Below are 214,053 nucleotides of genomic sequence, written 5' to 3' on the forward strand. Positions count from 1 at the left end.
TCATTTATGTGAAGTCTCCTTCTCACAATGAAATAATTTTCTCGAGTTAGCATTTATTACGTCATTATCAATTTTAGGTATAGATTCTACTCTAGAAACATGTGCCCATTCATAGAATTTCTCTTACATGGAAGAATCTCTTAATTCAGGCTGACCATATTCAAACTGAGATAAATTCATGCACAGTTCCCCACATAGACAAAAATAACCACATTCATCAATTTTCATTTTTATTAATGAAATAGGGGAAAGAGAATACTGACATGGATTTAATGAAATTACATTTTCCAAGAAGCCTCTTGAACAGAATGAAGTTCTTCATCTGTCACTAAACTTTCGTCCTTGACTGAGCTCACCAATGGTTTCTTTAATATGTAGAAAAAGGATCTCCTTCTGCTATGAACCTGAGGTTAAGTTAGATATCAGTACATTGATCATTAATAGACTCTAAAATAAAGAACTATAAAATCTGGGGTAGAATTTTGGAAATAATTCTAATAGAAGTATTCTCATCATTGAGATTTTTATTTTATTTATTTATTTTTTAGAGATGAGGTCTCTATCTGTCACCCAGGCTGGAGTGCAGTGGCACTATCATCGCTCACTGTAACCCTGAATTCCTGGGCTCAAGCCCTCCTTCCACCTTCCCCTCCTAACTAGCTACAGGACTGCAGGTATGTGCCACCACTCCTGGGTAATTTTTTCTATTTTATTTTATTTTATTTATTTTATTTTATTTGAGATGGGGTCTCACTGTGTTGCCCAGGCTGGTCTCAAAATCCTGAGCTCAAGCAATTCCCCTGCCTTAGCCTCTCAAAGTGCTGGAATTATGGGTGTGAACCACCCCACCAGGCGAGATTTTTAAATTAAACCACGTGCTTTTGATACTTTTTAGTTTCTTTCTTTGTCCTCTCTCCCTTTCTCCCTGGTTTCCATCCTCCCTTCCCTTTTGTTTCTATAGATTGAAAGCCAAAGACAATGCCATATGACAAGACAGTCCCCAAGACAATGACTCATCATAAAGGACATACTGTTTTCTACTCAAACTTGATTGCATTATTAAGTATAGCATTGAATACCTATCAGTTTAAATTCTATTTAGTTGGAGTAGAAATCTATATGTCCTTATATACCCAATCCATGTTTGTTCTCTTTTCACTTTATTCAGAGAAGAATTAAGAATAAGACCTGTGTGTGTGTGTGTGTGGTGTGTTTTTGTTTACTTTGCTTTTAGGTAGAGCCATATTTTTTTGAGATTTTGAGTTTGAATACCTTTAGATGGAACTTCAGCTCCCCATTTTAATACCTTACTTAAAGAAAATTCATTGAAAGGCAATCAGTGATACAGATAATAGGTTTTCAATACCCTAATTCATCTGGAATTATAGCTAATTCACATGTTTTGAAAAGTAAATGACTTTTGCAGTACAAATGAAGATGTAGCCTCTGAGTGTCAAGAGAAAGTGGGAAATACGAGAAAAGAAATCTATATGATAAATTCCTCTCCCTCCTAATTCATTTTATCAGGTTAATTCAAAATAGAGATTCCTAAACAAAGCTATTTGTAAATTAAGATGGTAAACTTAACAAGGTATCTATATGGAATGATAAGTAAATTGGTGAGGCTGGAGCACAGCGTTTATGGGAGTGAGTGGTAGGAAATGAAGTCAAGAAGGTAGATTGGGCTAATTTATTGCAGAAATGAATGTTGTGCTAGAATATCAGGCTTTCATGTGGTGAGTGTTGCCTGTTTAAACTTTCATTTGGGGAGATGAAGAAACAGAGGACAGAACTGAAGTACATTTAAGGGATCATATAAAAAAGATTATCAGCTAGTTTCAATTTGAGAGTATTTCTCAGCTCCCTGGCCAGGACAGCCAAGTAGATGGTGGTGCTCTTAAATGGAAAAGACAAGGTAATCACTTTGTGGGTGAGATGATTAGTGCAGTTTTAGATGTGTTTTATTTGAGGTGCTTTGGAATCATTTGAAGTTGGCAATATGAGCCTAGAGCTCAGTAGAAAGGTCTAGGGTGGAGATTCAACATTTGGATTATTATCAATTTATAGATGGTATACATCTACCAAGCTGTAGGTATATATGGTGTTGCCTATACAAAAGCTATAGAGGTACAGTTGGAAAAGTCAAGGCACAGAATAGCAACCTGAAGAGATTAAGACCTAGGTAAGAAGGCAGGTCAAAAGGTCAAACAGATGAGATTAGAAAGTGGTAAAATGGGGAGGAAGCTTAAATTTCCTAAACCTTTCTACACATGTGGTCTAGGATATATGGACAACTCATTTTCTTCTTTGTGTTAACTTTGGTCTCCTTCTCAGTTGTTTCTATGATCTCACAGATCCCTAAGCCTCAGCCTGTTGATTGGGTACTGGGGAAAATGGGTGGGAATATCTTTCACTGAAGTTCTCTGATTTAATGAGATTGAGGTCAAATGGAGGTTAAGTTTTCCTTTAGACATGAAGTAGTTGGAATGCAGAAAGTAGGAAAATAGCTTTATTGAAAAAAGGTTTTTACCATCTTTTTCAACTTCTCCATTACTCCCACATCTTGGTTTCTGAAGATACTAAATTTCTACACTTAGATAGTCGACTTGTTCTCCCAAATTTTGAGAAATAAAGGCTTCAGACTTCAGTAGTCCCATATCCCTGTGCCTGGTAACAACTTCTACAAAGCTTTTTGTTTCCAGGGTAATATCTGTTGAATTAAACAGACTTGAGCCAGAAAATCATATGTCTTCTACCTTATTCTCTCATATGGTGTGGACATAAAAGTACCCTGTAATGCAAAACACTTTTATAAAAGGGAAGATTATTCAGCTGTGGAGGGACCCATGTAAATGCACGACAGTTAGTGCCGAGTGTTCTCAGTTATCTACAATCAGAGCTTAGTGGTGGCATTATTTATACTTAATTCATATCAAAACCTTAGTTATTCAAATAGTGTTCATAACAGAAGACAACATCCTCTGATTTACTAAGGGAGAAATGGGATACTCACTGCATTTTTATCTTCCTGTATATTTTGCTTGGAATGCCCAGTGGATGACTATACTTGTGACAGACAACTCCAAGATGGTTAATATGAACAGATATTCCGAAAGGAGTTTACCAGTTTTCTGTACCCAAAAACAAAATGTACATTCCTTACAGATCTTTCTATGTGAGCGCTTTAGAATTGATAAATATATCTTAAAATTGAAGAAGAAAAACAGAAGAGAAAAATGACCCACCATATCCTGCACCCTCAACAAGAGAATTTTAAATGTTTTTTAATCGTAATTATAACTGATAATTATTGAGGATGATGATAAACTGATACATTTCTCCCAAGTGGATGATGAGAATCATTGATTGTGTTTTCTTGTTTATTGTTGTGGATAATGACAGGAAATTTTCACTGAGGCCAATAAATCTCTGGGGAAGATGGAATTGTGACACCCTTGAGGTTTAGTGTTGTAGAACTTATTTAATAGAGAAACATATACAAATCTGCCCTGTTGATAGGAAAGGACGCTAAAGAGAAACAATGAAAGAAAAGAATGTTTGGACTTGTAACCTGGACTCAACACAAGGGCTTATGTGGCCTGGGGGTAGGAATTTCCTCCTGGGATTGTGCCTCTGTCTATAAGCCCCAATAGATCCATATCCTGACAGGATAGCTGGGTTGGAAACAATAATACAGAATCTGTAATATTGGAAGCCCAAGCCTCTTCAGTACTCAATGCACTTTTATGACAAGGTCACCACGGGCTACTCAGATCAGTGTTAAATAATGACACCATTTAGTAGTGACTGAACCATGGCAGTGGAAATTAAGGGCACGCTGGTGGACTGATGAGATACTCCATGACTCTGTTAACTAAGGGTTTGGAGTCAATATTGAACCTTTGGATCCCAGTGGTTTTGAGTAACTTGAGAGGGTCAACAGGGAGGGGACCTCAGAAGGAAGATTCTGGATTTCCTACTAATATGAATATTGATAGTTTAAGAGATAAATTAGAAAAATGAAAGAGTTAAGATCATAATTAAAGATCAATCCAATAAAATGAGGCATTCTTGTTATACAAATACAATCTTAAGCAACATCTTTATGTTTCTATTTATTTAAGATACCACTTTAAGGTATCCATCAGGGTATGTGTCATAAAATATTAACATTCTCTGCAGCAGCAAAATGATTCTTTGATGTGCCACTGAATTGATTTTTGTAAAAGCTCAATTCTGTGGGGTAAGATAATTTAGAATTTAAAACCATTCTGCATTAGAAAAAATGATCTGTAAGTGACTAGCCATGTGACTCTGAGCAAGTAGTTTAAAATTTCTAAACTCATTTCTTTATTGAATCAGAGACATAAATGGTCCCCTAAGGAGGTTTACAGTTGTACTCACGGTAAAATCACTTTCAAAGCTACATAGAAATAAGAAAAATCCAGCAAAATGCAAACTGGTGTATTCTTTGCAACTAGATAATTAACCAAGAGTTTTGGATGTTGAAGTAAGGAGAGTTTACTTAATGAGTTAGGAATTTAAATATAGGCAATATCTAATGGGTTCAATTCAGAAAAGTTGATTTCTAAGTATTGGTAAAAGTCCCCACTGTTTTGCCCATCATCAAGCCCTGGACAGATGGGGTAGAGCAGAAGGACAGAAATCCTAGAGAAGACTTTGGCCCTTACGCTTCAATTTCTACACAACTTGCTTAGCACTGACTTCCACCTTCTTGCCCTCCTAGCCCCTTCTCTATACACCAACAAACGTGTACAGATAAATGCACATATGTCCACAGTTCCACATGAATGGGAACATAGATATACACAGATACTGAAATGCAAATGTGAACACACTTAGACTCCCACAGACCTGCTGAACAACTGACAGAATCAAAGCAGGCAGTGCAAAAATGTCCCACATAGTTGCGAACGATATAGAACTGAGTACTCATGCATTCAAAATTACATACGTGTACAGAGTTCAGCTTTATTCTTTTTATAAACTACAGCCCTGACATTGAACATAAACCCCTGGGTGTCACAGGTACATGAGTATGCCCGTTCCTTCTTGGAAGACCAAGTCTTGCTATAACAAACTTGATCTTTTAAGGCCTGGGAGAACTGACCTCAGAGATGCAGGAACCTGGAATGAACTGGGCTGCCCATCATAAAAATATCATGGCTATCAGGTGGGTCCAGAATTGAATATAATGCTTAGTCACTCAAAAGGCATCTATTAATATTTATAATACCTTTCATTTGTTTACTTGAGGTTTTGGGTGGTCTTGGGTTTAGAAATATAACTCATAGTTTGATTCACATTTTTAATAGATGCATATACCATGAGGTAAACTAACGGTGAGGGTTACCTCCATGACTTGCATTGTACTTAAGTACCCTGATCACTTAGTAAATATTTAACACATAATTCTAAAATTGTGATGAGATTCTCACAGAAACCTGGTACTTACTTGTGGCCAAAGTGGATTTTTTGAACTTTTACTATATTTTATAAACTCAATTGATAGTAAAAGCAGACCAATCACTGAAATACAGGCACTTATGATGTTTACTACTAAAGCGTAAGACACCTGCAATAGAGAAAAATAATCATTTGGTCATTGGAAATTATCCATATGCATCATTGACAAGTATATTAAAGTAAAACATTTTTTTAAAAGTAAAAGGTTTATATAAATGTTGATCTTTTCAGCAGAGGAGGATCATTACAAAGACGGTCAGAACTGCAGATGTGTCAGGATCCCAATAGGAATAAACCATTCTGGAGATGATACAATTTTTGATATAATAAACAAGTTTATTTCTTCACTGACAATTTATTGAATACCTATTCTATACTCTGTAATCTATGCTCTGCATTAGTAGATAAAAAGACAGAAAAGAAATGGTCTCTGCACTCAAGGAATTTTCAGACTATTGAGGAAGACAAACAAGTGCATGTTAAATGTGAATAGAATGTAAAAAAATTGTTAATAATGTAGGCAAATTCATAGTGCCATACAGTTTCAGAATATCAGAGAGCTAACATTTCAGGAGTTTGTTATGGTTCATTTTGGAGTGGAAGAAGGAGAGCTGTAGAAAATTTTGTTGGAAAGATAGGTGCTATCTAGCTAGATATTTAGGATTTTATCTAAAAGATGGTAGAGAATGGCATGCATATGTATAACGTTGCTGCATAATTGCACTTTGTCCATGTATAGGATCTGAGAGGTGACATGATATTAAGAAGATCCTTATTGATTATATTTATTTCTTTGTCTACATTTGAATATCTATATCTATATATCTATATCTATATCTATATCTCTCCTGTACAAACTAGATAATACCATTCTGGATATAGAAATAAGCAAAGATTTCATGACAAAGACACCAAAAGCAATTGCAACAAAAACAAAAATTGAAAAATGGGATCTAATTAAACCAAGCAACTTCTGTGCACAGCAAAAGAAACAATCAACAGAATGAACAGACAACCTACAGAATGAGAGAAAATTTTTGCAAACTATGCATCTCACAAAGGTCTAATATCCAGCATCTGTAAGAAACTTAAACAAATTTACAAAGATAAAACCAAACATCCCCATTAAAAAGCAGACAAAGGACAGGAACAGACATTTTTCAAAAGAAGACATACATGTGGCCAACCAGCATATGATAAAAAACTCAACATCACTGATCATTAGAGAAATGCAAATCAAACACAAGATACCATCTCACACCAGTTAGAATGGTTATTACTAAGAAGTCAAAAAATGACAGATGCTGATAAGGTTTTAGAGAAAAAGTAACACTTATACACTGTGGGTGGGAGTGTACATTAGTTCAATTAGTGTGGAAGACAGTGTGGTGATTCCTCAAAGACAAAAACAAACTACAATTTGACCCAGCAGTCCCATTACTGGAAATATATCCAAGGGAATATAAATCATTCTGTCATAAAGACACATGCATATATATGTTCACTGCAGCATGATTCACAATAACAAAGACATGGAATCCACCTAAATGCCCATCAATGGTAGATTGGATAAATAAAATGTAGTACATATACACCATGGAATACTATGCAGCCATAAAAAAAGAGAAGATCATTTTCTTTGCAGGAACATGGAAGGAGCTGGAGGCCATTATCCCAAGCAAACTAATGCAGGAACAGAAAACCAAATACTGCCTGTTCTCACTTGTAAATGGGAGCTAAATGATGAGAACACATGAACACATAGAGGGAAACAACACACTGGAGCCTATTGGAGGGTGAGGGTGAGAGAAGGGAGAGGATGAGAAAAAATAACTAATGGGTACTAGGCTTAATACCTGGGTGACGAAATAATCTGTAAAACAAACCCCCATGACACAGGTTTGCCTATATAACAAACCTGCACATGTACCCCGGAACTTAAAAGTTAAATTTAAAAAGATATGTATATTTCCTTCTATCTAATATGAATTAGATAATAATTACTAAAGCTTAAACTACTGAATTCTGAAACCAACTTCACTGGATAAAGGATGCGTTTATTGAAGTTGCTGTTTTATGTTGTATAGTAATCTCAACTAATTTATTCTTTTGGAACAAATCTCCCTTAAAGAAAGACAAATGAAAATAAAATGTTTATTATTTCATTTTATAACCTAAACATATGACTGTATTGCTTAGTACATTTTGGTATGTTGACATAATCCAGTCTTTAAAATGAAGTATATTTGGTAAATATTTCATTTTCTCAACTATACAGGCAATAGTTATGTCAAAATAATCTCGTTTTATTTAGAAAAGAGCCACCTTGTTGAGGAAATGCATCAATAAGGCCCTGTGGAGCAGGTGTTCTTCTCTGGAGCATGAAGTTTTTCTGGGAAAAACTTATCTGAATAAAACAAGCAGAAACACTTGTTTTGATTCCTGCCCTCCGTTGGGATGGTATTGGACATATTTAAAGTATACGATTTGATAAATCATTAATACAGAAAGATATACAGTAAGTGCACTGTAAGAAGAGAGTGAAAGTATGGAGGAACTGGAATACTCAGCCTGTGGGTGGAAATGTAATATGCTACAACCACTTTGGAAAACAGGTTAGCAGTTTCTTGAAAAGTGAAACATGCATATACCCTACGATTCACGTATTTACTAAAGAGAAATGAAGGCATATGTCTGTATGAAGACTTATATGTAAATGTTCATAGTAGCTTTATTTGTAAAAGCTCAAAACTGGAAACAATGCAAGTTCCATCAATAGGTGAATGGATAAATGAATTGTGATAATATCCATAAAATTGAATATAATTTAGAAATAAAAAAGGGATTGATAACTTATATACATGGATGAATCTCAGGATAATTCTGCTGAATGAAATAAGTCAAACAAGAAAGCATATATACTGTATTATTCCATGTGTATAAAACTCTAGAGAATGCAAATTAATCTGTAGTGATAAAAAGCAGATCAGTAGATGCCTGGGGGAGGGAGGGTTTTGAGGAGGGATAAGCAAGAGGGATGACAAAGGGGCATGGGAAAACTGTTGGGGGTGACATATGCACTATCTTATTGTATTAATGGCTTACCAAATTGTGTACTTTAAATACATACAGTAGTTTGTTTATTGTATGTCAATTATGCCTCAATAAAGCTATTAAAAATTAAGAAAGAAGAGCATGAAGGGGCACTATGTAAGAGCCAGATGCAGTAAAAGAGTGTGAGGCATGGGATAAGCTACCCTCTATGACCCTGCCATCTACTATGAAGTTTTGTTTTGTTTGCTTTTTAGTAATTTTTGAAAATAGAGACCATATAATCATTTATATGGTCATTATATGTCGCCCAGGCTGGAGTGCAGTAGTGGGATCTCAGCTCACTGCAACCTCCACCTCCCAGGTTCAAGCAATTCTCATGCCTCAGCCTCCCAAGTAGCTGGGATTACAGTCACATGCCATCACGCCCGGCTAATTTTTGTATTTTTAGTAGAGACCGGGTTTCACTATGTTGGCCAGGCTGGTCTTGATCTCCTGACCTCAAGTGATCTGCCCATCTTGGTCTCCTAAAGTGCTGGGAGTACAGGCATGAGCCACTGTGCCCAGCGAGATGGTATAAAGAATATTTTAAGAAACACTTTTATACTTTTATTGTAGCCACAGAAAATCATACATTATTAATCTTTATTTAAAAAAACCCAGGCTTTGTTTCTAAAATAACTGAAACATTTCAGATAAAAGTTTTCTTGCCTAGTTCAATTTCAGGTTTTGGCTATTGTGAATAAACTCCTATAAATATGTGGGCAAGTTTTTGTTTTTTGTTGTTGACATATGTTTTTATTTCTCAGAGGTAAGTGCCTAGCAATGAATTGCTGAATCATATGGCAGGTGTATATTTAAATTTTGAATGAATAACCACATATTTTTACAAGGTCATGGTGTCATTTTACACTTCCAGTGACAATATGAAGGGCTTATTTTCTCCACATACCTGTTAACATTTGGTGTTAAGTATGCTATTTCTTCTCTTTTTGGCTTCTATTTTCAGGAAATATCTTTCTTCACTCCTTCACTTTCAGTCCGTATGTGTCCTTAAAGGTGAAGCGAGTGTCTTGTAGGCAGCAAATAGTTGCATTTTGTTTTCCAGTCCATTTAGTTACTTTATTTTTTTATTGGAGAATGCAGTCAATTTACATTCTAGGTAATTATTAATATATAAGAACTCTTATTGCTGTTTTGTGGTTTATTTTCTTTTTAAACCATCCTTTGTTTCTTTCCTCCTCTCTTACTGTCTTTTGTGATTTGATGATTTTCTGTGCTGGTATGATTTGATTTCTTAGTTTTTATATTTTGTGCAACTATTATAAGTTTTTGTATTGTGGTTACCATGAGGCACAAATAAAATATTTTGTAGTTGTACCAGGCTTTGAAAGCTGATAACAACTTAACTTTCAATACAAAATGTCTGCATTGTACTTTTTCCCCTATTTGTTATTTGGATGTCAAAATGTGTATCTTGTGTAACTTGTACCCCTTAGTTTATTGTAGTTATAGGTGTTTTTCTTCTAACACTTATATTAGAGATAAAATTGCTTTATGTACTACCATTATAGTACTAGAGTATTCTGAATATGACTGTGTATTATTTATATCACCAAGTTTTATACTTTTATATGTTTTATGTTGTTAATTTGTATCATTGTTTTTTTGGTTTCAGCTTAAATATCTCCCTTTCATGATTCCTGTAAGGCAGGTGTAGTGATGATGACACCCCTTAGCTTTTTTTTTTTTTGTCTGGGAAAGTTTTAATTTTTCTCTTATTTCCTTAGAATAGCTTTGCAAGGGCCGGGCGCAGTGGCTCACGCCTGTAATCCCAGCACTTTGGGAGGCTGAGGCGGGTGGATCACCTGAGATCAGGAGTTTGAGACCAGACTGGTGAACATGGTGAAACCTGTCTCTACTGAAAACACAAAAATTGGCCAGGCACGATGGCAGGTGCCTGTAATCCCAGCTACTCAGGAGGCTGAGGCAGGAGAATCGCTTGAACCTGGGAGGTGGAGGTTGCAGTGAGCCGAGATCACGCCATTGCACTCCAGCCTGGGTGACAAGAGCAAGACTTTGTGTCAAGAAAAAATAATAATAAAAAGAATAGCTTTGCAAGGTAAAATATTCTTGGTTGACCTTTTGTTGTTGTTGTTGTTTACAGCACTTTGAGTACATTATTCTACTCTCTCCTGGCCCGCATGATATCTGCTGAGAAGTCTGCTGATAGCTGTATTGGAACCCTCTCGAATATGATATGTTTCTTATCTCTTGCTACTTTGAGAATTCTTTGTCTTCGATTTTTGATAGTTTGAACATGGTATGTCTTGGTTAACCTTTCTTTGGGTTTGATTGAAGACTTCTGAGCTTCCTATATCTGTATGTTGCCATCTTTTTCCAGATTTGAAATGTTTTCAGCCATTATTTTCTTAAATATGCTTGCTCTTCCTTTCTCTCTTTTCCTTCTATAAATTCAATTATGAAAATGTTATTTGAAATGGTCACGGTCAGAGACTATATTCCACAGGTATGTGTAGTCATAGGATTTCCTCCCTGCCGGGGTCTGGATAGAACCTCCGACTGGGCTCTGAAGATTGACGGGGCCTCTGCTCAACTGCTAGCGTCAGGCAGAGCCAGATGCTCTGCTTCATAGATACGCTCACACATTGGCTTGCCTCCCAGCCTGATACATCCTTATGCAGGTCTCTGAGGCTAGGTTACTGCTTAGCTAATCATGTTGAGCTGGGCCAGAAGGTACACTCTGTAGCAGTGTCCAAATGCAGACTTGCTTCTCAGCCTGGGAGAGCCTTATGCAGAGCTCTGATGCTGGGTGTCAAAGCTAGACAAAGGCTTAAGCCTGGCAAATCTCTCAACTGTGCTTCCTGCAGAGAGATGCTTTTGGCGAATCTCTCTGGCTGGGTGCCTCTGCTGACCAGAATACAGAGCCGCAGCCAAGATTCACGTGCTGGTTGCTGTGGGCCCCACCTTTCTATTTCTAGCTGACACCACATAGTCTATCCCTGGTGATACTTCCAATGTTCCCCATTTGGCAAGACAGAAGTGGGCCTCTGGCAGAATACCCAAGAATGCTGGGGAAGCTGGATGTCCACCATGGGCTCCCTTTTCATTCCCTTGTAGAAATCTTGGGCCTAAGGAAATTCTTCCTGTGTGGTGGGTGCTATGCCATTGTCGTGGAGAGGTGACATAGTCAAAGTGAAAGCATTTCTCTTACCTTTCTAATGTAGCTTCTATTTTCATCACAGTGTGATCTGAGAGCATAAATTGTACAATGTTTATTTTAAAAAAATTGATTAGCAATTAGCATGTATTTTATGACTCAGAGCATGGTCTATCTTAGGGGCTGTTATAAGTGTCCTTGAGAAAAATGTATTCTTTTATTGTATGAGTATTGCATTGATGTCAATTATATCCAAGTGACTGATGGTGTTGTTGAGTTCAACTCTGTACATACTGATTTTCTGCTTGCATAATGTCTTTATTACTTATAGGAGTTAAAATCTTCAACTCTAATAGTGGATCCATATATGTTTCCTTGTAGTTCTATCAGCTGTTGCCTCATGTATTTTATTACTTTTTTGTTGGTCACATACATTGACCCCTTTATCATTATGTAATGCCTCTCTTTATTCCTGATAATTTTCCTTGCCCTGACGTCTGCTCTGTCTGAAGTTAATACAGTTACTCCTACTTTCTTTCAATTAGTGTTAACATGTGGTATCTTTTTCCATCCTTTTACTTTCAATCTATATGTGTCTTTATATTTAGAGCAGGTTTCCTATAGACAACATATTGTTGAATATTGTTTTTTGTTCCACTCTTCAAAAATCTCTGTCTTTTGATACGTGCATTTAGATCACTGGTGTTTATAGTGATTATTGATAGAGGTGAATTAATATCTGTCATATATTTATTACTGGTCTTTATTCATTTCCCTTGTTCTTGCTTGTTTTTTCAGATTATGCTGTTTTTCTACCTTTTTTGGCTTAAATGAACATTTTATGTGATTCTGTTTTCTCTTCTTTATTAGCAAATCAAATATTTAAATAAACTTCTTCAAGTGGTTACCACAGTGTTTTCAATATACATTTACAACTAATCCAACTCTATTTGTCAAATAACAATATACTACTTCACAGATAGTACAAGTATCTTATGTTAACAAAGTAGTTCTAATTCCTTCCTCTCATCTTTTGTATCATTGCTTTCTTTCATTAAACCTATTCATAGGGTGTGATCATTGAATACATTGCTGCTATTATCATTTTGAACAAACTGTTAGATTAAATATAAGAAAAATGAAAGTTTTAATTTTTTACCTTCACTTTTTCTTTCTCTATCTTTTTTTCTTTATTAAGTTGTAAGTCTGACAAATATAATTTCTTTTGGTTCCTGAAAAATCTTAACTTTAACATTTCTTGCAAAGCAGGTTTACTCTCAACAAATTTCTTCAATTTTACTTGTCTGAGAAAATCTTTATTTCTCCTTCACTTCTGAAGAATAATTTCACAGACTGCAGAATTCTAGGTTGGCATTTCTCCAAATACTTTAAATATTTAACTCCACTCTTTTTACTTGTGTGGTGTATGAGGAGAAGTCCTATGTAATTCTTATCCTTGATCCTCTATAGGTAATTTCTTTTTGGCTTCTGATACGGTTTGGATCTGTGTCACTGCCCAAATCTCATGTTGAATTATAATCTCTCATGTTGGAGGCAGGGCCTGGTGGGAGGTGATTAGATCAAAAGAGTGGATTTCCCCCTCTGTTCTCATGAGAGTGAATGAGTTATCATGAGATCTGGTTGTTTAAAAATGTGTGGCACCTCCTCCCACCTTGGTCGTGCTCCTGTCATGTAAGATGTACCTGTTTCCCTTTCACATTCTGCCATGATTTTAAGTTTCCTGAGGCCTCCCTAGAAGCCAAGCAGATGCTGTCCTGCTTCCTATACAGCCTGAGGAACTGTGAGTCAATTAAATCTCTTTTCTTTATAAATACCCAGTCTCAGGTATTTCTATATAGCAGTATAAGAACAAACTAATACAACTTCTTTCAAAATTTTTAAAAAAATATTTGATTTTCTGTGGTTTAAGTATAATTTTCCTAAGTGTATATTTTTGGCATTTATTCTCCTTAGTGTCCTTTAAGTTTCTGGATCTGTGGTTTGGTCTGATATTAATTATCAGTCATTATTGCTACAAATATTTCTTCCGCTCCCTCTTGTTCTTTTTTTGGCAGTTCCATTATGCACATGTTACTTCTTTTGTCTTTGTCTCACAGTTCTTGGATTTTTTGTCCTGCTTTTTTTCAGTTTTTTTTCCCCTTTACTTTTTAGTTGTGGATGCTTCTACATTTACTGATCCTTAAACTCACTAATTCTTTCCTCAGACATGTCCAGACTACTAATGAGCCCATCAAAGGCATTATTCATTTCTGTTATAACATTTTTTATTTCTAGCATTTCCTTTTTATTACATCTTAGAATTTGTTTCTCTGATTACATTACTTATCTGTTCTTGCATGTTGCCCACTTTATTCCATTAGATTTCTCAGCATATTAATCATAGCTTTTTGAAGTCACAGTGTGATAATTTCAACACCTCTGTTACATCTGGTGTTTTTAACTATAGTCATCATGTTGCACCATAAGGTCTCTTGAACTTATTACTCCTATCTAACTAAAATTTTGTAAGCTTTGACCCTTCCATTACAGGATAATACACTCTCTTAGCTTTTGTTTGTCTGAGAAAGTCTTCATTCTTAGTTTTTGAAGAACAGCTTTCCTGGGTCATTTGTTGACAGTATTTTTCTTTCACCACTTTGATTATATCATCCTATTCTGTCCAGGCCTGTTACATTTGTGCTGAGAAATCTCCTACCAGTCTTGTTGAAACTTTCTTATATATTAGTTACTTCTTTTTTCTTATTGTTTTCAGGAGCCTCTCTTTGTCTTTGATTTTTGACAGTTTGATTATATCTTGATGTAATCTTGCTTGGATTGATCTAATTGGAGACCTTTGGTCCTTCCTGTACCTGGATATTTATATCTTTTCCCAGATTTAGAAAGCTTTCTTATGTTATTTTAATAATCTTCCTATAGCCATTTGTCTTTGTCGTCTTCTTCTTGAACTCCTATATTTTGAATATTTCCTCTTTTGATCTTGTCCCACAAATCCTATAGACATTTTTGTCCTTTTCATTTTTTTCTCCTATGACTGTATATATTCAAATGCCTTGTCTTCAGTGTCACAGTATTTCTTCTGATTGATGAATTCTGTTGTTGCTGCTCTCTATTGCATTTTTAACTTCATTCATTTATTTTTCAGCTTCAGAATTTCTGTTCAATTTTCAAAAATAATTTTATTCACTCTGTTAAATTTCTCATTTTGGTCAGTTATTGTTTTCCTGATTTTATAAAATTATCTGCATTTTCTTGAAGTTCCTTGAGCCTTTCAATGACAATTACTTTGAATTATTGATGATGAAGTTCATATATTTCCATTTATTTGGGGTCAGCTATCGGCAGCATATTGTGTTGTTTTGGTGGTATGTCTTCTTGTTTTCTCATCTTTTTTTGCCTTATGTTGATATCTGTCCATTTGAAGTAGGAGCTTTATTCCAGATTTTTCATACTGGCTTTGTCTAGAAAAGACTTTCACCAGATTCAGAGATTCTGGGCAGAACATCTGGTATGGTTGGCTTGTTGCTGGAGTCCTCAAGCAAGCTGGCCTCAAACCAGGTTAGCAGGTAGGTGGGCCTGAATCCTGGTTCTGTGGAGTTATGCCTGTAGCCCTGATCTACCATGGTGGACTTGTTGATTGGCATATGGGTATGGGCCAGGAGCCTGTATCCAATGGGGCCAGCCTGAAGCCTGAGTCTACAAGAGCTGAGCTGATACTAGTGTGAACCTTGAGCCTGAGTCTTTAGGGGTCACTCAGATGTTGTGATGGGCCTGGAACCTGGGACCACTGACATGGGTCTGCATTCTGAGTCCATGGGGCTGGTCTGGTGCTGGGGCAAGTCTAAACCAAGTCTGTAGGGATGAGTCTGGGTCCTGAGTCCATGGGCATTGGAATGGGTCTGCAAGGGTGGTCATGGTGCCTCAGTCCATGTGGCTCATTTTGGCAATGGGGTCCACTGGGGTGGGCCTGGACCTTGGGTCTACTGGAGCAGGCGTAGACACTGGGTCCTCTGGAGACTTGGGCTATAGGAACCGGCCTGCAGCTTAGGGTTGGCCTGGTGCTAGGGCAGGTGTAGAGTCTGGGTCCATAGGACTAGTCTGGAGTCTAGGATAGTTTGAGTTGAACTTGTGCCTGGCATCACTGGAGATGGCCTTATTTCTTGTTGTGTATATTTTCAGTCATGTTTTAAAGTGATTTCTATGGGAATTCCAATTAGCATGTTAATTTTTTAAAATCTATAATTTCTATCTCTTTATTGATATTCTGTATTTGATGACATATCACTTTCATGCTTTCTTTTAATTCTTTAAACAATTTTTTTTTTTTTTTTTTTTGGTTCTCTGACCATAAAAGATCTAATTTAAAGTCTTTGAGTAGTAAGTACCAAATTTTGGCCCCCACAGTAATATTTTTCTGTTGGTTGCTTTTTTTGCTATTTTTGCTTTTTTTGTTTTTGTTTTTCTTATTTCTTCCTCTTTGTTAAATTTCCTGGATTAATTCTGTAAATATTTTATTCCCTCAATGTGGCCCATGGGTTATCTGCTTCCTGGGAGCCATCCCTGGCCCAGTGTAATTTAATGTCAGTCCATAATCCTTTGCCAAGGAGAGTATGTATGAGAATATATGCTTAAAACTTCAGTTAGTTTATAAGACAGCTTCAGCTTTCACTTCTTCCTTGCTTAGGGCCTCATAGTCAGCCAGCGGTAAAGGAGTGGTGGACTTTTCTTCTTTCTTAGTAGTTTCCTGGGCATGCACATAGCTTTCCATATTTGTGAGGGACTTTAGATCTCCAAGAATATGTCAGAGCTTTTCAAAGCTCCTTATGATTATCTAGTTATTCAGGATTGTCTTTTAAATTTCTGACCAAGCCCTTATTTACCTGCATTCATAGCCTTACTAAGCCGTGCTATTGTTAGCAGATTGATGGTGTTTACGCCATCCAGTGGTAGGACTTTGTTTTCACTGAGCTGAAATCTTTATACAAAAAATAGCCAAAACATCCTGGGAACAGAGGTGCAATTTCAGACAAAATATTGACTGTGCTCAGATGATGGCACTTTTAATAGAGCATCACAAGATGTCGGTCCTCTCAGCTGGTTGCTCTACTGCTGGCTTTTCATACATACTCTGCCAATGAGCTTGAAGGGAGAGGGGATAGAAATTAGCCTCAAATTAAAACATTATAGATCTCTCTATTTTTCTGAGGTTTACTAGTATCTCTTAGATAATTTTCTGTTTTAGCTGTGGCTTTGATTAATTTCCAATGCTCTGAAATCATTACTTTTGGTTGTTTTGCCAGTGCTTTCCCTGCTTTTGTTAAAGAACGATTTCATGGAGTTCTCAGTCTGTCATTCCAGAAGTCAATCTTCTAGCATTTACATACATAATTATTCTAATTTCTTATTCTTTCACCTCACTTCCTATCAATACAAAATGCAATATTCACTAAAGGAAATCAACATGATCCAGACTCTTTGAAACACCGCATACACAGTAGCCCCCATACAATTAAAAGTTCCTAGACATGTGAAGAAAGAAGCAAGAGAAAAAGAAGGTAATAACAGAAACTGGGTCATTTCAAGATAGCTATATTTATGTCTTCATTGAATTTTAATTTGCACTAAATGATTGATCATGTAGAAATTTAGCTTCTTGATTAACTTCATACATCTGAGTTATTTTTACAACTGATGAAATATAACAATGCCTTCAGTAACTGGCATGTATTCTGTTTTTGTTTGAAAATGCAATGGAAACTTACATTTCTTATATTTTAAAAATCTATTCTTCAATTATATATAGGTTTCTAGTGACACACAGACAATGCTGCCTACCCACTGACTTTCCTTCTTTTGGCAAATAAAACTCTAGAGCTGCTATAAGCATTCTGACTTACCAAGAATGGTGAACGTCTCTTTTCTAACAATACTGTAAAGGCTCCCGAGAAGATAAACTGGAAACAAAGATTACATTTATTAATACCCAGTCATTATGCTTATGTATAAACTTAAAAAGTAAGAGAATTCCGGAATGTTTTAACATAAAGAATATGGGACCATTGAGAAAATCATTCAGGATATAATTCAAAGGTTTTTTTTTTTATTTGTGGAGATGGGAGAAAGCCATGAAATCTCTGGCTACTAATTTAATATATGTATTGGAAATAGAATCTAAGGGCATTCTGAAGTGACTTTATGGAAAAAGGAGTATCAATGTTTCCTTAGTTTTTGTCAATTATAATTTATTAAAGCCAATATGTGAATTACAGGAAAATGCACACAATTAATGAATTTACTACTGGGAAATGTTGTATCTTGGTGACTTCATATGAAAATACTTTTAATATAATGCTTACATATTTTATTAATAGAAAATATTCATAAAATATTGGTGCTTCAGTTTACATACTTAAATAGAAGAATTATACAATGTCTTCCATGAGAAGCTTGTTCTGAGATCTTCTATCATTTTGTGACACTTGTTAGAAAGATGGCAATTATGGTGTATCAGAAATTTATTTTACTCACAGATGCAACATTTATGAACTTACAAAACTTTCCACAGCGTTAAGAAATGAACAGGTCAGTTAGTAGTATGGGAGAGGGATGTTCTTTTCCCAGAAAAATCTGGAAACTCATATGTCAATGCTAAATAGAATTTTGAAGTAAGAAGGATCTGAGGTTGAGTTCTTTGCTCTTTGCTTTCTCTGTGACTCAGGAAAATTACTTAACCTATAACTTAGTTTTGCTTTTTTCATTGGTAAAATGAGGATAATCTGTTACACTGTGTTATTGTGGTAGTATTGTAATAGTTATATATAATGTTTCGATTTTTTTTCCAAGATGGCAGATTAGGGGGCTTTTAGCATACTTTAGCAACTTGGAAATAAAAGAATAGTGCATAAAGATCAACTCTGTGGGCTTTAATTCAAAAAGGAAAACAGAAACTCATGGGTGTTGTTAAGGACACCCAGATCCTGGAGAAGAGAGACATGGGCAAACATTCCCCGTGATGATGTCTGGCTGATAGAAGTGAGTGAAGTCCCACTGTGTGAGAGAAGCAGAGAGCCTCCCTCTGTGACTCATCTTTCCATGAGAAATCCAAGGAACCCAGGCTGAAGGGGAGCATTTTATTTCTCCCAAGTCCTGGAGCTAACTTAGGGAGAAGCTTGGAGACACTGAGAGGGAAAGGCACTGGGAAAAGCTGCAGACACTTTCCCAAATCCAGGACCAATAGCAGGACATCATTTTTAATCTGGGTGCATACAAAGTCAGTCATTCCATGGTGAGCCTGCAGCATGGCCACATAAGGATTATAGTCTTGGGCCAGAGATTGGAGTTCTTGCCCTGGTGTGGGCTAAGAGCCTCCACAGCTAGAATTGTGGAAAGTGTCTGAGCAGTGAGCACTGGAATTGTGCTCTCCTGTGTTGCAGGCCTGAGGTGGGAGCAGAGCTGCTACAGTTGTGGATCTCATTCTTTTGTATGGTTGAGTAGTACTCCATTGTGTATATGTACCACATTTTCTTTATTCATCTGTTTATGTACACTTACGTTGCTTCCAAATCTTAGCTATTGTAAACAGTGCTGCAATAAATGTAGGAGTGCAGATATTTCTTTGATACACTGATTTCCCTTCCTTTGGGTATATATGTAGCAGTGGGACTGCTGGATCATATAGTAGCTGAATTTTTAGTTATCTGAGGAACCTCCAAACTATTCTGCATAGTGGGTGTATTAATTTACATTCCCATGAACAGTGTACAAAGGTTCCCTTTCCTCCACATTGTCACCAGTATTTGTTAGTGCCTGTCTTTTGGATATAAGCCATTTTAACTGGGGTGAGATGACATCTCATTGTAGTTTTGATTTGCATTTCTCTGAAGATCAGTGATGTTGAGCACCTTTTCATATGCCTGTTTGTCATGTGTATGTCTTCTTTCAAGAAATGTCTACTGAAATCTTTTGCCCATTTTTTAATCGGATGACTAGATTTTTTCCTTATAGAGTTTTTTGAGCTCCTTATATATTCTGGCTATGAATCCCTTGTCAGATGGGTAGTTTGCAAACATTTTCTCCCATTCTGCGGATTGTCTCTTCATTTTGTTGATTGTGTCCTTGCTGTGCAGAAGCTTTCAAACTTGATGTGATCCCATTTGTCCATGTTTGCTCTGATTGCCTGTGCTTCCGGGGTATTGCTCAAGAAATTTTTGCCCAAACCAATGTCCTGGAGATTTTCCTCATGTTTTCTTGTAGTAGTTTCATAGTTTGAGGTCTTAGATTTGTCTTTAATCCATTTTGATTTGATTTTTGTGTATGGTGAGAGATATTCATTCTTCTGCATATGGATATTCAGTTTTCCCATCACCATTTGTTGAAGAGACTGTCTTTTCCCCAGTATATGTTCTTGGTACCTTTGTTGAATATGTGTTCACTCTAGGTGTATGGATTTGTTTCCAGGTTCCCTAGTTAATTTCTAGGTATTTAATTTTATGTGTGGCTGTTGTAAATGAGATAAATCTTTTTATTTCTTTTTCAGATTGTTCACAGTTGGCATATAGAAATGCTACTGATTTTTGTATGTTGATGTTGCATCCTGCAACTTTACTGAGTTTATCAGTTTTCATAGTTTTCTAGTGGAGTCTTTAGGTTTTTCCAAATATAAGACAATATCATGTGTAAACAAGAATAATTTGACTTTTCCTTTTCAATTTGGATGCCCTTCATAGCTTTTTCTTGTCTGATTGCTCTAGCTAGGACTTCCAGTACTATGTTAAATAACAGTGGTGGCAGTAGGCATCCTTGTTGTGTTCCAGATCTTAGAGGAAAGGCTTTCCATTTTTCCCCATTCAGTATGATACTAGCTGTGGGTCTGTCATAAGTGACTTTTATTATATTGATGTATGTTCCTTATATCCTCAGCTTTTTGAGGGTTTTTAACATGAAGAGATGTTGAGTTTTATCATATGACTTTTCAGCATCATTTGAAGTGATCTTATGGTTTTTATTTTTCATTTTGTTGATATAATGTTCTACGTTGATTTACTTGGGTATGTTGATTCATTCTTGCATCCCAGGGGTAAATCCCACTTGGTCACGATGAATGATCTTTCTGATGCATAGCTGAATTTGGTTTGCTATTATTTTGTTGAGGATTTTTGCATCAATATTCATCAGATTGACCTGTAGTTTTTTTTCTTTTTTTTGATGGGTCCTTGTCTGGTTTTGGTATTAGGGTTTTACTAGCCTTGTAGAATGACTTTGGAAGTATTCCCTTCTCCTCTATTTTTTTTGAAACAGTTTGAGTAGAATTGATACTAGTTCTTTAAATGTTTGGTAGAATTCATCAGTTAAGCTATCAGGTCCCAGGTTTTTCTTTACTGAGAGACTTTTTACTATGGCTTTGACCTCATTACTTGTTATTGGTCTGTTCAGGTTTTGGCTTTCTTTATGGTTCAGTCTTGGTAGGTTGTATGTATCTTGGAATTTGTTCATTTTGTCTAGATTTTCCAATTTATTGGCATATAGTTGCTCATAGTAGCCACTAATGATCTTTTGAATTTCTGCAACATCAGTTTTAATGTCTCTTTTTAAATTCCAGATTTTATTTATTCGAATCTTCTCTCTTTTTTTCCTGGTTAGTCTGGCTAAACATTTGTCAAATTTATTTAACTTTGCAAAATATCAACTACCTGTTTCACTGATATTTTTCCCCCCGAGACAGAGTCTCACTCTGTCGCCCAGGCTGGAGTGCAGTAGTGCGATCTTGGCTCACTGCAAGCTCCGCCTCCTAGGTTCACACCATTCTCCTGCCTCAGCCTCCCGAGTAGCTGGGACTACAGGCACCCACCTCACCATGCCCGGCTAATCTTTTGTATTTTTAGTACAGACAGGGTTTCACCGTACTAGCCAGGATGGTCTCGATCTCCTGACCTCGTGATCTGCCTGCCTCAGCCTCCAAAAGTGCTGGAATTACAGGCGTGAGCCACTGTCCCCGGCCTGCCCTTACAGTTTCTATCATGAGATGATGCAGCATGAAGGTCCTCATAAGATGCCAGCATCTTGATATTAGAGTTCCCAGCCCCAAAAACTGTGAGAAATACATTTGTTTTCTTTTATAAATTACTTAGCCCGTGATGTTCTATCACAGCAACACAAAATGGAGTAAGACAGAACCCGTATTTTTGGCACCTCTGAATTGAATTAAGGCCGTATTTTTCTTATCTGAATCACTGTAGTAGCCTCTTCTAACTTCCCTAACATTCTCAAATCTAATCTCTTATTACTCATAGAGCAATGGTATTAAAACAAACTAATCATAGCACTATCCTGAGTCAGAATATTGTCTAGGGCTGTCCAATAGAAATATAATGCAAGCAACACATGTAATTGTAAGTTTTCAAGTGCCATATTAAGAAAACTAAAAAGAAATATATATAACTTATTTTAATAATATTTTCTATAACTTCACATATCCAAAATTATTTCAACATAGAATCAATATAAAATAATTATATATTTTACATTTTAAAATGTATATTAAGTTTTGAAATCTTATATGTATTTTATCTTTACAGCACTTCTCAGTGCAGTTTAGTTGCATTTTCCAGGTTCAGTAGGTACATGTGACTATTGTATTGGACAGTGCAGCTCTAGTCCTTAGTTATCTCCTCTTTTCTGTTTATTCATTTCCTTGGTGATCCCATCTAGTCTCATTACAAGATGCCAATGACTCTTCTACTTTTTTAAGATTTCTTTCTTAAGCTTCTTTTTTGTCATTACATTTAAAAAAAAAATTTATATAGGTTTTTGGGAACAGGTCATATTTGGTTACATGAGTAAATTCTTTAGTGGTGATTTGTGAGATTTTGGTGTACCCATCTCCTTAGCAGTATACACTGAACCCAATTTGCAGTCTTTTATCCCTCACCCCCTCCCACACTTTCCCCCGAGTCCCCAAAGTCCACTGTATTGTTCTTATGCCTTTGCAGCCTCATAGTTTAGCTTCCACTTATGAGTGAGAACATACAATGTATGGTTTTCCATTCCTGAGTTACTTCACTTAAATTAATAGTCTCCAGTTCCATCCAGGTTGTTGTGAATGCCATTCATTTGTTGCTTTTTATGGCTGAGTAGTAGTCCATCGTATATGTATACCACAGCTTCTTTATCTATTCATAGATTGATGGACATTTGGGCTGGTTCCCTATTTTTGCAATTGCAACTTGTGCTGCTGTAAATATGTGGGTGCAAGTATCTTCTTTGTGTGACTTTTTTTCCTCTGAGTAGATACCCAGCAGTGAGATTGCTGGGTCAAATGGTAGTTCTACTTTTAATTCTTTAAGAACTCTCCACACTGTTTCCATAATAGTTGTATTAGTTTACATTCCCCCACCAGCAGAGAAGTGTTCCCTTTTCACTGCATCCATGCCAACATCTATTTTCAAAAAAAATTTTTTGATTATGGCCATTCTTGCAGGAGTAAGGTGGTATCACATTGTGGTTTTGATTTGCATTTCCCTGATCATTAGTGATGTTGAACATTTTTTCATATGTTTATTGGCCATTGTATATCTTCTTTTGAGAATTGTCTATTCATGTCCTTAGCCCACTTTTTGATGGGACCGTTTGATTTTTTCTTGCTAATTTGTTTGAGTTCCTTGTAAATTCTGGATATTAGTCCTGTGTCAGATGTGTAGATTGTGAAGATTTTCTCCCACTCTGTGGGTTGTTTGTTTACTCTGCTGACTGTTCTTTTTGCTGTACAGAAGCTCTTTAGTTTAATTAAGTCTAACCTATTTATTTTTGTTTTTGTTGCATTTGCTTTTGGGTTCTCAGTCATGAAATCTTTGCCCAAGTCAATGTCTAGAAGGGTTCTTCCGATGTTAATTTTTTTTTTTTTTTTTTTTTTTTTTTAGATTTAAGTCCTTGATCCATGTTGAGTTGATTTTTGAATAAGGTAAGAGATGAGGGTCCAGTTTCATTCTCCTATATGTGACTTGCCAATTATCCCAGCACCATTTGTTAAATAGGGTGTCCTTTCCCCACTTTATGTTTTTGTTTGCTTTGTCAAAGATATGCCAACTGTAAGTATTTGGCTTTATTTCTAGGTTCTCCATTCTGTTCCATTGGTCTATGTGCCTATTTTTATACCAGTGCCATGCTGTTTGGGTGACTGTGGCTTTATAGTATAGTTTGAAGTTGGGTAATATGATGCCTCCAGATTTGTTGTTTTTGCTTAATGTTGCTTTAGCTATGTGGGCTTTTTTTTTTTTTGGTTCCATATGAACTGTAGGATTGGTTTTTTCCAGTTCTGTGAGGAATGATGGTAATATTTTGATGGGAATTGTGCTGAATTTGTAGATTGCTTTGGCAGTATGGTCATTTTCACAATACTGATTCTACCCATCCATTAGCATGGGATGTGTTTCTATTTGTTTCTGTCATCTATAATTTCTTTTAGCAGTGTTTTGTAGTTTTCCTTGCAGAGGTCTTTCAACTCCTTGATTAGGTATACTCTTAAATATTTTATTTTATTTTTGCAGCTATTGTAAAAGGGGTTGAGTTCTTGATTTGTTTCTCAGCTTGGTCGCTGTTGGTGTATAGCAGAGCTACTGATTTGTGTACATTAATTTTATATCCTGAAACTTTGCTGAATTCATTTACCAGTTCTAAGAGTTTTTTGGATGAGTCATTAGGGGTTTCTAGATATACAACTGTATCATTAGGAAAAAGCAAGAGTTTGACTTCCTCTTTATTGATTTGGATGTCTTTTATTTCTTTCTCTTGTCTGACTGCTCTGGCTAGGACTTCCAGCACTATGTTGAATAAAAGTGGTGAGAGTGAGCATCCTTGCCTTGTTCCAGTTCTCAGAGGGAAAGCTTTCAACTTTTCCCCATTCAGTATTATGTTGGCTGTAGATTTGTTATAGATGACTTTTATTACATTGAGGTATGTCCCTTGTATGCTGATTTTGCTGAGGGTTTTAATCATAAAATGATGCTGGATTTTGTCAAATGCTTTTTCTGCATCTATTGAGATGATCATGGGACTTTTTTTTTGAGATGGAGTCTTGCTCTGTTGCCCAGGCTGGAGTGCAGTGGCCGGATCTCAGCTCACTGCAAGCTCCACCTCCTGGGTTTATGCCATTCTCCTGCCTCAGCCTCCCAAGTAGCTGGGACTAGAGGTGCCCACCACCTCGCCCAGCTAGTTTTTTGTATTTTTTAGTAGAGATGGGGTTTCACCATGTTCGCCAGGATGGTCTCAATCTCCTGACCTCATGATCCGCCTGTCTCGGCCTCCCAAAGTGCTGGGATTACAGGCTTGAGCCACCGCGCCCGGCCGATCATGTGATTTTTGTTTTTAATTCTGTTTATGTGGTGTATCACATTTATTGACTTGAGTATGTTAAAACACCCCTGCATCCCTGGTGTGAAACCCACTCGATCATGGTGGATTATTTTTTTGATATGCTGTGGGATTCAGTTAGCTAGTATTTTGTTAAGGATTTTTGCATTTATGTTCATCAGGGATATTGGTCTATAGTTTTCTTTTTTTGTTATGTCCTTTTCCTGGTTTTGGTATTGGGGTGATACTGGTCTCATAGAATGATTTAGGGAGGATTCCCTTTTCTCTATTTTCTGGAGTTGTGTCAGTAGGATTGGTACCAATTCTTCTTTGAAGGTCTGATAGAATTCTGCTGTGAATTCATCTCGTCCTTGGCTTTTTCTTTTTTTTGTTAGCAATTTTTTATTACCATTTTAAGCTCACTGCTTTTTTTTTTTTTTTTTGGTATGTTCAGAGCTTCTGTATCTTCCTGGTTTAATCTAGGAGGGTAGTAAATTTCCAGAAATGTTTCCATCTCCTCTAGGTTTTCTAATTTATGTGCACAAGATGTTGATAGTAGCCTTCAGTTATCTTTTGTATTTCTGTGGTTTCAGTTGTAATATCTCCCATTTCATTTCTAATTGAGCTTATTTGGATTGTCTCTCTTTTCTTGGTTACTCTTGCTAATGTTCTATCAATTGTATTTACTTATTCAAAGAGCCAGCTTTTTGTTTCATTTATCTTTTGTATTGCCTTTCCCCCCCCCAATTTCATTTAGTTCTGCTTTAATCTTTGTTATTTCTTTTCTTCTATTGGGTTTGTGTTTGGTTTGTTCTTGTTTCTCTAGTTCCTTGAGGTGTGACCTTAGATTGTCTATTTGTGCTCTTTCAGACTTTTTGATGTAGGCATGTAAACTTTTTCTTAGTACTGCCTTTGCTGTATCCCAGAGGTTTTGATAGGTTGTGTCACTATTATTGAGTTCAAATAATTTTGTAATTTCCATTGTGATTTCATTGTTGACCCAATGATCATTCAGGAGCAGGTTATTTAATTTCCATGTATTTGCTTGGTTTTAAAGGTCCCTTTTGGAGTTGATTTCCAATTTTATTCCACTGTGGTCTGAGAGAGTACTTGATATTATTTCAATTTTCCTAAATTTATTGAGACTTGTTTTGTGGCCTATCACTTGGTCTATCTTGGAGAAAGTTCCATGTGCTGATGAATAGAATGTATATTCTGCAGTTGTCAGGTAGAATTGTTTTGTTAATATCTGTTAAGTCAATTTGTTCCAGGGTGTAGTTTAAATCCATATTTCTTTGTCGATTTTCTGTCTTGATGACCTGTCTAGTGCTGCCAGTGGAGTACTGAAGTCCCCCCTACTATTGTGTTGCGATCTCATTTCTTAGGTCTAGTAGTAATTGTTTTATAAATTTGGGAGCTCCAGTGTTAGGTGCATATATATTTAGGACTGTGATATTTTCTTGTTGGACAAGGCCTTTTATTATTATATAAAGTCTCTCTTTGTCTTTTTTAACTGCTGTTCCTTTAAAGTTTGTTTTGCCTCATACAGGGATAGTTACTCCTGCTAGTTTTTGGTGTCCATTTGCATGGAATATCTTTTTCTACCCCTTTCCCTTAAGTTTATGTGATTCCTTGTGTGTTAGGTGAGTCTCTTGAAGGCAGCAGATACTTGGTTGGTGAATTCTTGTCCTTTCTGCAATTCTGTATCTTTTATTCTAATTCTGTCTTCTGAACTCTACATTCCATATCCAACAGGTTACTTGACATCTCCAGTTGAATATTAAATAAATATTTCAAACTCAATATTGTCAAAGCAAACTCATCATCTTCCTCTGAAAACCAGTTCTGTACAGTCTCACCTGTATCACTTGATGTCAAGTCATTCCTTCTATTAGCTTGAACAAAAACCCTGGCATTATCTTTAACTTCTTTCACACTCCATACCCAATCCATCAAGATATTAAGTTGGCTCTACCTCAACATATGTCTATATTACTTTCACCACCTTCACTACTAACAACTTTGAGTCTCACCTGGACTTTTGAAGTAGCTTTCTAAAAAGTCTATTTGGACCCCTTCATTCTCTTTTCAACACAGAAACCAAAGTGATTCTTTTAAAACCTAAACCAGATTATTTAACTTCTGTTTATGAAACACTATAATAACTCCAATTCACTTACAGTAAAAGCTAAAATGTTTACAATGGCTTACACAGCCCTATATTGTCATGCACCTCATTATTTTTTCTAGCTTGTTTTCTACTACTATTGTGGTTGCTCACTCTGTTCCAGAAATGTTCCAGAAATACTGACTACATTTTTCTAGGAACTCTTCATCAAAGACTTCATTCTGACTCTTTTCTCCCCAAAATGTTCTTTCCCAACATATCTTTGTGGTCAAAACCATCACTTTTTCAAGTCCTTGCTCAAATGTCACCATGGTAGTTTGAACTGTTGGTCACAATTTTTTACTTTTAGGTAATAATAATATATTTTCATACTCTTGCCATGATCTCATGGTGCTTGGATTATGCTTCCCTGCTCTTTAATTTAGGACTTGATCATTTTATTTGTTTTAGCTGGGATTTTAACAAACATGACCCAAGCCAAAGCTTGAAATGGTCTTGTGTGATTAGGATTGTCCTCTTGTGTTCTCACTTTTCATTGTGAGAAGAATATGACTCTAGTAGCCCCTAGTCTAAAAGCAATAAGATACATATGGAGTGGACTGGACCTGTCCTGTAGCTTGGAACCAGGCCAAGAGCAGCTGAATCTCTGCCAAGTCTGCATGAGTAAAAAATAAATGCTTGTAATTGTATGCCACTGGGTTTTTGGTGGTTTATTACATAACAATAGATGATTAATGGAGTCACTTTTTCAATGAGCCCTACCTCAACCACCCAATTTTAGGTGATAACCTATATCCCTTTGCCACTTTCCCAAAAATTCCAGTCCCCCTTAGCCTACTCTTTTTCTTTTTGCTTCTATAGCCTTATCATCTTCTAATATACTATGCCATGCTAAAATAAAAGCTCCCTAAGAACTTGGATCTTTGTTTTGTTTGCTAATGTATCTCAGGCACCTAAAACAGTGCCTGACACATCATGGTACTCAATAAGTACCGGCTGAGTGATCAAACTCCAAATGTGATATTATAATAAGCTTCACTCAGGATTTTGTGGGAAACATGGCACATCAACCACCATAATATCCTTCTTCAAGATATCCCCTTTAAAGACAATGGCACATCACTCATCATACTATCAGACACAATAAAATTCAATTTTAAAATCTCTGTTCAATTTTACCAAATACTTCTTGAATACAACACAAAGATTTTATGTTTCTTTCCCTACACAAATTGTATATATCCCACTATTTCCTCAGCAGTTATGCTCTCTCATTTTTTATTTGCCCCACTGGCAAAATAAATACCATACGGGCAGTTGAATAGTCACCAACAATTTTCTGTTTTTCCAAAATGCCCCTTGTGTATCTTATCATTTTTCTTCATATCCTAGAAGAATGTAAAAGGTAGCCTTTTAACAAAAGACTCTTATTATTAAAGAATATCATTGATAAGAATCTAAGTTTTTTCATATTGGTATATTATTTTCAACCAGATAAAATGAGTCCCTTGAGAATAGAGATTGTGCATTTTTAGTTTCAGTCTCTGGCGTACTGCTTGACTGATACACAGTCATTAAATGTAATGAATAACAATCAGAAATTTGATTTACTCACAAGCCAGGATGACCAAAATGGGTATGCTGTTAGTAATGCAATAGGAGTATATGTCGCTCCAAATGCAACAATTTGTGTGAAAAACAAATACATCCAGAGCAGTCCCAGGCAATCAAGAAGTATACCAGTCATTATTTGTATGGCCTGGAAGAAAATAACACTACCATTATTATTTTAGTTCAACCTTTGAAAGGAATATACATCAAGAAAAAGCCAAGGTGAAGATGGAAGGTGATGACCTAACAGAATTTTAACTTTCTCAACATTCAAATCAGATAAGGAGACTTTATTATTTCAGAGCAGTTTGTAGATATAATGACTATGTACATATCCAATAAAATTATACTAGGAGTCTGTTTATCTGATCGGTTCAGGAGATTACATAGCATTAGTCCTGGAGTCCAGAAGAATTGATCTCTTTTGAGAGTCATCAATCCCTGTGTGGTCAACAATCCTTGACCTGTATGGTCAAGAATTCTTGACCTAGGTCAACAATATTATCCTGCATATACAACTCTTATGTTCTACAGGCAACTAGACTTGGTATTTCTGACCTTCCCTAGATTCCTCTTATCTTACCAAAGCTGGGTTTTGAACTTTGGTTCCTTTTGTTCTTCCCACCTCCAAAACATCTATAACTGATAGTCTTGAGTCCTTCACAAGAGGGTTCTTTTGAAAGGATAGTGAGCCTTTGGGATCCTTGGTTTTCTGTCACTCTTCCAAGGGGCTATTTCCTGATGTGGAGGTCTCAGATAATTCGTACCCACTGAAGTTATAGGTCAGTTATGACAGTTTCTCAGCCGTAGGAGGACAATTCTAAGTTGTATGAAGAGCCCTCTAATGTATCACTGTAGGGCCTTTCAGTTGGTTTTCAGGTAGATATTTCTCAGGGGTGCTTTTTTCCTGCCACAGCTGAATAAGCCAACATTCTGACTCTCCCTACCTACACTCCCAGGTAAGCACAGGGGTTAAGTTTGAAAAAGCTGAAGGAGCAGGATTGGAGTTCACCATACTGCCACCATAGTTTCACAATGTCTGGGGATTCCTGACATATTTTCTCACAGATATTCTTAAAACATGGACACCTCTACTTGAAGTTTGCAATGAGCTTCTGTTTTGGTGTGTGATTCTGGGGAGAGCCAAGAAGTGGCTAATTAATGAAAATACTATTTTCACTTGCAGATTAATGCCTAGGCAACACAAAACTACGCATTTAGAGGTACTTCAGGCAGGCTGTGGCAGGAAGCAAGGGGAAATTGGAATGGACAGGACTTTTCCCACTGACTGACATGCTGTGCACATTTCATCTCCTTGCTTGGCGTGGAACACAATGACTTTCTCTGAAGTCTGAGTTTAGTGAAGGATGTGGAATTACAAAAAAACCTTTATTTTTAAGTAATTATATATTCATAGGAATTTTCAAAACTATGGACAGGTCCTTGTGTCCTGAGTCCAGATTCTCAGAATGATTATATCTTACATAACTATATGACAATATCAAAATTAGGAAATTAACCTCGATACAGTGTGTGTGTACAGTTATGTGTCATTTTAGCACATAAGCATATTTGCATAATCACAACCATAATCAGGATACAGAACTATTCTATCACCATGAAGATATCCCTCATGCTGCATCTTTATTGTCCCAACAATGCTAAACTTCTGGTAGTCACTAATTTGTTTTTCATATCCTCACTATTATCATTTTGATAGTGTCAAATAAATGGAATAATTCAGTATGTTCCTTTTGTGATTGGCTTTTTTGTTGTTGTCCAGCAAAATACCTTTGAGATTCATCAAGTTGTTACGTGTAACAATGTAGTTCACTCCTTTTTAATTTCTGAGTAGTAGTCTATGGTATGAACAACTAGAGTTTATTCACCTCTTGAGGGGGTATTTTGACAGTTTCCAGTTTGGGAGCTATTACAAATAAAGATGCTATGAAGAGTCATATGTAAATTCTGCAGACATCAGTTTTCAGTTATCCAAGATAAATACCCTGGAGCTCACTTGCTAAACTTAATGGCAAGTGTATGTTTAGTACTTAAATAAGATGTCAAACTATTTTTGAGAGTGATTATATCATTTTCATATTCTCACTGGCAATGTAAGAGAGATCCAGTTTCCCTGCATCATCTCCAGCATTTGGTATTGTCACAATTTCTTATTTTAGTTGTTCTAATAGGTTTGTAGTGATCTCTCATTATGGTCTTAATTTGCATTTCTCTCGTGGCTAATGATGTTGAGCATATTTCCGTATGCTTATGCCATCTGTATATCTTCTTCAGTGAAATGTCTTTTCATGTCTTTTGCTGGTTTTAAAGTTGGATCATTTGTGTTTTTTCTGTGGTTGAGTCTTAAGGATTTTAAGAAGGATATTCTTAGATATAAATCCTTTGTCAGAGATGTGGTTAGCAAGCATTTTCTCCTACTCTGTAGCTTGTCATTTCATCTTCCTAACAAGGGTATTTCATAAAACAAAACTTAATTTTGGTGAAATAAAATTTATTGATTTGTGTCTTTTATGGATGGATCATGTTTTTAAGGTCATGTTAAAGAGCTCTAGAGTCCTAGGTACTAAATATTTTCTCCTATGCTTTCTTCTAAAGGTGTTATAGTTTTATATTTTATATTTAAATATAGTATTCATTTTGAGTTAATTTTTGTATAAGTTAGGAGACTTTAGTTTGAGGTTCTTTTATTTTTTGCCAGTGGTTATCCTGTTAGTCCAACACAATTTTTAGAGATGACTATACTTCCTCCATTGAATTACTTTTATAAAAAGTCAGTCAACCATAACTGTATGAGTCTACTTATGGATAGTGTGTTCTGTTCCATTTATCTGTGTATCTGTTACTACACCAATACCACACAGTCTTAATATCTGTAGTTATAAAATCTGTAACTACATGTCTTAAAATCAGGTAGTATGATTCCTTTCACTTTATTCTTCTTTAAAAAATTTTAGCTATTCTAGCTTCTCAACCTTTCCATAGAAATTTTTGATAATCTTATTTAAATCTACAAAAAATGTTTCCAGGATTTTGATAGGAATTGTGCTAAATCGATATGTCAATTTTGGGACAATTAATATTTTTACTATGTTGAGATTTTCAGTCACAACAATAAATGTCTTTTCATTTATGTAACCTACTTGGAATTCTTTTATTTTATTTTATTTATTTATTTTTTGGAGATGAAGTTTTGCTCTTGTCAACCAGGTTGGAATTCAGTGGCATGATCTCGGCTCGCTGCAACCTTTGCCTCCCAGGTTCAAGCAATCCTCCTGCCTCAGCCTCCTAAGTAGCTGGGATTACAGGCATGTGCCACGGCACCTGGCTAATTTTTGTATTTTTAGTAGAGACGGGGTTTTACCATGTTGGTCAGGTTTGTCTTGAACTCCTGACCTCAGGTGATCCACCCGCCTCAGCCTCTATTAGTATTAGATAATTTTCAAAATATGAGTCCTGTACATATTTTGCTAACTTTATACCTAAGTATTTGTTTGGCTGATTTTAAATAGTATTGTGTTTTAAATTTTGTTGTCCATATGTTCATTGCTATTATATAAAAATATAATCAATTTTGTATGTTGATCATTAATCTTGTATCCTGTAACCTTACTGAACTCACTTATTAGTTCCAGGAGTCTTTTTTTTTTTTTAATTGCATGGGATTTTCTACATAGATCATCATGTCATCTGCAAACAGGGGTATTTTCATTTTTTTCTTTACAATCTGTATGCTTTTTATTTTTCTTTTTTATCTTATTGATCTGTGCTAAGACTTCCAGTACTGTGCTAGTAAGCATGGTGAGACATGATATCTTTGCACTGTTACCAATCTTAGGTGAAAATACTTCAATTTTTAAACATGAAATATAATGTTAGCTGTAAGTTTTTTTGTGGGTGTTCTTTATCAGGTTGTGGAAGTTCCCTTACATTTCTATTATTCTAAGAGCTTTCTAAAATATCATGAACAGGTGTTAAATTTTGTCAAATGTGGTTTATTTTGCATCAACTGACATGATCATGTGATTTTTCCTCTTTAGCCTATTAATATGATGGGTTACATCGATTGCTTTTTGAGTACTAAACCAGCTTTGTATATCTGGAATAAGTCTCACTTAGTCATGGTGGAAAAGTATTTTTAAATATTGTTGAATTATATTTGCTAATACTTCATAAATGATTTTTGGGTCTATATTCTGAAGGATATGGATCTATAGTTTTCTTCTTTTGTACTATCTTTATTTGGTTTTGGTATCAGAATAATATTGGCCTCTTCAAATAAGTTGGGAAATGTTTCATTCTCTTCTGTTTTTTTGAAATATATTGAAAATAACTGGTGTTGAATATTCTAAGAACATCTGGTAGAATTCTTCAGTGAAATCAGGCCTAGCCTGGACATTTCCTTTTCAGGAGTTTTAAAATTACAAATTTAATTTTTCTAACAATTATAGGGCCATTAAAATGATCTATTTCATATTGAACTGTAGTTTGTGCTTTTTGGGAAAATTTGTTCATTTTATCAAAATTGTCAAATTTGTGTCTATATTACTGATAGCAGTCTCTTAATATTATTTTGAGATGTAAATTATCTGTAGTAATATACTCTATTTTATTTCTGAGTTTGATAATTTTTGTCTTCTTTTTCTTGATCAGTCTTGCTAGATGTTTGTTGATTTTGATGATATTTTATAAGAATCAACTATTTGTTGTACTGATTTTCTCTACTTTTTAAATTTTAATTTTATTGATTTATTTTCTTATCTTTATTATTTTCTCCTGATTTCTTTGGGTTTATTATTTTGGTCTTCTCTTTTCTAGTTTTTTTTTTAGGTGAGAGTTTAGAGTATTTATTTGACAATTTTCTTGTTTTCTGTAAGCATTTAGTGTTATACATTTTGATATCATGTATTTTCATTATAATTTAATTGAATTTTATAAATTTTTCATTGAAATGTCCTCTTTAAAGCATTAATTATTTAGAAGTGTCTTAATTTTCAAGTTTGGAGCTTTTTTGTTATCTTTCTCTTACTTGGTTTCTAGTATGATTCTATTTTGGTGAAAGAACACATTCCATATGATTTCTTTTAAATATTTCTTTTAAATATTCTTTTAAATATTTAAATATATTCTTTTAAATATTTCAAAGTTTGTTTTATGGCCCAAAATATAGTTTATTTGGTTAATGGTCCATGGACACTTAAAAAGAATGTGTATTCTTAAGAGCAAAGACATGGAATCAACCTAAATGCTCATCAACGGTAGACTAGATAAAGAAAATGTGGTACATATACACTAAGCCATAAAAAAGAATGAAATCATGTCCTTTGCTGCAACATGAATAGAGCTGGAGGCCATTATCCTAAGCAAACTAACACATGAACAGAAAACTAAATACTGCATGTTCTGACTTATAAATGGTAGCTAAATGTCCAGTACACATGAACACAAAGAAGGTAACAACAGACATCAGGACCTGCTTGAGGGTAGAAGTTTGGAACTGGGTGAGGATTGAAAAACTACCCATGAGGTACTATGCTTATGACTTGGGTGACTAAATAATCTGTACAATAAGCCCCCATAATAACAATTTACTATATAACAAACCCACCCATATACCCCTGACCCTAAAAGTAAAAAAAAAAAAGAAAAAAAAAGAGTATATGTTCTGATGTTAGATATTCTATAAATATTAATTACATTTTACTGGTTGATGGTGGTGTTGAGTTCTTTAATATATTTGTTTTTCTTGCTTAGTTATATCAATCAAATTTTTATTTTTAAAATTTATTTTTTTAGTGATATAATATTTGTACATATTTGTGGGGTACATGTAATATTTTGCTACATTTATTGAATGTGTAATGATCAAGCCAGGGTATTTAGGATACTTCTATGTGTTGCAAATGTTTCAAGTTCCTCTCTTCTAGGTATTTTGAATTGCTTTGGCTATTTGAAAACTTTTTTGATTCCATACAAATTTTAGGATTCTTTTTTCTATTTCTATAAAAAATGACGTTGGTATTTGGATTTGGAATACATTGAAATTGTAGATTTCTTTGGTTAGTATCGTCATTTTTCCAATCCATGAGCATGGGATGTCTTTCTGTTTGTTTGTGCCCTCTTCAATTTCTTTTATCAGTCTTCTGTAGTTTTACTTATAGTTTTCCTTTCACCTTCTTGGTTAAATTTATTCCTAGGTATTTTATGTTTTGAAATTGTAGGCTTCAAAACATTAGTAGGTATATCTCAACTGGGGACCCAGTTTGAGGTATATGAAATAAAAAGAAAACCCAGGAAACTCACTAACATATCATTCTCTGGGTTCAAAGCTCCCTAAATCTTATTCTTCCTTATCTGTACTTCTCAGGATCTTCTTGTATTTATCCAAAGTTTTAGATATAGTTAGTGGTAAGAATAGGGAGAAATGGCCTTTGGAATGTCTTAATGCATGAAATAAAACCAAAGCTCTGTATCTTCTTAGATAACAGTAGATCTCATTAGAAAGACAGTAATATAGACAATAACAAATTTATTTATTCTCAAATACATTTCAACTAATTATTTCCCAATATCAAGACCAGATAAATGGATAAGGGGGTTAGGAATCCACATCTTTAATATCATACCTTGAAAATGAGGAGAGAAAATATTGGGTTCATTGCTTGTTTTATGTAAGGCTCTTAGTACAATTCTGGCAAAGGATCAGGCAGATCTTAAATAAGTGGGAGTAATAATATACTTGTGATGTTGGGAATTTTCCTGAACCAAACTTTAATCCTGCTTGTTTAATTCTAATCTGGTTCTATCATCCAACAATGAGTGGATAATGCAAAATCATCCAGCAATATGGGTGAATACCTGCCATATTTGATGAAGTTGACTGGGAAAAGAGTCATGTGTTTTGGGGGTAATCTTGAAAGCACAGTGCTATTGTGACCACCGTCCATAAAGCTCTATGGTCTGCAGCTTCTCCTGAATGTAGTTTCCACAATTTGATCATCTCATTTAGAACCATGTCATTAGCTTAGCTTGAAATAATTTATAGATGCCAAAAAGAGATTTCTTTACCCATTTCCAGAGTCAGGGTTTTCTGAGAGCATGAGTGGGTTTAGACTTTGTTGGGTCTTTTACATGTAGCTGATAAATTCATAATTTCTGCTTTATTTAATGTGAGCCTGATAAATAGCTTATGTGTTGAGGCTGAATGTGGAAAAATGCAGATGCTACATAACAATTTCAGGACACTTCTATTAACATTCCTCCATTTGAGGAGTTCATAATAGAGGTGGTTACAGTCTCTTCCCTTTTATATTTAGAAATCGCAACACTATAATCATTTATTCACTCAAGTGGCATTTAGTTCTTACCCCCAACATTCTTGTTTCCTCTCTTATCCACAGACGAGTTCGTGGCATTTTTCACTAAGATACAATAGACAAAGAATAAATGTGTTCCTTTTCTGTAGGAAAATATGAAAACAAATTAATGTTAATTTTTTGGGGGGTAAGAAACTTAAACTTTAGAGGGAAATCCGACCTACAGCTGCCTATTTTTCATGACTTTGTTGTTCCCTGAGAGCTTTTTGCATGAAACCACCAATATTACCATCTTGAGAAATCCATTAGTTACCTCTCAAATTGTTTGTTCACTTACAAACCTTAAATTAGGCTTTAGTAAATAGAATATGGTGACTGTCCCAATAACATCAATCCCTCTAGAAATTACCCATCTCCCCACATCTTACAGGGTCAGAAACATTGGGCTTTTGGTTGCCATGGTTTATTCTCTTACTCATTGTTTCCCTCTAAATTAAAGCCTGGTTCAGGGGTACCTGACTGGAAGAACCCATGTCATATACCTCCACCAGATGCATGGGAGGCTGGAAAATAGAGTGATATGTTATATTCTGGAAAGGTGGGCTTCATAAGTTAGGAACCAATAAAAATATAGAGAGGGTGTTCAATAGATAAGAAAATTACAACTCACAGATAGTTATCATTAGATTGTATATAACCTGTGTTACTTCTCCCTAGCATCCATATTTAGTATCCATAATTATTATTTCATCCTAGCTGATTGGGTCAAAGGTAAACATCTAAAGCAAGGTGAGTTCATGATATTCTCTTTCCAAGATTGTTCAGGCTGGTCTCTTGTTGAGAAGATGTAAAAATTTAGTAGCAGTGGCATTGCCATGCTCTTCTCTAATGGACAAAATTGTAGAGAAAGTAAGTTTTGAGAGTGAGAGGATAGAGAAGACACCCAGAGAAAAGCAGAGATGGAAGAACAGAACTTCCCAAGATTATGATGGCTTTCCATTTTCTAGTTCCAATTTCTTTCAGAAACCTGGCTGATTTCTGGTCCTTACATTATGTAAAATACCTGTTCATATATTATAACAAATATATCTTAATTTTGCTAAAACTAATAAGAGAGAGCTTTTGTTTCTTGCAACATTTTTTTTAATTGCTTTGTCTTGTAAATTTTCTCATGTGGTTTTGACAGTCTCCCCAATCTCCAAGGGAAGACTGTCAAAGTCTAAGATCTTGTCTTTACATTTTTCGTTTATAAACGTTTCCTTTCACTTATATAAACCATGAACTCTTAAGGCTTAAATTGCCTTTGAGATGGCCCATTAAGCTTGAAATTGAAAGCTATAGTGGAAAGAGTCAAACTTGAGTTCGTATCTTACCAGTCGTGAGTTCAAATCTTACCTTACGTGACCTTGTTCACATCATTTACTCTTTCAAAGTCTGTTTCCTCAGCGCCAAAAACAAAACAAAACAAAACAAAACAAAACAAAACAAAACAAAACACCCTCCCTCCTGTAGCACTGTATTGGGGAGCAAAAAAGAGAAACTTACAAAATTGAAACTCGAACAAGAGGAACTTATGGTCCACAGCAGACCATATCCTACACTGACTTGATCACAAGGCCAGAGGGGTGTGATCCTGCAGCTGGTGCCCTTAGTTACGCATCTTCCGGCTTCAGAGTTGCGGAGGCAGCACTCCCTAGTCGGAGATGTTTCCTGGGTGGTGACCCTCATCTCTTCTCGCGAGATTCCAACGCAGCGGTTATGGTCTAGAGCGGCCGCCAGGGGACTCCACGTGGAGACCTGCGCCGACACAGGCACCCTGGGGGCCTGGAAACTGTTCTGAGCCTGCTCTCCCTCAGGACTGCAGTGAGAGATGAGTCGTGGGGTGGGATCTGACACAGACGAATGCTTTCCTGTCCATGTTAGCGTCATACTCGCAGCGCCTGACTCCAGTCGCAGGCCGATTCTCTGGATGCCTCCACAGAGACTTCGTTATCAAGCACATGTCCTCTTCATCACTTCTGTAATAGGTTAGTATTAACAAGTCTTTTTACTTTTAATCCCCACAAGGTCTAGAGGGAAGGGTACTAATCAATAAACCTGGGCCCTGGTCCTTAACTCTCCCTTTTATTTGGTAGTTGCCTGTTTGAGCAAAATATTGATCTTCCCTATTCTTTACGTTGTTTTACTGTATAGTTAAGGTTTGCATTTTGGGGTAAAGTAAATTATAAAATAGAGAGACCACAGATTTCAATGTGCCCTTAATCCTGTGCCTGGTGATGACCTGACAAATGTCAGGCAAACAGTCAAAACACAAGTAAACAAGTAACAACAACAACAACAACAACAACAAACTCAAAAACCAAAACCAAAGTGTACAATCACTGCAGACTTTTTCAGCTTCCTATGAAAACTCTTCAGAGATAATATTTTATGCCCAGTGAGACTCTGTGCTTAATTCAAGTTGCTGAATAAGATAAAATACCTTTCCATAGCCTGAAAATAAAACGTGTAATATGTGATATGATCTATAATTATTATGTACATGCATTTTATATATCAGGAAGTTTATAAAAGAGAAAAAACACCCATCATAGCATGATGATTTTATGAATTATTAATATCTTTGTCAGTTGATATTATTTATAGACCCTCTATATTATACACAATTTAAACTTAAAAAATGTGTCACAAAGTGCTTGGTGTATCAGAACTGAAAATCCTTTTTTTTTTTTTTTTGAGACGAAGTCTCACTCTGTCACCCAGGCTGGAGTGTAGTGGCATGATCTCAGCTCACTACAACCTCTGCCTCCCGGTTTCAACCGATTCTCCTGCCTCAGCCTCCTGAGTAGCTGGGATTACAGGCACATGCCACCATACCTGGCTAATTTTTGTATTTTTAGTAGAGACAGGGTTTCACCATGTTGGTCAGGCTGGTCTCGAACTCCTGACCTTGTGATCTGCCTGCCTCGGCCTTCCAAAGTGCTGGAATTTCAGACATGAGCCACCACACCTTGCCCTGATCATACCTTTCAGCAGAGTGAGCTGTTTGCCATTTCTCTGTGTAACTGAATATTGAACGTTATTTTGGAGTACATCTTTTTGAATTCTTTCCTGACCACATGTGGAGCTATACAAATTAGGGAGATTAGCACCTCAAGTAAAAAAGGGGAAAATGTTTGTGGAGGAATTGGAGGCTTGAGAAAAGATGCTTTTCCTAGTTCTTGTTGGTATATAGAGGTGATTTTTGAAGTTAAAGGTGAGATCATTTGTATAGAGGGCTATTTTTGAATAAAGTTACTAGAAACATTCTAAACTTTTTTTTGTTCAAATATGGACTAATTTCTGTTATACCTAGGAATATATACCTAGGAATGTGATTGCTGAGTCATAGGGCATACTTTTAATTGGCTATAGTTGATTCTGCTAAACAGCTTCCTAAAAATATCAATTTATGCTTCCCTCATACACAATATGAGACTTGCACATATCGCTAATACTTGATGTTTTTAGTTTTTGTAATTTTATATTTTAGCATATTTGTAGTAGAGTTGTATTCAGGGTTTTTCATTTCCTTTAATGGTAATAATATTGAGCACATTCTTATATGCCTATTGGATACTTGGTGATCCTCATTTGAGAAGTACCTATTCACATTTTATACCCAATTTTATATTAGTCTATTTCTTAATACTTAGTAGGATTTCTTTATATAGGAAAACATGCAGCTTCTAGAGTCTAATAAACAGGCATGATTGGGAGGCAAAAATAGATTTTGAGAGAGATTCATCCACTTTTAATTCCTGGGGTTCCATGACGAGAACTGATTTCTTCCCAAAACAGGGTGAGTGGTGCCTTCACTGTTTTTCCCAAGGAGTCCAGTGACCCCAGGGGTTATCTTAAGGCCTCTCATGTGTGTATTGAGTGGCAAGACAAAATGGAGAAAAAGAATTTAGGCAACTGAGAACAAAACCTTTTTCCAGCAAAACAAGATCCAAGAAAAGAAAAACATAAAGGCCTTTTTAAATATACCTATAATTTGGATATCCACTTTTAATTAAGTTGAGTGCTGTTTAATGCTCATTTACCATTGCAAAAATCTTGATGTGAGTCTTTTTCCAGGAATATGTATTCAAATTATCTTCTGTCATTTATTTGAAGATGTCTGTTGATGATAAGTTTCAAATTTTAATGTAATCTAATTTATTAATGTTATTTTTCTAGGTAATCTTTAGTGTGTCCTGTTAAAAAGTTTTTTTCCTATCCAAAGTTAATATAAGATACACTTCTATGTTATATTCTAAATGCTTTATTGTTCTGTTTACATTTTGAGCCATCTGAAATTGATTTTGTATGGTATAAGGTAGAGGTCAAAATCTTTGTGGTTTTTTTTCTGGTTTCTATATTCTATTTCAGTTTCTGTCTCATTCTTCTGTATGAGGATATTCAGATTTCCCATTTATTATGCAAGTTACATCATTTATTGAAGAGACTATCCTTCCCTCACTGCATATTCTTGCACCTTTGTAGAAGATTAGTTGACTGTCTATGTGTGCATTTGTGGGTTTTCCATTATATAATATTACATGTTATGTATGTTTCATAAATCCTATAAGCTTTATTTCTCTTTATTCTTTTTTTCTCCTCTGAAGGTATATGTATTAGTTTGTTTTCACATTACCATAAAGACACTATCCAAGACTGGATAATTTATAAACAAAGGAGGTTTAATTGACTCACAGTTCTGCATGGCTTGGGAGACCTCAGGAAACTTACAATCATGGTGGAAGGGGAAAGGGAAGCAAGGCATCTTCTTCACAAGGTGGCAGGAGGGAATTGCAAGCCGGGGAAATGCCAGATGCTTATAAAACCATCAGATCTCATGAGAACTCACTCACTATCATGCGGATACCATGGGGGAGACTGCCTCCATGATCCCTCCCTTGACACATGGGGATTACAATTCAAGATGAGATTTTGGTGGGGACACAGAGCCAAGCCATATCAGTATATTTTAAAGTAATCTTTTACTTCATAGATGGGTTTGATGAGTTTTGCTGTTGATGCTCTCTATTGAATTTTTTTTTTTTTCAGCTTTTAAGTTCTGGGTTACATGTGCAGGTTTGTAGGTTTTTGTGTTTTGTTTTTTGAGATGGAGTCTCGCTCTCTAGCCAGGCTGGAGTGCAGTGGCGTGATCTCGGCTCACTGCAACTCTGCTTCCCGGGTTCAAGCAGTTCTCCTGCCTCAGCATCCTGAGTACCACGGGTGTGTGCCACCATGCCCGGCTAATTTTTTGTATTTTTAATACAGACGGGGTTTCACCATGTTGGCCAGGATGGTCTCGATCTCCTGACCTCGTGATCTGCCCACCCCGGCCTCCCAAAATGCTGGGATTAGAGGCATGAGCCACCATGCCTGGCCTGTAGGTTTGTTTTAGAGGTAAACATGTGCCATGGTGGTTTGCTGCACAGATCAACCCATCCCCTAGGTATTAAGTCCAAGATCCATTAGCTATTCTTCCTGATGCTCTCCCACCCCACCCATGACATTTTTCATGCAGTGCGTGTTGTTCCCCTCAGTGTGTCCATATGTTCTCCTTGTTCAGCTCCTACTTATAAGTGAGAACATGCAGTGTTTGGTTTTCTGTTTCTGTGTTAGTTCACTGAGGTTAATGGCTTCCAGCACCATCCATGTCCCTACAAAGGACATGACCTCCTTCCTTCTTATGATTGCATAGTATTCCATGATGTATATGTACCATATTTTCATGACCAAATCTATCATTGATGGGCATTTGGGTTGATTCCATGTTTTTGCCATTGAGAATAGTGCTACAATGAACGTAAGTGTGCATATATCTTTATAATACAATGATTTATATTCCTTTGGGTATATACCCAGTAATGGGATCCAGCGGCAGCCCATCAAAAAGATTATCCACCGTGATCAAGTTGGCTTCATCCCTGGGATGCAGGGTTGGTTCAACATATGCAAATCAATAAATGTAATTCATCACATAAATAGAACTAAAGACAAGAACCACATGATTATCTCAATAGATGCTGAAGAGGCCTTCGATAAAATTCAACATCCATTCATGTTAAAAAATCTCAACAAACTAGGTATTGAAGGAACATGCCTCAAAATAATAAGAGCCATATATGACAGACTCACAGCCAATATCATACTGAATGGGTGAAAGCTGGAAGCATTCCCTTTGAAAACCAGCACAAGACAAGGATGGCCTCTCTCATCACTACTGTTCAACATAGTATTGGGAGTTCTGGCCAGGGCAATCAGGCAAGAGAAAGAAAAAAAAGGGTATATTCAAATAGGGAGGGAAGAAGTCAAATTATCTTTATTTGCAGATGACATGATCCTATATCTAGAAAACTCCATCCTCTCAGCTCAAAAGCTTCCTCACCTGATAAGCAATTTCAGCAAAGTCTCAGGATACAAAATCAGTGAGAAAAAATTGCTAGCATTCCTATACACCAACATGGACAGAGAGTCAAATCATGAATGAACTTCCATTTGCAATTGCTACAAAGAGAATAAAATACCTAGGAATACAACTAAAAAAGGAAGTGAAGAATGTCTTCAAGGGGATTTACAAACTACTGCTCAAGGAAGTTAGAGAGGACACAAAGAAATGAAAAAAACATTCGATTCTCATGGATAGGAAGAATCAATCTTGTGAAAACGATCATACTGCTCAAAGTTATTTATAGATTCAATGCTATTTCAGTTAAACTACCATTGACATCCTTCACAGGATTAGAAAAAAAAAACTATTTTAAAATTTTTGCTAAGCAAAAAGAACACAACTGGAGACATAATGGTACCTGCCTTCAAACTATACTACAAGGCTACAGTAGCCAAAAGAGCATGGTACTGGTACACAAACAGACACATAGCGCAATGGACAAAAACAGAGAACTCAGAAATAAGACCACACACCTACAACCACCTGATCTTCAACAAACCTGGCAAAAACAAGCAATGGAGAAAAGATTCCCTCTTTAATAAATGGTGCTAGGAGAACTGCCTAGCTATATGTGGAAAATTAAAACTGGACCCCTTCCTTACACCTTATAGAAAAATTAACTCAAGATGGATTAAAGGCATAAATGTAAAATCCAAAGCTATAAAGGCCCTAGAAGAGACTCTAGGCAATACCATTCAGGACATAGGCAAGTGCAAAAATTGTATGATGAAAATGCCAAAAGCAATTTCAATGAAAGCAAAAATTGACAAAAGGGACCTAATTAAACTAAAGAACTTCTGCACAGCAAAATAAACTATCATCAGGCCAGGCATGGTGGCTCATGCCTGTAATCCCAGCTCTTTGGGAGGCTGAGGCAGGTGGATCATGAGGTCAGGAGTTCAAAAGCAGCCTGGCCAAGATGGTGAGACCCCGCCTTTACTAAAAATACAAAAATTAGCTGCATGTGGTGGTGGGGTGGTGGGCATCTGTAATCCCAGCTACTTGGGTGGCTGAGGCAGAGAATTGCTTGAATCTGAGAGGCAGAGGTTGTGGTTAGCTGAGATCGCACCACTGAACTACACTATAGCCTGGGTGACAGAGTGACTCTGTCTCAAAACAAACAAACAAACAAAAAAAAAACAAACCAACATCAGAATGAACAGACAACCTACAGAATGGGAGAAAATTTTTACAATCTACCCATCTGACAAAGGTCTAGTATTCAGAGTCTACCATGAACTTAAATTTATAAGAAGAAAAACAAACAGGCAATCCCATTAAAAACTGGGCAAAGGACAAGAACAGACAATTCTCAAAATAAGACATTCATGTGGCCAACAAACATATGAAAAAAGTTCAACTTCACTGATCATTAGAGAAATACAAGCCAAACCACAGGGAGATACCATCTCATGCCAGTTAGAATGGCGATTATTAAAAAATCAAGAAACAACAGATGCTGGAGAGGATGCAGTGAAAAGGAATGCTTTTACCCTTTTGGTGGGAGTATAAATTAGTTCAACTATTGTGGAGGACAGTGTGACAAATCCTCAAAGATATAGAAGCAGAAATACCATTTGACTCAGCAATTACATTACTGAGTCTATTGCATTTTTCACTTCATTTGTTATATTTTTCAGCTCCAAAATTTGTTGTTTTAAAATAATTTTAATCTCTCTGTTAAGTGTATCCGTTTGATCATTTATAATTTTCCTTATTTCATTGAGTTGTTTATCTGTATTTTCTTGAAGTTTGCTGAGCTTTCTTAAAGCAATTATTTTAAATGGTCTGTGAAGCAGTTTGTATATCTTTATTTCTTTGGGGTCAGCTACTGGGAGACTGTTATTTTGGTAGTATGTCTCCTTAGTTGTTCATGTTCCTTACTGCCTTATATTGATTTCTCTGCATTTGTGGAGCAGTCACCTATACTAGAATTTACAGCCTAGTTTTTGTGTATAAACACCTTTTCCTGTGGGTAAAAAGGAGGTGCAAGAGTGTTTGCTAGGTGGGATGCAGCAGAAGTTCTGGCATTACTAAGGGGCACAGCTGTGCAGTCTCTTTGCAGCTCTGTCAGCTCGGTTTGGTATTGACAAAGATTACGTGGATCCTCAGCATTCAACAGTGTGGATGTTTGTTGTAGTACTGTGAGTTTTTGGGGTTTATGGTGGTTGTAGCTGTTAGGGTCTTCTTGATCCTGATGTTGTAGTGATGGAAGTTCTCTTGACACTGGATCCTACTTGCAAGCCCAAATGGCATTGGCACTGATGTCTGCTGAGTGTGGTACCTGTGGAGTGGCCATAGACATGAAGCCTGAAGTGTTGGGATTCACTCAGGATGGTGGCAGAAATATTTAAGGGAAACATTAGGAAAAGTTATAAGAAATAGTCACAAACCGGGCCGGGCGCGGTGGCTCAAGCCTGTAATCCCAGCACTTTGGGAGGCCGAGACGGGCGGATCACAAGGTCAGGAGATCGAGACCATCCTGGCTAACACGGTGAAACCCCGTCTCTACTAAAAAATACAAAAACCTAGCCGGGCGAGGTGGCGGGCGTCTGTAGTCCCAGCTACTCGGGAGGCTGAGGCAGGAGAATGGCGTGAACCCGGGAGGCGGAGCTTGCAGTGAGCTGAGATCCGGCCACTGCACTCCAGTCTGGGCAACAAAGCCAGACTCTGTCTCAACAACAACAACAACAACAACAACAAAAAAAAAAAAAAAAAAAAAAAAAAGAAATAGTCACAAACCTGTTGGAAGGCCGCAAGGTTACATAGCTTGTAATAATTGAACGGGCTCAAGGCAGCTGGTTCTTACCTGAGAGCATTAGGTCATAGGGTAAATACTAGGGACAACAGAGGCTTCCCCAGTTAAGTCTGTTTACCCTACCTCCATTAACTAACTTTTGAGCCAGATGGCCCTCTTGAGGGGAGGTCGACCAGGAATATTGCCCCCTAATGGTGTTTACTTTAGATCGCAGTACCAGAGCTTTAATCATTCCTAGAACTACTCTCTTAACCATGTTAATTATGCACAAGTGTGTTGACTCAGAGCTTTTGTTGTTTATTGTATACTAAATAAATGCCTGGAGTGTGAACTGCTCAGGGCTGGCCGCAGCGACAAACCCTTCTTGGTGTGCAGGCGGTTGGACGCTCAGCAGGACTGGCAAAATAGAGTATCTGTGTACATCAATGTAGATTTTATTCATCCGTCATTTGGGGCAGGGTCTGCGGGTGGACCCCCCATAGCTAATGCTCTCCAGTGAGGAGCAATATCTCACTGAAGCACTGGTACTTGTGGGGAGGGTCTATGAATCCTGAATCTGAGGTGGTACTGGCATTGGTGGCTTGGGCACTGGCACCCTTTCACTGACCCCTCATGCTTCCCGGGTGAGGTGATGCCCCACCCTGCTTTGGCTCACACTCTGTGGGCTGCACCCATTGTCCAACAAGTCCCAATGAGATGAACCCAGTACCTCAGTTGGAAATGCAGAAATCACCTGTCTTCTGCATCGCTCATGCTGGGAGCTGTAGACTGGAGCTGTTCCTATTCAGCCATCTTGGAGCAATCTTGGGATTGCTTTCTTGATTTATTTTTTGGATTGATTGCTGTTTGCATGTAGAAACACTATTGATTTTCGTGTGTGTTGATTTTATATCCTGCAAATTTACTGAATTCGTTTATCAGTCCTGTGAGTTTTTTCATGGAGTATTTACATTTTTCTAAATACAGGATCATGTCATCTGGAAAAAAAGATAATTTGACTTCTTCCTTTCCAATCTGGGTGCCCTTTATTTCTTTCTCTTGCCTAATTGCTCTGGCTAGCAATTCCAGTATTATGTTGAATACAAGTGGTGAAAGTGGGCATCCTTGCCTTGTTACAGATCTCAGTGGGAGGGCTTTCAGTTTTTCTTTGTTTAATATATTAGCTGTGGGCTTGTCATATATGGCCTTTATCATGTGCATGTATGTTCCTTCTATACCAGTTTGTTGAGGGTTTTTATCATGAAGGGATGTAGAATTATTTATTTATTTATTTATTTTTTTGAGACGGAGTCTCGCTCTGTCGCCCAGGCTGGAGGGCAGTGGCCGGATCTCAGCTCACTGCAAGCTCCGCCTCCCAGGTTCACGCCATTCTCCTGCCTCAGCCTCCGGAGTAGCTGGGAGCACAGGCGCCCGCCACCTCACCCGGCTAGTTTTTCGCATTTTTTAGTAGAGACGGGGTTTCACCATGTTAGCCAGGATGGTCTCGATCTCCTGACCTCGTGATCCACCCGTCTCGGCCTCCCAAAGTGCTGGGATTACAGGCTTGAGCCACCGCGCCCGGCCATGGATGTGGAATTTTATTGAATGCTTTTTCAGACTGTATTGAAATGATTATATAGTTTTTGTCCTTTATTGTTGATATGATTTACCACATTTACTGATTTGTACATGTTGAACCATTTTTGCATCTCTAGGTTGAATTCCAATAGATCATGATAAATAATCTCTCTTAGTATGTTGTTCAGATTGCTAGTATTTTGTTGAGGATTTTTGCATCTATGTTCATTAGGGATATTGGCCTGTAGTTTTTGTTGTGCTCTTGTTTGGTTTTGGTATCAGAGTAATTCCAGTCTTACAAATGAGTTGAGTACTATTCTCTCCTCTTTAATTTTTTGAAATAGTTTGAGTAGAGTTGATATTAGTTCTTCTTCCAATGTTTGGTAGACTTTAACAGTCGATCTGTCAGATCCTGGACTTTTCTTTGATGGGAGACTGCTTATAACTGCTTTGATCTTGTTACTCATTATTGGTATGTTCAGATTTTCTATTTCTTCATAGTTCAATCTTGGTAGGTTGTATGTGTCCAGAAATTTATCCATTTCTTCTAGATTATCCAAGTTATTGGCACATAGTTGTTCATAATAGTCTCTAATGATCCTTTGTATTTCTTTGGTTTCAGTTGTAATGTTTCCTTTTTCTTCTCCAATTTCATTCATTTGGGGCTTCTCTTTTTATTCTCCTTTTTATTCTAACTAAAGGTTTGCCAATTTTGTTTTATCTTTTCAAAATTCAACTTTTCATTTTGCTGATCTTTTGTATTGTTTTTTGGTCTCAATTTCACTTATTTCTGCTCTGATCTTTTAGAAATGTCTGTCTTTCTACTAATTTCAGGGTGGTTTATTCTGGCTTTTATAGTTCCTTGAGGTGCACTGTTAGGTTGCTTATTTGAAATTTATTTAATACAGCTATTTATTAGTATAAACTTCCCTCTTAGTACACTTTTTCTGCATCCCATAGATCCTGGTGCTTTTTGTTTCCATTTTCATTTGTTTCAAAAATATTTAAAATTCCTTCTTAATTTCTTCCTTGACCCATTGGTTGGTTGAGGATATATTGTTTAATTTTCATGTATTTGTACAGTTTCCCAAGTTCCACTTGTTCTTGATTTCTAGTTTTATTCCATTGTGGTCGGAAAAGATACCTGATACAATTTTTACTTTTTTGAATTTGTTGAGACTGACTTTGTGGCTAAAATATGGTCTATCCTGGAGGTTATTCCATTTGCTGATGAGAAGAATATGTGTTCTGCAGCAGTTGGGCAAAGCGTTCCCTAAATGTCTGTCAGGTCCAACTCATGTGTAGTTTAACTACAATATTTCTTTGTTGATTTTCTGCATGGATGATCTGTCCACTGCCAAAAATGTAATGTTGAAGTCCCTTACTATTATTGTATTACAGTATATCTCTCATTTCAAATCTATTAATATTTGCTGATATATTTGGGTGCTCTGGTGTTGGGTGCATACATATTTACTATTGTTACCTCCTATTGTTGAAGTGACACCTTTATCATTATACAATGGCCTTTTTGCCTTTTTGTATAATTTTTGACTTAAAGTCTATTTTATATTATCTAAGCACAGCTACTCCTGTTCATGTTTGGTTTCCATTTGCGTGGGATATCTTTTTCCATCCTTCACTTTCAATCTGTGTGTGTCTTTATAAGTGAAGTAAATTTCTTGTATGCAGCATATAGTTAGGTTCTGTTTTTAATTCATGCAGCCACTGTATGTCTTTTAATTGGATAATTTAATTTACTTAGTAACAGTGTTATTATTGACAGGTAAGGCCTTACTACTGCCATTTTGCTACTTGTTTTATAGTTGTTGTGTAACTTTTCTCTTCCTTTCTTACTGTTTTCCTTTGTGCATAAGTGGTTTTCTCTGGTAGCATGTTTTAATTCATTGTTTTTAATTTTTAGGATATCGATTACAGTTTTTTACTCTGCGGTTTCCATTATGCTTATATAAAGCATCTTATAGCTATAGCAAGTTGTTTAAAACTAACACCAACTGAACTGATTGCACATAACACAAAGAAAAAACAACCCTGTATACATTAACTTCCTTCTCTCCCCACATTTTGAATTTTTGAAGTCACAGTTTACTTTATAAAAAATGTTGCCTATTTAAAATAGTTGTATTTTATACCTTCAGGATTTCTGTTTTATTTTAATTATTTCAATCTCTCTTAAAATTTCTTGATAAATATTGCCTATTTAAGATAGGCAATATTTTTATTTTTAGTAGTTTAAAATGTTCTTATTTTTAATAGTTTTGGCTTTTAGTCTTCTTACTGAAGATATAAATCGTTTAAACACCACAGTTACAATATCAATTTAACAATCACCTTAGCATTCTATTCTTTGGGTTTGAAGAACTTCCATTAGCACTTCTTGTTGGACAGGTGTAGTAACAATGTATTTCCTCAGCTTTCATTTGTCAGTTAAAGCTTTTTCTTTCTCCTTCATTTCTGAAGGATAGCTTTGTTGGGTACAGTGTTCTTGTTTGGCATTTTCTTTAGCACTCTGGATATATTGTTTTACTCCCTCCTGGCCTGTAAAATTCCTGCTGAGAAGTCTGCTGCTGCCATGTGTATTGGATCTCCCTTATATTTTGTTTCTTTTCTCTTGCTGCTTTTTGAATCCTCTCTTTGTCTTTTGCCTTTTAGTGTTTATGTCTTGGGGTGTTCTTACTTGTGTTAAATCTGATTGATGACCTTTAACCTTTCTGTGCCTGGATATTTATATCTTTCTTCAGGTTTGGAAAGTTCATGTTATTATTTATTTGAATGAGCTTCCCATCCCTTTGTCTTTTTCAATTCCCTCTTTGACTCCAATAACCTGAATATGCTATCTTTTAATGTTGTCTCATAGGTCCTGTAAGCTTTCCTTATTATTTTTCATTCTTTTTTCTCCTCTGACTGTATATTTTCAAATAATCTGTCTTTGAGCTCACTGCTTATTCTGTTTGATCACTTTTGCTGGGTATGCTCACTATTGAATTTTTCTTTTTTTTTTTTTTTTTAAATTTATTTATTATTATTATACTTTAAGTTGTAGGGTACATGTGCATAACGTGCAGGTTTGTTACATATGTATACTTGTGCCATGTTGCTGTGCTGCACCCATCAACTCGTCATTTACATCAGGTATAACTCCCAATGCAATCCCTCCCCTCTCCCCCCTCCCCATGATAGGCCCCGGTGTGTGATGTTCCCCTTCCTGAGTCCGAGTGATCTCATTGTTCAGTTCCCATCTATGAGTGAGAACATGCGGTGTTTGGTTTTCTGTTCTTGTGATAGTTTGCTAAGAATGATGGATTCCAGCTGCATCCAAGTCCCTACAAAGGACTCAAACTCATCCTTTTTTATGGCTGCATAGTATTCCATGGTGTATATGTGCCACATTTTCTTAATCCAATCTGTCACTGATGGACATTTGGGTTGATTCCAAGTCTTTGCTATTGTGAATAGTGCTGCAATAAACATACGTGTGCATGTGTCTTTATAGCAGCATAATTTATAATCCTTTGGGTATATACCCAGTAATGGGGTGGCTGGGTCATATGGTACATCTAGTTCTAGATCCTTGAGGAATCGCCATACTGTTTTCCATAATGGTTGAACTAGTTTACAATCCCACCAACAGTGTAAAAGTGTTCCTATTTCTCCACATCCTCTCCAGCACCTGTTGTTTCCTGACTTTTTAATGATTGCCATTCTAACTGGTGTGAGATGGTATCTCATTGTGGTTTTGATTTGCATTTCTCTGATGGCCAGTGATGATGAGCATTTTTTCATGTGTCTGTTGGCTGTATGAATGTCTTCTTTTGAGAAATGTCTGTTCATGTCCTTTGCCCACTTTTTGATGGGGTTGTTTGTTTTTTTCTTGTAAATTTGTTTGAGTTCTTTGTAGGTTCTGGATATTAGCCCTTTGTCAGATGAGTAGATTGCAAAAATTTTCTCCCATTCTGTAGGTTGCCTGTTCACTCTGATGGTAGTGTCTTTTGCTGTGCAGAAGCTCTTTAGTTTAATGAGATCCCATTTGTCAATTTTGGCTTTTGCTGCCGTTGCTTTTGGTGTTTTAGACATGAAATCTTTGCCCATGCCTATGTCCTGAATGGTACTACCTAGGTTTTCCTCTAGGATTTTTATGGTATTAGGTCTAACATTTAAGTCTCTAATCCATCTTGAATTAATTTTCGTATAAGGAGTAAGGAAAGGATCCAGTTTCAGCTTTCTACTTATGGCTAGCCAATTTTCCCAGCACCATTTATTAAATAGGGAATCCTTTCCCTATTTCTTGTTTCTCTCAGGTTTGTCAAAGATCAAATGGCTGTAGATGTGTGGTATTATTTCTGAGGACTCTGTTCTGTTCCATTGGTCTATATCTCTGTTTTGGTACCAATACCATGCTGTTTTGGTTACTGTAGCCTTGTAGTATAGTTTGAAGTCAGGTAGCGTGATGCCTCCAGCTTTGTTCTTTTGACTTAGGATTGTCTTGGAGATGCGGGCTCTTTTTTGGTTCCATATGAACTTTAAAGCAGTTTTTTCCAATTCTGTGAAGAAACTCATTGGTAGCTTGATGGGGATGGCATTGAATCTATAAATTACCTTGGGCAGTATGGCCATTTTCACAATATTGATTCTTCCTATCCATGAGCATGGTATGTTCTTCCATTTGTTTGTGTCCTCTTTGATTTCACTGAGCAGTGGTTTGTAGTTCTCCTTGAAGAGGTCCTTTACATCCCTTGTAAGTTGGATTCTTAGGTATTTTATTCTCTTTGAAGCAATTGTGAATGGAAGTTCATTCCTGATTTGGCTCTCTGTTTGTCTGTTACTGGTGTATAAGAATGCTTGTGATTTTTGCACATTAATTTTGTATCCTGAGACTTTGCTGAAGTTGCTTATCAGCTTAAGGAGATTTTGGGCTGAGACAATGGGGTTTTCTAAATATACAATCATGTCATCTGCAAACAGGGACAATTTGACTTCTTCTTTTCCTATCTGAATACCCTTGATTTCTTTCTCTTGCCTGATTGCCCTAGCCAGAACTTCCAACACTATGTTGAATAGGAGTGGTGAGAGAGGGCATCCCTGTCTTGTGCCAGTTTTCAAAGGGAATTTTTCCAGTTTTTGCCCATTCAGTATGATATTGGCTGTGGGCTTGTCATAAATAGCTCTTATTATTTTGAGGTACGTTCCATCAATACCGAATTTATTGAGCGTTTTTAGCATGAAGGGCTGTTGAATTTTGTCAAAAGCCTTTTCTGCATCAATTGAGATAATCATGTGGTTCTTGTCTTTGGTTCTGTTTATATGCTGGATTATGTTTATTGATTTGCGAATGTTGAACCAGCCTTGCATCCCAGGGATGAAGCCCACTTGATCATGGTGGATAAGCTTTTTGATGTGTTGCTGAATCCGGTTTGCCAGTATTTTATTGAGGATTTTTGCATCGATGTTCATCAGGGATATTGGTCTAAAATTCTCTTTTTTTGTTGTGTCTCTGCCAGGCTTTGGTATCAGGATGATGTCGGCCTCATAAAATGAGTTAGGGAGGATTCCCTCTTTTTCTATTGATTGGAATAGTTTCAGAAGGAATGGTACCAACTCCTCTTTGTACCTCTGGTAGAATTCAGCTGTGAATCCATCTGGTCCTGGACTTTTTTTGGTTGGTAGGCTATTAATTGTTGCCTCAATTTCAGAGCCTGCTATTGGTCTATTCAGGGATTCAACTTCTTCCTGGTTTAGTCTTGGAAGAGTGTAAGTGTCCAGGAAATTATCCATTTCTTCTAGATTTTCCAGTTTATTTGCGTAGAGGTGTTTATAGTATTCTCTGATGGTAGTTTGTATTTCTGTGGGGTCGGTGGTGATATCCCCTTGATCATTTTTAATTGCGTCGATTTGATTCTTCTCTCTTTTCTTCTTTATTAGTCTGGCTAGTGGTCTGTCAATTTTGTTGATCTTTTCAAAAAACCAACTCCTGGATTCATTGATTTTTTGGAGGGTTTTTTGTGTCTCTATCTCCTTCAGTTCTGCTCTGATCTTAGTTATTTCTTGCCTTCTGCGCTAGCTTTCGAATGTGTTTGCTCTTGCTTCTCTAGTTCTTTTAATTGCGATGTTAGAGTGTCAATTTTACATCTTTCCTGCTTTCTCTTGTGGGCATTTAGTGCTATAAATTTCCCTCTACACACTGCTTTAAATGTGTCCCAGAGATTCTGGTATGTTGTATCTTTGTTCTCATTGGTTTCAAAGAACATCTTTATTTCTGCCTTCATTTCGTTATGTACCCAGTAGTCATTCAGGAGCAGGTTGTTCAGTTTCCATGTAGTTGAGCGGTTTTGAGTGAGTTTCTTAGTCCTGAGTTCTAGTTTGATTGCACTGTGGTCTGAGAGACAGTTTGTTATAATTTCTGTTCTTGTACATTTGCTGATGAGTGCTTTACTTCCAATTACGTGGTCAATTTTGGAGTAAGTATGATGTGGTGCTGAGAAGAATGTATATTCTGTTGATTTGGGGTGGAGAGTTCTATAGATGTCTATTAGGTCTGCTTGCTGCAGAGATGAGTTCAATTCCTGGATATCCTTGTTAACTTTCTGTCTCGTTGATCTGTCTAATGTTGACAGTGGAGTGTTGAAGTCTCCCATTATTATTGTATGGGAGTCTAAGTCTCTTTGTAAGTCTCTAAGGACTTGCTTTATGAATCTGGGTGCTCCTGTATTGGGTGCATATATATTTAGGATAGTTAGCTCTTCCTGTTGAATTGATCCCTTTACCATTATGTAATGGCCTTCTTTGTCTCTTTTGATCTTTGATGGTTTAAAGTCTGTTTTATCAGAGACTAGTATTGCAACCCCTGCTTTTTTTTGTTCTCCATTTGCTTGGTAAATCTTCCTCCATCCCTTTATTTTGAGCCTATGTATGTCTCTGCGTGTGAGATGGGTCTCCTGAATACAGCAGACTGATGGGTCTTGACTCTTTATCCAGTTTGCCAGTCTGTGTCTTTTAATTGGAGCATTTAGTCCATTTACATTTAAGGTTAATATTGTTATGTGTGAACTTGATCCTGCCATTATGATATTAACTGGTTATTTTGCTCATTAGTTGATGCAGTTTCTTCCTAGCCTCAATGGTCTTTACATTTTGGCATGTTTTTGCAATGGCTGGTACCGGTTGTTCCTTTCCATGTTTAGTGCTTCCTTCAGGATCTCTTGTAAGGCAGGCCTAGTGGTGACAAAATCTCTAAGCATTTGCTTATCTGTAAAGGATTTTATTTCTCCTTCACTTATGAAACTTAGTTTGGCTGGATATGAAATTCTGGGTTTAAAATTCTTTTCTTTAAGAATGTTGAATATTGGCCCCCACTCTCTTCTGGCTTGTAGAGTTTCTGCTGAGAGATCTGCTGTTAGTCTGATGGGCTTCCCTTTGTGGGTAACCCGACCTTTCTCTCTGGCTGCCCTTAAGATTTTTTCCTTCATTTCAACTTTGGTGAATCTGGCAATTATGTGTCTTGGAGTTGCTCTTCTCGAGGAGTATCTTTGTGGCGTTCTCTGTATTTCCTGGATTTGAATGTTGGCCTGCCCTACTAGGTTGGGGAAGTTCTCCTGGATGATATCCTGAAGAGTGTTTTCCAACTTGGTTCCATTTTCCCCCTCACTTTCAGGCACCCCAATCAGACGTAGATTTGGTCTTTTTACATAATCCCATACTTCTTGCAGGCTTTGTTCATTTCTTTTTCTTCTTTTTTCTTTTGGTTTCTCTTCTCGCTTCATTTCATTCATTTGATCCTCAATCGCTGATACTCTTTCTTCCAGTTGATCGAGTCGGTTACTGAAGCTTGTGCATTTGTCACGTATTTCTCGTGTCATGGTTTTCATCTCTTTCATTTCGTTTAGGACCTTCTCTGCATTAATTACTCTAGCCATCAATTCTTCCACTTTTTTTTCAAGATTTTTAGTTTCTTTGCGCTGGGTACGTAATTCCTCCTTTAGCTCTGAGAAATTTGATGGACTGAAGCCTTCTTCTCTCATCTCATCAAAGTCATTCTCCGTCCAGCTTTGATCCGTTGCTGGCGATGAGCTGCGCTCCTTTGCTGGGGGAGATGCGCTCTTATTTTTGGAATTTCCAGCTTTTCTGCCCTGCTTTTTCCCCATCTTTGTGGTTTTATCTGCCTCTGGTCTTTGATGATGGTGATGTACTGATGGGGTTTTGGTGTAGGTGTCCTTCCTGTTTGATAGTTTTCCTTCTAACAGTCAGGACCCTCAGCTGTAGGTCTGTTGGAGATTGCTTGAGGTCCACTCCAGACCCTGTTTGCCTGGGTATCAGCAGCAGAGGCTGCAGAAGATAGAATATTTCTGAACAGCGAGTGTACCTGTCTGATTCTTGCTTTGGAAGCTTCCTCTCAGGGGTGTACTCCACCCTGTGAGGTGTGGGGTGTCAGACTGCCCCTAGTGGGGGATGTCTCCCAGTTAGGCTACTCAGGGGTCAGGGACCCGCTTGAGCAGGGAGTCTGTCCCTTCTCAGATCTCAACCTCCGTGTTGGGAGATCCACTGCTCTCTTCAAAGCTGTCAGACAGAGTCGTTTGCGTCTGTGCAGAGGTGTCTGTGTGTCTTAGTTTACTGTGCCCTGTCCCCAGAGGTGGAGTCTACAGAGACAGGCAGGTTTCCTTGAGCTGCTGTGAGCTCCACCCAGTTCGAGCTTCCCAGCAGCTTTGTTTACCTACTTAAGCCTCAGCAATGGCGGGCGCCCCTCCCCCAGCCTCGCTGCTGCCTTGCCGGTAGATCACAGACTGCTGCGCTAGCAACGAGGGAGGCTCCGTGGGTGTGGGACCCTCCCGGCCAGGTGTGGGATATGATCTCCTGGTGTGCCTGTTTCCTAAAGCGCAGTATTGGGGTGGGAGTTACCCGATTTTCCAGGTGTTGTGTGTCTCAGTTCCCCTGGCTAGGAAAAGGGACTCCCTTCCCCCTTGCGCTTCCCAGGTGAGGCAATGCCTCGCCCTGCTTCAGCTCTGGCTGGTCGGGCTGCAGCAGCTGACCAGCTCTGATCGTCCGGCACTCCCCAGTGAGATGAACCCAGTACCTCAGTTGAAAATGCAGAAATCACCGGTCTTCTGTGTCGCTCGCGCTGGGAGTTGGAGACTGGAGCTGCTCCTATTCGGCCATCTTGCTCCGCCTCCGAATTTTTCATTTCATTCATTGTATTTTATACCTTCAGGATTTCTGTTTGAATTATTTCAATCTCTCTTAAAATTTCTATGATAAATTTCTAAATGGATTCTCTGTGTTTACTTAAAGTTCATTGGGCTTCCCTACAGCAGCTTTTTTGAATTCTTTGTCTGAGAGAACACATCTCCATCATTTTAGGGTTGGTCTCTGGTGCCTTATTTTCTCCATTTGTTGAGGTCATATTTCCCTGCATATTCTTGATGCTTGTGGAAGTGTGACAATATCCGTGCATTCAGGGATTAGGTATTTATTTCATTCTTCACAGACTGGCTTTGTTTGTGCCTGTCCTTTAGAGGGATTTCCAGGAATTCTAAGCTGACTTACTGTTGTTTTACCAGAGCCTGTGACCACTGCAGCTATCTCAGCATTATAAGACACCCTAAGCCCAGGCTTACTGTGAACCTCTTGAAGACTTCAAGGTTGACATAGCTTTCTGATCCAGATGGACCTGGGAAAGACTCAAGAAGGGTACTGGGATTGTGTGAAAATGCTGAATGACTGACCCAGTGACCCAGATAGGCGTACCGCCTAGCAAGTCTCTGTACAGGTAGCCTGTGTCCCCAAGTGCAGCAAGAGTAGCTAGAGTTGAGACTGGGCCCTTTTGGGAACTGCTGTGAGAAGGAGGCTAGTGGGCCCATATCAGTTCAGATAAGCATGCATCATCCAGCAGATTCCTGCACAAGTGGGCTAGTTTCTTGACTGCTGCAGGAAGGGCCAGAGCTGAGATTGGCCCCCCTCAAGATCTGCTGTGAAACACAGGGTGGGGTGCTGGTATAGCTACCTGACTGTACCAGGAGGGTTTTGAGCTGAAATTGGGCCCCCTTGGGATTTTCAGTGAGACAGAGGATGAGGAGGTCAATTTCAGTGTAGAGGGGTGCATGCCACCCAGCAAGTTCCTGCACAGATAGGATAGTTCCTCAACTGCAGTGAGAGGGGCCAGAGCTGAGATTGGGGCCCCTCAGGATCTGTGGTGGGATAAAGGTTATAGAGCTCAGTCTTGTTGGCTCAGAGGGCACATGACTCCCAGGAGGACCTTGCAAAAATGGGATGGTTCCTTGACTGCAGCAGAAGGGACTGGAACTGAGACTGGGCTCCCTTGGGGTCTCCTTTGTGATGTAGGATGGAATACTCATCTTGTTGGCTCAGACAAGTACTCATTTCCCAGCAGATTCTCAGCACAGATGGGATAGTTTCTCACTGCAGTGAGAGGCACTGGAGCTGAGAGTGGACCCCCTTGGGATCTGCTGTGGGACAGAAGTTGGCAAACCCATCATGGAGGCTCAGAATTCTGGGTTACAAGAGATGAGTGAGTCTCACTTTGGGGTTCTTGTGTGAGTAGCTCTGAGCTGGGACCTCAGCTAAGGAAGGCTGAAGCAGAGCCACAGTGCACCTTTCAGGGTCACTGCCAAGATTGATGTCAGCAGGCAGACAAGCCTTTCCACCACGGCACTGGCGTGCATGATTCCTTCTGGAACCCTTGGTAGATGGTTTTGGTTGTAGGCTCAAAGCCAAATGAGGCTTTAAACAAACCCCTTCAAGGGCTAGGATATTACTGGGCTTGAATCTACAAGCAATCTCGGCAAATCAGCCACTTGGGTGTTGGTCTGCACTCTAAAAATGACTCACCTGGATCTTGGGCTCTACTGGGATTTGACAAACTCCTACCTGAATCCTGAGGCTCCTGCAGAGAGACTTTTGACTTGGAATGGGTGCAGAATTGTTATTGTTCTGGGAGATATGAGTAGGTTATTTTCGAGTCTGCCATCATGGTAACATCAACCCTCAATATTTTTAAGTACCATCAAAATCATTCAGTTTATAACTGATCTTTCCTCTGTTTCCAGATTTGTATTTTCAACTACTTAATTGATATCTGTACTTTGATGTTGTATAGTTACCTCAAACTCAACTTATCCTAATAGAATTTGTCATTTTATCCAATTCTGTTATGTCTTATATGATTTATATCACTGTAGGTTTTATCTAATCCAGAAACTAGGGGATTATTTTAGATTTCTTCACACCTCATGTTTAATCAGCCAGTAAGGCTAAAAGTTACCACGTTTCATTGCTTCTCTGAATCACTACAATAATACTTCATTTTTCCCTCCCACAATCCAGTTGCTTTAATCAAATTTATACTTTCTATCGCATTTTCCCATATTTCATACTTTTTTTCAATGTAAATCCAAGCCTGTAATTTTCCTATTGAAATACTTTCCAATGGCCCCCCACTGTCTGCAAAATTTAGTTCAATACTTTAGTATTAACTTTTTGGTGATTTGACTTCTTTATTATCTGACCTCCCCCAATTTCTCCAGCTTTCACTCTTGACTTCCTCCTCCCTGTCATTAGATTTTAATATATTTATTTTAGCTGTGATCTCTCCCACATTTCTAATAAGCTAAAATCTTCTATTCAAAATGTCTTCCTACCTTTCTGCTTGGTAAACTACTAATCCCCTGCTCAGGGGTCTTTCATAAAGCTTTATTCCTCTTATTTCACATCTGAAGGATTATTTCTTCTGTCTTATTTCTACTTTTTTATACTCTGTTAATTTATATGTCATACATAGTCTTAATTTGGTAGCTGTTTGTTTCCTCCCCTAAAATAAAGTCTCCTTGTCATCAGGTACCTTATTAATTGCTGATACTCAAGAGCTTAATATATTATTCATTGGCATACAGTAGACAATCTGAAAAAGAATGAGCTAAGCACTGAAATTCTTAGAATCAAGTAACCTCAGTTTACAGTGTTAGATAGCAATCAGTGAAACATCTTTCTGAAGTAATGTTCCATATTAGAAGAGAGGGTGAACTGAATTCAGAACAGATTTCTAGAAAATTCTCTGTATTGTGGAAAAACAGCCTGTCTGCTTCGAAAAGCAGTTGAACAGATGATCCAAACAATGATAAGAAGAAAGAACCAAGGGGAAAGAAAGATAAGAAAGATAGCAGATATGTTCAGGGCAGAAAGGAACTTTAAATAAGGAGAAGACAAGTCAAAGAACAATGAAGGAAATATGAATTAGAGGCCTTTTGATTCATACTTTGTTAAAGTAGAAGCTAGTTAAAGTAGAAGAACTCAGACTGTAAAATGTGCTTTCTACTTGTATGGACATAAGTATTTAAAGTTACCCTGTGAATTATATGGCATCGTGGCCCAAGTCTTTATAGCCTTCACTCTAGAGATAATAATGAATCTTTTTGACAGTCTCTTACAAAAGCTCTATTATGGAGAGTTGACAGCTATTCAGAGTACCTAGATAACAATTTCATTCTGTAATAATCTCATATTTAAATAGGGAAAAGCTTTCCCCTTGCAGCCTAGAAAAATATGAGCAGAGACATTTTTGAATACTGAGGAGAAAAATTCACCTCGCTTGTATTTTATTTTGCACAAAGTCTGTAGGCTTTGTAACTGCTTTGTTATACAGGGATATCATTAGGACCCACATCAGGCATCAGCAACAGCAAAATTCTCACATTTCTAGGGTTGTTAAAAAGTGTTCTCAGCTTCCTCAGCAACAGATGTAAGATCACTTTGTCTTCGAAACTGGAAAAAAAAGCAACCTCTTACAAATCATATCATGTTTCTTAAAATTACACAACTAATAAATAGGTCTTTTTCTTTAAAAAGACAGGCAATACTGATATTTATAGAGAAAAATCTTAAAGTATCGTATTTCTGTCCCATTCCTATCTCAACCTTCTTCTTTCTTCCTTTCTTTCCCTCCCTCTCTCTTTCTCTCTCTCTCTCTCTCTCTCTCTCTCCTTGTTTTTTTGTTTTTGTTTTTGTTTTTTTCCCCAAGGTCTCGCTCTGTCACCCAGGCTGGAGTGCAGTGATGCGATCTCTGCTCATTGCAACCGCCTCTCTCTCAGGCTCAGACTCAAGCAATTCTCATGCCGCAGCCACCCGAGTAGTTACAATTACAGGCCTGTGCCACCCTGCCTAATTTTTTTCTGTTTTTAGTAGAGATGGGGTTTCACCATGTTGACCAAGCTGGTCTTGAACTCCTGGCCTCAAGTGATCCTCCTGCCTCAGCCTCCCAAAGTGTTAGGATTACAGGTGTGAGCCACCATGCCCAGCCGTCAACCTACTTTCTTAATTTCTGTTGGATCACTTGTATCTTTTGGTATACCTTCAAACTTTTATAATAAAAATAACCATAGTCTTCTTGAACATAAATCTTAATAGATGCCAGCACCCTATCCTCTCATGACATTTCTCACCTATTTCCTATTCCTTTCCTTCAAGGTAGTGGTCATTTTGACTTTTAGATAAAGTCATCAATCCTGTCAATTTTTTTTTCTAGTTTCATCAACTAAGCTTGCATCCCTAAACACTATAAGTTAGCTTTAGTTTTACCTGGTTTCAAAGTTCATATGAATGGAGTTTTTAAAACTATGCATTCTTTTGAGTTTTTATACTCAATATTTTATTTGTGAGATCTATCCATGTTGTTAAGTGCAGGTATAGTTCGTTTTAACCAGCATGTCAAATTTCAATAAAGTAATACACCTCAACTTATTCACCACTCACCCACCTGTGTTGTTTCCACTTTAGGGCCACTATGAATGATACTGCTCTCTCTATATTCCTGGAAGTTTATCTGAATGCATAAGGGCAAACGTTTCTGTTGGTTATATACCAAAGACTGAGATTACTGATCATAGGGTATGCACAGTTTAATTTTTAGTAGGTAATGCCCAAAAGATTTTAAAAATTGTTGCAATAACTTATATTTCAACCAGGAGTGTGAGAGATATTTCTTTTATCCATAATCTTTGCTATCTGTTGGCATCATCAATATTTTGAAATTCAGTCATTCCAGTAGGTATTTTAAAACATCTCATTGTCATTTTAATGTTGTTATTACAATGAATAGATTTATATCTGACATTTTGTTATTTGTTTTATATGTGTCTCATGTGTTTTATTTTCCTTTTTTTTTTTTTTTTTTTGGTGAGATAGGATTTTGCTCTGTCACCCAGGCTGGGGTACAGTGACATGAATATGGCTCATGGAAGCTTTGACCTCCTGGGTTCAAATGATCCTTCCACCTCAGCCGTTCAAGTAGCTGGGACCACAGGCATGTAGCACCATGCCTGGCTAATGTTTTTATTTTTATTTTTTTGTAGAGACGAGGTCTCGTCGTGTTGCCCAGGTTAGTCTTAAACTCCTAGGCTCAAATGGTCCTCCTGAGTTGGCCTCCCAAAATGCTGGGAATATGGCTGTTAACCAACCAAGCCTGGCCATTGTGTTCTTTATTTTTTAAAAATTAAACATACTTTGCCTATGTTAATTCCCTTATTTTTAAGCTGTTATATTTTTAGCTTTCTTAATCACTAAATAAGCACCCTAATTTATCACAGACTACTTCAGATGAATGCTAATTCAATTCCAGTAAAATACAGCAACTTTATTCCCATATAACTCATTCCCTTTCCTTTTCTTTGAGCTATTATTGTCATATATTCTATCTATATATATTATATAACTACCAATATGGTGTTATAATTACTGCTTTTATGATCTTATCTTTTAAAATTTAAGATAAAAATGGAGAAACTATCTATTGAAGAAGGGTTGGCAAGCTATGATACATGGACCAAATCTAGCCCATTGCCCGTTTTTGTAAATAAAGTTTTGCTGGAACAAGCCATATCCATTCCTTTATGTATTGTCTATGAATACTTTCATGCTAAAAAGTGGAGCTGAGTAGTTATGACAGATGGAATTAATGTTACTAATAACACGACCTTAAATTAAGGTAATCATCCTGGATTACCTGGGTGAGCCCAATGAGATTAATGCAACTGTCTTTTAAATCAGTAAACAGAAGAAAGCACAAAAGATGTATTTATACATCTTTTGTTATTTCAGAACCACCTACATAATTACTTTTACTGGTACTTTTTTATTTATTCATGTGCATTTGAGTTTCATCTGATGTCACTTCTTTTCAGTCTAAAGAACTTCCTTTAGTGTTTCTCATGAGGAATTTCTGCTAGCAACACATTATTCATCTGTGTATGTCTCTATTTCACCTTCATTTTTGAGGGATAGTTTTAAAGGATAAAGAATTCCTGCCTGTTTTTCCCCATGTACTTTAATATCCCATCCATTGTTTTGGATGAGAACCCAGCTCTTAATATTATTGTGGTTCCCTTGTATATGAAGAGTCTTTTTTTTTTTTTTTTTTTTTTTTTTCCGCTGCTTTCAAGATTTTCCTTTTTATCAGTTTGACATGGAGGTGTCTAGGAGTGGATCTCTTTGTTTTACTTGAAGATCCTTGAGCTTTTTGGATGTATTGAATATTTTCCATGAAATGAGGGGAATTTGGGGCCATTATTTCTTTAATTTGTTTCTGGTACTCCCCATTTTTATGGGACTCCCATTATACATGTGATGGTATCTCAGAGGATTTTGAGGTTCTGTTCAGTTTTCTTCATTTTCTTTTTTTTCCTGTTCTTTGGACTGGGCAATATCTTTTTTGCTACCTTTATGTCTGTTTATTTTGTCTTTTGTCAGCTCACCTCTGCTCTTGAGTTCCTCTAGTGGGTTTTGGGTTTTTCATTTCAGTTCTTGTATTTTTAAACTCTAGAAACTCCATTGGGTTTTTTATAATTTCTGTCTCTTTTATTGACTTTTATTTGATGAATCATTGTTGCCATCTTATAATTCTTCAAACATATTTACTAATTTTTGAAGCCCTTCTTTGTTAAGTCCAACATTTATCCTTCCCTTGCTCCAAAACACTATGTCTGTTAAGTGTTGTTTTGAACTCTATGGTTAACTATTTCCTATTATTTGCATATTTTTGTTGTTGAAAACTGGACATTTTAGATAATATATCATAGCAATTTTAGATTCTGATTGCCTCATTTCCCAGGAGCGGTGGCTATTGCTAACCACTAGTATCTTGGAATACTGGAAGTCCTAACTCCCAATACCTTGGAATATGACTGTATTTGGAGATAGGGTCTTTTAAGTGGCAATGAAGTTATAATAAGGTAATTAGAATAAGCCCTAATGCAATATGACTGGTATGCTTAGAAGAGCCTAGGACACAGACACATAAAGAGAAAAGACCATGTGAAGACACAGGAAGAAGACAGCCAAGTGAAAGCCAAGGAGAGAGGCCTCAGAAGAAACTAACCCTGCCAACACCTTGATGTTGAACTTCTAGCCTCTAGAATTGTAAGAAAATAAATTTGTTGTTTAAGCCACAGTTTGTGGTGCTTTGTTACAGAAGCTCTAGGAAACTATTAGACACCTTGAGCCAGTAAAACTTCTACCCTTTCCTAATGAATCAGTGTAGCTTGAGCAGTATATTCAAAGTTGAGGCTGCCCCAGCTTTTACTTTATTTTTGCAAGGCCTCTTGTTCAACCAAGGGCTCACTACGACCTTTTCCAGTCTCCTTAGTATGTGTATAGCTTTGTACATATTTATATTCTTCCAGACTGCAGGGGAAAAGTAGGAAGTTATCAAGGTTCACTGTGGCTGTCCTGTTCTTCAGATTTCTCTGTTGAGTTTCTGGTAGGTTGCTAGTAAATTTTTTGCCCCAACAAGTATTGTGATCATGGTCAGGCTAGGAATGACATTGGCCTTACCTGCTTGTTTGCCACTGGGATTATGGTTGTTTTAATAACCCTCTTGGTCATGGAACTTTCTGAGCTCTGTTCCAAATAAAACTAGTCATCTCAAGCAGTGAGGCTGCTGGGTCTCACAGTCTGACTCACCAAGGTAAACTTCTGCGTAATGGAATCTGAGGGTGGGGTGGTATATTAGTCTGTTTTCACACTGTTATAACAAACTTGTCAAGACTGAGTAATTTATAAAGGAAAGAAGTTTAATTGGCTGGGGAGGCCTCAGGAAACCTACAATCATGGCATAAGGCAAAGGGAAGGCAAGGACCTTTTTCACATGGCAGCAGGAGAAAGAAGAGTGAGTGAATGAGGAACTAGCTAAACACTCATAAAACTATCAGATCTCATGAGAACTCACTCACTATCATGAGAATAGCATGGGGAAAACTGCCTCCATGATCTAATTTCCTCCCACCAGGTTCCTCCCTCAACACCTGGGGATTGCAATTCAAGATGAGATTTGGGTGGGGACACAAAGCCTAACCATATCAGGTGGGAAGAGTGGGAACAGTCCCAAGCTAACATGCCACAGACATCCACTGTTCTTACTGAGGTCGAGTAGATTTTCTTAAACACTTTGCAAGTTCTTGTATGCTTGGTCAACTTCCTGAATCTTTAGAAGGTTGTTTATTGATAATTTTGTTCAGTTTTATAATTTCATTTTTAGGGAGAGTTACCATGTTCCCAATCAGCCATTCTGGAAATGCAACTCATTCTCTCTCTTCAGAAATCCTTTTACCATATAGTCTTATAGTTGTTTCTATATTTCAATCAGTTGTTGATCACAGTAGTTTTCCTTGACCATCCTACGTAAAATAGTCTTGCCTTATCTCCTTACTTTGCTTTATTTTACTTCATAACATTTTTCATTTCTTGACATTTTATATTTTTATGTGTTTGTTTATTGCCTTTCTCCCCTAATGGCATGCAGACTCCCTAATGGAAAGGACACTGTTTTGTTGATCATTGCATCCTTAGTGCCTATGACAATGCTTAGCAAATAGCATGCTCTCCATAAATATTTGAGAAAGAATGAATGAATGTTAGATATGTAGTCTTTTAAGCTTGTGAGAAAATAATCATTCTCATAAACTTTTGTGAGTTGTTATAGCATTTTTGGATGTTGTTACACTTGATTCTGCAATTACATTTCTAGGAATCAACCACCTAAAGAAATAGTGGTCTTGTATGCAAAAATATTTATACTCAAGTGTTCACTGCATCATTGTTTATAATTTAGAAAAAACTGGAAACCAAGCTACGTATACAGTAATTAGGGAGTGTTGGATACTAAGAAAAACAATGAAGGTAATAAAAGGCATTATTTGGATATGTTTTGTAATGGAAAGATATTTCTAATCATTGCAAAAAATGCATATGACAAAACAATGTGAATATAATACATACAATTAGTAAAAAAGAAAATGTGTGTGTATTGGTCTTTTTTTTGTATAGAATTGGATGTGTGGATATCATGAGAACTATATTAAGGAAACAATCACTTTTTACTCTATACGCTTTTTACTTTTAAATTTAGCCTCATGTATTACTTTTATAATTTTATGTTTTCTATTTATAAAATAATATTAATAAAAAATAAAGGCAATATCACACATTCCGTTCATATTAGTTCTAAATATTTTGCATCATCTCCTCATTTGTATTTGTATTCATCTCCTCATAGAGTGTAGTTACTAGAAATCAACATCTTTTGATTTGCCAGAGAGTGAGTAAACACTTACCAAATTGGAACAGCTACATACTGAGTATGTAAGTGCAACAGAAAATTCCAAAGGGTAGAAGAACAGTAAAATACGTGATACTTCCCTCCCAAGTTTCTATAACCAAAAAACAGGGAGAAATCTTATGTTATTATCTTTAGTGAGTGTAAACATGATCATGGAAGGAGCTACTGGTATGAGAGTCAAAAAAAAGGAAGGAAAATAAAAACAGATAAACCTTTCACCATTTGAGTTCCTTAGACATTTCTACTCCTTTGCCCTCTGCTACACTTTCCCTAGCTTTCGGTTCCTCAGTTCAGCATCTGTGGTTTCTGTATTTGATCTCCTTTGCTTAGCATTCTTGTCTCACTCTGACAGCTTTTACAGAATCGCTGGCACAGCTCTCTATCTAAACTCTTCAGTTACTAAGATTTGACTCTTCTGTCTCTAATGATAAGATGGCCACCAACAGATTTATCAAGCAATCCTTTTCTATTAAAACAGCTATTATTAATGACAACCCTTTGTAAATTTACATACATGGTGATAAAACTCTCACATACATATTGCTCTAATATCATTTAAAATGAGTAATACATTCAAAAAGAGTTCAAAGAACATTTAACTTGGAAGCATAAGGTGATTGTGACTGCTGGGATCAATCTGGGATAAACAGATTCCCTTCTGTTGCTATCAGAAAGGTATTTTCAACCACAAATCTGATTGGTTAGTTATGTGAATAATATTGGTGCTCATCCTGAAAATGTGGGTTTTGTGCTGGCTGTGGAAAGACAAGAATGATACTCAGATCTAGAAAGAATGACATCATAATTATCTCCCCTTCAATTCCTTCTCTAACTCTTCCTCCTCCTTCTTTGTTGGGTTTATTTAACATCTTTTATATTCAACAAACTATCTGGTAGTAGGAATTAGATGATAGGAATGCAATGACACATAAAAACTTCCTGATTTCTTAGAGTTTATAATGAAGTAGAAGAGACAGAAAGATAATATAAGGTACCATATAAAATGCATAAAAACTTGCTCACTCATTACAGGGGACAGGAAGGACAGGAGGTTCACTCCAAGCTATTACTCTCTGGGAAGGCTTCATAAAGTGGTAGGAACTTTGAAATAAAGGTAGGACTGAGAAAAACAAAGAGAGGAAGCAGCATTCTAGGCAACTTTAAATTTTTATTTGCTTGTGTCCTCGTAACCTATCTTGTTTCAGAAAGAGTTTAATAGCATAAATTAAAAATGTGACAGAATAATTAAAAAATTCAGACATAAAATAGAACCAATAGTAAAGTTAAAATATATATCAGAACAACCTATGATTTTTAATGTGAGAACAAAACTGAATGTAAGCAATATAATGTTTTGAGAATTATAGTGTTCATTCATATATGGTATAAACAGGAAGACAAGGAAAAGATGTAGAAGGTTTGAAATACCAAGATAAATAATTTTGATTTAATTTTGTTGGCAGAAATCCACAAACATAATCATAACATTTTATCTAGAAAGTACTTGGGACTTCTTAGCTGACAAGACTGTGAAAAGTCATTTTGCCCATATTCCTTATTTTTTTTATTTAATTTTTTTTGAGACTGAGTATTGCTCTATCATCCAGGCTGGAGTGCAGTGGCACAATCTCAGCTCACTGCAACCTCTGCCTCCCGGGTTCAAGCGATTCTCGTGCCTCAGCCTCCTCAGTAGCTGGGATTACAGGCGCCCTCCGCCATGCCCAGCTAACTTTTGTATTTTTAGTAGAAACGGGGTTTTGCCTTGTTGTCCAGGCTGGTCTCAAACATCTGATCTGAAGTGATCCGCCTGCCTTGGCCTTCCAAAGTGCTGGGATTACAGGCGTGAGCCACCTCGCCCAGCCCATATTCCTTAATTTATATGAGAGTTCTATTCTAAAACTCCTTCCCTGACTGAAAGCAGCAAAAGGTCAGCCAGATCAGCTCAAATGTGAAAACAACCTAGGAAAAACACACACACACACACACACACACACACACAGAGAGAGAGAAAGAGAATGAATGAGTCATGAGTCCCTGGCAGATGATGTAAACTGTAAGCTTCTGGACCCAGCTTAAGTCAGTAAGTGACCCTTTTTGCCTTAAATCAAGTTGGATTGTATTTCCTGTTACTTAAAACCAAGATAACCCTAATTAATATATACTTAAATGAAGAATAAGCAATATTTGGTAATTATAAAGACAGTAGAAAGACAGATGAGGTATTATGTCAAGGTTTTGTGTGTAGGAGATTGAAATGAGGGAGTCTTGCAGTGTATACCTTTGAGGAGGTAAGTAATTTCCATTTTCTATCTGTTGAGTTTGATATGATAGTGATAGCAGCATAGCCAAGTAGAAAAGTCAAGCTAGCTTTTAAAACAACAGGCCAGGAGTTTGGAAGAAAGAACACAGCAGTTAACTGGCAGGCATTTTCTTCATTTTACACAAAAGAAAACTTAGAAACAGGTAAGTTAAGAAACTTTGCCAGGGGTTTACACACAGTGAGTACTGAGGATAGTATTTAAATAAGTGAACTCTGATTCTGGAATCTATAGTATTAACCATTTTGCTACATGAGGAGTGTATTTCAGATTCATGCACTTTTCTGACGCTGCCTGGGAACACTGATAACTTGCTGAGTTTGTAGATTTAGCCAAGACCCTTGCTTATGTTAGAAAAGTTGGCATGTAAAAGTCCTGTAAAATGTTGGCTGCCTTAGCAAGGGTAAGTACATAATTCTATAATGGCCCTAGAAAAAGATGGTGGTTTCGAGATATAAGTCTAATATACAAGTTCATTTTGTGTAACTAATCACAGCAAACTTGTGCTAAAACTTGTGATTTTGAGAGACTGTAAAACTGGTCGTTATTACTGAGTCCAGATCAGATAAATACAGACTACAATGGTTTCTCACACTGACTGCAAAAGGCAATCCTTGGCAATTATGCCATATTAAACTGATAATTAAAAGTTTATGAATAAGAATGGTGACATATAACTTGAAACAATTATGTACTTAATAACTTAAGTACTCCTTCCTTATTCTCTGTCCTCAAAATTAGAACTAAAGATTTGTAGATTGAATGTTCAGGGCAACCGGACAATTTTCTTACAATTTATAGGGAAAATCTGGTCCATGTTTGTTTACATAATCACTCATTACAGATAATATATTTTGGAGAATTACTGCATTTTTCTCTTATTATCTCACTGTCCTCCAGGGTTTTGTTCTCCAGGTTTGGGTTCTTTCCTCTGACGTCCCCCTTAATAACATGTCACAGGTATGGAGAGAAAGTATGTAGGGGAGGAGGAGGAATTTTATCCTTCACTTGCAAGGACGCTTCTACTCATTACTGAAATTGTTATTTGTTTTGTTCTGTTGGTCAAACAAGGTGTTTCACTCCAATTTGTCCTTATTTTAAATGTGAGATTTTGTTAGCTTTGCTAAGGTCTTTTGCTGCACTAATATTCTATGATTCTGAATTTAAAGCCAATATAATTAAAATAAACCTATTGTGTTATCAGTAAAGATCTTCACAGTTACTGGAGAACTAAATGGAAACAAGTTACGTTTATTTATATTTAGCATTTTTGGCCTTAAAGCAAAATTCATGTAAGATGCAAAGATAGGCTATGTATGAAAGCTCTATGTTAAGCCAGAAATTGCTAGATGTCTACAATTTGAACTGTATGTATCAGTAGCAGAATTCTTTTGTTTATTTGCAAAATGGTTCTATGGTCCTAGATTATACTTTTCTTGTATTAAGAGAATCATTAAGTGACTCTGTGCCTGATACATAGACACTTGCCACTGAAGTTTTCAAGTTTTTACTCACTTTAATTCAGCAAATCAAGAATTCAAACATTCTCTTAATATTTACTAAAACTCACAGCCTAGAATTATTTTTGATTTAAAAATTTCAATCAAGAACTCACTACTGGCCGGGCGCGGTGGCTCAAGCCTGTAATCCCAGCACTTTGGGAGGCCGAGGCGGGTGGATCACGAGGTCAGGAGATCGAGACCATCCTGGCTAACATGGTGAAACCCCGTCTCTACTAAAAAAAAATACAAAAAACTAGCCGGGCGTGGTGGCGGGCGCCTGTAGTCCCAGCTACTCGGAGGCTGAGGCAGGAGAATGGCGTGAACCTGGGAGGCGGAGCTTGCAGTGAGCCGAGATCGCGCCACTGCACTCCAGCCTGGGTGACACAGCGCGAGACTCCGTCTCAAAAAAAAAAAAAAAAAAAAAAAAAAAGAACTCACTACTAAATCAAAGAATTTCATGAGGACCAATAAAAGCCTCATCTTACCTCCTAAGATTTCAAAATTATTAAAAAGAATAATTTTAAAATTAATATGTTCCCATAGAATTGGTCACTTACTGCTTGTCCATAATTCCTGTATGACGGAGAATTGAAATAAGACAACTCTATTATTGTTAGAGTTACTGCAGTAATTGTAGTTATTATGCAGAAGATGTTTATGATTAAAGTACATATAATCTGAAAAGGAGACAGAAGGTAAATTTATTATATTCAGAATAAACATTTTGGTGTAATAGTTTGCATGGCTGAAAAAAGTCATCTAGTTAAAACTTTGATGTAGTTTCTGAAGTCTTAGAAGTATTAAGTCTTAAGAAAACATTTTTCTAATTTATATAAAGCCCAGTTAATCTGGAGGAAACATTAACACCATCAGTCCATTAATCATTAATCTTCCATTTAGGCTAAAAAGTATTGTATTTTTCAATGTTATAAGTCATTTGGAAGAAAGCATATAAGAGATGATTTGGACAAAAGTGGTTCCACTGTAAGAAAAAAAAAGAAAACGGAAAATGACTGCTTGTGGAAATAGGAGTCAGTTGATAAAATTTTAATCCTGGGTCTTCATTACCTATGGAAATCTATCAATATTTTCAGACATCAGTTTTTTATCTGTAAAATTATGAGGGCAGACTAATTTCTAAGGTGTGTTTAGCTCTCAGATTCTAAAGTGTTCTTCCCAGTATCTATCCACCTATACCATGCATGGATCTTTAATCTGGACCAATTTCCTACTTCATTACAAGATACAATCTTGTTCCCAAATTGGATAGTTCAGAAAATGAAGTTTTACAGTAGTATAATGTCTATATCTAAAGGCATTAGGTTCTATTAAATTTTTTAATTATAAAGTTTACACAATGTTAAAAGGTAGAACATCAAACAAAATAAAAACTATATATACATTTAGAAATCTATACATAATCATGATTTAACCAATACAGTGTATTTGTCTACATTAAATTATGTTCTTCTAGATTCATTCTTAATTTCTTTATTTATTTTACAGGTAGCATAGATTCCTTCATTATTTAGACATTATATTTTCATTAAAACTTAATATTTAGCTTTGTGATAAATGATTTCTAGAGATACCACAAACATTTCAACTTACTGCAGCTCGAGTTGGATACTTTGTTACTGCTATTATGAAGACTCCTGCAATGATAAACTGGATATAAAAACATATTTATAAATACTCATTGATAGTGCTTACCAATTTAGAATGTACTTTTAACAACTCTCTTCTAAGTCAATTATTTTAAGAATGCTAATAGTAACAAAACACACAGAAGTTTTAGTAGATGGGTCAGGACAAATTTATATCATGTAGTAATACATTGAAAGGTAATAGTAGAGTCAGTCATAACAGAAACATATAGGGGACAGTAGGCAGATTCACATTGTGATAATATGCCAGACAGCCTAAGCAGTCCTGAACCCGGGAACCAAGTTTGCTTTTATGTGTATGAGATACATCACATATAAGTCATTTGATTATTGCTTTTAATGTTATCCTTCCTAATGAGATGATGCCACTAATTATGATTAATATGTACATATCCAAATATGGAAAAAGTGGTTCAAGAATTATTCCACATTGTGATGGTACAAAATGTGCAGTCTCTTATGAGATTTGTAGTCATTATTAAGGTAATGGCAGAAATTCATGCCTTTGCCTTTGTTTTTTAAAACAGAGATTCCATTATTTCATGTCAGGAAGTCTATCTACTTCCAAGAAGTATAAAACTATGCCATATTGTTTGAAGATGGGTTGCACAATTTCCTCAAAGTATTCCTTGTCTTATTTGTTTTAGTGATAAAACACTAAAGAGGCAAGTCAAAGGCTATTTTTGTCATGCTATACACTATATGTAGGAAGCTCAAACCTGAAGCTTACAAACTTCCCATGGATAATTTTAAATCTATATGTTCAGCACTTCATTCCACAACAAAAGCTGAAATTTCTAAGGAGGTACACAGTGAAGGTAAGAACTAGCTCAGAATTTAAGGTGAAAATATCTTGTGAATTTTGAATTAGAGTGCTCTCTAATGAGATTATCTTTAGATTACCATGTGTTTTACAAAATGCCTTTCAAAGGCATTTTAAGCTTAAGTGAGAAGTTTAGTATTAAATTACATTTAGTTGAAATTTTAGATAAGTTATCCTAGGAGTTAAATATACTATTTTTATAATGTGAGTGGCTAAACACTAAGGAAAATGCATCATTTATTTGGATTTTATTGGAAAATCCACAGTTTTTCTCCTATTTTTTCCCAAGGCAGTGCTTTGACACATGTGACCCAGTACATCATTTATCATTTATCACCTATGAACCAGTGCATTATTTATGAGCCATGCATCCTTTATGAACCATGTATCATTTATCTGGATTTTGTGTGAAAATTCAGTATTTTTCTCCTATTTTTCAAGGCAATCCGTTGACACTTATGAGCTAGTGTATGTATAAAAGTGGGAGACCTCCTAGAGATCATTGTTTCTTCTAGTGATTACTTGCTGTCTCAATGGGCAGCCATATTGTATCCTACAGCCCTCATTCCATCTGTTTGAAGTGTGGGTTAAGTGGTTTCCTTGCTCATTATTGCTATCCAACCATTCTTTCTCCTCCACTTTTCAGTCACATGTCAGATTCTATAACTCACTATTCTTTATGGTTGAAGTAATCTATTGACCCCTTAGCCACTCTTCTTTCGGAATGAATTGACATTTTGACATGCTGATTCTCTCTCCAGCATCACGTAATATTTGGTGATATTTTTACACACACATACACACATATATATATGTGTATATATACATATCTATCTATCTATCTGATCTTTTGATACGGTTTGGCTCTGTGTCCCCACCCAAATCTTATGTTGTAGCTTCCATAATTCCCATGTGTTGTGGGCGGGACCCAGTGGGAGACAGTTGAATCATGGGAGTAGGTCCTTCCCATGCTGTTCTTGCCATAGTGAATAAGTCTTATGAGATCTGATAGTTTAAAAAATGGCAGTTTCCCTGCACAAGCCCTCTCTCTTTGCCTGCTGCCATCCACATAAGATGTGACTTGCTCCTCCTTGCCTTCTGCCACAATTGTGGGGCCTTACCAGCCATGAGAAACTGTAAGTTCAACAAACCTTTATCTTTTGTAAATTGCCCAGTCTCAGGTATGTCTTTATCAGCAGCGTGAAAATGGACGAATACAGTAAATTGGTACCAGGAGTGGGGTGCTGCTGAAAAGATACCCGAAAATGTGGAAGTGACTTTGGAACTGGGTAACAGGCAGATGTTGGAACAGTTTGGAGGACTTAGAAGAAGACAGGAAAATGTGGGAAAGTTCATAACTCCCTAGAGACTTACCAAATGGCTTTAACCAAAATGCTGATAATGATATGAAAAATGAAATCAAGGCTGAGGCTCAGATGGAAGATGAGGAACTTGTTGGGAATTAGAGCAAAGGTGACTCTTGTTATGTTTTAGCAAAGAGACTGGTGGCATTTTTCCCTAGAGATTTGTGGAACTTTGAACCTTGAGAGATGATTTAGGGTATCTGGTAGAAGAAATTTCTAAGCAGCAAAGCATTCAAGATGTGACTTGGGTGCTGTTAAAGGCATTCAGTTTTATAAGGGAAGCAGAGCATAAAAGTTCAAAAAATTTGCAGCCTGACAATGTGATAGAAAAGAAAAACCCAATTTCTGAGGAGAAATTTAAGCTAGCTGCAGAAATTTGCATAAGTAATGAGGAACTGAGTGTTAATTCTCAAGACAATGGGGAAAATGTCACCAGGGCACGTCCGAGGTCTTCATGGAAGCCCCTCCCATCACATGCCCTGAAGCCTAGGAAGAAAAAGTGGTTTTATGGGCCAAGCCAAGGGCCCCCGTGCTATGTGCAGCCTAGGGACTTGGTGCCCTGCATCCCAGCTGCTTCATCTGTGGCTGAAAGGTGCCAATGTAGAGCTTGGGCCATGGCTTCAGAGGGTGCAAGCCCCAAGCCTGGGCAGTTTCCATGTGGTGTTGAGCCTGTGGTACACAGAAGTCAAGAATTGAGGTTTTGGAACCTCTGCCTAGATTTCAGATGATATATGGAACTGCCTAGATGCCCAGGCAGAAGTTTGCTGCAGGGGCAGGGCCCTCATGGAGAACCTCTGCCAGGGCAGTGCAGAAGGGAAATGCAGGGTTGGAGCTGCCACACAGAGTCCCTACTGAGGCACTGCCTAGTGGAGCTGTGAGAAGAAGGTCACCATCCTCCAGACCCCAGAATGGTAGATCCTCTGACAGCTTGCACTGTGTGCCTGGAAAAGCTGCAGACAATGTCAGCCTGTGAAGACAGCCAGAAGCAGGGCTACACCCTGCAAAGCCACAGGGGCAGAGCAGCCCAAGGCCATGGGAGCCCACCTCTTGCATCAGCATAACCTGTATGTGAGACATGGAGTCAAAGGAGATCATTTTTGAACTTTAAGATTTTGACTGCCCCACTGGATTTTAGACTTGGATGGGGCCTATAGCCTTTGTTTCAACCAATTTCTCCCATTTGGAACAGCTGTATTTACTCAAGCCTGTACCCCCATTGTATCTAGGAAGTAACTAACTTGCTATTGATTTTACAGGCTCATAGGTGGAGGGGACCTTGCCTTGTCTCAGATGAGGCTTTGGACTGTGGACTTTTGAGTTAATGCTGAAATGAGTTAAGGCTCTGGGGGACAGTTGGGAAGGCATGATTGGTTTTGAAATGTGAAGACATGAAATTTAGGAGGGGCCAGGGGCAGAAAAACTCCCATTTTTTAAAACCATTAGATCTTGTGAGACTTATTCACTATCATGAGAACAGCACAGGAATGACTTGCCCCCCTGTCCCCCACCATGATTCAGTTGTCTTCCACCAGGTCCCTCCCACAACACTTGGGAATTTTGGGAGCTATAAGATGAGATTTGGGTGGGGATGCACAGCCAAACCATATCATCTTTCTAGTACCTTGGGCTTGTGATTCTTGTTCTCTCCTCCAATCCCTGACTCCAAACTATCTTAGTCACTCACTCCCATAATCATTCTTTTGTCTTTGCTGTACCTTTCAAATCTTAATTTCAAATATTCCACCTGATCACCACCTGCTATCTTTCTAGCTCATGCCCTCTAGTACTAAAATTTTAACAACCCTTTGACCCCCCCTGGGTCCATAATCTGAGAACTTCAACTCTCTGTTAAATTCTTCTTTCCATCACTAACTTAAATTTCATGGCCAACCATTACAAACACTGCCCTATATCCACTTGCAACTGTTTCACACCTTTCTTGTTTTATTATAGTTGCACAACTAAACAAAAATCCTGATTGTTTTTATCCTATTGCATGCTCGAACTCATGCAGCTGACCATGGCCTGAGAAAGGCATACAACCCATATTCATATCCTGTTCCTAAACCTCAAGTGTGTCCTTAATGCTATATGAAAAGAAAACCACCTCTCCATAATCTGTGCACTCTCACTTTTCCTCGATGATCATTTCATATTCTCTCGCCTTTCCTGAAACAACCAAACCACTTCCCCATCCTCAGTCTCAGCTCATAATCTTGCTTAATTCATTGAGCTATTTGAAGTTACTGGGGGAAAAAAAAAAAAAACTTCCACAGGCTTCCAACATCCTATCAAAGAAAATTCTCCTTTCGCTCGCTTTCTCTGCCTTTCCCTCCTGTTTTTGTACTTTGAAACCATTTCTAATTAGGCTGGATAATTCTTTATTGTGAGGAGCTGTCCTGTGAATCACAGGCTATTTAGCAGCATCTTTTGCCCCTGCCCACCTGATGTACACCTCCAGCTGTGAAAATCCAAAATATCTCCAGATATTATAAAATGTTCTCAGGGGCAAAATCACCTCTAGTTGAGAACCACTGCCCTAGATAAACTTTCTATGCTCCTAGCCATTTGTGCATCAAAATCCATCACCTCTTGCCTACATAAATACTTGATTCCAATACCTACCCCCATTTACTCATCATCAATTTTCTTTCTTTTGGTTCCGTCCTCTCAACAAAGGATATAATGCTGTTTCTTTCAACTCACAGAAACTAATAAGCAAACCCTCTCTGGAGCCAAATTTCCCCAGCTATCGCCCCATTTCTTTATACCACATTAAAGTCCTTAAAGAAGCTGTCTGTTTGCTGTCTGTAATTCCTCTCTTCCTATTTTTTTTCTTAAATCAACTCCAACCAGGTTTTTGCTTCGTAATTCCACTGAAACTACTTGTAAAATTTACTAGTGCACAGATCATACTGACTTCCATATTGCTAAATCCAATGGTCAATTCGTAGTCCTTATTTTATTTGACAAAACAACAAAATATAATATAGTTGATCCTTCCTCATTTCTTCTAACAATTTCTTCACTTGGCTTCCAGGATGCTATACTCTCTAGGTTTTCCCCTACCTAATGGCTATCTAGAAACCACAGAAAAGTGTCAGTAATGAAAAAATTTAGAAAATGAGTACTGACTCATTGGGTGAGGAGACTGAAGTGAAGACAATAAACATGCAAGTTAATCATGCTAATGGATATTATAGTTGAGATTCTTTGCCTTTCACATATCTAGGGACAAACTGCCCTATGGCTGTCACTGTGTACTCCTGTTTCCATATCTCTTGAAACAGCACTTGTAAATTAAAGGTACTCAATATATATTTGTCGAAAAAAGGAATCTGACTTTGAATAAATTATCAACATGAGATTTAGTTACATAATTCTCCTGAAAACCTTGTTCAGAAACCGTTCCCTACCTTATATTATTGGCATGAATATTATTTATTGTATGATTAAAGCAATATATATGTATTCTACTCACAAAAATTCCCCACAAAGTACATCCTGTTTTGTAAGTTATAGGTTCATATATTCCAAAGGCTCCTTTAATTTGCCCCTTATACAAAACCAATAGGAAGTACCACATGAAAACATGAAAGATGCCAATCATAATCTGGATAGCCTGTGAGAAGAGAATGCTGTTAGTACCTAAATAATGTAATTTAAAACACAATTCCAATAAGTGTTAACTATAAGAAGCATTTAACACCTTTACAAATACAAAAGTAAAACAGCAATGCACTTAATAATGTATTTCCTGGATTGGTTATCCCAGAAAAAAGGATCAATCAGGAAGGACTGAGATATACCAAATAGGAATCAGTCATACTAAAAACAACAGGCTGTTCAATAATGGTAGCTCTGGTCAATTCTCCTGTAAGTTAACAGTTAGATTCTATCACTGGCTAGTCTCCCTACCTATCAAGTAATGGTATGAGAGGAGAATATTAGGATTACTTCAGAGAAAATGTGGTTACTAATCTGCTACAATGCAGGAAGCCATAAATCCAACATTTTCTTGTACATTAGTAATTTATTAAAGATGAATCACTTTTTGACTTTTATAAAGGTTTGATTTATCTTTTCCTTCAAGGAGTACTTGGTATGATTTTTTTTCACAAGTATGCTGGAGTAAGGCATAATCCAACACAACAATACAGAAAATATCCAGAATGGACTTGCTTGAACTCCGTTTTCCCATTGGAGAGGGGAAGGAGTTTGAATAGGGGAGAATTATTACTCAACTCTAATTTGTAAGAAGATAATTATAAGCCCAGCAAATTTATTTCTGGATTTATATGTGAACTGATATTTCATATATTTAATCACATTATTTTACTACTCTTTAAAAATGACAGAGGACACATACATTTTATTTTCATATAAACTTTAACAGAAAGCTATTCAATGTTTTAAGAGTTCCAGCTCTTTGCAAAGCAGGCAGTCTATGAAATATGTAAATGCAATTGGCTAACTTTAAAAAATACATTTTGGAGAAGTTTTTTTTTTTAAGGAAAGGTCTCTTTTTTGGTAATGATCATGCATTTTTATAGATTTAGAATTTAAGGTTTCTCCTTGCATCAAATTTGCAAGAATGGTAATATTTCCAGAAATTCTTTGGATTTGCTTGGAGAAATATCCCCCACTAGGCTGCAAAATCTCATAGGGTCTGGAGTTTGTTTTTCTTATTGCTTTATCACCAGCCTCTAATATGGTGACCAGAATAGAGAAGGCATCCAGCAAATACCTCTTGTATAAGCATACTGGTGTCAAGAATCATGATTCCATGTGGCTTTCCTAACTGTTAAAAAAGTAAGTGGGCTTGAAAAATACTCTCTTTTTAAATGATTGACTATTGTTTTATATAAGACTATGAAATATCTAATTAGCCAAAGCTTGTTAAGAACTGCCAGTGTGTGGAGAAGGACAAGATCGGTTTTCTTATTTAAAAATGATTCTTAATCTAGAGCCAATATGAGTTCCAGGAGGTCAGACCCGCCTACCCCCCGCCCCCAGGAAAAAAAAATGCAAAGGATTGCGACATGTACATAATTCTGGGAAGAAGATTTAGAGGTTTCATTCCATGCCAAAATGGTCTGTGACCCCAAAGAGGTTAAGAACCTCTGCTGCACAGTCGAATAGGTGACTTAGATAATTGATCTATGCAGCGTTCAAATTCAGAAGAAAAGTTCACATGAGTGGAAAAGTTTTCTCCCCTTTGGATGTGAAAAAGGATGATACTCATAATTCCTTGGTGTTTATTAAGAAAGCTAAACTATAACTTCACATGTTTATAACTTAATAGAGGAGACAAATTTATAATCATCCTATTGCATAGATGTAAGTACAGTACTCTCTTTTTTCCTTTTAAACCTTACTTGGATTTCTCTGTTATCCTGTGTGTGCTGGTTTAGTCTGTATACTTACATCTCAGCACATGAAAGAACATGAGATCAGTCAAAATTTGTAGAAGACAATCAACATTTGAAAAACATAAGCTTTTACCCTTTTGATTTAACCAAGTCTGTCCCTCTTCAGATCCAATATATCCTTTAAAAAAATGAAAGAGTTCATGATCTTAAATTTAGTTAGTCAAAGTGAAATCTTACCCCTAAAACAAGAGAATTTGCTGTAGAGATTTTTGAATGAACACATGCCATACTGCCAGCATTTCCTCTAGATGGTTTTCTCTCTAACCTTTGGTGATATCTTTAGCAGACTTCTACAAAACAGTACAAGGCACATATACATGATTTTCTTAGAAGAAAATACATGAGTTTGATCCTTTCCTTATTGTTCAGTCACCACCTCCCCAAATTCAGAAGCAATAGCCTTCTTCTTTCTAGGCCTTAATATCAGAGGCATCAACTTTCATCCACCTGTTCTGAATAACAGCCTTCATAACTGAAAAGTCTCTCTCTGTGACTAAAACATATCGGCATTTTACAGATATCATCTCTGAGTAGTAAATAGTGCCTACTGTTTACAGAGTAAACAGTAACAGAAATGATAAGGTATAAAGGATATCTAGGGAATAGTATTAGAGAATTTTCAGTAAAACTTTCAACAATTTATTTGCAATTCGTAATCAATTCAATGCAATCCATAGTGCCATGTTTGCATTTTCAAAACCAAATTCTTGTAATCATCAAATTCATCAAAAAGTGGGCTTGTGATTATTTTTTCTGACACATACCTGCTACTCAGTTATTTCTATATGAAAAGAATCTTTTATTCTATCAGACAACTTACTGAAGTTGCTCCCACAATGTTAATGTTAATGCATTTCCTGGTCTTTTTTTCCCCCTGTTATTCCTGCTTTTCTCTCTGTTGTTCAGATCATCTCCACATTTATATTAAGATAAAACCTGGCTATTAATTATATCCCCTTGTGGATTGTATTTATTTTTAGATCTGGAATTCTACATCTGCTAGTATGTCATGCTTACATAGGTCAATAGCTTGAGTCATGCCACCTCACTAACATGATCTTAAAATTTGAGACTTGATCTTTTCAGAAAGGAGGGAATTTGACCAAGTGACTTCTCATTCTCTGTACTTGTAAAATCTCATGACTTAATTATTTTAATAGGTCTTTGTTTTCTAAAATTGTTTTCTCAATGTCTCTTAATGCTATAAAGTGTAGAGACAGAAAAAACTAGTTAAGAATACAAGTTAGTAATAGCAACAGAGAGAAAACAATGTTACTAACTGAAGTAAGCTTTATACATTCAAACACAATCTTTGAGAAATAAAGTATTTAGAAGCATAGACAATCAAAATTAATCACTCTGCTATGATTAAATAAAAAACCATAAAATTACAGAATCCATATAGAATAATAAGGAACAGCATATCTACATTGCTATTATTTGTCACTTTACAGAAAACAAGAAAATAAAAATAGGCCCTTTTATGTATACAATTGGCCCTCTGTTTCATCTGATTCAACCAATAGTGGATCAAAAATATTCAAAAAACATGCCAGTAAAAATACAAATGCAACCGTCAATGTGGTGTAACAACTATTTACATAGCATTTGCACTGTATTAGATATTTTAAGTAATCTAGAGATGATTTAAAGTATAGGCGATTTGCATGTTACATGCAGATCCTACACCCCTTTGTATTAGGGACTCGAGCACCCTTTGATGTTGGTATCCGCCCAGCAGATACGGAGGGATGACTGTATAGAAAATTCTTTTCACTTTCGTAGTTAACAGTGGAAGCACCATGAAGTGACTTGGGGAGCAGAATATCTGGCATCTCTGTAATCTCCATCAGACCTCTACCCAAACCACCCTAGGTTTGGTATTCCTAAAAAATGCCAATCAGAAAAAGAAAGTGGGGGTGTTCAAAATTCTCAGGTTAATTGATGGAAGGAAGAAACTAAGAAATACTACAACATATTCCTGCAATAACTGATGGTTGGCATTCTTTTCTTTTTTTTAAAATCAGTCTGTGTTTGAGTACTTTAAACCCAGTTAAGCATCCCATTATTTGTAAAAACAAATGAATAAAAGGAATCATTTATTTGTTTTTATTTTTCGGTGATCCTGTCACTAATCCAAAAGCAGCTGAGGAATGAGTACCCTAACCCTTACTCCCAACCCCATTCTTATCCCCTGAACTTGCTTTATATAGAAATTCTGAAATAGTCGCAGAAAGCTCTTATCTAGAAAACGCTTCTCTATCTTTAGCATCTTTAGCAGGGATGCAACCCCTTGGCGCCTTCAGAATTAAGTCCAAATTCTTTAGCAGGGCACGTAAAGCCCTTCATGAACAGCTCCCCGCCCAGCTTCTTAACCTCATCCTGACCACTTCTCTGTTTCCACACGAACGGCTCCCGCAGTAACCCTGTTTGGGAAGCCTACTCTGTCTCACAAGCCTGTTAGATGCCCCACTCCTTGTTCCCCCAACATTCCGAGCATAATTCCTACCACAGTGTGTTCTTTCGATTTTCAGGACTGGCTCCTAAGTCAATGGGAGCTCCCAGAAGTCAAGGAATTCATTTCTGTATGACCAAGGACAGTCCTGGGCTAGAACCCAGAGACTCAATACTGGATCAAATCAAGAATGGGGCGCGGGGTAGGGGGTGGGGTGCGTTAAGATCCAGACTCTGATGAAGGAGGGAGGGAGATGATAAGAGAACAGGGAAGCTGTGGGGAGAGGAGCACCGTAATCAGCCTCCGTGTCCCTTTATGGCTTTTGACACGAAATCACTCCAGCAAAGCGACATCACTACCTTGCATTTTACTTATTCAAGGTTCCGAGAAGTTTCGGGGGGCGCTCGTCCAGGACCCAGACCAGGTTCTCACGCCAGCGTCCGGGCCTACATGAAGAGGAAGATCCTGGTTGGCAACGCGCTCAGCGTCAGGTCCCCAGATCTGGCTGAGCTACCATCACAGGGATAGCCCGGAGCCCAGCACCCAGCCGACCCTCAGGCTCCTCAGGGAGTGAAGGTCTCCAATGGCAACGGTGTGCTCCTCCTGCGCCTGCGCACCCACTCGGGAACGGCAGGGGCGGAGGGAGTGCGTGTGCGCAGACTCACTAGGCCCCTGGCAGCCACGTGGTCAGACAACCGGTCAACTACATTTTGGTGCCTCTAGGAATGGTTTCTGCAAACCTCTGTTCTGAGATTGCCCATATTGGTGCATTTCTTATACACACGCCTGCTGCACAGTGACCAGGATCACCGGGAAAAAGTCCGCCGTTCACCTTTTCTGTTTTCAAAGAAAAATTTTGACCACAAGTGCACTTTGAAGGTGCACTTTCGAGTGAAATGGCGGAATCAATGGCTCACTTTTTTTTTATTTAAACATAAATAACCGAAGAAGGAAATTAGTGACGAGAGTAATACTTACCAAGACACCGGAAGGACTGTTTGATCCACTTGCTGAGGTGGGTTTACCTTTTGGGTAATACATGGTGCCAGTTTTCTATCTGAAGTGTAGACAGTAGTTAACACAGTGTTTATGAAGAGGTCCTTTAGATGAGGAGTACAGACCATCCTCTTAGGCAGCTATCATGACTTACTGAGGCGTTTAAAGTACCTGGAGAACAGCTACTCAATGCCGTTTCTCATTTATTCATGGAAAAATTAAATTGACATTGTGGAAAAGTTAAAATTCCAGCTTGTAATGTAAATTTTTAGTCAATGATAGCCAGTGCGTAAAACATGCAGAAAACAAGACAGATTTTTCTTTCATAAAGAAATTTTCTGTGCTTCCAACATCTTTATTTGCAAAAGCTAAATCATGAGTGTGTCTGAAAGCCATCGAGATCTTTTATTGCCTGAAAAATCAACTGTAAGCTGAGAAACTTTATTTTTAGTCTCACAGCTAGCTTCCTTACATTGAGACTCCAAAGTCCCCTCAAATCAAAGAAAAAAAAAACCAGGCTCTTTTAAAGTCTTTACATTTTGTATTGGTCAGTATGTCGTTGAAGTAATAGTTTTATTCTTAAGTAATATACCACTTGATTTTCTGGCATTTTTTTTTTGTGAGTTTCTTCTCTATGAGCAGAGAGGGCTCTGATAATATTAAGCATTCTCTTTGCTGTAGAAAGAGGAACTGTGTCTTCAAGCCCAGGGTTATGGATTTTTTAGAATCCATAGTAGAAAGAGCCAGTTCTGATGAGATGGACCCCCGTTGTAACTTGCTGCCGCTATTTGTGAGAGAAGTGATATATTTCTTCATTTAAGATTTGGCCAATAGTCTCTGGAAATTATCATGGATTTGATCAGTCTTTTGGACTGGGAACAAAATGTACATTCAGTGTAAACATAGGCAAAAATAGAAGAATGAGCCAAACTATGAGATAGGCATGGTTCCTTGGCACATCTTATTTTTTCTGCTACTATCACAGATCAGTAAAAGCAACATTGATCTTCTTAGTACCTATAAACTGGATTTGGAAATTCAGAATTCACTTTAATTTTTTAACTTTTGATTGTTAAAAACTGTATTCTTCAGCAATGAAGAGGCAATCAATCAGTCATGGTTTGACATCCAATATGACTTTTATTTCTCCATGTGTATCATGTTGTTAATTTCTCTTGAATTGGTTCCCAATATACAAAAGACATTAGTGAAAATGTGCTGGAACCACAATACCTATATAATGTTAAAACCATTGTTGGGGATTATTACAAGGACCCTGTTGGCTGTGAGCCCTGATAAAATAACTTGTCCAGATTTCTTTGAGGAATTTTATTTATTTATACTAGGGTGTTCTAGTCAAGTAAAATGGAAATCTATGCAAACTGAGGAAACTAAACAATTGAATTCATTGTAGAAATGCAATATCCATACATATGTATATTTATGTAAAGTGTAATCTATATGTATATAGATATATATATATGCAGGTACACATACATGTATATAGTAGATTTCAGTTTTCATATGTTTACTATATCACTTATATAATATTCTTTAGTAAAATGCTAATTAATGGCTTAAACTTATCTTGCTTTTTTTCCTTGCATTTACTATGTTGAGGCAATATGTTAAGTGCCTTATATTGCTTATTTTAATTAAACTTCACCACATGCCAGTGATGTACATACCATTGTTATGTTCATTTTAACAGATGAGTATGCTAAGGTTTGGCAAAGTAAAGAGTCGCACAGCTTATCAATGTTCGAGTTGAGATTCTAACTCCGGCAGTGTAAGTCTAGCTCCAGAATTTGTAGCCCATCCTCCTACCCACTTTTCTCGCTCTAAGCCTCCTTCAGAAAGAGCTCTGTGTTGTAACTGTCATGGAACTGCATAAAGAATATTGTTGAAGAAATCATAAGGTCTAGGGATAGTTTCCAGCTCCAGTTCTGGCTGTGTGTACTCCCCTCCTCTACTCTTTGAATTCATTTCTCATCTGTAAAATTAGGGTCTTGAAGTACACATTGTAGCATTGTATGAATATATGAAATGACATTTGGCCTAAAAGTCCATACCATATCCTTGAGCGTTGCCAAATACTTGGGAGAGTAGGAGGAGTTGTGAAATATAAAGTGAGATTGTGCATGAGACTTAAGCGAAATAGAGACCCCTGGATGTGTGTGTGGAGAAAGAGATTGAATGAAGCCCGTTGAGCACTGCTAGTAGTGCTAGAATTTAGTAACAGTGATTTGTTTTTAAGAGTGAAACCAGAGAACTGAGGGAGAGGAGGAGAGCTAGGAGAAAAGAGAGAACAGTTACAAATTATAAATTTGCTTGGTTTGTTTTAAATGCAAAATGAAGAGAAAAAGGCAGAAATCAGCAAGTTTTAGGAAAACCCTGATATCCAAGGCCTCTCCAGCCTGTGGGAATTAGCAGGACGTATTAGCCTTATGGCCCAGTTGGCCTGGTTTCCACCCTCATGCGTTGAAGAATGATCCCAGTTATTTGCAAATCCCCATTTCCAGAGCATTTCTGGGAGTCCCCAGAATTTTCACATTTATTCTCCAACAGGCCTCTGAGCTGTTGCTGAGTGCATGGGACAGCCACTTTCCAGATACATTGTAGTCTTCTCCCGCCTTGCTGCAGCTTCTCTGGGAGAAGGCTGCCTTACCACAGGTGCTGTCTCCCAGGGCTCCCAAAGCACCAGAGCCCTGGAGGTATTCAAACAGCCTAGTATGTTCTTCAGTCTTCCTTACAGAGGAGGAGCCTGGGTATAGTCCATGCACAAATGAGGAGCACAGCCCTTTCTCCATGGGGATTAGACCTGGTCACCTAGGTGAGGCGGGCAACTGGACTCTGATCTTTCAGCTCGAGCATCAGATACCTGAACTCAAAATTTCGGTGGCATATTTTCCTTGATGCAAATCACCACTGCAAATAGATGCCTAGGGACTCTGCACCCCACCCCCAGTTGTCCAAACTCAGGGTAGGTTTAGCCAGCATGTGCTCTGTGGGAAAATTGTGATGGATTATTAGAGGGTTGTGACAAATGCAAACATGTTCTGGGAAAGAGAGCTTTCAGAAATGTTGTTTGGGCCAGGCATGAATCAATGACACATGTTTATCTAAGATACATTTATAGATTCTTGAAAGATCATTCTTGAGTCCATGTGTTTCATGATGAATAATCGACCTTCTCTAAAGCCTTAGAATCTAGAATTAGAAGACATCCTAGAGCCCTAGAGATCTAATAATGATCTGTGCTCTTCTGAGGAAGGAAGAGACTAAATATAGAAAGTACTTGAGATGTGTGTGTAATGTGTATGTGTGTGTGTAGCTTAAGTTATATTTCATAGGCAAAGTCTTTGTATGCAAATCCAGCATTAATTGTGCATGAAAAAAGCATGTGTTCACTGACATGTAGCTAAATCTTACTCCATTTCATTTTATATTACCCTACATGAAAAAAATATGTAAAGCCTAAATTTTATGGAATAGCGAAGTTTTCATCACAAAGTTGTAGTGTAAGACTTCTTTTTAAGCAAATGAATGAAAAAAATGAACATTTAAAAAAGATTTTCCAGAATGAAAATGCCATAAGGGCTTTAAATAATATCACAGCAGGCACGTGACCTCTATGTTGCAATATAATATTTCTATTCCAGTCACATTCTAGGGTCTCAGATCACAGGCCCAGCTGGAGAAATTTGTTCATAGTATAAATTTGCTAAAACCCCCTCAAACGTACCCTCGGTATAGCTTGGTAATCCTCTGTTTCTCTGATCAGTTTATTCTCCATTTCCATGACTTTTCCCACATTGAAAAAACATGTACATAAGTGGAGCCACGCAGTTCAAACTCATGTTGTTTAAGTGTCAACTGTATTTTTATACCACTAAATCTCCTCTCTCCTATCAGCGAATAAGGCAATTTCTTCCAAATTTATTACAGGCTTACTGTAGAGAAACATTTCTGTTTGTTTTGGCATTACAAATGTCTGATTCTATCCAAGACCATAAGAATAGTGAGAATAATGGTTAGGGCAACTGTGCGGACCTGGGAGTCATGCTGCCTGGATTCAAATCCATGCTTCACCATTTGCTAGCTACATATCTTAGGACAAGATTTTTAACCTGTCTGCCAAAGTTTTTTCATCCGAATAGGATCCTAATAGTAGTATCTGCCTCACAGGTGGTTGTTATGAGCATTGAAACAGTGCTTGGAATGTGAGTGGTACAAAGAATGGGCTAAATATATGCTGTTATTATTACTATTATTAAAGCAAATTGAAAAATAGAATATATTTGATAGAAATTTAAAAAATGAACTTTGCTGGAAATGCTTCTGTTCACTAAAGTAAGTTACTTTTATATTTGCTTATTTTACGTGTATAGATATGCAATATACCATCCTTCCCACATTTTTGGGGCACCTTTTATTTTCCAGACCCTCAGACCAGGAAATCTATGTCTTCACTTTTGCTGAGCTTTTGAGCTTCATGGTGAAGGACACAGCATTTCTAATCAACCAAGTTTCTGAATAGCTGGGACCCAGGCAGGCCAAGGACGTTGAAATTATGTGACTCTCACCTGACATAATACACCTGCTTTCCCAGATGCAAAAATTCTATTCTTCTCATCTCCCTCTTCCCTGATTTTGATTTATCTGCCTAGTCTTTTTGAATTTATTTGTCTCCTCTTCTTTAATAATATTAAGATTTCAAAAAGGAATAATATTTTGCTATTTTCAAACCATATTTATATAACATTATCTCATTTTATTGTCACAACAGCTCCTGGAGAAAAGGCAGATTTCTCCATTTATGATCAATCTATCTTTTTTCTTTATTGTTGCTTTTATTATTACTATTATTCCTTCCTTATCCAGTTTAGATTCCACAGTCCATCATTTAAATGATATTTTTTTATAATGTCCTAAGCTTTCTTGCCCTTCTGCTATTTTGTCATCTCCTCTAGCAAAATCTTAACCCTGGATAAAATCAAATAGAGAGTTTCCTGGATCCATAGTTCGCCTGGATCTAGCAGCAGGACCTTGCAGGAGCAATTTGTTCATACTCTGAATTTGTTACCACATCCTCAGATGTGCCCTCCATACAGCTTGGCAATCCTATTTCTCTGACCACTTTATTCTCCAGTTCCATGACTTTTCCCATGTTACCATTCTGCTCAGTATTCTGACTCTACCTATGCCCCTACCTTGGGCATGACGTCACTACTGCTTTGACAGGGATGACATGAGCCATCACATCAGATCCTCACTGCCACTATTGCAAATCTGTGGGTATCTGTGATAATGATACCTTTCTATTTTGTAGAGAAACTGCCCTTCTTCATGACTTAGGTGATGTTATCCATCCGTGCTTTTGATTTCTTGAAACTTACACTGTCTTTCATCCCTTCTTTCTTACCTTGATTGTTCTAATTGGCTTATAAATGTGCCCACAATTCAAAAACAAAAAGCCAAACTCAAATGAAAACCCCTCAGTGCAGCAACCCTGTCCTACTGTTGTCCCATTGCAGGTTAGTTTAACGTACATGAAAATACTCTGTAAATAGCAAAATTTTGTAGATACTCAGGAGGCAAGATGTTTGATGATATTAGTGTATAGAATAATGTGACCTCCAACAAGGGCAATTGGACATTTGCTTTCTGAACAAAAAGACGAGGAGGAGATGAGTTAGGGAACTCCAGTGACTGGACACCTAGAAAAATCATCATCAAAGAAGGTTTATCAATCTTCTTGGAGTATAGGTCAGATCTACTGCTCTACAACCAATATCAAATCAAAATCAATTTTTTAAACACACTGAAAAAGGCTTTTGTTTCTAATGACATTTTATTAAGGAAAAAGTAATATGAACAGAAACATTTCTAACTTTAAGAGAGTTGTGGAATCATTTTTCAGTCCTCCAATCCTTCACCTTTGCCAGCATGTAGTAGTGGTAATATAGGAAGAGAGTGAAGGGAGATACAGCCGTCATTAGCGACCAACCTGAAAACAAATCTCAAACACAGTTCTTAAAGACTAGAAATCATTGTGGACAATAAAAGACATCTTCTTAAGAACTTTTTGCAAGCAGTTTTTCCCCATGAGATTAGACTGATCCCCCTTTTTCTTTTAATGTCTAGGGACATTAGTTAGAGTAGTTGTTGCATCTGGGAGGCGCTGAAGAAGACGCTGGTGTCACAGGGTTGTTTTCATACGTATTTGGAATAACCAGGACAGGCTGGAAAAAATGAATAAAAACCAGCAATAAGGTTACTACAATCCTATGCAATTTCTCCTGGTACCATCAGAGTGAAGGACAAAGAGCATTCTGGTAAGCCCATAGTAGGATTTAGCAGACACAAGTCTGTATTTCTCCAGGGCATCTTCAGATTATTTTACAAAGAAGAGACACAACTCACCATGTTGGTCGTGGTGTTTGCTTGGTTGGCAAAATAAGCTGTGACACAAGCTATGCAGACCTCCAAGAGGGAGAAGATCATCAGCATGGCTGAAATGCCTTTTCCAGAAAGCTGAAATCATAAATAAATAGTGAAATTTTGGCTAATCAGGAGGGCCTCACATGGGCTTCAAAAATTATTGACTCATCAAATGTGCTATTGCTTATACTCAACTTGCTCCATGCTTATTTTTCCAGTATCATTGAATGCTTGTTTCAGAGGAGTGTGAAGTTATTTTGGATTTTCTTTAAAATGCCAGAAGTCTTTCCTTTTGGTAAGTAGGCTATTTTGTTTAGAAATATTAGAAAGAAGGTAGTTTTTTTTTCTTTTGTGACGGCCTCGTTTTTTTTTTTATAAAAATGTTAAAAAAGTCAAGCAATATAGAAACCAATGGATCATTCAAAATGCCGCTGCTTAGAAATAACCAAAACTAATGTTTGATGACTGTTATCCTAGCGCTGTGTGTACGGGGAAAAGGCAGAAGAATGGATGTGTGGAAAGATGCCGTGAGAGAGGAAGAAACAGAGACCAAGAGAGAGGAGCATCAATCTGTAAGAACGGAATCATGTTATTTCGATTTTAAGTAAAAGTGTTAAGCTCACTTGAACTCTATACAGGCCTTCTACTTGATCAGATACAGTGTAGGTAAATTTCCTTCATTCACACTTCTGTTTATTTGGGTCCCATTTGTCTTCCTTGCTTCCATTACAACATGAGCCCTAGCTGTTGTTTCATATCCATGTTTCTAAATGTAAACATATAGCTGTTGCAGGGAGAGATATAGCTTAGCTGGCCCCGAGCACAGTTCTTGCTAGTGAACATGGACTTTGCTTTTTCTGTCTTCTGAGAGCCTGCTAAATGCTTAGTATGGAGGCCTGCTCCTTGACTGGAGGTTTATTCCTGTGCATTTCTGCTCATTCCCTGCTGGTAGCAGGGTACCATGCAGGGTATGGGAAGGTGTTGCCCTTTCTTCTGTCTCCTGAGGTCCTGGGTACTACCCATGGTCTTGTACCATACAGGATTTGCTTTATCCTTTCGCAGAATTGACTGCTCTCCACCCCAGCCTTCTCAGCTACAGACTCGAGAGTGTTAGTGAGACTTCTCAGTAATTTTTTTGGCTTCCCTTCTTTCCTTAGTTTTGTTTCTAGGGAAACAAGAGCGAGATCTAAAAGCTGTGCTTTTTTTCAGATACTTTGGGTAGCATCAGAATGATTATTTTCTCTACTTGGATGCCAGTTTGAAAGCTGTTATTTTGAATAATTTTTGTTCTTTTGTTTGGTATTTTGGAGGATGAATTTTGTTCTTGCTTCACTCTGCCTTATTTACCAAGAAGCTTTCTCATCTTTTTTTGCCTCCTGATATGGTTTGACTCTGTGTCCCCACCCAAATCTCATCTTGTAGCTCCCATAATTCCCACTTGTTGTGGGAGGAACCTGGTGGGAGATGATTGAATTATGAGGGCGGGTCTTTCCCATGCTATTCTTGTGATAGTGGATGGGTCTCATGAGATCCGATGGTTTTAAAAAACAGGAGTTTCCCTGCACAAGCTCTATTTTTTTTTTGCCTGCCCCTATTCATATAAGACATGATTTGCTCCTCCTTGCCTTCTGCCATGATTGTGAGGCCTCCCCAGCCGTATGGAACTCTAAGCTCGTTAAACCCCTTTTTTTTCCCCCAGTCTTTGGTATTTCTTTATCAGCAGTGTGAAAACAACTGAATATACCTTCTTATATAAGCTTTTCCTTATGCTGCAAACAGTGTTGTCCTTTGCAAGCACAAAAGTGATCATTCAAATTCCTGACCTAAAACTCTTCTACGTTTTTAACAAAGAAGGATTGTCTCAGAACTTGGTGGAAAAGGAGTGTGCCAGCAATTCAAACTATTGACACTTCAAAGAACATACTCTAGGGGACAGGCATCTGATGGGAGTGCTTAGACAACTTTCAGATTATACCAACGGTTGGAGTCAGGATTTCAGAACCCTTTAGTTGAGAAGCAGATGGCTTCATAAGCCTGCCACTCTGAGATCACGTGGAACAGAATTACTTACACAGTACTGAGTGAACTGATAAGGGAAATGTTATTGTGTTTATTTGTTCAAAATATTGTGATATTGTCTTAATGTTAACATGTTCTTGATATACAAGGAAGTCATTCTGTGTCTTTCTTAAGATATATGTATCCCACAGTAATTTAATAAACTCTGCTTTTTGTAAACTGAAAAGCAAAAGCAAAACCAACCCCAACATAAAATAAAACAAAACCTATAAAACCACTCTTCTGTGGTTTTCCATTGCTCACAGAACGAAGACCAAACTTCTTAATTGGCCACTGAGGTAGAATGACAGCTTCCAGTCCAACCTCATTTTATACCGTGTTCCTCCATTCCTTATAGATGGTAAGCATTCCTGCCCTCGGGCCACCCATTTCCTCCTAAGGTCGGAGTCCATGCTTGGCTGTATAAGGCTAATGAATGTGTGATTCTGTTTTGAGCACATTCAGAGGCATGTGCTTCATTTTGCAATTGCTTCATTCCTTGGGTTTCTCTGTAAAAATCGGATGTTCTCATCCCTGTCATTTACCTCTCACTTCATACTTTACTCTGAAGTTTAACCAAAAACACTCAATAGCTTGACTACCTTATTTATATAGAATTTCAAATGTTGGGAAAATAATTTTTGGACAATTTTAGAAACCCTTCCCCATTGTTCATGTGATTGACAGTGAGATGGGCCAATAAAGGATGTCCTTTAAGCCTCCGTCTATCTGTAGAGGTAACCCTCTCACTTTATTCTATAGTCCTAGAGATCATATGACTAGGGGTGGGGCTAGAATAGAAAAAAGATTTTCCATTAGAGCTGGTGTATGGTATTAAGAGATAAAACATAGACCCACTTTACAGGACTGAAAAGAGAGCAAGCACATGATGGATTATGGGATACTTACCACGGCCCAATAGTCTTGGTTAGGTGTCCCATTGATGCACATATCCACCACCAGCAGAATCACTCCAATGAAGGCAAAGATAGAACTAACAATGTTCATTCCCAGGCTGCCTTTCACCTAGTGGAGATGGCAGGCAAAAATCAATTATATACAGGATCACTGAAGTTAAATGAAATAAGAATCAATCAAATTTCATGGTTCTTAATTTTTGAACTTTCAAAACAATTTTTCAAGTTGAAATTATTCTGTTTTCTGCCCTTCTGGGTAATTACTATAAACATTATTCTGTATGCAGCCTAGATGTAGGGTACTTGTAAAAAGCTGTAGAAAAATGTAAATCATATAAAGCAGGCACTCATCTATTGTATTTTACTAAAAGCCTCATGCACAATAACAACTATATTTTCTTTATAAACAATGAAAAAACTTCTAATGAGCATTTTTCTGTGGCAGACACTGTGTTAAATTATTTAAATTATCTCACTTAACTCTTACAGCTTTTGTATGAGGTGGTATGATAGCATCTGATTTTATAGATGGCAAGGTATTTAGACACAACATGTTTGCTGAAAAATTTAGGAATTAATGAAAACCCTAAGTCTCTCTAGGAACTAAATATGCACCCCCAAATTTAGAAGGAGAAACTCTTCAAGCTTTTGTGGGCAAAGGTGTATGGGTGACTACAAATCTTTCCCCAGTTTCTACAATAGGATTTTAACATGCAGAAGAATAATTGTGAAAGCAGATCTGCAGCTGACTTGCTAGGGGTGGCGTAGTTGAATTCTTTAGAATGTGCTTGTACTGCAGCATGCCTTAGAGCCTCCTGATGGTCTCTGAAAGCTCTTAGAAAAATTGTCTTAGGTAAGTGTCAGTGGCTGTCTCCTCTGAGAGGATGGAATCTATGCTTGGACAATCTCAATTAGAGGGAAGGATCCTTAAAGGATGCAGAGAAAGGGTGCTTTATTTTGTTTTTGGACTACAACAGGAGTGGTTAATCAGAATTAGGCTTATTTTATTTTATTTTATTTTGATTTAATTATTTTATTCTTGTTTTGTCTGGAAGAGCATGAGCTATACACTACTGTGTTCCTCTTTCCCCATTCTTCCCTCTTGTGCTGGATTACATATAATTTTGACACCACCTCTGCTCTAGTTGACTGTAATTCATGGTAAATCACTTTCTTTTTCCTGGTTCAATAGTAGACTAGGAAATTGCAATAGGTGGGGTGCTGTGACCAACAGAACTCAAGGTCCCATCTTACTGATCATTTTTATAAACTCTTCTTACGGAACAGGCTAGATTCATTTAATGGCAGTTTAAAGAATTGTAAAACACACACCCAATCTTGAGTAAGAGTAGGAAAGACGCAAAAATGTGAAAATAAAAATACAAGACAGAGCTGAGAAGTGGCAAATTAACAGTAGAGACTTGGTAACTGATGTGGCTAGTAGGTATTTCCTGGCTCCTGGATTCTCCTTTGGACTTCCCATAATAGAGTGTGACCTGACTGAACCAGGGAGCTTTCAGGTTAAAGCTTAAACGACCCTGATCTTTACTACTTCTCACCCTTGTCAGTTCAAGAGTCAGGATGTGGAACTCTGCCATTTCTTAGTGGCAGACTGTGTGGACCACTCTCCTACCCGAGCGCTCAGACCATGAGGCAACCAATAGATTTTTTTTGGGAAAAGTGCTCTCTTTTGCATTTCCCAAATCCAGCTTTTCAATTTTCCTACCCAGTATGTTAAGCTAATCATTAAAGGGGTTCAAAAAGCAGAAACAGTCTAACTTACCAGACAGGAGGAAAGCTCCTCAGATGCTGACACAGAAAGAGAGCCAGAGATAATGAACTGTGGAAATGGACAAATTTAGTTGAGAAATGGGTTAACTGGTTGTGCTTGGGAGTTTCTCTTTATACAAAAGGTTGATCTATTTACGTTCATCTAGCTTCCTTCTCAAAATTTTCTCTTGCACTTCTAAATTTTCTGGGTAACTCTCAGGCATGTATGTTCTTGACTTCTTTTTTATTGTTTTCTCCTTAATTTCTGGCCTATGAGGAACTCGTAATGTCTAAGCATTCCTTGTTCTGAGGCTTACGCTCCATCCCTTCTCATAATCAATTGCATTTTTTTAATTAAAAAAAATTTTTTTAGAGGTTGGGCCTCACTATATTCCTCAGACTGGCCTCAATCTCTTGAACTCAAGCAATTCCCCGGCCTCAGCCTCCCAAGTAGCTGGGACTACAATCACACACCACTATGCCTGACTTACTTGCATATTTTTAATCATGTTTCCAATCACCTTTTTTTTTTTTCTCTCTCTCTCCACCCAATACATACATTTCCATCTCAAATGTAGTAGGAAACCAAAACTTTGGCTTGCTGGTTACATGATTACATTTTAAAGAATGGAATAAGCTCCTATATAAAATGGTGAACAAGTTCCCGATATTTTTATGCTCGTTCAGAGCTGTTAATTTTTCTAAATTCTCCAGCCCTCAGATGTAGGGCTTTATCAAGAAATGAATTGTGAATTGGCTGGAGATATCAATACTTTATAAACCAAGAAGGAGTGGTGTTCTAGCAATCTACTCACAGAAAGGCCACCCCAGAACGGGTATCCACCAATAACAGCAGTAGAGGCAAAACCGAATACTCCTCTATAAGAGAATGATGTTAAACACAAAATAATTCCAAAACCAAGGTGCATCAATCCAACCATGATCTGGATTACCTGAAAAAAGAAAACAACCATTTTAAAATTACTTCTTCACTTTCAGACGTGTGAAACGTTACTGTCATTGCTGCCCCTGCTTATTGATTGTCAATTTTGCTGAGATCCATGGTTGTCATTCAGGCACGCATCTGAAGCAGGAGGTGGGCCATGAAGATTCTGACATACACTAGAATAACTGGAGTGTAGGTAGCCCTTAGTGAAGCGCCTTGTTTTGAGGTATTTGGGGAGACTTATTGGGGTGGCCCAGGAAGAATTCTTCAGAAAGTACAGCTGCTTAATCATGTGTTAGTATCTCTGAAGGCCTCTAAAAGACTATTAGAAAAAAAATACTTTAACTGTGATGTCAGTAGTTGCTTTTTCAGATGGATCAGTTCTCTGCTTGGGTCATCCCAGTTACGGGTAAAGGGACTGGTGAAGATAAAACCATTTATAAGGCATGAATTATGTGCTTAGTCATGTTCTGAACACTTTACATTTATTGTTTCATGTAGTCCTCCCACAATTGGATTGAGTCCCAGAGACATAAAGACATGTGAGACCTTGTATCCAAGGTCATGCAATTCCTGAGGGGCAGATCTGGGAATTTACCGCAGCACATTGACTGCTGAGCCTGTCTGAACTATTCAGTACTGTCTTCCCCCATGCTCAGCTCTGCTCTACCTCTTCCATGAAGCCCTCTTGATTACACCAAATTAATCTTTTTTCTTTTTTTCTAAATTTCTGTTGCATCTCATGACATAAAACACACCTTGTTACTTGATTTTGTATTCATTGATATTGTTCTCTTTTAAAAAGTTGCAGGTGTGCAATCATTTTCTTACCATTCTTCTTACCAATCATATATTACTAAAAGTAAGGTATGCATCTTTTAGCTCCTTGTACCTCTTATTGAACCTTCCTTCACTGTAAATAAAGATAGATTTCTGAGGAATAACCATTTCTAGATTGGTCCAAAAGTTGACTGTAGATTTGTCATTTATTTTTCCCCATGTTTACACCTTATCTATCCAGGAAGACTGCAAATACAAAGACTGCTGTATTTATTCAATAAAAAGCTACTGAACACAAGTAAATTGAATTAAAATAAAAAAACCCAGTTTTATAAACAATGCTAACAGTTTCTTGAGACTTTGATAAAAACCGTGAACCTTTCTCCCTAAAAAATTATTCTTGCACCTCCATACACACACATACCATACTTTTGCATATAGTTTCAGAGGCATGATGGGCCTCCTTTAGCCTATCTCACTTAAAGAACTCCTGTATTAGACTTTATATTTGGTTTTTACAACTCTTCTTTAGAGCAGCAATTTAGCCATCTGGCCACAAACTTCCCATCCTCATCCTTGCTGTCACCTTGATGAGGGACAGTTAGATCTGGATTTGTACTGGCCCTCATTTCTCCTCCTACAGCCCTGGCTGTACCATTTACTGATGAAAATTGCCTATAGGACACACTTAAAAATTTGGACATACAATTTGTCTGCATTTGTGGACACAGAAGCACTTTAAGGTCTGAGTTGACTGGTACAGGTGTGCCACGTCCTGCCACCTGTGGCCCCTGCACTGTCGTGATGCCTGGGGCCTGCTGATGGTATAGAAATAACAATCTTCAGAGAGAGGAAGTAGCTTCTGCCAACTGGAGCTTTAAACAAAACTTCATAGTCTTTTAAAGTATTTTTATCACACGCCTTTTTGGTGCCAGGCAGCGTGATTCAGTGGTTCGTCATCCACTTAGTCAAAGCCAAAGCCTTCTGCTCTGCAGGCCTCACCAGCTGTGGCCTCTGCCACTCCTCTGCCCTCCTGACAACTGCTCCCTCCCTCCCTCATTCTGTTCTATTTTATTGGCCTTCTCCCTGTTTTTCAAATACATCACAGATATTTTCATCTAAAGACTTTTACACTGGTTGTTTTCACTTTCCCTGATATCTGCACGGCTCACTCCTAACTTCAGGTTTTTGCTCAAATGTCATGTTCTAAGGAAAGCCCATTCTGACCGCCTTGAAATTGCTGCCTCCTCACTGTCTGGTACTTTTTAGCCCTTTTACACTTCTTTGTTTTGTCCATATCATTCGACACCTTCTAATACACTAAGTACTTTACTTCCTTCTTATGTTTACAGTCTGATTTCCCCCACTAGGGCAAAAGTTCTGTAAAGGCAGAGATTGCACCTGCTTTGTACTCGGTGATATATTCCAAGCACCTATGTGGGGTTGGCTGTATGGGGGGTTTGTCCCATTGGCTTATTAGAAGTGGGGAATTTCCTCTATCTGGGAGGAGGAGGATCAGAAGGGCCACCTCCACAGCTTAGTAAATAGGCTGCTGCAAGAGAACTTAGGCTCATTTTTACTTCCCTAAAACATCACAACTTGAAATAGGTAGTAAGATGACTAGAAGATTTTCTGGCACATAATGAGCATTCATTTACGGAATGCTCCAGCAGAGAATTTCAAGCTATTCACAGGGAGAGACTTAATATAGTTTGGTGGAATTGTACTAGCGGGATGAATGAGGTATTTGGAAAGCACAGCGAAGGGAGTAACAATTCTACCTAGGCAGGTGGAATTTTCTTACAAATAGGGCATTTTTGTTTTTACAATGCCTACAGAAACAAGGTGGTCAGTTCAGAGTCTCCTTTGTAGAAATAAGATGACAGTTACGCTGTAGCATCTCTAAGGATATTGGCGAGAGAGGCACAACAGATGGAACGTCCCCCAATTCTTTCACACTCAGCCTTTCCCAGACTGCCCATTTGTAGTTTCCTTTTCTGGAGGCAGCCATCAATGTTCATTTTTATGTAAATTCACCTTTATGCAAATACCTGACTTGTAACCAATCTGGAGACGAGATTGAGATTGTCCAAAAAGTCCTTTGAAGAAATGAGATCAAGCTAGATGTAGTAGAGTTTCCGTCATGTCAATATTACCAAATCCTCCAGCTAGGGAGGCTCCTCTGTCTCCTGTTATATTTTTGCTTGATCTAAAATGAAATGAACTCAAGGGAAAGTCTATAGGCAGACTAAATATTTCTGTCTAAAAGGGATAGTTTCAGAATAACATTCAAAACTTTTTAGCAATTGGATGATATTCTCTTCTCCTATAACTTATAAGAAGACCTTGCAAATGTGAGTTTAAAATTCTAGTAGTAAGTAGACTTACCCCTAGTACCTTTGCTTCTTCTTTAAAGTTTATTACTGCTCTTCCCACGCTTGGATTTATCATTTGTGTATTTCCTTGACCTGGTTGACTGACAGCAGAGGTTCCTGGAGATGTGATGAAGTAGGGCTGAGCACTCTGAGCACCCTGAGCTTGGTTTTCTAAGTTGATTGAACCCGGAGGCTGTTGAGATCCAGGAGCCGTAAAGCTGCTTGGTGGGTAGTAAGGGTTGGGTGTGGTTTCATATACTCCAGCATGGCTTGTTGGCTTGGATGACACCATGATGTCCTAAGTATCACAAAACATACCAAAGTGATACGTTTATCCAGAAAAGAAACTAAAGAAAATCTTACCAAATATCAAATGTCAATTATCTATGATAATGGAGAGAGCAAGTGACAGATAATGGTCCATAACATCTGATAGAAACATGATTCTCATAAATCCCCAACCCCCAGGCCAAGGACTGGTACCCGTCGGTGGTCTGTTGGAAATCTGGCCACACTACATGAGGTAAGCAGCGGGCAAGCATTACTGCCTGTGCTCTGCCTCCTATCAGATCAGCACGGCATTGGATTCTCATAGCAGCGTGAACCCTGCTGTGAACTGCACATGCTGGGGATCTAGGTTGCATGCTCCTTATGAGACTCTAATGCCTGATGATCTGAGGTGGAACAGTTTCATCCCGGACCCATCTCTCATTAGAGAGATGCTATGCTGCTGATTGTGAAGATGGAGGAAGGCGTCCATGAATCAAGGAATGTGGGTCACCTCTAGAAGCTGGATGAAACAAGGAAACAGATTCTTCCTAGAGTCTCCAGGAAGGAACCTGACTCTACTGACACCTTGACCTTAGTCTAGTGAGCTGGTATGGCACTTCTGACCTACACAACTGTCAGATAAAATAATATATTGTTTTAGGCCACTGTGTTTGTGGTAGTTTGTTATATCAAGAAATAGAAAACTAATACAGGGGCCAAGTAATACAATACTTGTATGGCAAAGAGGGCAGTCCAAGATTGAAATTATTTGCCAGTAATTGGGAAACTAGATGGTTCACATATGCCCATTTAAGATGATTCTCCTGTTCTTTAGGAAAAATGCTCTTACTCATTTCTGTCCTTCTGAAAGCTTAGAGCATCTCAGGCCCCATGTAGCCAAGGGAAATTTTGTTGGAAATAAGCCAATACAACTGGATATAGACAACAATGACTATTAATTCTTGAAAAAAAATTATGACACTTAAAAAATTTGTCATTAGCCTTAGATTCCTTTTTTTGAGGTCTTCTCAAATAATTTTTCATGTACTTATGAGTATCAAGAAAGTTACAGTGATGAATGTCTCATTCTTGGTATGAAGTATGAATACTATGAATAACCTATTGGTACAGTGTTTCACTGGTATCTAACAGGGACACATATTCAGACCCTGTGCTCATGGAATCCAGAAATTTTAGGGTAGGAAAGACCCTTTCCATTTATCCTGTCTCATTCCCCTTCATTTACAGATGAGAAATTGAAGCTGAGTCAAGTTAAGTGACATGCTCAAGGTTACATAGAAAACGTGTGGCAGAGTTAGGACTTGAAAATGGGATTCTTGGCTGTTGGTTCAGAATCCCCCTCCACCCCCAGTCATCCATACAGCATCACTCTGGACATTTGCAGCTTGTTTTCCAGGCCAGCCTTGGTGACAGGGTATTGACTCTGCTCCTGCAACTGCCCAACAACAAAACTTCTGTCTTTGATGCCATAGAGAGGAGTTTATAAACCAGATTAACTTCTTAGTGACTAAGTAATTAAGTTAGTAAGGATTCTCTTTAGCAAGCTTTAGTCGAGGTGTGTAGAGAGCTAACCTTTATTAAAGACTTATTGTAGGCACAGTAGGGTCTGTATAGTGTCATGTTTAGGAAGATGAACTTGGGATCTAACCCCAACTTTGTGTCTTCGGCAAGTTCGTTAACCTCTCTTTGCCTCTGTTTTCTGTCTGTAAAATAGAGCTAAAAAGACTACCTTCCTTAGAGAGTCAGTTTGAGTATTAAAGAGTTATTCTGGGCAAAGTATGTAGGACTGTGCCTATTCCAACCACAGGGGTTGGCTCTGTTATCGCTATGTTAAGTGCATGAGATACATTATCTCTGTACCCTTTACAGAACCCCATGAGGTAGGTACTCTACTAATATCCCCATTTCACAATGAGAGGATTTAATCCAGAACCTGCACTCATAACCCTTACTCTCCGATGCTAGATGCAACTGAAAATGGTTGAAAACTCAATGAAAAGGGAGAAAACACCTTTCTGAAATATCTGATGACAAAGGGATTTTATTTTTTTTCCAAAATGGAAACACGTCCGGCACTTTAGGAGGCCGAGGCGGGTTGATCACGAGGTCAGGAGATCGAGACCATCCTGGCTAACTGTGAAACTCCATCTCTACTAAAAATCCAAAAATAAATAAATAAATAAATAAAATTAGCCAGGCCTGGTGGTGGTCGCCTGTAGTTCAAGCTACTTGGGAGGCTGAGGCAAGAGAATGGCATGAACCCGGGAGATGGAGCTTACAGTGAGCCGAGATAGTGCCACTGCACTCCACCCTGGGCGACAGAGAGAGACTCCGTCTAAAAAAAAAAAAAAAAGAAGGAAACACATTTTAGCCCACAAAGGTTTATTTTAAACAAGGAAAAAGAAACAAGTCCATAGCTGTGACTCTTAGAGTAACACCACGTAACTCCCAATAGCATTTGAGAATGTGAGGTTATACATACTATGGATCTGGTTTCTATGGCCAAATATTACTCAAGCCCTCTTTTCCAATCTTCAGTTTGCTACTTCACTAAGTCTGGGGCTTTAAACAAGTTTCTTAATGAAATCCCTGTTAGTTCCTATGTCTCAACTGTAAAATGACAGAAGGTACCTAAAGAGGCTAGTCTAAAGATCAAGTTATCCTAATTTATGCAAAACTGTTGGAATAGTGCCTGGCACATGGCAAGAGCTCAAAAAGGAAACTATTGTTTTATTACTAGGTCCCAAGGTATTCTATCTTGTTTAAGGCAGTGGATGTGGCCATAAGGAAATTTTATACAAGGAATTGAACAGGGTCAATGTCAAGAGCAAGGATATAGGAGATGGGTACTCAGAGTACAGTAATTAGCCAGAACAAGAATTTTTTTGAGGTTTTAAAAAGCATACAGTTAAAGAATTGTCCACGTTTCTGCATGTATATGATTTCATTACATTCTCCTTTGCTGTTGATCATTGCTTTTTTTTGTCTCGAGAAATTTTATGAGGAAAACTCAATACTTTTCATTTATTTATCCACAGTTTCTCCTTTCATATCTGCTATTTGGTTTCTGGACTAAGATCTATAAGTTTCATATAGAACCCAGATTATCATGGCTAGGCCTATACTTATTAGGACTAGTCTCAGAATACATTTTTACTGGGTCAAGTTCTGGTTTTATGAAAAGAATTAAAGACAGAGCCAGCCAATTCTGATTCTTTAATTATTCAATTGAAATGAAGACAATTCTGTAAATGATACATGAGAAGGGAAACTAATAAATAGACTCCTTTTATAGATTCCACCTATTGTCTTAGTGGGATTGTTCTCTTGACAATTAATAAAATATTTACCACCATTTGTCCTTCTTTTAAAATAAAAATTAGAACAACTGCAATTTTTAAGAACAAGGAACACATAAAAATATTGGAACTCTGATGAGATCAAAAGTACAAGACTAAAGCAATTAGAGAAAACCTCACCAATTTGCTCTGTGATTATATTATTTCAAATAAAATGGGAAAAATTTTACTTTTTTATAGTTTCTTTCTACCTCATTTTCATGCTAACTTCACTTTTGACAGAGTGAAGATGATTATTATTTTCAAGAGTACTTTATAGCATAAAGCAAAACATGAAACTGAATCATTTCCGCAAAATCACCCAGTACATCCACAGATATACACTTTTATCACCTTTCCCAAAATGCTAACCTGGTGAAAATGAATGTTTTTTCCCCACCTATTTTAATTTTAATTGTTTTCTTGTCAGAAAGAAGCACCTTAATTAAAATGTGTTATAAAACCAAGGGCTCCAGTATTTCTTCTGTGTTCTGTGTTGTCCTGTGGTAGCCACATAATCATGAAGCACCCAGTGGGGCATGGCCTCGTCCTTTTTGGTCTATGTTCATGGAATGGCATACAGTTAAACCTACTATTCACTATTCACCTTTCTTGGCATTAGTTTTTTATTTATTTGTTTGTTTGTTTGTTTGGACAGAGTTTCACTCTTGTCACCCAGGCTGGAGTGTAATGGAGCGATCTCAGCTCACTGCAACCTCCGCCTCCCAGGTTCATGTGATTCTGCCTCAGCCTCCTGAGTAGCTGGGATTACAGGCACCTGCCACTACGCCCAGCTAATTTTTGTATTTTTAGTGGAGATGGGGTTTCACCATGTTGGCCAGGCTGGTCTCGAACTCCTGACCTCAGGTGATCCTCCTGCCTCGGCCTCCCAAAGTGTTGGGATTACAGGTGTGAGCCACCATGCCCGGCCAGCATTAGCCTTTTTTTTTCTTTTTGGAGTCCGTTTTATCTCTTGTATAGCAATCAACTTACTTTTTCATTCTTCTTCTGTTTCGTTTCTTTCTTGTTTCATTCATGGTTTTATTTTTCCTCATTTTTCAACTGGCCTCAACATAGAGTCAAGAACTTGTCTTCATCCCTCCAATCTAGAGAATAGAACCCACACAGGTAGACCAGCCCCACTTTGTGCCCATTGATTTGGAGGAGAGATAAGCAAGGACGTTTCAATGGACTTACTTGTTCCTTTGGCACCTCGGTTTCCTCTTTCTCTGCTCCAATCTGTGTGCCAGTATCAGGTATTTACCTGGATTTTATAGGCAACTTTTACTTCCGTGCTTCAAACCAATTTGTCTTGTATCTTTTTGTAGTTCCAAAGTCCTTTTATGGTTGTTTCTTTTTCACCTTAAGTGATGTAGATGCAATTGTAAAGTTTGGAATATGCTGTGCTTTCATGTCTTCCTCTAATTTTTACCGGGAAGCCTATTCTGACCCTCCCAAACACTTTAGTATTTACTTTCTCCAGCTTTCTGATACTTAATCATTGCAATATCATACTGCATTTTAATGCCTTTTAAATTAGATGGACAAAATTGGAAAATGCAGATAATAAAAAAAGAGAAAAAACACTCAATCTCACCACGCAGACATAATTGATGATAGCATTTGCATTTTGATTTGTAAACATTCATAGGCATATACATGTATTTTATACATATATAATTTAGTAAAATCAAGTTAGGATCATAATGTATGTGTACTTTATAACCTGCTTTTTAACTTAATGTCCTGTAAGTAGCTTTTCATGTCAATAAACATATTTATTGTAATTTTTTTTTTTTTTTTTTTTGGAGATGGAGTCTCGCTCTGTCGCCCAGGCTGGAGTGCAGTGGTGCGATCCCGGCTCACTGCAATCTCTGCCTCCCGGGTTCAAGCAATTCTCCTGCCTCAGCCTCCCGAGTAGCTGGGACTACGGGCATGTGTCACCACGTTGGGCTAATTTTTGTATTTTTAGTAGAGATGGGGTTTCACCATGTTAGCCAGGATTGTCTCGATCTCCTGACCTCGTGATCTGCCCACCTCGGCCTCCCAAAGTGCTGGGATTACAGGTGTGAGCCACCACGCCCGGACTATTTATTGTAATTCTTAATAGTGGCATGCTGTTTTATTTTTTGGAAGTGTCCTATCACATTCCAGTTACTTATTTTATGTTGTATCTCAGGTACAAATGAGTACCTTGAGACCAGAGATCCTTGGGGCAGGGGCTGATATCCATCCCCACCTCCAACTCCATGTATGGCAGTGTCTCACACATGGCTCATTAAATATATGTTAAAATAGTGGCATGATTGCAGATTCTTTTTTCTTTTTTCTTTCTTTTTTTGTGTATTATTGAGGGTTTTCTTTCTCTTGTGGGTTTACATTTTTATATATTTTTCTAAAATAGAAAAAAGATGCTGAAGATTTATTAATGTTATGAACTTAAGAAAATGACATTTTCGTGGCCGGGCGCGGTGGCTCAAGCCTGTAATCCCAGCACTTTGGGAGGCCGAGACGGGCGGATCACGAGGTCAGGAGATCGAGACCATCCTGGCTAACACGGTGAAACCCCGTCTCTACTAAAAATACAAAAAACTAGCCGGGCGAGGTGGCGGGCACCTGTAGTCCCAGCTACTCGGGAGGCTAAGGCAGGAGAATGGCGTAAACCCGGGAGGCAGAGCTTGCAGTGAGCTGAGATCTGGCCACTGCACTCCAGCCTGGGCGACAGAGCGAGACTCCGTCTCAAAAACAAAAAAACAAAAAAACAAAAAAAAAACCAAAAGAAAATGACATTTTCAGGCAATAATATTGCTGAAAGGCTTGAAGGTAATTGAAGGAGAAAGAACTCAGCATTGTTTTTGAAAGCCCACAGAATTACGATTACTGTCTGGAAAGGTATAACATGATCAACCTCAATAATGTTATCCGGGCAGCAGGAAGAGAAAGTTGAAAATAAATCATGTCAGGCCAGGCACAGTGACTCAGGCCTGTAATCCCAGCACTTCGGGAGGCCGAGGCAGGTGGATCACTTGAGGTCAGGAATTGGAGACCAGCCTGGCCAATATGGTGAAACCCTGTCTCTACTAACATACAAAAATTAGCTGAGCGTGGTGGCACACGCCTGTAATCTCAGCTACTCGGGAGGCTGAGGCAGGAGAATCACTGGAACCTGGGAGGCGGATGTTAGAGTGAGCCGAGATTGCACCACAGCACTCCAGCCTGGGTGACAGAGCAAGACTCCCTCTTAAAAAAAAAAATAAATAAAAGAAATAGTGTTTTTTAAACCTAGAATCCCCTTCCTTCTCCTGTTGGCCTTTCAGACCCACCTCATGCAGTAAATCTTGGTAAGACTTCTGCACTGTTCTCTTCTCTAATCATGTGGTTAGTGCCATTAACAGTGTGATTCTTCCATGTTGTATTCTGATTTGTGATTTCTTCAAACATGCTCTAACTTCTAAGGGCAGGAGTTACAGCACCATTTTATAATCTCTTTTGTATCCCTAGCTTAGGAAAATGCTCGTAAAACTGAATGCTTTACAAACTGTCTGTGGAGAAAGGCCATTTTTTCCATTAAAAATTTCAATTTATTGTGGACCAACACATTTGTAAAATACAATAAAAATAAACAACTAGGAAAATAAAATAGACAACAATTCAAGCCCAGCATTTCCATGAGAATCTGTAGGCATAAAATTGTTTTAATAAATGTAACCTCAACATGGGAAAACAGAAAAAAATTACAAATCTGACAACGATCCACAACTATTATAATCACTATGACACATAGCTTTTGGCTCTTCCAAAATTGTAGCTAAACAAAAATTACAAAGGAAATAATGATTTCCTGCATTAAAATTCCATAATACACACTTGGAATAAACATTGTGTACATTACTATGTAAATTTCCACTATTTAAATAAACTTACTTCTTGCTTATTAATTTGTTTAATCTAACTTGGATTGATGGCAGTGCTACTTGCAGAGGATAATGCATTTTTAAACTGTTTCTATGTTTTGTTTTAACAATACCCCTAGTAGAGAACTCAGTCTCACAGAGGTATGTTGATAGAAACAGAAGAAATTTTGGAATAATTTCAGAAGCACATAATTTTTGTTTGTTTGTGTTTTTGAGACAGAGTCTCACTTTGTCACCCAAGCTGGAGTGCAGTGGCATGATCTTGGCTCACTGCAACCTCTGCCTCCTGGGTTCAAGTGATTCTCATACCTCAGCCTCCTAAGTAGCTGGAATCACAAGTATGTGCCACCAGGCCCAGCTAATTTTTGTATTTTTAGTAGAGATGGGGTTTCACCATGTTGGCCAGGCTGGTCTCGAACTTCTGACCTCAAGTGATCCACCCACCTTGGCCTCCCAAAGTGCTGGGATTACAGGCATGAGCCACAGCACCTGGCCGGAAACACAGAATATTTATTTAAAATTCTTATGTATAACAAAACAAGTGATATCATATTTTCAAAATACATATTCAATCCATCGGTGGTCACTGCCAACAATTTATCCTATCTATAATTTTTTTCCTTTTGATCAAAAAATGGATTTTGAGATAATGTGATATATTTTTTTTTGTGTCTGGCTGATTTCACCTATTGATCCATTTTTCTGTTCTTTCACCAATACCATACTGTCTTCGTTACTGTAAGTCTTGAAGTTGGGTAGTGTCAGTCCTCCAACTTAGTTCTTCTGATAACATTTTTGCTACAAATTTTCAAATATACAGATATAGAGAACAAAATGTTGATTAGCAGGAGTGGCTGGCGGAGGAAATGGGAGATGTAGATGAGAGGATACAAAGTAGCAGATATGTAGGACGAACAAGTCTAGAGATCTAAAGTACACTGTGAGGACGGTAAGTAATAAAATTGTAACGCATATGGGATTCGTGGGAAATGAGTAGATTTTGCTTTTCTTGCCACAAAAACAAAAACCAAAAAATGAGTAACTAAGTGAGATGATGGGTTTGTTAATTTGCTTCACTACAGAGGCTTTTTGCTGTCTATATATCTCTCATAACATCATATTGTGTATTTACATATATACAATAAAATTTATGAAAAAGAAAAAAATGCATTCTAGAAAGATTAATTTTCAAATTTTGGACCTCTTCTGAATTTTATATTCCTTTTAATGGAATATAAAATTCATACAGTGATTGGTAATAACTTATTGCAGATGTGGAATATCAGAATCATCAACCACTTTCTTGCTAGGTGTTAAATGTTCTTTTTCTAAGCTTTTAATGTTTGTTTTTGCCCTTTAATCTTATCTGCCACTGTAAAACATGTTGCAGTTTTTCTTTGCAAGAGGTATTATAATCATTAAATTATTAAAGATATACAAATAAGTGATTGTGGTCATAGGCACATCTTTGAAAAGTTGAGATCAAACATGCTTCTTGTCTTGCTGAAACACAAACAGTTCACTACCTATTTCAAATATTTTCAGCAGAGCTTTCCCAGTGGAATAATCGGTTATAAAGAATGTTTAAATTTTCTCAATTTTTAAATATATTTTCTTGAGTTAGAGTTGACAAACCAACCTTAGCATATTACATGTTGTAATGTGGTCCTATAGAGCATGACCAGTATGAAGCTCACACCACTTACAACTTGTTGTATAAGCTGCATGCATAATGGTCTATACCCTGTTCAGTGAGACGGAAGTCACTACATGCTACTACATACTACTCTCCATACTCAGTCTCAGCCAAAAGGCCAAGAAGTGATGCATGCTTTATTCTCATTTTCTGTATTTATGTTTTCATGAAATGGCAAGGAAGGAAGGGAGGGAGGGAGGGAAGGAAAGGAAGGAAAGGAAGGAAGGAAAAGGAAGGAAGGAAGGGATTCCAGCATTGGTCTATGGTTGACGGTTTAGGTAACACCAACCTGTCAACCGTTATGACTCCATGTTTGCCAGACAGGCTCTATCTGGCAGCTAGAGGTACAAGGAGTCAGGTTTAGTCTTCTGGGAAGGGGAATGGTGAGAGCTAGGTCACTCAGGCTGAAAGGATCAGTAAAGGAACTGAGGCCCAGTGGTATAAACAGGGTCAGAATAAAGATAGAAAGAGGAGAGTTAGCATGCTTAGGGCTCCTAGAAAATGTGTACAAATAAATTCTAAACCTCAGTCACTGGTGGGTAAAGAATGGTGGTATATTCAGTATCAGGTTAGGATTGATTTAGACATAATATCATGTGCCATTTAATGGATACTGTTTGGCTTTGCATAAACTTTATTTAATTCTTCCAACAATGCCATAATAGATTTAACTGCTGTTTTACACACAGGAAACTAAGTCGTAGCATGGTGAGCAATATGATTAAGGTCATGTAGTTAGAAAGTGGTAGAGTCTGTCCAGGTGTGTCTGAGTCCAAACTCTTTACTTTTTCTACTAAAGCAGGGCATCTTCAGTGACTGGGAGCCTGACTAATTTCTAGGTTAACTTGAGTCAATCAGGAAGAGTGGAGTGAGAGGGAGGCAGAGTGCACTGATGAATTAATGCCTGGGACTTCCACAGCATGGCTCTTCACAAGGCTTGAAACTCCACATTTGTGCAGTATCTGAGCTTCAGTAGTGGCCTCAAGTGGCAAGTGTGGTATGGTACAGAGGAACAACTGTGACATGATGGTGATGGATTTTACCACCAGGTGTCCTCCATGGTTAATCTTTGCTTAAAAAAAAATTCTTGCTTGTTTTGAACAGTTATTCTTTTATTCTCCTTTTTCTGATATAACAAGAAGTTGACTCAGAACCTTGGAAGGGCAAGAAAACATATCTCTCTGCTTCTCCCCTAACACTGTGCAACCTCAGAAAATGACAAGTGGTTGGAAATCTTACAATAATACTTGTACCGTATGCCCCCTTGGGTCAAGTATTTTGAATCTAGAGAAAGTATTTATCCACTAAAGACCTTGAATTTCACTAATTAGGGATTACTTGGTTCTGTGACTCTGATTTAAATTAGAAAGCTATAAAAGAACAGAGCACATTTTGAAATTCACCAAATACTTACTGAGGGCCAGCTCTGTGCCAGGCACTATTCTAGGCTCTAATAAGTGAATATGGTACAAAATGCTTATCACATTCCTAGCTTCTGTATCCTTTTTTTTAAAAAAAATTATTATTATTATTATACTTTAAGTTCTAGGATACATGTGCATAACATGCAGGTTTGTTACATATGTATACTTGTGCCATGTTGGTGTGCTGCACCCATCAACTTGTCAGCCCCCGTCTGTATCCTTTAGGTACTCTGCTTAGTACTATTCTACCTGCAAGTTTCAACTGGGTGTACAAGCCAGATTTCGTAAGAATAGACTGCTATCATCAGAGTCTTCCAAGTTCATGGATGAACCAAAGATCTGGCATAAATTTAGGGTGGAAGGGTAAAGGCTACAGACATTGTTAGATTCTTATATCTTGTTCATGTTAGGGTTTAGGGTGTCTCTAAAATATTAATGTCTTTAATTTCACAGGTGAGAATCCCTTTCTAATAATGCTATGTCATAAGCTACTTTTATTTAAAAAAACTGGACATGTATTATTCTAATTAGAAAAGGATCTGATATCAATACCACTGATTGCCTCTGAAGAATGGATTTGGTGATTAGAGTGTCAGTTAATCATCACCATTCCCAATTAAAGTGGAAGCAACATAGGTTTCTACTATAGCTTAATGCAACTGAAAAGCAATCAATACTGCACCATCTACATTGAAGTATGTGAACTGCAGATATTGTAACACTAGTCCTTACCCTCAGATATTCAGATTCACTGGACCTCAAACGGGATCCAGAATTCTGCTTTTTAACATTCGTGACCAATTAAAGGAAGACCTCCCTCTGTGTTTTCAGAATCACTGGATTATTCTGGTAGAAGAACTATAGGAAGCTAGAAGAAAATGAAAGGTTGTAGCTAAGCCAACCACATACCCATTCAATGGGCTACTCAAAAACAAAAAGTAATAAACTATTGATACAGGAACTGAAGTATCTGAAGGGCATTGTGTTAAGTGAAAAAAAGGTGACCTGAAAAGATTACATTCTCTATGAGTCCATCTATAGAATATTCTTAAGATGACAGAGTATATGATGATGAACAGACCAGTGGTTGCCAGGGATTAGGCATGGGGTTGGACTGTAAAGGGGTGACACAAGGGAGTTTCTTTTTGGTGATGGAAACGATCTACATCCTCAAGTGTTTGGGAATGGTAGAGCTGTTCTAAAATCCAATTATGGTGGTGGTTTCATAAATCTCTACATTTGATGAATAAACTATATATACACACACAAAGCATAGTGAGTGCGTTCAAAAACTAGTGACATTCAAATAAGTTCTGAGGTCCAGTTAGTGGGGTTATATAAATGTCAGTTTCCTGGTTTAGGCAGTTATACTATGGTTATATCCAAGGTGCACACGAGGGAAGCTGGCAGATACCTAGGAGCTCCTTGTAGTATTTTAGCAACTTGTATGTGAATGTAAAATTATTTCAAAATAAAAAGTAAAAAAAAAAAAAAAAAAAAAAAGAAATCGACAATAACAAGCCTATGTTGAAGTGCCAATGTAGTAAGGATTAAAGATAGTGTCTAAAAAGACAAACGGGGAAGGTAAAACCCATGGAGGTTAAGAATATGATAGAATCGGCCGGGCACGGTGGCTCAAGCCTGTAATCCCAGCACTTTGGGAGGCTGAGACGGGCGGATCACGAGGTCAGGAGATCGAGACCATCCTGGCTAACATGGTGAAACCCCGTCTCTACTAAAAAATACAAAAAAAAATAAGCCGGGCGAGGTGGCGGGCGCCTGTAGTCCCAGCTGCTCGGGAGGCTGAGGCAGGAGAATTGCGCGAACCCGGGAGGCGGAGCTTGCAGTGAGCGGAGATCTGGCCACTGCACTCCAGCCTGGGCGACAGAGCCAGACTCCGTCTCAAAAAAAAAAAAAAAAAAAAAAAAGAATATGATAGAATCTACAGACACCCTAGGTTCAGAAGCCTGTTCTCTGTCTTCCTAGTTGTGACCTCAGGCAAATTAGTTAACCTCTCTGTGCTTTAGTCAACTTGTCTTTGAATTTGAGAAATAACAGTATCTATGCCAAAGGGTTATTATGAAGCTGAAGTGAGATATGTGTACAGAACACTTTTATTAATGTTTGATACATAGGAGGACTCCAAAACATGTCATTGTTTTGTCATCTCTATGGAGAAAGAATCATCAAGACTTAGGTTAAAGTCAATGTGGGGACCAGAGGCAAGTGCAGGATCCTGGAGGAGAGGACAGAATCGTCACAGGTAGACTTGGTGCAGGTAGCTGTTTGGAGAAGGAGAGTCGCCTTTTGTGTGGAATACACAAATGGGCTCACCTGTTGGCTTTTGGGGACAGGGTATTAGCAACTTATAGAAAAGAGAATTAACTAAAAATAGTGAACTGCAGTACCTCCTCCTTCTCAACACATTTGAACCAAGAGAATAAAAACTGAAGTGCTTAGAGCTGATCTCTCGAATATTGACAAATGAAAAATTGGATATATTCATGGTGTACAACACGCTGTTTTGATATATGTACACCTTGTGGAATGATTACATCCAGCTAATTAACACATCCATCACCACACATACTTACCATTTGAAGGAAAGTAAAGTTGTGTAGAAGATAAAGCACGTATTTACTTTTATTCTAATTTGAGTGCTTTACAGAGGTGGTGCTGCTAATGGAAATTGTGTTGATGATTTCACTAAGTTCTTAAAGAACAAAGTCTAACATAGTTACTCAAAGAGAATTGAATGAGCAGGGACTGGGGATGCTGAGGTGAGTAAAAATGGTTATTACCTTCAAGAAACTTATTTCCTAATGACTGAGTCAGACCCAGTGAAATACACAGTTATTATGAAATCCAGTCAGGCCATGAGAGAAAGATTTACAGTGGTTGGTGAGGAAAGGCTTTGCAAAAGAAGTCATCCTTGAACCTGCCTTTGAGCAAGTCTTTCTCTGAGTTGGGAGGGTCTGTGGGGTCTCTGGGGCTAAGAAGCAATCTTTGGTTTAAAAGTAGCAGCATGATAATTTAATTTTGGCCAATACAGGGGGCTAACTGTGGTCTCGTCATACTCACTCATAGACTCTTCCTCAGATCTGGAAATTCCCATGCATTGGAAAGGGTGAGAGTCCTGATCCCTTATTTAATGGTCCCCTTTCATGGTATCCCCTGGAGTTGAGAGGATAGGGTGAAGAAATGGAGTTCCTCCATCCTCGTATTAGGGAACAGAGGGGAGGGTGTTTGGGGAACGCAGGACTGGCCAGCCCTGATCTCCATCATCAGATGCACATCCTGTTCACTTCCTCTTCCCGTCACGAGTTTCTGCTTTCTGGAGTAAAAGGTGAAGGAGGTGCAGTCTGGGCCTTGCCCCTTGGGGGCCAAGTTTGCTCCTCCCTGATCCTTCTCTGATTTTACTGGAAACCTGCAAACACACCTTAGCTTTTGCATTATGAATGGAAGGTCCTGTTGGTGGGTACTGTCATAAAATGTTTTTGTTTTTCAGAAAGCAAAGCAAAAGATCTGTAAACAGTGACGTTTGCCAAGTGTTAGAAGGTAGAATATTTCAGAATGAAGTGCCATCATCTAAGTGTGACGAACATAGAGCTAAAAAAGAAGCTGCCTCTTAGAGATGTTCTATTCTGGGCCTCTGCTTTTCATCCGAGAGGATATTCAAATCTAAACTATTTTATTAATATTATTCTTTAAATATCTCTGCCGGAATTTCCATCAAAAGTCAGTCATATATCTGAGTAGTTCATTGAATCTATTATGTAATTGTTGTTAAGAAGTGCCATTATTTTATATAGCACCAAGAAAGAAAATTCAGCCATTTAACCTATGACACTGTAAGATCTCAAAGATGTTCAACAGTGGAAAAAGTAAAGAATTAATGTAATATGTTATGTCTTTAGATAGAAGATAGAGAGATTTTCCTTTTTAGTCCTAAGACAGTAGGAGAAATAATGAAAATTTTATAATTAGGCTGAAGTTTGAATTCCATTTCCTCTATTGTGTGACCTTGGGAAGTGACATTTCTTTAAACTCTATTTCTTCCTCTATAAAATGGGTTTATACCCGTCTTTGTTGGGTTGAGGTGAGGAATAAATGATTTACTGGATGTAATGCTTCTACCCTAATCCCTGTCCCATGGTGTACATTTAAAAGAAAATTAGTTTTCCTTCTCCTTACTTTAAAGCAATATAGTTCTCGTATTAATTTAAGTCAAGTTCCTCCTGTTTCAGTCCTCTAAAGCATAGGCATAGTTCTAAATTGAGATGTCTCATAAAGAAGAGTCTTAGTAGAAGAGCATTGCTCTTTCTTGCCATCTCTGTCTCCTTACTTTGTCCTCCTTTCTTTCTTGCTGGTTGAAATGTAGACTTCAATGATTAATTCCCTGTATTGCTTTGCACATAGACACAAACATTCCATGCTTATTGAACAGTCAGATATGATCACCAAAAGAAGCAATTCTCATTTTCACCTATTGTGGAAAGTGCCTTCTTCCTAGATAATGCTACAGAATGTTGTTAAATATTGCCTCTCCAATTTTTCTAAGATTTTAATCATACCCTCTTTAACTCATTGGATCTCTTCTGTCACCAACTGCCTTGTTTATTAAATTATCTCCTCAAAAGGATTCTTTCAATTCATTTTTTTCAGTTTAAAACTTTTGGGCATCAAAGGATACTATAAATAAAATGCAAATACAACCCACAGAAGGGAAGAAATATTTGCAAATCATATATCTGATAAGGATTTAGTATTTAGAATGCAGAAAGAAAGCTTGCAACTCAACAATAAAAAGATAATCCAATTAAAATTTGGCAAAGGATTTGCATACATATTTCTGCAAAGAAAATACACACATGGCCAATCAGTATGTGCATGACAGGCATCTGAAAATATGTTCAATGTCATTAGACACTAGCGAAATGCAAATCACCACAATAAGATACTACTTAACATTCGCAAAGACAGCTATCATCAAAAAGAAAGTAACAAGTGTTGGTGGGGATTTAAGAGAATTAGAGTCCTTATAATTTGCTGGTGGGGACATAAAATGGTGTGGTTACTTTGAAAAACTGTTTTGCATTTCCTCAAAAAGCTAAGTATAAAGTTGCCATATGACCTAGCAAGTCGACTATTAGGTATATACCCAAGAGAACTGAACATGTATGCTCACACAGAAACTTATGTACAAATGTTCGTAGCCATAATAACCAAACAGTGGGAACAACTCAAATGTCTATTAACTGATGAATGGATAAAGAAAATGTGGTATATGCATACACTGAAACATTATTCATTCATCAAAAATAATGAAGTACATGCCACGACATGGATGAACCTTGAAAACATCATGTTAAGTACAAAAATCCAGATAGAAAAGGCCATATATATATGTGTTACTCCATTTGCATGAAATGTCCAGAATAGACAAATTCATAGAAATGGAAAGTAGATTAGTGGTTGCCAGAGACTGGGAGAAGGAGAAAATGGGGAGTGACTGCTAATGAGTCTAGGTTTCATTTGGGGGTGGTGAAAATATTCTAGCATTATATAGTGGTGATGGTTGTACAACTTCCTAATATATTTTAAAACAAAGAGGTAATTTCTCAAATTTTATGAATACCTAATAGTTGTACATGTTTATGGCATATATATGATATTTTAATACAAGCATACAATGTGTAATGGTTAAATCTGGGTAATTAGGATATCCATCATCTTAAATAGTTATCATTTCTTTATGTTGGGAATGTTCCAAATCTACTCTTCCAACCATTTTATAATATACAGTAAATTATTAGCTCTAGTCACCCTATTGAACACTAGCACTTACTTCTTCTATATAACTATATTTTTGTACCCACTGACCAGCTCCTCTTTATCCCTCCCTCCTCACTACCCTTCCCAGCCTCTGTTAACCACCATTCTATTCACTACCTCCATGAGATCATTTTTTTTAGCTCCCCCATATTGGTGAGAACATGTGACATTTGTCTTTCTGTGTATGGCTTATTCCATTTAACATAATGTCTTCCAGTTCCATCCATATTGTAGCAAATGGCATGATTTCATTAATTTTGATGGTGGAATAATATTCCTATATATACTATATATATCCCATTTTCTTTATCCATTCATCTGTTCATGGACACTTGAGTTGATACTATATCTTGGTTATTGTGAATAGTGCCACAATAAACATGACAGTGCAGGTCTCTTTTCAATTTTCTGTTTACCTTTCTTTTGGATATATACCTAGCAGTCAAATTGCTGGATTAAAGCTTTTGGCAACAAAGAAGATAATCAATAAAATAAAAGAAAGAGACGTACAGCATGGGAGAAAGTATTTGCAAACCATTCAACTGACAGAGGATTAATTAACAGTATGTATAAGGAACCCAAACAACTCAATAAACAACTCAATACAAAAAAATCTGATTTAAAAATAGGCAAAATAGACATTTCTCAAAAGAAGGCATACAAATGGCAACAGGCATATGAAAAAATTTTCAACATCACTAGTCATCAGAGAAATGCAAATCAAAACTATAATGAGATATCATCTCACCCCAGTTAAAATAGCTGTTATCAAAGAAAGAAACTAAATGCTGGAGAGGATGTGGAGAGCAGGAAACACTTGCTCACTGTTGGTGGGAATGTAAATGGGTACAGCCACCATGGAAAACAGTATGGGAGCTTCTTCAAAAATCTCTTTAAAAAATTAAAAGAGTAAATTTTATGGTGTGTGAAACAAATCTCAATACAAATAATTTTACAAGATAACCAGTGATGTAAGTCAGCCCACAAGAGCTAAATAATAGTATAATGTCCTAGTACATAGGACAAAATAATTGCTCAATAATATAGCACAGGCAGAAGCTCAATAAATTTGGAGTATTAGAAGAAAACCTCTTGGAATAAGAAGGATTTGAGATGAATCTTAGAGAATAGGCAGAAATTAGTACGAGAGAAAAAAGAGAAGAATATTCCATGTAGGGGAACAATATCTAAACAGGATGAAAACAGAAACATTCTGTTTGTATTCAGGAGCAATAATTGAATAACCAGGCTAGACTGTGGCTAAATTGGGGTGTAATGAGAAGGCAGTAGAGAAAAGTTAAAACAATACCATGCAGGATCTTAAATGTCCATGGCATCTGGACTTTAATTGGTAAGCACTGGAAAATCATTCAAGGTGTCTAAGTAGGGATGTAACAATTCCAATTAATCGTTTATAAAATAAGTGAAACAGCAGGAGCAAATGAGAAACTAGACCTAAATTGAAGACCAGAAAGAAGAGGAGAGTTGGATTTTAGAGACATTTTAGAGTAGACAAAACTTAAAGTGCATGAGGAACTTCATTAGATACAAAAAGTGAAAAAAGAAGAAATCAAATACATCTCTCGGCTGTGAGTATGGAGAATGGGGTGGATGCAAAGGGAGATAGACAGGAAGCTGAAAAGGAGGTGTATGGGAATTGGACCACGGGCTCAGATTGGACCAGCTCTATAGTTTTACATTGCAGATAGGAGATCATTCTGAAATAATTTGTAAATACCCAGACATACAGGCTTGGAAATTAGATGAGTAAACAGGATTGAAAATGCAATTACATGAATTAGTGACCTAAAATTGATAGACTGAGTTATGGGAATGGATGAGAGTTTTGTGGGGAAGGTGACGCTTTGTAAGGAATGTGCACATTTGGTTGTCAGAAAAAATGAAACTAGTGAAGATGAAATTGTGCATGTCTAAGAAAGTAGGAGAGAGAGTTAAGAGTGTCCCATCTTGGAAGCTAAGGAAGGGCATGTGTCTCAAAAGGCAAGGAAGCAACAGGGAAGTGTTGTTAAAAACAGATTGCACAGAATGAGAATTGAATAGAATCCACTGGTTTCAACAATTAAGAAGTCATTGGCAGCATTTGGGGGAAACAATTTTAGAGAAGTGTTAGAGAGAAAAGACAGACTGTAATTCACTGAAAAATGAACGCCATATGAAAGCATTCAAACTTGAAAGCAGACTGTTTTTGAGATGTTTGGTTGTAAAGGAGAGGAGAGAGAGAATTCAGTGGTCTGCAGGAGCATCTAGGCAAGCAACTACCTCAGGATGGTGGGAGGTCTAAAGCCTACAGGCACAGCTAGATTAAAAGGGTTACATTCATTCAGCAAATTCAACAAATTCAGCTTTCCATGTGCTTGGTATTAAGTGCTGTGTATATAGGAGTAAACAACATAGACAAGAATTCCTGCCTTTGTGAAGTGTACAGAATTTAGATGCATTAGTCTCCATCTCACTAGTGAGCAGTCAAGATGATGGTACAGTTTAGACACTTCTGTTCACTTAGAGCTAAGGTTCAGTCATGTCACTTATAATAACTCCTTGACAATTGGGTGTTGTAAAATGTTCTTCAAAGCAATTCTTGCTCATCTTTGATGGAAACAACTACAACGGCCAATATGATAGCAACAAATCTGTGAGGTGCAGCATCAATGACAAGAGCGATATTGCTCCATGAACCAGGTGAGATCAAGGAAAAGAGAAGTCCCCAGCCCTAAAGCATCAGAAAGCTCTCACTGCGTAAATAGCTCTGGCACCATTTTTCATCATCTTCTACAGTGACAGAGTTGCCCAGAGATTTATCCACAACTTTCTGTACTTTTATCTTTATAGGAAATGAAACTTGTTGAAGTCACGCTTTTGCGTTTTGCAGGAAACAGCTGCAGTGAATCAGAGTTGATGACAGGAGCAAGGCATCACGAGATGACAGAAAACTTTAAGACATTACATGAGACACACAATTTTTCTTCTTTTAAATAAACTTGAATTAGGTGTTTGTCAAAAAAAAAAAAAAAAAAAAACCTAAGAACCATCTAGGATATACTATTTTGCAGGTCTTTTGTTTGCCAATGCGGAACTGAGAGATTCTCTTAAAGACTTTTTCTTTCCTGAGTTCTCTTCTGAGAAAGACAAATTCAAAAACAGGCTCTCATTGAACGGGACAAAATGAAGTACAGTTCAGCAGAATTGAGTTTGCTGCAGGCGTTTAGCATTCTAACCTAGGATGCATGCTATTTTTTAAATCACTAATTTTCAAGGCAGCGTACTGATAAAAACTTCAACCAAATTAAATGTAAAGGAGTTTAATTGAGCAATGAACCATGCGCGAATTGGGCCACCTCCTCGAGCCAGAGGCTCAGAGACTCCAGCACAGTCACGTGATGGAAGAAGATTTATGAACAGAAAAAGAAAGGTGATGTACGGGAAAAGAAAAGTGACGTACAGAAAATGGAAATAAGGTAGAGAAACAGCTGGATTGGTTATAGGTTGGCATTTACCTCATTTGATCACTGTTCGAACAGTTGACTACATTTGATTGATCAAAACTTAGTGGCTGGCACAAGTGTAGGTGACCGTCTGTTTACATCTCCACTTGTTATAGTTCATGATGTAAAGAAAAACCTTTAGGCCAACCTTAAAATATGTAAGGAGGCGGGCTGGGCACGGTGGCTCATGCCTGTAATCCCAGCACTTTGGGAGGCTGAGGTAGGTGGATCACAAGGTCAGGAGACTGAGACTATCCTGGCTGACATGCTGAAACCCTGTCTCTATTAAAAATACAAAAAATTAGCTGGGTGTGGTGGTGGGTGCCTGTAGTCCCAGCTATTCGGGAAGCTAAGGCAAGAGAATGGCCTGAACCCGGGAGGCAGAGCTTGCAGTGAGCCAAGGTCGTGCCACTGCACTCCAGCCTGGGTGACAGAGCAAGACTCTGTCTCAACAACAACAAAAAAAAAATGTAAGGAGGCAACTTTAGGGTAGACTTGATTTAATTGGAATTATCTGGGGACCTTTTAAAAATCGCAATGCCTAATGCTAGCCCAGAGATTCTAATAATTACATCTGGGCTCAGTTTAGGCAGCAGGGCTTTGGAAAACTCTCACTTCATGCTAATGTGCATCCATTTGGTAACCCCTATTCTAAATTCCTTCTGGGGAGTCCAAAGTATACCAAACCTCAAAACCCAAACAGTGTGGAGTAAAATTGTGTTCTTCTTTCTTTCCTTTACTTCCTTTCTTTCTCTTTTTCTCTTCCTTCCTATTTTTCCTTGTTTTTTTTTTTTTTTTTTTTTAAAGAACAAAGTTATCTATTTTTTCATTGGTTGCTTGTGCCTCTGGTGTCATATTTAAGAACTCATTGCCTTTTCAAGGTAACAAAATGTGTACCTATGTTTTCTCCTAAGAGGTTTATAGTGTTACCTCCTACATTTAGGCCTCCATTTTAATTTTTGTGTATGGTGTGAGGTAGGTGTCCAATTTTATTCTTTTGCATATGGCTCTCCAGTTGTCCCACCACAGTTTGTTGAAAAGATTGTTCTTTTCCCATTGAGTTTTCTTGGACCTTTATTGGTTATCTTTTAATACATATGCTTATATCATTCTCAATTAGGCACTAAGATTTTTGAGATCAGGGAGCTTCTCCTATCTTTATCCGTACCCCTCCATACTTAACAAAATGCTTTACCCATAACAGGTACCTGATTAACTAATTTCTCTTTCTCCAGCCCTAAGAGGAGACAACTTATTTATTCTTGCTCAGCATTTTGCACTGCTGAGTAGGCTGGGGTCAATAGAGGATAATTGTAACTTTGCCACCACATGATTCTGTCATGTTCATTTGCTACTTGGTACTTTTTAGCTCAGAACACACAACCAAGTATTCCATAAAAGGAAACTCACTGACGTATCGAAGACTTAACCTATGAAAATTTCAGATTTGAACCCCTCCATCAGTGTTTTATGTTATACACCAAGAATTTAAAACAAATCAAATTTCTTAAATGAACTCATACTAAATGAATCTGAAGTAACTATTTCTGTGTTTTGAATCTTTGACTATTCTCTTGTCAAAGTGAAATTAAAAATAAATTTTCTGGGTTTTAACAGGTGCTAGTACTTCCTACTGGTCGACATTGACAAGACTTTAAATGTAAAGCTACATTTTGAATAATAAGAGGAAACATGTATCTTGCTCATCGTTTCTGTGCTCCAAAAGTGATGTGTAAAAAGAAAGAAAATACCCTACATATCCAATAATAGAGGAATGGTAAATTTATATTGATTCATGAAATCCTAAATTGAAATTAAGTGATGTTTATGAAATTATATATCCATAAGGAAAAATCTATGATATGCTGTTACATGTAAAAAGCAAATATTATGCAGTGGTTGTAACTGAGTAAACTTATCTATTACTATGAAGTAGGATAATCAACCATCCTGTTTGCCTGGGACTATCTTGGTTTTAACGTTGAAAATCTTGTATCCCAGAAAAATCCCTCAGATTCAGACAAACTGGGATGGTTTATCACCTTATTATAAACAAAGATTATAAGACAACCAGAAGAAAATGAAAAGAAGTTATGTCAGCCTCCTAGTCAATGAGTGCAATTGGGTTTTCAAAGCTTATTTCCTTTGTGGATATAATATTATTTTTACGAAAATACAAATTGAGAGGAAAAACTAAGACTGGAGAATATATCTTCCACTTCTTGGCAAAGCATGTTTACTATTGGCCAATGCTATTATTTGACTCTATATTGCCAAAGGGATCATCGGAGAGAAGGTCATAGGAATTTTCATTCTTCTTTAATAGCAGACATTAAAGATGTCCCCTATTTTAAGAACTTATGTGAGGTCAGCCAAAACTAATTATTTGAGGTTGTACAAATGACTCAAAATTCTTGGAGAAACCATGGGTTTGGAGAGGAATTGTCATATATATTTCAGAAATGGAGAAAAAAATAAGATAGAAATAACATCTTGTATTTTTTTTAAAGATTTCTGACTTTCATTTTTTTTTCTCAGGCCTGCCCCTACCATGCCCTATCCTACTTCTCTCATATATTTCAGTCATCTGGAGTTCTGGGAGTAAGGAATCCATTATCAATGACCTATCCCATGAACATTGTCTTTGGGAACCTGTGTAAGACTATATAGACATGAATATTTGATGACCTGACACCTCACAGTTCAAACCTAGATTGGGGTTTTGTAAATATGAACTCAAGGCTGTAAGAGCTTCCCATGGTCTAATGTTTCAAGAGTAAAGAAGAATAGACAAACACCCATGTTGGAATCATCTGTTGCAGAAAAGAGCACAAAGATAGTTTTATTAATTTAGAACGAATTTTGAGAACTTTACATAGACAGAAATGTTCTATCTCCTTTTTTTTCTAATTTTGAGGAATGTCTTCCACTAGTGGTCTCTAAAAATGTAGAAATATCACAGGGAGTGCAAATTACATTGTCTCTTTACCTGCCACAATCTGGCAGCACTCATCATGTAGCAAATGTCCAAATAATAGACTACAGATTATAGTGACCTCACCCTAGGTTAACATTATTTCTAAGTAAGGTACTAATATATCTGAATTGAAAAGTAAGGCAGCTATTGACTCAGATTTGGCATTTTAATTACATTGTTTCCGAGTAGGATATTCTGAGAATGTCTATAGCACTTAGTGTCTGCTTTATATAAACTACCAGTTAATTATATATTTATGATGCAAGTAGTTTTCCAAATGTGGTAGAAGTCTGAGTCTTTTTATCCCCATAGGTAAAATCTGACTCTGACCCTCTGTGTCTCTCAGTGCTTGTTTAGTGCTGATCAGAGGGTAAGTTCTTGATAAAAGCTGTTGACTTGGCTCTCACAGTTTATGCAGACATTGGAGAGACAATTTGGTTATCTCAAACATCACAGGATTTGAGTAAGAAGACCTCGTTATGAAACAAGGCTCTCGTAATTACTAGTTATGACTGTTGATAAGTTACCTTTTCTTGTTTACAAGTTATTTGACCTCTTTGAATTACTTGTAAAATAGAGAGAGGGATGTTTTCTTGATCATGGAACATCAGATGAAGTTATTTGATGAAATACTTTGTCATCTGGAAATTATAAATACAATGAAATGTTGATTATTATTTGAAATTTGGGCACCTCATTGTGGCATTTTCTATGGTCATTTTTTTCTTTTCTTGCATAAAGGCTAAAAGTAGGTAGACATGCAAACAATAGCCTAGAGTGGGAGTCAGGAAGAGTTAAGGCAGAGACATGTCCATGTATTAGCTATGCTGTTTTTACAAAAACAGATGAGTGTTGGCCATTTAGAGCTTCCCTCATGGGGTGTGGTAACTCTAAGAACGTGCCGCAATGTCAGCCCTGTAGAAAGATAAATGGAATAGGTTCTGTATTGTCCCTAGTTGTTATTTTTTTAATCATCCTTAAAACAGTGATGCCAAAGGGACTCCACCAAAAGCATAGATGTGGGAAAAAAAAAAAAAAGATAGTTTAGGAATGTTGTGAAGTAGTCATATATCTTTACCATCAGGTGCAGTCTCTCTGGTTGCTGATGGAGAAAATGAAAAAAAAAAAAAAACCAAAACAACCATACTAAAAAGCCTATCCAAGGAACAGGTTAGTAGGAAATCACATTCTGAAGCACTCATTCTGCCTTTCTTCAATGTAAGAAAGTTGCTCAAAAGAAGAATCATGACAACACAAGCTGCTACAATGGCTACATTCTCTACATTCAGTGTAAGAGAGAAGGGGCTATGGTCACTCCATGCAAATGCCAGATAGAGATGTGGTGGGTATGTGCAGAGTACCTCAAGAAATGAAAGTCAGCGTGTCTCTTGGAAGCTATGAACACTAATGTTTAAAAAAGGAAACAGAAAATAGAAGAAATCATTTAAGGAGAGCTGTCATTTTCTATTGGTGAAGATTCCTGATCTTGGGGAGGTTCTGGAAAGTTTGTCTCTGTTTCTTTTTCTTCCTCTTCTTGGATTGGAATAATTTCAATGTCTTCTTCATTCTTTGGTTGGGAAGATGTTTCAGTTAGCCCAACCACTTCTTCTTTTATTTCAATGACTTGTTCTTTTTTTTCTTCAGCTGACAGGAGAACTACGCTCTAAAACACAAAATTAAACAAACTATTCTTTACTTTTACCATTGACACTTTTGTCAACAATCTCTACAAACATTTATCAAATAGCTCCTGGTTTTTATGCTACTTATTATTATATGCCTTTAAATGCCAGGATTTATTTTGCAGGTGCTTAAATCCTTATCAAATCACTTATTAAAACTCAAGTCTGAGTAAATCTTCAAGGGCAGCAGACATTTACCATAGTGCCTGGAATGACCACGTGGTATTGGGAAAAGAACGTTGCAGTAATAGAGGAGTTTAGATTGTTGTTCTGATTTGCCTTTCATGAATATAACTCTGGGAGAAGAATTTTCCCTCTTTGATACTATTTTTCTTTAAATGCAAAATGAAGTAATTAGTGATGATTTCTAAATTCTATTCTTAATCTAACAGTCTGGTTCTGAAGCAGTTAGTAATATATCTATTATTGGTCTCTTTTTATTTCCATTTGTGGAGCCCTTTAACCTATTGTCTTGGAAGAGGAATTAGGTGAAAAGTAGGGAAGAGGGGAATACTGAAAAATGAAACCAAAGAACTAGTGACTTTAGTCAGCCTTCAACCTTCAACCATCTTGCTTTTACACGCTGAATATGGAATCACAAAATCAGGATGGAAGCCTGAAGTCAAGCAGCAGGGAAGGTTAAGAAGAAGATGCACAGAGGCGGAGCACGGTGGCTCATGCCTGCAATCCCAGCACTTTGGGAGGCTGAAGCAGGGGGATCACCTGAGGTCGGGAGTTCAAGACCGGCCTGGCCAACATGGTGAACCCCCCGTCTCTACAAAAATACAAAAATTATCCTGGCATGATGGTGGGTTCCTGTAATCCCAGCTACTTGAGAGGGTGAGGCAGGAGAATCACCTGAACCCACGAGGTGGAGGTTGCAGTGAGCCGAGCTCGCACCATTGCACTCCAGCCTGGGTGACAAAGTGAGACTCTGTCTCAAAAAAAAAAAAAAAAAAAAAAAGAAGAAGACGACGATGCACAGAATGTAGAACTGTGGGCTCTAACTACAGACTTATTTCAAATTTCAAGACATCGTTCCTTACTATTGATATTATTCGCTTTCTAGAAACATGCCATGACCTTTTTTTTTTTTTTTTTTTTTTTTAAATCAAGCTCCTAGTTTCAACGACTCATCAGATTACATTCTCCATAAATGATCCTTTGTGGATGTGGATTTTCTAGAGGGAGGTTGTGGCCAGAGGGGCTACTACTTACAGATTTGGGTCTGGAGCATGTTCTTCTCCATTCATTCTCAACGATGCCAGCTATTACAAGTTCCTGGAAGAAGGCAAAGATCAGCATCACTGACAAAATGCCCTGAAAAACAACAGAAGAATGAAGGTAAAAATGTAATAATGACACAAAGAACATTGTTGATATTCAATAAGTTATTGTTGACTATAATTGAATGATTAAGAGGTCAATTCTTTAGACAAGTAATGACTAGCTGTGAGAACTGCTAGTACAGGAGACAGCGTCTTTATAACCCTAACTCTAAACACATCTTTCAGCATCTTTCAGCACACAACAGATGGTTAATGTGTATTGCTGATAGAAAGTAAGGTATGAATAATCAGTTGAAGAATCAATTCTATATAGGAAAGAATAAGTAATGAGTCTCAAATTAAATTGCATTCAGTCTTAGTTGGTATGGAATCATGCCGAGGAGACCTCTTCATCCTTGGGGTATGCATTTTTTAAAAAATCTCTTTCAAACTCTATGTTTAAAAGTCCTTGGGCAAAAGACATTCATAACATCTTAGGTATTTCTTCTGTGCTCATCTTAGTCAATATAATGATAAATATTAATGCCACTAATGATGTTAACAATAATTGATGTTAAAGCCAATGCTTATGTAGCACTTCTAGGTACCAAACACTGTTCTAAATGTTTTGTATATATTAACTTACTTACTACTCAGAACAACCCTATTAGATAAATAGTGTTACCATCCCCATTTTACAGTTGAAGAAGTTGAGGCAGAGTGTGGTTAAAATTCTTGCCCACAGCTACATAGACAATAACTAGCAAACTCAGGTGGTCTGGATGAATCCAGAATTCATGATCTTAATAAACCAGTCATCCTTCTGCCCTGGAGAGCAATCCAGTTTCACACTTACCAGGAACAGAGATTGTATGCTGTAACAGTATTGAGTAGATGGAGAGTTTTTCTCAGAGGGATTAGCTGGTTCACAGTTGTATATGTTAATATATGGTGTGTGAACTCTAATAAAATTCAGACTCTCCATTTTTAAAAAATGGGAAATTTTAATATTAAGTATGTCCATGATTGAAAGAATCATTCCAGAAATGGCAGCAAAGAGGCTCAATGAATTCATTATGATTTTTCCTTTGACCTGAAATGGAGACACAGATTATTAATTGGGTTTGATTTCCCTTTGGAAAACATAGTCTGGGAGGGAATTCCAAATGCTACTCCCCTGACTCACAAAGCAACTACAACTAAATATACTGAAGTTCTCTTGGTTGTTTTTAACGTCCTTGTCTCTATAAAATAAAATCATGTCTCTATCCTGTTCTTTTCTCAGTCTTCCCTATCTCATTCACCATCCATCTGTTTTACAAAGCAAAATTTCTAAGAGTAACCCTTGAATCTATATCTTGTATCCTTGCACTTCCTTCACTGCCACTGCCACCATCCTAATAGGCATTCAATAAATATTTGTTGAATAGGTGAAGATAAATATTATCCAGTTTATTATATGCCTTCATAAATAGGTAGAGGGAAGAGAGAGAAGACGGTTCTTGTATCACACTTTAGTGGGATGGTATTGTGAAGTCTAGGTTGGGAAGGTTCAGCTAGAACCCTCTAGATCTGTACTATCAAATAAATGGAAATTAAAAGAGCAGAAGCAACAACAGTAACAACACCTATCCCTGCTGCCATGGGCTGCGATCAGCCCCAGTTAGCTATCTTCCAAAATACAATTAGGGCTGATGTCTCTGGGTAGCATAAGTGCGAGAACATCAGTGTGAACGTTCTACCTTGCAAAGATGATAAAAGGTTGAAACAGGAAAATATAAGTAACAAGTACCATAATGATATGAGATTATTGATTATTATTTTATGCTGCACATATTTCATTCCTGGCTCTACGACCTACACATGGCAAGTCAGTAGGTCTGGCTGTATCTGGAGAATAATTTGATGTCGTAAAACGTTTTTCCCCCAAAACTGAGTTTTTCAGGCCACTTTAAGAGAGGAACCATCTCAATCCACCCATTCCCTTGTTGATTATGAAAGTGACTCAGTTTAGTAAGAGACAGTGTTGGGGGTGGAATTTTTTGGGAGCAAACTTGCTGGTAAACTTTTTTCATCCATACAGCATCAGCATCTCTGCAGGCCAGTTTCCTCTGGATGTGGATGAGTCGCTAGGGGTTTTATGGGCAAGACTGCAGTGTAGCACCGTATAGCCTCTGAAGCACCATCACACACTCTACTGCCTTTCAGCTCCATTGTGACGTCACATGGTAGCAAGGACTGTTACCCTTCCTTTCTAGGTGAAAACTCAGAGGTACATAGAGGTAAACTGACTTGTTCAATGTTATGGCCAAAAAATAGCTTAGCTAGAATTTGAATCAATCATGACATTGATCAGATAATTTTCCTAAAGGGTGATCTGGGAGAAATGATAGGACTTTCAGAAAGGTCTATTATTTTCACACAGCATTTAACATTCATAAGACTCTAGGTATGGTTTTCATGGATCTGCTTTTAGTTCTGTTCCCATGAACAAACTTCAGATAGACCTCACTTCTAAGTTTTTTCATGAATAAAATCACAAGAACATGTGGAAGGTCTTTGCTTTTTAGGGCTGAGAGGCTGTGATACCTTGGCTTTTTAAGGGCCTCAGTTTTTAACTGAAAAAATAGGTACTTCTCTGACACGTGGGAAAGAAGGACATATGGTTACTTGCCAAACACTTCCTGGAGTTTTTCTCCGTTGCTGCCAGGAGTGATCCGGAAATAATATACTGTAAAAAAGAGAGGTGGGGGAGGTGGAGAGGGGTGGGCAAGGCAGGAGAAAGAGGAGAGAGGGAGATTACTTTTTAGCATTGATAACTGGTCAGAAAGAAGCCTACACTTTCAGCAACTTTCACACAACCATCCACCCATTTTTGTCACTTTTATTCATTTTTCGGCCGTCATAGTTCTCCTTTATTCAGGCTCAGTGACACTAAATTCATGCCTTTTACTCAATCATCTGGGGATCTGTGACTAGGAATATAATAAGACCAAAGAGACAGAATTCCTATTTCCTCATCAATTAATACTCATACCATGAATTTAAAAGTTTTATTTTTAGTTTTTCTTTGTTTTTAACTTGTGGAACTGCCCTTTGGGGGTTCACAGTGACATAAATGACTCTGATGACCTCTGAAGAGTGAATTGATGCAGAAAGAAATACTTGACCTGAACGGCACAGGCACTCCATTAAAACACTGGCTGTTACAGGAAGTGATGATGACTATTTTTCATCTTCCTTTTCTCACGTTCAGGCTGTAGAATGGAGGAAACTCTTGTTCTAACCCATCTCTACTTGTTTGGAAAATTTTAATCCTGGACTTACAGTGGCAACTATGAAAAGTGTCATGGGGAAATAAACATCACTGTCCTATGTGCCACACCCAGACAGGGTTACAGATTTGGAAAACATGTACATAAAACAGCCAAAAGAGTGCTGCTCTGTTGATAAGCAAAATAAGACTGATTTGTGATGGGACAAATTTCACCAGGTACCATAGCAACTAAACAGAATTGTAAGCAAGAAGGAGTAGATGGGAAGAAGTGGATGCTCCTGCTCCCTCTTGCTTTCCAAAACATCTTGCTATCTAGTCTAAAAGTCTAGGGCCACCCTCCCCACCAGAACTGACTTTGGAGTGTTCTTGCTTTGGACAGTCCCTGTGAGATCCATGCAGGGCCCCCTTCTCTGAATTCACATGAAACCGGAACACTGACTCTCAACCATGGGATTTATACTCAATTTGGTCAACCTGTCTTCTTAATTAGTTTAACCCAATAATATTTCCCTCAACACAGAAATAGTCTGGCATATCCCTGTGGAGACTTTTAACATTTTTGTCTGCCTCATTTCCCAAATGGCTGTTATTCTTTTACTCACCATAATGCCTCCCCACAGAGGGTACCACACAGTCACACAGATGGGTGCATAGATCCCTGCTGGGATCATCAGAAGACCCCCCAGGGCAATGTGGAAGAGCCCATTCATAATCTGGACAGCCTGGGGAGAGAACAGAGGCAGCAATGGATGAGCCGAAATCATCACTGCTAGCAGGCAAAGACAAGGTTGGAAGCCCTGACTCCTGACTTGGAGCTGTGAGGAATGCCTAAAGGAAGCAGTGGAGGTGCCAAGAATTTTGTCTTTTTCTTGTTCAAATCTGTTTCCTCAACCACATGGGTTATTTCCAGGGAGCAGGTATGCCTGGGATTCTGGCAATGGACTGGGATGGGGGACCCCTGAATATACAAACCCCAAAACCAAAAGGTGACATAAGATCACCCAGAGGTTATCTAGGCGGTGACTTATCTGATGCACCTGATTTGGCCCGCTGTGTTAGACATAAAGAACACACCAGGTTGGGTCCCAATTCTTCAGGTTGGATTGAATTCTGTATGTGGCCTACAGCATCAGCTTCTGTCAGCCAGAAAATCCCTATGACTTGGGATGGAAGGCAACGGACTTACCCCCAAAGCCTTAGATTCCCTCATGAAGAAGCTTTGCGTGGGACCCACCAGTGAAGACATCCTCCTGAGGAGTGGTTTTGGACCAGGTTGCATAGCAATAGGGCCTTTCATTGGCTCTGCTGGGAAAGTCCCATTTACTGAATTTCTGGGTGTTGTCATTTTACTCTCAAAACTCCTAAAAATAAAACAAATAACAAAGTGAGGAGAGCAAGAACAAGATTTTTGGCAATCTTACCTTGTGTCATGCATCTGAATGCTTCTCTCAGCATTTCCTCTATGAGTGTCATTGAGGGTAGACATGGCCTCTTCCGAGTGACCTTGGATCTTAAGCAAGGCCTACTGCTGAGTTGTGAGAAAGGAGATGGAGGGGTTGTTTAGGAAGAGCATGTGGGCCCAGGAGTCCCTGCCAGTGATCTTGGCAACTGGGTTTGGGGCATACTTTATCTTTGTAGAGAACACCTTGCATATATGACTGCATGTCCTCTTTGTTTCTTATTCTTGGATGCTTTTCTTGTGCTTTAATACTGGAAAATGTATTTTCAATGGACTTGTCCTTGTCCTTTTGCTTATCTGCCTTTGTGCATTATGATGGGCCAGAGGCAACATTGCAGAGTACGGTGAGGACTATCTGTAGAAGCAGGAGGGGTCGATTCCAGGCCTCCTTCTATCTCTAACTCTGCCACCTTGTGCAAGTCACATCAAGAAGGCTCTCTAGGTCGGGCATGGTGGCTTGCGCCTGTAATCCCAGCACTTTGGGAGGCCAAGGCAGGCGGATCACCTGAGGTCAGGAGTTTGAGACCAACCTGGCTAACATGGCAAAACCCCATCTCTACTACAAATACAAAAATTAGCCAGGTGTGTTGGTGTGCACTTGTAATCCCAGCTACTCAGGAGGCTAAGGCAGGTGTATTGCTTGAACCCAGGAGGCAGAGGTTGCAGTTAGCTGAGATCATGCCACTGCATTACAGCCCGGGCAACAGAGCCAGACTCTATCTCAAAGAAAAAAAAAAAGGCTCTATAGGGCTTTCTAATGCGGTATGTAAGACTGTGGCCTCCTGAGTCGGATTGCCTAGGTTTCAATAGTGATTCCTCTATTTGTTCTGATGTATTGGGCAAGTTCTTTAAATTCGCTGGGCCTCAGGTTCAACTGTAAAATGGAAGTAATAATAATTCTTATCTCATGGGCTGCTATAACACTTAACTGGGCTCATGGTCTGTGCATGGCTAGTGTCTTTTGGTTCAGGTGTAGCTCAAATGTCAGCTCCTAGAGGAGCCTACCTTGAACCCTCAACCTATAACACGTACTCCTATTTGCTGTCTTTTACAAAATCCTATCTTATTTGCTTTACGGCATTGATCACTGTAGGAAATTACCTTATTTATTTATTTGCTTATTATCTATCTCTTCCCCCACAGAATGGAAGTGCCATCAAAGTTGAGATTTTGTTCTGTCTTGTTCAGTATCTAAAATAATTCTTGGATTTAGTTACTTCTTAATAAATATTATCGAAGAAATGAATGTATGCAAAGAACCCATGTTGGAATAAATAGTTATTTTTGTTGCTATTCTTGTTCTTCTTTGTACTTTACTGAGCATTAGTTTCTATTTTATCCTTCTGTAAAATGAGAACAGTACCCCTCTCTGAGATGTAAGACATGAATAAGTTAACATATGTAATTGTGCCTAGGACAGACGGAGAGTGTAGTAAATGCTATTTATCAGTTTTCATGATTTATTCATTTCTGAAGTGAGAAGGCAATTAATAATGCCCTTTCCAGCTCAGATATTTTAAGATTCTGTTCAATCTTCATCTTGGGTTTCCTTAGTATTCAGTTGTTTATGTTAAGAGCTTATGTGGACTTGATTGGGTCTTTCCTGGAATCTGAAAATCCCTCTTTTGAGGACACATCGTTGCTCTTGTCTTTACTGATTGTAAGTCACGTAAGATGTATTGGAAATCAAGACTGTCTATTCAGGTGACATATCTTACTGAAGCCAGCGCCACATCCCAGCCATTAGACCACAGGCTGAAGTATATCTTACTGAAGTCAATCAGAGCTGAGTAGCTGCAGATGTGATGTAAAACAGGCAGCTGACTACTGTCACTCACATTTATACCTACTTTACAGCTAGAAGCAAATTTGATTCATGGCATCTCATCTGAGTCTTATAGACTCAGTCTTATAGAATAGGCAAGGAGTGAATCATCACCTGCGTTTTATAGAAGAGGAAACAAGGGCACGGAGAAGTTAGGTTACTTGTTCCAAGTTACAAAATTAGTAAATATTTATTTGTTTGTTTGTTTGTTTTCATGACAGGGCCTCTCTCTGTCGCCCAGGCTGCAGTGCAGTGGCATGATCACAGCTCACTGCAGCCTCTATCTCCTGGGCTCAGGGGATCCTTCTGCCTCAGCCTCTGGAGTAGCTGGGACCACAGGCAACCACCGCCATACTCAGCTAATTTTTATATGTTTTTTAGAGATGGGGTCTTTCCATGTTGCCCAGGCTGGTCTTGAACTCCTGGACTCAAGCAATCTGCCCGCCTCCACCTCCCAAAGTGCTAGGATTACAACCGTGAGCCACCACGCCCAGATAAATCTTCATCATAAAGATTTAAAATGAAGACTTGGATCTCTCAAATGAGGCGTCCAGGGTACCAGGCTGCTTTGTCTTCTGTGAGAAAGAGGAATTCAGCCTTTCCCTTATGAACCCCTCTTTTCTCCTTCCAGTATATGCACTATTTGAATGACTATAAATCGATTGAAAATTATTATCTGTCTGGCGCATGGGCTAGGGGGAAGAGAAGAAACTTTGGTTGTTTCTCACTTGATTTTGCCCCTGCCCTAGATAGCCAGATGCCACACGATCCCGGGGATCTGCTTTGACCTCTAACAAAAAGGAATATTTCAATATAGCCCACTAAAGAGTTTGCATACTGGTCACTAGGTAGGATTTCTAGAGCTAGTCCAAACCTCAGAAACCATTCTGTTCATTTCACAAATGAGGAAACTGCAGTCTGGGTATAGAATGTGCCTTGGTAAAGACCTCACAGTTAGTATCAGAGCCAAGCTAGAAGGCAGTCACCATGGCTCTGACGTTGATGCTTTTTCTGCTGTACCATAGGCTAGTCCAGATAATTATAGTTGTTTACTGAGCACCTACTGCATACTAGGGATATTGTATATGGTATTGCCAACTCACTCAACACCTTCCTAAGTAGGCATTTTGACTACTTTCTGCAGATGAGGAAATGGAGGTTCAGACCTCTGAAGGTCGTATGGCAAGTATAGAATGAGCTGGGAGTCACTACACTCCGCCCTAGGGGATAACTTTAGTGAAGATTACTTAAAGTGCAAAAGTCATCAATTATTTGAACTGAAGGAGATGATTGGACTACCGTTGTTTTAATTTCATTTTATTAATCAACTGCTTGATTAAAGCTGTGTCTGTATTGTTGGTGAGAAAAACCTTTTTTGTAAGCCAATTCTACTTGGGCTGTGCCTGTTGTGACTAATGGCAATAATGACCACAAGAGCTGTGTGTGTGTGTGTGTTTATGTGTGTGTGTGTGTGTTTATGTGTGTGTGTGTGTTTATGTGTGTGTGTGTGTGTGATATTTTATTTCTCTGTTAAAATGGTATCTCACGATGGCAGCTATATTTCTACAAGACTTAAATATTTGTATAAAATAGTTTATAAACAAACACATGAGTTCTTTCTCTGTTTTTTGTTTTTTGTGGAAACTATCTCTCTGTCATATATATATGAGATGAGATATATATATTGAGAGATATATATCTCATATATATGAGATGAGATATATATCTCATATATATGAGATGAGATATATATCTCATATATATGAGATGAGATATATATCTCATATATATGAGATGAGATATATATCTCATATATATGAGATGAGATATATATCTCATATATATGAGATGAGATATATATCTCATATATATGAGATGAGATATATATCTCATATATATGAGATGAGATATATATCATATATGTGAGATGAGATATATATCATATATGTGAGATGAGATATATATATATATATATCTCATATATATAAGAGGTAAATATATTAATTGATTTATGGCATTGTGGGCTGACTCTGTAATGAAAAACTTTCGTTCCATGAGAATTAATAAATACATAAAACTAGCCCACATACTCCTATGGAGATTGTAGATTCTCGCAGTTTTGCCTTATCATTAAAATAAATTGTTCACAATGACTTAGTGCCCAATGCACAGCTATGCTCAAAGACTAGTTGGTAGATTAGTAGGGGTTATGGACCACATTAGCCAAAATAGGATAACAATAAAATTTTACATTTGCTGGTGTCCAAATCAGCATGAATGTTAAAATCAAGACTCAGGTGATCAGTCAGTACCCCATTTAATTACTCACACTAACTCCTGCAAATATTTTTTTATTTTTATTTTATTTTATTTATTTATTTATTTATTTTTGAGATGGAGTCTCGCTCTGTCGCCCAGGCTGGAGTGCAGTCGTGCGATCTGGCCTCACTGCAACCTCCGCCTCCTGGGTTCACGCCATCCTCCTGCCTCAGCCTCCCGAGTGGCTGGGACTACAGGTGCCCACCACCACGCCCGGCTAATGTTTTGTATTTTTAATAGAGATGGAGTTTCACCGTGTTAGCCAGGATGGTCTTGATCTGCTGACCTTGTGATCCGCCCACCTTGGCTTCCCAAAGTGCTGAGATTACAAGCGTGAGCCACTGCGCCAGGCCTGTTTTTTTATTTTTAAAGGCACTCCTGTTTTCATGTCCATCCACTGAAGAAGATCTCACAGCCTTTATGAGTTTTGGTTTGAATAGACTTTTAAGTCCACTCGTACCATCATATACTGAGAAATTTAAAACTGCCTCACTTTTTTTTTTTTTTTAGACGGAGTCTAGCTCTGTTGCCCAGACTGGAGTGCAGTGAGGCGATCTTGGCTCCCTGCAAGCTCCGCCTCCCAGGTTCACATCATTCTCCTGCCTCAGCCTCCCAAGTAGCTAGGACTACAGGCGGCCACCACCAAGCCCGACTAATTTTTTGTATTTTTAGTAGAGACAGGGTTTCACCATGTTAGCCAGGATGGTCTCAATCTCCTGACCTCGGGATCCACCCACCTCAGCCTCCCAAAGTGCTGGGATTACAGGCGTGAACCACCACACCCAGCCTAAAACTACCTCACTTTTGTTACCTCACCTTCATTCTTTTCCACTCAAAATTGCTTTGCATTTTTATTCCTTCTGGCCTCCTGTGCACTTATCTCCGAGGAAGAATGCTCTTGCTTCCCTTCCCTTAGTGCTTTTCAGCCCATCTCAGTCCAACCAAGCTGTTAGCCCTTCCAAGAAATTATTTCTGCTTTGCACCTTCACTCTCCCAATTTCTGGCAATATGTAGCAGACAGTTAATCTCAGCTCTCTTGCTTGCTCCTCTTGTGGTCTCCGTAAGTTTAGGGTAATAGTTGCCTTCCCCATTTCAAAGTATCATTTTGAGAAAATGAGATAATTTGCATTTGCTAAGGTGCTAAATACTCCTTTAATGACTAAAATGTACTGCGGTGCCCCTGAATCCCAAAGCTTTCTTCTTTTAATCTAGCAATGTTCTTGGCCACTGCCCAGGCTCCCTTTTTCTTCACCGCAGCTTCTTCAAAGCTTTGCTACCCACTCTCTTCCCCTACCTCCTCTCCACCCACTCACTTCTCAATGCTTCGCAACCAGTTTCCGCTGGTCACTGAAACTGAAACTTATCTTTGAGGACTGTGCTGTAAAGTCAGTGGTCTTCCCTCAGGCCTCATGTCTCAGATTGTTTTATTTGTTTCTCCTGCCACCAAGGTTTAGATAGTTGGGACCACATTTCACTTTAGCTCCATCATCTCTCAGTCCATCTTCATCTTGGCTATTCGTCAGTCAGTGGCCAAGTCATACCATTTCTACCTATGCAACACATTTTGCATGTGGGTCTGTTTTCTATATCCAGAGTAACCTGTGAGTTTCTCATTTCCATTCATGCTTTTCTGCCTTCAGTCTTTCTCTTTTCCAATCCATTGTCCACAAGGCCACTACATCAAGCTCCCAGTCACTGCTTTGAGTGATGCTCTTCCTGAGCCTGAACTCCTTTGCTGGCCTGTCATTACCTGCTGGCGAAACCCTTCATCTGACCCCTCCAGGCCTTTGGAATTCAGCCGTGTATGACTTCCCAAGCTCATAGCCCACTCTCGCCACCAGAGCCACCGGTCTACACATGTCCTCTACCTTCTTTCTTGAACCTTCTCAACTTTGAAGTGTTCCTTCTCCCTCCCTCTTTGCCTTCAATCAAACTCTGCATTAGATATGCTCATCACCTGAGGGCGTTCCTGCTCTCCTTGCCTGTTTGCAAGGAATTCTTCAGAGCTCCTAGCTCTTTGCTTTCCTTACTAGACACCAACTACTTTCTTCGGAGAATCCTGTGTCCTACTAGACTTGCAGAGGGAACCTGTTTTCTATGTCCTATGAGTTCAGTAATGTTAAGCTGAACATCAAACTCAGCTACTTCCTCAGGGAAGCTTTACAAATGCTCACAATGGCCAGGCACAGTGGCTCACGCCTGTAATCCCAGCACTTTGGGAAGCTGAGGCAGTCGAATACCCTGAGGTCAGGAGCTAGAGACCAGCTTGACCAACATGGAGAAACCTTGTCTCCACTAAAACACAAACAAACAAACAAAACGCACACACACAAATGCTCACAATGCTGGATTAAACATTTCTTTCCACCAGATTCTCAGTGAGACTAAGCCATTTTATGGGAAACAGGGAGTCACTTATATACTGGATTCAGAAAACAGTAATAGCATGATTAAAATTAATCCTTGTTTTCCTTCATTAGAGCTACCTCCCACCTGCAGTGGCCCCTCTCGCTCTTGGTTTTCCATGTGATAGATTTGAGGCAGGATTTCGTGCTCAACTTGATGTCCACAAATCCCCTCCAGAAAATGTTAGCCTGTAAAGCCACCTGTACTTCTAGGTATATTTACATTTAATGTAGACAAAAGCATTTAAAGGAAGAGGAATGGAGTTTTTTTTCATTATGGCTATGACTGTTTATTTTCTCATTTGGTATTGGGAAGTCCTAAGGGATGCAGGATTTTAGTTCTAATTTTCACAATATAGTGGGTATTACCATTGACCCCATTTTATAGATGAGGAAGTTGAGCCTTTAGAGGTTTAGCGATTTGCCCAAGGTTATATGGCTTGTAAGTGGTAGAGCTCCAGTTTGAACCCAATGGTTTAGAAACCATGATTTAATCTCTATGCTGCAATCTACTACTTTTGTGGAATGATTTCACAGTTGACTGCATAGGGTAATTGTTGAGAGGGAGAGTGGTTAGAGGAGTGAGTGGGCAGCAAGCCTTGATATCATCACCCCTCCTTAAGTAATAGAACTTTTAGGAAGTCTGACTAGGGAAACTCTAGAATGAAGACCAAGAACCTCCAGTTTTCAAAACCATTCTACACCTTATCCATCACCTCCTTTAAGTCATGTAAAGAAAACAAATTGATGCCTTACCTGTGAGTCTCCGAGGCCTCAAATCTCAAGGGCTGATTTGGATGCCGGCTGCAGAGTTCAGTGGGTGCAGCTCGTTTCTCAAGCACACTGGGAGGGTGAGTGAGGTAGTCCAGGCCTGAGGATGAAATCGCTGATAGATACCAGGTGACAGGAAATCAGTAGCTTCCGCTACCTTGGGCTTCGCTCCAATTACTTTGGTTTAACACTTACCATAGCTGAAGGAGGTGCAGAAAAAGTTTCTGCCTTACCAGGTTTCACTTCTTGAAAAAGACCCCAGGGGACTGCCTGGCATGCTCATGTGACCTTAATTAGAAGAACTTCTGCAGCCCCCACCCTATAAGCAGGTGTGGATGGCGGGTCCCTAAGGACAAGAAAGAGTCTAGAAGTTGGCCAAAGATGGACTGTTAGCACTGGATTTCACCTTCTTGCTTCACTTTTAGGGCTGAGTAGGTGGGGAGGAGGCATCCATGCAGAGATTCAAGAATCACTGAGGCTGTACACTTGGGAGCACTATACTTAGGGGTCCTCAAATATTGTCCTCATTTGCTCACACTTAGGTTTCTAATGAACTATGTATATATCTTGTGTCAGATTTAGCAGAAATGGCCTAAAAGTATACTTCAGTGCCGTAGTACATGTACCCAGCCACTCAAAGCAAGAATTAGCCTCCATATTTGGAGATGTAAATTGAAATAGCACTTTCACCTCTGAACCCACCTTTTTCTTCCATCTGTCAAGTTCCCTTGTGTCCCCTCTCTTTTTAGTCTAGTCTGGAGCCACAGGGTCATCAAGCCCAGTGCTAGATCAAGTAGGGAAATGGAAGAAGTTGGTGGTGTCAGGAGAGTCTAAATATTTGGGATGTGAATCAGAGTTTTGCCCAAAGATATTGTCCTCTCTCTCCCCCTACAGTATTCAACTTTTATGTTCATATGTGGAATTTTTAATTACATTTTTATTTTCTTGTTCATTGCTTCATTTTATTAGAGATACAGAGCTATAGTTAGGTAATTATTTGTTCGTTTAATCTAAAAGGATGAAATATGGTGGGCAGCTCTGTTGCCTAATTCGAGGTTCATTCCTGTCTCTCTTTTACATCTCTTCTCTCTTTCTCTTTCTGCCTCTCTTTTTAAATTTAAAATAGTTTGGAACCATAGGATTAGATCCACTGGGAAGAAGTAGTTCTGGGAAGGCTGATTGTGGTGTGATATTTAAAAAGATGCCACTTTAAAAAAAAAATCATTGGAGCGGTTCATTAGGGGAACTGGCTACCATTTGAATAGAGAATTTACTTCTTCAAGAATACTCAAAAAGCCATGCAGTCACCTCTCAGAAATGCTGTAGAGTGAAGGAGAGTGGGAACAGAAGATCCATCATCCATTTAACATTCTAATTGAGGGTCTATGCATATCTGCTGAAATGCTTGAGTGGTTGGTGATGGGAGGACAGTTACCTAGGGTCTGAGTTGTGGATGATTTGAGGTTTGAGTCCTGGATGGGTGGGGTGATTAGAGGCATGTGCCTTCATTTTAGTTGGCATGGGAACAGGGTCAGGACTTGGCAAATGTATGGCAGCCAAGGGACTTGAGTTGTGGCTGCACAACCTGGTCTTTTGCCTCCTTTTCTCTGTTTGAGCCCTGTATTTCCCTAGTCAGTCTCAGGTTGTTTGCTACTTTGTGGCCAGCAAGATAACTTAGGTGGCTCTATGTATGATTCTTCCCAAATAAACTTGAACTTGAATTTTATGAATACATAAACATTTACTTGCCTTTGCTGATTTGAATGATCAACATTTTAGTGCCTGAGTGTGTTGAAATTCTCACTACAATTTGGATTTGTCAGTAGCACCTTGTTTGGTGTATCACCATCACTCTTCCCCCAAGGCGTGAGAATATTTTATTAGGTTGATAACATATGTAAAATATTTCTCTTTGAATTAAGCCTATTTTCATTACCTAGTAACCTTGCTTCCAAAAGACAATCTTAAAGTCTACATAAAAGTGTGCCAACTTTTATTCAGTTTGAATTTTCCTGACGTGAATTTCCTTTTTACTCTCTGCACGTCCTAGCACTCCAATTTTTTTCATCATTGCCCTCTGTGTGAAAACTGTATGCTACATGATGATTATTTGTGTCCTTGCCTTAATCAGCCATTGTCTCCTTGTCCCTTGAAAGCAGGGTCAGTTTTTGGGATTGCCGTGTCCCTGGCAATCCTGAGAAAGAATAGTTCTGTTTGGCTGTTTCTTTCACCCAGGCGATTGTCCCCAGGCTCTCCAAAATTAAGAAGTAACATTATGCCATGTTCCCAACTGCTCTGCAAGGCCCTGGCACCCAGAATTATCTGCTGTTGGAGGGTTTTGGTGTCAGAGAATTGGTAAAGGAGACATAGGGCTTGTCAGAGGTGAGGCTAAAGATCTAATTGCAAATAGGACTTGGTTACAGGTCAGAAAATCCCATTGCTGCACTTGTAAATAATTCATACTAAGGAAAATGTAAATCAAAGTACTTAAGAACTTTATAGTTTACAGGGTCTTCTTTCTATTTTAAGGGACTGCTTTACATTTGGAACAGCTAGGAAGGTATTATTAATTAAATAATTACTTTTATGTCAAGAATTGTCCACATATAAACCTTACCCCACATATAATATTGATTCTGTTTTATAATTGTGGAAACTAAAGTTCAGGAAATGGAGGAAGCCATTCCCAAGTTGCAAAGCTGGTAAATGGTAAAATAAGTGATGTTTAGAGCAAGAAAATCTCAATGATAAATTTTAAAAGCTACCATTTACTAAGTGATTTTTAAGTTCCAGGCACTGGTAAACTCACTTTCCACGTTTCATTGAAGGTTCACAGTGAACCCATTAGGTAGGTATTATGATTATTGAAATCTAGTATAAAAATTTTAAGCCCACAAAGATTAATTTGTTCAAGTGACACAGCTTTAAATGGCAAAACATTTATTATTATTCGTTTTAAGATATAAAAATGTCTGATGTACTCCCGTGTGCAGATTACTGGATCACTCCCTTTGCTTTTGTGATGTGGGAATATAGCTGAAGAAAAAAATGCAATTATATGACCTCATAGTTATTGAAAAGAGTTTTTTTTCTCTTATGCACCAATAAATATGCTATCATTGGAGACTGATATGTAACAGTAACATTTTTCTGCAGGTGTTGACTATAAAAATATCATTATGTAATAAACTAATGAAAACAAGATGTTTTGCTTTCTCAATTGTATTTCTCAAAAAATTAAATAATATGTATGAAAAATTACTTGTAACAGTGGGACAAAAAACCATGTACCCACAGCCATGATTAGAGATACAAGAGTGTCGCTGATACCTTTGAAGGCTCTCGTGTTATCCTTCCCCAAGTCACTCTCTTTATCAGAGCTCATCATTATGCTGAATTTGGTGTTTATCACTCTCTTCCTTTTCATTATATTTTGTCTTTCCACATATGTTTATATTTCACACGACATATTGCTTAGTTTTTGTGTTTTGTAATCATTATTTAGGTAGAATTAATAAGATGTTCTTTTGTGACTTGCTTTTTTTGCTCAACATTAAATGTGTAAAACTCATCTTTGTTGATTTGCTTCGAGTAATTTATTTTTAGCAATATGTGGTCCTCCAGGAGGGAATGTGGTACAATTGATCTGTTCTCTGTCCCTGGACATTTGAGGTATTGCAGACAATCCTGCTCTGGAAACATTTGTACATGTCGTGTGTTGCACACATATAAGAATTTCTCGGCCGGGCGCGGTGGCTCACGCCTGTAATCCCAGCACTTTGGGAGGCCGAGGCGGGCGGATCACAAGGTCAGGAGATCGAGACCACGGTGAAACCCCGTCTCTACTAAAAATACAAAAAATTAGCCGGGCGCGGTTGTGGACGCCTGTAGTTGCAGCTACTCGGGAGGCTGAGGCAGGAGAATGGCGTGAACCCGGGAGGCGGAGCTTGCAGTGAGCCGAGATCGCGCCACTGCACTCCAGCCTGGGCTGGGCGACAGAGCGAGACTCCGTCTCAAAAAAAAAAAAAAAAAAAAAAAAAAAAAGAATTTCTCTTGTATATATTAACTAGCAGTGGAATTGTTGGGTGATAAAGCATGTGTATCTTTACCTTTACTAGGGAATTAGTTTTTAAAGTGGTTGTCTTCATTTACACTCATACCATCGTAGTAGGAGAGTTCCTTTCATTCCACAATTACTTAAGAAATTGAATGCTTTTCATATATTAACTTTTGTTTTCTTCTCCTGTGAAATGGCTATGCATGGCGTTGGACTAAGTTCTCATCAAGTTGTATTTTTCTATTAATGTATAGGAGGATTTTACATATTCTATATCTCATTAATTTTGTTGGTTATTTCTGTTGCTAAAAGGCTTTGATTTGTAGCTGCTCTTGTCACACTTGTGTAACATTCTTAATAACGACTAAGTGGGTTGTATCAGTTCCTATTGGTACTATTCATGTTCTGGGATCTGTTTAAGAAATTCTTTACTACCTTGATGTTGTAAAGAAGTCTTCTATCTTTATTTCTAATAATTTTAACGTTTCTTCTTTCTTTTGTTTTTTAAATTTTATTTTAGGTTCAGGAGTACATGTGCAGATGTGTTATACAGGTAAGTGGCATGTCACGGGGGTTTGATATACAAGTTACTTTGTCACCCAGGTAATAAGCATAGTACCCAATAGTAGCTTTTTGATCCTCACCCTCCTCCCATCCTCCACCCTCAAGTAGGCCCCAGTGCCTGTTGTTCCCTTTTTTGTGTCCATATGTACTCAATGTTTAGCTCCCACTCATAAGTGAGAACACATGCAGTATTTTCTTTTCAGTTCCTGTGTTAGTTTGCTTAGGATGATGGCCTCCAGCTTCATCTATGTTGCTGCAAAGGACATGATCTCATTCTTTTCTATGGCTGTGCAGTATTCCATGATGTATATGTACCACATTTTCTTTATCCAGTCTACTGTTGATGGGCATTTAGGTTGATTCCATGTTTTTGCTATTGCAAATAGTGCTGCAGTGAACATACAGGTTCATATGTGTTTATGGTTGAACGATTTATATTCTTTTGGGTATGTACCCAATAATGGGATTGCTGGGTTGAATAGTAATTCTGCTGTGAGTTCTTTAAGAAATTGCCAAACTGCTTTTTTTACAGTGGCAGAACTAATTTACATTCCTCCCCACAGTGTATAAGCATTCTCTTTTCTCCACAACTTGCATCTACTATTTTTTGACTTCAAGACAACATTTAAACCTACTTCTGACTTACAAGCCCAAGACTTTGCACCCTTAAATATATCTCAAGCCTCACACATCTGTACATCATTCAGTTGCCAAGTATTTTTCATCAGAACCTAACTTCACTGGAAGTAAAAAAAGTTACTTATTTTTCCTGCCGTGTTGTATCCCTCACCTTCACACATGCACCTATAACCTAAGCTGCTTCCAGCAAATAGCAGAAATGAAAGCCCGTTACTTAGTTTTTTGAGTCTGCTGAATTTTTTTCTATACCATAAACAACATAGGATTATGGGATTTGAATTTAGGGACCTTGACTCAAATCCTCTTTCTAAATCACACTCCTTTTGTGTTTCAGAAAAGCTAACCACTTTGAGCTTCAATTTTTATGACTATGACAAAAGACATACCTACCCTGAGGACTGTCAGGACAAGTGAGATGATACAGGTAAGACCTCTAATGCTTAGGAGATATTCAGCCAGTGAGAGGCAATACTGTATAATGTAGTGGTCCTCAAAGTGTGGTCTGGAATTTCCTGGGGTCCTTGAGATGTTTGTAGGTGCTCTCTAAGTTCAAAACTATTTTTATAATGACACTAAGACCTTATTTCTCTTTTCACAACTTTATAGTGGTATACTCCATAGGCTATAGAACATGAGATACCATAACAGATTGAATGCAAAAGCTGTTAAGAGAACCCAGAGGAAAATAGTCCCTTCCGAACTTTTCTTGGCATTGGAATTAAGACCTTGGATTCTGGATCCAACTGCCTGTTGATATTATGACTCTGCCATTGCAAACTTCATGACGTTGAGCAAATTATTTACCCGCTCTGTGCTTCAGTTTCCTTTTCTGTAAAATCGGTATAATGATACAATTCACCTCCTAGGATTTTTGTGAGATTAAATGAGTAACACCTATATAATACTTAGAATGATGCCTGGAATATAGTAGTGGTTCCACCAATATTTGCCCTCATTATTTTTACTATTGTTACTATTCTAGTTGATCAGCTCTTTAACATTGAAGATCTTGCAGCATTAATGTAGAATTTGTGGGCCAAACCATTCCACCAACCAACTCATCTTTCCACACACCATTGGAGTAGGAGCCACTAGGTGGAGTCTCTTAGTGAAATCAGCAGGAGATGTCATCAACCAGAGAAGTTAGACGACTGGGTCACCCCAGGCCTTGGGCTTTGGTTCCTATCTTTGCAACACCACATTGCTGTCCTTTAGTTGAAAGAATGCATGACTAACAGAGGTGACAACACCAAGGTGACCATTTGATTTGGGGAGAGGGACATATGGCATTGCCAAGAGGCAGAATGTGCTTTATCAGTCAAAATGTCCCCAGAACCCCCTCGCTTGAGCCACTCCCCTTTGCTTCAGATAGTTTCCAGCCTTAAGATTCTATGTGTCCTTTGGCTTTTCCTTACAAGCAGAAGTCATTGCTAAATAATATTTTAACACATCTTTATTCCCACAGTGCTAGTCAACAACATTGTTCACAATCACAGTCCTCTGAGTGGCACCCCACAATTGAGAAGGGCAGAGAAATTAATAATTCAATAATGCTGAAAGTCATCAATGCAATCAAAATTCCCTGTAACAGAAGAAGAAAAAAAAGAAGAGTCATGATGTTAGCAGGGTAATGGTTTTTCTGATTATAATAACATAGCAATGTCCAGATAATAAAAGCTTCCCCATATATCTCAAGTGTATCTGATGCTTAGGAATCAAATCAGTGAAGGATTATGAGATACGTCTATTTTAGTATAGGATAGCATAGCATAGCATAGCATAGCATAGCATAGCATAGCATAGCATAGGATAGCATAGCATAGCGTAGCGTAGCATAGCATAGCATAGCATAGCATAGGATAGCATAGCATAGGATAGCTAGCATAGCATAGCATAGCATAGCATAGGATAGCATAGCATAGCATAGCATAGCATAGCATAGCATAGCGTAAGATAGCATAGCGTAAGATAGCATAGCATAGTATAGCTAGGATAACATAGCATAGCATAGCATAACATGGGATAGCATAGCGTAGCATAGGATAGCACAGGATAGCATAGCATAGGATAGCATAGCATAGCACAGCGTAGCATAGGATAACATAGCATAGCATAGCATATTATCTTTTTAGAGAAAGGCATATAAAATAATACATTTTTGATTTATGTATGTAGGAAATAGTCCATTTTATAAATACATAAAATGCAAAGAAATGCATATATAAAAGGTAGTCTAATGAAGGGGAAAGACAGAAGGTGAAGAAACAGGAAAAAGAATTAAAAATAGAAAAGAAAAAGAGGGAAAAAAGAAAACTATTGGCTCAGAAAAAGAGAAAGCAAAAGAGACATAAGCAGTATAGGCTAGTAGTTCCACCATGTTTGTTTTTTTTGAGATGGAGTTTCACTCTTATCACCCAGGCTGGAGTACAATGGCAGGATCTCGGCTCACTGCAGCCTCCAACTCCCAGGTTCAAGCGATTCTCCTGCCTCAGCCTTCCGAGTAGCTGGGATTACAGGTGCCCACCACCACACCCGGCTAGTTTTTGTATTTTTAGTAGAGACGGGGTTTCACCATATTGGACAGGCTGAACTCCTGACCTCAGGTGATCTGCCCGCCTTGGCCTCCCAAAGTGCTCTGATTACAGGCATGAACCACCATGGCCTGGCCCCAGCTGTGCTTTTTTCAATCATGGCAAAAGACCTTCAAAATGTTTTGTATTTTGGCACTATGAGCACAAATAGAGATGCACATCTCCTCAGTAGCCCAGAGACTGCACATCTGCACTTACCAGTTAAAGTTTGCAGTCTTCTGAGAGCTTTACTTTATACTCAGGTTGTAAAGGTTAATATGGTTAACATCCTCTCCTAAAGCCTTATTTGTCTACTATATTTTAACTATAGGTTCAGTAGCTGTTTTACAGCCACATGGTTTTTAATGGCCACATAATAGTTCATGGTGTGGTTTGTCACCATTCATTTATTCTTTTGTGACAGGAACTGACTGATTTCCTCTTTCTTTCTTTCTTTTTTTTTTTTTGTTTTGTTGTTTTGTTTTACCGCTCTGAACGATGCTGCAATAGCATTCTTGTACATGTACCCTTATGTAGGTGGTTTAATTGCTGTAGAGATAGACATCTGGATCTGTTTATCAGTCAGGTAAGTAAATGTTGTCTCCTTGCTTCCCAAAATGGCAGTGACATTGCCATTCATTGTTAAATTAATTGACCTTTCCCTGACTATTAGTGAATTGGAGCATTATTGTATGTTTGGCCATCATAGTTTCCTTTTTGTAAATTCCTTCCTCATATTCTTTATCTTTTAAAAATTTTGTTCTTGACTTTTCTTGTCAGTTATATGCACTCCGTATATAAAAACATGAAAATGTTGCTGTTATCTGCTTTAAAACTATATTTTCCATTTTTAACTATAGCAAAGTTTATATATAAAGAAGTGTATTTTAGCTGGTTGTGGCAGCTCATGCCTGTAATCCTAGCACTTTGGAAGGCCGAGGCGGGTGGATTGCCTGAGTTCAGGAGTTTGAGACCAGCCTGGGCAACATGGTGAAACTCCGTCTCTACCAAAATACAAAAAATTAGCTGGGCATGGCGGCATGTGCCTATAATCCCAGCGACTCTGGAGGCCAAGACAGGAGAATCGCTGGAACCTGGGAGACGGAGGTTGCAGTAGGCTGAGATCGCATCACTGCACTCCAACCTGGGCAACAGAGTGAGACTCCATCTCAAAAAAAAAAAAAAAGAAGAAGTGTATTTTATCTCTTTTTCTTTCCACGTCAAGATATATCACATTTTTATTACCCCAGTGATAAAATGTGTCCCTTCCCAATCAATCCTCTTGTGTCCCTTCCCAATCAATCCTCCCACCCCACTGAGAGTCAACCACCCTTCTGATTTCTAGTTCATATAAATTTACCTGTTTAGTTTTTATCTGAAATTGTTTGCCTCAATATAACAAATTGAAATTCATTCATGCTCCTCTGTGTGTCAGTAGGTTGTTCTTTTATATTGCTGAGGAATATTCTACTATTTGAATAATTAACTTGTTTTAGCCATTCTGTTGTTGATAGAAATTTGAATTCCTTACCAGATTAACTATAATGAATAGGACTGCTATAAACATTTTTGTATGTATCATGAGACATAAAGTAGGTGTATGATTAACTTTGTTAAAAACCACCAAATAGTTTTTCAAGGTAGTTGAACCATTTTCCATTTTCCATTTCCACCAAAAGGGTCTAAGAGTTCCAGTTGCTTCACATTCCTTCCAACATGTGGTATTGCCGGTCCTTTTAATTAAATTGATTCTGGTGTGTGTGGAGTAGTGTCTTATTGTGATTTTAATTTGCATTTATGGGATGATTAATAATGTTGAGCACGTTCCCACATGCTCACTAGCCATTTATCTATCTTTGTGAAGTACTTGCTCAAGTCTTACTCTTTTTTTGGCCTTTTTATTATTGATTTTCAGGAGTGCTTAATATATTCTGGATGTGGGTCTTTTGTGAGAAAGATATATAGAGAAAGAGGAAATTTTCTCCCTTTCTGTGCTTTGGTAGTCCATTTTATTTATTTTATTTTTCCCCTATGGTTAGTCCATTTTATGTTCTATCTAAGAAAGCTTTGTCTACTCCCACGGTCATGAAGATATTCTCCTGAGTTCCCTGCAGCCCATCCCCTCAAGCTTTATAGTTTAGGATTTCACATTTAGGTGTATCGCTGATTGACGCTGGAATGTGAAATCAATTGTGTACTTCTGGTATCCACTGACTTGGCCACGGTTTATTATATATAATGCTGAATTTGATTTTTTAATATTTTATTTCAGATTGCTTCACAAAGTTTACAAGATAGAATTACCTGTAATTTTAAAATATTTTATAATGTCCTTATCATGTTTTGATGTCAAACTTGTGATAGCCTCACACAAATATTTGTGAGTTGAGAAGTGAATTGAAAGTATTCAGTTTGGTGTTGTTTCTTTGCTAAATGTTTGGAAGAATTAGTCTACTCCTGCAAGGCTTTGCTTTTTCTTTTTAGAGAGAAAGTTTTAAATTATGTATTTGATTTTTTTAGATATAAGACCAGTCGGATATATACATTTTTTCCTGTGTTAGTCGTGGCAAGTGGTTTTGCATAGTTTATAAGGAATTTGTCAATTTCATCTAAAGCATCAAGTAATTTTTATGTTAATAATTTCCTCATATATTCTTGGCTATTGTATTTATAGTGATACACCTTCATTTCTGATAATGATAGCTTGTGTTTTCTCTTTTTTCTTTTTAAATATCTAGGAGTTTACCAATTTTATTAGTTTTTCAAACATCCATATTTAGCTTTATTTTATCTTGTCTATTGTTTGTGTTGTATTTCATTAGTTTTTATCTCTATTCTTTGTTATCTCTATTATAGAATACTATATCTCAATTCTTTCATTTTCTTTATGTTTAATTTTTTAATCTAACTTCTTGGTATGAATATTTAGATAATTTATTTTTAGTCTATTTTCTTTCCCAATACTTGCATTTGAGGTTATAAAGTTTCCTCTAAGCATGCTTTAGTTGTATCAATTTATATAAATATTTCTATTATTTTGTTTTTAATATATTTTTTATTTCTATTGTAAATTCTTTGAACCTTGTATAACTTAGAATTTCAAAACAGTTTTGGGACTTTTTTGCCTTTTTAAAATTGACATTTAATTCAGTTCCATTGTTTTCAGAGAATATATTGTGTATGATTTTAATCCTTTGAATTTTGTTGAGGCTTGCAGGCTCAGCATATGGCTAATTGTTGAAAATGCTCTAAGTGAAATCGTGAAATCTCTCAAATTTGTCAGCTGTTTTTCACTTTCATTGTGGTTTTTTTGTTTTGTTTTGTTTTGTTTGTTTTTTTTGAGACGGAGTCTTTCTCTGTTGCCCAGGCTGGAGTGTAGTGGCGCAGTTTCGGCTCACTTCAACGTCTGCCTCCCAGATACAAATGATTCTCCTGCCTTAGCTTCCCGAGTAGCTGAGATTAAAGCCACCCGCCACCACGCCCTGCTAATTTTTGTATTTTTAGTAGAGACAATGTTTCACCATGTTGGCCAGCCTGGTCTCGAACTCCTGACCCCAAGTGATCTGCCCCCCCTTGGCCTCCCAAAGTCCTGGGATTACAGGCCTGAGCCATTGTGCCTGGCTATTTCACTTTCATTTCTGAAGAACATTTTCACCAGGCCTAGAATTTTGGATTGGCATTATTTTTGTTTTAGCAATTTAAAGATGTAATTCTATTGTCTTTTCACTTCCATCAGTTAGTTAGATAGGAGGAATAAGTTCAAGAGATCCGTTATACAGCGGGGTGCCCATAGTTAATGACAGTCTACTGTATTCTTTTTTTTATTTTATTTTACTTTAAGTTCTGGGATACATGTGCAGGACATGCAGGTTTGTTACACAGGTATACATGTACCATGGTGGTTTGCTGCACTTATCAACCTGTCATCTAGGTTTTAAGCCCCACATGCATTAGGTATTTGTTCTAATGCTCTCCCTCCCCTTGTCGCAGTAACCCCCAACAGGCCCTGGTGTGTGATATTCCCTTCCCTGTGTCCGTGTCTTCTTTTTAAACTTTGTTCAGCAACTCTCCTTTGCTGTTTGGGGGCAGGGTACTTTGTATATCTTTTTGTCCTTACCTGAAGAGCGTCGTAGCCTATCAAAGACTTAGTTTCATATGGAGAAAATCTCTTTTAAGTCTTTATACCTTGAATGGACGTGAAACCTTGACTTCCTTCTCTTTCAGTCCACACGGGCCAGGGATTGGATTGCAAATCAGCATCACTGGCAAGTGGGTCTGAAGACATGAGCAGCTTTCGTGCTCTTCAGAATTCCACTTGTAAATTTCAGGTTGCAGGCTTTCATCGAAAAATTGGTTTAGTAGTTTCAGCTGAACTTTCAGCTTTTTAACACCTTTAAGGTTGTTTTGTTTCTTTTTAATAAAAAACTTCTGTTTTCAGAGAAGAGCTGATTCACGTAGCCATACTTAACCATTACCTAAATCAGTCTCCCTGTTTTCTGCACGTTGGTCCTGCTTTCTGTGGACCTGGTGCATTCAAATGTTAAGTATTTCTTGGGCTTTGCCTTAAGAAATATCTTCTAATATGACCCCCAACCCCTTTGCCTTAGATGGTGGGTTTTCAATTTCCTCAGCAATTTTTGATGTGTTTGGTAACTCTCTTTTTCTCTCCATGTGGCTCAAACCTTTTACATTCTTTTACACTAATCTTAGTGGTATTTTGGAAGCAGCTAAAATAAATGCCCCTTTTCAATTTTATCATGCTTTATCAGAAGTTCAGCCCGTTAAAATCAAATCAAGAACTGTAAAAACACGCCACTGTGATTCTAATGTACATATAGGACTATAAACTACAGCCATACTGCTGTACCTTTTCTTTTTAGTGTATCATTTTCTATTTGTATTATACTGATTTGTGTATATGTTTTATCTCTTGTGCGCCTGTGAATCCCTAAAGGTGGGAGTTACAATGGGTTTATTTTTTCTCTTCCACAATGCCTGGTATAATATCTATCAAATATTATGGATTTCATAAATGTTTGTCAATAAAAGAAAAGACATGGGTGTCCACAACATGATCTGAATGGCGCTGATTGAGTGCTAATAAATATTTTCTATTAAGCCCTTTACTTCTCACTCTATAAATGCAACATACTTACCATGAACAGGACAGTAACAGCATTACACTGACTATTTTGTTGAGAATAACCACAGATGTAGTTTTGATCTAGCATGAAACCAAATGTGAGGAGAATGATTCCAGCTATTGCTCCCAGGGCACTAAGGAAATTCATTATTCGGGTCAGTATTATCTGAAATAGAATAAGAACATGACAATGTGACTCAGGCCCAGCCTGTACTACAAACAAAGCAATGAGTGCAGAGAATGGAGAGCAGGATTTTACTCACAGCATCTTAATGCCATGAGGCAGCTCTGTGGTCCTATGCGAATTGCTTCACATCTTTGGGCTTCAGGCCCTCATCTACACAATGAGGGCATCCTGTGAACTTTTAATAACCTTCCCATTCCCCATATTCTATGCCTAAGTTAACTCTCATTCAGTTGGGAGGAAAGGTGTGCCTGTAACGATTGCAGTTTGATTCTCTGGTGAAAGTCATTGTCTGTTTACATTTTTGTTTTCAGGCTCCTATGTTTAATTAAATGCTGCACTTCTCTGCCATTTTTAATTTCTCCCTAAAATGACAAACGAAGGATTTTCAGTCCTTTTCTAAAATCATGTATTGGCCTAGTAATATTTCATGTCTTCAATTCTTTGAGTAAAGTAAAAATATTCTACTTATAATTTATCTATACCTTTACATTCAGTAGCACTGTATTCTTTATTTTGAGATTCTGTTTATGGTTTAATTAGATTGTCTACAGTTTGCCTTTCATGTGAGTCAAAGTAGTGCCTGTCAAAGTGCCTGGAATGCTGTAAATACCCAGAAAACAAAAAAGAATGAATAAGTAACTGGAATATTGAAATAATTCTACCATTAATTGACTGGGAATTTGGACAAGTTATTTAACGATTGTAAGCCTCAGTGTCTTCATACACAAAATACGAGCTAAACTAGATGACCAGAGAAACTTTCTCCTCTGGCATAGTGGGTTATAATTCTAGGAAAACATGAAGCAAATGCTGTTTATTGGTATCAATACTTGATAGTTTGTGGAATTATGGTGACTTAATTATTTTACAAACTTTTTTCAAGGCCAGGATAAATTATTTGAAAGTTATTTATTTTTAATAAAGTGGAAATAGTGAAAATGTAACTCATTACTCTTTTGTGTGTGTGTGTGTGTGTGTGTGTGTGTGTGTGGTGGAGTCTTGTTCCATTGCCCAGGCTGGAATGCAGTGGCATGATCTCAACTCACTGCAACTTCCGCCTCTCGGGTACAAGCAATTCTCCTGACTCAGCCTCCCGAGTAGCTGGACTACAGGTGTGTGCCACCACACCTGGCTGATTTTGTATTTTTAGTAGAGATGGGGTTTCACCATGTTGGCCAGGCTGGTCTTGAACTCCTGACCTCGTGATCCACCTGCCTCAGCCTCCCAAAGTGCTGGGATTACAGGCGTGAGCCACCATGCCTGGCTACAAAATATATTTTTAATAAAGTAGAAATATAACTCACCAGAGTTTCTGTGGTTTTTCTTTTCAGTGCAATTAGGAAGGCTCCAGAATTAATGAACTGTTAAGAGGAATAAATACGTTAATGATGGCCATGTTTAGCTGATGTTGAGTTCTTACAGAATAGACTTCTGTGCAATTCTTTTACATGCCTGCCTTCTAAGTTCGCACACTCCTCAGGGCAGTGAGAAGGGTGAGTTGCTTTATATGACTTTCCGCAAATGGAATAGTGGACGAAACACTGGTCTGGAAATCCGCTTTAGCTCTATTTATTTGAACATGAACATTTTTTTTTTTAACCATACAGGGCTTTGGTTTGCTCATCCATGTTCCTTTTATAGCTATTGTGAACTCAGCTTTGATCTCATGACAAAGGGATGTCAAGTCAGTTTACAATCATTAAGATCGAATTCCATCTTACTATAATCCAGTGTATTCTCTTGAATGGGAACATAAGGTGGGGTTGCGGTGGATGTGCTGGTAGTTCTTAAAAATCTCCAAGATCTTTCTTGGAAGTGGGTCACACGTGGTGGCATTGTTGTCTAGTGGACATTTCAAATCTGATTACAGCACATCCATGTTTACATTTCTAGCCCCTTCATGGGCATTTTCCAGCCTCATCCCTCCACCCTCACTCCCTGTGCTGAACTCTTATAGTTCACATAATAGAAAATGCTCTCCTATACCTTCAGCCTTTGCTCATTTTTCTCTCTTGGCATGCAACAAGGCATCTCTAATCCTTACACTCAGGCATCCCAACTCCCATCTTCTGTGTGTGTCCTCACCTGATTAACCATTCACCCTTTAAAACTCATTCAAGCTGGAAATGTCTCTGGGCACTGTCCCCTCTGTTTTGTTGGTGCCTTTCCTATGGAGGCAGCCCCTGTGTCTATTCTCCCTCATCACACCCTATGTTAATTGTCTAACTCCTCACTCAACTGAGGCCTTGAGCTCAGGGACTGCTGTCTTTTCCCTGAATCCATTACCCTGCCCATGCTCTGGCACTAAATTTTAGGTCCTAAGTTAATGTTTATTGATTGTGACTAAATTGGGCTTGATAAATACCTCTCTGCAGTTTAAAGGTGTATCTGAGAAACCCTTCCCACTGCACTTCTGTAAAGAATAAATTGCTCCTTCATCTCTGCCTGCATAAGCGCTTTCTGCACCTCTGTGATAATATTTATCACACTGCCTTGAAGTGATCTGTTTACGTGCTTTCTTGCTAGACTGAGAGGTCTTTGGGGGAGAGGCTCACTGCCTTTCTCTGGGTATCTGGCTTATAATAGATAGTAACTAATTTTGAATGAATGAATAGCCAAATAAACAACTTCAAGCCTCAAAAGAAATATTCCCAAAGGAACTTCAAGACCTAATGATGGAATATCAGTGACTGTGATGAACAAATGGGGAAATCATTTCAACAAGGTTAGTTTTTTGCACTTTTGAAAGCATATCATACAACTGGATCTAGCTTATTTCATTGCAAAGAATTCCCTAACATCCTTGTTGGCATGGCTTCAAATTGAACTTGATTGACTCTACTCACCAAAACAGAGCCCCAGAATGGATATCCTGAAAGAAATATAAAGGGAAACCTTGGATATGGTTTTAACAAGGTGAAAAGGAAGATAACTCCAAAAGAAAAGGTCATAATTCCAAACAGGATCTGGATAGTCTGCAAATAGAGGAAAAAGTCATGGTGAGGAAAAGCCAAGTGATAGTTTCCCTTCTGTTTAGAAGATCTTCTTTTGGTTAAAAGGATTTGGCAATTACTCTCTTTGGTAATTAGGGAAAGAATAATAGAAGTCCCTTTGTGATGCTCCTGGGTACTTTCTTAATTCCTCTATATGGTATTTGGTGAAGGGTAAAATGATCTAAATCAGTGCTCGTGAAAATGTGATCCACGGATTGGCAACATCAGGATCACTTGGGAGCCTGAAATGCGAACTATCAGGCCCTATCCCATACTTACTGTAACAGTCTCCAGGTGAGGCTGGGAAATCTGTGTCTTCATAAGCTCTTCAGCTCTTTAGCCCATAAATGTGAATGTTTGAGAAACACTGAATTCTAAATGAGTATACCAGGCTGGCCCCAAGCAGAATTGACCTGGAGATGGCCAATTCTCTGAGCCTGTGACACCAGGCAGTGGTTTGACAAGTGCTGGGGAAGACTAATGAGGACAACATACAAAAATGGAAGGTGTACAACGTGTGAGTCTATGTGCTCTGCTTTCTTCTTCTCAGCCCACCTTCTCAGTCTGAGGAATCTCATTTACTGCCATAGCAACTATCACTTTTTAAGGAGGTGAGTCCTAAATGATAGCATGTTTTTGTCAAGTCCAGACCCATGTGATTCGTTCTTGTCAAACATCCTCTCTCAAATGTCCCACTAACACTCTATATTCACATATTCTTAAAGAAGAATTGGAATGAGCTCCTACCTTCAAACATGTGCCAAGAGATCATTTTCTTGGCCTTTCCCCTGCCTCAGTAGAATATACGTAGGGGCAAGTCTTACTTACCCCTATGATTTTCATTTTTGTAGCAAATAATTTTTGCAAGGGGCTTTGAGTCGAAAAGGTGGTGGTTGAAAGTTCTGTGGATTCATATTCTGAAGCAGTGATTTCTGGAGGAAATACCAGAAACACCGGACTGTGTGCCATGCTTGAATCCATGATGGTGTCGGTGAAAATGTGAAAGGAGATTATTTAGTTGGTACTTCAGCCTCGACCATGTTCTTTTCTTGTGCTGAGGCTGCCTGGAGCACTGGAATTGTTCGCTTTGTCTTGGAATTATAGAACCGTAGAGTCACAGAGTCATAGAATCTCAGGACGGCTGGAGATCCCAAGACGGCCCTAAGTAAAATGCCTGGGACTGGGGATCGGACAACCCGACAAGTAGTCCTGGTTAGTTAGGGGTTTACTGTGACTTTTGGCAAGTCACATCCCCCTTTCCTGGTTTCTGATTCCTCATATGTACATTGACCAAATCGGACTAGATGGTCTACATATAAAGACATTTTAGGGACCACACACGGTGGCTTACGCCTGTAATCCCAACACTTTTGGAGGCCGAGACGGGCGGATCACGAGGTCAGGAGATCGAGACCATCCTGGCTAACCCGGTGAAACCCTGTCTCTACTAAAAAAAATACAAAAAACTAGCCGGGCGAAGTGACGGGCGCCTGTAGTCCCAGCTACTCCGGAGGCTGAGGCAGGAGAATGGCGTGAACCCGGGAGGCGGAGCTTGCAGTGAGCTGAGATCCGGCCACTGCACTCCAGCCTGGGCGACAGAGCGAGACTCCGTCTCAAAAAAATAAATAAATAAAAATAAAAAAGTAGCCGGGTGTGGTGGCGCCTGCCTGTTGTCCCAGCTACTCGGGAGGCTGAGGCATGAGAATCGCTTAAACCCAGGAGGCGGAGGTTTCCTTGAGCAGAAATTGCACCACTGCACTCCAGCCTGGGCGACAGAGCGAGACTCTGTCTCAAAAAACAAAACAAACAAACAAACAAACAAAACCAAAAAGGACATTTTGGTTACCAAATGGCAACTAGATACACATTTATTCCAGTTCCATATCTTCAGATACAGGTAGAACGCAAAACCTCTCAGGCCACGGAACAAATTAACCACTTCTTAAAGTATAGATAACATCCCTTTTTCCTGTCACTTTGTGGTTTTGCCACCTGATTTAAGTAGCTTTAGCTGTGTAATAAATCCCTCAAAATGTAGTTACTTCCGGCAACCACCATCGGCTTTTGTTTACACACCATGGGTCCTGGGTGTGGTCTCTTATCTGAGCCTGCTCAGCCCTTCTCTACTAGGCTCTCTTATGCAACTGTGGTCACCTGGTGGGGCGTTCAATTCCGTGAGTTAGGATGGCCTCAGTCGTGTCTCTGGCAGTTGGCAGACTCTTGGTTCTCTTCCAATTCACAAATACTTTTCAGACCTCTGCTGAGTCATGTGTGCTAATGTCATATTGGCCAAGCAAATTTCCTAGACAACCCAGATTCGAGGGGTAAGAAAATAGGCCCCCTAATGTCTTCATGGGAGGATCTGTACTTCCATCTTGAAAGGACAAGAATGAAGGGAGGGGAACAATTTGTGTCTATTTTTAACTGTACCTTGTCATTTTCTGGTGTTTTCTATTGAGATCAGGTCTTCCTTAATTGAATCTCATGATATGACAGCCTCTAGCCACTTGCCAGTTAGAATATTTTAAAAGGCCACCCCTCCCTCACAATTTCTTTTCTCTGAACGTATCCATCTCTTGTTCAATTTTCTATGGACGTTGAATCATAATGGTGATTATCCTTCATGAACATCATCTGATGTTGTGTTAGCATTCCCTAAGTTAAGCCCACTATGTTGCAACATACTTTTATAAAACACCATTTCACCCTCATTACTCAGGTTTTAGCTTTGCTCTAGACCTTCCTCAGTTTTTGTTTTTTCTCCCTCTAAGCATTATGACTAGCACAGTGTTCTAATAGCTATCTGACAAATGGCAGAAATATAACTTTAATTTTTATTATTCTTTAATTCATGCAAGCTAATTCTGGCAATGCAGTGAAAGACTTACTTTTTGGAGAAGAGAAACCTAGAATGAACCCCAAGCTCTTTTATTTACTAGTTATGGGGTCTAGGCCAAGTTATCTATTAATTTACATATTTATTAAAACATTACATTTCTTTTGCGAGAATAAAAATTGTTATACAGTTATCATGAGTGAATTTTAAAGTACCTGGAATGCAGTAGATGCTAAGTAAATTGTAGTACTAATAAAAATAAGAGTAATAAGTATTATTTCTCTTATTGTTGCCATTTTTAGCATGGTGAGCAGATACTTTGTCTTGCTTTATGTTTGCATTATTTCCAAAGTTCATTTTTGTTGATTCTTTATAGGCTAAATGTATTTCTATGAGCTTAGCTATAACTCTGGAAATGTCACACTGAATCAGTGCAGACATTATTTTTTTATTCATTTATTTTTATTTTTATTTTTTTTTGAGACGGAATCTCACTCTGTCGCCCAGGCTGGAGTGCAGTGGCATGATCTCAGCTCACTGCAAGTTCTGCCTCCTGGGTTCACGCCATTCTCCTGCCTCAGCCTCCCGAGTAGCTGGGATTACAGGTGCCTGCTACCATGCCTGGCTAATTTTTTGTATTTTTAGTAGAGACGTGGTTTCACCGTGTTGGCCGGGTTGGTCTTGATCTCCTGATCTCGTGATCCGCCTGCCTCAGCCTCCCAAAGTGCTAGGATTACAGGCATGAGCCACCGTGCCTGGCCCCAGTGCAGACGTTATTTTACAATTTCTCCATTTCAGGGTGGCTGTGGGACTCCATGGCCTCCTGCTAATAAATGCCCTAGGCCCCTTTATACATTGATGACATGTATCTGTTCACTACTTCAACAATTTTTCATACCTCAGATTTCTTCTTATTTTCCAATCTGCCAAAATCTACTCTTTTAGTGCAAATTACTCTAGTCTTAAGGTGGTTTATGGAATAATATATAATATGTTTGTATTCGTTAATGTTCTGAAATTCAGCCTTAATTTCAAGCTTCTTATTGCTAAGTATTCCAGAGAAGTTATGATGATCCAAGGAATCCAAGTTCTCTGATTCACAGTCAATGGGATTAAGCCTTTCCTCACAGCCTCTCATCTGATGCCCTTGCTGGAAAGTTCCAAGAAAAACACTCTATATTATTTCTCTTATTCTTCTGTTACTGCAGCTGAAAGTCAATTTTCTTTGTTTTTAAGTTTCTCTTATTTTCCTCTGTTGCAAAAGCCCTCCTTTAAAAAGATCCATATCCATACCCTGAAGAGAGCAACTCTGGGAGCAGAATTAGAGCAGTCAACTGTTGTGGCCAGATGTCACCTGCTTAGGAGTCCCCAAAGATTTTTTTGTTTTTTAAAATTATAAACAATAATTTTTTTTGTTTTTTAAAATTATAAACAATAATTTTTTTTTGTTTTTTAAAATTATAAACAATAATAGTGTCTTTAAATCTTATTCCATGAACGATGGTAAATCCCAGTGTCACTCTCAATGTCTCCAGACATTTCTTGGAAGGTGCAGGTGAATATGAGGGGGGGGGAGCCGCTGGGACTTCTATCGTGTGGCGTGGTCTCAAGCTCTGATTTTCTGCATCTATTGAATTCTTAGTTTTCTCTGCATGTCTGGGCTTCTGTCTGTGTTGACTGTTTTTCTCACTGCACTGTCCTGTTAGTTTTCATCCTGCTTCTTCACTACTCTAAGGTAGTACTAGCACAATCTTACATGTATAGCATACTTTAAAAATAAGATTAGAAGACTATTCTACAGAACCTACAAAGGCAGCACCAGGGATTTCCTACGGTATCTTCTGACATACACATTCTAATTACTAATTTCAGACTTACACGTAGGTATTAGATATTCCCTTTGTGACTACCTAGGAATTTTATGTTTAAAGAACAAAAAGATTATTTGTTTCATTGTGGTCCGGTGGGATTTTGATGCCCTCACTCCCTTTCCCAATTTGCAAGAAGAAAACGTGTATATTAGTCTGCTTAGGCTACTATGGTAAATTACCATGACTGCTTCATTTAAACAGCACAGATTTATTTCTCATACTTTTGGAGGCTGCGAATTCCAAAATCAAAGTGTCAGCTAATTTGGTTCCTTGTGGGATCTCTGTTCCTGGATTGCAGATGACTGCATTATTTCTGTCCTCACATTATCTTTCCTCTGTGCGTACACAGGCATGTGAGCACGCACACACAAAACGAGCAGGAGACAGAGGCCTGGTGTCTTTTCATATAAGGACACTAATCCCATCATGAGGGATTCACTCTCATATCCTCATCTAAACCCAACGGCTTCAAAAGCCCATCTCCAAATATCATCACACTGTGAGCTAGAGCTTCAACAAATGAATTTAGAGTGGGACGCAGTTCACTCAATAGCAGGGAGAAAATTTCTATAATTCAGAATAAAGAGAGGTACTTTGGAGGCATAAACTAGATCAAGTTTATGCCATAAGAAGTAATACCGACTAGTAAGAGAATTTGTTTTATAGATGTTTTATTATGGAACAGATTTGAGCATCTACTCTGTGACATATATTTTAAACACTATACATCCATTAATTATCCAACCTTCTTGACAACCCGGTGCTGAGTACTACTCCTATTCATATTTTATAGATAAGGAAACTTAGGCACGGAAATTTTAAGAAAGTTTCCCAAAGTATCCCAGCTAGTAATGGTGCTGGGTCAAAATTACGATCCAGTTGCTTTAGATTTACATTCCATGTACTCAATTTGATGCTTCAGAGCTTTGCCTTGAGAACTAAAGCTTTCTCCAGTGATGCCTAAAACTTTAAGTCTCTGACCAGAAACTCCACATTTGAATCCTAGGGTAGGTTCAGAGAAGAAAAAAAAAATCACAGGGACCACAGGGAAAGAAAGGTGGATGTGTGTATGTGTTAGTGGGGGAAGCAGAGTGAGAGATGAGAATTTCCAAATGTCCGAAGAGTACCTTGTGAACTGATGGAGGATATTATGGCTGAAAAGGAGATCTGCACTTTCCTCAGGACTCTTTGTGTCTGTGTACTGTTACTCACTAACAGTAACATTAGCCTTTTAGAAATGTGATGAACCTACATGCCTTTCTAGGCATTATAACCACAAGTGAGAGATTGCATAAATGTAGATTATTATTTTCCAGAGAAGATCTCTGGATCCGTGTTTTAAAATAATACATTTTTGTTCCTGCTAATGCCATATCTCACTGAGGACTTGCTTGGTATACATTTGCATCCCAGCAACTCCTCTGATCTATGCAGGTGATTTCAGTTAAGACTCATTCCAGATTGTGGCCACAAGACTGTGAGTATACATGAGATACGATGGTTAACTTTATGTGTCAATTCAACCGGGTCATAGACTGCCCAAACATTTAATTAAAACATTATTTTTGCTGTGTCTGTGAGGGTGTGTATGGATAAGATTAATATTTGAATCAGACCTATGGTGTGGGTATGGGCTAGTTGATTACGGTGTCCCTAGAGGTAAAATAGACAGAAATACTTTTAAATTATTCCTTGATCTATATAAGCAGAAAGTTCTAGGTCATGTGAATGAAAACCTAACCTGAATCATAAAAATAGAGACTCATAGCCCCTCAATCAATTCCCAGACCTGAGCCAGTTTACAGACCTTCAATAAAATTTACAAACCCAGAAAGAACTCCTTGAATTAAAGGGGAGACCAGGTCTCCTTGAGGAAGGACTGGTGCATTACCAAGAATTTGTACTGTTAATCTTTCTCACAGCCTTCCTCAAAGGGACCTGCAGGCTTTTTCCAGGGTACTGAGCATTGGGGAAAAGGAAATAACCAGACCCCTCAGGGACTACTAGACACGGACTCTGAACTGATACTAATTCCAGGAGACCCAAAGCATCACTGTGGCTTACCACTCAGAGTAAGTGCTTGTGGAGGTCTGATGATCCATGGAGTTTTATCTCAGGTTAATCTCACAATGGGTGCAGTGGGCTCCCAAACCCATCCTGCGGTTATTCCCCCAATTCCAGAATGCATAATTAAAATAAATATACTCAGTAGGTGGTAGAATCTCCATATTATTTTCTTACCCTGTGGAGTAAGGACCATTACGGTGGGGAATACCAAGTGGAAGCCTCTAGTACTGCCTCTGCCTAGGAAAATAGTAAAGCAAAAGCATCACCACATTCCTGATGGGACCACAGAGATTAATAAATCCATCAGTAACTAAAAGGATGCCAGGTTGGTGACTCCTAATACATTCCTTGAGGGGTTACAGAGATTAATGACACCATCAGTAACTTGAAAGATGCAGAGGTGGTGATTCCCACAACAGTCCTATTCAACTTGTATGTTTGGCATGTGCAGAAGACAGATGGGTCTTGGAAGATGACAGTGGATTACCAATTGGAGGGGACTCCAGTTGCAGCTGCCATACCAAATGTGGTTTCATTACTTGAGCCAATTAACACATCCTCTAGTACCCAGTATAATGTTATTGATCTGATAAATGCCTTTTCTGGATAGCTATTAGCAAAGACTACCAGGAAGTTTGCTTTCAGATGACAAGGCCAGCAATACACATTCACCGTCATACCTTGGGAGTATATCAACTTTCTAGCTCTATGTCATAATTTAGTTCACAGGGATCTTAATTGCCCTTTTCTTCCACAAGATATCACACTGGTCCATTAGATTGACAACATTATGCTGATTGGACCTAGCAAATAAGACATAGTAACTACTCTAGGTGTATTTGTAAGATATTTACATGCCAGAGTGTGGGAAATAAATCTGATAAAACCTCAGGGTCTTGTACCTCAGTGAAATTTCTGGGGATCAAATGGTGTGGGGAATATTGGGAATCTCTTCCAGCATGAGGATAAGTTGTCGCATCTGGCTTCCACAATCAAAAGGAGGCACAGCATCTAATGAGTTTCTTTGGATTTTGGAGGCAACATATCCCTCACTTGGGTGTGTTGCTTTGGCCAATTTGCCAAGTGACTTACAAAGCTGCTACTTTTGAGTAGGACCAAAAGAAAAGCCTTCACAACAGGCCTAGGCTTCCATGTAAGTTGTCTTCTGCTTTAACCATACCATGCAACAGATCCAATGGTGCTTGAAGTATCAATGGCAGATAGAGATGCTATGTAGAGCCTCTGGTAAGGTAGGCTTCTATAGGTTTATTGCTGAATGTTGGAGCAAAGCCCTTCCATCCTCTTCAGATAACTGAAAGGGGTTACTGTGCTGGGTGGGGTGATTGTTTCTGATGACTAAGGGGAAATTAGACCACCACTCCACAATGGAGATAAGGAAGAGTATGCTTGGAATATAGGACATCCCTTCATGCATCTCTTAGTATTATCATGACCTGTGATTAAGGTCAATTAAGAAAACTGCAACATCTCAATCCAGGCAGGACCACTAATTGTCCAGGCTTTTCAGGAATGAAGGTTTGGGTCATTCTACCAGATGAAAAACCATGGCCAGCTAAGGTGCTTGCTGAAGGCAAAGGGACTACAGAATGGGTAGTAGAATAAGGTAGTTATAAATACCAGTTATGACCACATATCCAGTTATAGAAACCCCCTCCACACAAACACACACACATACACACACAATCTTTTCCCTCTCATTCTCTAATCATGTAACCTAAGGCATGTTTATATTATAGTATTAAATATTGTTAACTTTACATCATATGATTTAAATCATAGAAGTTGCTAGACAGTAAGGAGAAGAGTAAACATCATTCACAGACTTTACCCTTCTTCTGAGAAGAGGTTGGTACATTTACAGTTGTATGCATGACAGTTGTAACATATAATGAAGAATTATGACCTTTTAGTCTTTATTTGGAGATTAAGTATGGCTTAAGGAGATGCATATGAGTGTGAGGTTGACAAGGGATGGCCTTTTGATGGTTAATTGTATGCACATCTTGATTGAACCATAAGTGCCCAGATTTTTGGTTAAATTTTATTCTGAGTGTGTCTATGAGGATGTGTCTGGATGAGGTTAATATTTACATTGGTAGACTGAATGGATGGCTTCATTTAATCTCTCATTCTTCTGTTACTGCAACTGAAAGTCAATTTTCTTTGTTTTTAAGTTTTTAAGTTTCTCTTATTTTTCTCTTTTGTTAGAGCTCTCCTTTAAAAAATCCATATCCATCCTCTGGAGAGAACAATTCTGGGAGCAGAGTTAGTGCAGTCAACTGTTGTGGCCAGATGTCACCTGCTTAGGAGTCTCCAGATCCTCTCGTTTTCTTTTTTTTTTTTAATTATAAATAATAATAGTGTCTTTAAATCTTATTCCATGAATGGTGGTAAAACCCAGTGTCACTTTCAATGTCTCCAATGAGGGCCTAAGTAAAAGCAAAGCCTGAGCAAGAGAAAATTTGCTTTCTCTGCCTGTCTTTGAGCTGGGACGCTGGACTTTTCCTATCTTTGGACTAAGACTTGAACTGGCATTTAAACTCTTGGTTCTGAGGCCTTTGGACTTAGACTGGAACTATACCATCAGCTCTCCTGGGTCTCCAGCTTTCAGATCTTGGGACTTCTCAGCCTTATAATCATGTGAGCCAATTCCTCATCTATCTATCTATCTACTTATCTATCTATCTATCTATCTATCCATCCATCTATCTATCTGTCTATCATCTATCTTCTATCTATCTTCTATATGTCTATCTGTATCTGTCTGTCTATCTATCTAATCCTCTTGGTTCTGTTTCTCTGGAGGACCCTGATTAATACACCATACTAGAAAGAACTGACTATGCCCCTTACTCTTGCTCCAGCCTGTGCCTCTTCCTCTGTTTTGTTGATGGTAATGATGTCTCAGCCAGCTAATCTTTTAAGCTAGAGAAGATGGTTTATTCTTCATTTTCGTCAATTCTACACCTCTAGTTCCTGTCCCATCATGACAATTTTACTCTTGAGTTATCATTTTAGTCTCTACTCTTCTATACATCCCTAGATCACTTAGTATCTCTTTCTTCACTATATCAAGACCTAATTGACTCCCTGCCTCCATCTTTCTTTCTCCAATTCATCCTCCACACTGCAGCCACAGTAATCTCTTTAAAACACCACTCAGTTAGTTCCCACTTTAAAAGTCAAACGTGTTTCTAAGAAATTTGGAAAACATTAATTTTTAAAATTATGTGTATTTTTCTGTGTGTACTATTTATGGGAGCCCACAGTCTTTCCTGATTGTGGTTATCTTCAATGAGAAAAGGAGCACAGAAATTTAAGGTTATTAATCGATTTATCTTAAAATAGGTTATCTTGGATTATTTGAGTAAGTCCAGTGTAATAAAATGACTCCTTAAAACCAGATACAGGAGAGGGAGTCAGATTTGGGTTTGAGAAGACTTGACAAACTGTTACTGGGTTGAAGATGGAAGGGATCACATGAGAAGGAATGCAGGAGCAGTTCTCAGCTGACAGCCAGCAAGGAAATGGGAACCTCAGTCCTGCAGCCACAAGGACTGGATTTTTCTAACAATGGATGAACTTTGAAGAGGAGCCCAACCCCAGAACCACTGCTCTGGCCAGTCCTCTGATTTTAGCCATGTGATATTCTGAACAAATAATTTAACCAAACTTTCCTGGGCTTCTGAACTGAGAGATAATAAGCTTGTTGTTTTAAGCAGCTACCTTTGTGGCAATTTGTTATGTAGCAGTAGGTAACTAACACAAGGAGATACGAGTAAGATTCCTGCCATTTTGAGCAAGATTTGACTTTTTTTGTGCCTTAAAGACTCTATTACTCAGCTTAGACTACCTTCTAGCCAAACAGCTCCATGCATTCCTTGCCCTAATGCGGGTTTTTCTTTTAGACCACAATCCAGTTGAATATTCAAATTGGAAGTAATCTACACCATGATTTATGGACCAGGCTCCATTCTCTAGCGACTCAAGATCTTGTGGATCCTAGATTCTCTACATCTGGCCAGTGCACAAGGGAAAAAAATATTGTAGAAATAATGCTGGCAATTTTAGGAGTCAAACTTTACATGATTAGGCTTAGAAGATTGAGGTAACTGATAGCTTTTGATAGCACATGATTAGGCTTGGAAGATTGAGGTAATGGATAGCTTTTGATAACATAATTTCCTTTGATGACAGAGGATGAAATTATGTATCATAAGGGTTGAGAAATTAGAATCAGTAAATGCAGGCATAAAGAAGGGAGCTGAAGCTTCACTCAATACAATACGTTATGTCATATTTTCTATTATGACATCTGCATCTCTGTTCTTCCCTAATTTCTACTTTCCTATCTCTAGATATCTCTTAATCCCTCCCACTCCATCTGTCACATTCTGTATTCATTGCCACATTCTACCTCATTAACAATTGAACAAACTCAGTCCATATATCCTCAACATAGATATGAGGAGGGAGGGTAAATAAGAGGATTGGAAACAGCAAGACAGGGAAATGGGAGAAATTGTTGTTTCTTGCTGACTCTTTTGGTTCCTGAACCCTTAGAGAGCCTTCACAGACTTCCCTGTGGTTGATTTTCTGAACTCCTATAATGCCAAAAGGAGGAGATGAAAAATACTAGGATCACACCAAAGTAGGGCCATTAGATATTAAGTTATAAGATGAAATCGTGATTATAAACTGAAGCACTAACTTTGATGACAAGGAGTATACATGTGAATTATTTCTTCACATACATAAAGTGATGGTACAGTGTTAACATTTGGTTTGTTGTCATTTTATTTTAAGTAAGAACAAATTGAGTGCTCAGCATGCCCTTCATTTTTTTGTAAGCTAATTAGGTAGCAACCACAATTGAGTATGCAGGTTGGAGGTGACAATATTGTTTTTCCCTAATTTAATTCCATTAATGGGGGCAGTGAGGCACTTGGGTAGATTCTGCATGTTAGTCAGAGTCTTCAGATTGCTGTTGCTCTTTTGGATCACATGAAGTAGAAGTTACATTCACATCTTCTTTATATGAATTTGAGGAAGCTGAAGTGTTTGGCTGCACATCTTGTTCTGAATCTAGATGGGACAAATAGCCTATACACGTGTCTTGTACTGAGCTTTGGCCAGAAGAAGAATGAAAATCTGGCTTCACGTTTTCTGATTGCAGGTCTCCTGAGGCTTGCCCTGTACATTTCATGTCCCCTGGTTTGATGTCTCTAGTATATATATCTCCTTTCTGTGTAACTCTGGATTGAAGGTCTTCTTGGTCTTGACTGGCTTGACATTCTAGGTTATGTTGGGCTGTTGTGTGCTGGGTTTGGACTTCTCGGTATAGAGCTATCTGCTTTAGGGCTTCTTTCTCTAATAGATCCTGTGTTTGCCAGGGCTGCATTTCAAATTGCCATTCTCTTGCTTTATAATCTTTGTTTCTCCAGCCTTGAGTTATCCATTCAGGGGATTCTTGGCCAAAAGATTGACAGTCTTGGGTTGTCCAGTCTGGAGACTGCCTTTGTGGAGATTGCCAGTATTGGTATTGCTGTATTTGGGATTCTGAATCTTGGCATAACAGTTTTGGCACTTTCTCCACCTGAGCTTGCTGTCCTTCGGCTCGAACATTTTGGGATTGTCCTTTCAGGGATTTCTTCTCTTGGGTCTGCTGGTCTTCGGTTTGCTGATCCTGGATTTGCTTCTTTGAGGGTTGCTCCTCATCAGTCTGCTGGTCTTTAACTTGTCCATCTTTAGATTGTCCTTCTGGGGATTGTTCCCCTTTGGCTTGCTGATCTTCAGCTTGTTGATCTGGGAGTTGCTCTGTAGTTTGATTAAGTTGAACTTGCTTATCTATGGAGTGCCTCTTTGGGGATAGCCAGTCTTTGATTTGCTGGTCTAAGGATTTCCGCTTTGGAGATTGCCAGCCTTTGCTTTGCTGATCTAAGGAATGCCTCTTTGAGGATTTATGGCCTTTGGTTTGCATGTCTAAAGAATATCTCCTTAAGTATCGCAAGGCTTTGGTTTGCTGGTTTAAGGAATACCGTCTTGAGGATTTTCTTCTATGGAGTTCCTCCTCAGATTTCCATTCTTTGGTCTCTTCCGTAACTTCTGATCTAATATCTTGATATGACATTTGTAAAATTTGCTGGTTTTGAGGTTCGGTGTTTTCTGGTTGAAGATCTGGGGGCTGCTGAAGTAGCTGTTGTATTTTAGGGAACTGCATAATATGGGGTGTTGAGGCTTCAGGTAATATGGCATGTGCTGATAGAGCTTGGGATAGCATATCTTGGGAAGGTGTGTCTTGGGGTGGCATGTTGTGGGATGATGTGTCTTGAGATAGCATATCTAGGGATTTCATGTCTTGGGATGTCATGTCAGGCAACAGCATATCTTGAGGTGGTGTGTCTTGGGATAGTATGCCTTGAGGGGGCAGGTCATTAGCTGTCAGATTATAAGACTGTTTGTCATGGGATGTTGTAGACCTAGATGGCATGGATTGTTCTGACAGGCCTTCTACTGGTAGAGCTTGGGATGGCAAGTCTTCAGGTGGTAGATCTTCGAGTTTTAGTATAGAATGGGATGGAAAAACTTGGAGTGACACAGCTTGGTCCTGCGGAAACTGGGTTTGCGTTTGGGAAGGTTGTACAATAGCAGATTGTAGATCTTCATCTTTCATTTGTTTAAATGTAGAGTCTAGCTGAATGGGCATATTTTCTGAGGGCTTTTCCTCTAATGTAGGAGGCAAAGGTTTTAGTTCAATTTCTTCCTCTGAAAATTTGGGAGATGGAAGGATACTTTGCTTTTGTTCATCTGGCACAAATTCCGTACTTTTATTACCTGGTTGGGAGACTAAAGGACTTCTAGAGAGTCTTAACTTGAAGAAAGCATAGCCTCCAAAGAAAACAGAGTGTGCATATGTTGTTGAATCATCACTGGAAAACTCTTCTTGAAGCACAAATTGTAATTGAGCATTTTCTTCTGGGGCAGGTTGTTCACTATTTTGAGTAACATCCGAAGGCAAGAAAAACAGAACCTATAAAACCAAGGATGAGAGTAATTAATATGACAGAATAATATCTGATTTTTTTTTCCAAGTTACTTTTCATCTCTGACTTAAGACAGTAGATAGGAAATAACATCTAAATGAGAAGGCAGAAAACAAATGCCAGCCCTGCCTTTACCATCAACTTATTGGTATTATTTTAGAAAAGTCATCACCTTTTAGTTTTTCAAATATTAAACAGAGGAATTTGATTAAGATTGCCTCAAAAATTCCTCCCATACTTAATATTATAAAGCTTCTGAGACATTTTATATCATCTAGTCAATATTCATATATTCATGCTTAATCTGTAATGGTTTATTGATCACCTAGATGAATTAAATGCTGGGAATCAAAGACAGTTATATGTGGGTTTTTCCCTTAAGGTGCTCACAATTATCTGTACATCAACATATAAATAGATAATAGTAATACAATTCAGCAAATGCAATTGTATACATAGATACTTAGTGCTTTATGGAAACATAGAAGATGACCTGATTCTGAGACAACCTGGAAATGCTTTACAGAAGAGGCAATATTTAATCTATATCTTAACAACTGAGTAGGAATTACTCAGGCATAGACAGTAAGATGAAATAAGACAGGAGTCAGAATCCAGGTAGAAGCAGCAGTGGAATAGCGGGTACAAAAACACAAGCTTGTGATACAGCATGGTGTGATGGCAGAGGGTGAACAGTTAGATATTGCTGATATTATTAGATGGTATGCTAGGCTAGGAAATTTGGACTTTCCTTTACAAATAAGAGAAAGCTATTGGAGTTTTTTAAACAGCTAAGTGACAGCATCTGATACAACCTGCAATGCTTTCCATTAGTTCTCATGTTATTATTATAATTTTTAGGAGGTTGTTACTGAAGCACAACCTACTGCTTTTTATTCTGACTCCATGAGTTACACCTTTCTGAGGTAATTCATGGAGTCAGAATAGACTACTTGTTCTATTTGATGAAGTGGATCAGAACTCAGTGATTAAATGAATTAATTATGCTTACCTCGTTGGGCTAATAGCAGGCCTAGATTGAGAATCTGCACATTCTCTTACATAATACATTGTATTTCCCACTCTCCTAATTAGTTTTTCACACCTATATTTCATCTCTATTGAAGGACTATTTATGTGAGTATAAATGGTACTTTGGAAGAGATTTTTATATTTCTAAGAATCCTCAAACTTTTGTTCCATGTGAATTTTAATTTATTCTTTCATTTAAAAAGAGGTTTGGAAGAATGAATTATAGTTTCTCTGTTTATTCAAGCTCTTAAGTGCTATGATTTTAAATTTCCTCATCATTAATGAGAACTCAGTGATTACCAGATGCTAGACAAAGTTCCAAAGTCATCCCAAAGAATTGGTATGACATCCCTATAAAGTTATTATCCTTCTTTTAGAATTGAGGCAACTGAGGTTGAGAGATGTTAAATAACCAGACCAGTATCATAGAGCTGTTTACCTAGGAAGGATTTAAACATTGTAGTTGAATCCAAGGTCCTGTGCTTTCCTCTCTGATCTATGCTTCTTGTATTAATAACCACCTTTTTCCTACTTCAGGGTGGCTATGACTAAAGATCATGTGAAATAATACTGTCAAGCACAGAAACTGGCACAGAGAAATTTCTCTGTAAATGTAGAGTTCACTTTTCCTTTCCTTTTCTTGAGATCAAGGTACATATTTTATTATTTTTGAATCCCCTGTTGTACTTTGCATGTTACTATGCCATTAGTGGATTAAAGATCTGTATTCACTGAATTCAATTGAAAAGTAATTTAGTATGAGTAACTTACTTTAATATTGTTTCTAAAGGGCTTAAAACAGGGTTTGTACTCTCCTCTAGTTGTATAGTATACAAATAATACAATAAAGGTGAAAGCATAAGATGAAAAATGACAAAAGCCAATACCCATTCATGATTTTTAAAAATCTTCATAACAGAGTAAATTTGCTCTGTAAAAAACCTACAAATAACATCATATTTAAGAGTGAAATGTTGAACATTTTCATCCTAAGATCAAGAAAAAGGAAAGATTGACTATTTTCATCACTTATTTTAAACATTGTATTGGAGGCTACACAGTGTAATAGGGCAAGAAGAATGAGGCATAAAGTTTGGGAGTAAAAATGTCTTTATTAATATTTAAAATGGTTATCTACTAAGAAAATTCTAGGAACTCTATTAAAAAAAAACTATGAGAACTAATAAGTTAGTTTAGAAAGGTCATAGTAGACCAGTATATAAAAATAAATTGCATTTCTATATGTAGGAATGAACATTTAAAAGTAAATTTAAAATACTATGTACAATATCAAGAAAAAATGAAATAATTACAGATAGATTTAACAAAGTATGCATAAGACTTATACATTGAAAATAATAAAATAATGCTGAGTGAAATGAAATGAGATGTAAGAAAATATTGACATGTTTAATGGACATGGATCAGAAGACTACATATTACTAGGAAGTAAATTGTTTATAAATTATCTATAGGTTCAGTACAATTCCAACCAAAATCCCAGCAAGATTTTTGTAGGAATCAATAAACTAATTCTAAAACTTATATGGAAATTCATATGACCTAGAACAGCCAAAACAATTTTGAAAAAGAACAAAGTTGGAAGATTTACACTATCTGATTTCGAGAATCACTCTAGCACAATTTTAGTGGGGCAGAAGAGAAATCTCCATAGAGAACTGAAAAACAATAGAGAAAATCAATGAACCCAAATGTTGATTATTTTAAAAGATCAACAAAATTGATAAACCTTTACATATACTGAAAGGCAAAAAGACAATAAAACAACTAAAACAAGACATAAAAGTGAGGACATTATTACTGACCTTATAGAGAGAAAAAGTATTGTAAAAGAATACTATAAAAAATTGTATCCCAAAAAATCAGATACTGTATAAGAAATGGGCAAATTCCTTGCAACACACAAATTACCTAAAATGATTCAAGAAGAAATAGAAAATCTTGACAGATCCGTAACAAAAAGATTTGTAATCTAAAACTTCCCAACAAAGGAAACTTCTGGATCAGATGGCTTCACCAGTGAATTCCACCAAAATGTAAAGAAAAAAAATATTATTCTCAAACTCTTCTGAAAACTTGAAGAGAAGGGAAAATTGCCTAACGCATTCTATGAGGCCACCATTACCTTGACACCAAAACCAGATAATTATGTCACAAGAAAAGAAAATTACAGATTAATATCCTTTATAAGTGTAGATATAAAAATTGCCAACAAAATATTTGAAAAGGATTATTCTATGATGAAGTGAAATTCATAAGCAAAATACAAGGATGGTACAATAAGAAAATCAACAAATGTAATACATCACATTAATATAATGTTGGAAAACCCACACACAATCATCTCACTTGGAGTAGAAAAGGCATTTGATGAAATGCCTTTCATGAGAAAACCTCTCATAAAACTAGGAAGAGGTGGAAAATTCCTCAATATGTAAAGTTTATTTTTAAAACACACACAGCTCATTTCATATTCAGTGGTGAAAGATTAAAAGCTTTCCCCCTAAGATCAGGAACTGTATAAGAATGCTTTCTTTCAGTGCTGCTATTCAATATTGTACTAAAAGCTCTAGCTAGAGCTATTAGAAAATAAAAGGAAATAAAATTCATCCAAATTAGAAAAGAAGAGATTAAGGCCATCTCTATTTTCAGATGACATGATCTTCCTATATAGAAAATCCTCCCAAATCCACAAGAAAGTTACTAGACCTAATAAAGGAATTCAACAAGGTTGAAGATATAACAGCAACCCAAAAAAATCATTGTTGTTTCTGTATAACAGCAATAAACAATATAAAAAGAACATTTAAAGAGCAATTTCATTTATAATGCCACCTAAAATAATTATATACTTTAGAATAAATCTAACCAAGGGCATGAAAGACCTCTATGCTTAAAAAATAGAAAACATTGCTGAAAGTAATTAAAGACCTAAATAAATGAAAAGACATCTTGTGTTCATGTATAACAAGATTTGAAATTGTTAAGATGTCAGCGCCGCTCAAAGAAATATACAGATTCAATACAATTTCTATCAAAATTCCAACAGTCTTTTTCCCAGAAATGGAAAAATGGATCCTCAAGTTCATATGGAATTTTAAGAGGCCCTGAATAGCCAAAACAACAATGAAAAAGAATAATAAACTTTGAGTGATTATACTTTCCAACTTTGAAACGTACTATGAAGCTACACTAATTAAAACAACATGGGGCCAGGCACGGTAGCTCATGCCTGTAATCCTAGCACTTTGGGAGGCCGAGACAGGTGGATCACCTGAGGTCAGGAGCTCGAGACCAGCCTGGCCAATATGGTGAACCTTGTCTCTACTAAAAGTACAAAAAGTAGCCTGGCACGGTGGCATGCGCCTATAGTCCCAGCTACTCGGGAGGCTGAGGCAGAAGAATTGCTTGAACCCAGAAGGAAGAGTTTGCAGTGACCTGAGATTTCACCACTGCACTCCAGCCTGAGCGACAGAGCAGGACTCCATCTTAAAAACAAAACAAAACAAAACTAAAAAACCAATATATTACCTGGCATAAGGGAAGATATATAGACCAATGGAATCATTCAGAAATAAATGCTCACATATATCACATATATAGTAAATCAGTTTTCAACATAGACACTAAGATATTCAGTGGGGAAAGGAATCTTTTCAACATATGCTGGAATAACTGGGCATCCACATGCAAAATAATAAAGTTGAACCCTTACTTTATACCATATACAAACAGTAATTCAAAATCAATCAAACACTGAGCCTAAGAGCTAAAACTATACATTTCATGGAAAAAAAATTAGAAGAAATCTTCATGACAATTTGGGAATAATTTCATGGATGTGACAAGAAAAGCACAGAAAACAACAACAAAATAATAGATTAATTATAGTTCATAAAAATAAAGAACTTTTGTGCATCAAAAGGTCGTCAAGAAAGTGCAAAGACAACCTACAGAATAGGAGAAAATATTTGCAAATCATTTATCTACTAAGGGACTAAGATCCAGAATATATAAAGAACTCTATAATTCAACAACAACCACAAAAAAACCAGCCCAATTAAGAAACAGGCAATACCATAAAAAATATTTCTCCAAAGAAGATGTGTACATGGATGCTCAACATGAAATTATTAGGTAAAAGCAAATCAAAAGCGTAAGATACCACTTCATACCCGCTAAGATGGCCATTATGTCGGGCTGGGTGCGGTGACTCATGCCTTTAATCCCAGCAGTTCGGAAGGCCAAGGTGGAAGGATGGCTTAAAGGCAGGAGTTCAAGACCAGCCCTGACAACATAGCAAGACCTTGTCTCTACAAAAATAAAAATTTATCTGGGTGTGGTGGCACATGCCTTTTGTCCCAGCTACTCAGGAGACTGAGACAGGAAGATCGCTTGAGCCCAGGAGTTTGAGGCTGTGGTGAGCTGTGATCTTGTGCCACTCTAGCCTAAGTGACAGAGTCTTTGTATAAGAAAGAAAGAAAAAGAAAGAAAGAGAGAGAGAGAGAGAGAGAGAAAGAAAGAAAAAGAAAGAAAGAGAAAGAAAGAAAGGGAGGGAGGGAAAAAAGAAAGAGAAAGAAAAGAAAAGAAAGATGGCCGTGATAAAAACAAATATGATCCAGCAATCCCATTACAGGGTATATATTCAAAGGAAATGAAGACAGTTGGAGAAACATCAGTGCTCCCATATTTATTGCAGTGCTATTCACAAGAGCCAAGATAAGGAATCCACCTAAATGCTTATCTACAGATAAATGAATAAAGAAAATGTAATATATGTATATTATACATACATTATATACTACATATATAATGTATACACACACACAAACAGTGGAATACTATTCAGCCATAAACCAGAATGTAAGTCTGCCATTTGTGGCAACATGAATTAACCTGGAGGACATTATATTAAGTGAAATAAGCCAAGCTGAGAAAGACAAACACTGCATGATCTCACTCAGATTTGGAATCTAAAAAAGTTGATTTCATAGAAGTGAAGACTAGAATAGTGGTTAGCAGAGGCTAGGGAAGGTAGGGAGGTTGGGAGGACCAGGAAAGATTGGTCAATGGGTATAAAATTATAAACAGGAAGAATAAGTTCCCACTTACTATAGATAGTAAGAATAAGTTCTATACATAGTAGCGTGACTATAGCAAGTAACAATGTAGTGTATATTTCCAGGAGGCTAGAAGAGAAAATTTTGAATGTTGTCACTACAAAGAAATGATCAATGTTTAAAGTGATGAATGTGGTAATTACCATAATTTGATCGTTAGAAAATGTAACATGCATTGAAGCATCGCACTGCACCCTATATATAGTACAATTACCATGTGTCAATCATAAATTGAAAATTGAAAATAATTGCTCTCCTTTTTCCCCTGTTGGTTGGTATTGATGGAGATGTGGAGAAATTAGAATCCTTGTACCCTACTGGTGGAAATGTAAGATGGTGCAACCAATGTGAAAAACAGTTTGGCATTTTCTCAAAACGTTAAACATAGAACTTCCATATGACCCAGCAATTTCACTCTTAAATATGTATCCTAAGAATTGAAAACAGGGACTTGAGGAGATATTTTTACACCTATGTTCATAACGGCGTTATTCACAATATGCAAAAGGCAGGAATTTCTGTGTCCATTAACAAATTAATGGCTAAGCAAAATGTGGTATATACACAAAATGGAATTTTATTTAGTCATAGAAGGAATGAAATTTTGATGTATGCTACAACATGGATTAATCTTGAAAATATTATGCTTATTCAAATAAGCCAGTTAGAGAAGGAAAAATATTGTAAGATTCCACTTATATGAGGTCTCTAGAAAAGGCAAATCCATAATATAGAAAGTAGGATAGAGGATACCAGGGGCAATTGGGAGGAGAATCAGGGAGTGATTGTTTCGTGGTACAGAGTTTGTGTTGGGGATGATGAAAAATTTTGGGGCATAGATAGTGGTGAGAGTTACACAACATTAATAATGTATTCAATGATTTGAACAAATGGCTAAAATGAAAAATATTATGTCATATATATTTCACCACAATGCAGAAGAATTACTCTAAAGGTACAGAAATTAAGAGAGTGTAGAATACGTGCAAGGATAGACATATTGGCCAGAGGAACAAAATCAAGTATCCAGAAGAGACCTAAAATAAGTAATAAGTAAATTGATTTTCAACAAAAATACCACAGTGCTGGAGGAAAGCATTGCATTTTCAACAAATGGCGTTATAACAACTGGATATCTCCATGAGGGGGGATGTGCATTAACTTCTAACCTTACCCTACAACTGTATGCAAAAGTTAAGTTAAAATGGACCATACATGTAAACAGAAAATCTGAAATGATAAAACTTCTGTAGGAAAAGAGAGAAGAAAACCTTCATGACTTGGGGGTAGGGAAAACTTTGTTAAACAACACACAAAAAAACCATAACCATAAAAGCAAAAATGATAAATGGAACTTCATCAAATTTAGTTTTTTGAAAGAAGCTATTGAAATGAAAAGGCAAATCACAGAGTGAAACAAATATTTGTAAGGGATTTGTATTAAGAATTAATTAGGCTGCTATAAGGCCAATAAGATGATGATATTCTAATAAAATACAGCTAAATATTTGAACATACATCTCAAAAGAGGATACACAAATGGATAATAAACATATAGCAAGAGTCTCATCATCATTAGTCATCAGGGAAATGTAAATTAAAACTACAATGAGGTGCCACTACATACGCACTAAAATAGCTAAATTATTGATAAAACTGACAGTTTCAAGTGTTCATGATGACGTGGAGCAACTGTCCCTCCCACACGTTGTTGATGAGAATGGAAAGCAATATAGCCACTTTGACAAACTGTTGGATATTTTCTTATAAAGTGAAACATCTGGTTACCATACGATCTCACAATCAAATCCTAGATGCAACACTCCAGGAGAAACAAAAATATGTCCACATAAACATATGAACTCAAATATTCTCAGTAACTTATTGATAATAGTTCAGAACTTTAAACAATCTAAATACCCATCAAAAGGTAAATGGACCGGGAGCAGTGCCACACACCTGTAATCCCGGAACTTTGGAAGGTCATGGTGGGTGTATCACTTGAGCCAAGGAGTTTGAGACCAGCCTGGGCAACATGACAAAACCCTATTTCTACAAAAAAATACAAAAAAAAATTTAGCTGGGGGTGGTGGCGCATGCTTGCAGTCCCAGCTATTTGGGAGGCTGAGGTGGAAGTGTTGCTTGAGTCCAGGAGATTGAGGCTGCAGTGAGCCGAGATAGTGCCACTGCATTCCAGCCTGGGTGATAGAGTGAGGTCTCGACTCAAAAAAAAAAAGGGTAAATTGATAAACAAATTGTGATGTACCCATACATAAAGGGAATGGATTCTTGATAGAGGCAACACCATGGATGACTCTCAAAAACATATTTCTGTGTGGAAGAAGCCATAGAAGCCATATACAGAGAGTACTTACTTATGATTCCATGAGTATGAAATTTTGGAAAGTCAAAACCAATCTAGGTGATGAGGACATTGACTGCAAAGGGGTTCAGTGAACCTTTTGGGATGATAGGAATGCACTATATACCTTGATTGTGATGGTAACTCAACATAGGTACATTTTGTTGTTTATAAATGATACTTCTATAAAGTTGATGTAAACAAGAAGAGAGAAATGAAAACTCCACGAATCACAAGGCCTGTACTGGTATTGGGGACTTAGCAGGCAGGCTCTGGAGACACACCACGAGGGTCAGAATCCTGATGTTATATGATACTGGAGAGGTTATTCAGCCTCTTTGTGCCTTACTTCCTTCATATATAAAATAAGGATGTTATAGTTTTGTTAAGATTAAGTTGGTGCTCAGTGATTAAAACAGTGACTGACATAGTCAGAATTCTGTAAATATAAACTATAACAATTATTGTAAATACTATGTAGTATCAGTATTAATAGGTTTTTTCCCTACCTCTTTTCTGGTGGTGGAACTGTGTCACACATCTTATGATCCAAGAATACACACCCCATGTCACAGTAACTTGGGATCCCATTAAGTCTGATATTACATATTTTTGGCAGGGACATAAAGAGCTATGTCTGAACAAAGATGACTGAGTATAAAGCAGATAGTACAAGAAGGGAAAGCATAGTTGTTTCAGAGGGTAGGGTGAGCTTCAATCTTAAGCTTGCGCCTCTCTGACCTTCCTAAATTTAGATGTTTTACTTCAGCATCTGAGCTTGCTGCTCTTCCTGCTAATAAACCAGACATCATCGTGTGCAGTATCCCAACAGGAACAGGCACCTGTTCTCTTAATAATATTAAGAGACATCAGAACATACCTCATCTGACTGTGTCCAGCACTTGCTTCTAAAGGATGCAATAGTCACAGAGATGCTGAGCTCTGCTATGCTGATGATCAGTAAGACTGACAAAATTCCCTGCAAATAATGAGGAGAAATAAATGGCATTTGAAATGAGAGTGGTTATTTTAAATATGTAAGCTGAGAACCCCTTACACTGTATCACCAAGTATGGGAAAACTATATGTTGGATGGTTCTGTAGCCATCAGACATGCACAAGTTTCATCTTATGTCTTTCTGATAAGGCAGGGATAACAAACTCCAGTGTCCATGGGAGCTGGGCAACCATTGTGAACTAAACAAGGAGACAGTAGATATATGATTTGATGTAGAGATATGAATTGATGCATTCATAGGAGGCATCAATTCCAGCCAATTGTTGTCCTGTAGGAACATGGATACCATGCCTATTTTGTTTGTTTTTCCCTAAAAAGCCAGATAGAACATACATACAGGCTGGATGTAGCCCACAGATTGCCATTTTGCCCATTTTGCTTTAAGGTAATGTTTAGATTGAGAAGTAACATGGTACCTTATGGTGCCTCAAAAGTTTAAACTATGAAGACAGAAAGACCTGGGTTAAAGTGGATCCAAGGTCGGGCTGGGCGCGGTGGCTCATGCCTGTAATCCCAGCACTTTGGGAGGCCAAGGCAGGCAGATTAACTGAGGTTGGGAGTTCGTGACCAGCCTGACAAACATGGAGAAACCCCGTCTCTACTAAAAATACAAAAGTAGCTAGACCTGGTGGTGCATGCCTGTGATCCCAGCTACTCGAGAGGCCAAGGCAGGAGAATTGCTTGAACCCAGTGTATTTCTGAATCTTGGTTTCCCTGCAGTACACCAAAAATCTTAGATATTCAATATGTGTTGGTAAAACTGAAATGTATGAAGACCCCATTGTATGCAATTTACTCACTTTCTCCATTGAACAAGATATACCTGGTCTTGGATTTTGTGGAACTTACATCATGGTAAGGGAGGCAGACAATAAGAAGTAATTAGGTAATTATTTACTTAACTAAATTGTGATAAATGCTGTGAAGAAGGATTGCGAGCAATGCACTACTATAATGGGGGTCTATGCAGATATGAGCGTAGAGGTGTGGTCAGGAAGAACTTAAAGAAGTGATATTTCAGTTGAGATTTAAGTATGAGGATGAGTTAATTGTGTAACTGGCCTGGTGACCCTTCAAAGCAGGAAGAAGCTGATCCTATGATCATCTTGGGGCCGTGGATACTTGACACATTAAGGGATTCTAGGAAGTGGCCGGAGTGTGGAGTGAGAAGAATGAAGTCCTGGAATAATGTCAGAAAGGTGGGTAGGATAGGTGTTACAGGGTTTGGTAAGGCCCTTAAGATATGGGTCTTAATCATCAGATGTTTTACAGGAAGCCATTAAGTAATTGCTCAGATTTATATTTTTAAATGATTACTCTGGCCACAGTATAGAAAATAGATTGGTCTTTAGGACAGGGGTCAGCCCAAGAGACATCTAAAGCCCACTGTTTTGGCTCTTTTAGCTTATGATGTTTGGGTTACAGCAAGAAATTGTTAAGTTATATAAGTGAGAACCAGGAAGAGACTGTTCATGGTTCTGTATGCAGGTAACTAATCTTGCAATATCCATCCATGGAGAGTAGGAAATAGCAGAATTTCCTATATCTGGAGATTTAACCCTTTCTGTATATACAAGTTCTTCCTTGTATATACCAACATAACAAACAGTAGTAGGCTCCTGTCCATTCGGCAATGGCCAAGAATTATAATATTGTCTCATGTTCTTGGCCCACTTAGAACAGGGTTTTATTGCTTATGTTGTTTTCTGGCTTTCTTTAGTAATCTCTCATAAGCCTAATTTCAGAATTTATCTCAGAACACATGAGAGGGTCCCTAGGACCATCTCACTGAGTGATTGTGAGGATTAAATAAACTCTTGTATTCAGGAGCTAGCTTCTCATTTCTTATTTACTGAGGAAGACCATTTTCTGTGATTCCACTTTATTTCCCTTCAGCAGATTCAAATAGTCTTCAAATTGTAGAACCCAAGCCTCAAGATATAGCTGATAGGAATAAAATAAAACCCCAGGACTTGCTTAGGGAACTAGAGAGAAAGGCCTATTGGAGTCACTGACATGCTTAAAAATAATGTCATTGATTACTTGTTAGATAAACACTTTAAATTGTACAGACAATTACATTTCCTGGTAAAAGATCTCTCATCTGCTTTAATGAATAAAATTGCTACAATTATGTGAAATAATATATGTCTTAAGCTTATAAAAATCCTTACTTTATTAAATGACTTCTAAATACCTTCCCCCACTGTATTTTGATCTTAGTGTTATTGAGCAAACTTTTAGATCATTTTGTTCATTAATGCTGAAACAGTAATATTTAATTCAATCTGTGTCCATAATAATTGTATTAGCTAAACCTATTAACTATTTAACCGTGCAAGGTACTGTTTTAATTTAAGCAATCCTCACAACAACCCATGAGGTAAGCATTCTTATTATGTTCATTTTCCACTTGAGGAAAACCAAGTCTTAGAGGGAATACAATATTAGGCCAAGGTAACAAACTTATGCGAACAGGATTCAAGTCCAGAAAATATCGCTCCTTAATCATTGCAACAATAACCCCACAGTACCCTTCTCAACCGTCAGTTCAAATGCTCACACAACTTCAGTTAATAAAATAAAAATCAATGAATCATTACATCACGGACACAGTTCACATAAGATTTTAGAGATTCATCATGCAAAATAAGACCACTTACAATGAAAAGAGTTCTACCCAAAACACATATTTCTTCAACAGAAGACGTCTGGCAGTACTTGTCTTGATGTCTATAGCTGAAAATGATTAAAGTAATCCCAGTTATCGCAACCAAGGAACTGATAACATTCATGCTCGTGACACCTTGACCCTGAAAGATAATTAAAAAATAATAAAATAAACAAAATCAAAACCAAAGCAAAAATACCTTGTAAGAAATTCTTAATGCTTTTATCTTTCCAGATACTTCTCAGGGAAGAGTTGTTCCATCAGGTCAGTATGATTGGAAGGCTTAATAAACTAAATTCTGACTCATTAAAGTCAGAAGACAAACCAAGTTTTAGAATGGGCCAAGGATGCTCTATGGCTAATGCTAAAGAAAATGTTCATTTCATCCCATTTTATCTCGTTTTATCCCCACCATCTTTCATAATCTGGAAGCAGTACAATGTGTTAGCAAATATATTTGCTTGGAAATGAAACCTCATTTCAAGTCCAAGTTTCATTGGGACCTTATGCAAGCAACCGAATCTCTTGGAATCTCAATTTCTGCCTTTAAAAATGTGAATGTGTCACCTTTTAGGGTAGTACCCATTTATTCATTTATTTCATAAATATTTAATGTGCACCAGATACGTGTGAGTACTGCATTAGGCCCTGGTGGAGACACAAAAATGAACAAAAGAGGTGACATCCTGCAATCACGCAGTTTACAGTCATTCCCTGGGAGAATTCAAGCGATAATCAACAGAATCATGAACATTTAAAGATGTTAACCTATTTGGACTGGAGTTTAAAGGTGTTCTTTCTTGAACTCAGTGTTCCAATAAGAATATTTCACATTGCCCCACCCAATTCCTTTTATTCATTCCTATTTTTTGTGGGAGAGGGAGTGGCGGGTGGGTGGGGTATGTATATCTGAGTTCCTTTAAAGGAAAGGGATCATCCGATTTTTTCCTTCCTACCCACTCCCAGGACTGATATCACTCTTTTAAAGGAAAAATAAAGAAAAGCTTCCCCTTTCCATTTATCAGGTATTTGCTGTACCTTCATTGATTGTCTTATGACTACTGTGGTGGAAAATACAATGATGCATTTACACAGCCAGTCCTTTCTGGAACAGTTTGTGGCTTGATGTCGCAAACCTCAAAAGTGTACTTGTGACTTAATATTTACCTCAGTCCCAGGTTTTTAATTGCAAATAGGCACTTTGGCAGAAAAATGCACAGGAACATATAGATAGGCCATCTCTCTCTTGGTCTTTAGTGCCCTTGTTTTCTCAAGACTCTATTTTGGCTCCCATAGGACATTTTACAGACTAAGATCTCTAGATAATCAATCCCTCATGTGTATTGGGCTTTACAAAGAACATGCCCAGCCTATTCTCTTCTGATTCTCATTATACTTTTGTGATGTAGGAAGGACATTTGTTGTTATCCCCATTTTACAGATAAATGGACATCAGGAAGTAAGTGACTGTGAGCAATCACTTTCACGGTTTGTGAAAAGGCTGTGATGAAAAGTCAGGTCTTCTGATGCCTGGATCAGCATCCTGCCCCCATCATTCCTGCCCATCTCCATCTGTATAGCTCTCAGTGAGTCAGGAGTAGGTTTTCCTTACCCATAGTCTATTTCTCAGCTCTGGAAGGAAGTCAATACAGGGAGAACACCATTTGGGGCTTCATCCTCATTGTCTGCATGTATTTCCATAAGCAGGGGTGGAAACATTTATTCCCCCTCCCCTCAGAATGTCTCTATGGCTTGTAACTATCCCTAGAGGAAATTGGCAGAGGACCATAAGAACAGAGTTAAACTGACTTTCAGAGAGGCCCACATCCCCAGGACCTTAAACGAGATCAGAGTGGTTAGAAAGGAGTATGAACATTTAAGCATCATCCTGCCTTTTATAAGTAATGTCTCATTAAACCCTCAAAATAACCCTTGGAAGTAGGTACTTTTCCCTTCAGGTTAACAGAGAAGTGAGTGATAGCCTTGGTTCAATCCTAGAACAATCCAGCATCGATGCCCAAACTCTTTTTTCCAGACCTTGGACAGGCTCTAAAGAAAAGCCTCGGTTGGTATTGGAGATAGGGCTAGGATTGGGAGGAAGAATTACTGAGATCTTAGGATTGAGTTTGGTTAGAGCAAGGTTTCTCAACCTTGGTACTATAAACATTTTTCGTTGTCTAATTTTTGTGTTGTGGGGAGGCTGCCCTGTGCATTTTAGATGCTTAGAAATGTCCCTGGCCTCTACTCACTTGTTGCCAATAACACCAATTGTAATGACCAAAAATGTCTTCAGCAGTTGTCCAGTATTTCTGGGTCCTGGGAGTGCAGGGCAGGGAATTACCCCTAATTACAAACAGTGAATTACAGGGGTACAGAATGGTTTCCCATAAACAACTCTTTTAGTTTACTTGACCAGGGAAATGGGAACCAGTGTAAGAATGTCTGTGGGGCAAAGAGTGGCACTGGCAAATAGGGATGATCTGAACTGCAACTTTGACATGTACAGATTTTCCTGACAGTTAACTTTACTAAAGGCTTTATACATAAAGATGATAGAAAACAATAGAAGATTTCAAAATTTATGTAGTTTAAGTGACTTACCAGAATTTTTGACTTCGTATCGGTTACTGTGTAATATCCTGTAAGAATAAACTGTTAAGAAGACAAGAGACAAAAGTTAACAGGTGATGTGTTTGACCACCTTGCAATATAATTTCTCTTGGATTCACAAAATATCTGTTTGTGAATCTCCAAGACCATCCAATTTTTCCACCTGAGCATCAGAGAGTAGGGAAGGTAGGCATAGGTAGGGTAGGAAGAAACTCGGCTGAATTCACTCAGCACTGAACAAGCACTCTCTGCCAGGGTCAGCTGGGACAAGCAGGCTCCTCTAAGATCCAGAGGACACCACCCAGATGTTTGGTCCAACTGGGGCTCCAAAAAAAGATTCCTGAGCTCTGGGTCTTGAAGAGAAGAAGAGGAACTGTGCCTGTTCTGAGCAGGTGAAGGGAGATTTTCTCAAGGAAGACCCCTCTAAAGGCTGATACGGGGACTGATACCTAGTGTAGTTATCAGAGTCCCTCATTTCCCATGAGTGTAGAACCTAGTGCCACCTCAGGAAAATGAGAACTCTGTCACTCCATGTGGAGCCCCTTACTTTTTTAATGTTCTGAGGATGGGAACTTTCCCTGTGGGAACTGACTTGGACCTTGGGGACATCTGGGTCTTAGAGTCCAAGGATCTGCAGCTGACTTGCGGAGATCAGAAAGTTACCTTTGATACCTCCCTCCACTTCACTCCCCACATTGGATTGCCAAGTCCTGTCATTTCTACCTCCAAGTCACTCTCAAGGCTTTCCATCTCTAGCTCCATTGCCGCCAAACTAGTTCAGGGAAACTCCTTCCTCATCCCTCATCCACGTGATTGCAGCCTCCTCTCATTGGATTCTCCTAAGTTTACTGTTATAATTGAATTAATTTCTCACTCGAGAAACACAATGATACTTCAACAAGTCTTCAAATGTCTCTATCCTCTTTAAACATTTTCAGTGGATTTCCCATGCTTTCACATTGAAGTTCCATGTTCTTAACATGACTAACGGGTTGGCACAACCTGGTTACACTCTACCTTTATAGCCTCATTTTGTGCCATCACGATAGATTCGTTGGTCTTCTTTTGGTTACTCTTTCCCACATCAAGCCCTTGGCTCATGCTTTATCTTTGCCAGGGATGCTTTTCTCCCACTTTGCCTAGTGAGCAGCTATGCAGAAAGCACTTCCCTGACCTCCGTGGTCAGGTGAGTCCTCTGTTAAACCCTCACATGGCACCTGGAACTCTTCTCTTAGAGTACTTGACACAAATGTAGGAACAGATATTTGGGGTTACTTTTGACTTTTTCATGTCTAGTCTCCCAGTTAGATGACAAACTGTCTAAATCTAAGAACAATTCACCACTTCTCTCAGAGAGGAGCTGTTTTCCAGTATTCTCAGTCTCAGCACCTAGGATGCTATCGAGGACACGGTATGTGCTCAGTAAATATCCTTTAAGTGAAAAGTAGAGTTTTCAAAAGCAGCAGGCCAGAACCTCATTTTAACTCACACATGCAGATTACACAGAGTCACACTGGGACAATTCTGTTGTGAAATGAGAAAGTGAGGGGTTGGTCTGTTTGATTTTCTACAGTATGGCATGTAAAGTTTGAAAATCATGTTGAATATTACATTATGTATATTGGGAAAATGAAAACACTGCTGGTTGTTTCTGAAATGCACATTATAGAAAAGGCATGGAATATTTCTGTTTATCAAAAGAGACTATGGATTTTTAATAGTTAGAGATAGTGGCCTAATTTATTCATTATTTTACCTATTTGTTCATTGATTGATTGATTGACTCATTCATTCGTTCATGCACACTATGCCTCAAGCATGATTCTAGATTCTCAGAATATAACAACTAAAACAGATGGTAATATTGCTGTCTTCTCAGGAGTGTATGTTACAGCAGGAGAAGCTATAATGAGTCTGTCCTTAACTATTATGGCACAAAATTAGGAATCCAGGCTGTGGAGAATGGATAGAAATAGCATTGTACTAAGAATAATATTTATGGCTATATGATTATCTAGAGGAGTGCCACTCATAAAATTGTCTCTGGGGCTAAGAAGGAGGATGAGCGATGATAATCTTAAAATTCTTTTAAAGCTTTCAGAGTCTGTGATTTCATAAGTGCTAGCTAGATATGTTTGGTTATTCTCTACTTTTGGGCTCAGTTTCCTTATTTGCAAAGGAGAAAGTAGGATATTTGTGCATCTAATCTCCCGGGTTAGTAGTGAGGACCAAATGTCTTACTATACACACAAGGGCTTTGGAAACTTTCAAGCAGCTGAGAGTAGTTATTACAATGATGATGGTAGTGCAATGACCAAATGGAGTTGCTGCTTTTGCCATGAAGGGAACTGCCTTTTTTGGTCTCCTGGAGGGCCGTATCTATGGAATTCATTACCCTAGCACGTGAAGCAGTTCAAATCTATCTTTACAGCAATTTCTCCAAAGCTTCTAAAGTACTCACAATAAGTGCTCCCCAAAATGGATATCCCGTGAGGACAACAAGGGGAAATCTTTGGGAGAAACGGATGTAATTAAGTACAAACATAGTTCCAAGGCCCACAATGATTAGAGCAAGCAGGATCTGGGTAGCCTGTGAGGAGAGAAATGGGTACATGAGGTTACAAGTATCCAAGCCCCTGTGGGCTACCCCAGGTCCCTCAGGGTGTGCCTCCATGGCACACTTTTCCCTCCATCCAAATGCCTTCCTCTCTTATTTGTCAATCATTCTCAGATTGTTAAGAGACTCAGTTCAATGTGTTTCCTTTTCACTTTGCTTGCCTGGATCCTTCAACTTCAAATCCTTCACTTTTATTCTTTATTATTTTCTCTCCTCCCTGGGGTTACCAATTAATCTTATATCAGACAGATTTGAGTACGTGTCTGACTACCCCCAGATTATAAGCTTCTTGAGCACAGGGACTACAAACTATTCACCTTTACATTTTGTTTTTCTTCTGTCTCACCTGTTTCCTATTATTATCCTAACAGCCCCCACCCCCGCATTTTCCAGCATTCAGTATAGGCTTTTGGAATTGGGGCTTGTTCCAGTTGTCTAAAAGTTTTAAAAGTCTGATGAGTGGAGAACCTGGGATGAGCTTGTATTTCACCTTCCTTTCATCCAAGGACCCAACTAGGGAGGAGAATAGGCCAGTGGGCCTATCAGCTTGCAGGAGTCTGCAGGGAAAAGAATAGCAGCAGTGGTTCTCAGGGCGCAACTTCTCTAGCAGTCTAGATTTTGTCCCCAGGCCACATCTCTGGGCTATGGCACCCCAAGTAATGATTTTTGCTGTTTGTACAAAGGATGGAGGCTGTGCATACAGCTCTCCCCTGGGTGCATTTGTGATGAAAAACGTTGTATATGCCTTATCATTTGGTTCACTGTGGAGCTTTGAATATGGATTTTGAAGCACTCCCAGTTCCTTTAAGAGCACGAAGGGGAAGTCAAACTTCTGCACTTAAGGTTTCTTAGCTTCAAGGGAGGTTCCACCACACCCTGAAGTCACTTCCTCAATGAGATATTTTAAAAAGTTATACTAGTTTCTTGCTTCCCCCTCTGCTGGGATTCAAAGATCAGTACTAATTTCTCATGAAACGTGAAGGGGGAAAAGTAGAATTAACTCCCTCCCTGAAAATAATAGCACAGAGGTATCTCTGCAGACATACATGAATAAATGAGCTTCTTTCCTCCCCTTTGGGAGGATCTATTGATTGGAGAGGACTTACCCCCAAGACTCTTGGCTCTCCCTTCAGAAAATCCAGCAGAGAGCTATGAGGTCTGTAGGGAAATGCAGTCCATACAGTTTCATTTGGTTTTACATTGATGACGTGAGTTGGCCTTTTTTCCTGGGATGGTGACTCCATGATTCAATGCAGAACTCTAGTAAGAGAAAGAGTGAGCAAACATTGCTGCCCAGATCATGGCCTACCTCTCCACCAGAGTCACATGGAGCCTTTAGAGATGAGCCCTTAGTGATGACTCTACTCAGTAGTAGAACCTCAGAATCATAGTTGAGTCACAGAGTTTTAGAATTCTAGAGCATGCCCAGCCCCCCATCTTCCTGGTGAAAAGTACTGTATCCAGAAGGCCTCCTCTCTTGTCAATTTGCTTACAAACATATGGTAAACACAGAATAGATGGTATATACAAAACAAGTCCTTACACATATGTTCATGAGTTATAAAGGAACTAAAACTTATGGAATATTTCTTATGTTCCAGGAACTGTGTAGAAGGTGTTTTGTTTGTGTTGACATGCACTAACATTTATTCTCTTAACAGTTCTACAATGCTGAGACTGAGGAAAAGCAAGGTTATGTCACCCAAAGGCATACGGGACGGGGGAAGGGGTAAACTCAACTTGCCCTGTCTCCAAAATCTATGTTTTCTAAACTCAACTGTGCTTCTACCCTCCTTCAAAAGGAGTTTCTCACTTTTACTTGATGAATTTTCTAACTTACTGTTTAACCATATTCCTCTGTATTATAAAAATCAGTAGTTAACTTTGAATCTCAATTTTTTTCCATCTTTATTGAGGTATATTTGACAAAAATTATATATATTTAGGGTGTGCTACATGTTTTGATATACATCGACATTCCAAAATGATTACCACAATCCAGCTAATTAACATATCCGTCATCTCACGTAGTTATCTTTTTTCTTTTTCTGTAGTAAGAACATTTAAGAACATTGAACAATTCTTTGCATTTTCAAATTAAAAAACAATCAGTAGTAAAGATGCTATAGGACCAGATGGAGTTGCCCCTTTACAATAGATAATATTTTAGCTTTCATAAAGTTAAGTAAGACTAATGATAGTCAAATCCTTCCTAGTTTGAACTACACAAATACTAATTAAAACAACAGAAACTGCCTTTAGAAATTTTGCTTCCCATATTGATCCTTTTTATTCCTAAATTTGTTACAATTTTAACTATGAGATCATGAAGGCAAATTGTTTCATAAAACTAAAACCAATGTATACACATAATAACTTATTTCCTGGTTTGTAGGGACCATGGATAGCAGGGTGTCTCAAAATTAGCACTGATGGCATTTGGACTCAATCATTCTTTGTTGTAGAAAGTTATAAGATATGTATTTTTTAAACTATGCTACTCTTCAAGTTTATTTAGGAAACCTCATATGCATAGAGAATGCAAAGTTAAACTGCAGCCACACTGGAATTTCCATAATTGCCCAAGAAATTGAGTTTAATGCAGCGGTCCACATAGAACATATTACACAAAGAACAGACAAGATAATTGCGGCAATGACTGGGAAGAAAGAATATGCCCATGTGGTACAAAGTGCAGGGGTGATGATCTGAATTACAAAATTGTGCTATAGATCAAAATAGAGGTAATACCCAAACAAACAGACATTATTATTTTCAGTGTGAACACTATTTGGCTCCAAGTTAGAAACAGAAAACATGCCACTCAGAGACAGATTATCTGTAACTTGTTAAGAAGACTAAGATGCCTTCATTGACTCCTTCCCTGAAATAATAGAAAAGAACATAGTTTATGTGCCAACTAAATATTTATTTTATTTATTTATTTAAAATAAATGAATTCAAAGACTATATGTAGTCCATTTTTATTTTTATTTATTTATTTTATTTATTTTGAGATGGAGTTTTGTTCTTGTAGGCCAGGCTGGAGTGCAATGGTGCAGTCTCTGCTCACTGCAACCTCTGCCTCCCGGGTTCAAGTGATTCTTCTGCCTCAGCCTCTCGGGTAGCTGGAACTACAGGCACGCACTGCCGTGCCCGGCTAATTTTTTGTATTTTTAATAGAGATGGGGTTTCACCTTGTTGACCAGGCTGGTCTCGAACTCCTGACCTCAGGTGATCTGCCCACCTCGGCCTCCCAAATTGCTGGGATTACAGGCATGAGCCACTGTGCCAGGCCAAGAAGGCCGTTTTAAAACAATAAAATGAGCGCCACTGGTTGGTGCCACAGGTTTGCAGAGATTTGGGTTTACATGGTACGATTCATGGGAGGCAGGGACATGCTTGCTGTGTGTTCAGAGGTAACCCTGAGCACTTGAGAAACTCTCTTTGCTGCCTTCCACCTAATGGCTCATGAAAAAGGGCCCAGCAGATCTGTTTCTCAGAGAGTGGCCAGAGCAGAGTAGTTTAATTATATATAGTCTTTCATTTTTAATTAAAGGGTTCTTATAATCCCTAATATGTAATATTTAAGCAATATGAGTGTGAAAATAATACAGAAACAGCCTGCAGAGTCACACGACTTACCAAATTCATACTAGTATGAGTGCACATTTTCCCTTTAGATCACCTTCTGCTCAGTTTACCCAAAGCAGTTTCTAAAGTTGATGACCATTTTGGAAGACTGGCTAATAACATTTTACTGGCTTGGGCTTTGAGGAAATTATTTTCAAGAGAAATGAGTTGTAGTAAACGACTCATGTAAATGACGAATCATAGTAAACAAACACTAAACAAAAAGTTTTTTTGTTTTTTTTTTAAGTTTATTTCATGGTATCTAAAATGGCTGAGATTTCAGGAAAGTCTAATCACACTTGACCATGAGCGTTGGGTTGCTTTTCCTTCCTCTGAGGCCAAGAGTTGCTTATGTCCAAGACTGTGAAGAACTCTTTTTGACCTGCTGGATATGATCTTGTGACTGGGTCAAGGGAAATGAACTCTAGAAAACATATAATTGGTTAGAATTTTTAAACTTTTGATTTTGATTTTGGAGACTAAAAAAAATAACTCATAATACATTCTCCCCAAGTTTTGTGTAGTACTAGTTCTTCCAGCTTTGCCATAATATAGAATTGCAGCAATATTAGTTAAAAATAATGCCGTTCTCCAGTCTAATTATTTTACTATGTTTAAATAGGATCATAGTTAAATCATACTTCATCCAAATTCTATAAGCACTTCTTTTTTGTTGTTGTTGTAGCCTTTAGGGGAAATGAAAATATTTTAAAATTATAACATCAAGAGCTAAGGGGATGTAAGAAAGAGCACAAGGAAGGATAAACAGGACAGAGACGTTCTAGTAAAGTCTCATTACATTAACAAGGAAACTTGGCTAGGGAGACTCTCGGGAGGCGGGTGGCTGTGTTCATAATAAAAGTGAGGGGATACGCATTCTCATTTTCAGCCCAATAGTCTGTATCATTCATTTTCTATGTAATTTTATCCAAGCCTTGGTTCTTTCATGAGGGGTTGCGCTATGTGATTTCTAAAGCCAATTAGCTTCATATTAAGCAATTCTCTAACTGGTCTACTTCCCAGTAGACACTAACTGATCCCAGATGACCAGAGTGTCCTCAGGAAGGAGCCCATTTATTTAAACTTTTTTTTTTTTTTTTTTTTTGAGGCTGAGTCTCACTCTGTCACCCAGGCTGCAGTGCAGTGGTGGGATCTCAGCTCACTGCAACCTCCACCTCCTGGGTTCAAGCAATTCTTCTGCCTCAGCCTCCCAAGTAGGTAGGACTGCAGGCATGTGCCACAGTGCCCGGCTAATTTTTTGTATTTTTAGTAGAGACGGGGTTTCACTGTTAACTCATTTTTTTTTAATTATAAAAGTGGCCTTCCACGTGCACCTCATGAACAATAATTGATTCTTCTTTTTGTCACTTTTGAGCCTGGATTATTGTAGCCTGGACCTGGGACAGAGCAGGTATCATGCAACATGTCAGCATACTCACCCCAGGGTTGTTGGAGTACAGCTGTTTCCACCAAAAGACAGAACTGTATGCAGCTAATAAGAGCTCCAGCACAGTGAAGACGAGCATCACCACTAGGACACCCTGCAAATCAGGACATGAATGGCTGGTACCCAACACAAGCTAGCTGTTATGCCTCACTAAGAGGAGACGGGGCGATGAGGCTCCAGCAATGCAGAGAAAAGGGGACAGGGAAAATTGCTTAATCCTCTTTTCTGCTTTCCCTTTCAGATTTCTGAATAGATGAAGGGAAATAAGCAGCAACTGCATCATCTCAGAACTTTGGTATCCTACCTAATGACAGATGAGAGTAATCTACCACTTACCTCTGGTTGCTGTTATTATTTTCTTTTTGACTATGGTGCTTTTTATTGTCATGATGATATTTCTAGGTGTGTATTTGATTCTGTGTATCCTGCAGTGGTCTCAGTGCATTTCTTCAATCTGAAATCTCATGGTTTTATTAAATTCTAAAAGATTTCTAGTTATTTGCTTTTGCATATGCTCTCTCTTTTATAATCTCTTTCTGGGACTGATATCAGATATGTATCAAACCTCTCCACTTCCCTGCATCCACATGCCTTTTAGGCTTTCATCCGTCTTTTCCAAACACACATAATGTGTTGTGTTCTGTGTGATTTCATCAAATCTAAATTCCACTTCACTCTTTGTTTCCTTGAATATATTGAACCTGCTGTTTAACTGATCTGCTAAGTTTTTAATTTCAAAGACAATTTTCATTTCCAATTATGTGATTCCATTTTTTTCTCAAATGCACATATCTTTTTTTCCCTTTACTGTCCTTTTTTTTTTCCATTTTGGTTTCTATTACTTTTTTTTTTTTTTTTAAGACAGGGTCTCATTCTGTCACCCAGTTTAGAGTGCAATGGTGCGATCTCGGCTCACTGCAACCTGTGCCTCCCCAGTTCAAGCGATTCCCCTGCCTCAGCCTCCCAAGTAGCTGGGATTACAGGCTTGCACCACCATTCCTGGCTAATTTTTGTATTTTTAGTAGAGAAGGGGTTTCACCATGTTGGCCAGGCTGGTCTCAAACTCCTGACCTCAGGTGATCCACCTGCCTCAGCCTCCCAATGTGCTGGAATTACAGGTGTGAGCGACCGCGCCTGGCCTGGTTTCTGTTACTTTGTAAACATTTTTAATGATTTAAAACGTATTTTCATAATAGCCGTTTTCAAATTATTATATTATCTACAGTTCTTGAGCTTCTGACTTTCATGTTTCCCCATTTGCTGCCGCTTCTCGTTTTTTCGTGTTGTTGTTATGTTTCTCATAATATTTTGGTTATTAGATAACTGCAGTGTGTAGATGGTGGTAGTGGTAGGGTTCTTTGATAGGGAGGCATCTTATAAGTTAGGTTTATGGACATCTCCTTCGATAGTAGTTTTAGATTTGATTCTGCGAGAACCTGAGAAGTTTCACATATCTTGTAGCAGTTTTTAACTTAATCCCTTTATTTGAGGTTCCCCTATTTTACATGTAATTATGAATTCGGATGGCACACTTCCACAAAGCTTAGTGAGCTGATGGAAGGTTTTCTTGAAACTTCTTGGGATGTTGGGCAGAATTTTCTTCATATTATTTTCACAAATTGAGTAAATACTCAGTTTCAGCTTTCAACATTTTTGCATGGTACTCAAAATGAGCTCTATGGTCCTGCCCAATGCCAGATCTTGTCATGGATGTTAAAACTGTGTGAGCCTAGCCTCTAACACCAATATTCCTATCCAGATTTCCTTGTGTTTTTTGGCCTCAGCTCTTGTTTGATGATTTGGCTTTAGGATCCTTCTTAGCTTCTGGAACCTAAGACATCTTTCTTCTTTGATTTGTTTTTCCTTCTGCCCTCCCTTCTTCTTCCAACCTTGGCTGTATATTTTTTAATTTTTAAAATTTCGTTACTTTTGTTCAGGTAATTGCTGTGTTAATTAACAAAGAGTAGGCCTTTAGAGTCGGCTTAGTCTGCTATGTTGCATCTTCTCTGATATTGTGGGAAGGTCTTTTGGACTCCAGTTGTCTCAGAATGGGAGGCAGTTTGAAGTAATGAAATTCATTTTCTTTAAATTAAACCCCCAATATGCCTCTCCCACCCCCATTGCTTTACCAGATGTCTGTCCTGCACCAGGATGACACTATCTACCAGGTTTCCTCCAGACAGGTCTCTGTGCTCTTCTACTTCCTCAAGCTCCTGAACCAAAAGGGTTGCTTTTGACAATCTCTGCATCACATGAGCAGACCCACAGGAGTGCAAAAGCTTGCACACATTTTATGAGGTTTGTGAAACAGATGGATCCAAGGGAATGAGAGATACTGCCTTGGGCTCCCTGTGCTCCTACTAGGAGGATTCATAGAGGAAGAACTCTTCTTCTTAAAAGGCCACTGGTTTATGGTTTTAACACCATGATCCTATATTTATAGGATTGAACAAGCAAGGCTTGTCACCACGAACAGGAAGTGATCATCAAGTTTGGGAGAAAGGTGCCAACAAAATGCTGCCCAGAAAGGTTGACATTTTTTCTAGAAGTCAAATCTGTGATAGGCTGTCTCCCTTCCCACCACTCTCTGTCAGCCCTGTTGGACCAAAGTACAAAATAACTATGTATTTGGACTTAAGGTTCAAGTTCTGTGCCTAACATAATGTAGCATACAGGCTTGCATTTGAAGATTAGATTAAACACCATACAGCCTCTCCTAGTCCTCAATTCACTGATGATCAGAAGACAAGCATCTTTAAGGGGTAGGGGCATCCAACCCCTGGAAAAGAATCCAAAAGAGATAATCCCAAATTCAAATATAATTCAAATGAAGACTATTTCTGCCTGTGATGAGTAGGGAGAAGCCTGTTCAACAAAGGATGTACTTTAAGAGTTAAACCCATTGAGGTTGGAATGTTTGTGATAAGAAAGACAGTGGAGGGACGGACTCCCTACTGTCCTTCTTGATTTCCTCTTTGGACTTTATATAGTACATCCCCCACACCACGCAGTCGGCAGACAGGCCTCTTCTAACCACAGGTTTTTGTTTATTTCTGTCTGTCTCCAGGCATTCAGACTGACAGGACCAGAGACTGCCAGAAAAGCAGAGATTATGCAAAGGGGAGACACAGAGATTTCACATGACAGAATGTTCAATCTGAAACTACTCACTGTTAAACTGACACTGGTCAGGAGACAATCTTTGATTTCATATATTGGATAATAGTACTCCGAATAAGGCAATGAGGATAGATAATCCGTTTCTGAGCCACAATGTTGAGAGGCAGTCCTCAGAGCTACCACGCTGTCAGCAAGGAGGAAGAGGCCTGCCCCTGCAGTAACGGAACTCACTGCATTTGAGGTCAGGCTGCTCAGGTCCTGGAAGAGAAACTCTGCATTGGGTTCTCATCACAGAATCAGCACGTGACACTATGAGTCCTCTGTCCATTGTACTGCCATGGTGCTTCCTTGGGTCTGTTTCCTTCCTGTTTCCTTGTGTGGGCACAAACTGTGTTTTATTCATCTTTGTATCTCTTGTCACTATTTAGTTAAGCATGTGATATAATTAGTAAATGCTTATTGAATAAGAAAATGCATGGATAATTCCTCCTTAGGGAGAGGGATTCTGGCCCTTGACTCTCTATAGCACTCAAAATAGAGTCAGTGCTGCTCAGGTCACTGCCAACATCTCCCGTGACCTCCTCAATAGCCTTAGAATCATTCTGTTGCCTTAAGGGCTTCTAGAATATGGACTTTGGCTCCTTCTGGTAAACTGAATCTATGACTTTGATTTACATAAAAGAGCAGCTTCAGAGAAAAGGTGGAGGCAAACTGGAAAAGTTGGAAAACCTATCTATAGGTCTATGGGAACATAAGACAGATTTTCAATTGATAAGCAATTGATCTTGAATTGACAATCAATATTTGTTCAATATGACAAGCATATGCCTTCAGTTTTCCAAAGTGACAGGACATGAGGCAGAGGCACATGGGCTTAGACCGTGTGCTTCTCTCTCCACCCATTCACAAACAGAAATATTATCAGACTGTAGCCACTTTTCCCACAAACCTTGGAGGGAGAAAGGGAAGAAGCAGCTATAAAGCCTTTGCTTCTCTCCATAGCAATTTTCTCTCTTCCCTGCCGTACACCCACAGAGGTGATTTAGGGAAAAGCCACATCCTGACTCAAGAAGATACAGGGTCTGGCTAGGCATAGATGAGGACACATGGATGGTACGTGAGGCTGGTATATGCTCCTGATGATTGAAGCTGCAGTCTAGAACCCAGGAGTATGGAAGAGGATTTTGAAGAGTTCACAGCATTCATTAGTTGGAGTCATAGTTCTAGACTTAGAATCCGAAAACCTCTCCTCCTATCCTAGCTCTGTCACCAACCCATCTCACCGATCCATCTGCGTGCTTGAGCAGATCTTTCTTACTCTGGGCTTCAGTTATCTCTTTTATAAAATGTGGAAGATGAATCTTCTGATCTCAGAAGTGGCTTCCCAAATGCAGTGAATACACAGAAAGGGAAATCTATGCTTGGACTTGACGACAATGTGGGCTCCACATGTGGGACAAAGAACAACATGTGGGCTCCATTGCTCATACGGTAGCTTTGGGCAAAGTGACTGTCCACTGGGACTAGTTTTCCTTCAAAGACTCAGCACATGAAGCCACGTAGCTACAGAGCTGGAGTAGAAAAGGGCAGAACAACCATCCTCCCCAACATACATTGTCTTCCAATGATGCTTAAACAGAGAGGAGCATGCGCTGGAAACCTTGCACAGAGCCTGGCACATCAGTGTCTTTGCTAATGAATTGTCATGCTATGGGAGAATCCTTTCTCCTAAAATGTAGAAGAAGAGTTGGGAAATGGTGTGGTGAATGTGGTTCTCATAGGCCTGATCCACCTGTAGGTAGGTATTCCAACCTCTCCAGTTTGCTTCTGTCTTTTCTCTAAAGCTGCTCATTTAAGTAAGAAGACATAAATTGGGTTTCTACAGAGGGACCAAAGGTCATATTCTAGATGCACTTAGGGCAATATAATAATTCTAAAGTTGTTGAGGAAGCCAGGGGGATGTTGGCAGTGGCATGAGTGGTACTGTCTTTGAGTTTGGTGCGGCAATCAGTGTTGACATTGCAGACATCCCCCTTACCTCTACTCCATCACCCTCATTTTCTCCCACCTTACTTTAAACTGATTTTTTTCCTCTAACATCCAATTATCAAGAATGGGTCTTTGGATGGAAATAGTCTCCTCCAGCCTGGAAAAAGATGGCAACACCCTCTTCTGACAGAGGAATGAATGCCTCCCCACCTGTTATTTGACTGAATGAGGTTTATTTCAGTTGCCTAAAAAGTAGAAATTTGAGAATATATCATGGACTTCTTTCAAATTGTTACCATGGCCACTGAGTAGGGTAAACCAGTTATCCTGGTTTGCCTGGGGAGTAAAGGGTTTCCCAGGATATAGGCTTCCTAGGCTAAAACTGAGACAGTCCTGGGAAAACCAAGACAATTGGTCACCCTGACACTGAAGGGCTAGAATTTGTGTGAAGTCCCAACTCTATGAATGGGGACATTTGGCATCAAAAAGAACCCCAGGAGGCAGGTTTTACAGAAAAAGGATCTGTAGGCTCTCTCTGGGATGGTTGGCTACTTTATTCAAGGTCAAGGTAACAAGCTGTAAAGAGTCCATGGTACATTTAAAAATTTACACTTTTTAAATAACTGAGGTAAACCTCCTCCAAGCTTGGAATATAATCCAGAAGCACCATTTGTAGAAGAAAGAGCGCTGGTCTAGAAGGCAAGAAATTTGGGCTCTACTCTTCGTTCTACCAATGGGACAGCCAGGAAAACCTGGGATTCCTAGCCTGTTCTAAGCTTTATCTCTCTAAACTGTAAAATAGGGATTTTCAACTAGAAGACTTAACTCTGACATTTCTTCAATTCCAACCAGCTGAGATTTAATGGTCCTTATACTTACAAAGGGCTTAGTTGATTGTTTTCCAGAGATAATTGAGAGGGATCCAGTAATACCAAACTGCTCAGAAAAGAGAGAAATAATCAGTTCAGTTGTCTTGTGGAAATGTGCCCACCATGTCACTGTCAATCACTCAATCAAAAAGTGATGTTGGAAAACTTTTAGGTAGAGAACACTGCAGAAATAGTGTGAATCCATATTGCTAGAAAGGCCTAATTCCCACCTGACATAAGAATGTCTATATTGACTTTGAATGACATGCAGATGTACAGAGGGGTTGGATTTGTTTTAGTGGAAATCATTAGGAACTGAGGAGGCCTGGAGAAAAGGTGTTCATGGGAAGGAGAAGAGTGTTACTAAATTACAAGGTTGAAAGAGAGGAGGTTGAGATGGACCAACGACTTGAATGGATCTAGAGATTGGAACAGCCAACAGAAGCACTCAGGAAAGAGGCTCTGATGGAACAAGGTGCAGAAACACATGAACTGGAAGTTATTGGTGTATGTTGCTTGAGTCAGAATGGGAGTTGAGGAAAGTGGGAAGAGCAGGCTCAGACATGAAGTCTTTATCATAAAGCCCCAGAAATCAGTATTTAATCCCAGTGGTATTAAAGATCCAGCTGGCAGAGGAAGGGTATTCTGAGAAGCTGAAAAGTTGCTTAAGTGTGTGGCTTGGATATTGAATAGTCACAGGCAAAAAGGGTCCAGTATAAGCTAATGCTAGCTTCTCTAAGGAGACGTGGGGCCCACAACCACTGGTTATAGGAGAAGTCAAGGACAAATTGTGCTCTGGGGCAGGAGCAGGGCCTCCTTACATGACTGCACAGTTTGTGTTCACACAGGGACTGTATCCACACAGAAATGGTACCTTAGTATAGTTCGTCTGCCCAGAATGTTTGCTTTTTATCCTTTGTACAAAATACTACATGGAGAAGAAATAACCCTTTGTGGGACGTGTGAGTCTGCCCTGGCCACTCTCTGAAAAACAGATCTGCTAGACCCTTTTTCATGAGCCATTAGGTGGAAGGCAGCAAAGAGAGTTTCTCAAGTGCTAAGGGTTACCTCTGGACACACAGTAAGCCTGTCCCTGCCTCCCATGAATCTTACCATGCAAACCCAAATCTCTGCAAACCTGTGGCACCTCCCAGTGGTGCTCGTTTTACTGTTTAAAAATGGCCTTCTCACTCTCTACCTTAAAAGTTAATTATTCGTACAATGGAGAGAATCCAATGGCCTCATCAAAGCCCCAAAGAGGGATATGGAAAAACATCCACTTTTCCAGAGGTATGTTGTAATGCCAGGTAAGAAATGCTGTGCTGGTATTCCCATTGCATTACCACCATTCTCGCTTGCCCCCTGCTTTGCAGGAAGACAGATTAAGTCTCTCTGCTGCTCTTCTTGAATAGAGGAAATGTGATGTGGGGCAATGATAGAAGGAAAGTTGAGGCCTTGCCTTCTTTTGCCTCCTGGCCTCTTGGAGTCTGAGTCACTCCACAACTATGCACCTGGTTAGCGTTTATAAAGCATGTCCCCTTTTACAGTCCCCATTCTACTCACACACAGAGCTCCTAAAAATGGGTACCCAGACATCAGAGTGGTGGAAATTGCTGGACTGAAGTGGGAGGGGTAGGGAGCAAAAACCAAGATGGCCCCCAAACTTGAAATCATCAGGCAACACAGGATCTGGACAGTCTGCAATAGAGAAGACAGGAAATCTAGACTGCACTTCAAACAGATGAAAGTGATTATTTGAATGCACATTGTAAAGCATAAAGAGTATAAAATACGTTATAATTTGTTGTATTAAAGAGGAACAAATGTTACAAGGAGCCGATCGATATGCTGCTAGAGGAAGTCATGTATAGCTAACCTCTTCTTTTCTGATAGGATTACTAAACTAGCAAATAGGGAAGTGATCATATGCACACTTTAACTATTTTTGAAAAAGATACTTGACAGTTTTTAAATTTATTTCCTTGAAAAGTAGATAAAAAAGTTGTTCAGTGAGGTGGAAACTTTTCACAGGAGTGTTAATGAAGAGTTTTTTCAGTTGAAATTAGATAGAGCAGGTCATCTCTTCTGTTGTAATTCATCTTGTTTTGTTCATCATTGAATTTTAATAATAATTATTTCACAAGTGGAAGAACTGAAGTTTTGCCATTAGTTTGCTCTAAAGCCTATGCTTTTGCTCAAATGCACGTGCAATTGAAAGATGATGCAAACATAGGAGAAATAAAAAAAGAAGTCAACCATTCATATCATTAATAGTTATTGAATACCTGTTGTGTGCCAGGCACCAGGGAATGAAGCAAATGAAAATCACTACCATTGGAGAGCTTATATATGTATTGTGTGTCTTGTCTGTAAGGATATAGACAAGTTCCATGGAAGGCAGAATAGAGTTAAGAGCAAAGTAGTAGGACATGAGACCTGTGAAGGACTGGAGGCATGGTGCAAACGATGTAGGGATTTTTAGGCTGTTTTACCAACTTTGCTTTTCATCTTGAACAAAAAAGGAATCCCATTGGATAATTTTGAACTAGCAGGATACATGACCTAACTTTCATTTTTAAAAGATCACCCTACCTGCTGTACTAAGCATAGATTGTGAAGAAACAGGGCAGGGAGATCCATCTAAAACTGGGAGTGAATAGGAGCTGGGTATTATAAGAGAGTATTCAAAACCATTTGGAGATTAAAGTTCTGGATATGAGGGATGATAATCTGGGACACTTAGATGTCTTATCATTTTATGAATGGGGAAAAATGGATCATGAGATTAGTCTTGATTGTCTCATCTCAAAATATTTGAAAAATGAGCTCAAAGTTAAGAATATCTAATTTAATCAAACTGAGTAAAATCCGTATGGTTAAGTAGAAAATTTTTACTGTACTAAAGACAAAATAAGGAAGACGAATTTGTGGCCAGGCGCAGTGGCTCATGCCTGTAATCCCAGCACTTTGGGAGACCAAGGTGGGTGGATCACGAGGTCAGAAGTTAGAAACAAGCCTGGCCAATATGGTGAAACCCCATCTCTACTAAGAATACAAAAATTAGCCGGGTGTGGTGGCGTGCACCTGTAGTCCCAGCTACTCAGGAGGCTGAGGCAGAAGAATCACTTGAACCCGGGAGGCGGAGGTTGCAGTGAACCAAGATCGTGCCACTGCACTCCAGTCTGGGCGACAGAGGGAGATTCCATCTCAAAATATATAAATAAATATATAAATAAATAAAATAAGAAAGACTAACTTGTTAATTGTGAAGCATGCTAGTGAAAAAGATCTAGTGGTTTTAGTTTCTGGAAACTGCTGCAGAGGATATAGTCTTCCCCTAAAGCTCCATTTCATGTCCTCATTAGCCTGGAGTCAGCCAGAAAAGAGTGAAAGAGCTTCCCAGACTCACTGTAGATCTGTAGTCTAGATACATTTACAAAGTATTTTCTCAATATTCCCCTTATGATGAGGTGGACTTACCCCAAGAACGGTGGCTTCTGTTGGCAGCCCGCTCTGAAGGTAATCTTCTTTTTGGTACTTGTGTCCAGGTTTCTCTCTTTGAGGGATAGTGATGCCCTTTGGTGTAAAGCTGTCAAAAATCCCCATGGTTTGGGATTGTAATAGCATGATGCTGATGATGCTGGAAGAGGCATCAAACTCAGTTACTTCCCAAGGTTTGACTTACAGACATAAGCTTCCAGGGACCATACCTTGTAGGAACGTAAAGTATTTGCCATTATTCCAAGGCTGGTTGTCCTTCAGAAACAAAACATGGGAATCAGTGGAGCATTGGAAAGCGGGCATGCTGGGCACAGTTCATCCATTGTGGTCAAGAAGCATGTCACTGCCAGAGAACTGTACATATTTTGAGGGGTCCTACAATTGAGAAGTGAGCAAATCACATAGAAGTTGCTTTGTAGCCCTAAATATGTCCATCTCACTCTCCCTCCAATGACCTCTGCTTCCAGCTTCCCTTCCTTATCTCCTGTGTCTCTGCTTCACCTGTGCTACCTTTCCACACCACATCTTCCAGGATTATACTCTTGTGCTACACCTGCACTGATCAGTCTTCTACTCTAGTCTTCATTTTATCTTCATAAAAATATTGGGGATGAATGCTGTTCCACTTTCCTTTCCTATAGCGAGATGGCGTATCCCATCCAGAATCTTCCTCCTTGCTTATATTGGTTTAGTAATTAGTAATGTAAACATTTACTTAACTCCTGCCGAATTCCTAGCATTAGACCATTGCAACTCTAATCCTTATAACAACCCTGTCACTTACATGTTATTAAATCAATTTTATACATTAGAAACCTGGGGCTAATAAGCTCAAGTGACTTTCATTGAATGAAATAGTCACATAAAGCACTTATCTCAGTACATAGAACGTGTTCAATATACAGTAGCTAATATTAACAGCCTGCATTTATGTGACTGGATTGAGGCTTATCTGGCTCAGAGGCGTGTGGTATTTTTTTCTCTATGCCATGTTAATTCTTCTCCTCTTCCTTCCTAACGTTTCCAGTTGCCTTGTAGGTTCCAGGAGCAAGTTGTCTGCCACCACCAACTCAGCAGCATTGCTGGGCCTCTGTGGTGTCAGTAACAAGGCTCAGCTCCTGAAATGTTGCCCAGATTTGTTTTCAGCTCAGCATTCTCCCTACTGAAGGCCAGAGTTTAGTTAAAGGCTTGTGATCCTTGAAAGGTGTTACAGCTCTGCTGCCTGACATTTTGCCTCAACGTGTTGGTGCTTTAGGAATGGTTCCAGGATCTCTTGGGTGGAGTGAATAACAGATAAAGATTGGAAATGACACCTAGAATCTCTTCCTAGTGAGGGAGATGGAAAAGTGCACTGGGATGGGAGTCCAGTGCCTAGGCATCTACTTGCACATCAGAGCCTATGTCTTGAAGTCCAGTCCTACATCCACCAATTACTGCTAAACTCACCCTGGGCAAGGTATTTTCACCACTTCATAGGTTTGTGATACAGGTTAGATAAGATGACACATATAATGGGCTCAACATAGAGTGAGGCATGTGATAAACTCGCAAAACGTATCAGTTTTATCTAATACTCATTGGAAGCCCAGTTCTGATATTGATGAGCTGGCCATACACAGGATACCTCCCCTCATTCATCCCCACTTTCCTTATCTGTAAAATAGGGATAATGATACCATCCTGAAGGACTCTTCTGAAGATGTGAATGACATACATGAGTGCCTTTTGTTGTAACTCTCTGAGTTTTATTTTTATTTTTTTTTATTTTTTATTTTTATTTTTTTTTTTTTGAGACGGAGTCTCGCTCTGTCACCCAGGCTGGAGTGCTGTGGCCGGATCTCACCTCACTGCAAGCTCCGCCTCCCGGGTTTACGCCATTCTCCTGCCTCAGCCTCCCCAGTAGTTGGGACTACAGGCGCCCGCCACCTCGCCCGGCTAGTTTTTTGTATTTTTTAGTAGAGACGGGGTTTCACCGTGTTAGCCAGGCTGGTCTCGATCTCCTGACCTCGTGATCCGCCCGTCTCGGCCTCCCAAAGTGCTGGGAACTCTCTGAGTTTTATTAGGTGTTCCATAATAGTCAATCCATGTTTGGACCCCCATTTTATTTCTGCTCCTAGATCTGTGCCTTAGTCTAGTTTCTCATGCTCTCTGGGAATCAAGTACTTTATCTGAAGAAATATTAAACCTAAAGTTCTCTTTGTTTAAGGAGATAATTTTCATTTCTTGGAATTTTGAAATCTGGGTAGAAGTATGGGTAAGGTTACATGTCCTATGAGGGGAATAATGTTGAAGCTGAGTCCCTGCAGTGGAGCCAGGGTGAGCCTTCCAGCACATCTTTAAAGCCAGAGAAGGAGAAAAAGTCTCAGGCTTAGAGAAATTCTAGGTTTCAGAATCAAACAGTAGTTCATGATAAAATGATAATCATTGCCAACATTGATTGGGCACGCACTATGAATGTAGCATTCTATTAAGAGCTTTGTGACAGTCTCATTTAATCTGCACTCTCAGAGATGGGCGCTGAACCCTGAAGATAAGAAAAATGAGGCTTGGAGAGGTGAAGTAGCTTGCACAAGATTGCTTATCTAGCAGGTCGTGGAGGCAAGATTTGGGCACAGGCCGTCTAACACCAGAGCTCTTCTATATCCCTGTAGGTTTGTGTTTGCCCGGCTAGCTACACCTGATTCTCATCCTCTCTATTCTTCCTCCCCTATTGTTGAAGCATTGGCTGCCACTTACCAGTTCCATACCCTCCCCCAGGGACATTGCTAATCTTGGGGAATATAAGTTGAAGATTTCTATTTCCCAAATTGTTTTCATGTTGTAGAAACTTGGCTTTTACCTTGCTCCGTGGGGCACAATAGCCGAAATATACCAACTAGACTCCTTCCTACTAGTCTTCGTAACCAGCCTCCTAAGTTCTGGATTCCTTTCTTTATTTTTTGAATCTCATACCCAAGGACCGCAGAAAATGCTTGATTCTCAGCCTGAAGCTAGGACTCGAAAGTTTAATTGATAATTTCAGACTATAGCCTGAAACCATGATACCATGAACATTTATTTTCCTTGGTTATTTCTTAACTGTTTGTTTTGTTTGAACGAGTGCATAAAGTACCACCATTACAAGGGAATACAGTTTGAAGAAGAAAACAAATTAGCTCCTTAACTTTCAACTGTCACCCGATCACTCTTGTTTCCTACGCACATATTCTTTACATTCTCTCTTCCCCTCTGCCACTTTGTCTCTCTCCTCTTTATATATGTTCACAGACATTCACAACTTTACGGAAATAATCATTCTATCCATGCCATTTTATAACTGTTCTTTTTGCACTCACCATTATTCTGTAGACATCTTTGACCAATGAATAGAAATAATAAAAATCCTAAATTTAAAAGCAAACGATAGATTCTGATACATGCCACAACATGGATGAACCTTAAAGACAATATGGCAAGTGAAATAATCCAGTCACAAAAGGACAAATATTGTATGATTCTACTTACGGGAGGTCCCTAGAAGAGTCAAATTCAAAGAAAGTAAAATGGTGGTTGCTGGGGGCTGGGGGGAGAGGGGAATGGAAAGCTATTGTTTAATGGGCATGGAGTTCCAGTTTGGGCACACAAGGAAGTTCTGGAGTTGGGTGGTGGTGACGGTTGCACAACGGTGTGAATATACTTAATGCCACTGAACTGTAAACCTAAAAATGGTTAAGGCTGGGTGCAGTGACTCATGCCTGTAATGAGCACTTTGGGAGGCCGAGGTGGGCAGATCATCTGAGGTCAGGAGTTCAAGACCAGCGTGGCAAACATGGTGAGACCCCCGTCTCTACTAAAAAAATACAAAAATTAGCCGGGCATGATGGTGAGTGCCTGTAATCCCAGCTACTCAGGAGGCTGAGATGGGAGAATCGTTTGAACCCGGGAGACGGTGGTTGCAGTGAGCCAAGATCACGCCACTGCACTCTAGCCTGGGTGGCTGAGCAAGACCGTGTCTCAAAACAACAACAACAACAACAACAACAACAAAACATGGTTAAAAGGCTACAATTATTTTAAGTATATTTTACTACAACAAAAAAGTCAAATGGTATATTTAAATAAATGGAGGTCTTCAGATTCATTTAATCAGTCACACGTTCATGATCATTTAGGCGGTTTCTATTTTTTCTTTTTGGCACTATGAACAATGCAATAATGAGCATCTTTGCACTTTTGTGATGCCTCCTGCATTTAATTATCTCAGAGTGAATTTATTACATTTAAAGCTATGATACTTAAATTTTGACACATGTTGCTACTTTTAGGAGGAATTCTATATAACCAAGATTCTTTATGTTTCACAAAAGTCTCCAGACTGATGCTATCATCTCCAAACACCACAATCTGACAGGATGCTTTGTCCTTCCACATTCGCCCTGTGGAGATAGACTAGAAGGACCCACACCTTTCAAGATGGCTCTAAAATCCTTGCTTTGAAGATAAATCATAACATGGAGGTCAACAGCTGTGCCCAGCAATTTTCTGTATTACAGAATTAGAGTAGGACAATGGGGTTCTAATGCAAGTTTCAGTCTAAGTGCACAGTATTTGTTGAGAGTGGATTCTGTGTAAGACTGAGTGACACACCAGGAGAATGCAGAGCATTGTGGAAAATCACCTCAAATCTTGAGAGAAACCTGAGAATGGTTTTAGCCAATTTTCTTATTTGGCAAGTGAGTAAACTGAGACCCAAAAAGGGGACCGAGCTGACGTTCCATCTCACACAGGTGGTCAGAATCAGAGACAGAATGATAATCCAATTCCCTGGCTGTCTTTCCAAAAGCACACAATCTTCCCCAAAAGTCATGATCTAAACCAAGGTGCCTACCTATTCTCGCAGCCTGGTCCTGTGTGCTGTGGCTGGTGCGTCAGCTCCCCTCTGGGGAGCGCTCAGCTGGAACCTCCCACTGGCTGTTCCTGCCAGAACGATCTTGGTGGTCGGCTCTCCAGCCTCTGAGACTTCCTGTCCCTTTCTCAGAGCAGTATTTATGATTACACAGGATGTGAATTTTGCTTATTTACAGACAGTGGATATGTAAAAAGTGCCTCTGCTTCCTCTTTCTAAATTCGGAGGTCTGGAAAAATGACACAAGATAGAAGTGACACATGAGTAAAAGACCTTTGTGAAGACTAGTGATTTGTACGGTCCCAGTTAAAATTCATTTTCCCTACTCCTACATAGAGTTATGTAAGTCATGTAGTTTCGCTTAGCCTGAGTTTTCTTGTCTATTAAATGGCGGATGGATAATAATAATTCCAATCTGTGGCTGTCGGGAGAATTCAAGAAAAAAGATGCCAAGAGTTTACAAAAAGTAGACACTCTCAATAAATATTGATAATAGTAATGTTAATTTTGAATTTTGGAGAATCTATTTTCTCACTTTCCAGGCTCTTGGTAAGCTGAAAGCAACCTGTGGAAAATTCCATGTCTCCTCGTTACTTCTTTTGGGTGTCTGCATTCTCCATCTTTGGCCTCATGCTCAGGGAAGTCCAGGCACATCTTGGGAAAGATGCCAGTGGATTGGAGTCAGAGGCAGAGCCATCAAGCTCCACACAAGCTCATATTTGGGGAAGTATTTGTTGTTGAGGGGACACTGTTGCCACTTTCACATCCCTTTTAAGGCTTCTTGTAGACTAGCCATTGTTTAGAAGGAGAGGGTTTAAGATGGCTCTGGGACGTGCAGCAGCTGGTGGCACAACATGCTCCATATACAATCTCCATTTCCTAAAGGGTGGCAAGGCTGTGTCCTAAAAGAGAAGTAAACCTAAGCCTGGGAGGTTTAAATAACTCATAAAGTACTTGGAGGGTATTTTAGTCCAGTTCTTCTCTTCCCCAAATGAGGTGATATTGCTGAAGGAATCTGCCCCCAGTCACATGTCTAGCCTGTGGAAGAGGCAGGAATCTAATTCACATCTCTTGGCACTGAGGTCTGGGCTTGCTTCACGGCAAGAGTCTGCCATTTGGTCAACAACTTTTTATTTTTATTTATTTATTTATTTTGAGATGGAGTTTTGTTCTTGTTGCTCAGGCTAGAGTGCAATGGTGCAATCTCAGCTCATTGTAACCTCCACCTCCCAGGTTCAAGCAGTTCTCCTGCCTCAACCTCCCCAGTAGCTGGGACTACAGGTGCCCACCACCACGCCCAGCTAATTTTTGTATTTTTACTAGAGACAGGATTTCGTCATGTTTGTCAGGTTGGTCTCGAACTCCTGACCTCAGGTGATCCACCTGCCTCAGCCTCCCAAAGTGCTGGGATCACAGGCATGAGCCACTGTGCCCAGCTTAGTCAACATCTTAATACCCACAACCAGCATTGTCTTTGCTTAAGAAAACTTCCATGATCCAGACCTTCCTCTGGGCCTATGACCTGCTTTGACCAAATTGTCAAAGAACCTTGGTCATTTGGGCTTCTCTCACACTTCTTCTGAGACCCTGAAAAGAAATTCGTGAGAAAATCAGTTAGATATCCAGTTTGTTTTTTCATTTGAAAAAAGGTTTTTCAGAGTTGTTTTGTGGATTAAGTCAAATAACATAAAAGTCCCCACGATTGAGCCTGACATACATGAACCATTAAGAAAAATCTGGTATTTCGGCTGGGCACGGTGGCTCACGCCTGTAATCCCAGCACTTTGGGAGGCCGAGGCGGGCAGGTCACAAAGTCAGGAGATCAAGACCATCCTGGCTAACACAGTGAAACCTGGTCTCTACTAAAAATACAAAAAAATCAGCTGGGTGTGGTGGCGGGCGCCTGTAATCCCAGCTACTTGGGAGGCTGAGGCAGGAGAATGGTGTGAACCTGAGAGGTGGAGCTTGCAGTGAGCCGAGATCGCACCACTGTACTCCAGCCTGGGCAACAGAGCGAGACTCTGTCTCAAGAAAAAAAAAAAAAAAAAGAAAAGAAAAATCTGGTATTTCTTGTCCAACACCTTCTCACATCCCCTTTAGAGAAAAGTGTATTTTAACTCTAGATTGATCTCTGATCTCTAAGTATAATCTATATTTACTCTAAATTCATGCTCCTGTCCATTGAGAGGAATCTCCTCAGCCCTTTGCAAACAGTCCTGGTGCTCTAGACAGCCAAGTGACGCACAGTCCTAGTGCTTCCTTCAAGGATATGATCTCCCCGCCATCCCCACCCCAAGCAGTCCATGAAGCTAGTAAAATGGAAATGCGTCTTATATGTCAGAAGACTCTGCCAGCCTTGGACAGACTAACTGTATTTTCTTTTTCTCTAGCAATGGAGATGATGGGCTGGGACTAGGGTACAAAGTCTGGTCATCCAGAGAGAGATTCCTTGGAGCAGCATTCACAGACTCCCTTGATGTTTGACTTGGTTATTGGTTCCTCACGGAATATTCTCCCTGTTTCTTAGAATCTTGTATCATGCCAGTGGAATGAAAGTGAAAGGATTTTTCCCCCAACTTCAGCATTTTACAGGTGGGGAAACTAAAGGCCAGAGGTTTCTTAGGGAGTTAGTAGTGACTGGGCTGGTGGCTGATTCATGCAGTTTCTATCTCTATACTATTTTAGTGTTTTCTTTATGCCTTTGCGGTTCTTTAATACACAGGTAATGACTCTTTCTAGCAAGTACTCTCTGCTAAAATAACAGGAGGTTTCTGTCTTTTGGCTGATAACCTGAATTACAGAGAGGTTAAGTAACTTACCCTGTCACACACCCTAGAAATTAGTGAAGTCTAGATTTGAATCCAGGTAATCTTAATTCAGGGACTGTGCTCTTAACTGGTATATTATTACTTCCAGGAACTCGCTTTACTGGTCATCTGGACTTGAACAGTAAACCCCCAAACCTGGTGTGAGACCCTACCTTCCAAGTGAAATACAAACAAATGGTTATTTCCTGGTGCTTCTGATATCAGAGTAAAACAGTATTGCTGGGACTCACCATTCAGTGATGATGAATAGGGCAAAAGAATGCAATTACCTCAGATGGGGATGAAGCTGAGCATCTCTAGCTTTGTGTAACTGGAGGCTACACATGACAATGGGCGTGATGGGATGACTAAGCATGGGGGAGTCTCTTTCTACACCATCGTCACCAGCTCTGCCAGGTTTCTGCCTCTCTTGGTCTCTGCCTCTGCTGATCTCGCCATGCACACAGCAGGCCTTGTGTGGTGCTTTACAGAAAATCTCCTTACTGAAGAGGTGTAGGGCACAACATTCCTTTAAAAAATTCCACATGAAAAATATTCCTCACTTTTCATTCAAATACCATAGTTTGAGTGCTTCTTCTGTGCCAGGCCGTGTTCTAGGTGCTTGGATTGCATCCATGAACAGAACAGACAAAACCACCTTCCTCTGTGGGATTTTGCTTTCTCCTAGAATGTTAAAATAGAACAGTGAGGAAGCATACTACATAGTCCTAGTAATAAGCCTAGCAACAAGGTGAATAGACCAATGAAACAGAACCGATGTTAAGAGTAGCATTTTATTTTATTTTATTTTATTTATTTATTTATTTATTTATTTATTTATTTATTTGAGACAGAGTCTCTCTCTGTCGCCCAGGCTGGAGTGCAGTGGCGCGATCTCGGCTCACTGCAAGCTCTACCTCCCGGGTTCACGCCATTCTCCTGCCTCAGCCTCCTGCGTAGCTGGGACTACGGGCACCCGCCACCACAGCTGGCTAATTTTTTGTATTTTTAGTAGAGACGGAGTTTCACCATGTTAGCCAGGATGGTCTCGATCTCCTGACCTCGTGAACCGCCCGTCTCGGCCTCCCAAAGTGCTGGATTACAGGCATAAGCCACCAGGCCCAGCCAAGAATAGCATTTTAAATGGCTCTCATGAGGTGAATAAGCTTTAACATATTGAAATGAGGGGAGTTTTTCCTTATCCCCCTTGCAGGGCACATGATGGGGGTGTGACTCACTTCTTTGGTGCCCCGCAGCTCCAACCCCTAAGGGAAGCATGCAGGCGGGCAGGTCGTGGGGAGCGTGGGCTCCGACTCCATGGCAGCACCTAGGGTTGAGTGTTTACAGCTCCCAAAACCCAAACGGGTGTGTGTTACAATGTGCTCTTTCAGCTTAGCCATCCGCAGGCACCTTGTTTTAAACAGCTTAATTAGACCCTCTGTCTTTTTTTTTTTCTTTTTTTTTTTTTATACTTTAAGTTCTAGGGTGCATGTGGATAATGTGCAGGTTTGTTACATATATATACTTGTGCCATGTTGGTGTGCTGCACCATCCACTCATCAGCACCCATCAACTCGTCATTTACATCAGGTATAACTCCCAATGCAATCCCTCCCCCCTCCCCTCTCCCCGTGATAGGCCCTGGTGTATGATGTTCCCCTTCCCAAGTCCAAGTGATCTCATTGTTCAGTTCCCACCTATGAGTGAGAACATACGGTGTTTGGTTTTCTGTTCTTGCGATAGTTTGCTGAGAATGATGGTTTCCAGCTGCATCCATGTCCCTACAAAGGACACAAACTCATCCTTTTTTATGGCTGCATAGTATTCCATGGTGTATATGTGCCACATTTTCTTAATCCAGTCTGTCACTGATTGACATTTGGGTTGATTCCAAGTCTTTGCTATTGTGAATAGTGCCGCAATAAACATATGTGTGCATGTTAGACCCTCTGTCTTATATCACGGACAGAGGGCTTTCTGTGTCCCCAGGTTCTTGCCCTAGTGTACCAGAAAAATCAGATCATACGTGGGCTTGGAGAGTGAGTGCAAGGTTTTATTGAGTAGTGATAGTAGTTATCAACAGATGGATGGGGAGCCAGAAGGGGGATGGAGTGGGAAGATGTTATTCCCCTGGAGTAGGGCCACTCAGCAGCCTGGCTCTCCTCCAACCATCCTCAGCTGAATTTCCTTTGGCATCTGCTTTGTTCTGCCACCGATAGTCTGCCAGCATCTGTTGGTGTGTTCTTCTGCCAGTGTGTTCCTCTCGATGTCCAGCCGCTTGTGTGTTTATACCCACTGAGCTATCAGGGTTTTTATAGGCACAGGAGGAGGGGCATGGCTAGCTTGGAAATGCAACATTTGGCATGAAAACAGGAGTGCCTGACCTCACCTAGGTTCGTGGGCACAGGCCGAGGGTGGACCCTCGCCAGGGACCCCGCCCTTCTCAACTCAGTGCTTCCTCGCCCCTCTCCCATATCAATATGTTGATGGATTTATTTAAAAATTTGTTCTCTAGCCTAGTGTGAGAATCCTGAAACCATTCTGAATATCAATCTGAAGATACAAATGATAGACAGTTAATGCTTGTAAGGCCCATAGCTATGGAGGCATGGTTGACCCTAATCATGAATTTTGCACATTCATTCTCGAAAGCCCACCTGAAAATGGTGACAGTGGCACATGAGAGAAAAAAGGAGGAAAAGAACATAAAAAGGGCAAAGACAAAGAACCTACTATGTATTTAGGGGCTCAGAAAACAATACCTCAGAAGCAAAAGTTTTTGTCTGACTTTCTTGGACCTCCTGTCTCTCAGTGCTATCTTTCTTTGAGGCTAGCTGTAGAAACAAGAAGCTCTCCCCAACGTGGGTCATAGAAACCAGAAACCCCTCTTGCCAAAGTCAGCCATAAAACCTAAAAGTATTACTGTAACTCTCCTTCCACTCTATCTGTGTAAAACTGGTCATAAAGAAATCATCTGAGCTACCTTGTTTGACTGTAGGCCATAAGATGCCCATTCCAGAGATGGTCCTATCCTACAACCAAAAGGAAGGAATGCAGCACAGAGAGGCCAAGAAAAACCTAGACAGACAGGCCTTGCTGGGTTTCCCACTCACTCTCTTAGCATTCGATTATATCCAGTCATATTTCTACAGGGCTGTCCTTCCTTTGTTGAACCTAAAATAGAAATGGACAATTTCTGCTGTATTTTTTGTGTCTTCATTCTGAAGGCCCTCGTGTCTATCCCCTTGGCCCCCACAATATTCTTTTTATTTATTTATTTATTTATTTATTTATTTATTTATTTATTTATTTTGAGACGGAATCTCACTGTGTCGCTAGGCTGGAGTGCAGTGGTACGATCTCGGCTCCTCGGCTCACTGCAACCTCTGCCTCTCAAGTTCAAGTGATTCTCCTGCTCCAGCCTCCTGAGTAGCTGGGACTACACAGGTGCATGCCACCAGGCCTACCTAATTTTTTTTTTTTTGTATTTTTAGTAGAGACGGGGTTTCACCATGTTGGCCAGGATGGTCTCGATCTCTTGACCTCATGATCCGCCTGCCTCAGCCTCCCAAGGTGCTGGGATTACAGGCGTGAGCCACCATGCCCGGCCCTTGGCCCCTGCAATATTCTTGTCATTCTTGTAAAGACTCTTGGAAGCTCCAATAAATTCGAATCCCATCTCTTAGTGATAGTCATTTAATTCCTCAAACATAGAAATATGTACAGGCAACTGTGATACTTTAGTCTGTAATAAACTTGGAGAGAGGTCAGATAACTGTCTTTTAAACTGGGGTTTAAAAGACACTGGGGTTTTGTGTAACCACAACATATGCCTTGCTAATCCTCTCTAGTACAGTTTCCCAAAGGTGTCTTTATCTCCAATTTGACATCCTGGCTATTGTACAGGTTTGCATTTTATGTCTATAAAGTTTGCTTCATCCTATGCCCTCGTTTGCACTACCCCTGATCTAAGCCTGTTAAAATTACAGTTATTTCTGTCTCCCAACAGTAGCTGATCTGCACTACTGCCCAGTAATTTCTCGAAATCAGAAGGACTTAATTCCACTTTCCTGATCCTCAGAAATTGATTATATTCTTCAAGTTCCCATCCTATTTCTGTCACATTTGTCCATAAGATAATCCCATTTGTAACTTCTCTAAGACCTAGGACTGATTGAATTTAACAAAACAATGTGTTCCCATAATTTGCCATAATTAGGAGAGCTAAGTGAATTTTATGCGTTCTCTTTCTTTTTTTTTTAATTGAATACTATTAACACTTTCTGTTGAAAAGGGCTTAGTATAAAAGGGTTTCTTAAAACTGGCCTGGGACCAAGATGTGTTTGTCTCTTTTTTCTCCAGGTCACTCTTTATTTCCTTAGTGAAAATGCCATAGTTCCTTTTTTTGTTCACATTTTCCCCAAAAGTTTCTGGTGCCTGTTGTGATAAATCTTAGAAATATCTAGAAATCAAAGAAAGCTCCATTAAATCTAAGAGACTTCACAGTCATGTTATTTTCCCTCCCAAGGTAGACAAAAATGCATTTTCCCTTTGTTTATTCCACCAGGGGTAACTCAGAAAAAAAACCTGATTAAATTATAGATTCTATATCTTTAATTCTTTGTAGCTCTGCTCACTATCCATAGCATAGGACAGCTTCTTTTACTCACATATCTTTCTGGAAGGTATGTGAGTCATTCCTGTGACACTATGTGGATTCTCCATGTCAAGCAGGGTCTGTTTATTTTGAACTGGCAGTTCTGGAAGTGTGTACACATGACAAAGTCACACATCTGATTACCGTACATTATTGTATGTGCAGTGAAAAACTAGGAAGCCAATATTTAGTTAATGGCTAAAGAATCTACCTGGGCTAAAGCGACTACTAGAGACCTGGGTAGACACACAGAGATGAGCAGAACCCCCATGCCCACCCAAACCACATAAAATGCACAAATATATATGCAAACAAAACAATCCCCACAAACGAAACCCAACACAAATAATACTCTGCTGACAAAATTCTTGGGTGAATCATTATTTACACAGCTGTTAATTGTACAAGCTAGAAACTGAATTTGGTTCTCCATACTTTAAACTCATATTGTTTGGGAGGCCGAGGTGGGCGATTCACAAGGTCAGGAGATTGAGACCATGGTGAAACCCCGTCTCTACTAAAATAGAAAAAATTAGCCGGGCGCAGGGGCGGGCGCCTGTAGTCCCAGCTACTCGGGAGGCTGAGGCAGGAGAATGGCGTGAACCCGGGAGGCGGAGCTTGCAGTGAGCCGAGATTGCGCCACTGCACTCCAGCCTGGGCGACAGAGCGAGACTCCTCTCAAAAAAAAAAAAAAAAAAAAAAAAAAAAAAACTCATATTGTGCCAATCACAAAGGCTTCACAAAAACAAACTGAGATGTTCCTAGTCCTAGCAAAGGTAATATGTCCTAGGTAAACCTTTGGCTTCCCCGATAATTGGATTTGAAGATAATTGTCTACATCTGTGTTCCACTGATGTCCAGCATCACCATAAGACACATTGATACATTTACAGATTAAAGCATTGATAAGACCTTGAGAATGCAAGCTGATGAAATGCTCTCACCCTGGCCTTCATGAAATAGCTCATGTTTGCAATGCTAATACATATTCCATTATTAACTAATCTTGCTTCCCTGAGGTATTAATAGTTCTACTGAGTATTGACAATAAATGTAGAGAACGGGTACTATGGACCCCTGTAGGCAACGGAGCATATAAGAAACAATGTTGGTCTTGGACTTATAAACTCTGAGTCTGAATCATAACTGTGAGTCACTGTGGCTTTCTGTAGATTAATTTCATCACCCATTAAATACTAGAAATCAATAAAACCAGGAGATTTTTAAGGAATCCCAGCTATAACATTAAACAATGGTCCATTCTAAATGGTGAGGAAAGGTGACTGAGGTAATTAAGAGTGAAAACAATTTTAACCTCACTTTTAATATTAGAGTAACTTGAAGTTTATTTTCTCATTTGTACAAACTATATTCTTTCTAGAAATGCCTATATTAGTATATCAATTTGAGATGGCATTCCTTAATACCATTACTTCACCAGGTAGAAAAGCAGGCTTTTTCAAGAAGTCTAGGGAAGCTGTCCAGAGCTAACTAACAAGACCTACAATATTGTAACCGCTCAGTGGGTTCTCTCTGCCTGCTTCCTAGACAGAGTCGATTTATCAAGACAGGGGAATTACCATAGAGAGAGTTTAATTCATGCACAGCTGACTCTATGGGAGACTCTCTAGAGTTTTATTATTACTCAAATCAGTCTCCCCAAAGACTCAGGGATTGGGTTTTTTAAGGATAATTTGGTGGGTAAGGGGCCAGTGAATTGGGAGTGCTGATTGCTTGGGTCGAAGATAAAATCACAGGGAATAAAAGCTGCCCTCTTGTACTTAGTTTCTGAGTGGGGGCCGCAAGACCCAGATGAGCCAGTTTATTAATGTGGGTGGTACCAGCTGATCCATCAATTGCAGGGTCTGCAAAATATCTGAAGCACTGATCTTACGTTTTGAAATAGAGATGTGATCCCCAGGAGCGACTGGGGAGGGTGAGAACTTCACAGCCTCCAGCTATATGACTCCTAAACCATAATTTCTGATTGTGTGGCTAATTGCTTACTCCTACAAAGGCAGTCTAGACCCCAGGCAAGAAGGGGGCTTGTTTTGGGAGAAAGATATTGTCTTTGTTTCAAACTATAAATTAAGTTCTTCCCAAAGTTAGTTTGGCCTAGGCCCAGGAATAAACAAGGACGGCTTGGAGGTTAGAAGCAAGGTGAAGTTGGTTAGGTCAGATCTCTTTCACTGTATTCATGCTCTCAGCTATAACTTTGCAATGGCCATTTCAGTATCATCAGTGTTTTCAGATTCTCAGTTTTTTGTGCACAACTCTCCATAAGATGAGCTTTGATCTCCATGGGACCTATATGGTAGCAAGTTGGATAATCCATTGTCAGCTTTCTATTTACTTTTTCTTTTTAAAAGAATAAGAACAAGAAGGCAAAGAAGGAGGGTGGTGGGAGGAGAGCAGTAGAAGGGAGAGGAAGGGCTATGCCTAAATAAGAAATTAGCCCATTCCCACAAATTCCAGCAAAATTCTTCTTAGGTCTCATTAGTGAGAACTATGTCACATTGCCATTTTTATATACAAAGAAAGCTGGGAAATATCATCTCTCAATTGTGCAGAGTCCCACTTCTGAATAAAGTAATCATTCTTTTATAAGAAAAATGGGGAGGTCAGATAATAAAAAGACAAATTATGATTATGTTGACTGGTTGTGTGTTTTCACACTGCTTTAAAGAAATACCTGAGACTGTGTAATTTATAAAGGAAAGAGGTTTAATTGACCCATAGTTCCACGTGGCTGGGGAAGCCTCAGGAAACTTACAACACAATCATGGTGGAAGGCAAAGAGGAAGCAAGGGCCTTCTTCACTGGCAGGAGACAGTGTGTGAGAACGCAGGAAAAACTACTGCTATAAAACCATCAGATTTTAAGAGAATTCACTCATGATCACAAGAACGCCATAGGGGAAACTATCCCCATAATCTAATCACCTCCCACCAGGTCTCTCCCTAAACACCTGGAGATTACAATTCAAGATGAGATTTGGCTGGGGACACCAAGCCTAATCATATCAACTATCAACATTGAATTTGCAAGATAGTTTCTATTGGAGTGTGTGCATTTATCTTGGTGAAAAGGATTCCTTGCATATTTCAGATAACCCAGTTATGAACTTGCTCAAAGATTTATCTGAAAATATTTGTTCCTAGAGCTCCCAAGCTGGTGGCAGGCTGCTCCCAAGATGGCAGCAAGCCTTTAGTTCTCTGACCTGGGGTTCTTGGCCTCACGGATTCCAAGGAATGGAACCTTGGGCCATGCGGTGAGTGTTACAGCTCTGTTAGAAGCTGTGGGTCACGGAAGAGAACCATAGAACCCAGCGACTAGTGTTCAGCTCGATTAGGACGAACCTGGGCACTTAGCTGTGCAGGAACAGTAGTGAGCCTTTAGCCCAGTGGAGAGCGGCAATGGGTGTCTCGCTGGATCAGAGGCGCAGCGGACACCCTGCTGGATCTGGAGGGGTGGAAGTCAGCGGCGGGCCTGCCGTGGTGGCAAACAGCAGTGGTGGATGGCGAGCAATAGCTCAGCTCAAGCCAGAACAAACACAGACCAGAAGAGTGTGCAGTTACAAGATTTAACAGAGTGAAAACAGAGCTCCCATACAGTGGGAGGGGACCCAAAGGGGTTTGCCGCTCCCTGCTTGAATGCCTGGGTTTATATCCCAATCATTGTCCCTCCCCCTGTGCTCTCAGGCAATGTATGATTTGACTATTTCTTTACCTCCTGCTTTTAGTCTAATTTGTAGTTTAGTGAGCCCTCTTTACTACCTGATTGGTCGGGTGTGAGCTGAGTTACAAGCCCTGTGTTTAAAGGTAGGTGCAGTCACCTTCCCCAGCTAGGCTTAGGAATTCTTAGTTGGTCTAGGAAATCCAGCTAGTCCTGTCTCTCAAAATGATACCTTTATGACTTGAACAAATTTCTTCCTAAGTATTTTCAAAACCAGATGGTAGCAGAGAATGGGAATGAAACAATTTTACCATCTTTTTGCTGATATTACTAAAACACATTTGGAAACATTTTATTTTTCATTTTTACACATACACACACTCCTATATCATATAAAATTTTAGTGGCATTTAGAAAACAAAATTTATCGATCAGGTTTTTTCTTTAATTTTTGGTTAGCAACTAATTTTGAGTATAAAAGGAAACTATGTTTAGGAAACAAATCACAACTGAATGTTTTATCTCACTGCAGCTGATTCAATTGACTGAAAGTGGTAAGTGATTATAAACAACAGGACCTGTTTGAAACAGCTCACTTTTCCCAGCCTGAAGA

General features: G+C 38.4%; 6 protein-coding genes and 2 long non-coding RNA genes across 12 annotated transcripts; 1 reads left to right on the forward strand and 7 right to left on the reverse strand.

Annotated features, from left to right (window-relative positions):
• Nucleotides 1-9,298: 9,298 nt before the first annotated feature.
• Nucleotides 9,299-37,789, reverse strand: LOC100423855 (uncharacterized). Its single transcript, XR_013404511.1, has 3 exons — nucleotides 37,550-37,789; nucleotides 36,206-36,297; nucleotides 9,299-17,691 (listed from the first exon to the last, which is right to left on the reverse strand). It is a non-coding gene; the product is annotated as an uncharacterized LOC100423855 (long non-coding RNA).
• A 21,755-nt stretch (nucleotides 37,790-59,544) lies between these two features.
• MS4A13 (membrane spanning 4-domains A13) lies at nucleotides 59,545-83,629 on the reverse strand. Of its 3 annotated transcripts, XM_015114066.3 has the most exons (7): nucleotides 81,505-83,629; nucleotides 78,868-78,980; nucleotides 76,740-76,880; nucleotides 71,016-71,072; nucleotides 69,962-70,081; nucleotides 65,580-65,675; nucleotides 59,545-59,739 (listed from the first exon to the last, which is right to left on the reverse strand). In XM_015114066.3, exons 2-7 carry the CDS (start codon nucleotides 78,916-78,918, stop codon nucleotides 59,683-59,685), a joined length of 522 nt encoding a protein of 173 aa, XP_014969552.1. In that variant the 5' UTR covers nucleotides 78,919-78,980; nucleotides 81,505-83,629; the 3' UTR covers nucleotides 59,545-59,682. The 3 variants fall into 3 exon arrangements, with proteins under 3 accessions (XP_014969552.1, XP_077820924.1, XP_077820925.1); XM_077964798.1 differs by lacking the exon at nucleotides 69,962-70,081; XM_077964799.1 differs by lacking the exons at nucleotides 69,962-70,081; nucleotides 71,016-71,072.
• A 4,347-nt stretch (nucleotides 83,630-87,976) lies between these two features.
• On the reverse strand, nucleotides 87,977-102,407 carry MS4A12 (membrane spanning 4-domains A12). The gene is made up of 7 exons (XM_028832898.2): nucleotides 102,258-102,407; nucleotides 97,445-97,729; nucleotides 94,146-94,283; nucleotides 93,344-93,400; nucleotides 91,553-91,669; nucleotides 88,568-88,678; nucleotides 87,977-88,386 (listed from the first exon to the last, which is right to left on the reverse strand). Exons 2-7 carry the CDS (start codon nucleotides 97,721-97,723, stop codon nucleotides 88,294-88,296), a joined length of 795 nt encoding a protein of 264 aa, XP_028688731.2. The 5' UTR covers nucleotides 97,724-97,729; nucleotides 102,258-102,407; the 3' UTR covers nucleotides 87,977-88,293.
• A 17,841-nt stretch (nucleotides 102,408-120,248) lies between these two features.
• On the reverse strand, nucleotides 120,249-135,612 carry MS4A1 (membrane spanning 4-domains A1). The gene is made up of 7 exons (XM_001086364.5): nucleotides 135,401-135,612; nucleotides 127,823-127,997; nucleotides 127,239-127,358; nucleotides 126,034-126,090; nucleotides 124,216-124,452; nucleotides 123,310-123,411; nucleotides 120,249-122,072 (listed from the first exon to the last, which is right to left on the reverse strand). Exons 2-7 carry the CDS (start codon nucleotides 127,979-127,981, stop codon nucleotides 121,854-121,856), a joined length of 894 nt encoding a protein of 297 aa, XP_001086364.3. The 5' UTR covers nucleotides 127,982-127,997; nucleotides 135,401-135,612; the 3' UTR covers nucleotides 120,249-121,853.
• Nucleotides 135,613-139,990: 4,378 nt separating this feature from the next.
• Nucleotides 139,991-144,643, forward strand: LOC106993226 (uncharacterized). Its single transcript, XR_003722512.2, has 4 exons — nucleotides 139,991-140,025; nucleotides 141,010-141,099; nucleotides 142,141-142,302; nucleotides 143,756-144,643. It is a non-coding gene; the product is annotated as an uncharacterized LOC106993226 (long non-coding RNA).
• MS4A5 (membrane spanning 4-domains A5) lies at nucleotides 142,114-152,651 on the reverse strand. The gene is made up of 5 exons (XM_001086601.5): nucleotides 152,397-152,651; nucleotides 151,422-151,550; nucleotides 149,880-149,936; nucleotides 148,402-148,554; nucleotides 142,114-142,257 (listed from the first exon to the last, which is right to left on the reverse strand). Exons 1-5 carry the CDS (start codon nucleotides 152,547-152,549, stop codon nucleotides 142,147-142,149), a joined length of 603 nt encoding a protein of 200 aa, XP_001086601.1. The 5' UTR covers nucleotides 152,550-152,651; the 3' UTR covers nucleotides 142,114-142,146.
• An 11,030-nt stretch (nucleotides 152,652-163,681) lies between these two features.
• Nucleotides 163,682-184,234, reverse strand: MS4A14 (membrane spanning 4-domains A14). Its single transcript, XM_077964800.1, is given in 6 exon segments — nucleotides 163,682-163,889; nucleotides 163,891-165,393; nucleotides 174,822-174,920; nucleotides 177,623-177,772; nucleotides 182,702-182,830; nucleotides 183,964-184,234. Coding segments are annotated over 6 exon segments (2,094 nt in total). The 5' UTR covers nucleotides 184,102-184,234; the 3' UTR covers nucleotides 163,682-163,814.
• Nucleotides 184,235-186,716: 2,482 nt separating this feature from the next.
• Nucleotides 186,717-202,418, reverse strand: MS4A7 (membrane spanning 4-domains A7). 3 transcript variants are annotated; one of them, XM_077960404.1, is made up of 7 exons: nucleotides 202,284-202,417; nucleotides 197,396-197,671; nucleotides 195,479-195,613; nucleotides 193,926-193,982; nucleotides 191,109-191,315; nucleotides 187,930-188,031; nucleotides 186,717-186,914 (listed from the first exon to the last, which is right to left on the reverse strand). In XM_077960404.1, the coding sequence occupies exons 2-7, from the start codon at nucleotides 197,540-197,542 to the stop codon at nucleotides 186,840-186,842; spliced, it is 723 nt and encodes a 240-aa protein (XP_077816530.1). In that variant the 5' UTR covers nucleotides 197,543-197,671; nucleotides 202,284-202,417; the 3' UTR covers nucleotides 186,717-186,839.
• Nucleotides 202,419-214,053: the final 11,635 nt, after the last annotated feature.

This window comes from Macaca mulatta, chromosome 14, assembly GCF_049350105.2.
Source record: "Macaca mulatta isolate MMU2019108-1 chromosome 14, T2T-MMU8v2.0, whole genome shotgun sequence".
In the NCBI taxonomy this organism is placed as follows: domain Eukaryota; kingdom Metazoa; phylum Chordata; class Mammalia; order Primates; family Cercopithecidae; genus Macaca; species Macaca mulatta.

What these genes read in the sequence shown, in the direction of transcription:
- MS4A13 (XM_015114066.3), bottom strand. Translation starts at nt 78,918, where the DNA reads ATGGCATGTGTTCATTCAAAAATCTCTACAGCAAATTCTCTTGTTTTA. An exon ending in CAAATTCTCTTGTTTTAGGG is followed by an intron (nt 76,881 to 78,867) that starts GTAAGATTTCAC and finishes CTCTTCTCACAG; the next exon opens with GCTATCCAGATTATGATTGG. An exon ending in AGTATCCAACTCGAGCTGCA is followed by an intron (nt 70,082 to 71,015) that starts GTAAGTTGAAAT and finishes TCTCCTTTTCAG; the next exon opens with ATTATATGTACTTTAATCAT.
- MS4A12 (XM_028832898.2), bottom strand. Translation starts at nt 97,723, where the DNA reads ATGGTGTCATCCAAGCCAACAAGCCATGCTGGAGTATATGAAACCACA. An exon ending in CGTTCTGGGGTGGCCTTTCT is followed by an intron (nt 93,401 to 94,145) that starts GTGAGTAGATTG and finishes CCATTTCCACAG; the next exon opens with TTCATTATCTCTGGCTCTCT. An exon ending in ACCAAGACTATTGGGCCGTG is followed by an intron (nt 88,679 to 91,552) that starts GTAAGTATCCCA and finishes TTATGATTTCAG; the next exon opens with CTTTCTGGAAAAGGCATTTC.
- MS4A1 (XM_001086364.5), bottom strand. Translation starts at nt 127,981, where the DNA reads ATGACAACACCCAGAAATTCAGTAAATGGGACTTTCCCAGCAGAGCCA. An exon ending in GGGAATCTAAGGCTTTGGGG is followed by an intron (nt 127,359 to 127,822) that starts GTAAGTCCGTTG and finishes TTCTCTCCCCAG; the next exon opens with GCTGTCCAGATTATGAATGG. An exon ending in CATGCTCCAGACCCAAATCT is followed by an intron (nt 122,073 to 123,309) that starts GTAAGTAGTAGC and finishes TTTGTGTTTTAG; the next exon opens with AGCGTAGTTCTCCTGTCAGC.
- MS4A5 (XM_001086601.5), bottom strand. Translation starts at nt 152,549, where the DNA reads ATGGATTCAAGCATGGCACACAGTCCGGTGTTTCTGGTATTTCCTCCA. An exon ending in CAAAAATGAAAATCATAGGG is followed by an intron (nt 151,551 to 152,396) that starts GTAAGTAAGACT and finishes CTCTATTTGCAG; the next exon opens with ACTATCCAGATCCTGTTTGG. An exon ending in GAAAAACCACAGAAACTCTG is followed by an intron (nt 148,555 to 149,879) that starts GTGAGTTATATT and finishes ATTCTATTTCAG; the next exon opens with ATAATACTGACCCGAATAAT.
- MS4A7 (XM_077960404.1), bottom strand. Translation starts at nt 197,542, where the DNA reads ATGCTATTACAATCCCAAACCATGGGGATTTTTGACAGCTTTACACCA. An exon ending in CATTTTTAGGAGCTCTGTGT is followed by an intron (nt 193,983 to 195,478) that starts GTGAGTAGAATG and finishes TTTTCTGAGCAG; the next exon opens with TTTGGTATTACTGGATCCCT. An exon ending in AACAATCAACTAAGCCCTTT is followed by an intron (nt 191,316 to 193,925) that starts GTAAGTATAAGG and finishes TTTCTCTTCCAG; the next exon opens with GACCTGAGCAGCCTGACCTC.